Here is a 288,358-nt window from a genome sequence, read left to right on the forward strand (position 1 = left end):
CACCATCTTTCCCAGGGCAAGCTCAGGACTGCTTCCAATTCTGCCACTTATCAATCATCCCAAGAGGAAGGAGCACACTGCCCCAAGCAGTCATCTTCACATTGTAGTTGAAAACTAAACAGGTTTAGTGACGTTTCCCAGTGCATCCCCAAAGCAGGAAGAGAATCTGCTTCATTACTTTCAAAGCATGTAGAAGAACACAGGTTTGAATTCCGCTTTGCAACGTGGTGTCTTGTGTCTACAAGTCTTTACCTGTGTCTGAGTTTACGCATTGCATTTGTATATGGTCACGGTCCTTTCACAGTCATGCAACTGAAGAGACAAAAAAGGAGAAATAATGTGAGAAAGGGGACTGCATTGTTCTTCACAACAAATCACCACTCAATATATTCTTCTCATACTTCTCAAATGTGTTAATGTGAAAGTTAATTTCATTGTTAACTTCATTATATTAAAGGATACTCAGATAGCTGAGAAAGATTTATTTCTGGCCATGTGTCACATTGCTTCCAGATGGCAGTAGCTTTTGAATCAGTAAAAAGAGGAAGGAAATTCCATCTTCATCCAAAGGGTCTGATCACTGTCACATCTGCTGAGGCCTAGAAATAAAAAAATAAAACATAAACGTAGATTCTCTCTTCCTCCCTCTTCTGGAGCTAAGACACCCATCTTCACCTCACCTCCAACATCAGACCTCAGGACTGGGGAATTGGTTAGGTACATGAAGCACCTGTGGACCTGAGTACAGATACTCAGTACTCATATAAGAGATAGGCAACTATAATCCCAGATCCAGGAAGGTAGAGATAGGTACATCCTGGGCTTGCTGGCCTGACAGTCTAGATTAATTGGCAAGCTCCAGGTCCAATAAAAGACCCTGTCTCAAAAGTAGGGTGAGCAGTATAAAGGAAGACACCTAATAATACCTAGTGTCAACCTCTGCCTTCCGCATACATGGTCACATATGTATGTATGAAGTGTCACACTAATACAGACACACAAACCCACATATATCACACACAAAGACCTCTCTTTTTTGCTCTCTCTCTCTCTCTCTCTCTCACACACACACACACACACACACACAGACATGAATATGGGATGAAGACTTGCAAAAGGAAGGGAAGCAGGGAGCAGGATAGAAAGCACAGAGGAGTAAGTGACCAGGATGCATCATACATGTTTAGGAAGTTGTATATAAAAACATTCAGGCACTGCATTCCCAGCTAACAACCTAACGAAAATATTTTTTATACAGAAATATGTGTGTGCATTTGTGTGTGTGTGTGCGCATGTACAAAACATTTATAACATGCTATTTTTAACTACAGAAAACTATAAATAGCCTAGACTCTATCAAGAGAAAACTAAATGAGTTAACTGTGACAATGCACACAATAGAATATGACTAAAAAATACAATGAAATATTCACAAACGTTATGAATGAATCTTTACATAATAACTTTTGTTTAAAACAATACAATAAAATCAAAGTTATAATACCATTTATACAAAACCCAGAAGATAAAAACTAACATAGTAACATTATTTATTGACCACTAATGTCTATTGTAAAGTAAGATAGCCAACAGCAAAAATTATGAAGTGCTATGGAATAGAAATCTTCTGTGATGATAAATTTTCATTGTGTTCAGAGATATAAATATAGATAGATATATGTGTAATTATTTGTTTTAATTCTGATGAGTTTTTCAATAATAACTCAATAAAATACTTATCAAAATGAAGTGAGACCAAAAGGAAGTAATAGACAGATCTGCTTTGTGTTTTAGATGACTAAAAACAAGACTAGAAACACTACCTGGAGAAAATGTTATTCCCTCATTTTCATTAGGAAGTACAGGACACTCAGTACAAACTGGACTTAGTTTTCAGAGTTCAGATCATAGAGGAATATTCAAATCTGGCCAGGCTTTCTCCCTGAGTGAGAAGACCAAATTCAGATTTTAGGAAGGACCTGACATCTGGCTGGAATTTACAGAACAGAATAGCAAAGACATGGTGATGCATGAGAGAACAGAGCGCTATGTGAGAGGGGCAAAGTCTAGAGTTGGAGATTTCCTAGAAATAGTCAGTCCTAACATTCCAATCCCTCCTCAGTTCATCAATGATTAAAAAATAGTCAAGTGGAATGCTGTCCAGAGGGTACACATGGTCATTCTCTATCCCCTCATACTGTTGATTTACAGAAGTTTCAATTGGCTTGAAGCATTTAACATTGTGATTCGGACTTCTGTGATTCAGACTCCTTTGGATCCCGCCCCCCCCCCTCTCTCTCTCTCTCTCACACACACACACACACACACACACACACACACACATATGCACACACAAAAAACTTGACTAACATTCATGGTGCTTGAAAATACATTCCACATTATCAGAGGAGAAAGTTATTCATCAATATCACCCAGCTACAAAACCTGAGACCTAAAACAGCAGCCTGCCTACAAGTAATACTTGTGTAACTGTGGTACAAATGTTAAGAGAGTAACCAACTATGCTTTAATTTGGGTTTAAGTACCATACCATGAGACGGAACACATACCTGACACTGCTAAAGTACCAAAGAACATGAGACTAGGTAGGCCATGGGTCTAGGGGAAAGCCTAATACTATTATTCTGTTAAAAGAACATACAGTAAAATGACTCCTAATGATGTATGCTATACTCATAGGTCAGTGCCTTGCTCAACATTCATCAGAAAAGCTTCTTGTAGTGGATGGAAATTAACTCAGAGACTCAACAACTGGACAATGTACAGAGAGTAAAAGACTTTGCAGCATCTAGTCCTACAGAGGTTATCTTCACCAAACCCTTCCCATCAAGGCTCGGGTATCTATGCATAAGAGATGAAAAGAGTGTAAAAGCCATAGGTGGTGGATGACTCCAAGGAAGCAGTGTCTACTATATACAACAAAACTGATATACATATGAACATGCAGAGACTGTAGCAGAATACACAAGCCCTGCACAGATTCAAGCAAGACAAAATCCCAGCACTGAGTCAGGGAAGGAGACATAAAGCTACTCACAAGAAAAATCTCACAATGTATGACACCTCCAACTATTAGTACCTTTTGCAAAGTATCCTGAAACACTTTTATAACCTCTTGTGTCAGGCAGTGTCCAGTGCACACTGGTCATGTTTTCTGTACCTGTATAGCCTAGAAATCACTTTTCTGTAGCTCTATATACATTTCCACAAATAAATATTTTAATAATCACAAATGCACTTAAAAGGGACTTTCAGTTCTCAGGAACCATGTTCTACATAACAGACTCATAGCATAATGTACCTGCCAGCTACAATTTCAGATCCTGAATGAATGAATGAATGAATGAATGGGAGGATCTTTCTATTTTAAGATCTTGACTTTACTATCAGGGTTATCCTTGATAACTATTTCAGGTCCTAGACATTATAAAGATCTGCAAGATATCTGGATCTGGACCAGAGATGCTAATATCTAAATAGTGCAAGTGGTACTCTGATATGGCAAGGAGTAATTGGCCATCTCATGACTACTAGAAAAGTTTGGAGGACAGAGATATGGCTCATCATGTAACGGGCCCTACCACCGAGCCTGGTGTTGAGTTTAGTCCCTAGGACTTACATGGTAGAAGGAAAGAACCAACTCTTTTTTTTGTTTGTTTTTGTTTTTGTTTTTCGAGACAGGGTTTCTCTGTGTAGCTTTGCGCCTTTCCTGGAGCTCACTTGGTAGCCCAGGCTGGCCTCGAACTCACAGAGATCCGCCTGGCTCTGCCTCCCGAGTGCTGGGATTAAAGGCGTGCGCCACCACCACCGCCGCCGCCGCCGCCGCCGCCGCCACCACCACCACCACCGCCCGGCAAGAACCAACTCTTATAAGTTGTCCTTCAATCTCCACATACATGGCACACACACAGTTAAATGTAACTAAAATAATCTAAACAGAGAGTTAAGAAAAAAAAACATTACTCTTCTGAAAAGTGGTAGCAAAATTAGGGCACCAAAATCACTAAACATTAGATTCACCCTCAGATGGGCATGGTGTTCACATGTCACTCGGATGACTGGTTTATAACTGAAATGCATTCATACAGCATAAGTACATCTACTTTAACTTGAACAATGAGGTTACATTTATATGTCATAATTCTGTATAACCATTATTACCACTATATCATTTTACATTTCTTATCTAAGAAGCACTCACTCTCATCTTTCCCTACCAATCTTCCTGGAAAACACCGGTTTCTTTGGCCTGTTGGATGATTCTAAAAGTTTTATGCAATTGGAATGACACAATATATGGTCTTCTGTGTTGTCCTTTTTTTCACTCGGCGAAGTGTTTTCAAGTATAGCCAATTATAAAATATATATATCATTATCTAACCACACCCCTTTAAATGGCTAAAACTATTTTAGCCATATATGATATAAAATTGCTTAACAAGGAAATGTGGCTATTTTGGTCTTTTAGCTACATAATGGTATTCTCATGATTATATGTGTACAAGTATGTAATTTAGTAACTCCAATTACTTATGGTATATGCCTAAAGATAGAACAGCTGTGGGATGAGCCAGCAAGATGGCTGGGTGAGCAAAGGTACTTGCTGTACAAGCCTGATGACCTGAATTCTATCCCTGATATCCATGTGAAAGTAGAAAAGAAACAATTCCACTTAATTGTCCTCTGAGCTCCATATGGCTTGTGTACCATCCAGCACCCCATATACACACACAATATTGATAATGAATAAATTTTAAAATGTATTTTATTTATTCTCTGAGAATTTCAGACATGTATACAATATACTTTGATCATGTCCAAACTCCTATTTTGAATAGCTGTGTGACATAACAAATATACACTTAAATTTCTATCAAAACCCCAATTTTATTCAGCTTTTGCATTATTTTATATTCATAGCAGTACTCTTTACTCATAAGAGCAATGACAGCTTCACATTGAGTTAGGAAGCATTCTCATCTTTCATTTCATTACAAGATTGGTGATGATTAATATTTAGACATTGAGTAGAATTCAAAAGTTCAGCTGTGTGATCTGGGTTATTTTTTAGGGACAGTTTTTTTTAATTACTGATTCATCCTATTTATTTGTTTACTGTGTTTTTCAGATTTTGGTGGTGGTGGTGGTTTTCTGTGGTGTGTTTTGTTTTTTGTTTTTTGGTTTTTTTTGTTTTGTTTTGTTTTTTTTGCTGTGGTGTTTTCATGTGTACACCTCAGAATTCATCCACTTCATCTATGTAATCTAACTTGGTAGTGTACCATTTTTACAAATTTCCTTATAGTCTTTATTGTTCCTCTTACCTATGTCTGTGACAGTTAGTACTGAGTGACAACTTGATAGAGTCTAAGATCACCATGGAAACAAGCTGCTGAGCATACTTGTGAAAGAACTTCCTATTTGAATTCAGTGAGGTGTGAAGACTCACCCTGCATGTGGGTAGCATCCTTCATGGGCTGTGTTTGAGTTAAGCGCCAGCATTCATCTTTCTCTGCTTCTTGACTGTAGATGCAATGTGACCATCCACCTCAAGTCCCAGCTGCTGTGACTTCCCTGCCATGATGAACACATCCTCAAACTGTGGCCCAAATAAATCTCCCTTCCCTTTTTGTAAGTATTTTATCACAACAACAAAACAAATACAGAAAATTGGTGCCAGGAAGTATAAGAAACCTGACCATGTAGTTTATAAGCTTTGGAATGGGTTTGCAAGAGAAATGTGGGACTGATCTAGAGAAGCCCTACAATACTGTAAGCAGAGTTTAAACTTGTCATTATACTGGAAGTATGGAAGAACAGAGAGAAATACAGATAGTGCAAGCCTAGCTTAGGAGGTATCAGAGGGGCAAAATGAGTTTACAGGAAACTGAACTAGGAGCCATTCTTGTGATACTTAGGTAAAGAACCTTGGCTCCATAGAACATGTAACATAACTAATACATTTTCTGTATTTTTACTTAATCAGTAACTAGGTTTAATATGTAACAAATGGCAGGCAATTTTTAAAGGACTTAGACACGTAAAGTTCAAAGTAGAAAATTATACATAACTAACCTAGTTTTTTTGTCTCTATGATTAAACATTGACCAAAACCAACTGGTGTAGGAAAGATTTTCTTCAAATGAGAGTCTCTCTTTTGACTCCAAATGACTCTAACTTGTGTCAAGTTGACATAAAAGTACCAACACAAGACCTTTGTCATATATGACTCCCTGGGACATATGACTTATCCCAACCTTGACCTGTAGGATTATGTGGTATACCTATAATATGCTTTATATTGTAATAAGCAAAAAACTGTTTCCTTTTACCAGAGACATATGCTGGAGCATTGTCAGTTTTAATTTGTGCAGGTATACCCATGATGGCCATAACTTCTAGCAAATGCATGATTACAGAATAGGCCTTTTCAGAACTCAAAGCAGTTGCCATTGAAATCCTGCTGGTAATGGAGTCTGACTGTAAAAGGAACAAGTAGGACATTTCCTTACAATTTCCTTGGCTGGTTGCCAGGTTATGGAAAAATCCTTTGTTAAACCTTTACTATTTACATGATGTTTTTAATGAAATTCTGAGGCCTCCTGCACATTTCCTATCAATAACTTATCAATCTCATCATTACCTTGTGCTAGAGGGCCTGGCAGACCCATATGGGATCAGATGTGAGTTATATATAATGGATGCTTCCTATTCCTGATTATATCTTGTAACTGAATAAATAGTGAAGTTAATTCTGACTCATCAGGGATAAATTCTGCAGTCTCAATATGTAATACCATTCTTTCAGCATACTGAGAGTCAGTAACTATGTTGAAAGATTCTGAAAAATCCATTAATACTAACAGAATAGCATACAATTCCAATTTTTGAACTGAATTATAAGGACTTTGAGCCACTTTACTTAAATTTTCTGATTTTTAACCTGCCTTTCTTTGTTTGTTTGCATCTGTATAAAATGTACAAGCTCTAGCTATGGGTGTTTCCCATACAATGCAAGGCGAAATCCAATCAACTCTCTTTATAAGTTCAATTCTATCACTTTGGGGATATTTGCGGTTAATCTCTTCCAAAAAATGCTGCAAGCTCTTTGCCAAGGTTCACTTTCTGCCCATAAATTTTCAATGTCCTTCTTTGTTAAAGGTACGACAATTTCTGCTGGGTTTATTCCTGCTAATTGACAAAGTCTCAATTTTCCTTTCAAAATCAAGTCAGAGATTTTTTCCACATAAGTTTTTAATTTTTTACTCTGTTTATTTGGTAGAAATATCCATTCCAATAATAATATCTTCCTCTGCATTAAAATTCCTATAGGAGAATGCCTAGATGGTAAAATAACCAAAATGCAATCCAGATTTGGATCGATATGAACCATGTGTCCTTCCTGTACTTTCTTTTCTACCATGGCCAATTCTTTCTCAGCTTCAGGTAATAATTCTCTTGGAATATTTCAGTCCTTGTCACCTTCTAAGGTTTTGAATAAACTACTCAGTTCATCATTTTTTTACCACAACAATAGTTCGTAGATGAGAAATGTCTCTGAATACTCTTTGAAAGTCATTAAGAGTCCGTAATTGATCTCTTTTAATTTGTACCTTTTGGGGTCTAATTTTTGTAGACCTATTTTATAACCTAAGTAATTAATAGAATCTCCTCTTTGTATCTTTTCAGGAGCAATTTGTAATCCCCAGCAAGGCAAAATTTTCTTTACTTCTTCAAACATTCTTTCTAAAGTATCTGCATTTGAGTCAGCTAGTAAAATATCATCCACAAATGATAAATTATAGATTTAGGAATTTTTTTACGTATCACTACCAATGGCTGTTGTACAAAATATTGGCACAGGGTTGGGCTATTCAACATTCCCTGTGGGAGAACCCTCCATTGATATCTCTTAACCAGTTGAGAATTATTATAAGTAGGCACCATGAAGGCAAATATTTCTCTTTCTTTTTCTTGTAATGGCATTTTTTTAAAAAAAAAAAAAAAAGTCTTTTAAATTGATAACTATAAGAGGCCATCCTTTTGGTAACAGAGTAGGCAAAGGAATTCCGGATTATAGAGAGCCCATTGGCTGAATTACTTTGTTAATCGCTCTAAGGTCTGTTACCATTCTCCATTTACCAGATTTCTTTTTAATTACAAATACAGAAGAATTTCAAGGGCTGGTTGATTCTTCAATATGCTAAGCATTTAACTGCTCTTGTACCAGCTCTTCTAAAGCCTGGAGTTTCTCTGTTGTTGAAGGCCATTGCTGAACCCATACAGGCTTGTCTGTTAACCATTTTAAAGGTAGAGCTGTTGGTGTCTTTTGGAGATCATCAGTTGTTATGCCCTGTTCTTGTACAATCTGGATGGCTGGTGACCACTCATTAGAATAATACCTTCCAATATTTCTCTCAGAAACATGTGCTAGTTTATGATTTGTTTCTGAGGTTGGAGGGATGTTAATCTGAGTATTCCATTGTTATAATAGATCATGGCCCCATAAATTCATAGCTATGTTAGCCACATATGGCTTTAATTTTCCTCTCTGTCCTTCTGGACCTATACATTTGAGCCATCGTGCATTCTGTTTCACTTGAGATAATGTTCCAGTCCCTAACAGCTGAACATTTACCTCCTGAAGAGGCCAAGTTGGATGCCAAAATTCTGGTGCAATTGTTGTCACGTCTGCACCTGTGTCTATTAAGCCAGATAACAAAACACCATTTATTCATATTGTTAATTTTAGTCTTTGTTCATTTATAGAAGTTTGCCAAAAATTTTGCTTTATGGTTTCTCCTGTTTTCTATTCTCTCTGCCTCAGCTGTTCTATCACCCCAAGCAGCCTGGTTTATTCCAATAGGCATTTGGTTATTTAATTGCTCTGAGTAGGGGTTTCTTCTATGATGAAAGGAAAGTTCTGAACTGGATTTGCTATGGGGGCATGCCTGAGGTCCCTCTGGGAGTTTCCCAAGGACAGAGGCAAAGGATTACCTTATCTGTCCCTTGTTGATCTACATTCATTGGTCCAGTGTTTTCCCTTACCACACCTTCCGCATACTCCAGAAGGAAGGGACATTCTGTTGCCATTGCTCCTTGAAGAAACATTGTTTCTAGGAATGCCCTGTTTACAGTCCCTTTTTCAAATGACCTTGCTTTCCACATCCAAAATATCTAACATTCCTCAAAACTTTTGAAATTGCTTCTCCTATCCATATATTATCATGGCCATGAGACTCAACATTAATTGTGTCCCTGATCCAATCCTCCTAGGGTACAGATCTTGCCTTTAATGGCCTGATTATTCTCTTTCATGCTGCATTCGCATTCTCAAAAGCCAAAGATTCTATTATTATCTGGCTAGCTTCTGAATTCAGGACCATTCTATTTACTGCTGAAGACAGCCTTTGTAAGAAATCCATGAAGGATTCTTTCGGGCCCTGTATAACTTTTGTGAATGACTCAATTTTCTTTCCTGCTTCTTCAATTCTATCCCATGCATTCATGGCTGCCATGCAGCATAGAATTAAGGTTTGGTTATCATATAAACATTGTCTTTGTAGTTCAGCATATTGGCCTTCTCCAAGAAGCTGATCCTGGGAGATTTCCACAACTCTCGCCATCCATTGACTTTCTATAGTCTTAGCCTCATCTCTGTACCACATGCACCACTGGAGCTGTGCTCCAGGTTCCAGGACAGTGGTTACTAATTCTTTCCAGTCTTGAGGAATAATCCTATTACAGGTTGACCATGAGTTTAACATTTGCTTTACAAGTGGAGAATGTATGCCATAAGAGACTATAGCCTCCTTAAACCTTCTTAAATCTAACATTTCAACTGGAGTCCAATTAGTTTGTACATGCCCTTGATCAGGTAGTTGCTGTACGGTTAACAGATGAATTAAGTTTGATTGTTTGAAAACAGGCTGTCTTTCTGTAACCTTATAATCCAATCCTGAAATAATTTCCCCCTTAAATTCTTCTGTCTGAGTCTGAGTTTCTCTATAATTCATTTTAACGTGTTTTTCTAAAGCTTTTATCCTGGCACTTAAATTGTCTATCTTTTTAAATTGTAAAATAAGGACAAGTAAACAAATAACATGCCTAATTGATGTTACATACATCCCATCAACATTAATCCTCTCATGTAATTGTTCCATTTTCAGACTGCCTAATGTTTTATCAAACAAAGACCAATTTTCTTCTATTGTAGAGAGATTTCCCATTTTTTTAATGTGGGAATTTTTTTTTCTTTTAAATAGTTTTTCCCTTTAAGATATCTGATATCTTAATTGGCTTACCAAGTCTGCACAGAACAGTAGAAGTTCAAGGGAATTTCAAAACAGCTACCTAGCGTCCAAGATGGCAATCAAGAGAGAGAGAGAGAGAGAGAGAGAGAGAGAGAGAGAGAGAGAGAGAGAGAGAGAGAACAGCCATGAGTTCTGGCTAAAAGCTAAAATCCAGCCATGTGCTCCAGCTTGAGGTGATTCGGACCTGAGCTGCTAGTACCACCAGCCCCTTTAAGCCTGAGCGCTTGAGTGGATGATCTGGCCACAAGTAACGTCAGCTGCGTGTAACTGGTTGTAGCTATGGTTGAGTGTAGCTCTGACCACATGCAGCCAGAGAGGAAGCTCCAGCCTATCCTGGGGCCAGTAAACCCTGGCCATGAGGCCACCAATGTTGTTTTAATGAATTCTTGCCACATTGGGCACCAAATGTAGAAAAAATTCTAAACAGTCTTAGGAAATAAGAAACACAGAGCCAAATACAGAGGTAAATAGCCAAAGAGATCAGAGAGTCATGACTACTTTACCTTACCACCTTGCTGCCATCTATTCCCCAGAGAGAGTTTCTTCCTGCCTGACTTGTGTTTTTATTGCCTTTCTATTCTGCCTTCTCATTGGCCCTAAATCCAACCACATGACTTCCTCATCACTGCCTGTATCTACAGACCTCCAGGTCTCAATGGTTGGTACTGGGATTAAATGTTCGTGTCACCACACTTGGCTGTGTCCTTGACCACACAGAGACTCTGTCTGCCATGTGATTGAATTAAGGACATGTGCTACCACCACTGGATCTCTGCTTAATGGCTCACTTTGACCTCTGATCTCCAGACAACCTTATTTATTAACATACAAATAAAATCACATTTCAGCACAAATAAAATATCACCACAGGATTCAGCCCCTTATAGGGGTGGAAATGACTTTTGTAGTCTGCAAGGGAAGCTGGGAAGTGTAGTATTTCAACAGGAAATTATCAGTCATTGACATGATTTCTGAAGGTCCCTGCATTTACAATTCATAGCATTTTTAGGCATGGATGAATACATAATGTGGAAAGGGTGGAGTTAAAGATTACCTCTCCAGCTACTACTTTCCATGACCCTACCTAGGAAAAGCAAAGACAAAAGAGTCAATTAAAATGATCATGGTAAGAAGAACAGAAGGGAAGAAAAAGCAGGCCCATTTCTCTTACTGTTTCCAGCTACAGAGGTAGAATCCCTGGAAAAGAGGGAAACAGAATTCCTCATATACAGGTAGGGCTCAAGATACACCACAACCTAGAACTTGTCTCAGTTACTATTATGCAAGACATAATAGAAATATTAGGTGTTCAGCAAGCCCTGCTTCCAGGACCCACAAGAAACTTTTACTGATTTTTTTGCAAAGGCTGACCACAGCTATAAAAAAGGCAGTGTCAGACAAAGAACTAAGACAAGTATTAACTAAGTTCTTGGCATTTAATAATACTAATGCAGAATGCAAAAGAATACTTATACCATTAAAGGTCAGGTCAGCTCCTTTGGAAGAATAGATTCAATATACTTGAGTCTCTTAACTATGGTAATGAGGCTTGGATAGCAGAGGCAATTTCCAGAGGTGGAAGGAGGCCTCAAGGTACCAAATGTTTTAACTGTGGTACACTAGGTCACATAAGTAGAAACTGTACACAGGGTGCTCCTAGAAGCAATACTCCTTCTAGAAATAACCTAAACAGGAGACCTCAACATTCTGGATTATGTAGAAAATGTGACAAAGGCCAACATTAGACCAATGAGGGCAGATCAACAATAGATATATGAGGAAACCCTTTACCAGTGGGAAATGCCTCAGGGGGCCTCTCGCAGGCCCCCAAATTGAACATGGTAAAAACATTTCCAGCCATTGTGGAGGAAATTCCTCTCCAGGACAATTAAATAAAATAACCCAGTGTCTAATGTAAAGAAGAATACTGCACTATATCATAGAACAGCTCTGGTAGATTAATCAAAAGCTCCTAAGAACACAATAAAACAAATATTTCGGCAGACATCCATAAATGAACAAAGACCAAAGCTTAGAATTCGAATTAGTGGCATTGTTCTAGAGGGCCTGGTATACACAAGTCCAAATGTGACTATAATTACACCTAAATCATGGCATCCGAATTGGCCTCTTCAAGAGTTAGATGTCCAATTTCTAGGGATTGGAACCCTATCTTAGGTAAAAACAAAATTCAAGATGGGTTGAATGCATAGGCACAGGACAGAGAGGAATGCTGGGGCCATATGTGGCAAAGGTAGTGGTGAATCTTTGGGGCTGAGATCTGTTACAGCAGTGTAATACCCAGATTAAAATTCCTCCGGTCTCAGAAAGAGAATACAGACCAATACATCTTGCTAGGAATAATATTATAACATACTATAAAAAACAGCCACCAACTGTTCAGGCTGTACATAAACAGAGCAAAAATGCTGTTGAACTCTCAGAAGTACCAAGAGCCCTAACTTTAAAATGGCTAACAGACAAACCTGTCTGGTTTGGACAATGGCCTTTGGAAAAAAAAGAGAAGCTACAAGCTTTAGAACAGCTGGTACAAGAGCAGTTAAATGCTCAACACTCTGAAGAACCAACCAGCCCTTGGAATTCTCCTGTATTTATTATTAGAGAAAAGTCTGTTAATTGGAGAATGTTGACAGATCTGAGAACTATTAATAAAGTAATTCAGCCTATGGGCTCCCTACAGAATGGGATGCCCTTGCCCTCTCTGCTACCCAAAAAATGGCCTATTATAGTTATTGACTTAAAAGACTGTTGTTTTTTTTACATACCTTTACAAGAAGAGGATAGAGAAAAATTTGCCTTCACAGTACCTAATTATAATAATTTCAATAATATCAATGGAGGGTCCTCCCACAGGGAATGTTAAATAGCCCTAAACTGTGCCAATATTTTGTGCAAAAACCACTGGAAATAATTCATGTGAAATTTCCACAATCCATAATTTATCATTATATGGATGATATCATATTAGCTGGTCCAAAGTCAGATACCTTAAAAAGTATGTTTGAAGAAGTAAAGAAAGTTTTGCCTCACTGGGGACTACAAATTGCTCCTGAAAAAAAAATACAAATAGGTGATTCTATTAATTACTTAGGATATAAGACAGAGCTACAAAAAATTAGACACCAAAAGGTACAACTCAGGAGAAATCAATTGTGGACTCATAATGATTTTCAAAAATTGTTAGGAAGCATTTCCAACTTACAAGCTATCATTGTAATACCTAAAGATGGACTCATAAATTTGGCTAATTCTCTAAAAGAGGACAAGGACTTAAATAGTCCAAGAGAATTATCAGCCAAAGCTGAGAAGAAATTGGCTCTAGTAGAAAAGAAAATACAAGAAGTACACATGGATCATGTGAATCCAAAACTTAAGTGCATTCTGGTCATACTCCCCTCCAGACACTTCCCCACAGGGATTTTGATGCAGAGGGAAGATATTATATTGCAATGGATATTTCTACCATGTAAACCAAGTAAAAAGTTAAAGACTTATGTTGAAAAGATCTCTGACTTGATTTTAAAAGGAAAATTAAGACCTCACCAGTTGACAGGAATGAACCCAGCAGAAATTGTTGTACCTTTAACTAATGAGGAAATCTCCTCATTATGAAAAAAATAATGAATACTGGCAAAGAACCTGCAGTAACTTTTGGGGACAGATTAACAACTGTTATCCTAAAAGCACAAGAATAGAATTTATAAAGATAACTGAATGAGTCCTTCTTCACATTGTATGGCAAAAGCCAATTTCTGGAGTCCCCACATTCCATACTGATGCAAATAAATCAGGAAAAGTAAGAGACAAATCAGGAGACTTAAGTAAAGTGGTTCAAAGCCTATACAACTCTGTACAAAAAGCAGAACTGTATGCCATTCTTGTGGTACTGATGGACTTTACAAGACCTCTCAGTATAGTCACTGACTCTCAATATGCATAGAGAGTTGTTTTTCATGAAACTGCTGAATTTATTCCTGATAATACAGAATTAACTTTACTATTTATACAATTACAGGAAATCATCAGAAATAGGGAACATCATATATACATTAGATCCTATATGGGTCTGCCAGGACCTCTAGCATAAAGTAATGATAAGATTGATCAGTTACTAATAGGCATTATGCTAGAAACCTCAGAATTTCATAAGAAATACCATGTAAACAGCAAAGATTTCTCCATCATTTGGCAACAAGCCAAAAAAAATTGTAAGAAAATGTCCTACTTGTTCCTTCTATAACCAAACTCCATTACCCACAGGAAGCAATCCAAAAGGTATACAAAGAAATGAAATTTGGCAGATGGATGTGTTTCATTTCACAGAATCTGGAAGATTAAAATATGTACACCATACCATTGACATCTATTCAGGATTTCAGTGGGCAACTCCTATGAGTGCTGAAAAGGCTGATTCTGTGATTACACACCTATTAGAAGTTATGGTCATCATGGGAATACCTGTACAAATTAAGACTGACAATGCCCCAGCATATGTTTCCAGTAAAATGAGACAGTTTTTTGCTTATTACAATATGAAGCATGTTATAGGTATACCACACAATCCCAGAGGCCAAGCAGTCATAGAAAGATTCAATTGAATTTTAAAGGATATGCTAAATAAACAACAACAGGTAACAATGACTCCTAGAAATAGATAGCATAATGCTTTATTAACCTTGAATTTTCTCAATGATGATGAGAAAGGAACAACAGCTGTAGAGAGACACTGGATTAAAGGAAAAACTTCTGAGCTAAACCAACAAGTTTATTTCAAAGATATGTTGAACTCAGAATGGAAACCAGGATATGTCCTACATTGGGGAAGAGTTTTTGCTTTTGTTTCTGCAGGAGAAGAAAAGCTATGGATACCAACAAAATTATTAAAAAATCAATTTGAATAGGAGAAATCCCTTGATGAGGAGAAGTAAAAGTTCATCCACTGATGTGACACCTCTACAAATTGTAGAAAAAATTTAACAAACAAGGATTGGGGCAGGGTTCTGTTTTCTGTCTTTACAGAATAATAGAATTACCCATCTTCCAGAAATCATAAGGCCTTGGATACACAGACGTCTACAGCAGAAGAAAAGAACCTATTGATACCAATATACACAGGGGAATATCTCACTACCTAACATCTGTATCAACTCAAGGATAGTTGTGGTCCTGATTCAATTATAAATCAAGCTAGCTTTGAAGTTGGGATGTGGCTCTCTCCTTCTCTAAACCCAAGCATACTATTAAAAGAAAAATTAGCAGATTCTGTCTCATATCAGAAGAGCCACCTGGTGTGAGACAGAAGAAAACCAATAATTTAGGGACCATTTTCATCTAAATTCTGTTTCTTGCTATGCTTTTCCTCGCCTTTGAAGAATTCTTTTTCTATCCAGTGTAAATCTAAAACCTTCCATCTTGATATTGAAAATGTTCAAGTTTTCCAGAGTAAAAAAATAAGACTTTCCAATAGCAATCTCTGAAGTCTCCAGAAGGAAGATGGGGCCCAGAAACAATGGCTCTACCCAGTCCAGAATGATGCCATGGTATTCGTGAACATTACTCAATGATCAAACTTGAACTGAAAACTCTCCAGGACAGTTCCAAGATGAAATGGTCCATCATACTACAATTCTAGCCAGAATCTCCGATAACCTTACCCATCACTCTGAGACTGGCTGTAGAACCTACAGTTATTTCAATTGAGAACTAACTATCTGAGCTTTTTTTTTTTTTTTTTACAAGACCCCACAGAGATACCTTCACCTCCTAAGCAGCAGGTAGCAATTCTAAGAAAATGATGTCCTTTCTCCCAAAGGTTTCACATTCCTCATGGTTAAGGATAATGTCTATAGGGCTGGGCATGGAAGAAAATATTGTACTCAGTATTCTCCTTAAGAAAAGGAAAAAAGGAATGGATAGGTACAGGATATTAAGGTAAATCATTGTATATACTAGTAAATTAATTTAGTAAAATGTCAGCCTTAGATAATTTGCACTGTTATGGATTCTTATTTATTGATACAAATGTAAACTTTTTTTTTTTTTTTTGGTTTTTCGAGACAGGGTTTCTCTGTGTAGCTTTGCGCCTTTCCTGGAACTCACTTGGTAGCCCAGGCTGGCCTCGAACTCACAGAGATCTGCCTGCCTCTGCCTCCCGAGTGCTGGGATTAAAGGCGTGCGCCACCACTGCCCAGCAACTATTTTTATATTCCTATTTAAGATAATTTGTACATTGATACAAATACAGAACTGTATTTGTTGTAATATACATATATTTCTACTCTTATTTGAAATATTTTGTGTATTGATACAAATGTAAAATTATATTTGTCATATTGTATGTTCTACCATTGTTTAGAATATTTTGTATAATGACACATATTTAGGATTATTGTCATATTGCATTTAGCACTATACATCCCTACCTCTGCTTAAGCTGTTTTGTGTATTGTCACAATTTTGAGGTCATTGTCCTTTTAGAGTTCATTTGCTTACAGACATGTTTACATGAAGCCTTAGTCCTTAAGTTATTTAGGTAGATAAGACTTACAGATTTATAGTCACCTATGCTTGTTATCACTACAATTATGTTAGGTTGTCCAGATTTACAGATACATAGGTGATATGGATAGGTAGTCTTCAAAACACTTCATAGACCTAGAGAATATGGCATTTAAATAACTTAGAATTCTGTTGATGTGAGACATGATTGCTCCTGGCAGCACTGATTTGATCCTGAGAGAATGTTGGGCTTCTACGACATTCCTGTTTGGAAGTTTGTCTTCTTCTTGGCACAAAATGGCCTGCTGGATAAAGAACTGCCCTTGCCTCGACTGCTGACAGTATAAGTGCTGTCCTTTCTGGATAAGCTGGACACAAGGAAAAGTGATTATTGAACTCTGTTGAGACAGGGTAGTATGGTCTTTCAAAATCCCTGCTTCTGAAAATGGTCTGACAGATACTCTAGGCCTGTAGTCAATTTGAATGCACCAACGATGCTGAAAAACTTTAGGTGACTATCCAGGTCTATTCTCACAAGACTCCTGAAAGTTGCTTGCGTCCATCTCCTGTTTTCTCAGGTATTATTATATTCCTTCTCAGGTCTTTGATGAAAACTAACAGTCACAGTCACAATCTTCTCATATCTTACCTAGAACATATTAAGTACTAGATTCAGGTTCTTCAGGACAGGACACCTATTGGAATGATCTCTGTAACATGCTATTTACCTATGCTTTAGACTTCTCTGGATTTTAGTATGTGTCTCTTGTTTGATGTTGCTCTTATTGGCTGTAGTTCCATTTGTTTATGTCATTACCCTTTATTTCTCTTTGATAATTATTCCTACTGTATATAGTTTTGTATTAGGTTAGAACTTTCTTCCTTAGACAAAGAGGGGAGATGTAGGGATGTTTGTCTATGCCTTACCCTGAAGCACTACCCTTAGTACTTGGCCATCCCCTGGGGCATGGCCGAGATGGGGACCCCTTAAAACCTGGAATGAGTACATACTCCCTTCTCTTTGCTATGTCATGGTCTTGGATGCTGGTGAGGATCAGAGCAGCACTGCACCATGCCTCAATCCCTATTTTCTGTATTGCAAGTTCCCTGTATCATAAGTTAATCCCTCAATAAATTCCTATAATCATTAAGCTATTTCCATGCATTGGTAGTGATTTAATCGCATTACCTGGTGACTGTCAAATATTTATGAATGTAAAGAAAGGAGAACATCTGTGAAGCCCTTACCCAGGAGGTCATTCTAAGGAAGCCAGGCCACAATTTTCACATTTTTAGCCAACTTGATATCTTTAATGATAGCCTTAAACCTCCATATCACCCATTGAGGAAGATGGGTAAAAGCATTGTTCATCTCCTTAATGCTTTTCTTGGTCTGAAACAAGCTCGATATGGATCCTTGAGAAACAAGAATAAAGCCAGAGTCTCTAAACTTAGCAATGAAGTTCTCCAAGTTCAACAAACAAGGGAGGGAGGGAGGGAGGGAGGGAGGGAGGGAGGGAGGGAGGGAGGAAGGAAGGAAGGAAGGAAGGAAGGAAGGAAGGAAGGAAGGAAGGAAGGAAGGAAGGAAAGAAAGAGTCAATAGGATTATTTGTGATAGTCTAGATGGGCATGCCATGAAGCTCAGACCATGTATTGTGGTGATATATTGTATACCCTAAAAAAGCTTGCCTGAGGATCAGATGACAGCCAGCCACTAGATTAGACATAGAGGTCAGGCAGTTGTGGCACATACCTTTAATCCCAGCACTTGAGATCTCATGCCTTTGCTTGGGAAGCACACACACCTTTAATCCCAGAAAGTAATATGGTAGGGCAGAGAAAGGTATATAAGCATAAGGAAACAGGAATGCACTCTTTAGACTGAGGATTTGGTAGAGGTAAGAACTGTGGCTGGCTGTTCTGCTTCTCTGATCTTTCAGCTTTCACCCTGATATCTGACTCTGGGGTTTCTTTTTATTATAAGACCATTTAGAAATTCGAACAACATCTGGCATCCAACTTGTGGGGCATAATTCACAAAAAGTCACTTGTCTGTAGCCTTGCAGGTCCTGGTTGAGTCCTGAGTTACATGTGGCCAGAGTCTCCACCCCACATGGGCTAGAGTCTAGGGATTAGGTTAGGATCCACTGGCTAAATTTTTGTTGTAGCCTCTCTGCAGCAAACTCCATAGGATTTTTTGGGCTTCAAAAACCATAGGAGTTAGTAACTTCCTCAATTCCCTCATGCAGATAGCTTGCTCTTTGGCTTCTCTCCTAGTAGGTTGTGGGCTCTCCCTGGATTCCCATCTTGGGCTTTTACCACACCGGGTAGCTGCCTTGAAAGCCGCTCAGGCTTCTACTGTTGAAAGCAGAAGCAGTCAGCCTTACATCTGAATCATCATTGTTGGCAGATTTGGTGAGACAATTTGGATTTAAAATGAGAGGAAAATTAACATAGATGGGATTTATGTAATGTCAATTACAAATAGTATTTGTTTGACCATTATTTATCATTTTAAAAGTTGGTTAATATGAGTGCCAAGATAAAAATTTTAGAAAAACTTGTTAAAATAGATCATAGAGAAATTCAGACCCAGACAGAGGAATTTAAGGGTCAACCAATCTCAGCATTGCACTATATGGTTACAGAGAAACAGCCTACGGCTTTCAAACAGCCAATCTTAATCTATCTAGTAACCTTACAGGAAATGCCAAATGCTCAAGGCTGTATAAGAGCTGACTGGACTCCTGTGCAAATGTTAGATTTGAGGAGATTCAAAGAAGCTATAGTGTCATATGGTATGCCTTCCCTGTTTGTGAAGCCAATGTTAAACTCATGGTCAACTTGTAATAGAATTAACCCTCAAGACTGGAGACATTTGGTTACAGCTGTCTTAGAAGCTGGTCTCCAATTACAATGGAGGATCTGGTGGAAGGCTGAGACTAAGTCCATTGAACAACAAAGAAGGACCATAGGTATGGAAATCTCCCAAGCTGTTTCTTGGAGAGGGAAATTATGCTAATGTACAAATGCAATCTGTATATGATGACCACACCCTGGCTTTATGCAAGGGAGTAGGAGAGAGGAGAGGATCTCCCAAGGAATGGGAAATAGAATATAGTGTCATGGAGAGATAAGACAGAAACTAGAATAGAAGGATAAAATAGGGATGGGGATTGTGAGAAGGGTACAGGAGGGGATATGAGAAGGGACAACTAACACTAACGACGATTTGAATTACTTTATATTCATACTAGAAATATAGTATACAAAATGTTTTCATTTGCTTTGTTCTATAATTTCTTCTTCTCTGGTTCTTTGTTTTTTAGCTCTGGTTACATAAAAATAATAGATTCATAGAATGAAAACTTAATTCCCTGGTATCTTTGTGGATTTTTTGTTTCATTTTGCTTTGTTTGGGTACTATTTTATTGTTTGTGCTATAATCTCAATAACCACAGAGTTATGAAATGATATTTGGCAGATGGATGTGTTTCATTTTTCAGAATTTGGAAAATTAAAATATGTACATATTGATGTAACCAACCATCTTATTAAATAAGAAACACAGAAACAATGTAAAAGAGAAAGCCGAGAGGTCAGAGCTCAGAGCTAAAATCTCACCCTTCCACCTGCGGTGTCCCAGCTTCCCGAAAGAGAGCCACTTCCTGTCTGTACGTCTTTTTTATAGTATTATTGTTCTGCCTTCTCATTGGTTGTAAACCCAAACACGTGACTGCCTCGTCACTGTCTGAATGTACAGCCCCCTAGGTCTTAAAGGCATATGTCTCCAATGCTGGCTGTATCCCTGAACACATAGAGATCTATGGGATTAAAGGCGTGTGCCACCACCGCCACACTCTGTCTATGGCTCTAATAGCTCTGACCCCCGGGCAACTTTATTTATTAACATACAATCAAAATCACATTTCAGTACAATTAGAATACCACCACATGTACACAATACCATAGATACATATTTGGGATTTCAATGGGCAACTGCTTTGAGTTCTGAAAAGACCAATTCTGTACTTACACATCTATTAGAAGTTATGGCCATCATGGGAATACCTGTAAAAATTAAGACTGGAATGACAGCTGCCGACAGACATTGGACAGTAGAAAAAAACTACTAAATTAAATAAGTCTGTATACTTTACAGATGTGTTGATCTCAGAATGGAAACCAGGATATATTATGTTGGGAAAGTGGTTTTACTTTTGCTTCCACAGAAGTAAAGCTATGGATACCATCAAAATTAATAAAGATTTGATTTGAACAGGAGAGACCTCTTAATGATGAGAGGTGATAATTCAACCAGTGTGGCCATTCTACCTGTCAAAAGGAAAAAAAAAATCACCAAATTAGGGTCAGGGCAAGGTTCTGTTCTTGTCTTTGCAGGAAAATAAAAACAACCATCTTGAAGAAGTCAAAGACCTTTGGCAGATAGACATCTAAAGAAGAAGAGAGAACTGTCTGGAAAAATTACAAGAAAAAGGAGTAATCTGGACTAACGGTATAATATACTTTCAACAGGGTAAAATCTCATATACCTCTCAAAATGTTTGTTTTCACTGGTCTCTACAGTCATGTTAAACAGATGGTCTTTATAGTCCCAACTCAACTAAAAACTAAGGTGACTTTGGAGTTGGAGTGTGGCTCTCTTCTCTAAACCCAAGCATATTGTTAACACAAAAATCAGAGTCTCTGTCTCATATCAGAAGAGCCACCTTGTATGGGATAGAAGAAAACCAAAATCTAGGGGCTATGATTGTCACAAATCTCAGACCCCTTTAATTAATTTTGACTCTTTAAAACTTTTATTTAGGTATAGTACTATTTCAAAATTTAAACTTTCTCTCTTGATATTGATGATGTTTAAGTTTTCTACAGTGAATGATAAATATTCCTAACAGCGATCTCTGAATTCTCCAAAAAGATGATGGGCCCCACAACAAGCTGTATGCCACTAAGCTGATAACCACCACCCTGAGAACAGCTTTGAACTACAAACTGCTCAGCACAATTTCAAGGTGACTAATTGAGACTAATTGAGATGGTCCACACTCATGTACCACTCCAACCAGGACTTCAGATAAGCTCTACACTTCCCATTACTTAGAGACTGACAACAAATGATGCAGCTAGTTCTCCAGAGACTTAACCATTGTTTCAGTTTTTACAGCATTCCCTAGAGATGCTGTCGCCCCCCCCCATGCCGCCCCAGCAGCAGGAAGTAATTTTAAGAACATGATGCCCACTTCCCCAATAAATGGGGTAGATGGTTTTTGCTCTTTCTCAGGGTTATGGATATTTGTCATCAGGTAAGGAGATTGGTTATAAGTTGTTATAGGGTAAGGGGCTGAACAAAAGAGATTACACTCAGGGATCTCATTTGGAAAAGAAAAAGGGGGGATTAGATATGACAGGATAAAAAGGTAGATTATTGTGGCTATTTTCAAAATAAAAAAACAATTATGTTTTAAATAATTTACATTAATATGGATTTTTGTATATTGATACAAATTTAGGTTATTTTTGTTATATTGTATATGTTTGTACTTCTGTTTAAGATTTTTATATATTGATACAAATTTAAAGTTATTTTTGTTAAACTGTATGCATGTTTCTACTTCCGTTTAAGATATTTTTGTATATTGTTATAATTTTAAGGTTATTGTCCTTATACTGTACATCTGTTTCTATTTTTGCTTAGGTATTACCTATTCAGCTGGTTTATACAACTTGAAGTTTTAGTTCTTAAAAGCTATATAGGATAAGAAAGAATTCCAGGTTAATAGTCACCCATATTTGTCAAATTTATGTCACATGAAGGAAAATGATGGGGCTGGAGATGATCTTGTTAAGTCAGATAAGCCAGATGCAGAAAGTTAAGTGTCATGTGCTCTCACTTACCTATGGAATCCTTTTAAAGACGTTAAAGTAGAAGGGGGAATATTACAGACGAGGAAAGAAACCATTGGGATGATGGAAGCTAGTAAATACAATCAAAATCATTTATATATGTCATAACAAAGCATACAATTTTATGTGATAAGTATTTAAAAAATATTTAAAAAAACTTTAAAATTTATATTTATTTTATGTGTATGTATGTGTGCCTGATTATATATATGTGTGTACAACATAAAGGCTTGGTGCTCATGGGGACCAGAAGGGGGCATTTGATTGCCCAGCACTGGAGTTTATAGGTGGTTGTGAGCTGCCATGTTGGTGCTGGGAACCAAATCCTGGTCCTCTGCAATAGCAGTAACTGCTCTTAACCACTGAGCCATCTCTTCAACCCTTAAAAAGAAATGAATACCTTCTAACCATTTTTTCAAGTTTTCCTTCAGTGGATTCATTTTGTGTTAGATCTAAACATTATTGTCAAACCCAAGATCACCTATGATAATCAATAGTATCCACGATGTAACCTTATATTTTCATAGTTTTGTGCTTCAGGACCATGGTTTTAAATTGTGGAAAGTGTAAGATTGGCATCCATAGTAATATGCTTTTTTATAGCTGTATGTAGTAGTATGCTTATCAGCTATTCCAGCAACATTTGTGGAAAACATTCTTTTCTCAACACGGTTGCCTTTGTCCTTTGTCATAGATCAGCTGAATCTATTCATGTGCATTCATTTCTACGTTCCTTAGTCTGATCAAGTGATCTGGTAATTTTCCCACCAATGCTACTATGCCTTCTTATTGTTCTATAATAAACTTCGAAATCAGGTAGTGTTTGTAGGCTTTGCTCTTGACAATATCTAATTGGCTCTTGTAGAGTTTTGCCTCTCCCATAAACTATTTGATAATATTCACAAAATAATTTACTAGGCTTTGAACTGACTGCATTGAGTATGTAGGTCAAGTTAGGAAAAATCCACATCTATAAGCTATTAAGTCAAAAAGATGGACTATGTCTTCACTTAGTTGTTTAATTTCATCACTTTTCCATTTTTTTCTCAAATATAATGTGTACAGATTTTGTTAGATTTATACCTAAGTATTTCATTTGGGGACTAATATACATGTTACTGTGTTTTAAATTTCCAATTCTAATTGTTTATATTTGGCGCACAGGAAAGAAAGTTGTTCGGTTTTCTTGGTTGGGCTGGCTAGAGTTTTATCACTTTTATTGATGTTTTTGAAACTGTCATCTTTGGTTCTGTTAACTTTCTATTGCTTTTCCATTTTTACTGTCAGTAACACACATAAAGTTTCTGTTTACTTCTGTTTTCACTGTTAACACAAGAAAGAGCGGATACTAAGAGTATACCTATTTAATTACTCATCTTTAAACGTTCTGTAACATTTGACAGTGGATATATAAATGGATATATAAAGAATCAAGAATACTTACATCTTCTCAAAACAGTTTAATCTCAATGAAGATGCATAAATAACGAGCAAAACTGTAGCTCATAGAAATGTAATTTATTTCATGCAAAGCTATGTATCTTATATTTTAATAATGAATCATATAAACACTTCAAAAATTCATTACATCACAGTCAGTTACAATACTACAAAGGAATTGTGAGTCAATGAGTTTGTCAAAATCAAATTAAGGAACATTATGCATAGATAAGGCCAAAGATGCTAACTTACTTCCTGATAGCAATTTGCAGTTTTTTCCAAATATAGATTTGAAAATGTAGTGAGAATCTACAGAAAAAATAGTTAAATCTACAACCTACTGGACAAGTAGGAAAGCATCCATTGTTATACATCCAGTAATAAAGGCTGATTAAAGATAAACTTGGCATCATGCACCCCCAAAATGAAGAGTTACCATTTTGAAAATTGTGATTGAATATAATTTAAAAAGATTTATGTTCTAGTTCATCTAGTCAACTGAATTATATGATGGCAAAATACCAAGCTCTTTATCAATGCAATAGGAAATTAGGCTTATGGTATGCTTTTCTTGGGTACTGTGTGTGTATGCATACATATGAAGAAACTAAGGAAATGCAGACATGTTCCAAATTCACATCAGAGTACTGCACTTTAGAATATTGTATCAAAGTAGTATGTTGGATCAGAACTTATTTAAGGATGACTTTTAAACTATTTAAAAGCAATACTACAATTACTTACTTACAAAAACATTTATAAAAATTAAATACCAGGGAATAACAACATCAATAATTAGAGCTTTTTGTATTTTCAATGCTATAATTTATATATATTAGGTTATAGTATTTAAGAGAGATATATTCTCTATCTTCTAAAATGAGAAAAGATCCTTCAAGTTGTTCCCAAAATACAGACAAAAACAAATCCATTGGATTGTTTAAAAAATAAATAAATAACACAGTCTCTTCCCTCCAACTTGGCATGCCAAATAGGGAAGATGTTAGCCAGTTCTCTTTTGATAAAGACAGTGGAGTCCTGCCATAATGCCACCTCCAAATGCTGTGCACTTCAGTGTGCTGTCGATTCACCTGACATGTCTGCCACAGTTTGCTACTCTTTTGCACCAAACACAGAAAGTTCTTTTACAAAATTATTTGTAATCAACATAATCACAAAAGAAAAGGTTTTTAGGGAAGAAACCGAAACATCTTTTAGGATAGAAATGACAGAATAATACCAAGTATTACTTTATTAAGGAAAATTTAAATTATAGCAATACTTCACCTGATCTCAGTGGATAAATTCTTTGAAAATGGCATTTTGTTGTTGTGTTATACTGACTAATATGTAAGACATTAGAGGTGAGAGCATGCTTCCTTCGAAGTGGAAAGGAGGGTAGTGGCCACACCATGGGGCTGAGATCCAGGAACTGGAAATGGGGCTAAACCTGTCTAGTCTTCCAAGTCTCCAGTCACAAAAAAACCACTAATCTGGAAGTACTATCAAAAAAATTCAGATTTCACAAAGACTCCTGTAACCCTTTGTTCCATTTTTAAACATGAACATTTTTATGAGTTCCGTTTTCTTTTTCTCCCCCCACTTTTTTTCTTTTTTTCTTTTTTTTTTTGAGACAGGGTTTTTCTGTGTAGCTTTGGAGCCTGTTCTGGAACTCACTCTGTAGACCAGGCTGGCCTCGAACTCACAGAGATCCACCTACCTCTGCCTCCCAAGTGGTGAGATTAAAGGCGTGCGCCGCCACCACCATCCGGCACTCACAGTTCTTAATGTTGGGCATTTTAAAATCATTTTATACAATTTTTTACAGTGAAAATAATTTTTACTGCAGCGCCCTCCTTAGTCATCTAAAAGAAAGTGCACTGAGCTAGTATGAACCACGCTTCTATTCAGACACTGTTCATTCATCCAGCAGTCTGTTTCACTACTTTAGGTACAATGCTGCTGTTTCAAGTAATGAGGTTTGAAGTCAGAAGTAGTTCCTTTTCAGTGTACTGCTCATCCAAAAAAAACCAAAAACCAAAAAGCAAAACAAAAAACCTGTGTACATAAAAACAAACAAAAGAGAAAATCCCTCAGCATCCTGAAAGTCAAATGACAGAGATGGGAAGGAGCGAGGGGGGGAGAGGGAGGCACAAAGGAAAGGCAACCCTAAACACACTTACTTCCTAGCTTTGAGAGTTCAATGTATACAGTCCACTGCACTTTGAAAATTTAAGTGTGCCAGGACTTCTCAAGGGCATGTTTTGTCTCTTAGTACAAATATTCTTTCATCCTTCATTTTTCAGACATGGCCTATTCAAATTGTAAGTATAAATCATACTATAGCCTAAATGGTAATTATAGGTTTTATTTCCTCTTAATATGGTAATCAGCATATGATCAAAAATATTCCCTAAACCTATTAAAGATATAAAATAAAGTCTGTAAATAAACAAATGAAATTTGTCCATTAGCATGATGAAAAAAAAAACTTTAAAAAATACACAATGACTTTCCACACCTACACTTACTTTGGACACATATGCTTAAATTTTAGATCAGACAATTTAAATGGTAGAGGCCAGAAAAATCAACAAAACACTTTTTGGGGTGTTTAGGCGGTTGAGTCTGATTTGTTTTTATGATAAGGACTTCCCACACTTTAAGTCTCACCACTTGCGTGAAGTGAGACCCTTTTGTGGGATGAAATTATTCTAAAACTCTTGTATGAATGTGATACGATAGCAAATATTTATAATTACCTTTATGTTTTAATTCTTATTTAAAATTCTTTTATAAAAATGTATAATTAATAAAATGATCATGCAGTTTTAAAAAGTAAATTAGCAATATATAAGTGATTCTTGAAATTTAAAGTTTTTTTATATAATACTTACTTTGAGTTATTAGCTTGTTAAATATTCTTAACAATTATTTTAAAAATATAGATTTGGGTGCTGTGGCACATGTCTTTAATCTTAGAACTTGGGAAGTGGAAGAGAAAGTTCAAGGTCATTCTCAGTTATACAGACAGTTTGAGGCCAGTCTGGGCTACATGAGACCCTGTATCAAAAAACCTAAACTTTAGATCATTCTAATCAAATATTTATTAACATGTAAGAAAGACATGAAAAAGTATCAGAAATAATTCTTTAAGAAAACCATTTTGCATGTAAAGCATATGAACTCTGTATTAATATTTTTGTGACTGTATTATTACATATTAATAAGTGTCTCAAAAATAAAAATATTGTACATACTACCAATGCTTTACACAAAGCTTAATAAATATTAACTTAATTCCTCAGAAATAAACTCAGTCTTCTAGCATGAAATCATTACCTTCTATACACAAATTTACTCAGCGAAGTAACTTTTCTACATTGTTGCATACAAAATCCCGTAAGAGAAACTCTAAAAATTTGAATATTCTGGATCACTGAAACAAAAATTCACTGTAGAAGTAACTCAAAAGCCAGTATGTGTGTGTATGTATGTATCTATACATATGTATATAAACGTATGCTTCTATTAGTGTAACTTAAAAGGAAAATACCTGAATTCCTTTATACATTCCTATCAATTTGCTTAGTGTGTTATCAAAATTAATTGTAAAATTGGACATTTCTTCTCTTTTTATCCTTCTATTACAACAATAGTATCTGAGTATGAAGAAAAATTTTAACAAAAATCATATTTAAGAAAAATATTTCAAAGCAAATCCACAGAACAAATGATGAAACACGGTTTCAGGGACTTTAGACTAATTAGTTCATTTTGCTTTGGGGACTTTAAAGCTTCTCAAAGACCCCCTACTGTGATAATCATCCTTTTTACTTTCAAAGTGCTACTTAAAAAAACAAGTACAAACAAACAAACAAACAAAACAGCCCAGCAGAAACCCCAGCACACAATCATCACCCGAACCCCCTCACAACAGTTTCGTGAGGTAGATCAGTGGGTAAGTAGCAAATACGTCCTTCATTCTAAAAAATGAAGAAATTGAGGCACTGAAAGGTTCCATGATCTGCCCAAGGTATTTCAGGAACCAATCACAAAATTATAAACAGCATTACATTATCACTGCTCTGGTCAACTGCTCTCTGACCGCATTTCACAGTAAAAGGTTATATGCCTTATGTGTCCTTGAATTAAGCAGGCATGCAACCTTCAATTCAGAGTAGCTCTCTACTGATAATTATTTAAAAGGGGCTCTACTTGAAAGGCTATAAAAAATACGACCATTAAAAAAGAAAGATAATGAGAAATGATGCATCCTTCCTTTCAGTACCTACATAGAACTATGTCCTCAACATATGGCAAAGTAACACTTGAGCACTAGGAATAATTGCAAGGAAAATAGGCACGAGACTGTCTGGACAACTTCAAATCTGGTCATTCATGTAGAATGGATTCCGGAAGAAACACAAATATTTCAGGATCATAGAACAATTCCTGCAAACATGTGCTCAAATCATGTTCACTTTGTAATAAAACACTGGCTCTTTAAACATAATACTCAACTTTGGCTTAAATGCAAAGGTTGAAACAACCAATTTAAAATAATAAGCGTGTTTAACAAAAAAATTATTACTACACATTTTCATCCTAATACATTTGTTTTTTAAGCTAAAATTTTAATGCTAGCAATAATCATAAATGGATTATTTTTCTTTTTACATCTGAATAGCCAAAGTAGCCAAATATTTTCTTTTCAAGGAGTATTAACAGGCATCTTTTAAGTATTAGAGAACTTGGGGAACTCTTTGGATATATATATATATATATATATATATATATATATATATATATATGTATATATATATTACCCATCCTTAATATTTATTATTTTTTTCTTGGCTGGAATGATCAGTGTCAAGTCAGTATGCTAAATGCTAAAGGTGAATATTTTTCTCTGAAATGAAAATCTTTTACAAAGCAACAATATGAAAACCATAAAAAGATCCAGTTACCACAAAGAATGAAAATAACACCTCACTCAATTAGAATACACATGCCAAAGACACTAACACTATCAATTGAAGAATAATCTTAACTACACATGCAAAATCCCACTATTTTGTATACAGAGTGGAAGAAGGGTTGTTTACATTCAGTTATGTCTGATAAGGAAGCCTTATTTTAAGACATGAGTTTTGTAAATACAGTAATTATCTGAGGTCTCAGTTCACTTTCACTTCTTTGGGAAATGTAGGTTGAATAAATTTAAATTACAGTTATAAAATAGTAGCATTTAGTATGACTTATGAGTTCCTTGAACTTTAAAATAACTCTCCTGAAAAAAAGTAACTTGAAACCAACTGTGTTCTCTTTATCATGAACTGAATCCTTCCATTTAACTACACTTCTAAGGCAGACACTTCAGATGGTATATAATAAATCCTATCAAAAAAGATGATACTCTAGTTAACAAACAATAACTTAATATTGTTAAGATGGGATCCATTTTCAATGCCATTTTTGTTATCCTTATTATTCACAGAGAGTACAGATGAATTGTAGGTCACAATGATGTTCATAAAGGCTGAGCTGATGTGATGACCTTGGTTACTTGAGCCATGATTTTCTTCAGACTTTAGATATCTTCAAATATTATGCTGGAAGACATAGAGAGATATCGTCCACCAGGTTGATACCTAAAAAGCAAACATACAAAAATGATGTAAAATATTTTTTAAAAAAAGAAAAAATATGAGAAAACACTAAAAGGAAGTAATTACAAAATTTGTAAAGACCATAAAATTTATTCAGTAGCCAAAAGTAGAATCCTATCTCCCAAAATAATAATCCAAAAGGACTTAATAATAAATCAACCAGCAGCTGTTTGAAGACACACACACACACACACACACACACACACACACACACACACACCCCTCATAGAGTGAATGGCATAAACAAAATGGGGGAAGTAAGACACATTCAGGATACTGCGTAAATAACCACATTTAATTGTCAAATAAAGAGTATTCTAGGGTTTTTGCTATTTATAGGCAATAATATATTAAACACTTTAAGCATGTGTGATATTTTTCTGTTTTTATTTTTGAAGCTAGCAACACAAAGTAATGGTCTTCTTTATGGTACACGCACATATACACATACACACACATACATCATGTTTTATTCATATTCGTTCCCTTCCTCTGCTATCCCCAACCCTGTTCCCTCCTTGCTGGTCTCCTGGTCCCCACAAGCAGTCTTCCCTTCTGTTTTCACATGTATGCTGTTACTCTCCTTCTCTTCATCATTTAAGATCTTTTCCTTTCCTCTTATAGTCCTCTTCTTACTTTTAAGACCTTTTGAGTCTGGCTTATTTCATTTAACATGACTTTTAGTTACAAATATTTTCTTGCAAAGTCATGTTTACACTTTTCCTTATGGTTGAATAAAATCTCTTTGTATATATGGACCACCTTTTCCTTAACCTTTTATCTGCTGGTGGACATTTAGTCTTAGCTATTGTTAATAATTAACAATAGCTACAGATGTGGGAATATCTGTGTGGTATGCATACTTAAGTCTTTTGGGCATATAAGCAGTGGCAGAGTTGGGTCATACAGAAGTTCTATTTTGATGCTTTTTGTTTTATTATTTCTCATGGCAAAACAAATGAAGACATAGGCTTTGTAGTCAACGTACTGGAGTTAAAATGCCTTATTTCTTACTCATAAACTGTGTGACTCCAGGCAAATTATTGAGTCTTTGAGGACATTAATCCACTAAGAATTTTCACAATAGATATATAAATATAGTCATGATTCCATGTTCTTTGTCTCAATTCTTCTTTCTTATTTCTAATGTCACTACTGTTATATAAAGATATCTATTTCAATTATAACTAAAGAATGATTTTTTTTTGTTTGCTTTTTGTTTTTCTTTAGCAGAGCTCACTCTATTTCTGATTCTGGCATGAAATTTACTATGTGACCTAGGGTGGCCTCAAACTCACTTTGCTCCTCCTGTCTTAGCTGCTCAAAGGCTGAGATTACAGGCAGATGTCACATCTGGCAGAATGTCATAATTATGAAAAATAAAATAATTAGCGGGTATAAATGAGTATCAAGTGCTAAGGACATAGCTTAGTTGGTAGATGTAGCCTAGCACACACAAGTCTCTGGACTTAACTCCCCAGGACTAGATAAACTGAGTGTGGTGGTGCATGCCTGTAACAGGAGGGGAAAGCAAGGGGATCTGATCAAAATCGTCTTCAGCTACACAGCAAGCTGGAAGGCAAGCTGGTCTGTATGAGACTTGGTCTCAAAAAACAAAACAAAACAAAGAAGGTATTAAATGACACTTCAAATTTTTGAATTAATACTGAAAAGGAAATTTTTTCTTATCTTGCTATGCTGAGCATCCAATTGGGGCCTTGTGCATACCAGGCAAGCATACTCCCACCAAGCCCAATATTTTTCTCATGTTTAATTATCTTTTGTTTTCAAGCTCAGTACATCGTTAACATTTCAGAGGCACACCAGAGTCAAGTGACATAGACAGAACTTACCTTCCTGATTCAGGTTCCAGAGAATCATCAGTGAATGTTTCAGCATTAAAATCCAAAGGTTCTGCATCCTGGAGAAGTTCTATTCGGTCTCTTTCAGTTCTGTTATTAGCCCTGGTGTACTTGGATGCTGCTCAAAAGAAGAAAGACAATGGCTATTTCTCTATAGTCTTTTAATTTATAAATCACAGAAAAAAAATCAAGACTTCATCTAATTGTTGGTTGTAAAGATAAGAAATTTAAGTTGTTGCTTCTTAGAAAATCAGGTTCAAATTATGACAGTATAATACAAAATAATAAAGACAATTTCTTGAGCCATCTAGCTAGTCTGAGCTCAAAGTAGGTAGTGTGAAGATTTAGAAAGTAAAAATTAGAATTTATATTTAACTATAGTATAACCACAATGAAATTGTTTATCATTAAATCAAACTTCATTTGGTTTCATAGCGAATCTTTATTTATTTATTTTGGCTAGAAATTTGAGATATCATCACTTCAACTCTTGAAGAAAAGACTTAATATTTTTCCCATAAAGCAAGAATAAGGGTAAGACTGGCCAACAAAAATAAGTAAGTCTATATTTACTTTGAATATCCACCATATTTAAAAAGTAAAAAGATACAGCTGAAAGTAATTTATCTAATCTTACCTAATAGATTAAAAATATTGCCAACATAGAAGCATCTACATTGCAAATGTTCAGTGGTCCCATGCAGTTAATGGCTGCGATATAGGTCATTAGAGAGTCAGTTGCTCTCCCTTTTCTACATGAATAAGTTTCTTGTGAACAATTTATAATATCCAAGTTTTGATTTACGAAGCACAAGTATCTTTTAAAAAATTATGGGATTGGAAAGATGGCTCAGCTGTCATGGGCATTTTGTTCTTGAAAAGGACCAGAGTTCAGTTCCTAGCACCCATACCACATGGCTCACAAATGCTTATAACTTCAGCTCCCCGGGATCTGATGCCCTCTTCTGGCCTCTGCACTGCACTCATGTGCACACACACATACAACCCACATAGACATACACAGAGATTAAAAGACTCAGCTTTATGAAAGAGTTCTTTTGGAAAACTTAAGATGTTTATAGCACAGTTTTGTCTTCTTGGTCTCTTTCCTAATGTAGTGATGCAATATTATGAAAATAACTATTATATTCTAAGAGACTGGAATTTTTGCTGGACCTCACAGCCAGAGTTAATAACAACCTTGAGGTCACTTAATACTGCTATCTTATGTGTACTTAGCCCATTTGTTTAAGACAGCAATGTAACAATCAATCTTACTTGCTTTGGATTTCGCATGTTATCATTTTTTTACAACCTAAGCTATTACATAGCTGTAATCGTAAGTCATGTACTTGTCCCATGTTCCTGACCAGGAACGATGTATCTGTATCATTTGCTAAAAGCAGTAAATACAAAGGTTAAAAAGCAATCTTCTAAAATGAATATCTACCCAAGGACATTGGTTGATAAATAATGATGTTTGAGGTACTGTTTGTTATCTAAATGTCCTTCAAATAACCTTCTGTCATTATTTCAAGTACCATTTCTTTGTTTAGGCCCTCACCACTCCTTGACTTTACTACAAAAACAGACTTCAACTTTTCTGAGCTTCATTGATTTGAAAATCATACTTTATACTGCCATTAAATTCATCTTTCTAAACAATAACAACAGATCATGCTTCTATCATTGAACATGGAGAAACTGAACTGGTTCTCAACTAGATCTTTATCCCTACTGACTAACATCATAGTGTTAGAAGATACTATTCATGCTATTGGAGGAGAAAAGTAACTATCAATCCCACCCCCTATGAACCCTGTGAACACTGTGTCCAATAACAACCTGCCTGAAAAATATACCCATTGATGCAATAGTAGCATAAATGTTATAAGAGTAGCCAAATACTATTTTTAAAATTGCATTTAAGGCTTGCTACACAAAATAGAGCCCATATTTGACAAGACTAGATAGGTCATGGCCCCTAGAGGAAAATCTACTACTATTATTCTGCTAAGTGAATGTAGCAATAAAATGACTCCAAATGACATATTTCTATACCCATAGGTAAGTGCATTGCTTATCCCTCAGCAGAGGAGCTTCTTAAAGAAATTAATACAGACAGCCACAACTGGACAGTGTGCAGAGAGTGAAAGACTCTGAAGTACTCATCCCTAAATAGGATGTTGTTATATCACTCCCCTCTCCTCAAAGTTCAGGGACCTATGCAGAAGGGGCATGGTAAGAGTGAAAGAGCAAGAGTTGTTGAATGTCTCCAAGGAAACAACATTTTTCCAGACACAACAAGGACTATTGCACACATTAACTCACATAGGCCATGATAGAATGTACACATGTTCAAAGTGAACAAAATCCCAGCATGGAGAAGGAAAGGCAGGCACAAAGTCCCATCCCTAACCAAGATGCTCTTTGTAACTGATAGCAGCTAGGAGAGAGAAAATCAATTTTCCTCAAATGGAGTGACAATGGGTCTATCTACCAAACTCCAGGGCAGGCCTCATGCTCAGGAATAGTTAGCCAGCACAAAACATACTTTATGGAGTTTGGTTGTTTGGTTGGTTTTATGTTTTCTTTTAAGTGTATTTATTTTCTTCTTGAAGAGAAAGGGGGAAAAATAAAGTTGGGTGGGAGAGGAGAATAATCTGGGAGGAAATGGGAAAGTGATAAGAATGTGGTCAAAATATATTGCATGAATATTTAAAATAATAAATAAAAATTTTAAAAAGATCATGCTAAAAGTTAAAAATCTTACCTACCATATAAAATCCACACTTTTGAGCAGGACAGCATCTGTTTCTAAACTGTCTGAAGCCCCTCTTATGAACCTCCTCATGCTTAAACTCTAGTCATGAGAAAACCATATCTTCCCAAACATTCTCTTACATCACCGTGTCTTACTCTTTTTCTAATTAAAAACCCCCTTCATTTGGATAACTATCATTCAGTTCTAAATACTCAGCCCAATTTTTGTATTACAGAAATATTTAGTATAAAAATCCACTCCTAAGACAGAGCCCCCTTTTTATTCCCCAAGGTATTTCCTTCAGCACCAGGTGTATACTCTTTGGTAACAACTGCTATGAGACGTCTACAACATCATTGGAGTCTGCCATTAAATTATTTCTAACATTTGAATTCAGCTCCTTTATATAATCACCAGCTTCCTGATGAAAGTCCCATCATCTCTTTATGCACATTATCCAATTTCTCCACTATATCTTTAACATACTAATTAGCTATTTTCATCAGCGAACTGTGTGATAATTCTAATACTTGAGTCACTTTTATGGCTAGTGTGTTTACTTTTTCATATTTTGAAGATGACTCATATTTTACTTTCTAATATACCTCAGAACTTTTTGTTAAAGACCACACATTTCATTTAAAAGAATACAGAAGTTAAATAACAGTTATGTTCATAATGGGGCACATCTCTTTTTACTGGGTCACTGATGTTGAGGGACTGAACTAATCTAATGAGTACTTACTGTGAATTTAGATTCTGCCTTAGTTCTCTTACGTCTCTACCCACTTGAGTTTTTCTTTGAGTTTAGATGGTCCTCAAGTAGAAATGGATGTTCTTGGTACTTGTTTTCCACTCTCAGATCTTCAGAAGGATACCTGGCTTCTAGGTCTCCTCTAACAGCACATTACTGCTGTGTAACTGAGCAGCTGGGTAAGAAAGGATGCTCAGATTTCCTGCTTCAGCCTGAATCTCAAACAGAAACCTATTCACAGAAGCCTTAGCGTTGTAGCTCCTTCAGCAATACCTCATCTTCCCCAAAGACAAAACGTTGCCTCCTACACACTGTAAAGTCCCGTGCAACAACAGGTTCCTGGCATCTTTCTAAGGGCAAGGGGCTTGTTTCTTCCTCGTTCATGTCAGGACCACACAGACGTTTCTTCACTTGCACCACTGGTAGAGGACTGATACCTGACTTCAGTCCTTCTCTAAATTATGGGAACAAGAAATTTCTTTTTCTCTCACTGTATACATGGGAAAGCACTTGAATATGAGTCAGCCAATACTTACAACAATAAATGAATAACTTACATGAATGAGAAGAAAAGCAAAGAAAAACATCAAGATAAATAGGAGAAATAGGTACCATCCTAGAACACACCTTGGAAATAATTTAGTTATTTAGATTCATAACTTACAACTACATAATTGATGTTCCATTTCCCCTTCCTTGTATACACTAAGGACTATGATAAAGGGAAGGCACTGTAGACATATTTGCGAGTCCAGAGATGGGTACAGTTTTGGTTTCTATATAGCACAAACACTAATAACTCCTAAGCAAACTAGGAAATAAGTTACTTACACCAATTGGTAGTAGTATCTGAGAAATTTGACTCTTTGGGGTCAGGATGAACATTTCTGTTCCTAGTAGAATCTTCTCTGTTGTGTCCATAACGTTCTTTCCATTCCTAGAGCAGAAACCCAATCAAATATGTAACTAAAAGTTATACTGTCAACATTCCATATGCAGGGTAATGTAACCATTTTTTTCCATAAGAAATTCATTAGCAATCTGTAGAATTTTAATAGCATCTTTAAAATCAATTTTTATAGCTTTTAATTTTTAACAAAAACATTTTGCTGGTTATGATTATATTAACATATTATTCTATCTAAAACTTCAAAAAATATTAGAATAGCAAGCTTACTTTGACTATATAAAAGTTATGTTAAAAACTTCTTTTACTTGAGCAAGCTACAAATACTAGAGATCTGATAATACATTTCTGATAACAAGTTAAGGTTGTATACAAGTACAATAAACCTGACTCACATAGACTTAGTTATCATGAAAGACAGTATGATCTCATTAACTGAGATTCTATACCTATCCAATGTTTTGTACAAATGGGGATACATTCATGCCAGAAACTTTTGGCACTTTGAATACATTTTTTTTATGTTTATGTAGTCAGTCTATTACAATTTTGGTAAACTGTGAAAGTTAGAAGTCCTAATACAGTGCTTCTCAACCTTCCTAATGCTGCAACTCTTTAAAAAAATTCCTCATGTTGTAGTGACCCCCAACCATAAAATTATTTTCATTGCTACTTCATAATTAAAATTTTGCTACTGTTATGAATTATAATGTAAATATCTGATATGAAATACCCATGAAAGGGCCATTTGACACCCCCCCCAGGGGTCATGACCACAGGTTGAGAACCACTGTCCTAATACAAGGTAAATGCTATTTCTAGTAATGTCTACTGTTTGGTTCTATTTATGAAATAAAGAACAAATCTATCTTCTGAAATAATGAACAAATCTACCTTTTTAAAATATTTATTTATTTTATTTTAAGAGTCTCACTATACCCTAGTGGGTCTAGAACTTGCTATATAGACCAGGATGACCTAGAACTCAGAGACCTGCCTGTCTCTGCCTCTGTGCTGGGATTAAAGGCGTTTGTCACCATGTTTAATATACAAATCTCCTTTTACATAGCATATGTTAGAACATACAAAGACAACTATGACATCTTCTCTTACTTTCCAAGGTAAATACATAAATGTTAAAATGTTGTAGAAATTGTAATGGATTTTCTTTTTTTTTTTCACTCTCTCAAAGAAGATTTGCCTCAACAAAATGGAGGACTCAAGAGAAATTAAAGAGGATAATATAAATGCCATATTGAAAAAGCATATTAATTTTAAAGCAACCCAAACTACTTTATTAACAAGCCTGCATGAATTCATTTATTGAATAAACAGTGGTTGTGTACATAATTCAGTCAACAAACTGATAGATGCTGGACTCAAATTAAGTTACTAATGACTTTTTAAAAGAACAAATCTGACAGGATAATGTGTATACGTAAAAGTATTAAAATTTCTCTTCTTTAAAAATACATCCAGGGATGCAGAGATGGCTCAGTAGTTAAGAGTACTTGTTGCTCTTCCAAGTAACCAGGGTTCAATTCTTAACCATCTATAATTCCAGTTCTAGGTGACCAATGCCCTCGTGTGTACTCTGGGTACCAGGTATGCACATGGTACAAGGACATGCACTCAGGCAAAACATACACATTAAAGAGAAAAAAAAACATCCTTTGCCATTTACCTATTGCTTCTCATCTTCAACCATTTACTCCAAGTAAGATTCTTATACTGTTTCCTAGATATTTCAGTTAACAGCAATTTAATATAATATTGTACTTACTCTTCTTCGATTTTCACCTTCCTCTTGCCTTTGTCTTTTTCTTTTCTCTAAAGACAAGAAAAATGGCCTCAAATTTAGTATAATATGGCTGAATTAGATATAGAGTAACCGAAGCAAGGAGAGCAGACTCTGACATCTACAGCTTACTACAAAATTGAAGCAAAAGGTTACTGTCAGAAAGCGCCTGCTGGTCACCTCATGACATAGGTGGCGTTGCCCTGTTTTGCTAGAGTGGCTTTGTAGCCTGTCTACCTCTAGTGAAAGGATCTCCTTCCTCACGGTGATCTGAAATTTCTTTTCTGTGGCTTCTACTCTTGATTGGACTTTTCTTCTAAGCTAAACGTATACTTCCTATATAATTCTGTTCTCGTGTAAGCTCTTCATTATATGTTACACGTGCAGAGACTGGGGCTCTATCCTCGTAAGATAGTTACAGAGTGGTGATTTCGTCAGTCATTCTCTCAGTATCTCCCAACTTACCATTCTTACCAATATTAGGAAGGCAGTGCAACGCCAAATGCAGAATTATCACATCTAATAAACACTACTTTCCTAGGAGAGCATGTGAAAGCCAGATTCTGAAGACTATGAAACACTGACCCCAAATCAAGGTTTTCCACCCATCCTACCATCACTTGAACAAAAGAAAGCATAATACATTCTACTTTGTGAATGGGTTTTAGGAAAGCCCTATGTATTTTAATGGTACTCACATTCTCATACCAATGATCATTATATTCCAAGTGGGAAAAAAAAGTGAATAATTTCCCACAAAGTAGCAAACTAATAACTCTAAATTAATAAGCTTTATAGTTGTTTAGAACTTGGCAAATCTGTTTTAGGACAAAGACAAAACAACTCTACTATGGTTTGGATCTTGGACATTCCCTAACGTCTTGATCTCCGTTGGCAGGTGGTGGGGCCTTCACAGGGAAGACCCAGTGGAAGGAAGTTAAGTCACTGGGGGAGACTGGAGAGATACTGAGACTACAGCCTCTCCCTGTGTCTCTCATTGCTTCTATGTGACAAACTGGCTGTCTCTCTTCCTTTATATATTACACTGGCTGAAAGGCAAGTGACCACAGATGGAAATCCCTAAAACTGGGAATTAAAATAAGCTGTCTTTCCTCCCTGCAACTATATCAGGGATTTTGTCACAAATTCCAAGATCATAAATGGTTATTATCTAGTTGCAGATATTCTAGTAATTTATGCTGCAGAATTTCTTCACAATAAATCTTATATTAAATTTTCAAATACTTTTTTGGTGAAGAAAACTGAACAAACACACACACACACACACACACACACACACACGCACGCACGCACACACACACACACATGCGCGCGCACGCACATACACACACACATATATATTTAGCTTAAACCACTATATTTCTTTTTTTTTTTTTTTTTTTTGGTTTTTCGAGACAGGGTTTCTCTGTGTAGCTTTGCGCCTTTCCTGGGACTCACTTGGTAGCCCAGGCTGGCCTCGAACTCACAGAGATCCGCCTGCCTCTGCCTCCCGAGTGCTGGGATTAAAGGCGTGCGCCACCACCGCCCGGCAATTTTTTTTATTTTATTTTATTTTTTTTTTTTTATTTTTTTGGTTTTTGGTTTTTCGAGACAGGGTTTCTCTGTACAGCTTTGTGCCTTTTCCTGGTACTCACTTGGTAGCCCAGGCTGGCCTCGAACTCACAGAGATCCGCCTGCCTCTGCCTCCCGAGTGCTGGGATTAAAGGCGTGCGCCACCACCGCCCGGCTATATTTCTTTTTTTAATTAAAAATGGTTTATTATGTGTTGTTCAAGATATAACACAAATCTTAAAAGGCCTTATTAATAAAAAACCTGGAGCCAGATATTGGGATAAAAGCTGAGAGATCAGAGGAATAGAACAAAACAGCCACAAGTTCTTAATGCTAGGAAATCCTCGGCCCAAGAGAAAGCTACTTCCTGTATACTCATACCTATAAACCTTTCTGTGCCCTGCCATCTTACTTCCCCTTTCCACCCAGCTACATCATTTCCCCTTTCTGCCCAGCTCTATCACTTCCTGTCTGTCTATACAGACCTCCAGACCTCTATGGTTAACTAGTGCTGGGATTAAAGGTGTGTGCTACCACTGCCTAACCTCTATGTTTAATATAGTGGCTGGCTTGTTCTTTGATCCCCAGGCAAGCTTTACTTGTTTGAGGACAAATAAAATATCACCAAAATTATGTATTTTTTAAAATTATTCTCTCATATATTACATCCTAACTGCAGTTTCCCCTTCCTCCTCTCCAACCTCCCCACTCCCACAGATCTACTTCTCCTTTCTCTTCAGAAAAGGGCAGGCCTCCAAGAGATATCAACCAAACATGGCATATTACATTATAATAACAAGACTAGGCACATCCCCTCATATTAAGGCTGGACAAGGCAACCCAGTAGGAAGGAAAAGGTCCGCTGTGTTTCTTAAAGTGGATAAAAATTACAAGCAAATTTTGTAAACATTAATTTTGTATTTGAGTCTTAGCACTTAAAACCAACCCTTTATTTATTTTAAAATGACAAATCTTACCTCGTCTGATTAATTCTTTTCCTTCATCAACTAGATCTGATGTCATATCATTATCTCCCATGAACTGCTGGAAACCAAGCAGATTCAAACAACGGGTTCCCAAACTAATGAAAGCAGATTTCAAAACGTAAGTATTATTTCACTTAGTAATTATTTTGAGAAATTGTTCTTTACCATTGTCATAGAAACATGATTATTAGTTAGCATATCAAATTGCATAGTAATGCAGTTAGTCATTCTTCACAAGTTCTTTCTTTCTCTTTCTTTTAAAAATGCTTATGTCCAGCCTTGGATGAAGTTTCATGCCTATAATCACAATATTTGGTGGACTGAGGCAGAAGGATTGTTATGAGTTTAAGGCCAACTGAGGCTACAGTGAAACTTTGTCTCAAAACAATACAAAACAAATTTTATGTTGCATATTTCACTCACTAGAGTAAGACTTCTTATATTTGTATAGATGTAAACTGGCCTAACTATCAGCACATCTTTAGAAAATAATTATACCAGAATGCTAAGCAATGGCTACAATAAAATCAACTTGTTCTTTTTAAAATATCCAAGGAGTAGTTATAATACTAAAAAGTACATATAAAAATCAGCATTTCTTCTGGGCGGTGGTGGCACACATCTTTAATCCCAGCACTCGGGAGGCAGAGGCAAGTGGATCTCGGTGAGTTTGAGGCCAGCCTGGTCTACAGAGCAAGATCTAGGAAAGGCGCAAAGCTACACAAAGAAACCCTGTCTTGAAAAACAAAAACAAACAAACAAAAAAATCAGCATTTCCACATATAGAGATTTCTTGTTTAGAGAAGCTTTTGGTTTCTGAGACATGGTGCTACTCTGAAGTTCAGGCTGTCCTAGAATTCATTATATGGACGAGGCTGGCCTCAAACTCATGGTGACCCTCTTCCCTCAGTCTCTCAAGTGCTATGATTACAAGCTTGAGACACCCCGCTTGGCTTAGAAAAATCTCAATTATACAAATTTGAATGTTATGCTTTGTTTTCCCTCAAGAATGAAACAGTTTCTCCTATATACTGTAAATGATCATTATATCCTATCTGTAGGCTAATTACTTAAAATGTTAGTTGGTATTTTAATTTGACTGTCATATAGGATAAAAGTAATTTAAAAACATGGCACACAGGGAGGAAGCAAGAAATAGCTAGGCAGGATTCATACTGCTAAGATCCTACTGTGGATCAGACAATTCACTCATATTTAATTCTAACCTCTTGCATAACCCTAATAAATAAATATTTATCCCTTATATGTATAGAAACACATCTGAAGGGCTGGAGAAAGATTTGTGTGTGAAGAAAGGATGTAGCAGGAATCTTAAAGAGTCTTTATTAATAAAACAAACCTGAGCCAGAGATTGGGGTGAACTGGAAGATCAGAGAGACAGAATAAGCCACAGCTAACCTCACCTGGCCTTGTTTCCTCAGACTGGAAGCTTCTGTGTCCTCATCCCAATGGGTCTCAGCTGAACTGTGCTTCTCAACAGCCTGAATGCTTAACCAGACCAAATGCTTAACCAGACCAAATGCTTCTAGTTTCTGGTCCTCATGCCTTATATATCTTTCTGCTTTCTGCCTCACTCCCTGGGATTAAAGGCGCAAGCCACCATGCTTGGCTGTATCCTTGAACACATGTATTTCTGCCTCTGGAATGCTAGGATTAAAGGCATGTGCTACCACTGCCTATCCTCTATGTTTACTATTGTGGATGTTCTGTCTCTGACCCCAGATAAGTTTATTAGGGTGCACAATATTTTGGGGAACACAATACCACCTCAAGAGTAAAACAGCTGTTAAAGTGAAAATCTCTGATTCATACTAAGAAATGTGTAAATACCTGGCTAGCTCAGAATGCATGTTATATAAGAATGTATGTATGTATGTATGTATGTATGTATGTATGTCTGTCTTTGAGTAAAGCTCCTCCTTTTGTTGAAACAAACTCACATTAGCACATTAACATCACTATGTAGCTCAGGTTGCTCTCAAAAGGCAGGATCTTCCTGATGCCCCTTTACAACATACACCACACCACCATTCCCAGCTTAGAAGAAACCTTTAATGCATTTTCTTCTTTTGTGATGTGTGTGTGTGTGTGTGTGTGTGTACGTGTGCGCGCGCACTGAGAATCAAATCTAAGGTGCTGGGCATTCTATGCAATAAGTCATTGCGCTACATCTACATATCCAGCCCCATAATGATTATTTTTCAACAATCTTCTTTCTGATTTCTTATATTAGGATTTTATATTTGACAAAACATTATCCTAATTTATATTATTTTGAGCCATAGAACCATTTAATCTCAAAATGCTATAATATTCTCAATATGACAACTAACATGAAAAGATGTACTTAAGTTCATGATGTTCCATTAACACTTATAAAACTTTTAATGAGAAAACATAGAATCAAAATAGCATTAAACATATAAAGTCTGCTATTGTTTTTTCTACCTTTAAGGCAAAACTCAAAACAATAGTTTTAGAGTCAGCTTGTATTAGTATTTTTTTTTTTTTTTTTTTTTTTTTTTTTTTTTTTTTTTAAAGATTTATTTATTTATTATCTATACACAGTGTTCTGCTTGCTTGCATGTACCTGAACACCAGAAGAGGGCACCAGACCTCATTACAGATGGTTGTGAGCCACCATGTGGTTGCTGGGAGTTGAACTCATGACCTCTGGAAGAACAGCCAGTGCTCTTAACCTCTGAGCCACCTCTCCAGCCCTTGTATTAGTATTTTTATTAATATTAATTGCCTTAATATTTTATCTTTTACTTTGTTTTTCTTTTGAAACAGTCTTGCTATAGCCCAAGCTGATTCTGAACTTGAGATACTCCTGCCTCAGCCTACAAAACCCTGGAATTGTGGACATGTGCCATGATTGCTGTGGATATTGATTGCTCTGTATGCTGTGAATGTGTTGCTCTGATTTGGTTGATAAATAAAATGCTGATTGGCCAGTAGCCAGGCAGGAAGTATAGTTTCGGTGGGACAAGCAGAGAGGAGAATGCTGGGAGTGGAAGGCTGAGTCAGGAGACACTGCCAGCCGCCGCCATGAGAAGTAAGATGTAAAGTATCGGTAAGTACATGCCATGTGGCAACTTATAGATTAATAGAAATGGGTTAATTTAAGATATAAGAACTAGACAGCAAGAAGCCTGGCACAGCCATACAGTTTATAAGTAATATAAGTCTCTTTGTGTTTTCTTGGATCTGAGCGGCTGTGGGCCCTAGCAGGGTTGGAGATGCTCAGCTAAGTCTTGTTCTAGAGTATAATCTTTTAGTTATTTTATTTATCAAAAAGCAAAAATTTTTAACTTGGTAGAGAATTTAAACAACATGATTGCTTATTACTCTAATATTAGTATGTTAATAGGTTATTTAAAATATTTTTGCACTAACAATATAACATTTAAATAAAAGTTAATAAAACCTATTTTCAATAGAAAAGCAAATTAATTTATATTAATGAAATGTTTTATAAATTTGGACTATCTTGAGACATTGAAGCAGTAAGAAGGGGCAGAAAGAGTATAAGGGTGAGAAAAGTTAATCTTTCCACTAACTTCTTTTATTGATTTTCATCTATGTATGCAAAGAATATGATTATATATAATCACTACTTTATCCCTCCAACTGTCCTTATACTTCCTAATACCTCCCCATCAAACTTTACATCTTTTTCTAAAACAATAATCCACTAAGTTCAATGAGTGCTTCCTATACGCAAGATGTAGGGCCAGCCACTGGAACATGGGAAACCTACCTCAGCCTTGAAGAAGAATATCTTCCAGAGCTCCTATCAACTGTCAACTGATCCTCAGGAAGGGGTAGGGCCTAGAGACCAATCCCCACTTCTGTAGGAACTATTGCTGGCTTGATCTTGTATAGTCTTATATGGGTAATTATGGTTGGTATGAGTTCATTACTGTAATAGCTATAACCTTTTTGAATCTTACCTTTGTCAAGATTCTATAAGCTTCTTTGAGCCCACAAGAAGAGTAGCCTGTGCACCTTCTAGGCATAGAGAAGTATTTCTCTTACGACTTTATATGTACTTCCTGATTATAAGTGCTCCTCACCTGACCATTTGTGTTGGTTACCATCTGCAGGATCTAGAAAACCAGCAATAATTATGGGAAAAGCCCAGAGACTACATAGTGTTACTGTAAAGAAGCTAGATGTAAAGGGGCATTATAAACCATGCTGGTTGTCATTGTCACAGCCCAGGACTTTAGAGTTACCATCCTGTAATTAATCTTATCACTCTGTAGCCTACATAACTGTAACAGAATCACTCAAACACTAAAAAGGGCCTTTCAAACTATGCAAGTTACATATACTTACATACATATCCCAAATTACAAATAACTAAAACCAAGCCAGTAAATACTCAATGGAATTTTAAGGGGAAAGAATATCTATATCCAACTAAGAGCATGAGAAAAAGTAAAGTTTCTTACCTAAAGTACGTAGCAATGCAGAGAATTACCACCAACATAGGATAATATATATAGAATCCATCTGCAATAAAGGATAAAACTTTCATGGAACCCATAATCTGAAGAGCAAGAGAAGAGTTAAATCAGCATAGTTTCATATTTTCATTCCTTCCCATCATTCGAAAGTTTACCCACAGGAAGTTATATCAACAAATTACACATTTCAAAATTTAGAAACAAAGTACTTAGTATGCATTTCTTAAACTTCTTCCTGTTAAGGCTTTCTTCTAAAGAAATCTAGTATTTTATAACTACTGCAAAACCAGAGGTACTAAGATTATAAATATAAATGCTAATGCTAATATGAGACAGGTTTTTAATGCAGCACATCTAAGTAATCAATACGAAGAAAAAACAATTTTTATACTTCTAAAAGGAAAATCAGTTTCACCCCATCATTAGTAATTACACGTATAACTTTTAAGCAAAGGCTTTAGTGATAAAAAAAGGAGTTCAATAATGCTACAGAGCTTGTCTACTGACAATAGAAGATGACTCATAACACCACCTGACAAAGATAATGAACCTAAAGAGCTATACTTACAGATGTATATGCGGTTGGCTGGGTATTCTGGTGAGAGATGGATGAATCCATATGGGTCAATCCCAAGAAGTTAAGACATAAAGGGGGAGTCAAACGGCAAAATAACCTACAATGAACATTTAAAAGTACTAACTTATATATTTTAAATATAACAAAATATTTTTATATTATAGTGAAATGTATTAAAAACATTTCAGATCATTGTAACTATAATTTTTATCTATTTGCATATTATATATAGTTTAATTATCTATGTGAACTGCCCTTACTGGGGACACATTCTAAAATCCTATTAATCACATTTCCTTTAAGAACATGAGTGCCTATATACTTAACTGCAACCTCAGGGTGCCTGCTTTTAGCCTTCTGGCTAAGATCAAGTATAAAATGAGTATCTTACATTGCTATGATTGGAGAACTGTGGGCTGGAAGACTGAAAAAGTTTAAATATAAGAAAGTAATATTGACAAGGGTTCTTTTGTAGTGAGAGAAAGCTGTGTTGGTGGTGAAAGCTGTAGGAATCTACACACAAATGAAGGATGAAATGTAAGAACTAATTAAAGTCTACAGTGCTGCTAACACTAATATACAGTGTAAATTTCCTAGTGTATTATACAGGAACTACAGATGATGTCACCATGATGAAAAGCTAGAGGAAGGTTACACAGTGTATCTGTAACTTCCCAAAAATTCATGCTATAGCTTAAATATGAAACAAATGTCACAGGCTCATTTGTTGAAGGCTTCACCTTCACTGGGTAGCTCTGTTTTAGGAGATGGTATAACAGGAGGTAGGGCCTAGCTAGAAGAAGCAAGTCACCCGGTGTTATGAAAGGAAAGATACCATGTTTGGGGTCCTGTTAGTCTGTCTTTGCTTCCGAGGTACCATAAGGTGGATAGCTCTGCTCCAATACACTCTCCTTGCCATGTGTAGCCTCACTTCAGGTCCAAAACAATCAATACCAAGTAACAGTATACTAAAGTCTCTGAAACCATTAGACATAATAAATATTTCTTCCCCCAAGTAGTCTGTGGCAGGTATTTTCTAACAGCCACAAGAAACTGACCCAGTAGTTTTGATTTTTTTTATAAGACAAAGTTTTGACAATTACTTTAAACTTCCCTAGGTCTAGCCCTTATAAATACCTAATATACCTGACTAATAAGTAGCCTGAACTGATTACATATAGTAAAGCCAGCCCTCTAAATTTCTCTAGGAAAGAAATGTTCCTTTTAGTGTTCTTAGAACTTGAATTCAGTTTTAGACCACTGACTTTTAGAACACTCTTTACACTTACCATAGCCTCTAAACTCTCAATTGTTCATATACTACATTTCAAATTGGTAAATTCAGGCTCACTGTGTCTTTTTCCCTAACATAGCATTCATAATTGACCCATAAACTTCAAGCAAAATTTAGCTGGTGAGCACAAGTAGTCTTCTGATAGTTAAAAAAAAAATCAATTAGCTCACAGAAATGTATGTTCATGCAACATCCATAAACAAGAAATAAGAGAGCTACAATTAGCATTTAAAATGGAAATATTTCTTTTTTTCTAAGCTCAATTCTACTCACATGCCGCTGAAAAGAAGACTGTAAGCATCAGTCTGATGATGTGAAGCCAAGTAGTAGTAATTAAATACTCGAATTCTGAACACAGTAGAGTAAACACAGATACTTAAGAAGAAGATGGAAAGGAAGCAAGCAATCTGGAAAAATAGTTAAAACTTGATTTAAGACTTTATTACTTTATTTACTGCCACAGTAAATAAATTATCATTTGCCACAGCTATATTTACTGATGTTTTAAATATAAATATAAATACAACAATAGTGTCTTTTTTTAGTAGCTAAGATGAAATTTTGGAAATAAATCTACATTTCAACCAGTTCAACCTCTTAAATCCAAATTTTGACTCTGAGCCCTGAAGAAGGAAGCTATTTACCTATTCTCTTGACAACTCTACAGGAAGACAGTAAGTTACATAGTTTCACTGACAAAAGTGGATCAAAGCAACCTCATAAAATGCTTTTTCACTATCCTATACTTTTTCATTGATCCTTAACTACAGCTCCTAGTATTTACAGTCTGGGTAATTGATGAACACCAGTTTTGGAAGTCTGAATAACAGCACTTTGGGAAACTCCACTACTTTCACTCTTACTAGAAGAAATATATGGGGAAAGATACAACAGTCAAAGTTTTTGCGTGAACTGATATATATTTATGACCAATATGAAAAAAAAAACCGACCTCAATGTAAATATAGTTGTATGTTTTTTCTGCCAGCTGTATGAAGACTGCAAAGAGAGACAGGACAGGAGTCGTGCTAAAGAAGGTGCACTCTGACCAGACAACGATCACAGAGAAGATGGACAAAACCACAGCAAGGATCCTGTGAAACCATGGCCGCAACAGGCATTCCCAGTACCACTCTGGAAAAACAAGAAAACACAATTAGGAAAACGAAATCAGTAATAGCGCATTTATAATCTTTGGAACTAGCAGCCAATCAGACAACACGGAGAAAGGTAGCAACAAATAACCAACAGCAATGTACAAACTGATATCCCACGTGCTTCCTGCTCTGATGTAACTGAGGAGAGCATGACATCACCTTTGTGGTATTCCTGCAAATGATACATAAACTGTATCTAATCATGAGGACATGGCAAACTCCAACTTGGGGACAATCAGTAAAGAACTAGCCTATGCTATCCATAAACATCAATGTTTATAAAATACACAGAAGCTAAAACACACAGGACAGAACTGTTCCAGATTTTATTTAAAAGACTAAGAAATATGACAATTGAATACAGTGTGTGGGCTTTAGATTTTTAAAGAATATCAATGTCATAATTAAGCAAAATATGCATAAGGTATGTAAGTAATAGTAAATTATTAATATTAATTTTCTAATTATTTTAGAGTTACACTTGAGAAGCTGTATTTTTAGAAAGTATTCACTGAAATTCCTAGGGGACAAAAGGCCTCATGTATGGATACAGGTCTGAAAGACTAAGGAAAAATATATGTAGAGAAAGAAAGCAAATTAATCTAATAAAATGTTAACATATGAAGAACCTCATTAAATGAAAATAGTTTGTGAAGTTCTGGTTTCATTGTCTGAATTTCAGTAAAAAATAAAGGTTCAAAGAAAATCAATTAAAAAAGATCTCTATCCATTCCATTGAAGACCGAACCCATGGTTAGTGTGCCCTAAACATATCTACCACTGGGTTACAGCTTGCAACTATATATTTTCACTTCATTTATTGAAAAGCTAAGGTCCAGGCTCAGTCTTTTCCACTGTACCCTCAGCGTAATTCCTGATTATTTAAACATCCACCCAGATAACTCTTTCTTCATTGCCTTCATCTCCTCTCTTCTAATGAGCTCATCTTCTAATACCCCTCTATAACCTGGTTACTCATTCCAATGGTCTTTCCTAAACCTTTTATTGCTAACAACAGCAACCTTTCTATGTAGCTCAATCCCATCATCCTCATCCCCAAGCAGTACCTTCATCTGCATCCAATCATACTGACTATCAGGACAAACACAACACTTCCTCTTTTACCTCTTTACTGTTACTGAACAATTTGAATGTCCTTCCTTCCTTTCCCAGCTCAGATTCCAGTCTTTGAGGATAACTACTCCCCAGTCCCAATTCCTTTACCCTCTCTTGCTTCACTGTATATGTTTGGTTAACCCACCCTGTTTGACCAACTCCTTGGTTACTCTGAGTCTGTATACATGTACACTGCAGATGAAAGGCCCATCTTTACTGACTATTCTCACTTTAAATTAATGCCTATTTCAAACAAACCCTTAGCACAGCTGGACAGCTTCCTGTAATTCTCCATTTCCCCGTGACTATTTTGTACCTTCTTGAACACTCTCCTCTGTATTTATTGTCAGTACATTCCTAAGAGAGTATAAGCGGTCAGATGACTTACCAACATTTTTACTACTTTTTCTCACACTAAAGCTATATGTCTGTCTGTCTCACCTCCTAAATGCAAGGCTATTCTGTTCATTGTTCACTATTTTCCATCTCATCTCCATTATCTGTGAATACTGCTCCAGAGTTCTCTACGGCTTCAGTAATTTCCAGCTCTATGATATTATTCTCCAGTTATAAGCTATGCTTCAAGCCCCCCCCCGCACACACACATACCTAGCCACTGACCATAGCTATTACCCCTTTCTGTTTCTTTTTAGTATTTATTCATTTATTTATTTTTGGTCTCTAAGCATGTTTGATCATATATGCAAATTGGTTTATAATTATATTTTGCATGTGTATACATATTTAAAATCATAGGCATAAATATATTAAGAAACTTCAAAAAAACTTTCAAAATAATCATTGTGTTGAGAAAAATGCTACCAAATATTATGGAGACAATATTTTAAATTCTGTTGATGAATTTGTAGAAATTTCTGTTAATATTCAGAATGCTTAGCTTTCAAAGCATAGCTAATTATTTATACTATCAATAGTCCAAGCCATGATACACATTTATAGTGAGATTCATTGTTAGTAAGAATGGATATTATAACTTATTTTGTAATCAAATACTTTATCTGTAAATCTTTTTTTTTTTTTTTTTTTTTTTTTTAAATATCACAGCTCTTACATCTATAGCTCAGGAACATCATGGAAGAGGAAGCAGAAAGAATGTAAAGACCAGAATACCAGGAAGTCCATAGTGAAACAATCTTTCCTATAAATGGCTATATCAAAAGTCTGGAACAATGGTAATATCAATGGACATGTTAATTTAGAAGAAGAAAATGTCATGGGGTCCCACCCCTAGACAAAGAACTTCAAGCAACCAATGACTTCTGGGAAAAGGGGAATTAGAAGTAAAACAATTATTTTGGCGTAAGTTTATCAGATATCCGCCTGCCTCCGCCTTCCAAGTGCTGGGATTAAAGGCGTGCGCCACCACCGCCTGGCCCCAGATATCTAATATTACCCTATGGAGCAAATCAATATACAAATAAAAGTCAATATTATATTGATGAAACATACATTTTTCCTGTAGAATAATCATCAAATTTGGAATTTATGTCAAACTACATACCAACTGTAGGATTATAAAAATATTGGATAAATCGATTTTCTGGCTCAGGTGACTGAAAGGTGTGAACAAACTGATGAGTTGCACTAGTTTCATTTTTTGCTACATCTTCTAGATAGAATGCCTGTTCCAAAAGAATTTGCCATTGCACTTGAGTTCGACGGTGTCTTTGAACAGAATAAATAACCTTAAAAACAGAAGAGGGATAGGCCTGTCAGTATGATTGAATAGTGGGTCAACTTTCTGCTAGAGAATGGGAGGTTGTCTGTCTTTGTCTTAATAAAGTATTACTAATGGCATTTTCTAAATGTGACCAAGGATGTTAATGTTCTGAAATGACAAAATTCTTCCTCATAATAGAACAGGTATAATTCTTATAACCAATTGCCAAGAGTATCCTTGTCCAGAAACACAAACATTTCAACAATGATAAGAACAAGATCAATAGTTTTGGATATATACTTCATTTGCATGCATACATGTTTGGGGATGGGGATGCTCGAATGTATGATTGTGGGCATGTGGAAGACAGAAGGTAATATGAGGTGCCTTCCCCAACCATTTCCACCTTAGTTTTTGACACACAGTCTCTCACTGAACCTGGCTCTTGCAGATTAAGCTAACCTGGCCAGTAGTCCGCTTAGCTCAGCCCCTGAGCACTGGAAACAGGTGCACACCACTATGCCTGGCTTTTTACATGGGTGCTGGAGATTAAGCTCAGCTCCTCAGACTTCAGTTGCAAGCAGTTTAACTGCTGAGTCACCACACACAGTCTTTTTATCTGAGCAGTAATTATACATCTAATTCACGTCCTCTAATTATATGTAAAATACTACAATTAATAATTAAGGTTACCTGTTTATGCAATTTTACCAAGCTTTTTTCACTTGGGTAGGTATTACGCTTTTCATCAAAATCTTCATAATCATCCATATTTCTACCCATCTTTTCCTGATAATCTGTAGGGCACTAAAAGAAAAAACATTTTATAAAATTTAATAAATCATTAGTAAAATTTACTAAATCTTTAATACAATTTTATTTTCATTAAAAAATCTTTCATTCTGGAAAAATTTAATTTTCTCAAAAATATTTTTGTTTTATTAACATCTAATCGTTAGATTTTTTTCACTAGCTAACATTTTCAAAAAAACATTTCAAAAGTATGTTAAGTTTCTTCTTACTTCTATTAATATTTCTCTTTATGCTTAGATATACTAGCTGGAGACTGGGAAAGGCAAGAGAGCTTACCTACATGAAGTAACAACTATTTGAGAGGATTATTCTAATAATAGGCACCTAATGAAACTTCAATTATTTTCCTAAATAATAAAGAAGAATCATGAAAAATTTAACATGCAAAAGTTCTGAAAGCCACAGCATGCAGAAAGAAATATATAATTAGGATTATCTGCCATACTGCCAGTTAGTTATTACCTATATGGAATTGTGCAAGTTCATTAACCTTTCTAAATAGGCCTCAAAAATAGCAAATATGAGAGAAATGGTTAGAAAATTTATGACTATAATTTTAACTAGAGGAACAGTAGCTAATAATAACCAGTAGAACAGATTTAGAATACAGGAGAAGAAAAAATTCAGTGGTAACTTGGGTATATAAAGGTAATTGTGGAATTGTTCAAATAATTATTTTAGAAGCATAGAAATACACTTGCAATTCAGTACAGCTCCATCAAAATCATAGCAATATGGCTTATTTATTAAATATCCATGTTATTTATTTCATAACACATATCATAAAATTACATGTGAGAAACTGATTGCAAGAATTGCTGAGACCTCCATTTACTTTCCTCCAGGAGAGAGCCTTTAATGATAACACACGATGGTACAGTAAAGATGTACCTCCGGCACCATACCATGCAATAATTGCAAGTTACTCAACATTATTGTTATTTTCACATTTCAAGGGAAAATGCTGTCAATAATTACCACCAAACTTACAACAGCATAAGAAAATTTCTACATATAATTTATTCTGTGTTTATGGTAAAGATTTATATGAGAATCCATCTGGAAACCTCAATCATATGTTTTTTATCATACTTTTCTTATGTGAAATATTAATTTATAGTAGAATATAAGATATATTCACAAGAAATAGAGGAAATATTATAATATGATTACCTTTTTAAGTATTGTATCAACACATTTTCTCAATGGGTGGTTATACTTAATGCTTTCATTTACTTTACGAACCTCCTATAAAAACAGTGAGAAAAATAAAAATATTTAGAGTTCTATAAATCAGACATTTTAAATGATAATAGCACTAAATACTATTATGTCTCAGATTTTAACTTCAACACAAATTATTTTGCATTATAATAAAAGTTATTAAGAGCAGGTGTAAAATTACAAAGTATTCAAGTAGCTGTATTTATATTCTTGCTATTTTATAAATTTCTAAATTTATTCTCTATTGTTTGCTTACTTCATACAATAAATGCTAAGCATTATTTATTTAACAGTTCAAAAGTCTGTAATACATGTGTATATAAATATACATACATAGTTTAAAAGAAATTTTCCCATCTGGGCTGACAATGCTCCCTCCAAGAGCCAAAAATGATCTAACAAAAACCTCAACACCAGGTCTGAGAAGTCCCTTTCTGAGTTGTTGGTCAGGGTTAAGTTAGTGTTATTACTTTTGAATCTCTATTGCTATGAGACAACTTGCACTTAAGACACAGGGCTCAGAAGCCCCTGAACTAAAACTGATTTGAAAGTTTTGTCCTTGAGGACTAGCTTTCTTTCATGGTTCCAGAAGATGCCATGAAAGCTTCCAAAGAAGAGAAGTGATCACCAGTCCTACCCAGCTATGATGCCTATGAACCATGACAATGAACGTCATGGCATAGTAGCAACTTTCCTTATACTCAGAGTCAAATGTAGTCCTCACTTCTCATCAAAGAAACTTCTTTTTGCAACAGAAAACCACAATGAATCAAATGCATAGTTTAGAGCCAATTCCCAAAGGATACATCTACAATATAACCTTCTCACCTACAGGCTTAGGGATCACTGTTGATGAGGGAAGGGGAAGGAGTGGGGAGGGGAACGAGAGAAAGATTATAAGAGGCAGAGGATCAAAGAGTTGCTGTGAGGTTGTGTCTCCTAGGATTGTCAGAAGCTACACCCATAAAGTCTCACTAATCTGACTGCATAAACATGAGCTGAACAAGAACAACAACAAGAGGCATGCTAATGTGGTTTCAACCCTACACAAAGAGCAAGCAGCAATAAGGAATGCTGAGAGTGGGATGAATAAATCTTCCCAGGGAAGAAAGAGCACACCAACTGGTTATTCAATACCAAGTGGTGAGTTGTGAAAACCTAAATACAAATAACATTATACAGACTAAGCAGCTTGTAGTTAGACTATGTATGATTACACATACATAACAACAAATTTATGTAATGACAATTAATGTATGTAACAACAATTAATAAAGAAAGAAGCCATGAATTTGAAAGAAAGGAGAGCAACTGGGAATGTTTAGAGTGAACAAAGGAAAGGGATAACGGATGTAATTATATTATAATCTCAAAAAAATAATAAGAATTCACAAAGGATCTGTCAAGTTTTATGTTTCTAAGAGAACAGGATTAAATTATTCCACTTTGCTGATTAAAATCAATGATCTCATTATCAATTAACTTCAGTTACTATAGAAAGCAAAAAAGACTTAATGCTTCACAAAGCACCCACTGCTTCCCAATAACAGTATTCTAGAGTAATTACAACTTACTGGCTGGTTCCTGGTTTACTGAGACCACACTATGTGTTGGCAGTGTGCTGTGACAGTCCATATTGATTGTCAACTCCCCAGCATCAAGAATCACCATAGAAATAAATCTATGGCACATCTGGGAGGGATTTTCTGCATTGTGTTAACTGAGGTATAAAAAAAATTCCATGGGCTGGGGGTGTAGTGTGCATTTAAAGGAGAAAGCTAACCTACTACTCTCTGCTCGCCGATGTAGACACACTGTCAACAACTGTTCCATGTCTTCCGGCCATGAGGCACTATACCCTCAGACAAAATTGTGAGCCAGGATAAATCCTCTCTTCCTTGTAGCTAGAGTTTTCCTGCCTTGCCTACAGTCAGGACAAATCTTTGTCACCCGCCAGTCCCACAGCTGCTCAGACCCAACCAAGTAAACACAGAGACTTATATTGCTTACAAACTGTATGGCCGTGGCAGGCTTCTTGCTAACTGTTCTTATAGCCTAAATTAATCCATTTCCATATATCTATACCTTGCCACAAAGCTCATGGCTTACCAGCATCTTCACATGCTGCTTGTCATGGCAGCAGCTGGCAGTGACTCCTTCCGCCTTCCTGTTCTTTCTTTTCTCCTCTCTGTTAGTCCCGCCTATACTTCCTGCCTAGTCACTGGCCAATCAGTATTTTATTTATTGACCAATCAGAGTAATTTGACATACAGACCATCCCACAGCACTTCCTTAAACTGCTTTCCACAGGTATTTTATCACGACAACAAGAAAAATAACTAATGTAGAAATCTGGTATAAGTGGGATCATTATTGTGATAAACCTGACCACATGGCTCTTTGAAACTGTGCCCTAGAGAGGTCTACATCTGCTACAAGCAAAGCTTAATGGACCATTCTGGGAGTTCAGAAGACAAGAATATGGAGAGAAATACAGATGTGGAGGACCAACTGATGAAGTTTCAGAGGGAATCAAGGGCACTATAAGGATCTGGGCCAGAAGCTAGGCTTGCTTCATTCTGGCATAGAATCTGGCTGTATTCTGCCCAAGTCCTGAGACGTTGAACAACGCAGAATTTAAAGGTAATGGACTACTTTAATTAATTTATTTATTGTAAACACAACATATGTAAACTTAGGTAAAACTGTGATTTCATATGTAACTTCCTTTCTTTATTGCTTGAGAATTTCACACATATATCTAATGGGTTTTGGTCAAATCCATCCCTCATTCACTTTAATTCCTCCCTTATGCTTTCCACCATTTCTTCCTCACTTCATGAGCTTTTTTCCTTACATCCACTGAGTCCACTTAGTGCTCCCTGTATATACATGGAAGTAGGAACATCCATGGGAGTATGGGTAGCCTCTCAGGGGTCATGTCCTTGAAGAAAACCCCTCTCCTTATCCCTGTAGTGATGAATTACCAAAACAGCTCCTCAGCTATGGGTGCGACTTCATAGCCCTCCCCCATTTATGCTGGGATTCTGGCTAGTTTGATCTTATGGGTGTAATCACAGCAGCTGGGAGTCCGTGTGGACTAATTTCTTTGGTGGAGGAAATTTCAAGAGAGCATAGCATTCAAATTGTGCCATGACTATTGCTCACTGTTTTCATTCAGTTCTATGGTGAGAGATCAAAAAGATATGGATTGGGTTTGTGAAGAAAAGTATATGAACTATAAAGTTAGAGGGATTAGGAAGAAGTTCTGAGGACAAGAACTCTTACACTGGAGATTCTATGAAAATACAAAATCATTTGAAAAGAGAGAGCCTGAACTAAGAATACCACTAATGGGGTTTCCTATCCAGAAAAAATACTCGAAGCAGACAGAAACCACAGCAGCAATGATCCAAAGGGGATGGGCTTCATCTTGACCTGGTAGTAGAACTTGGCATGAAGGATGAAAGAGTGAAAGGGTCACAGAGGCATGTGCATAGGTTCCAGAAGGCAACTGAGGACAGGCAGTGTGCGGCAGGGTCAGAGTCCCTTAAGAAGGCTCTCTGGAGCCACTTGTATGAAACCGGGAGGGTAAAGCCTAAGTTGAAATGGAAACTCAAGGATGTTGGAGATGCTAGGACCACGGGAAGTCTACAAAGGAAAGCACTGTCATATACCAGACCAGTCCAAGAGAGAGACTAAGTGTGTTCCAAGTGGCAGAGCTGGAGGGGAGGGGCTATGCAAGCTCTTTAGAGCCCAGATAATTCCATCATGAGCCCAGCTATCTGACCCGAATTACAAGATTTAGTACTTTCCTGTAGCATTGGTCTTGCTTTGGTATAAACTTTCCTTACTATGCCCCATTCTTTCCTTTTGGGGTGGGAATGTTTAGTCTGTGCCATCAAATGTATGTACTTCTTTTTGATTGTACAGGGACTCACACTTAAGAGATTGCTCACATCTCAGAAAAGACTCTGAGCTTACACTTTTGAACAATGTTAGAACTGTTAAAAGACTATGGAGACTTTTGAAGTTAGACTTAATGTATTTTGCATTATGAGATGACCACAAGCCCATGGGGACAAAGAGTAGAAGGTTCTAGCTTAAAAGTGATCTGTTTGGATATCACATTGACAATGGGTAGACTTGTGATGGCCTACATTGATTGCCAACTTGATAAGATCTGGAATGACCTTGGAGACAGATCTACAAGCATGTCTGTGAAGGATTTTCTATGCTAGGTTAAATGAGGTGGGAAGACCCAGCTTAAGTTAGACTGAATAAACAGGAGAAAGTAAGCTATGCAGCAACATTTCTTGCTCTGCCTCCTGACTGGACACCCTGCGGCCTGACACTCCTATCACATACCTTCCTTGCCATGATGGACTATTCCTTCAGATTGTTAGCCCAAATACTCTCGTCTTTCTGTAAGTTAGTTCTGTCTGTTATTTTATCACAGCGATGAGAAAAGTAACCAATGCAACAAGGGATTGTCAGTCAATTTCACTGACTAAAATTAATATATGGTGATAAGTATTTTAATGAATACTAAAAGGCATAAAAGAAAAGAGGAAATGGTTTGGTGGGTAAAGTAATGCTATGCCAGCATGAGGATCTCAGTTCATATCCCCAGAACACATGTAAAAAGTCAAGGGTAGTGATGCTCTCTCATAACCCCAGCACTGGGAAGGTGGAGACAGAGGGGATCGCTGAAACTCAATGGCCTGCCAGTCTAGCTGAATCAATGAGCTTCAGGTTCACGGGGAGACTATCTCAAAAAATAAAAGTGGACATCAACCAACAAAAGATGTACAATATTGACCTTGGGCCTCCAAATGTGCACACATATGAACAAACACATACTAACAAGTAACCACACACAGAGAGGCAGGTATAGGTTAGGAACAGTCTTTGGAATTAGTATGTCCTAGTTATCAAAATATCCTATAATATTTATGAAATAAAATTATGAAAATAAATAGTGTTGGAACCACTATTCTATAAGCAGAAGAAAACAAATAAAACAAAACAAAAAACTCCGCATGCCACAGTCCTGGAATAAAGAGAGAACAAAGGGGATTTTAAAAGAACATTTGAGGTATTAGAGAAGGGCTTTATGTGATAGGTAATGAGAAGCAGAGAAACCATCTGATATACTAAGAAAATTATGAAAAAAATTATATGACATAGTCACCTTAAAATGTGAAGCTTTCTTGTTAGCAAACATAAAAAATGAGAATACAGAATAGAATTAGCCTATAAATATGTAAAAGGATTTTCAAGCTTCCATAAAATTATAACTCCAAATGAGTTTTCTTATAAAATTATAAAACATTTATATCATGTAATAAGATAAGCTCATACCAAAACCAACATCATATATAGTAAAAGTGTATGAATTTGGAGAGTAATTTACCAGAAACCATGAAAACCCAATGTATTTATACTGTGAATAATTGATACCAACAGACAGTGCTCCTGTAAGGCACCTAGCTTACTGAGGAAAACAGACAATTAAACAAAAAAAAAGATATAGAAATGCTATAAAGTGCAGGATGTTCTGAATGAGACAATTCAGTTTAGGAGTCTTTTGGATGAACTGATCACTTAAAGTCAGACAAAACAAAATGAGTAAGAGTAGGTCAACTCCAAGGAGGAGCAAGCATATTCTAAGAGGGACAAGAACAGTGAGTACCAAGGTCTCCAGACGGAAGAAAATGAGCTGTATCACAGAAAGGGCAGGATGACTGCAGAGAAAAGGACAATAAAGGCCTGGTGAGCATGTGATCAGGCTGGAAAAACAACAGCCAAGACCTCCCAGAAATCCTACTAGCAATTCATTTTGAAACATGTTTGTTCTAAATACATGTCTGGTAAGATTAGATTTAATCTTTATTTTTAGATTTTTGACTTATTTTACTTATTTTTTAATTATTTTGAGACAAAGTTTCTCTATATAAGCTCATTCTGGACTTGAATTTGTTACATAGCTCAGGCTGGCCTTGGAGTCACTTTCCTGATTTATCAGGAATTCCAAGCATCTTTGCTACTACGCCCAGATCACACACATGTTTCCCAAAGGTCACACTGGATGCTATTACATTATATCTTTCCATTTCTAAGTTGCCTTCAAGTTTGTAGTTAGCTCAAATTTACTTACTTTAAACATTAACTATATAACCTAACTATATATGTGAAATAGTATGTTTTCCCTTGAAATTATTTAGCCCCATTAAACAAAAGCAGGGACTGAAACAGTTAACTTTTCACATTTGCTATCTGGTATAAAGTTAAGGTTTACTCAACCATTAATTTTTAAGGTTTGGGAGGCATTTGAAATATTAGCTTGTTTAGGAGGCCTTACCCGCTAAACTTCCTGGTATTTGATTAGAATCTTGTTAGCTATCACATTCTAGCAATTCTTCAAATCCCTGATCAAATTTTTTTTCTGATCTCTCTCCAGATTTTGTGAAGCCTCGCCATATTAAAACACTTCCAGTATACCATCCACTTTTATTATATACAATAAGGGAATGAACAGAAGTCTTCTGTTCTAGACAGGTAAGACAGTCATGGGCATAGTTCTGCTATCTGTGTAGAAGAGTTGTTTTTTCCAAACATCCATTAAGAAAGAATGCTGTCAGCCAGACATGGTAGTACAGGCCTATGATCTCACCCTAACCTGCATAATGGCATAGTAAGATCCTATCTCAAATAAAAGAAGACTGAAGAAAGAGAAGGAAGTAGGGAAGGAAGGAAGGAAGAAAGAAAGAAGCGGTGGGGAAAGAATAGGAAGGAGAGAAGAGGTGAGGGGGAGGGAAGGAGAGGAAAAAAGGATGTCTTCTGTTTTACATGGAAATTTTTTTCTTATAAAAAAATATTTAACTCCTACCACTTGCTACTGATGAATAGTACACTGAAATAAAACACAAGGCACAATGCCAGCTTTTAATTTTCATGTCCTATCCCTAAGAGATCCTATCTAATAACAGAACATCTCTCTCTTTCATTCAGACATCCCTGGTTCATCTGAGCTGGCCTGAAACCCCAGCTGCTCAGGAGGCTGAGGCAGCTGGATCACAAGTACAAGGTGAGTTCATAGCCTAGGTAGACATCTTTGGAAGACCTGTCACGATCTGAGAAAAATCAAAAATAAAAAGTAAAGAAGAGGTTGGGGATATAGTACAGAGTTATGCAACCACTGAGTGTATGTGACACACTTGCTTCAATCCCTAGGACTGTAAGTGAATAAAAGACTCTGAAACAATACATTTGACTTGTATTTGCTGTAAATGAACTGGCAAAATCCAAATTCTTCATATCTGCAACAACTAATTTAATACCAACTCTTGGGCTGAACACTATAAGTAAAAATTATCTTTTTTCATCACATGTAAATGTTTAATCAAATTTAAAACTTTAAATACTTATAGATTTTCTTCAGAAGTGTCAAATTGTATACCTACCAAACTAAATGTAAAAATATTCATCATGGCTCTCAGAAGAAACTGACTTTGAAACCTAGTTCTTAGAGACAACAAGGCTGTCTGAGCTACCCAGTCTGTGGTACTTAAGTCATAGCAGCCTCATGTTGCTAATACAGAAGGCTTCCTGAAGAATTCTTGTTTCTCAAGACATGAAAATGAAGTAAGTTGGGAACAGAAAGTTCAGAGACAGAAAAAAGGATTACAGTTAAGATTCGGGGGTCATCACACTGAAGCAAACCCAGTCGTCTCCCACCTGTCTCAGACTGAGATACAGGCTTGCCCCCATTAACTTCCATACTCTCCAGTTGCTTTCAGACCACATTCACCAAGCAACCACAGCAGAGACCACATGGCAACAAAGCCTCAAACATTCACCATCTGGCTCTTCATATTTTAAGTGTGAACTAAAGTTAAATCTCTGGCTCCTCTTATTAGCTAGGTGTACAGAAGGAAGTTATTTCAACTCCCAGGACTTCATTTATAAAATGGGGATTAAAAAAGAAAATGTCTTTTGTGAAGTTGTAAGAATTAAATAAAGTTGACCCTTGAAAAACAAATTTGAACCATGCAAGTCCACTTGCATACATACTTCTTTTTCAAATCTCTGACAAGTTAATAAAACTCACAAAGGATCAGCACAACCTAGAAATGTTGAACAACTTTTCAAATTAGGTGCTATTGACAAATAATATGTGTGTGTGTGTGTGTATACATACATACATAGATATTTTACTATCATAAAATAGACATCTACCACAAAAGTGGAAATTGATCTGTATTCATTGACAAAACATTTACAGACCACACATGGCACCATTTGCAGTCAAGAGAACAGTCAACAGAGACAGAGTATTAGGTCAGAGTCACTTTTGTAGGATTAAATTTGCTTACCTCCATTACATCCTCCAAATTCTCTTCTGCATCTGCTTTCTCTGTCATCAGTTTTGCTGCCTTAAAGTAAGTCTTCATAAGTAGATAACCCCTTTTGGCTCCATTCCAATATGACCGAGGAATCTCCACCAGGCCATACCCCAATAATAAGACAAGAAGAAAGAGACCCCATGTGTTAGCAGCAGCTATCCCAATAGTCTGAAGTTGGTTCCTAAGAAATAGAAAACATAAGCAGATATCTGTGATAAATATAAATTTTCAGAAAACTGACCAAAAGGATAAGTAGGATTTCATATGAAGAAATTTTCAACTCTTCTTTTCAGTCACAGCAGATAATCCATGTATTGTAATGTAAAGTCAGAATATGACTGTAAAAATAGACTTTAATATGGGAAACACTGGTTCAATTATACTCAAAATTAGAATATAGGATAATTCATAGCACACAAACACACACACACTTCCTCCACAGGAAACATTTTTCACTAGGTGCTTTCTAAGTTAATATTAACTGTGAGACCTCTATAAACAGTTAAATTAACTTGTGTTATTGTTGACTTACACCAACAATGAAACCAATCTCTACTACTCTACACATAAATTTAGGGATAACATATACTAAAAATCATATACAAAAAATGATTTTAATTTATTGAAATACTTGAATACCTAAATACCTAAAATAACATTAAAGAAAACTATTCTGTCAAACTACAACAAGACAAACAGGAAAAAGAAAAATAAGTTCCTGTGGGGGGAAAATTCATTTGAGCATTTATAAAATGCTCAAAATTTATAAAATATAAATTGAATTTCTATTAAAAATATTGTTTTTTACCATACATTTATTTGTCAAAACATTAATCCACCACCTAATAGCTATGTTTAAACATGTCATTCTTGATTTTGTTTCTTAGTAATATGCATTATTCAGATATTCTTTGTATTGTTTGTATTAAATTCAGTTGTATTTAAACACGTCATTCTCGATTTTCTTTCTTAGTAATATGCATTATTCAGATATTCTTTGAGGGGTATCTATAAGACATATAATCTGGCAAGTGTGTCTGTTTACTTTTATGTATACACTAAAAGTTAATTGAAAACAGTACAAACATACACAGAACAATGTTAAAAAAAGACTACTTTTCTTACCATTCTAAATGCAAACGTGGGTTTACAGCCACATAAATTAGAAATGCTCCAAATATCAGCAAGTAAGTGCCATAATAGATTGCATTCTCAATCAGGGCTGTTTTTATCTTTCCAGTGATGGAAAACCCTCCAGATCTTGCATATGACTGCATAAAAGGTAACAGAATCCTAGTTTGATGGAAAATATGATTAAAAACTCAATTATGTATCTGCATAATTTAAAAATACCCCAAATACATGAAACTCAATGTATAATTTTCCTCCCCAATAAATTTTATTATGAGTAATTACATGTTAATACTGAATGAACCATGATAAATAATTTTTTTCTTTTTCTTTCTATTTTTTTTTTTTTTTTTTTTAGTTTTTTGAGACAGAGTTTCTCTATGTAACAGCCCTAGCTGTCCTGGAACTCACTCTGTAGACGAGACTGACCTTGAACTCACAAAGATCCACCCGCCTCTGCCTCCTAAGTGCTGAGATTAAAGGTGATAATTATTTTTACAATACTTAATTTCAGGAAAAACAAAGATACTAAAGCAGGAGACAGCAAATGAGGCTGCAATGGCACGATCGACTTCAGATTCTCTAAAAGGTCTAAAATTAGGCCTTAGTGCCCTCAGGAAGAGGTCAGAGTTGTGGTATATGACTGTAATCTTAGCACTTGAAAAACGGAGACAAGAAGATTGCTGACTTTGAGGACATAGTTAGATCCTGCTTCAAAAACAAAGACATAAATAACAATATAATTCCTTTAGAGTGACTTTGGACTACATCCACAGAATGAAGAAACTTGATTTTTTTTTTTTAAAGCACAGGATTTCAGATGGGGTGAAGATCTGCTGGGCGGGGGTGTGAGGGGGCTCAGTCCTGTGGATCCAGGACTTCAGGACCTCCACAACACAGTGCATAAAAACAGACAGGTGGATCAATGAATCGAACTGAAGACCCTGATGCAAATCCACACACCTATGAACACCTGATTTTTTTATAAAGAAGCCAAAATTATACAATAGAAAAAGAAGAGTGCATATTCAACAAATAGTGCTGGTAAAAACAAAAACAACAGCAACAACAACAACAAAAAAATAGTGCTGGCATAACTGGATGTCAACATGTAGAAGAATACAAATAGATTCCTATCTATTGCCATGCACAAAACTCAAGTCCAAATGGATCAAAGACCTCAACATAAATCCAGTTACACTGAACCTGATAGAAGAGAAAGTGGGAAGTAGTCTTGAACGCATTGGCACCAGAGATCGCTTCCTAAATATAACACCAGTAGCACACACCCTGAGATCAACAATTAATAAATGGGACCACATGAAACTGAAAAGCTTCTGTAAGGCAAAGGACATCATTAGTAGGGCAAAACAGCAGCCTAAAGAATGGGAAAAGATCTTCACCAACCCCACATCTGAGAGAGGGCTGATCTCCAAACTATATAAAGAACTCAAGAAATTAGACATCAAAAAACCAAATAATCCAATTTAAAAATAGGATACAGCTCTAAACAGAGAATTATCAACAAGAGAATCTGAAATGGTCAAGATACACTTAAAGAAATGTTCAACATCCTTAGCCAGGGAAACCCTAATCAAAACGACTCTGAGATTCCATCTTACACCTCTCAGAATGGCTAAGATAAAAACACTAATGACAGCTTATGTTGGAGAGGATGTGGAGTAAGGAGAACACTTCTCCACTGCTGGTGGGAGTGCAAACTTGTACAGCCACTTTGGAAATTGATATGGCGGTTTCTCAGAAATTTGGGAATCAATCTACTTTAAGACCCAGATATATCATTCTTGGGCATATACTCCAAGGAAGCTCAATCATACCTCAAGGACACTTGCTCAATTACATTCATAGTAGCATTATTTGTAATAGCCAGAACCTGGAAACAACCTAGATGTCCCTCATCCGAGGAATGTATAAAGAAAATGTGGTACATTTACACAAAGAAATATTACTCAGCTGTTAAAAAACAATATCATGAAATTTGAAGGCAAATGGGAACTAGAAAAAAATCATCCTGAGTGAGGTAACCCAGACCCAGAAAGACAAACATGGTATGTACTCACTCATAAGTAGATATTAGGTATAAAGAATAACCATACTATAATCTACAACCCAAGAGAGGCTATAGAACAAGGAGGGCTCAAGGTAGGACACCTAGTTCTCCCTGGGAAGGGGAAATAGAAGAGATTTTGTGGGTGGACTGGAGGCAGGCGGGCATGGGAACATGAGGATCAGATTGGGGGCAGTAGAGGAGGAGGGTACTGAAAGAGACAACTGGAATATTGGGGGCAGCATTTAAGGGTTAGGCAGGAACCTGGTGCAAGGGAAACTCCCACAAATATACAAGGATGACCCCAGCTAAGACTCCTAGCAGTAATGGATAGGTAGCTTGAATTGGCCTTTTCCTGTAATCAGATTAGTGACTACTCCAAATGTCATTGGTGAGCCTTCGTCCAGTAACTGATGGGAACAGAATCAGAGTCCACAGCCAATCACTAGGCCAAGCACCGGGAACCCTGTTGAGGGAGGAAGGATTGTATGAGCTAGGGGGCGGGGGAGGCTGTCAAGATCATCACAAGGATACCCACAGAAGTAACTGGCCTACTCATAGGAGCTCAGAGACTATAGACTGACAGCTAGGGAGCCTGCATGGGACAGGCCTAGGCCCTCTGCATATCTGTGATGGTGTGTGACTTGGTCTACTTGTGGGACTCCTGGCAGGGGGAACAGGGCCTGTCTCTAACACTTTGGCTGGCTTTTGGGAACCTGTTCCTAATGCTGGGTCACCTTGCCCAGCCTTAATAAAAGGGGAGGTGCTTAGTCCTACTTCAACTTGATATGCCATCCTATATTGGCAGCCATGGGAGGCCTGCCCCTTTCTGAACAGAGATGGAGGAGGGTGGATTGGGAGGGAGGTGGGGGAGAGGAATGGGGAGAGCTGAAGTAGGGATGTAAAATAAATGAAAAAATTTAATTAATTTTTAAAAAAGGATTATCATGGATTGAGGAATAAAGTAACGGTAAGCAAATGGAGACATCAACTGTTTTGTGATTTTCCTCTTGGAATGTTCACCACATCCAGTTTGAGCGCTTAGTGGCCTGCAGAATATCTAAGAAAGGATCAGAAGATAGAAGATAACTGGGAGTCTAAAGCACAGAAGAAAGATAAACTATAATGGGTAGAAAAATAGACTTGGAGTACATTACTGGTTATTAAAATCACAGCTGTAATTGATGCTCTGTGGGGACAGGCAGACAAGATGACTAAGCATAAGGCTCAAGGGAAGACCAACATTTAGGAACTGGGTCACAGAAATAAAGGAAATGTCCATGAAGGAAATTAGAATGTATGAGTAAGCAGGCAGGCCTAGAGGGTGGGCCCCTATTGCTAAAGACACTGCACAGTTAGGAACCAAGACTTGGTTATTTGAGCTGGATCTAACCTGAAAGCTTCTTTCCTTCAGTCTAGCCTGCTTCAGTAAATACTATGCAAAATGCCAAGAGAGGGAAACAATTAAATAGTCCTACCCAACTGCAACATCTATGAATCAGAATAATAACCAGCATGGCAAGATGTCTGGAATAGTGCAGTAAATGGCACTCACATTTGTTGGTGGTAACCAACATTTGTCTAATTGGACTTAAGGCCACTCAACAGGAAGGAAATGATGCCTGGTACTGAAAACCTTGCCAGCTTCCGAAGGCTAGTGAGGACATGTACATTACAGAACAATCTACTACTGCCACTTTGCTAGGCCAGCATAATTCCTTATTATATTATAAATCTTATCCTTATACCCACAGATTGGTGTAGCTACCACGCCTCATCAAAGAAGCTTCTCTTCCAGCAAATGGAGACCATTACAGAAAAACACAAATGGACACAATGCAGATGAAGAGACTGAGGGGAGCCCAGCCCCAACCCAGTCTCTATCACAGCTCTTGTATCTATGTCTCAGAGGTCATTGTGGTAGAGGAAAGATTTTTAAGAGATAGAATACCAGGAAGTCTGTGGTGAAACAGTCTCTTCTAGAAATAGATGCATAAATAAATTCCTCATGTTGTGGTGTCCCCAGCCATAAAATTATTTTCATTATTACTTCATAACTGTAATTTTGCTGCTATGACTCCTAATGTAAATGTCTGTGTTTTCTGATAGTCTTAGGTGACCCCTGTGAAGGGTTGATCAACTCCCTGTAGGTTGATCATGACCTACAGATTGAGAACCACTGCTCTAGACAAGAACTACAAATAATGAATGACTGCTGGGAGAGGGAGAATTAGCCTCTCCCAAGGATAAGTTCCCTTGCTGGTTGTCCAATGCACAGTGTTCAATCCTGTAACCATATATATAAAAACAAAAACTGACTTATCAGGTAGTATGTAACAGTAGTAATCAAAGAATAGAGGCTACCAACTTGAGAGTTGGGGTGGAGGTGTGGTATAGGTGTGAGAGAGGGTGATTGGGATAGCCTGGAGGGAAGAAAGGGAGAGAGGAAGCTATGTAATTCTATTTCAATAAAAAAGATATTAAAGAAAAATTAAAGAGAGGAAACCAAGGGAAAGTGATGACCTTAGTAAAGCACTTTCATGTAATAACAGAGCTGAAAGAGGACTGGATTGAAGGACAAACAAGGCTAACATGGAAGGAAAGAGTCACAAGAAAAATTTTCATTTGTTTTTTTCCTCTTTCCTTTCCTTTTTGCAAAGATAGGAGAAATTTGAGTTAGTAAAAATGGGATATATACATTTCAAAATATTATGGTTCACTAAAAATTAATCACTTTTAGTCAAAAATGTATCCTTCACTGCCACTTACCATGTTAAAAACTGTGATGTCCAATAAACTACCCTCCAGAAAATTGGCATGATCCCGTCTGGAATGTAACTCCATGGCTTGAAACATGGGTGTTGTCTGTTATAACAATTTAAAGTCAATTAATCACAAATAATTATTTCTTAAATGAAAGTTCATATAAATTTGTGAGTAGCAAAGTTCATTTGCATGAGATAAATAATTACTGATCAAATCATAATATCTCAGAAAAATTTAAAAACAAAGCTGTCAAACAAAAAACTGTACATGAAAGAAACAAAACCATTTACTCTAAAAAAGAATACCATTTAAGTTTCCAATTTCCAGTATATTTTTCGTTATTTGGTGAAAAGCAGCCCTAGTATTTAATTAACTGACTGATAGTGTGGAAATCTTTATAAAACAAATAGATTTATGGAATCAAATACTCAATGATTACACCTAAAATACACTCATCCCATTTGTAGGGCTGGCTATATTTTGTCCTTTATTGTTACATAGTAGTGAAGGTTGGAATAGGAATTTAATAGGAATTCAATATAACAGAAATTTAGGTGATTAATTCCTGAAAAACGAAATGCTAATTAAATTAGACACTCTATCACTTCTGCAGAGATAAGCACCCACAAGCTATACACAATACTGTTCATATTTTCTAATGAAAATAATAATAATTTTATTAATTATTTTAATTATTTATATAATAATTTTATTAATTATTTTAATTATTTATATAATAATTAATTATAAATAATTTTAGAAAATAATATTATTTTCTAATGAAAATAATAATAATAAAAATAATAAGAGTCTCTGACCATAAATTCTTCCATTTAAAAGTTTTCTAGACAAGGAGGCTATCTTTTTAATTCAAGGACTTCTAAATCCTCAAGCTATTTCTGATCTACATCTAGTTTTTAATGGTGATTCAAAGAAGACTACCATTTTACCTTTACTCAAGTTAGATGTTCTTGCATATATATGTGCACGTTTGTGTATGTGAAAGCACATACGTGCAAAGGCCAGAGGATGTCATCCTTGGTGTGTCATCCTCAGGAGCACTAGTTTAGCCCTTTGAGACAGGGCTCCTAACTGGTCTGGAGCACATCAATTTGGCTACACTGGTTGTTGTTCAGTGAGCCCAACACTGGGATTACAAGTGCATGTCACAAGGCACAACATTTCTATGTGGATTCTGGGGACCAAACTCAGGTCCTTATGACTGTGAGGCAAGCACTGTATTTACTGAGCTATCTTGCTAGGTCCTATATTTTCTTTTAAAAGCTGCATAAAGAAGCAGCTAAATACTCCCCAAAGTACTGACAAAAGCTTCATGCCAACATGAGTAAGCTTCTTATGTGGAAGTTTAACAGGGATTCAATATAACCTTTTGAAATTCTGAATGTTTATTCATGTGAAATTACGTTTCTTTTAAACATTATTTTTAATTATGTGTATGAGTTTCCATGTATGTGTGTGTGCTACAGAAGCCAGAGGTTTTGTCTGTTGTGAACTGCCCAACATGGGTGTTGGAAATTGAATTTGGGACCTCTGCAAGAACAGGAAGTGCTCTTAACTGCTGAACATCTATCAAGCCCCTATGACGTTTTTAAGAATGTCTAATATGAGAGAAATACTCTTTATCACAATAACCTTATTTTAACTTGTTTCTATTTGGGGATTTTAAAAACAAGGTCTCATGTAGCCTAGGCTAGTCTTGAACTATGTAGGTGAGGCTGGCCTTGAACTCTTGATGTGCTGGGGTTATAGGTGTGTGCCACCATGCCAAACTCTACTTGTGTTAATTCTTGTAAATTAGATGACATGGAAAATGCTTCTCCTTTATAAATTTACTTATGGTGCTGAAACTTGGGAATGTTCATGACTTTTATATTTAAGATAGAGTGATATGAATAACAGGTTTTAGACAAGGGGTGGAAATAGACTAAAACTTATGTCTTAAGTTTCTCACTACCATACTGTATACTGATGTAGATTTAAAATGTATATGTAAACACCATGCAATATAATAAATATACTAGCAAGGATGAAAGTAGGAGGAACAATAGGGAATAAGGGAAACCAGGTGGTAAGACTATCAATTGAAATACTGCAGTATTATATTAAACAGGGAAGTAGAAGGAAAAAATACCTCGGAGCTGGGGTGACAGATGCATACACTCCCGTAACATTATTATTTTCAGGAGGGCTGGAATTTGCAGCAGCATGTCTGCATCGGTTGTATATTGTCTAAAGCAATATAACATGTTTTAAATTGAGAACCAAGAATTCACCAAATACTTAAAAGATTTTTCATAAATCTACCTACCTATTTTCCTGGCTATACTGTTTAATAACTAAATTCCTAAAACAACATTGAAATTCAAAATGATATGTAAGGCAAGGGATGGCCAGACTGCAGTCCACAGCTCCGGAGAGGCTAGCTGACAGGGAGGGGCCCTGGGAGGGACACATGGATAACCCAGTGAAGTAGAAGTGGATGGGATCTGCATGAGCGGGCTGGGGGCTGGGGGGGTGGCAAAGGGCAAGGAATGGGGGGTGAGAAGATGGGGAAATGGGAGGGTCGAGCTGGAGCAGGGATGGAGTGGGAGAGCAGGGAAGGAGATACCGTGATAGATGAAGACATCATGGGAGTGGGAAGAGGCAGGGTGCTGGGGAAGCTCTCAGGAATCCACAGGGATGACCCCACCTTGGACTGCTGGCAGTAATTGAGGGGGTGCCTGGACTGATCATAGAGCCTTTGTCTAGTGACTGATGGAAGTGGATGCAGGGATCCATGGCCCCGGGCCAGGCTGAGCTCAGGGCATCCAGTGATTGGAGAGAGGAGGGATTTCACAGGCAGGGGACGTGGAGACCATGATGGGAAGACATGCCGAGATGACAGGCCACACTAGTGGAGACCCATGAACTGTGGACTAGTGGCTATGGAGCCCCCATAGGACTGGACTAGGCCCTCTGGATACGGGAGACAGCTATTTAGCTTGAACTGTTTGGGAGACACCCGGGCGGGAAGATTGGGATCCATCCCTGGTACATGAGCAGGCTTTTGGAAGCCAGGTGCCTATGGTGTGGCCACCTTGCACAGCCTTGGTGTGACAGGGAGTGGATTGGATCTGCCTCAGCTAGGTGTGCTGGGCTCTGCCGACTCCCCATGGGAGACCCTCATTTGGAGGATGTGGGGATCAGGGGTGGCTTGGGAGGGAGGGCTGGAGGGTGGGAGGAGGTGGGATCTGTGGGTGGTATGTAGGGTGAGTAGAAAATTTCTTAATTAAAAAAGTGATAACCTCACATAGTTTTGTCATTTTAACAAAGCAATATTAAAGCATATTTCAAATTGTATGATTACAACCGTCTTTTAAATTGTACCTCAATTTCACTCTTACCGTACTAACATCCAGTGGCAGTATGAAGACAATAAGAAAGCAGAGATACCAAGCGAGCAGTGTTCCAATGATTACAAGTCTATGCTGTTTCTTAAAGTCTCCATATCGATGAAGGAGGAACAATGCCAGAAAAAAGACAAAAACGATCTCAAGTCCTAAAGCTGCACCACTCATTATTGAATGCTCACGATCTCCAACTAATGTGATTCATGTACAGTTCTGGACCATATCTGTTCACTAGACAAGAGAAAAGAAAGAAATGTGTAACATTAACATAGGAAACAATAATTTGGAAATTTTTTAATTACTTTATTAATGTATTAGGAAACTTTGGAAAACTGTTGTGTAACTTTACATTGGCCTGTGAATAAGACAAGATGACAAGGTTTTTTTTATAACTCACTTTTAAAGTACATCTTTAAAATTACCAGTAGGCTGGGTGTGCTAGCACATACCCTTAGGTTAGTACTCCTGCTAGGGCAGGAGGGTCATGAGTTAGAGGCCAGCCTGCACTATATAGCAAGACCCTGTCCCATATATACCTATATACACACACATATATATCATTTATACATAATGTATTCATTATTCTAAGATATATTATGTATTCTTTAAGTTTCTCACTGCCATATTGTATACTGATGTATATTTAAAATGTATATATAAAGATACATATATCATTTCTTTAGGTAGATTAAATGTAATCATATCATTACAATCTTTTATATTCTAATAAAAGTCATATTCATTCTTAAAAATATTAAAAAATTAAATTAATACTAAGATGAACAGTTTTAATATAATATTTGAGTATGTTTCTTAATGTTATATAAATGCTAGGCAACCATTTAAATTATTTTTAATTTAAAAACTTTTGTATACAATATATTTTGATCTCTCCTCCCCCAACTCCTCGCAGATCCTCACCACCTCCCCATCTACCCAACTAAATGTTCTCTCTCTCTAAAGAACATAAAAAGAAAAGAAATAAGCACTACCAGTAAGATAAAGAATATCAAAACACACGCACATAAAACAAACAAAAACCATGGAGTCCGTTTTGTTGGCCAACTACTCTTGGGCATGAGGCCTGTCCTGAGTGTGGCTGACAAATCCTGTGACACTCCATCAGAGAAAACTGATTTTCCCTTTGCCATCAGTGATCAACTGCAAACAGCTTCATGGTTAGGGGTGGATCTTTGTAGCAGAAAATTTTATATAAATAAGCTATCATAGAAAACCAGATATTAAGTCTATCTTAGCAAGTTAGACATTTAATAAAATAAAGTTTTCTAAGATCATCCATAGCCAAGAACTTAAGATTTTCCGAAATAGTCACCAGCAGAAACATTCCAAAGTAACTTCCTGAAACAATGTTCTCCTCGTGTGCTTTGTCAAACTCAACTTTCATGATCAAAGTTTGTTATACTCCACTTTATAGGTTAACCTTTTCCATTCCTCCGTATAAATCTTACTTCCTCTAAAGAAAGCTGCTTTTCTATTTCATGTAAAAAGAAGCTACTACTATCACCATTGGAAACTATCTAGACCACACTGGTCAGTCGGAATTCATCACACAGCCTAGATTAGCTTCACGCTCATCAATCTCCTACTGAGAGTTACCTGAATGTTGGGATTACAGGCATGTGGCACCATAGCTGGTCTTACCAAGTCATTAGTTGGTTTTTGTTTTGTTTTGTCTCCAAGTTTTTTTTGTTTTTTTTTGGTTTTTCGAGACAGGGTTTCTCTGCATAGCTTTGCGCCTTTCCTGGAACTCACTTGGTAGCCCAGGCTGGCCTCGAACTCACAGAGATCCGCCTGGCTCTGCCTCCCGAGTGCTGGGATTAAAGGCGTGCGCCACCACCGCCTGGCTCATTGTCTCCAAGTTTTTAAGACACGGTCTTGCTATGGAGCCCAAGCTAGTCTCTAACTCATAATATAGACTAGACTAGCCTTGAACCGGTAACTCAGTATTGAGACAACAATTTTGTTTTTCTGAAACAGGGTTTTATGTAGCCCAGGCTGGTTCTATCATGAATGAAGCTTGACTATTTCTTCCCTTCACTTCCCAAGTGCTGGCGGATTACAGGCATGTGCTGGCACACCAGCTGGAAAATATTTTTAATTGTGAATGTATAATACAAACATCAGCAAATGATTCCTCACTTCTTAAAAAAAAAGCGAGGGGGAGAAAAACTGAAAACAGGAAAAGACGAGACAATATGTACTTTTTTTTTTCCACCCTGAATCCAGAGGTTGGTAGATTGGTTAATGAGCTGGCTAATAGCTTCAGAGATTCTCCTGTCTCTGTCCCTGCTGCCCATCAAGAGGGCATGTGCCTCTTCACCCAGATTTTTGTTTGGGTTCTGGGAATCTGAACTTGGTCCTCATGCTTGTGAATCAGCACTTGTTCCACTGAACTATCTTCCCAGTACCACTTCTTACTTATTAATTATATCCCTGTACTACCTTCTGTAGCTAGACTCCCTGAAAGAGAGCTCTAAGGTATCTGGCACATTTGAAATACCTGTTGAAATAATTAGTGAGTGACTACTCTATTTGTTAGGACTTACACTACTTTTCTATTTCTATTACTGATTAATTCAAAAGCAATTTGAAACTTGTTAAAACAAACTTTATAAATTAATGTCTACTGCTTTGTATCTTATCAACTTCTACTAAACAGTTTAAATATCAGTTTAAATATTTGAGGAAAAAACCTGGACCTCAACCATTTCTAAGGCAACCAAGTGATAGAACAGCACCCCGACTATGAGGAAAGTATACAGCCAAACATCTCCTGTGCCGGGATGAAACACTCATATGTATGTTTTAACCTATAACATTTTAAAGGACTGAGACTGAGAAATTAAGAAGCATAGTAAAAATATTAATATGGTAGGTTAGTAACTGATTTTGTTGTCTACTTCTGCCTATTATAGTACTAACCTGCCATATTAGTATTTTTACTGCAGTAATGATGAACAACTTTATCGTCATAGTTTTTGTGGATCAAAATTTCCAGCACAGAAAAGCTCAACGGAGTTCTCTGCTTAGGATCTCAAGGCATCAGCAGGTTTACAATTACATTTACATTTACATTTTTCTCTGAAGATCTAAGAATTCACAGTGGGCAAAATTTAGTTCCACTCATCAAGGCTAAGGGGAAATATGGAGTCCAAACACTGGATACTCTCATTTCCAGAGATTAAGGGATAGCTGTGTGTGTGTGTGTGTGTGTGTGTGTGTGTGTGTGTGTGTGTGTGTACCCAGTATTCTATTTACCACATTGTTTATTTCTTTTTGTGTCATTATGACACAGGTGAAGTCCATTGAAATTAGAGATTGACTGGGTTTTCCTAACCTGAAAGAATATGAGTTTAAAGTCTGTATCTTTGATCTTGTTCCTAGATTCAAATGAGGAATTACTTTTTAAGTATAGAATGATAGTACGTTCTATGACTACCTATGAATTCCTATAGCTCGTTTTGGTTGCTGCAACTGAATAACTGTTGAAAGGCAGGGTACCTTATTCTTTACCTCACTTAGCTATTTACATATTATAGTTCATAAAAGTAATTGTCAATATAAAAACATCTGGTCCTAGCCGGGCGGTGGTGGCGCATGCCTTTAACCCCAGCACTCAGGAGGCAGAGACAGGTGGATCTCTGTGAGTTCAAGGCCAGCCTGGGCTACAGAGTGAGTTCCAGGAAAGGTGCAAAGCTACACAGAGAAACCCTGTCTCGAAAAACAAAGACAAAAAACAAAAAACAAAAAACAAAAAACAAAAAAAAAAATCCTGTCCTGTTAACAATGGAACAGCAATTGAGGAATACATATCAAAATCCTTTAAGGAAAAAAAAAAAAAAACTGTACCTTTGTAGCACCAATTCCTTTTTTAATTACTCATTCTCAAGGAAAACCAAAGCACAAAGCTGGGTGTTGGGGTACACACTCACACACTTCTATTTCCAGGGCTAAGGAGGAGGAGACAGGTGGCTCCCTGGGACTTGCTGGCCTGCCAGCTTCACCTAGTAAGGAAGCTCCCAAAAAAAGGCACTTCTTAAAATAAGGTAGACAGCACTGAGAATCAACAACACAGGTGGCTCTCTGGCCTCACTGCTCGCACATGCTCGCACACGCACATAAATATACATATATACACACAAGTATGTGTGTGCAAACATACACCCACATACACAAAAGAAACAGCAAAATGGGAATTAAAGATTTATCTACAATGTTCATTTTCACTATAGCATTATATATAAAAACACAGGAGAACTAAAAGTTTGCAATAAGTAGTCCAGAAAGTCCTCTGGTCTCACCATTACCAACTGAGTATATAAGGACAAAGATTTAATAAAACAAAATGTGGTGATGATGGTGCATGAAAAAAAATGGTTTCTACTCTCTTCTTTATGCCTTCTTGTATATGTATGCTTTTAATTTTTAGTAATAAATAACAGTATTTTGTATTTAAGTTATTTTAAGGTCACTATTATATGTAAGATTAAATATACAGACAATTCAAGTGTGTGTTGGATGTTACAACTCTTTTAAAATACATGTTTTATAATATCTTGGAAAACCTGGGCTTAAAACCATAACTGTGTAATTTATGCAATGTAAGCTCTTAAATGAAGATGACCACCTCACACCTGTGGCTATAAAGATCAAATATGCATAAAACACTAATGAAGAGTCCCAGACACAAGCAGGTCCTGAATATGGACTAACTGCTTACCTCTGCTGTCTTCTAGAAAATACTTACTTGCTCCAATGGTCTCAAAGCATTAGTTTTGCCCTCAAAAGTCGGCTTTCCTCAAAAAAGTATATATAAGAAAGGAAAGCAACTGTATTTTACTTCTCAATCTCTGTGGCTACAATAACTTCCAAAGTGTATCCTTATCCCTTTGTAAGAAATGAACCTGGCTCATAAAGATTATTGCTCCCTTGCAATATTAGCATTATTTCCTTCAGTTTGCAAGGTAGCTAAACAATTCTTCATCTGTATGCTGGCCAGAGACTGAACACAATTCAGAACCATGTCGAGAAGGCGCACCTAGCACACCAATGCCCAACAAGATGTCATTCATTTAGGCACATAATCAGAGTGGGTTAATTATTACAGATCATTAGCTAAATTGTAACTGTGTGTAACCCTATGAAAGATTTCAAGAGCCAAAGAAAAAAATTTGCCTTTGATCACAACAAAGGTTGACTTATTATATTCTTCAAACATTAAAATAACAGGTTTGGGGAGAAGATGATGGTTAATATTTGGAAGCATCCTAGTTTTCATGGGTTGGTATTAACACCATAGTAGCAAAGTTGATTTTACTCACAATCAAAGTGCCAACTGACTTAATTGATCAAATTTTAGCACCTTATATGTAGTCCGATTGTACAATTCAAAATACCAGGTCCAAAAGCCTTAAATATTTAAAACCCAACTTCATTTCTTTTTTTTTTTCAACTTCATTTTCTAATGATCAAAATAGTATTCAATACTATTTTCAAATGCCGTTATAGCCATCTTGCTAAAATTAATGGTTCAGGAGTGCTGTCTTCTATGTAGATTGTGGCTGATAATGGTTATACAGGATAAACTCACTGTGAAAGAAAAATTTGAGGAATTCCAAATGTTCAAAAACAGAGAGGGAACTCAAGCAAAAGAGAATTGAGTTTTAAAAGAAGAAGAAGAAGAAGAAGAAGAAGAAGAAGAAGAAGAAGAAGAAGAAGAAGAAGAAACCAAAGCAACTGATGAGGAGGATATAAACAAAAAACTGACAAAAAAAAAAAAAAATATTGTCAAACCCCAAAGTTCTGAAACCAATAAAAAATTTCCCATCAAAACCTAAGGATTCATCAGAGCTGGTTTTAACGTATGCTTTTATTCCAGGCCTTGAGATGCTACACAAACTCTCCACCACTGGGCCACTTCCCAGTTGCAGTATTAATTTAAATTAGTATTTTAACTCAGATGTGATATAATGAAAGCTAGATGATAACTCAAGATCCTAACAACAAAGAATTAAAATGAGCAGAAGAAGAAGTGAAGGATCAAACATAAAAGAAAGCAATTTCCAACTACTACTAAGAAATGCCTTAGCTGTAAGTATTATTCTCGTGGTTAAAGATTTCATGGCTAGAGCTCCATTTAGAACAAGAGCACAAATGACAATTTCACTTTAAAAAACAAGTCAGAGTGGCTTTGCTCTTGTTTTGGTCCATCTAAGGGAGGAATTGACAAGCCAGGTGACAAGGATTCCAAGGTGTGGAAGCAAGAGGCACAAGCAGATGACTCATCTTTGGCAAGGCTGGAAGGGCTGAATCTGCAAGCAGGTCAGTGGGTAAGGAGAACACTAACCTTTCAACAAAGCCTTGAGGATTTCAGCTGGAGAATCTGTAAGAATTACTTTGATATCCAGAGACTCCTTTATAACAAAGTAACGTTTTTACAAAGGAACTCTAAGATTGGGTGTATGCTTAGGATATTACACTGCACATTATTTGCTTGGTTTAATTAGTCCCATGACCTAGTGAGGAAAAACTGTTAGAATTCTTGCTTACTAAAGGAGAAAATGGCAGAGTGGGTAAGTAGCTTATGCAAGTTCTCACAGTCAGCCTGTGGCAAAACAGATCCAAACTGAGGCATCCTGACCACAGGGAATGGATTTCAAGTTCATGTCTCATCTCCAATCCAGACATCCTTTTAAAACGCAATTTGCTTTAAATAATCTCTATGGTTCCTTTTTCATAAAAAATAAATTTAAAATATTCCCCTATTCTTTTTCCAAGATATATCAAGACAGAATGCTAAATAATAATAATTTTTTACTTTGTGGGTACTTATTTCATTTAGACTAGTTTTAGTAGTTTTGTTTTGTTTTGTTTCTAATTTTCATGGGAGAAGTACAAAGTAAAACAGAACAAATAAGAATCTTTTTGTTATTGATCTAAGCTGCCCATTACAAATCATTAAATCAAAGAAAACTCGTGATAACTTTAAAACCAAGAAAGAGAAAGGGATAGGTATGGAACTTGATAGGCAACTGAAAACATCTTGCTATAGCGGTCTCCAGTTCTTTGTTCCCCTAAGCTAAATAACATACAGAGATTTTTAAATTTCTCTCTGTGATGCAACTATGACTGCCATTATGCTTAACTGTATCTCTCTGGCTATATTTGATTTTCAAAAATAAGATCAACTAGCATTGAATAGATGGCTACATAGACATAGTTATACACATGTATGCATATACATGCCATATATATGCACATAGATATCATGGCCAGTTAGGATTGTCAGTCTTGTCTAGCCTCTCCTGGGCCCTGAAAACATTGCTTGCCTTGTAACTATGCTGTGTTTTTAGCTGCATAAAGGACACTGTTAGTGCCTTTTCAAAACATCTTATGTTTCTCAATTTATAATGTCACTTTGTGTTCTATTTCTAGCTTCCAAAGAGCACTAGATATTATTCAACCTAATAATATTTTCAGTTATAAAAAATATGATTTTTCCCAGACCCAGATTAATTCTAATGCTAAAAATGTTTTAAAACTTATTAAAATGAAATGCAATATGTGTGGAGTAAGATTAAATAAGATTAATCAGAAAATAAAATATTTTACATTAGCAGCAATCACAACGTAGTCCTTTAAGAGACTACAGGGCAGTTTCTACCTAGTTAATAATCTCAATCATCAATGGACAGAAATCCTCTATCAAAAAGAATCATGTGTGCCAGTATAAGCCTTAAAATTTTTTACCATACTAAGGAAAAAGCTGTGAGTAGAAGAAATGTCAAAGAAGAATAGTTCCATTATCAAGGCAAAGCAGAGGCTCCTGGGCTCCTAATTTCAAAGCTGATAGGCTTTCCTTGGTGTCCTAGAGAGGGCCTTGTGTCCACTAATTTAAATATCCTATGCATTCTCTGGTAACTTAGCTAAATTCAGGGCTAAACAAGGTTATATTTTATGTTTAAATTTAGAAATATCTCATCTATTATACCTTCCCACCTATAAGGTATTTATTTGAGGTTGCCTTTACTAATTACTTTATATCTCAACATTGCTTATTAGCATGGTGTTAAACTATTATTGTTGTGTTGCCTTTCATTACTTTACAAGCTCTGTCTTGTTCACTCTCCCTAAAAAGAAGACTGCATTTTTTTTTTCCTAAATGAGTTACAATAACAGAAGGGATGTAGGTCAAGAGAAGGCAAATGTGTTTTCCAAAGTAACAACAGGTAACTTTACATTAAACCTCAGAAGGTCTCATTTTAACACACTTTCTTACTGTAACAGTTGAATGAATGAACTGTGAATATGCGTCATTCATATTCTCTCTCTCTCTCTCTCCCTCTCTCTCTCTCTCTTGTTGGGTGGTTTTTGAGACTGGTTTCTCTGTGTAGCCCTCACTGTCCTGGAACTCGCTCTGCAGACCAGGCTGGTCTCGAACTCATAGAGATCTGCCTGTTTCTGCCCCCGTAGTGCTAAGACTAAGCAAGAGGGATTTAATTCCATTATAAAATGCATCTTGAGCAGGGCAGTGGTGGCACAAGCCTTTAATCCTAGCACTCTAGGCAGATCTCTGTGAGTTCGAGGCCAGCCTGGGATACAGAGTGAGTTCCAGGAAAGGCACGAAAGCTACAGTAGAGAAACCCTGTCTCGAAAAATCAAAACAAAACAAAACGAATCTTGCCACCCGCCCGTGCCAAAGAAACAAACACAAGGGCATGTCATCTAACATACGAACCAATATTCTTAAGTTTTTGATGAAGCTAGCCTACTTTTTTTCTCAACTTTATAAATCCTCTTCATTTTCATTGGTCTTGAAATGCATCCCCCTACATTCTCCCCCGCTGCCCTGGAGTCACATTTTCAGCAGGTTGCACACTTGAATTTCGCATGGTCATTCTAATCTAATCGCCCCCCTCCCCGACCTCTTCAGAGAGCCTAAATTAGCCTAGCTTTCAGGCAGAGATTCAAAGAGAGGTTATGGGTTGGGTCAGAAGCACCATAACAGCTTTCCAGGGTGGTCTCTCGCTGCAAGCCTCGCCTCGTCCTCGCATTCCCTGGGTTTGCCACCTGAGAGAAGACTCATCAAGGAGACAAGAGGATGCACGCGGGAGGGAACCACGACGGGCTCCTGCTGCCCTAAAAAAAAAAAATCAAACCACGGCTTCTCTTGGAAGTGCTTTAAAAAAAGGCTTTCCACGCGCACGTTATCTGATTCGACACCCCCAGTCCAAGCCCGCGGGGTGTGCGTCGTCCTCGAGCCTGTTTTAGAGGGGAGGGTAAGGATCGGGTCCACAGACAGAGCCCCAGGGCCGCCCACTGCCAGGTGGAGGAAGCAGACGACAGGCAGGAGGGCAGGCAGGCTTGCCACCCGCAGCCCCTCTCACCTGGCGGGCCACCGAGGCCAGGGAGACGGGCCTGGCGGTGGAGGCGCCCCCTCCAGATCTCGAGCGCCCCCCACCACTCCACCCCAGTCCATCTCGGCCAGGCTGGGCCGGGACCCCAGACCTCAGGCTCACCGTGGGATCTCGCCAGACAGCGTCTGCAAGGGACTGAGAAGCTTCGCGTCCGCCGCAGCAGGGCCGCGGTCGGAGAGACCCACAGTCCGGGGCGACCGCGGCGGTGGTCCCCCCAAGGCCTTGTGGGCTCCGGGGAGGGGGGAAAAAGGAAAAAAAAAAAAAGCCGGACCCAGTCAATCGGCTGACATTTTCCCCCAAGTCAGTCTGGCTCCGCCCACTTCCGCTTGCCCGTCCTTCCCCCTCCCCACCCCCACATCTACCCCTCCATCCCGCCCTGCGCCGCGGGGGGTTGTGGGTATCCGGAGGGTTGGCCAAAAAAAAAAAAGAAGACGACTGGAGGAAGTAGGAGCGAACCTAGGCGGACTACGAGCCAGGCCCAGAACTACAGTTCCCAGCAGGCGCCGGGGCGTCAGAAGGCGGCTGCTGGAGAGCGGGATGCAGAACTCCGCGCGCGCGGCGGTGATGGAACGTTGCTAGTTCGCGGGTCCGGCAGCTGGGGCCCCCGGGGATCGCTCTGCGCCGCGCGCTGGAGCGGGAGTCTGGGAGACAGGCAGGTCTTCAATTAATGCACACATTCAAACCCCCTGAATCCGTGGACGCAATGCACAGGTAAACCGATTGCAAAAAAAAAAACAAAAAACGGGCAAAGCATGAATGAACCGTTTGAATTCTTTTAGGCCGCAGATGTTGCTTCTTGCTCAAATAGTCTTGTTTGGTGAATGGTTACTTAGCCCCTTTTTTTGAAGAAAGTGGATGGATGCATGCTTTAATGAGAATATGTGTCTTTCGCTCTGGCTTCCTAATTAGGTTTTCCTCCCACTGTTTTGAATCATGGTATGAATGTCGTCCCTCTTTTTCCCTCCACGGGAAGAAATTGTTGAGGCCTTCTGCGTGACCATAAATTCCAAAGCCTTTCGAAGTGGAGTGTGTATGTGTTTCCGATTTTCTCTTTCATTCTTGGAAACTCGCTGCAGGGACGTTAACAAAATGCAATACTGTTGCTTGGTGTGACTTTTCTACACTGCATGCTTGACGCTTCTTTCATTCTTACCTTGGAATTACTGAGGGGTGTGCTTTCAAAAGGAATGGGGAATGTGTGCCCATCTGCAGGAAACACCTTCAGGAGATTCCGGACCAAAGTAGCAACGTCAGCACCAGCTTCACGTGGGGATGGGACTCCAACAAGACTTCTGAACTGCTGTCAGGCATGGGTGTCTCTGCCTTGGAGAAGGAGGAGGTGGACAGTGAGAACATTCCTCATGAACTGCTCTCAAACCTCGGCCACCCCCAGAGCCCTCCAAGGAAACGGCTAAAAAGCAAGGGCAGCGACAAAGACTTTGTGATCATCCGGAGGCCTAAGCTCAATCGAGAGAACTTTCCAGGTAAGGTAGGACATTGAAATTCAAATTGTGTAAGAAATGGATGGAACTGTTTTGTTTGAACTAAACTGATTGAACTATTTCCTTGTGGGATCTTTAGGCTGGGTACCTAAAATTGCCTAATTTTGAAGTGTTGCAGTATAATGGAAATCAGTTGTTGAAGTCTCCGGAATCCTGGTAGGTCTTTATCTTCTGGTCTACAATTGACTTGAAACTTTTAACCCACGAGACAGCATTCCTGCCCTTTTCCTTACAAGGGAATCTCCCTGCTCAAAGTCCACTCAGCACACTGATAATGGGAATATAAGCAAGGACCTTAGAGGATTCCTTTAGTTTCTAAAGCACTGCTTAGTACCAGAGTGAACTTTATATCTTAAATTAGGTTATTTGTAGGCACTTTAGGAAGGTAAATGTTGACCTAAGAGGAGAAAATTTATCTCCCTACTCCACTTGCAACAGGCTCTTTGGGGGTGTTGTGTTTCCATTAATGTGGGGTTATAGTTGCAATCATGGAACCCTAAAACTTAGTGTGATCTCCACTCTTCCCCTATATCCAACTGGTCATTGTGTCTTAAACTCCTGCATGGCAAACGATCCCAGCTTTCATCATCTCTTCCTGAATCATTGTAATGGGTTTATAACTTCAGCTTTCTCCTCAGTTCTGTCTCTTGGAGATAAAATGGATTGATTAAAATAGAATTTACTTTAAATTATTCCCTTACCAGTGACTCCCATTCCCTGATTTCCCAAGCATTTTTAAATAAGTGCCTCCAGGATAGATCGAGACTCAGGTACTCACAGTCATAGGGTAAATAATAGTGTATTGACCTGAGGCATTGTCAGATTTTTTTGTTTTTGTTTTTTTGGGTTTTGGGTTTTTTGTTTTGTTTTGTCTTTTAAAAGAGTGATGTGGCAAGTATTTGCTGAGAACACACTATGGTTTCCACGGTCTAGTGCTAAGAATACAGCAGTGAACAAAACACACACATTTAAATCTTAGAACTTCCCTTCCAGTGAGGAAATACCATAAACACAGTGGACATGCTGTTTTATGTAACGTGTTAGGCCGTGGTCGCTCAAAACAGAAAGAGATCAAGCTGAGAGAGAATGGAAGTCCTGAAGTCAGAATGCAAACTGCAAACTGGATATTGACTAAAACCCTTAGCAGGATGATAGATTGAAGACTGGGTATTGGCTAAAACCCTTAACTGGACAGTGACCTTTAAGCAAAGGCAAGGAAGGGAGAGAGCAGGAGTGTGTCATGAAAATGTCTCTTGGTAGAAAGAACCTGAGGCAAAAGGAACAGCCATTGTAAAATTCTAGAGTAAACAGTGCACCATGGTGTAAAAGTAGAGGAGGGAGAAGTATGGCAGACTGGTGGAATTGAGTCGTTAGCAATCTTACCTCATTGAACCCCTGACCCTTTGCTGTTGTTGTTGTTGTTTTGAGACTGGGTTTCTCTGTGTAGCCCTGGCTACCTTGGAACTCTAGACCAGGCTGGCCTCTAAATGATCCACTTGCCTCAGTGCTGGGATTAAAGATGTGGGCCACCACCCCCCTGCCCATTGAACCCTTTAAAGGAGCACATGGGTTAACTGAGACTGAACTGTAGCAGGTAGAGGATAGGCAATAGATGCTTAGAGACGTGTTAAGATGTGGGCGAATGATGAGCAGTGGTCAGATTTGGATAGAGTCCAAATGTAGAGACAACAGAATTAGAAGGGTGTTGAGATTGTCCGTGGAAGAGGTAACCAAAGTCTACTAAATGGAAACTGGGTGAGCGATGACTGGATAAACAGATTGAGGAAAACATCAAAGTGAAGTCTTGCAGAGCCAATGTAGATAAGTATACTCTTAGGTTCTCCCATCTGGCGTTATCAGCATCTGGGGTGATAAGCTGATCAGTTGCTTGCTTTAAAATACCTGTTTTGTACTCTGGTATGGTGGCACACGCCTTTAATCCCCAGACTCAAGAGCCAGATCCCCTATTAGATGCCAGCCTGGTCTAAATACTGAGTTCCAGGACAGCCAGGACTACATAGTAAGGCTCTGTTTTTTTAAAAAAAAAATCTGTTCTGGCTTTTCAAAACTTCTATAGGAAAGGGAGTCTTGTTCACATTGTGGCATGTGAATGCACATTAATGCCAGGTAATGCTGGCACACATCTCTAGTCCCAGGGCTTAAGAGGCTGAGGTGAGAGACTAGGAAATATTCCAGGAAAGCATGAGGTTTATGATGAGGCTGTCTCAAAACTGGAAACATAACTGAATAAATAAAAATATCTGAGATTAACTAGAGAAAAATGGTGGTAAGTTCAGACAGATCTGCATTTGAATCCTGATGCTGCTGTTTGTCTGTCCTGGAAAACTACTTGAGCTGTCTGAAATGGAGCAGCAATAATTCCTACTTACTGGGTTGCTGTGAAGATGAATAAAACTGTAAAGCTCTTATTATGAAATGGGTATATAATACTTAATACTGGTCAACAAAACTTCGGACACTGGTTTGGGAAGTCAATTGACTTATATAATGTGATATCATAATGTTAAACTGTCTATAATGATGTTAATCTGACTCTACCCATAACGAACTCTTTTTCTTTAAAACTTAATGTGACGCCTATTTTTAGTGCCTGCAATTTTAACCCTAGAGATTTGGTGTTTGACCAGCCAAATGTGGTGAGAGATACTTCCTGCTAAGATGAGCAGATTTTGATTAAGTTGCCCATTGTGGATAGCTTTGGGCCTGGAATATGGCTGCTTCGCATGCCCAAGGATGGAAATCGGAGTCAGTTTTGAAGCAAGGCACTGTAGAAACCAGACAGAAGATAAGGGAGGGTTGCTGTCGCCTAGGAGTTTAAAAATGGAGTTGAGGAGGAAAGACAAAATACACAGCAGCTCCCACACAGCAATATGTCTTCCAGGAAGACAACAGTGTGAGGAGCTCAGGCCTTGAGTGTCCTTGGGCTGGAGGGAGGGAGAGACAGAGGGACAGAGGGACGCAGGGAGGAGCCATTTGTGCAAAAGTAACTCACTGAATGAGAGCAGTCCTTCTTAACTCAGCAAAAGTAAAGTATTGAGAAGAACTGAACTGGTCCATCAATGAGTCTACATTTTGTTGTCTTTGGTTTTTTTTTTGTTTTTTATTTATTTATTTATTTATTTATTTATTTATTTATTTATTTATTTATTTATTTATTTAAAGTCAGACCTTGCTGTATAACCCTGGTTGATCTGATACTATGTAGTCTTAAAACCCCAGCATGCCTCTTGCCTCAGGTGAGAGCTAGGAGAGCAGCTGTGAGATACCACACCTGGCATTTGTTTATTTAATAGACTCTCATAGTCCAGGGTGACCTTGAACTCATGGCAATCCTGTCTTCGGCTTCCCAAGCGCTCAGATTATAGTCATTCAGCCCAGAAATGAGCCTAGACTTTAAGATTGACTTTTAAAATGTATGTCTAAAATGAGAGAGGAAACATCATGACTTTCAGGGTTTTTGTGACCTAGGAGATAGGGAAGGCAGTGGCATATATTTACACATCCATGGACTTCCATTGGTTAATTGCAGTGGATGAGGAGTGGGCTCCTGCTGTAAGCTGAGAGGCAGATGCTGTAGGAGTCCCACCAAGCCCCCAGAAGCAGGCACAGGCCTCCAGTGTAGCTGGGTTCTCACTGCAGGGAGGTTTGCCTGCAGTTGTCAGGACAGGTGGCGACTAACTCTGCCAGGATTAGGGCCGGACAGGCCCCACCTGCTGTACTCAGAGATCTGGTGACTGGCCCAGGGCTTTTGTTGGTTCATTGCTAAGCACGATTTCCCTACGGACTGCATTCCAGCCACACATCTGGCAACTAATTCCTCCTCATCTGTTTATGTGGAATGATTAAAGCTATGGGACCATCCTATAGCAGAGCGGTTCTGGCTGGCTCTTGGGGCTGGTGTACAGCAGGAATTGGAGGCAACGGTCCAGAAGTGAAGCCAGCAGCAGAAAGAGGACAATCACATTTTATTCATGGTCATTCAACGCCTGTTCCCTGTCTTTTAAATAGGTGAGGACCATGAAAATGCGGTTGAACTAATGTGCTGATCAGCTCTTCCATGGCTGTTAAACCGATTCAAATTCCAGACCCTACAAAAGGTTGTCTCTCAGACTGGAAACTCCCAAGTTCAGAGTATATCAGGATCCACAAGGGATCTTGTTCAAAGTGCAGAATTCCTGAGATTCTGATCCAAGAATTTCTTGAGCCTGAGAATCAGTGTTTTAATACCCCAGGGCAAACATTTTTCTCTCAATACTTTTTTAACTAGTAAGAAATAGATTATTTTATATTGCAGTAGGGGAATTTGAAACAAGAGTTTCATAGAGCTATCATTTCCCCTTGCCTGAGATATTATCTGTTCTATTCTACTCCATTCTTTAGATGATAATAATAATAATAACAGGGCTGGGAAGAGGGTTTTACAAGTAAAGGCTTTTGCCATCAGTCCTGAGATCCTAGGTTCCATCCCTTGAATCCATAAGGTAGAAGGAGATTATTCCTGCCTCCTAAGCACTGGAATACTAGGTATGTACTACAAAGCCCTGCTGAAATTTTGGGAAGCTACAGATGGCTTAACAGTAAAGTGCACTTAATACTCTTTGAGAAGATCTTAGCAGCTCACAGCCTCCTGTAACTCCAGTTCCAGAAGATCCAACCCCTCTGGCCTCCGTGGGCACCTACACTTATGCATACTGGCTCACAGACACATCCATGCATATAATTAAAATTTAGGGTGTTTTTGTTTTTAGCACAATTTGGGATATCATTAGAATCATTTTGGATAGGCAGTTTGAATCTTGAGTGTTGGTGATAGTCTGAGAAATAAATAGATCAAATAAGACAAGTTAGCTATACTACAAAGATCAAGTGCTTAGAAGCCGGGCGGTGGTGACGCACGCCTTTGATCCCAGCAATCGGGAGGCAGAGGCAGGCAGATTTCTGTGAGTTTGAGGCTAGACTGGTCTACAGAGTGAGTTCCAGGAAAGGCGCAAAGCTACACAGAGAAACCCTGTCTCAAAAAAACAAAACAAAACAAAACAAAACAAAAGATCAAGTGCTTAGAATCCTACACACACCCCTTTCCCAAAGAGTTTGAAGGGCATGTAGAGTTGGTCGCAGCTGAGGAAGCTGAGTTTGCTTCTGAGGTGAAATTGGAAGCAGTGGTGGTTAGCTACCTTTGTATACCCCTGGAGCAAAGCCTTGGTTTTTGCAGAAGCAAGTAGAGAAAAGACCTCTGGATATTCCCTTTCTGTGCTTGCAAACAGACTAGGCAGCCATGTTGTCAAGAATCCAGGAAACAGATGGCTGATGTTTTGAGAATTAAATATGGCAAGTAAAATTAGATTAAGTGTATCACAGCCTGGATTTCAGCCATCAGCTCAGCTACTGGAGACAAATTTCTGCCCCATCTGCTGGGACAGCAGCCAATTCCAGGCTCATCCACCTCTACCCAGGGGCCCCACAACTGGAGTTGTCCTCTGTCGTCAACTGAATGGAGCCCTTGGTACCTTGCTGTTAGCCAAGGCTCTATATGTCCTGGACTTGCTCCTCCCATTTGGTGGTAAACTCATTGATACCTCTCAGCATCTCAGCATGCTTGGTTGAGTTCTTTTCTCTTCCATCCCTTCCACGTGCCAGCGGTATGCTGTGCCATCATCTGGGAATCACAGTCATGCCTGCAGAGCCCTCTGCTGCCAGGAACTTCATCAGACTTCCACCTCTTGTGGCCATGTACCTTCACTTTGGGGCATGGGAATTTAGAAACCCGAGTTTGCCTCTTGTTTCTATCACCCATCTAATAGTTAATGTCACCTTTGTGAAATTATTTGTCATCATTCATACATAAAAATGAGAATAATAATACGTAGTATATAGGATGCTACAAAGATCAGCATCAGTGTACTTTTACAAATGCCAAGAGTTTTTAGGGCTTCTGGTAGATGGCAGTTTTAATTGTTATGTTAAATATTAATTTAATAGCCCATTTGCCCCTGAGGCTATTGGACATGAGCTGTGTCTCATTCGCAGCTCTCAAAACTAGCTTATTAATCTAAAACCACCCGTGATGTTTGTTACAAGCCCATCTATTATTGTTCAAATGAGGAAATTGGTTCAATAAGGCCAAGAGTCTCACCCATATTTAAAATAAAACCAGCATCCTTCTCTAAGATATTAGTCATTCCTACATGAAATATCAAGCAGGCAGTTTCTAATATTCAGTATCAGGTTCTGTTCTTAGCATTAGGCATGTAGTAATTAATTGGTTAAAGAAAGCCGGTCACGTTAAGAATTCACAGAGGAATAAAAGGTTCGATGCACTTAGCAATATTTATCAAATGCTAGCCACTGCGTGTTGCTACATGTGCAAACCCGGGTGTGGGGCTTTGGTGGTGACCTGGAAATGCTTCTCGGAGAAGGTGTCCGTTAAGCTGAAATCTGAGACAAGCTGGACTCCAAAGCCTTCATTAGAGTGGACTGTTTTCTTGCGAGGCTTTGTTGCCTGAACCTGCTGTCTTTGCGTTCAACATTATGCTGCTCTTATCATGAGACCGTTGCCTACTGTTCTGTTTTCTCTGCTTTCTTAGATCTTCCTAATAAAACAGGAAACACCAAATGTGATCATATAGTTTTCTTTCCTGCCTTGCATTTCTGGGCATGCTTCTCTAATTCCCCCCCTTAAGTCATCTTTAATGGACACTGCTGTTGACCAACCCCTAGTCCCTTGCAAACTCACCTTTTCCTTAGTGCCCAGAGCTCTCTCCTGAACACAGATGCAGCTGTGCTTGAGGCCTTTCTCTGGGCATGGATGCTGAGGAGTTAGCATTGAGCCCAGAATTAATGATCAACAGCAGTTAGTGAACTCATACTCCAGCACCCATCCCCTCGGGTGGGACAGCTCAGAGGCAGGTTCCAGATGGTCTCCGGGAACCCCTGAAGGTCTAAACCGGTTATAGCAACAGGCTGCTTATTAACGTGCCACAGCTGGCCTTCCTCCATTCCATGTCTGTTTTCCCCACTTCTCCAGTGCTTCCTGTTACTATGTGCCAGATAAACTCCTTCAAGTCAGACCCTCAGGACCTGCTTCTGGAGATCGTCAGCTCAGATAGAGGGAGAGATGGGGTTGGGTAAATCCCTTGCAACATTTGTACAGACCCTCCTCTGATTGATCTGTTTTTGCCTGTTCATGAATATTCAAAGCAGCATCAAAAAAAAAATCAGAGAAGGAAAATGGGCTGATTTAGTGAGGAAGGAAGAGATGTCTGGACAGGAAAGATTGCCTCTCTAACTTCATTATTTAAAATCTCCTACATCATCACCTCATCTCCACACTGAATAGCATTTCCGGGTAAATCTGTTTGTTCTCATTCCTACAGATCTAGAGAGACTCAATTACTCAGCTTCACAGGCTGGGACCATCATGGCTAAGATTCCAGTGAGGGCTGAGTTCTTTCTTAGTGTAGTAATTCTCAGATACACTGGGGATGGGAACAGGATGGTCTCTGTAAATCATAGGAAAATCTCAACTTCCTGCACTTGGGAAGTAGAGGCAGGAGTATCAGGAGTGCAAGCTGGATGTCAGCATTCAGCTACATGGTGAGTTCAATGCCAGTGGAGTACAGAGCATTTGAGACCCTGTCTCAAATGTTGAAAATGGATAACAAACAAAGAAGGACGACAGCAGTCCTTGATTGAGCAATGAGGAGCCACTGCTTCCCAGAAAACTTCCCTGACCACGCATCTGCCCCAGAAGCTGTCTAGCATTTTGGGCCCTCCTGTAGCCAAGCATGACCCTTGAAATGTCTTCTTTGTCTGTCTCTCAGATTCTAAATAGAGTATGGATCGGGGCTGTGCTTAGTTTCTCTTTGTCCCTAGAGCAAATGGTGGGATTCGTGTTCAGTGAACATATGCACGGATCAAATTTTAGTTCCTAGTATGTAAAAACATCGGATTTTCCTTTGCAAGATCTTGTGGACCTGTGGGGCCTAAAGAGATGAGTGAATAATGAAATCATGTACATAAGTGACCACCATTGATTATGATGCTTCCCATAGGAGGGGGCCTTTAGGAGCAATTTTATTTTCAGTGACTAGCATCCAGGTGCAACCCAGAATGACTTATCCTAAGAACTCCAGTAGACTCCAATGGCTGGAACTCATCTCCAAATAAGCAACGGCTTAAAGGACGAGTTGAGCTCTGGCAGGAAAAGGTTGAGCCTTGTACTACGCAATGTGGATGTAAGCTCGGTGTCTGTTGAAAGGGTGCAGTTGAAAGACAGGCAGGATTGTCTCAGAAAGACAGTCCAGGAAGACTGCCGGGGGCCACAGCTGCCACATGCCCCACCCTCCTCAGTGCCCTTCTCCATTGAGGCCTCCTCCCCGGTTCACAGTGCCTGGTTGATGCATCTCTCTATAAACTGCAGATCCTGCCAATGCTGGTCCCTTTTCAGTCTTGGGGACAGGAAGGTAGAGACCCTGAATTAGAGCCACTGGAGGTAGGATTGTGGAGGAACCCCTAGAGACTCCTTTGCCAAGACAGAGAAGAGCTGCACTGACCTTCCTCCCACTCCAGTCTGTTGTGCACAGCCACACGTATGCACAGTGAACGTGACTGGCATTCTGGCAAGCCTGTGCTCACAGTCATCTAGGAGTTCCGTGTTAACTCAAAGCCAAGGGTCTTTCTCCATAACCACCTCCCTCCCCTGCTCCTCATTACATGTTCCACTACTACCCTTCTTCACTCTGTTCTTCAACACTGACATGCCTGTTCCAGGGTCTAGAACACAGGCACTGGGCTTACCCCCTTGCTTCGGTCCATCCTGACTCAGTGATCACTGCCCCAGGAACACCCTCCCCACAGCACTGTTCAAACCTGATAGCTGTGCCTCAATTTCCCTACCTGGCTGAATTGCTTTCTGCATAGCTGGCATCCTCTTCAACATGTCACAAAATGGGCTTGTTTTGTGTATCATTGTCCTTTTCCCACCCACCGTAACACATTGGCTCTCTGAAGGGGAAGGATTTCATTAGTCTTCATTTGGTCTGCTGATCTTCCCCTAGCACCTGAAATGATACTCCGTAGGTAGTGGAGAATCTTGAAATACCTGTTGAATTAAGAAACGAGAACTGGGCGGTGGTGGCACACGCCTTTAATCCTCAGCACTTGGGAGGCAGAGGCAGGTAGATCTTTGAGTTCAAGGCCAGTCTGGTTGGTCTACAAATCGAGTTTCAGGACAGCCATGGCTACACAGAGAAACCCTGTCCTGAAAAACTAAAAGGGGGGGGGGGACATCTTGCCTAAATTGCTTTTTTAGGTGATAGACTGGGAATTGCCTTCTGTATTCCAAGAGGGAGGAAGGGTCATTTGCCTTCTATATAGGTCCACACCATAGGACCACTTCGTAGCTTCAAGCATCCCAGTGTATTGGCTGGCTGGGGACTTGCTCTGTGTCAGGGTTAATCAAGGTATCCCTGCCAGTGTTTGGCTAGCTAGTGCCCAGGGGAATAACAAGAGGAAAAATAGTCTTGTTTCTTGAGTCTCACTGCTGAGAAAGTGGGATGCTCACAGCAGAGTGTGTGTCTTTGTTACTTTTCTGTTTCTGCGATGAACACCACGACCAAGACAACTTGCAGAAGAAAGAGTTCATTTGGGCTTCTGGTTCCACAGAGTTAGAATCCATGATGGCAGGGAGTCTTGGCAGCAAGCAGCAGGCATGGCCACAGGGCAGGCTGGGAACTCACATCTGGAATCACAAGCAGGAAGCAGAGAAAGCTCACTGGGAGTGGCATGGGACTTTGAAACCTCCAAGCCCACTCCAGTGACATGCTTCTTGCTCCAGTGAAGTCACACTTCCTAAACGGACTCAAACAGCACCACCAGCTGGGAACCTAGCGTTCAAATGTCCAAGAACATGAGGGAACATGTCATTCAAACCACCACAGTGTGTAAATCAGTGTAGGGCATGGGAAAATAAATGTGAGGATGAAGAATTTAGTTTATTTGAAACTCCCTTTAAGCGAAGTGGCATGTGCCTGATAAATGCTCGGAGACTCTGTGACTTTGACAAGGAGGGATTTAGTGATATAAACCCTGTTTTGCCTCTTGGCAGGTGTTTCCTGGGACTCGCTTCCTGATGAGCTGCTCCTTGGCATCTTTTCCTGCCTGTGCCTCCCTGAGCTGCTGAGAGTTTCTGGAGTCTGCAAGAGGTGGTACCGCCTCTCGTGAGTATTTTTCAACATTTGGGACACAGAGGTAGGGGAGGGAAGGAGGAAGGTTATGTGCTCATTTGAATCTGGTGAAACCAAAAACCAAGAAGAACACAGCCACCCCAAGCCAGCTAGACAGACACCTGTTGACTGTAGGTAGAAGTCTGTTTCCTCACTTCCCAGTTGAAGGGAGGAGTCTCCGTAGGTCTATTACCCCATTTCTGACTGCCTCTCTGCCCTGTGTTCAACTCTGCACTTGTTTACGAGGTACACACCTGCTCGGGCAGGTGCTGTGCTAAGAGCGAGGGAGTTCTGAAGGGTGGCAATACAGCCTGGTACTGGGGACCAGCCTAGGAGCATGTACAAGTCTCTAATCTTGGACAGTGTGAACCCAGACTCTTTGACATATGCTCTGTTGGAGGCCAGCTCTCACCTTTTGAAGGGTTCTTATGAGAGAAGGATAAGAAAATATCATATAGAAAAAAAGACCTGGTTAATGAAAAGAAAGACAGAAACACAGGATAGCCTTGGGAGGGCCTGGATCAATACCCAACAGCCTTGAAGGTTTATTCAGAAGGCTTTTTATAACATGCCAAGGGGAGCGGCAAAAGACCTCCCCCATGCAAGACCAAAGCACACCGCACAGCCAACTGTAGACTTTTCCAAACACCTGGTAACCACGCCTGTGGTCAAATCATCTCCTGATGCAGCCCTGCTGGGTAAAGCAAGCTCTGATTCTCAGACCTTGAGTAAGTTCTCACTAGGAAACCTCTGTGGGCTCCCACAATGCTTTGCATGATCTGAACAAGTTCCTTGTCACTTCTGAGCCTGGCTACACTGGATGTAAGGTGGCCATAATTGCACCTTCATCATGGGATAGTCATAAGGATAAAATGAAAGGGGCCAGTACATTGCTTGGCTCCTAGGCATGCTGAACAAGGGCCACCTGTGGTAGTCTTCTCCGGCTCTTGGCTACACTTAAATTGTGTGTGCTAGTGGGGAGTGAACCTGGAAGGCAGTGACCGAGATGAAATGGGGGGGGGGGGTGTTGTTGTTTTTATTGTTCTCTGGTGTGCTGTGGATTATACCCAATGCCTCAGACTTGTGAGTCAACAGCTTTTTTTTTTTGCCATTTTTTACATTTAATTCATGAATTAAATTCATTAAAATCATTTTAGAGAAGATACATCCATAAAATTTATGATATTTTCATGATCGCTACACAGCAGTTACTGGAGTTCAGAAACGGGGCCTTTTATGCAGCCTTTCTTTCCTATCAATAGAATAACATCTGGAAAATAGCGTGAATGAAATAGAAATGTGAATTCTTTTTTTTTTTAATTTTTATTTTTTAAACTACACTCATGATATTCATTAATTACACTCTTGATATTAATCACCTTTGTGGTATTCATAGATTACATTCACAGAGGCAACAGCTTTTATCTGAGCTACATACACTCCCCAGGCCCAAGCCTAAGCAGTTTTCTTAGGAGATGGAAACGTTTACACAGAGGTGGCTACATTTCACCATCCCCACCTTTATAAAAACTTGACATATTTAAGGTATACAACCTCTGTGATGTTTTGTTACAAGTGTAAATCACTAAATAACTATAGCTATTGTACTCAAGCAAATTAACACACCCACAATCTTACAGTTATTTTTCCGTGGGTGTGGCTATGGCACCTAAAACATACTCCTTAGCAAAAATCCCCAAACCCAGAACTCATCCTCAGATAGTATCTTAGCTCCCAAGACTTGTTTATTCTGTGTGTCTACCTAGTGCACTTGACCTACATCTTCCCTTGGGTTCAGTAATCATCTCCATTGTGCTAGAATAGTAACTGACATGGAAATTTAATCTCCCACGCGGGCTGAAGTGACAATTTTGTATTACTCTAGTTTATGAGGTGAAGAAACTACAGAGTCCAGACAGTGCTTTGTGAAGTGAACCTTCAAAGAAGACTAAGGTCTTGTTAGCTCCGTAGCCTTAACCATTACTAGTTACAGTTGGCTTAGGATTTGGGTGGCTGCTGAATTCATCTTCCCCTTTCCACGTTAAGACTGTGTTGTTTGGGGCAAAGTGAATGCCTCAAGACTTGTCCTGGGTTGTTCTAGAATACTAAGCCAGCTATTGTTCACTTCTTTGAAAGGAGTGACATTGAGATCTGAGATAATCAAGAATGATCTGCTCTCATTTTTTTTTTTTTTTGAAGTAGATTTCAGTGTGGACAAGAAAAAGATACAAAGCATGCCACTTTCTTAAGGATATCCTGTCTATAGTCCACCTTTCAATAGTCAAATCATATACTAGCAAATTTTTTGTAGTAAGATTATTTCAAAATGGGCCAATGAAGTGTTTATTTCAAATATGTCTAAAAGAGAAATGTCTAGTGCACTAAGGCATTTAGAATGTTCCCTCGTGTGTGCGCTTCACGTTTCCTCTTGCTTTCTTAATTGAATTCAACCGTGGATGTTAAAACTCTTATTGTAGGGGCTAAAGAGGTGGCTCAGCAGTCAGAGGGCTTGCTTGTTGCCTTCCTAGTGGGCCTGAGTTCATTTCCCAGCACCCGCTTCAGGCTCACAGATGCCTCTAACTCCAGCTGTCCTTGGAGGGCCCCCATACATACGGCATGTGCTTAAGAAGAAACATGGCTTGAAGCTCAGTCCAGTTTTGGAACCTCCCTTTTAGGTTAGAATATAGGTTAGACATAGAATGTAGTATTTACCTCTTTCCTTTAACATTAATATAAATATGTATACACACACACACACACTTGTCCACATGAATATGGAACAGAGCCAGTCTGTGACTTTTTCCTAGCCGTGTGATCAATGTGTCTCATAAAACAATACCAACTTTTCTTCGTTCATCTATATTTTCATGGAACTTGGTAACCGTGGCAACCCGTCAACACTTAACAGTTTGGAGAGCAGGATTGTTTTAGGAAGTTTGAAACTTACTCAACTAGTAATAAGCATTTTTAAGTGATTTTTAAACATGTCATATTACACTTAATGATAGGATTTTACTCTCCAGTTCTACGTTATTTGCAGTTCTAGTTTTAGCATTTGATAATCTAGATTGAGATTGATAAACCAGAAAGAGAAAGATGGAAGCTTTTTGATTCTGTAATCAAGAAATGTTTAGTATTTCATCGTCAACTTGGAAGAGGAAGCTCTTCAGATTTGCATTAAGGAGATTTGGTGGCCATAGCTTCCGTGTTTATAGTGACTTTTATGGGTCCCCAGGATCCCCAGAATTCACTGTGACCAGTTTACCAAATCAAGCACCTTCTCTGTTTTAGGCTCGATGAGTCTCTCTGGCAGTCCCTCGACCTCGCAGGTAAAAATCTGCACCCCGATGTGACTGTCCGCTTGCTTTCTCGAGGGGTGATCGCCTTCCGCTGCCCGCGATCGTTTATGGAGCAACCATTGGGTGAAAGTTTCAGGTAAAAGAGAAACGACTGAACGTTGAGGTGAAAACAGCTCATACACCTTGTTTTCTTGGTTGAGACTTAAGCCTGTGACAGGCCGTCTGTAGTATGGGCTGTCAGTTGCATATTGTGCCATGTGGCCTCAGGCTTGAAGCATAGCATGGGTTTAAGAGCTACTGGTGGGTTTTCCCTAGGGTCAGAGGTGTTTGCGTCGGGCATCTGAGGGTGTGGCTCAGTGTCAGACTACTTGTCTAGCACATACAAGAACCTGGGTTCATCCCATTCTCCAAAAGGAGAACAGTGCGCATTTAGCCACCCGGTAGGAGTGCTCAGCAGGTAGGGCTGTGAATCTCAAGGGCCAGAGCTGGATCAGGGCCACGTCAGTCAGAGAATGCAAGCTTGCTGCTTCCATCCCCACTGCCCATCCATAACAAAGTGGGGGGAGTATTTTCATACTTGCATCATGGGCTTTCTGTCCTATCACGGACAGATTTGCAACCTGAAAAAAATGCCTTCTTCTTTTGTTTTGTAGACTGTTTTGAAAAAAATACTTCTCTGGTGCTGCAAATTATGGAATACTAAGGTTTCGTGCTATTTGATGCCTAAGAAGAATAGCTAGATACGGACGAGCAAAGCAAGCTAAAGACAGTAGACCATGTCTCCATTCTAGTACCTCCCCCTTCTTCCCGCTGTCCATTCCTCTCCCTGCTGCTTTTATTCCCCCCCACTGCTCTTCCTCCTCAGCCTCTCCTTATGTTCACACAGGATTTGTCCTCCTCCTCCTCCACATGCTGCTCTCAGACGAGCTGTGTCCTGTGCACCCACATTATGCTCAGGATCCTCAAACCCTTACACTAGCCTGGTCCTCTTCACAGTTCTTAGTTCTAATGACCTGAAAGCTTCCACACCCGAACTTCTTCTGAGTCCTCCAGTATTAGCATATCTAAAAGTAAACATGGCCTCCCATTAAAACCGGTTCCTCTACTGTCCTCCCTGCCTTAGGAAACACTGTTGCTCATCCACTCAGCCCCCGCCAGCAACCAGGAGTCACACAGGCTTCCCTCACTCCCTGGGCATGTGGACCCAGCTCATTCTTGTGCCATCCACCTACTAATTTTCTGACTGGGACCATGTTGGCAGCAACGTCTACACTTGGAAAACCTTGAGTTTTAAACATGAATGAGGATGGGAATTAGCTAGAAGCAATTTGTTTTATGACCAGATCTTTATTGAGTATTTAAAATGTGTGTTTAGTCTCATTTGTGATTGCCTGCTCATGTGGGGACAGGAAGGGGTCCGATTGGATCCAAATGGTCATCCACCTTACAGGGCCTCTTTTCTCTCCTCCATATTCAGCTCTTTCCGCGTACAGCACATGGACCTGTCGAACTCAGTGATAAACGTGTCAAACCTCCACGGGATTCTGTCTGAGTGCTCCAAGCTGCAGAATCTAAGCCTGGAAGGCCTGCAACTTTCGGATCCCATTGTCAAGTGAGTGGCACCTGAACTGTAGCACAAAGACAGTTGCTATGTAGGTCAGTGTTTCTTGTGTGACCATGGTGTCCTTATATACATGCCCAGAAGGACATACCAAATATTCAGGGCTGTCCAGCATAATCGAGACAGCAGAAGTTTGCATACTGACCACCTGCCAGCCCCTCCTCTAGGCATGATAATAGAACAATAGAACGAACAGTGTGTGGTGTGGTCTGTGCCTCATTCATGGGTGAGACAGATAATGACAGTGCAGGGTGTTCATTAGATGCATTGGTGGCTATGTAGCAACATACAGGGCAGCCTAATTGAAGTTAAGGAGGACAGCCTTCTCAGAGTAGTTGGTGACTCGTAGGCTGGCCATTAATGATATTCGGGTAGGAGATCTCAGAAATGATAGGACATTTGAAGCAGCCTCAGTAAGGCTGCTGCCCTTCTGGACTCCTAAGTAGCTGGTCGTTGCTGGAGCATGGCAATCAGGGAGACGAGGAGAATCATGGCTACATTATAATGGCCTTCTGTGGAGACTGGTAGTTTGCAGAGAGGCCAGGAAGCATGGCGCACCGTGGTTCTGAAAACGGAAGAGCCATGTCAGATTGAGACGTATTTGATTAATTTGCTAGGCACCACATGGGGTTATTCAGACACAGGAGGTAGGCCACCGAGTTAGGCCATCTCATCATTCAGGTGAGATCAAATGAAGCCTGATAGAAAGAATGGAACAAGAGAGGTAGCACATTGTGGCATTTACTAAGTTAAAAGTAATTCTGATAGCAAGCGCCTGCAGCAAGCTCTTGCCCTTCCCCCTTTCTGTGAAAGCTGAGGCAGAGAGAAGCTGACTAGCTTGTCCAAGATTACACAGTTAATCGGTATCAAACCAAGACTTAACTCCAAAACAATGGCTCTTCATCATCGAGGTTCCCTAATCAGGGGAAGGCAAGCCTTTGAACTTAAAACATACATTCATTGGTGTTTCTTGTGCATTTACCCTGCAAGTTCTTTGCAAATCCTTCAGTACGTTATTATATCATTTAATCTTGTTTCTAGCCCTACCAAAAAGATACTGTCCTTGCCAGTTTGCACTTCAGTAATGGAAGCAAATCACTCTGCTGTGTCAAGAGATAGTGAAATATAGATTTTTAAGCCCTCTTCTGACTCAAAAGCTTGTGTGCTTAATTAAATTGTATTTGCCTACTCCCCCACCCCCACAACCATTGATGCAATTTATTCTTCTGACATTTTTCTATTTTCTAGCACTCTCGCACAAAATGAAAACTTGCTGCGACTGAACCTTTGTGGGTGCTCTGGATTTTCTGAATCCGCCGTGGCCACGCTGCTAAGCAGCTGTTGCAGGTAGGGTAGATTGGAGCTGTATCCAACACATCTGGGTATCTGGATGGACTTGGGAGCGATGCCACATTCTTGACTCAGGCAATGTGGTATCTTCCACAAAAACGTTCCGGCTAACCTCCAAGTCTGTTTATAAGGGAAGGATACTTGGATAGGGATCTCTTTTCTCCGCTGTTGCTAAAGGGAAGTGGAGGAATGTGTTTTTATCACTGTGGTTGTGTTATATCTAACTAAGCCATGTGTAATATGGGTGATCCCATGGACGGCTAAGCGAGAGGAGTCATGGTGTATGGCAAACACAACATACCATGCATATATGTTCTTTGCATTAACTGTCTCTGTCTTTCTGGTATACCATTTGTATCTGTGTTAATGATCTCTCAAAGGCAAGTTGCCTTTGGATCAGAATATTACAAGGCAGACAAAATATGTAGTACTGCATTCAGTCAGCAGAGATACAGAGTGGGGGAGGTAGATGTTGACTTTGAAACTCATTGGCTCTCCTCGCAGGGAGAATTGGATGAAAGGGATTTTTGTAGCATCTTTGTCTCTTCCATTAGTAGTCAGTCCGTGGGTTTTATAAAACATTTGAGTTGATAGCTGTCGGGTGCTTTTTTGACAACAACTTAGGTGGTATGAGAAAGAAACATACAGGCTACAATGTTCAACCTGCAGCCCCAAAAGGAGACGGTATTTGCTCCGGCCTTTGCTCTAATCGCTGCGTAAGGTGCAGGCACATAGGTGTTTAGAGAATGCAGTTTCAAATGAACGACACAGAACAGGTCTGTGGTCTGTGCATGAAGTTGTAAAGGACATGGTTGTTTATATCTTTGGCGTGTGCCGCGTTAAGTCCCCCTAGTCCTTCTGACGGGTTCACATTTTCCTTACCACCCTTTCTCATGCAGACTGGATGAGCTGAATCTCTCCTGGTGCTTTGAGTTTACTGAAAAACATGTGCAAGCAGCTGTGGCACATTTATCAGCGACCATCAGCCAGCTCAACCTCAGTGGCTACCGAAAGAACCTCCAGAAAACAGGTTAGGGCTTCGAGGCCGGGGCCGCTGGGGCTGTAACAGTAATCGATTTGCTTTATGGTATGCCTGTGAAGTTTCTGCTGCTGAACTGTCTCATTAGTCCAGTACACGTGCTGTTTCTGTCCTCACCAGAGGGATGGCTCATCGGAAGAGTTGGGTAAAAGGTAAATAGCTCCTGAGCCAGCATCACGCTGTGAGTCCAGGATCTAGACAGAGAATCTTTTAAAGCAACTTGAGTGTGTGTGTGTGTGTGTGTGTGTGTGTGTGTGTGTGTACATGCACATGTGCATGCACTTGTACTTGGAGGCCAGAAGTCAACACTGAGTGACTTCATCAGTACTTCCCCACCTTTTAAAAAAAAAAAAAATTATGTATTTTTGTTTTTTATTTCATGTGTATGGGTGTTTTGCCTGTATTCGTACCTGTACCACACATGTATTCAGTGCCCGCAGAGACCGGAAAGGGCAGCAGACCTCCTGGAATTAGAGTTACAGCTCTTAGTTGCCTGTGGATGCTGGGACCCAAACTCGGGTCCTCTGCCAAACTCAGGTCCTCTGCAAGAGCAACAAGTGCTCTTAACCACAGATCCATCTTTCCTGCCCTCCTACCTTATTTTTTGAGATAGGTTCTCTCATTAATTGGCAAACAAGCCCCACAGGGTCCTCCTGTGTCTGCCTGCCCCATCCTGAGGCTACAGGTGAATGCTCTCCCACCCAGTGTTCTTACAAGGGTGCCACAGATCAAACTCAAGCCCTTGTAATTACAGACAAGCACTTTACATCTCCCCAATCCCAGAACTACTTTTAATAAACAAAACTACTCTACAGAACCCTGATGTAAAAAAGCAGGTAAATGCACTAGAGTCAGCCCTCTGTATCCATGGGTTCCGCATCCAAATTCAAGGGATCAAAACTATTCAGGAAAAGAAATGCATCTGTATTGAACATGTAATAACTTCTTGGAAAAGACGCTCATCAGTTCAGTGTAACGACTACACACTTATTAGGTGCTATAAGTAAGCAGACAAGAGGATGTCGAGTGACTTCAGCATCCTTGGATCTGAGTGTCCAAATGGGATCCTGGAGTCAAACCCCAGGGGTACAAAAGGAAGACTGTGAAAAGTTGTTTTCAACTAGAAACAGCTTTGTGAAAACTGGAGTGTTTTGATTGTCTCAGCACAGGGATTCTGCTGCCATCTAGTGGTTGGAAGCCAGAAATGCTGCTGAACAGCACAGAAAAATTAACTTGGGAGTCATCTGGCCCAAAATGTCAGCAGTTGAGACTGAAAATTCCTGTGAGAACCCAGCTAAATAGGCTCATATTTACACCTTCTACTATTCGATTCAGCCTAAAAGCAGAGTTGATGAACACAGGCATTTGAAGTCGGGTAGGTAGCAGCTGTGGTACTGATTAAAGCCTAACACATAGCTGAGCTTTATATTGTGTGTATGACACTGAGAGTCTTAATTTGTACACACAAATGGTCGCAAAAAGAAATTTTTTTTTAACAGCTTCATAGCTCAGTCTCCAGCTAATATTCAGTCCGGGCTGCACAAAGTCAAATTAATTTAGGTGCTCAAATCAACCCTGTCTGGTGTCCCAAGGGTGTTGTTGGCTCACCTGGGGGTATTTTCTTTTTTGTTTTGTTTTTGTTTTTGTTTTTCGAGACAGGGTTTCTCTGTGTAGCTTTGTGCCTTTCCTGGATCTCGATCTGTAGACCAGGCTGGCCTCGAAGTCACAAAGATCTGCCTGCCTCTGCCTCCCGAGTGCTGGGATTAAAGGCGTGTGCCACCACCACTGTCTAGCTGGCAATTTCTTACTGAAGTTTTTATTATGCTTAAAGAGATGTGAACCAAACATCTTGAAATGCTTCTTAAAGTTGAAGTAGTATTTGGAAACTCCTTCTCTGGGGCTTAATAATAAGTAAGTTGTGTTAGACCATAAGAAATATAGTGATCTTCATGAATGGCCAGAGGTTTAAGTCCATTCCCTGTATAAGAAGTCACATTTGAACAACCACCATTGCAAATGACTGTCTTCAGCAAAGAGACAGAGTAAAGAGCTGCGGCCATGTCTTGATTTCCTGTCACTCTCCCTACGCAGCGCTTCAACATTTTCCTTTAAACACTTCACATCCTAAGTAGAGAAATCAAGATAACATAGAAATGCACAAAGCCAGACAGATCCATGGTGAGCAGACTTCCTAAATGGTATGAATGGAATTGAAAAGAGGAGGAGGAGGAGTGGATCTGAGGGCGTGGGGAGGTGGGGGAGGGCTGAGGAGTGGGGGGAGGGGAACCTGCAGTTGGGATGTCTGAGAGAAGAATAAAGAAAATATAAAGAAAGGAAACTATAGAAGGAGGAAGATGAAGTAGGGTGGATAGGTAGACTAGAAGGGTCAGAGAGCACCTCTGATGGCATGAGAGATAAATACATAGGAGTTTTTGGAAGAACATTCTGGAACTAGATGCAGTGATCAAAGAGAGGACCTCTTATTTAGACAAGAAAATACACAGAGGTTTGTGGGAGAACATTCTGGAACAAAGGACCACGAGGCTAAAGGCCTTGGATGAGAGTTATTGTACTCTCGAGAAGGTGGCAAAGGTGGATTGGCCAGCACAGAAGGAAGAAGCCAGTGGAATGTGGGGGAGCGGAGCCGTGGCAGGTCTGACTTTCCACCAGTCACTGGCATTTGAACTGTAAAGTATAGGGGGAAGTATGTGGCCACTGGTACAGCTGTGAGAGAAAACATTCAAACGTCCAGTGGAGTTCATCAGTTTTAAATAAGGAACATGGTTTTTTCTGCTTTAAGTAGCTCAGTTCATGTCATTCTCTTTCAAATTCTGCAGTGTCTAATGTTAGTACTGGCTAGCGGCAATTAACAGGGCACAGTGTTTCCTTCAAGCCGTTTTCCTTTGCTCTAATTATGAGTGTGTGTGTGTGTGTGTGTGTGTGTGTGTGTGTGTGTGTGTGTGTGTGTGTGTGTGTGTTGACCAGATTAAGATTACAGCAGTGCACTGGGTATCTACGTGTATTTTGTTTTTCATGCAAAACACTTCCTGGCATTTGTTTTACATTGATTTATTTTGGAAGGTGGAGGCTTGGGGGGAGGAGTGTGCTTGGGCAAATGTGTGGGGATCAGAGAACTTGCTGGGCTCCTGCTTCTTCTACCGTGTGGGTTCCAGGGATGATCAAACTCGAGTTGTCAGGCTTGACAGCTTTAACCCCTGAGCCTCTCTCCAGCCCAAGAAGCTATTTACTTAAGTATTTCTTGCTCCGTATCTGTTTTACAAACATGTTGATGCTCTTCATTTATTGTTTATCCTTTTCTTACATAAGACTATTAATCTGTTTAACTTATGTTGAATGCACACCATTTTCTGGTACTTCTCTAAATGCTCTTCACATGCAGATCTTTTTGGCTAGGTTTTTATTTGTGAGGCAGGGTGTCACTGTCTAGTCCTGGCTGGCCTAGAACTAGCTGTGTAGACCAGACTGGTCTCTAGTTTTCAACAATTCTTCAGCCTCTGCTAGTCCTGAGATTACAAGTGTGCGCAAGCATGCCTGGCATAAATGGTAGAATTTTAAGATTTTTTTTTTTTTTGTAGATTATGTGGTTTTTTTTATACACTCCTTACCTAACCCAAGATTCTGCAAATAATTCCTTAAAAAATGCATTTAAAACTTCAACATATATGGAATTTACTGGGTTGTAAGATGAGCTGGAAACTCATGTTTACAGTTATGGTACAACAATGTTTTGAATAAATAGTTCATGATTCCCCTGACTAAGTTGAAGAGCCATCTCCATAGAATATCATTTGCCTGTATGTACTGGCATTTGGATTTGTTGGCTGTCATGAATTGGGATTGCCCTTTCTTCTTCCAGCCTGTTACTGCTGCTACAGAAACAGTTGTTACCTAGGGGTGACCACAGCTCCTGTAACAGTTACAGTAGACTCCCGGGTGCTCGCCTGGATTTTCTCTCTCGGCAGGGAGCTTTCCACATGAAGAACTTGTCTAGCTGCCTTGCTGCCAGCTTCCGGTGTGCTGTTGAAGAACAGCAGCGAACGCAGATACCCTTTCCTGCCTCCTTGTTTAACGGTGACGGTGACCATCACATTTGTTTTCTTTTTCCTAGATCTTTGTACCATAATTAAACGGTGCCCCAACCTTGTCCGCCTCGACTTAAGGTACTGTTTGTTTTAGATCAAAATTTGGAATCTGTTGGTTGTTTTTGACGTGGGAAAGGAGCTAATGGAGGGAGTACTGAGCAGTAGTCCTCTGGGTCCACGAGTGGTTTTGCATCTTCCTTCCTTCCTGTTACAGTGACAGTATCATGCTAAAGAACGACTGCTTTCCAGAATTTTTTCAACTCAACTACCTCCAACACCTCTCGCTCAGCCGGTGCTATGATATCATACCTGAAACTCTACTGTAAGTATGTTTTGTGTTTATGCTAGTGGGAAGCAGGGACTAATACTTGCTGGTAAAAGCCATCATTAGTAATGGGTGTTCACAATGTGACCCTTAATATTAATATGCTACAAAAATGTCTAGGAAGGAATATCAAAATAGTTCACAAAATGTTCGTCTGGCAAAGCTGGACTGGCTGAGCTCATTAACATTTATTATTTAACTGTCAGCATCACTGTGTTAGAATGCTGTCCTAGTATCTGTGAAGGACCTACAAAAGGAAGCTTTTATCTCTAAGGAACTCACTGTGAGCCTGGGAGGCAGACCCAATGTGAGTGGGATCATTTCGAATGTTTGCCGTTCATTTTTAAAGCTTGTGTCTGGACTTACAGGAAAAGTTCTATAGTCTTAGTAATTAGAGTCCCAGATAGTCAAGGAAAGTGAAGAATTAGCACATGTGTATGAGAGTCTGACGCTATCTGAACAGAGGGTATATTATGTAGGTCCATGAAAACTAAGTCTCTTATCTCCGGGGATTGCTTATTTCATTTCAAAGGGCTATAATAGTCTTCCTTATACCAAATGTAAATGCATAGCTGTTTCATTGAAAACCACGAGAGGTCAGTATCTTACACGTGGTCAAGTACCCTTCTTTTTACTGCAGCATGGTCATGAGTAAGACTTGCTTGAGTAAGACTGATTCATTATTTATGTTGCTATCAGAATGTCAGCAGTAATTCTTCCTACCTAAAAATGGTTGATTTTTTTTTAAATTTATTCTTTAATATAGATTAGATCAATTTCAATAATAAATGATCTGTAGAGAGTTCAATAAAATTGGGAAGTCTGGTAATTATATGACTGAATTAATCATTTTAACTAGTCTCATGAGCCTTAGCTGATAATATGCTGTTTGGAAAAACACTACCTAAAAAGGATTCTGATTTTTCTTGGGTGTCTCTCAAATTCGTTGCATGGAACCCTGATACAAATCCCTGCTTGTGTTGTGTAGCATCCAGACCACCTAGGAACTTCCAGTGTCCACACTAAAAGGTTTCTGTCATTCATCCATGCCATCTGGGCTTCACATCTGCCTGGGCAGCTCGCTAGGAAGGGAGAATATTCTTTTCTGGTTTCTTTTCTCAAGCAAATCTGTGAGTCTTGGGTTTGTTCCTTCACTGAGAAAAGAAGCTAAGCAGTACTTAAATGCTTGCTTTCCTCTAGCAGAGGCAAGGGGAAGGCTGTATTCCCTCACATTTATCCAGTGGAATCATGGTTTACCTGCACAGTAGTCCCCACGTGGATCGGCGGGGAAGAGCGTGAGCCTCAGCAGAGTTACTTGTCAAACTCTGATCTTTAAAGGAAGAAGACCATCCAGGGCTTTTGTTTCCCATCAGAGCAGCAGCGTGGAATGAGATGTTGTCCTTGAACATCAGGATGTTTCTTTGAGCATCATGTAAAGACTAGTGGTGTGTGTTGCAGATGCTCTAAGATGAATTCACTGGTGTCCTTTTCATAAGATTAGTCATTCTGGCAACTGATGCATTTGAAGTTCTTAATAGAAATTGCAGTGTGTCTCAAGGGTACTGTCCACAGAACAGCCATCTACGTAGCAAAATAGTTGATGCCTTATCTCAGAAGTGGGAAAGTAAGAGAGTTGGAAGGTCATTGGGTAAGGCATTTTGTATTTAAAGGGAAACAGGATTGGATAGATGAGGTAAGAAGAAAACCTCTTTTTTATTGTTGTTGAGATCGAGTCTCAGTATTTATCCCCAGGCTGGCCTATGATCCCGCCTCAGCCTCTTGTGTGATGAATGCCTTTTATTAAACTTGGACAAAGAGCCTTAAAAGCCATTCTTTTATTATCTTACACAAAGTAAAGGATGGCTTGTAAACGGTTCCCTTTTCTCTTCCCCTGTAAAGTCAGAGCTGCTTGTGACTTGGTTTTCTGCCTTGTGGCCTGCACACACAAGAGGTGGAGGGCTTTGTTGTTGCGTCTTGTCCCATCTTCTACAGCTCCTTTCTCACGTGTGATGCCGAGCACCACGTGATAGCCTTCCTCACCAACATTCTCCTCGTGCTGCGGCACAAACGCTTCCTCCTCTGCCATCTGCCATCACTCTGCTTTTTCTTACGCCCACCCAGTTCTTCTTTTAGATATTATCCATTACAGGTGACTCACAGCTTGGCTGCCTGAATGGCCCAGGACCTGAGTTCTCCCAAGTATGACCCTGTTCTCAGATGCTGATTTCACATAGGTGTAGACGAAATTCTAAACAGTCTTAGTAAATAAGAAACAATAAGACCTTTAAGATTCATGCTACACATAGGCATTGTTCTAAGGATTGTTGTCATCTTTGGTGTTGATGGGGATAGCCTGGTCTAAGTGCACAGCCTTGTATTTGTTTCTGCATTCCAGAAGTTCAAGATGCAATGTGTCCCTCTTGACGTTCATGTTGATCTCTTATGACCTCTTGATCGCACTGCCCCTTAGAAACAAAGACACTTATTTTTAGATAGTGCTTTTATTTGCTGTTTGTTTTGTATTCCACAACACACACTAAATATTGTGGTGTTTACCTGTACCATTCATACATTGAGAGGGGTAATGGGGAGATACATGGAGCCTGTTCAGCACAGATGGTCCTTAGATCTAATAAACCATCTGGTTTCTAGAACCATTCAGAAGGCATCAGTAGTTCTGGAGCAGATTGAGCCTTCAGAAGGATGTCTTGGATGCTGCATGGAATGTGCTGGAAGTCTGAGACATTGGCAGCCATGTGACAGTACAAACTTGCTTTGAATAAGTATTGACTGTGACAACATAAGGTCACTGCTGTGCACACTGATCTCCAGGGGGTTTTGCTGAATTTCCAAAATAAATGTTCCCCTTCCTGAGACTTTGCACTGTGTCCCAACCTAAAGTAAACACAGGTCGGAGAGATGAAGCTGGGCATACAAACCAATGTTAAGAATCAGTACCAAAACCACACAGTGTTTTCTTTGGATAAGCAGGGTCAATTTTGTGTGACCCCAGATCTCACTGTTAACACAACTGTCTCTCACCTAACATGAAAGACATACAAAAAGGTCTGCCCTGTCAGTAAGATTAATATAGAGAGAAGAGGTCCTTTTCTGCTGTAAATTGGTACCCCATTTTTTTCATCTGTGACCTATAGAGTCCCACATGAAAAATACCTTGAGGAAGTCACTGGTGGGTTCTGCTGCAGTAAGGTTGTTAATGCTGCATCATTACTAAGAAGCCATCAATGCTGCTGGTATCTTCTGTTGAGAGAGCCTAGTTCAAATAAAGGTCATGGCCAGATTCCTACATTGTATGGATCTTGGGGAGGTTCCAGTTGACACCACAGTGAAACATTTACCATTCCTCGTTTACTAGCTCACTAGCTCAGATCACAGTAACCCTTCCAGAGGTCTGTATAGATCAAGAATGGAGAAAGGAGGCAAATTCAGTCCGATTAAAAATAGTAATAAACTTGATAGTTCCACAGGAGCCTCATGGAATAAGACACACGGGCTTGTTTCCTGTACCTACATGGGTTAGACTGCTGTTTCCCAGCTTTTATCTCCCTGTGTTACTTCCTCAAATCATTTATTATAGATTATGTTTTTAGGCTGCCTTTTAAGCAATGGGTTATAATAACTAGTCTAATAATTGCCATACATCCTGACATCTTCTCTTCCTTTTCCAGTGAACTCGGAGAAATTCCCACACTAAAAACGCTGCAGGTCTTTGGAATCGTGCCGGATGGTACCCTTCAGCTGTTGAGAGAAGCCCTTCCTCATCTGCAGATTAACTGTGCCTATTTCACCACCATTGCGAGGCCAACTATGGACAGCACAAAGAACCCGGAGATTTGGGGTATCAAGTGCCGACTGACGCTGCAAAAGCCCAGTTGTGTATGAAGTGCTTGCTGCAGGGTGGTGTCTCCTCCTCCTCCTCTGCAATGAGGAACACGGGCAGCAAATCCAGTTGCTGGAGACCTTGGTTACCTTCCCTCTTGGTTTTACCTTAGCCTTCATTATGCGTGTATGTTAGGGAGCCATTTGCAAGGGAGAACTAGGAAGTGTTGCTTTCTCAAGAATATAGAGACAATTCCGTCAGTGCTCTGCCCTCAGAGGCCATGTGTCAGGTCTTTGGAAATTTTATGTGAACCTGTTATTTCAAAATAGCTTTTTAAAGCAAAATTTGAGCCAACTCTTCCAAGTGCCCTTCAGATTAAGTCTATTTAGAATCACATTTTTAAAGTTACCCCTGGCTAACAGTTTTCATGGTGTTTGTCATAACTTTTTATCTATTTAATTATTCAGTATTTTATAAAACTTGATATTGAAGAACAATAAGCTATTTGTGGTGAGCTAAATGGAAAGACTCACGAGCTGGTAGCGTTTGAGGCAATCTTCTGGGAATTGACACATTTCAGCTTTGATGCAGGTGTGAAGTTAGTTTAATAGAAACATAGTCCTGCATAGTGTACCTTGAACTCTAAATGAGAAACAGAGACACAAACCTGAAGGATGGAATTGGATTTGAAGCCTCAAAGGGCCGTTTCCCAAAGTCAGATTAATATGAAGTAGTCTTTGATGTTTTTAGGTACTATATGCTATGTTCCCAGAATCCTAAATTAGGTGAGGAAATCTAATTGTGCTTTTTTAACTTTATAATCAATGTATGTTATGTGGGTTGTTTAGCTTTTAAAATTACTTGCTTTGTTTTTAGAAGTATGGTATTATTCTAATCAGCATTCTTGAAAAGTCGGATAGAATTCTGAGCTGATCTTGTTTGCTGTTTCTTCCTTTAGTGGTGCAGTTATTTTTATATTACTCTGCAATCAAGGACTTGAAACTCTTTTAAGTGGTCTTTTACAACAATGGCTTGAAACTGCCCATTAGGTTACTGGATCTAAAGTTCCTTAGGTAGAACCGCTGGTTCCTCTCCATCAGAAATGCACGAGAAGCAGGTGCGTGGGCAGCTTTCGAGCGGCCGGCACCACGTGCACTTCACCTAAGTTTTTAAGACTCACTGGGCATTAAACCTTTTGATAACAGATGCATTTTTTAACATCTGATAGAAGCAAAAAGATCAAATTGTGTTTCTTAGAAAATGAAAAAAAATCAATGCAGTTACCTCTTTTGACTACGACAGAGCCACAATACATTTCTATTAACTTTCATCAAAAAAATTTACTGTTACAACAATATGAAGTGCCTTTATCTAGCTGCTCAGACCTAAAGAGCAGTTTAAAAAGTGTAACACCGGAATGATCATGCTACAGTTCCCGAGTAGTTAAAGTGCTAACTACGACTTGAAACTCTTGTTTACAGATTAGTGATGGGCTGACGGTGGGCTCTGGCTGGACTCTGGCCTCCAGCTGCCCCAGACATACAGTTCCTGTTCTTCCTTACTCAAATCCAGCTGGGAGCTATTTTGCCAACATGTCGCAGTAATCTGTATTTTTGTATGTGATTTCTACTTTTATAGACTCATTTTAAAATAAAATACATTTTTATAAAAACGAGAACTTGAGCGAAATTGTATCCCTTTTTTCTGCGATCTTTAAATTTAGAACGCATCCATTTTGGGTTGCCATTTGGGTCAGATAAAATAAGATTTCAGCCTCAACCCCCATCTGCCTATCTGCTTTATGTGCTTGTCAAAACGCGTTCATAATGCATTCTGAAAAGTGTTAAATACAGGCTTGTTAACGTTAATGTGCTCAAGAATAATGACATAAAATATTTGATGTGGCTGATGACACATAACACTAAGTACAGACTGGATCAGCTTACACTGTCTATTTCCATGGTTTAAAGACAGTGTGAATAACTTATACCGGGTTGAACCTTTTCTATTTGAATGCCAGGCTGGTGGTTCTAAATCACCCAGGTTTGCGGATTTTTTTTTTTTTTTTAATCAAAGTACCATTATGGTTCTAATTTTTGTTTTTAAATGATGGACAGTGTAAAGTATATACATATAGCCTCATCATCCAGTTTCAACAGTCTAACTCCTGGCCGGCCTCACTAGTGTGATCTCAACTATTCCCTCATGTGAAGATAATTTTGGAGCAGAACTCAAGACTATTTTATAAATTTTAAATTTTATAAACACTTCAGTATATATAAAAGATAGAGATTCGGCATTAACTATAAGCACAGAATGAAGGGATAGGATTGAAGAGCTGTCTACCAATTTTCCTGTGTTTTCAACTGTTTGGTTTGGACTCAAAAGCTCATTATGTATCTCATTCGAGCCTCAAGACAGCCCTTAGCTCCAGCTGACCTTGAACTCATGACCCTCCTCAGTCTTTGCCTGCTAAATGCTGGGATTACAGGCTTGTGCCCCCATTCCCAGTTTGTTTTGATCAGTCTCCTCACATGGTCCGCTTGTTGCATTCAATGATTCTTTAAAAGGTTAAGCATTAGGTTTTCTTTCATCCCTGGAACTTGATCTACTGAAGACAGATCATGTGTTCTGAATGCCAGAGTCTGAGTTCTAGTGATATCCTCCTTTAAAAACTTGCTTCAGTTAAGCTGCCCCAGCCACATGGTCATCTTTGTAAGGTGGAGACAGAACAAACAGCAAAAAGTCTGCACAACAGGAGCCGCTGGTGAGATCTGAAATGGCGTTGGGCATCAGGCTCCATGTTCAGTGAGAACGATTTTAAATTTTACTGTGTGTATTTGTGTGTGTGTGTATGTGCGTGCGCGCGCGCGCATACACGTGCACATGTTTACAGGTGCCTTTGGGGGCCTGAAAACACCATGGACCTGGAGTTACCGGCTCTCGTGAACTGCCTGACATGGGTGCTGGGAACCAAACTTGGGTCCTCTTCAAGAACAGCCCATGCCTTATCTTCAGCTCCTTATCTAATCAGTGATTTTCTTTAGAATACCTTGAAGTACGCTTTCCTTAATTACAAAACAGCCTTGTCACTGACTTATGCCCTCTAATACCTCATAAGTATAAAGCATTTGAAAACATAACTGAAATATTATTTCAGAGGGTTCATTATTTGAGACAAGGTCTTACTATATAGCCCAAGCAAAACTTTCAATTCACAATCTTACCTGCACCTCCAGAGGGCTGGGGTTACAGTTCAGCAATGTATTTACTTTTACCCCTCACCCATCATTATTATTTCACATATTAGTTATCCCTGGGATAACTTTTTAGTATCCTTAAGCATATGGATAGAGATACATGTACATAGTAGAAAGAGCTCCTAGTGATTTATAAATTCTAAATTTATACTAGTTTCATAGCTTAGCAGTGGTGTCCTTAAACACTTTTTTATCATTCTGTTTGTGTGTGAGCAAATCTGTGCACACGCACACGTGTGGGTGCCACAGGAGGACTTCAGGTGGCCGTTCTATCATTCTTTACCTTACTCTTGTGAAACAGTCTCACCAAACCTGGACCTAGACTAGCAGCAGCCTGCAAGCTCCAGCAATTCTTTCTCTGCCACAACACCTGCCTCCCAGCTGCCATCCTCAGTGTGGGCGGCTGGGGATCTGAACTCCGGTCTTCCTATTTGTGCAGCAAGTGTTCTTATGCACTGAGCCATCTCCCCAGCCCGTCTTCTTAACGTTTTACTTGACACTTTCAGCCCAAGTGACTACTTTATACTTACTTGTGTTATTTTACTTACATAAAAATGATTTTGTATGTGAAAGCTATCCATTCAAGAATATCAATATTATAGAACATCAAAAATATTAAACTAAATTATATGAAAAATACATTTTTGAATTAAGCCTTTTGCCCTCTGAATAAACATTATCATTCTGCCAAGTAATGCCAATGAGCCAAGTGCACAGTGCACAGAGGATATGGGTGTAGGGATAGACTTGAAACGCGGTATTCGGGGGAAATTTGATTCTTATATAGTGATCTAAGAATTTAGGAAATAAGAAACAAAGTAAAAAAGAACGGACAATGGTTTAATTTTATTTGTATACAGTGGTCATTAAAGATTAACCCATTCAAAAAGACATTTGACACTCCAACATCCTTTGCCATTCATCTATTACATATAAATCCCCTCCTGCCACAGAGTGGAAATGAGATTGCAAATGGAGCAGTCAGTAATTTTAGTATCTTTCCAAGTGTTGCTTATGAACAGTTCCACACAGCTAGTTGCCAGTTAATGGGATATATTAATAGATCTGTGGTAAATCATGGACAACCAGATTTCCTGGATACAGTAAGGACAGGAGTGGCATTTTTTTCCTAACAAGGTACTTTAAAACCTTTTAGGGGAATTTCTATAGTATGGAATTTAACTTCCATATAAAGTGGTATCTTAAATATATCTTTTTTTTTAATTATACTAGAAATTAGACTTGGCTCAGCAAAAACACTAACATATTTCCTCCTGCAGATACTCTTAGGGAACACATTCTGGATAATCAACAAAACCTAGACAGACCTAGATTGCCTTGCACACTGACATTAATGTTTTTAGTTAAGAGCAACATGTTGAGTTTGGCAAGCTAAGAGCATCTGATCTGATCATGCATCCTAGCTTTCAGCTTGAGCTCACTAGGCCCCAGTTCCATTAACAGTCTACTCCAGTGTCTTTCCAACACTTCACTATATGACATGTGGTGATAGATGGCACAGAATGAATCTTCAATAAATACTGTCAATGAAAAGCCAATTTTACCAACAAGTGACCAGTCTACAACTCTGAATAAATGGCGTGAGAACACCACTTCATTTAGCAATGGCAGCTTCTTGTGGAAACTAGTTTCTTCTAAGGGGATAAAGGATTAAATGACAACAGTGGTTTTCATATGGGGAGTGGAGAGCTCTGAGGTTCTATCCTCCAAAGCTACCGTTTAAAATTCAGAATACGTGAATGAAAACCACAACATTAAAGTCAGGCAATTCTGAACTACATCTCATGTGTTTACTAAAGAGTCCAACTCTCCAAAACTAAAGGAAGGTTTGAACAGTTCACCAAACTCCTTCTAATCCTTGAGTTCATACTAGAGATTCAAAAACAGGAAAGGGACTACTGGACTCTTTATTTTTCAAAAGAAAAAAAGTCTGACCAACAATTGCTATGGAAAAATTAATACATTTACAAGGACATTATGATTTGTCCCAACAGCTGTATTTTATCTGGCATTGGCAACATTAACCTCAAGAAGTCAGAATTCATCTACAAATAATTTTCAAAATGATTCAATTTTTTCAATCGATAGTGATTTCATCATTATTTCCTAGAATTAGAAAATACTTAACATTTACAAAAACACATTTACCAACTACAGTTAGGTCAACATCATGATTTATCAAAATTCTCCATCATCAAAATTTTTAAAAATCTTTACTTTTAGGTACTATAAAAATAATGCACTAATCAAATGACACACAGCCAATTCCACAAAGTTAGGAAGAAAAAGCCAAACCAAACCAAAATGCTTGTACAGTTAAATTTGAAATCCTAAATACTTAACCTTTTATTTAACCTGCCTCTCTAAAGAATATCAATACTCTTGGTTACCAACTGTAAGTAATATAGAAGCTTCACCAACATAATTCTAATCCACTTAGTCCATCATTTCTCACATGGTGAACAGTTTTTGACTATCAAAATGGAACAGAACAGCACATGGATCCCACTTTAGTCTCCTCCACCTTTGACTCCAGTCTTGGTACAAACCAAAATAAGGGAGGTTTATGGCTGGTCATCTGTATCAGAAAAAAAATATATGTTCCTAGTAATCAAATCTGTCTTCTGAGGAAATCCTTCACTGTTCTAGAATCACAGTTCGAAGTTCATCTTCTTTATTGATCATCATCGAAGCAATGGCTCCATCGTTAAACTCAAAAGAAGTTCCTCCATCCACAACCATGCAGGCATCCCAACATCGAGAACGGACACAAACTCTAAGCGGAAAGAGATGTCTCATTAACTATCAAGTGGACTTAACACTAAGTAAACTCTGACTTTTGTTGACACAACCAACAGCTTATTTGGCCTTGATTTTAAGAATTTAGTTGCTCTCTGATTTGAGAAGCAGTGACTGTAAACAGTATGGGTGCATTATCAACATCTCAAGTTTAAAATTCAAGAAAAAAAAAAAAAAACAGACTCAGTGTAGTTGCCAGGTCACTTTCATGTAACTTCCGAGTTATTTCCATTACAAGGATTTTAAGTACTGAGCAAGAGTGCATTCTCATGTAAAATTTTACTTACAGATTATGTAATCAGAGAAGAGATAACTCACTAATGTACAGTTCATGAACACAACATCAATTACCTTCTCCCAGATACTATGTCTGCCCGCTCCGTCTCAAGTATACTTTCTGTCTACTGTCTTATCACTGCAGTGAACTGTCCATTCTTGAACTTCATTTCAGCCATGCTAGTTTGGGGTGTTCTCATTCCCCAAATGAATAAGGTCAAGCATTTCTTTTTAGATGTTTATTAAATATGCCTTTGGGAAAGACCAAACATTTTTGGCTTTTTATTTGTTAAATGCACTGGCTGCCTTCTACTGATTTGCTAGAAATTTTATATTTAGACTTTTATCACTTAATGAAAATGCTTAGAAAACAAATCTTTTAAATAAGATTTTTCAAAGTTTTAATATTTACATATATGTATATATATATGAGGTAACTGGGGATGAAACCCAAGTCTAAACAAAATTCACATTTCATGCACACTATACCTTTACTGTACGCACACCCTCAAGTAACTTAATACACTTTCCAATGCATTTGCATTTCAATTATGACCCCATGAATTAATATTCAGAATTCCATTTGCGGCAGTGGCCTAGATGGCTACTGGAGCAGTGATTTCAGACACATTCTCAAATACCTCGAGATAGACCAGCTATCCTTTGCAAATATCGTTCTCTGTACCCCGCTGTTTTGTTTCCTTAGTGGAATATTCTTTGAAGTTCTTAATGCTGGTGTCAATAAACAACTTACCAACCTTTTGTGGCAGAAGTGCATTTCATGGTATGTTTATAGTAGCTTTTCCAATCCCCTATGTCATGAAGCCTTCTCATTAGTTAACATTCAAATATAAGAAACACACACAAATGAGTTTCGATTTGTAAACAGAAATTAAATGTCAACTGAATAAAACAAAGGCTAAGATGCTTCCTTCTAAGTGGCATTCCTTGGGGGAGAAAAAGTACATTGGTCTCAGTGTCTCTAAAAGAAGAGGAGGATTTATTTTGTTTCTGTGGGGTTTTTTGTTTTGTTTTTCCTTTATTCATGTTTCTTTGGGATGAACGAGGTGACTTAGGATGCTTACTTTGAGGAGAAACATCGCTGACGGCTGCTTGAGAAAACTCTGTTTGCTATTGGCTCTCGAATACTGAAAAGTATTTTTGGTTCTTCAGGACTGTAGAGCAATGATTCATTATATTCATTCGTTACTGTAAGGGAAACACAGCACATTTAATAAAGGATGGTCACGTCTGAGGAGCACAAGACAAACGCACTGCTTCAATTTAAAGCCTGTGTTCAAAGGCTACTTCAGAGCATATCGCTTGGGAACTCGTATTCCATACTCTACCATCAAAAGCCTTAGAAACCAAGAACTATTAGGTTCAATTATTAACCCGCAAAAGCACTCATCACTCACAGCAGAGAAGAGGTCCAACTGGGGAGAAAAAAGACAAACACAAAGCTAGGAATGAAGCAGCAGCACGAACTCAGGACTGAAACATGAGTTGTCAAGTCCCCACAAGTATCCCATCAGAATCAACAGGAAGAGGAAAATGCAGTCTCAACCAATGAAAGGCGGTTAATCTTTCTCCAGTGAGGCTGCACATCTTAAGATATTTGAAGAAACTTTTAGGACCCATTTTCTCTCTAACAAAGAAGCACCTGAGGCTTGGCCAGCAAAACCGAAGTTAGCCGAAGACAACTGTACAAGCAGGCATGGCAGCCTATGTCTGCAGTTCCAGCTACTCGGGAGGCAGGGGGGTGGCTTAAGCCCAGGAGAAATTTGAGGCCAGCCTGTGCACCCAGATTGTTATCTCTTCAAAGAAAAAAAAAAAAAGAGGACAACTATACAAGAAGTTAGAAGTGCAAGTTCAGCTGAGTACCACACCAAAAAAACAGACTGTTGAATAATGCACCTTGTTTGTGCAACTATGGTTAGAATTTTATATGCGTGTGTATGTTCCTTAACTTGCAATGTTATATCTCAATAAACCCATCACAATTTGAATATATTTCAAGTTGAAAACGTGTTTAGTGACCATAGCCTACCGAACATCACCGCAGCACAGGACACCAGAGGGGCTATGTGCTGTTAACCTTCTACCCTTGGGTCCGACTGGGCGCTACAGCCCGCTGCCACGTCAGGGCCCCAGGAGTTACTGCATAACACCACGAGTCTGGGCACCACTAAAAGTACCACTTTTTAAAATCCTTATTACGGCTGAAAAACTGTATTTGGTTCTGTAAGAAAAGAAAAAAAATCTAACTTATCACAAAAAGTAAAATAGAAAATGTGCTAGCTAAGAAAGAAACTTGAGGAGTGGTTCTAGGCATGTCTGTGACAGTGATGTCCAATGAACTTTCTGTATATAGCTCAATCTTCAAAGAAGTGTTCACTCAGTAAAGCCTTTACACATTTCCTAATGTCTGCCCTGGTATTCTGCGTGCAACTTCGATAGGAATTATACAAATTTCAGCTGTATTATGTTTACTGTGTTTAGGTTTGCATTCGATATAACGTTAGTTCATATTTGTACATAAGGCACAAACCAGGTGATTCTTTGACTCATGTATACACTGAGGAGTTATCAACCCAGGGCTCTAACAACATCCAACACCATGTATCTTTACTTAGATCTCATGATGTCTACACTAAATTCTGTACCTAGAAATTGCGGGTGCCGGTTTACCTTCCCTTGATACCAATTTAGTGCTAATGCTAACTGCCAAGCCATGATTAAAATCTTTTAAGTCTCAAAATGAAAACGAGAAGAATCCATTTGACAGTGCTAACACCATGAAAAGCAGGACCATGACTACGGAAAAGTCTACTGGGACAGCATGAATTTAGATATGCATTTCCTTACTTACAGCACACAAATCTATCACCCAGGCTGTATTTACAATTGTAGTATCTTGATATATGGCTGTATTTCATGGGGAACACAAGTGACAGTATAAAACTCCAGCTTTAGGACAGGCAAGACAGTTCACAGGTAAAGGCGCCTGCCATCAATCCTACTGACTTGAGTTCGAATCCCTAGAATGCACTTGGTGAAAAGAACCAACTCCTGTAAATTGTGCTCTGACCTCCCCAAGCATCGTGCACACATTCACACAAAATAAATAAAAGTGTAATTTAAAAAACTTTTCTTGGAAGTCCTTCGAGTTACCTTTTTTTTAAAGCTACATTTAATGAGACAGTGTTGTAACACCTAATTAAGTGGATGCACATAATACTGTTCTTGCTCAAAGCTGGCCATACGGTACTAACCTTTTTCTACCAAGTCTTTGTTCAATGGAACAGTCAGATTTCCTTGTCGTCTTGCTATTGACAAGAGGAAAGGCGGAAACAGCGTCAGTTACTATTGTACTTCATACAAAGGCCAACACGTGGCATGTACATTACATAGTACACAATAATTCTATAATGCAGAGTAGCTGTTTTTAGTACTCACCAATATTTAAAACATCTTCAACAGCCTGAGCTGCGACCCTGTTGATATTGAATGACCTAAAAAAAAAGCAAGCACATAATTCTTGTTTCTGTCCTAAAAGCACAATAAAAAATGGAAAATGTATGATGTATTTAACATATAAAGACTTCTTAAAATTAAGATAACTACAAATTAGTGGTTTGAAAAAACATTTACTGGCATGAGTATGAGGGGAGAGTATCCTTATACCTGGATTGATATACAGACTTGCAACTGGAAAGCAATTAAACACTCAAAGATTTGAAATTACTCAATGCTACAAAGAATCCTAATATTGATAAGTAGTCCTTTATCTCCACATTTCCACATATAATGCAGACTGGAAGCTATCTTAAGAAGCTAACTGCTGCCAATACATGGGGCACAAGCATGTATCACATTAACCAGGACTGACAAGGACAACTGACGTGCCGAGCACTACAATCCCATCTCCTGTAGGGAGATGTCCGGTTATGCAAAAACGAGCTTTCTTCAAACACTTTCCTGCCATACACATGGCTAGATTTCCACCTCTTAGCCCCCTCACTATGTAACCATGTTACTAAGTGCTGGCTAAGGAAATCCAAGTGAATGACACCCCCATGCCTGCTGACCAGCATGGGGACAGTCCACGGTCTTCCTTCTCTACAGCTCAGTGCAGTGACCTCAGTCACCACGTCAGAAGATAGCAGAGGCACAGAATGGCAGGAGCTGCCCTACCATCCCCACCCCTCTGCCACTAAAGGAGAGCCACCTGTCCATTGGGAATGCCCACACTGGACTTTATGAGCACAAGAAATAAGCTTTTTAATTAAGCCACCAAGATTGGGGTTGGTTTTCCTGTTATAGCTGCTAATGAGTCACACATTTCCACACATTTCATACTCAAAACAAAAACTGAGGTCAGATAAACTTTTTTTCTCTATCAAAAACAGTAAGACAAGATCAAGAAATAGTATCCTAATCTTTCCCGTCACATGGCAAGGCTACTAACTGGTTTATCAAGCTCTAACTCCCCAGCCTGTACCCCAATTATGACACCATGCACATTCTTACAGAGCATGTTGTGGAAGAAATGGGAAAAACTCCGAGGAACAATTCCTAATTCTCTCTTTTGTTTTCAACAGATATGCTCACCCTTTTCAGGAGAAAAGAGGTTTCCGTGATCACCAAAAGCTGTTCACTGTTGTGCCCCCAATTTAACCATCTCGTAAGATGGTTAAAACTAATTTTGTAGCCTATCAAAGGATATATTTTCTTACAATTATTGATTGGGTTGGGGGAAGGAAGTGGGATGGGGGACAGGAAGTACACACATATTGCCACCCACATGGAAGTCACAGAACAACTTTGGTGAGTTATCTCCTTCTACCATGGAAGTCCTGGGGACCAAACTTGGGGTGTGGTGTGCTTGGTGGCAAGTGCCTTTATCCACTGAGCCAAGCTGCCAGCCCCAAATGATTAATTTTTAAAATGATGAGAAAATCCACTTTAGAAATGGTCCTCTTGCTATTCCTCAAAACAATGAGATGTTAAGCTATCTTTTAAAATATTCTTTTTTCTAAAAATTTTATTTAGCTGGGACTAATATTTTTTTTAAATGTACTAGTCCTACTCATGAAGGAAATGAAATGATTTCTGAAATCTACTTCAGAATAGTATGGAAGAGATAGTTAAGGTCAATGTATACAGAAAACAGTATGGGACATGGATTCACCACTGAATTGAGTTCATGAGGATGTGTAACACTAGACTCTCTTTGTCTCTGTTCACATAAATTAAAATGTTCTGTAATTGAAAGTTTTAAAAGCCATGCTGAAAAAGTAGCAAACAAACTCTACATTCACAAGCCCAACTTAAAAGTGACATTTGATGAGGGAGACTTTAAATGTTTTTGTGAGGCTGAGTCTCAGTATGGAGCCTCCAAGTGCTTCAAACTACCTACTACCACCCTCTTGTCTCAGCCTCTCAAGGGCTGGATTTTAGGCATGCCACCACATACAGATCAAATCACAGCTTCACAAACACTGTGCTGGTTTTGAGAGCATGCATTCATTTACTTAAGAAAGACCTGAATAAACATGTACTAGGCACTATACCCTGCTACACACAAACATCGAACAGGAGGAAAACAAAAACACTATTCCCATCAAACCCCTCAAAATACCCAGACTAGCCGGGTACCATGGGCCTGTTGGACTCGTCACACACGGGTGCTATGAGAGAGAGCACCAGGAGAGGCGCTGGGGACGGACAAAGGGGACCCATTCATTGTGCTTTTGAAAGACTGAGGTGAATGACGCTGCCTTCAGAGAACGGCGTCTGAGGACTGGATGGGAAGTGGAGGCGATTCAGAAATTCCAAGCAGGAACCAGCAGCATGACCAGGAACAAAAGGCTAAAGGAGAGCAAGGTGTGTGCTGGGAATGACAAGCAGTCTGCGTCTCCAGAGGGCTCTCGGGGATAAAGAGAGCAAGGCGGCCATGGCCACATTTGCAGGGTGATGGCGTCGGACGAAGCACTGTGTACACAGTGCCGGGCCAAGCGTTCGAGCAGAAAATGGACGTTCTCTACGGGTATTTACAAGTACCACTCTGCACTCACAATGATCACTGTTGGTAGTGTTCAGATGACAACCAGGAGCAAAGGAGGTCAGGCGCCAAGAATCTCTACCTAAAAAGATGGGGCCCAGACCAAAGCAGCAGCAGGAGAAGCTGACAAAGTGGCCAAAGAGTTGGGAAGTGCAAAGCAAAGGATTTTGAGACCAGTCTGTGTGGAGGAGAGGGTAAAGGAGGAGAGGAGGAAGGAAAAAGTGAGATTGTCGGAAGCAGTGCTTTTCCTCCAGCAATGGAGTCTGGGTAAACAGTGACAGAGGTAAACAGTGCATGGAACACAGAAGGAAAAGAAAACTGAAAAGAAAATCCATTTTGTAACCTCAAACAGTTCACACACCCTGACAGGCCGCCTCCCACCTTACTCACCAGGCCTTTGATCCCGTTCCAGTACAGAGATTGAGCCCTGAACTCTTCTGCTTTTCCCAGGGGCCATCATCAACTGAAATTTCATAGTAGGAAGCCCTATGAATTGAAAATAGAAAACTGTGTTTGCTGAGCTGTGTTAGGGTCCCAGTAAAAAAATACTGGTCTTCAAAATTCCTAAAATCTAAGTAAATCAGCTTGACCAAGACATATCTGACTTAGCAGACACATCACCATGCTAATTCCAATATTGATTAAGTGAAAAAATTAGAAGGAAAAAACATTCACTTATCTGCATGCCTATCTGCTAGTCACCTCCTCCCTATCAATACAGGAGTGTTTCAGACGCGGGCTCGCACATTTCCTAACAGTACTAACTCTGCTCTTATGGAACCCGGCACACACGGTGCTTGCTCTCAGAATTCAAACAATTTCCTCTCCAGGTGGGTGTCATTCTTGGCCCCTGGTTCCTGACATAACACCATCTACACCTAACTCTCTGTAATAACCGGAGTTGCTGCTAAAGTCTTATTTCAGCTATATGCTAGTATACCATTTTAAATGGTAGCAGGCCAACAGACAAAAGCGTAAAGAAAACCTTCCATCAATTCTGTATCAACAGACAAAACCAAGAATATCAAGGTATTATTTCTTGAGCAGTTAGTATGTTTTAGAATTTTCCACAAACACGAAAGGAGTTTTTGGACACCAGCACACGAGAGTAGTCTTTAAACACTGAGTGGATGACAGGAAGAACTTCTGAAGTCTGTAAAAGCCTACTGTGTAAATTCTACCTTAAAATAATGGTGTCACTCGCAAACAGTAGACTCTTCCTTCAGCAAATTAAGAAGTTAAAGTCTTTTTTTTTTTTTTTTCCGAGACAGGGTTTCTCTGTGTAGCTTTGCGCCTTTCCTGGGACTCACTTGGTAGTCCAGGCTGGCCTCGAACTCACAGAGATCCGCCTGCCTCTGCCTCCCGAGTGCTGGGATTAAAGGCGTGCGCCACCAACGCCCGGCCAAGAAGTTAAAGTCTTAATAAAACACGGGTTTTCAGAATAAGTTATTAAATAAAAAAAAGTTATTAAACATACTTGCAAACACTAACACTATAGTAATTTATTTCTCGTTCTAATTCCTTCAACTTAAACAAGCTCCTAATATGAGTTTTGCGTGATATAACGTCTGTCCTTACTGTTCTTTATAAAGACAACAGTCCTAATATTCACCTTTAGTCTAGTGCATGGGTCAGTTATTCCTTCCTCGAAAAAGCACATTAGAAGCCTATTATGTACAGACAAGTCAGCAAGGTCCCCAGATCTACGGTGCTAGGACAAAGCCGAAAGGAGATGGAGAGGATCAGAGAGAGTGGGGGACAATTACAGCCAGGTGAGAGATGCTGAGCCCAAATGATGAGCAAATTTAGTGTCAATCTACATGCAGGTTTATTGGGATTAGTTAATTCACAGGATTTTTGTTTGGGGGAGATTATTTTTAAGGCAGCAATAAAACTCACAGTCCCTTTAGATTGGGTATACTTCTTCTTAAATTGTCCACTGCTACAGCCCAACAATAAGGCATTCTAGGTCAGAACAGACAGAAAAGAAAAAACACGGGCTTTTAAAATGTTCTTCAATCTAAGAACATTGAAAGTGAGGCAGGAAAAACACTGCTGCGCTTCATATTTTCCAAGCAAAGCATGTAAGGTTCCAGAGCACAGTAAAAGCCTCAACCCAAGTCTGGGACCAGGAATAATGGGCTCAAAGGACAGTTTTGCTTCTAAATAATTACATGACCTACGCAACTATCTGACCCTTCTGGACCTCGCTGCTCTTGCAGATAACCACAGCTTCCTTCCGCATGGGGCTGCTATGAGAGCAGGAAGTAACCATACGATATACACAGCTTGATGGACAGCAGAGAGCAGACATTTAATGTGTTCATGCTCTTTTTGCCTACGGGCCCCGTCACAGAGTCTTTAAAAATTAGCCCTAAAGCCTCCAGAACAGTAACACCATGTTCAACAGCCTCAAACGGAACCGCTGTTCCCTTATCTCACTAAACATCTAAGGAGAGACATCCAAGAACAAAAAAAGCAGCAGACATCACCCTGTGAGACTTCACTGACTCCCGGTCTGCCCTCTGGTCCCAATTTCCCAAATCCTCTTCTACATGATCTCTTCAGTAACATACTTGCAAACACTAACACTCTAGTAATTTATTTCTCGTTCTAATTCCTTCAACTTAAACAAGCTCCTAATATGAGTTTTGCGTGATATGACGTCTGTCCTTACTGTTCTTTATAAAAGACAACAGTCCTAATATTCACCTTTAGTTTAGTGAATTTCAGAGTATGCAGCCACCAAGGGAGCAGCTTGCTTTGGCGAGCCACGCCTTCCCCGTAAACAGAGTGAGGTAAAGCGCAAATGGCTTCCCACAGTAAACACAGACGCACAGCTCTTTCCGACTTAACGCACACTCTATGGTGCCTTTCCCATCCTCTCCTCCTCTTCTACACATCAAAACCTATTATCATCTCTATCTACATTGTGTGAAATTTGACACTCAGCATGAGATAAAACTTTCTGGACACATATCTCATATGTCTTGCTATGTTAAAATAAATACATTTTACACGTAAGTTATAAATTCCTGTATTTTATTTCTTGAAAGAATATTCTAAAATTTTAAAAACTTACATTTTTACCAACCTCACCTTTTTCATGCATATCTTTGTATCCCTAGTGACTTACACATGGTATGTAATAGGCACATAATACATTTTTATTAAATATTATACACAACAAAATACAGTAATTCAAAAGAATTGTTCAAATAATTCTGCCTCATTAGTCACTATTTTAATGTAAACTGTACTCATGATATAATAAAGCTATTTATTCAGTATTAGCTGGAAGGTGGATGTCACTTTTATGACAAGAGAGTTATGACGAACCTGTCATCATATATCCTTATGAAAGGATGTAACTTGCAATAAAGAGAATCAGCAGTGGTCCATACATTACAACTAGGGATTCAACGATACAGCTCTCAAAGGGTCACGTGGTTGTGATAGCAGAAAGGCAGGACCTGAACTCGCCTCCCGTTTCTGCACCTAATTTATACAATCTCAAACTGGGGGAAACATGCACAATGGACCACAGTGAAGCTGACCATTCCCTGGTGCTCATTTCATAGCAAGGAACCACGTGCTTTCAAGGCTGGAAGAAAACGTTGGTACTTCAAAGCTGTTATAGTTAGGTATCAGAAAACACATTCATCAGTAATAAAGTATATTCTATATGTTTACATTGAATTAATTTTTGCTAACAATGGTGATGTGTGTGTGTGTGTGTGTGTGTGTGTATGTGTGTGTGTGTGTGTGTGTGTGCGCGCGCGCGCGCGCACGCACTACTGGGAGTTAAACCTAGAGATTCCCACATGCTGGGAAAGCACTCTGCCATTGAGATGCATTTCCAGCCCTTAATAAAGACATTAACCTTGAACTGTCGACACATTTGCGTTTGGGTTACATTAAACACTGAACAACAACTATGTAGCACGATCAAAACCACCTTATCTGAAGCTTACACAGCAAACAAGGTGCAGACGTAAAATAAGGGGTGTCCTGCAACCAACCCGCTCAGACTGGTCCAAAGTATTAGTACCCCAAATGCCAAAACTGAGGGGAGACGAAGGAGTTATTATTAATTTGATAAGCGGAAAGCCACAACAGCAAAATGCAGTGTGTGATTCATAACTAGATCCTGCACAAAAAGAAGCAAATAAACAAATCAGCTTTAAAAGCACTAATAATTGGAGACATTTTCCTCCACTTGTGTATGTATGTTTATGAGTATGAGGCAGAAGGGGAGAGAAATGTATATGTGAGAGTGTGTGAGAACGTGTATGTGTGTGAGAATGTGAGAGAGATGTTTGTAAGAATGTGTATGTAAGAATGTGTATATGTGTGAGACATATGTATATGAGTGTGTGTGTGTGTGTGAGAGAGGATATGTATACGTGTGTTGTGTGTGTGAGAGAGGTTTTTACTATGTTGTGAGGGGGGAGGGAGAGGGAAGGGTAGATAAAAGGTGGGAGAGAGTCAAGAGGAGGGATAGGGTTTCACGATGCAGCCTAAGCCAGGGCCTCAAGCTCCTGAGTTTTGAACTGTCAGAGGCCTCCCAAGCAGCTGGAGTACAGGAATGCGCTACTACACTCAGTTTTAGAAGAGAAATTGTAATACAGACTACTTAAAAAATGTTACCACCTGCAAATGTATGCCGAGTACCTCAGTCTCCTGAGCCTTTAGGACCAGCGGAAGTGCAGTAAGGACTCTGAGGAGCTGCTGAATGTGGAGGTTCACAAAGTTTTTCCTCATAGAATAGTCTACTTCCTTAGTACCAGCATATGTGACAGCTTTGAAAATAATTTTATTAAATAATAATTTCTCTTATATACTACTATATAGTATTATAATATATACTATTAATTACTACTGCTATAAGCCAGGTTGTAGAAATTATCAAAACTGTATGAAACTATCAAAAGAAGTACTGAAACGCTGAATTCCGCATTCCCAATCACAATCGTCAAGGTACCTGGATGACAGACTCTCCCCAATGAAGACTTCATTGAGTGCTCTCACTGGCAAAAGCTGAGGTCCCGAAGCCTCGGAGCCTGCAGGAGAAGATGAGAGATCAGAGAGAGAGTTCCTTGAATTTCAGAACTATTAAAATAAACAGCTCCTAAAACTCCAGAGTTTGAAAAGCATTGGATTCTTTTGGATTGGATATAACGAACACAGAAGCATCTTAAACTGTTCATAAGCTAAAGCCTGAAGTCACCTAATCTCTACCAACAAGTCAAAGCTCTGTCTCTCTAGCTGTAACCCTTGAAGTCATGTTTTTTTTGTTTTTTTGTTTTTTTTTTTTTTGGTTTTTCGAGACAGGGTTTCTCTGTGTAGCTTTGCGCCTTTCCTGGAACTCACTTGGTAGCCCAGGCTGGCCTCGAACTCACAGAGATCCGCCTGCCTCTGCCTCCCGAGTGCTGGGATTAAAGGCGTGCGCCACCACCGCCCGGCTTGAAGTCATGTTTTAAGTGTTACAATATTAACCGAATTTACCTGGAAAGAACTAGAGGAGGAGCTGACCACACTCATATAAAAGCACCACTCTGGATTTAGGGCACAAGTTCCTTGCATGGTTCATACTGGAACCAACCCAGAAGGATCTAGCAATGTCAGAGCTGCACCTACAAAGTCTCACTAACACGACTGTGCCAACGTGAGCCACATAGGGACAATGACAACAGACATTCCAGTGTGGACGAGGAAAGCCCTCGAAGCCTCAACCCTACACGAAGAACTATAGGCTGTAGCACGAATCTTAAAGGGTCTTGTTAATAAAAAAAAAAAAAAAAAAAAAAAAAAAAAAAAAACCTCTGGAGCAGATATGGGGTGAACGCTGAAAGATCAAAGAAAAAGAACAAACCACATCCAACCTCACCTCGCCAGTTCCTCAGCTGATCTTGTTTCCTCAAACTGGAAGCCTCTGTGTCCTCATCCGAAAGGAACTCAGCTGAACTGCTGCTAAAAGCTAAAAGCTTAACAAACTTAGTTCTTGGTTCTCACGCCTTATATACCTTTCTGCTTATGTTCCCATCTCTTCCTGGAATTAAAGGCGTGTGTCACCATGCCTGGCTGTTCCCAGTGTGGCCTTGAACTCAGAGATCCGAATGGATCTCCCTTAGGAATGCTAGGATTAAAGATGTGTGTGCCACCATTTTCTGGCCTCTATGTCTCTCTAGTGGCTGTTCTGTTCTGTGACCCCAGATAAGTTTATGAGGGTGCACAATATACTGGAGGACACAATATCACCACAATAGGAAACTAAGGAACACTGAGAGCAAAGAAGTAAGTCTTCGCCAGGGAAGAGAACAGCAATTGGTTAGCTAATACCAAATGGTTTGCCCTGAAAACACACGTTAACATTACACAGTTATATTTAGAAATGCACATGTGTATATACGCATATATATACACGCATGTAACAACCATTAATGAAAATGAGGCCATGTATTTGAAAGAGAACAAGGAGGGTTATATGTGAGAGTCTGGAGGAAAGGAAAGGGAAAGGAAAATGTTCCAATCTTGAAAAAAAAAATATTTTAAGTTAAAAAAAAAAAAGAATGAAAGGAAACAGCACTTTCTTTTAAATGAGAAAAATCTCAAAAACGTTTTTAGAAATGAAAATATCAGAAAGACATGAGCACATCTTCCTTCCACATCTTTTGTTTAATCTGTACCACTCAACTAAGTGTTCTCCATCAGCACAGTAGTATTGGAGGAGTAAACTTGACCTTGTCACTTTAAAGAACGCTCTCCCCTTTCTGTCGCTGGTCAATTTTCAGCTGGAAATGCCATCCCCATGCCCATGTCATCAGCAGCACTGGAAGTCAAGCGTCTCCCACGGGGAAGCAGTGTGGCAAAAGTGTACTTGTCTCCTCCTTCTACACTTTCTCCTAAGTCAACGCTTAGCCAGTCCACCCCCGCTCTGGCAGCAGCCTCCAGTCTCTGGTTATCCCTGCCATCCAGAGTTCCCAGCCTTCACCTGTTCCATGACATCAAACGCCAACACCAATGATCTGACACAGTGCACCTATCGCTGAGAAAATGTAGGTCAGAAAAGACACTGTGCTTCTGTCTTGCTATGTACGCCTGTCTGTCTCTGTTTCTGTCTCTTCTGTCTGTCCCTCTGTCTTTCTCTCTGCCAGCCCTGCAGTCACCACTCCAGGTTAAGGCTGGAAATGAAGCCTTCTGCTAACCCAGCAGAGAACCAGCAAGTGAACTCCCCAGTCCCAGGCACACCTTCCAGGACTGTGGTTCAACTTGACAGCTTGACTGTTGCCTCCTGAAGAACCCTAACCTAGAACTAACAGTTAGGATGTTTCTGGATTCTGAGCTTCGCGCCCTGTGAGCTTATAATGATGCTAAAGACTGGAGTAATTTGTTGCATAAGATAGAGCTCTAACTCACATTAGACACTGAATACACTGATGAGCCAAATGTCACCAACATGACCTCTGACTTCTGACCTGCTTATTACGTAACTCTACGTAATGTCGAATATGGTATTTTTCTCATTCCTTCTGGATTTTAACCTCCTAAAGGGACTGAACAATTCTCAGCTATACGGGGTTCCTGTTACAGTCCCTAACATTCTCTGAGTAGCTGCTGTTTGCGGGCCTTGTCAGCTCAACATAAAGAACCTGACACGCCGCACCCCAGGAATACAGGGACACACCACCACACCTGGCCAAAAGCCACATCCCAAAGATTCTATGTTTAACTAAATTTTATTGCATTCGAGGCCATAATTCAGTTTAACTTATTATCCCAATTTGCTTCAAGACAATCTCATATTGACAGATAAATAATGCTAAAAATTTATTGTTTAGATTATTTTCCTTAAATAAAGTAATTATTAATGCAATTTTTTACATCTTCATCCCCATGGATTCTCCACAAATGTTCAACTGACAGCAGATATTCAACAGACATTATCAGTACATGTGAACTCCTGTCATCACGCAGTTTTGATATGGACTTAACTTCACCTGTGTCTATTTTCCTCTCCATACCATGTGTTTTTTTGAGTTTGTTCAGGTTTTTATGGGGGTGGGAGAAGGAGACAGGGTCTCTCTTTTATATAGTTCTGGCTCTCCTGGGACTCACTTTGCAGACCACACTGGCCTCAAACCCAAACTCAGAGAGATCCACCTGCCTCTGTCTCCCACACACTGTGGATTAAAGACACCCGCTTCTACACTCAGCTTCATATCACATTTTTAAATATCTGTGCTTGTTGAATTTTTGTGAAGTAAATTAAAATTTCTTTAATCATATGCTTTTATTTTTCATGCTAAACGACTACCAACTCTTAAGCAGTTAAAAACTACCCACTAATAATCTGTTTCTATATAAAGATATTATGTATTTATATAAAGATACACTGTATATAATGATATATAGTATATTTTATAAAGATACAAAAATATGAACTGAGTATCAATTAACAAATTTCTATTCAACACAATCAATTACAAAGTCATAATTGACACAAACAGACAAATGTTAAAACTAGTGGCAAAGACTGCTGTGGTGTGTAATTATCTCACATCACCTTATTACCAGACTATCTGATATAATTAAAACTTAAAAAGGAAAAACAAATCAACCCACCTTCCCCTTTGAAGGTACACTGGTAACAAAACAGAAATGTGTATGTGTGTGTGCGCGTGCGTGCATATGTGTGTGTGTGTGTGTGTGTGTGTGTGTGTGTGCACGTGCGTGTATGTGTGTGTGTGTGCGCGCGCGCATATGTGCATGTGTGCGTGCGTGCATGCATGCGTATGTGTGTGTGTGTATGTGTAACTTTTAACAAAAAACCTAGGCAAGGATGGGTCATACTACATAAGGCAAAAATGTCATTGGTTCAAAGCTGCATAATTTCTTTTGAGTTCAAAGATGTAAAGTCTTGTCATACACTGAAAAGCGAAATTATCAAATGTATTTATAATCTCAAACCTATTCCTGTATTCAAACACCCAAGTGTGAGTTTTCTAAGCAGTGTTTCCTGCTGACACACAGAGAACTTAAGTTAGATATCCAGCACACACCTTGAAACGGACAGCTCCCAATTTCCTTTGAAATGCATCTATTAAAACTAAACTCTAATCAAATCCTCTAAAGCAGTCCTTTGACACAGCAAATACCATGCTGTCAATCCTAACAGTGACAGCTGTAGGGTTGCAGGGACATCAGTGTCTGACGCTGCTACTGACAAACCGGAACCATCCTGAGTCCAGATCCTGAGTCCAGACACAGGACCTGTCTATCAGTGATCTATCCCACCTCCTGCAAGTCCCACTCCCACGCTTCTGACACACGCTGGGTTTGGGGATTTACTATCACTACTTACGCTAAAGATTTTTGAGTTCTTTCAATTCACATGATGGCCTAAAACTTTGAGACATTTTCTTGGGTTACTTTACTTCAGCCATTTATTGTTGCTTCCCCAGCACGGTCACCCATCAGATGTTCATCCTGGATAGTGAGCTCCGACTTCTGGAGGGTGAACAACTCACTTCTAGGTATGATCTCTGTATGGCTTTCTACATCTCTCGGAAGATGTAACTACTGATGAAAAGAAGAGATTCAGCATCTTTTGAAGATGTGGTGCTTTTCATGGTGGGGTGTGCCTGCAAGTGTGTATGTAGCTCGAGTGTGTGTGTGAGCAGGTGCGTGTGCGGGTGCAAGCATGCATGTGAACGGGCCTGTGGAGGCCCCGAGTTTGAGTGCAGGAGCTCCCTTGGTCTCTCTCCACTTTACTGACTGAGGTGAAATCTCGCAAGTGAAGCTGGAGCTTGCGGATCACAGATAGTCTCGCTAGTAAGCTTGTGCCAGCAACCCTGCCTCTGCCTCTGAGTGCCGGGATCCGAGGGGTGTCACGCCGGCGCTGGGGATCCAAACGCCATTCCTCACACTTGAACATAAGTGCTTCATCCACTGGGCCATCTTTCCAGCCCAGGAAAAGCTTCTTTTAGTGAAGGATAAAATAAAATTTCTAAGCTATGATAATTAAATCTTACTTAATAATTAATAGAGATTTTCAAAACTAGTTAAAAGGAATTCATGTATACATAACTCCTCAAAAGATTTATGAAAGCAAATGATTTTTTTAAGGGGAAGAGAATCTTCCCAACGTGACATGAAATCAGACCTTAGAAACAGGCTAAAATAACAAAGGTCACCAAGACACAGCAGAAAGGAGGTGCAGTAGTGGGGGGGGGGGGCGGGGGTTAAGACACTGTTCCTCAAGTTTACCCAGAAAATTTTCAAAGAGAAGAAAAGAATCTTTTTATAATAGCCCATGGATATTCCTATTGTGATTTTTTTTTGGTTCCACGTAAGTTTTAGAGTTACTGAAAACAATAAGAAAATATGACACAATAAAAATCCATAAATTAGAACGAAGCTGAATATTCACTTCAACCCTCAGACAGAACAGCTGCAAATTACCATCCGCCAGGGTTCTCCTTGATGTGCTTTGAACAGAAATCTCAAAGCTGGATGCGCAATTTTCCAACACGAACGGTTTGAATCAACCGTGACAACAAACAGAGAGAGTGAGAGAGTGACTCACACACTAACTACAGACACACGTACTCACAAGCTCTCCCTCAGGTCAGCTCACTCGGTCTCTCCTGCTTCCTTCTGACTTGTCAAAGGTCTTTCCCTAAGAGTCAACTGGCCTGCCGGGCCTTAAATAATCCATCCCTAATCAACTACTTTTCAAACCTGTCCTGGAGACAGTTCATCTGGAAACATGTTCTACTCAGGTTCTAATTATAACAACAACAAAAAATTAAGCCAGCAAAAAGTACTTTTTTAAGAGTTACGAGTGGCGCTAAAAGCAAATTAAATGTAAACTGTTGCTTCAAAAACCTAGAAGTTAAACAGTGCCCACCCAAGGCTACTGTCCAGTCCACCTACTTCCGTCATCGGCTCTTTTGACGTTAAAGGCTCTGCTGTGCTGATTGAAACTCAGCTGCTGTTCATGAAGGTCCACAGGAATGGGGTTTATGCCGGTCCCTTCCAGATATAACCTGATACGCTGCCTCCACAGCCACCTGAAAGCAAAGAAAGGGAATGTACAGTAAAATCAAATACACTGAAATAAGGATTGGACATTGCCATAACCCTAGCAAATTAAAAACGCATCGAGAAGCTAATTATAGGTTGAGCATGGTGGCATATTTATGTCTCTAATACCAGCCCTGGGGAGGTTGAGGCCAGTTCCAGGCTAGCCTAGTCTACAATGCTAGTTCCAAGACAGCTAGACCTATATAACGAGACCCTGCCAAAAAGGGGGGGGGGGGAACATTTTAAAAAAGCAGCTAATTATTCCATGAATAAATTATAGCACAGACTCCTGAAGTCCACAGGTCCCTACCAAAAGACATGTGTGGATGTTTACTTCTCTTTCCAATGTCTAATAAGCTTATATAAAATCTATAAGGTAATCTAAATTAAAATCTTAATAATAAACCATTAAATTCATAAACGCTGGACATCAGCATGCATTTGCTCAGCAAAATCTATCACAGAAGGCAAACAGTACCCCATTAAGGTGAATGTATTAGATGAACCCCTAAAATTTCAAAATGGTGATTCATTTTGCTGTTGTTTTGGGGTTTGTTGTTGTTGTTGCTGATGCTGATGCTGCTGCTGTTGTTGTTGTTGTTGTTGTTGTTGCTGCTGCTGTTGTTGTTGTTGTTTGAGAGAGGGTTTTTCTGTATAGCCCTGGCTGTCCCAGAACTCACTCTATAGACCAGGCTGGACTCGAACTCAGAGATCCACCTGCCTCTGCCTCCCAAATGCTGGACTTTAAAGGCGTGCACCACCACTGCCAAGCAATGGTGATTGTTTTTAAACAATAGGAAGAGATTAAGAAATGGCAAGCATGAGTTACTTACTGCATCTAAAGACATAAATGATAATTCAAAACGTGGGTCCCCATGCTTTCCTAACAAGTACTCCCGCCCACTGATCCATCTCTCCAGCTCTGAGAAATAAGTTTTTAAAACATCTCATCCCACTGCTTAAAAAGCACTTCATAGATAAGACAAAGATACTAAGAAATACATCCTGGTTGGATTAAACATAGAAGTATCCATTCATTACCAGTTAAAAGTACAAATACAAAACTGATTCCTCGATTTTTCCGAACAGCATGAACTATCTTTCTACGAAATGCCAAGAACATGTACTAGTGATAAGACTTTAAATAAAGTAGAGTAACTTCACTCTGGCTGAAGGGAGTAAAATCCTCATTTGCAATTATAGGCCGAGCAACAACTGTCACGTTTTCTCTTTGTTCTAACTGGACTAGGAGAAGGCAGGAGAGATCTGCAACTGACTCCTTGAATTCTTTACAGCTACTTTTGTAACAATGATGTACCCCGGTTTATCTGCTTGTCCTCTTTTTGAAAGCATCAGCAGCACAGATTTATTACAGAATCAAATCCAAAGAATAAGAACTTCCTACCTGAACTCACCACGAGAGAACTTCTGTAAGGCTTCAGGGAAGGAATGTGTGTATCGAACAGGCAGACATAAATGACCTTCAGACCTGCGATGTCAAGGGATGTTCGGGTGGAATAAAGGGTGGAGGAAAGTGGGGAACGGAGAAAAAATTCAGAGCATCACCAAACTACAAAAATTAGAGACCAATTTTTCTAAATTTCAACCCTAAACTTCATTTCTGCCACAAATTGTCTGTACTTTCAATAACAACAACAAAGACTAAACCAATGATAGTCTACAACCAGCTTTAACAAAACAGAATTGCACCTATGTTTCCACACTATGATGAAACCAATAATAGCAAAATTCTGCTACCAATCACCCTGCCAATTTACCCAGTGGTCGAGTGGGATCCTTCCCCATACCTCTAAATTACTTAACTATTAACTTCAGATAAGTCATTTAGGATTATTTCTAAAACTGTCATGAGCACCAACCACACAAGGTTATTCTAAAGAATCAAACTGTGAAATGTGTGGAATCAAAATGTGAAGGCATTTTGAATCACTTAAGTTATCCTTAAGCAAAAGAACTGAGAGAGCTTATCCCAAAATAACCTTTCACTTATTCAAACTATATTAAGGATGAACTTGAAGGAATTCACAGACTGACGCGGAAGACAACTGAAAAAGGACCTGCAAAGCTGGAGAGATGGTTCTGTGGTTGAGAATATGTCCTGCTCTTCCAGGAGACCCCAGTTCAGCTCCCAGCACCCACGCCAGATGGCTCACAAGCATCTGTATTCTAGTTCCGGGGCACCTAACAGACACCTTTTCCTGATTCTGATGGCCATAAACTCACATGACTATATCCCACACAGACACATATACATAATTAAAAATAAAATCTATAAAATAAATAACTGAAAATTACCAAGTGGAAGATTCCTTTTAAGTAGCTACAGGACACTGACAAGATATGGCGCCTAATGATATCCAGAAATTTTGATTATCCTCATTCCTGTGGTGCTCTAGTCTTGAAGGAAAGGCTGAGTAGACCTCACCCAAAAGAAGTCTTGATAAGAAACTATTATATTATAAAATGTAAATTAATGAGTAGAAAAAGAAGTTTTTGCAAAGTACAATTAAGCAATGTCTCCATCTACAGAAGTCAATAACAGATAGAACCTCATTTTTTTAATTTTTTGTTCTTGTTTGGTGTCACAGACTGCTTACAGGTCTGGGTGCTGAGACTGTAAGCCTGGTCCACTTGAACTACATACATCCTCCAGGCTTCTAAAATTTGTATATCCACTAATACTTTACACAATGTTTACTATATAAAAGGTAACACAGTCACTTGATGGAAAACATCTCCTTAAATGAAGTACAAGTCTAAACCACTGTCCACAAAAGGTTACACTCTCTTAGGAGGTCATATACTCAGACACTAGCTTGGCCTCCAGGTATCTGAAGGCCTGACTTAGGCTACTTGATACATTTCTCAGGTTGCTTAAGGCAGGCAAGCTAGTGCCAGCTACAAGCAGGAAGTCTCAGTTCCTCTGATGTGAGCCTTCCTTCATAGGGTTAAGTACACTGATGTCAGTATCATGGTAACTGACCAGTTAATAAGCAAACCAACACAGAAGCTGCAATACATCACTTAGAACATGGCTTAGAACTTTCAGTATTACACCAGTTCCCTGGCCTCACTGGCCAGCCCTGACTGAAAAAGGAGAGCAAGGTGGCAGCCACACAGAGTGGAAATATTAGGATACTAATGAAGGCTGACTACTATGACATTCAAAGCTAATTATTTACCAGGCTCAGTAGAGTGAGTGTGGAAGACAGAAGAAACCAACTGAATAATATTTTTAATTCAGACTGAGTCCATGTGAGCTAGCCATCTTAAAGCTAATGTTTCGGACCAAAGGAAACCCTCAAATGCCTGCAGCCCCAGATGACCTTTGACTTCATGACAAGGTATTAATAAATACAGCTTTCCCTTTTCTCTATTTTCTATTTAGAAGAATAGATTTTTAAGAGTTCCTTGTTTTGTCTTCTTGTCTCCATAGCCAAATCTAAGGCCTCCAATGTGACAGGCTTGTGACTTAAAGCCAGCTTTTCAAAGAAAATACAATTCAACCATAAAATCATTCAAGTTAACAATCTCTTATGGTAATGATATAAAAATAGGCTATTAAGAACTGCTAAAACCTACATGCATCAACACCGAAGAGAAACAAAGGTTAATTACTAAACTAATGATCTTACTTTCTTAATCTCAGAGAACATTAATTCAGGTAGGTTGAAGGCCTAGGCCTGTTCCCTACGATCATTTAAACACATTCATTCTTCAGATGTTTCCTGAATACTGTGTTTAAAACTACGTTAATGTTAGAGAAACTGAGACTCAAGGTCCTATACTGAAAAGAATTAATTGGGTAACAGCTGAGACAGGCAGAAAAGACAGGAAGAGGTTAGTTACATGCAGGCTGTGCAGGGAGTTGAGAGACCAGCTGAGGCCTCTGAGGCTTGACTACGAACTACAGCAGTATATTTTGACACGCCATCTTGAGGGAACGAACGGCCACGGGTAAGCTTGGCCCGAGCACAAGCACACTCTTGGCAGCAGCATACAAAAAGCATGAAAATAGCACAGGCCTTCTGGAGAGCTCCCTCACTCCTTCCAATCATCTACTATCTCCTTGTCAACAAAGGCTCTGGCCAGAGCCAACACTCGCCTGGGTGGGTCTCCAAGCAAGGTGTGAACAGATGCTCACATGGTTAGCGTTCACTCTGAGCCTCTTGGGAAGATTCTGGGCTGCTCCGGGCAGTTCAAATCCACCCATGCACTTTTTTCAACGGAAGACTACACAGTGCCTGTGACTATGTTACAGATGAAACCAGAAGAGCAGAGAAGCAGCAGATGGCAAAAGAGCGTCTATCTTAGCTAAGGGATTTGCAATGCACCCTGAAGATCACAGGGGAACTGTAAAAGATTTTAATTAAGGAGCAACTATAATCAGACGTGCACTTTAAAAAAAAGACCAGGAGTGATGTGTAAATGTCCCCCATAGGCTTCTCTGTTTGAACACGTGGTTACTAAAGTATTTTCCACAACAGCCTATGAAGGCCTGAGCTATGTTTAGCAGCAGTGAAAATTGTAAGAGATGGACTCAACTGTGTCTTCTAGACATGGCAGGTTCTGGACAAAGCCTGTGCATGATCAAGTCACACTATCTGGCATGGAGTGAGAGGGGTTCATGAGCCCTAGGTCTAATTCAAGAGCTATGGAGAGTTGACAGCTTCTAGGAAAAGCAGAGTCGGATTTCTATTAGTGTGTGGCTCCTGGTGGGTCAACCACACTCCAGTGGATAGCCCCCATAACCAGAACTATATGGACAGCACATATTGAAATAAACAGGTTAAAAAAAAAAAGTCAGATTGTTGAGGGGGTGAGGGAGGTGAAGGTGGATCTAGAAAAAGTTAAGGAGAATATGAAAAAAATTCACAGTATTAAAATTGTCAAAGGATTTAAATTTTTTTTTTTGAGAGGAAGAATCAAAGGCAGAATTCCTAGAATTTATTCAATTTGATGAGGAAATAAGAAAGTAGTCACAACTGCATCACAGGTAATGGTTCCATTAACCAAAAATGAAGCAGAAGAGAAAAGCAATGACCATTTGTAGACAAGCTGCTTTTTTAATACATCTGACAAAAAGCCAATTTGCTAGAACAGCATGAAAAAAAAAAAAGGAATGAAAATAACAGGAAATTAGGACAGAAAACAGGAACCAGCAGATAATGAAGTCTTGTGGTTCATGAAGGTAACCATCTGTGGACCATTTCCTAAGATAAAGGATCTAAGTGTTAAAACTTTAAAAAAAAAAAAAAAATCCAAGGAAAGGTAGGGTGGGTTGGCTGGGCTCATCACAGTTAAGAACCAGACTTACTCGGCGGCGTGGAGCGTCACTGTAAGGCTTTGAGACAGTATGAAGCATCAGTGACTGCAGCGGGCGGATTAAGGATAAGGACGGAAGCAGAGGATGTTCTAGACAATGAAGACAAAAGGACCCAGAATACAATCTATGAAAACAGCATTATAGAACTGTGACCAAAAATAAGTCCCTTTAAAGAAACAGAAATCACAGAGGTAGAAAGACAAGAATCTTATAAATGATGTGCTTAAAACCCCCAAACCCAGAAAGACAGAACTTACAGTGTCTGCTGGGTTCAGGGTGTTGCTTAAACAGTATCAGTGAACTTGTTGAGGACAAATCTAGAAACGGCTCAAAAGTTCAGAGCTGGGAAGTGAGGACGAAAGCTACGTCTGGGGGCTCAAGAGAACCGAAAGGGGCAGTAACCAAGATGCAGAGCGGCAGGAAAGGCACAGGCCTGGGAGAGACTGCAGGCTGAGAGGGATCGGAGGGAATGGAACCTGTGACAGAAGGAGATCTCCTACCTTCATCTCCTCTGTGAACATGGGAGGGCTTACTCAAGCGAGAATAGGATGCAGGAGCATACAAAAGGGAGCAGGCCCTCCTGAGTAGGGAGACAAGGAGTGGGATGAGATGGGAAGGCTCAGTGTAAAGATCTCCGCGAAAGGCCAAGACTCTATGCTGGAAGTGTCAGCAAGCCCAAGTTTCTAAGACTTTCTTTTCTAGGTGATTCTTTTTCAAGCCTAATATAGGAATAAATAGGATGACAGACAGGTGGATCTAGAATTGAGCAGAAAGGAAATTATTTAAAAATATTTATGCAGCCATCAAAGAAATAAATAAAATGAAGAAAAACAGAGGAGACCTGAGCACCAGATACTAAAGGGCAGATCTGCAAGGGGATAAGACTGGTATTAAGGTAAGAGAGTGTTCCTAGAAATGAGACTGTGGAGGTGGGAAAAATCCAGATGAATTTTATAAAGTCCAGTTATGGTCATGGCTCTAAGTGGCTGGAATAAAGAAAAGAGCACGAATCTGTAAAGTTGGGAAGGAAAAACAAAGGCTTTCAGACGAATGAAACCAATGCAGAAACCCCACCCAGACCTGACTGACCACAAATGTAAAAGACAACCATAGGAAGGGTAGGCAGGAATCAGTTAGCAAGGGTCTTGGCAACCAATCACTTGATAGACCGCCCATTTTATCACCGAACTGTTTTTGGAACATGTTCTGATGCTCATGGTACCAGGAACAAAGATAACTCTAACATCATGTACTATGGTAAAATCCCTGAAGCAACAGAGCCCCACATCATGACCACACAGAGACAATAAAGAACAGATTCCAAAGTTTAAGATTCATCAAAAACAGGCAACGCACAAAACAAAGCAGAAACAGCTGCACGTAGGATATTTAAAAATCAGTTCCACAAACCAGACACAAAATAAACATCTTCTCGCTTACCGTTCCGGATCAGTGTTGACCCCAATGACAGGTTTAAGTCTGTCCAAAACTTTACTCGCTGCCAGAAGCATCGTGCCATCACCTGACAGAGTATGAGACACAACCAGACTTGTCTTAGAAGGCAGTTTTAACATCATTTTGAAAACGGGTCGTTTTAACAACCACACCCTCCTAGCTGACTGACACAGCTTCCCCTCCACCTACTCCATCTCTGTACTATCCTGAGCTGCTGTACTCGGCCACGCCTGTGCTGGGCTGGGCCTGCTGGGCTGGGCTGGGCTGGGCCTGCTGGGCTGAGCTGGACCTGCTGTACTTACTGTGTTGTGCCTGTTGCACTGAAACAGGATTTCAACAGTGCCAAGACTGGCACACACAAAAGTGTTCCCATTAGAAGGCTGTCCTACAGGCCGTCCTGCACACCTGGGTGGCTGGAAGAATTTCTCACCTCAACAACACATCAAATGACAATGTGACCCAAGTAGACATCATTGCTCTAATCCCAAACATCTCCTTCCCTGACCTAATAAAACAGGTCCAGCGATTTATGACATTTTAGTGAAAACATATCCAACTTTAATATAGTCTCTCCAACAACTACTTTTGATTTAAGGCTGGATAAAATGGCCACTAACAACAAAAACCAAGAAAAAGTACATGTTGCTGCACTGGGACCAAACAATGAAAATCTCAATAAACGATCACAATTGGCTCTTTATTAGGATTGTCATAATTAAACCAAAATACACTTAACAAATCATCTTTTGAAGCTGAAGGTAAGAAAGACCTGTAAATCTACACTAAAGAACACACAGAGAACCTCACAGCATCAAGAATTATAAATTAACTAATATCAAGAAAAACACGCAATAACAAAAACAAAACAAAACAAACAAAAAACCCGTCTGGCAGGGCTTGAAGGATTCACAAGCTCTAACTCCAGGTATCTGGAGATGACGCTCACTGGAGACCCCACATCCCAGCACCTGGTCTCTGAGGATGCAGTTACCTCCTGCCGCTATGACGGCATCTGCCCATCCAACAGCTTCTTCATTGTATTCCCTCCGCTTGACTAGACGAACCTCAATCCCTTCATCCCTAGGATAAGAAGAAGTTGCATACGTTTTCCCCTGGTGACATATCTAAGACATGGACATTTTCTAAGAGGCAGATTTTTACAAAAAAAAAAAAAAAAAAAGTAAAATCTTTGTTGTAGAAACAAATTGAGGTGTAGCTTGTAAAGTTAGCTGATACAGCCAATTAACTATGCCAGGGCAGGAAGCAAATGAATGAAAGTTGACAACCAGATCTCCACGTGCCTTAAAACAAATTTTAAAATCACTAACAGTAATACTGATTGATCAGAATTTTGCTTTCCTGTTTCTGATGATGAAATTTAATGTAAAAATGTTTTACATTCATTACATAAAACTTATACATTCATTATAAAACCAAACAGCTATTGCCTGAAATTCAACCAATATTGAGTGGCAGCGACCGAAAGTACTTCGTGATTAGCATGTTCTTAGATTTCCTCTTTTATAGTCACTTAAACTGACTCAGTTGCAAATTGAAGATTCTCCAGTGGTCATTTTTAGACACAAGGAATGCTTTAATGAACACTCATATCTATTACTCTGTTCTAAGAAATAAAACTTGACACACACAGAGGAAACCTGCTGTGTACTTTATTTAACTGTGAAACGGAACTTCGCTAGTAGACGGACTTACTGAAAATAATCTGAATTTTAAGAGTAAAATTAAAATTTCCTCAGAAAATGATGAAGTCTTTGAACCTCAATATAATTTTCTGGAAATGTGACAGACTTTACTAAAATTCTAAGAATTAGCTGCTAGTACAAAATACAATCAGAATGCTGACTACAAAACCCCACCTAAGACGCCATCCCACAGACTTACCGTAAACTATCAACTATATGTTCTACATTTTTGGTGTGAATGTGATGTCGTTCAAGTAGTCCACTGTAGCTGGAGCCTTTCAATGCAAGCTATCAGAACAAAAGAAATGCCATTTTACACCAAATATTACATACAATACAATGTCATTTAAAAGCTCTATGTAAAATAAAAATTTTAAAGGCACATTTTAATAACTACCTATGAAACCTACCAGTTCAAATTCAACTAAAGGCCAGATTTCAGAAAAAATCTGATTTTAGTATCAAATACAGCATTAGGTTTTGTGAAGCATGCAGTCAACAGTTTCCAAGAGGCACAGTCTACGTAACTTTTAAATGCCTTTACCAGATCACACGTGGCTATCTGAAGACCAAAGACAAACTATCACTATTATAGGCAGTTAGCTGACCTTTGGTCCACTTGGGTTTGCTGATCCTGTGTTCACATTTGGACCCTATTTGGAATTTTCCCTGCGTCATCTAAACACAGGGCTGAGGAGGTCTCTGAGAAAGGGTAACTTTCAAATATACAGAACTATAATCTTCAAGCATTATTCTTTCTAGTTGATTCGAGTAATATTTTACATTTATCTTACCATCTTGAAAGATTGGATAATCAAAAAAGTAAAATATGTGTAAAATATAATAAAAGTAAAAATGTAAAATATGTGTCCAATATAAAATCATAAATATATTATTATCATTACTTACTAAATTGCAGATTAAAACTAACTTCTAAAAAAAATAATTTGGTATGTATTTTAGTTTGGGGAATGGCTGAGTCAGGGTCTCTGTGTGCAGCAGAGGTTGGCCTCAAATTTACACTCTTTCCTCAGCCTACCAAGTATCTGTGTCAGCAGTATGTGCCACCATGTCTGGCTTATGTCTTACTTTTTGGAAAAGAATACTTATTTATTTTTGACAACTGTATTTTGCTTTTGCAAGATTACAAATATAACACTAATGTGGAAGGCACTTTTTAAAATAAAATAAAACCGAATATCTTATTTCTTAGGAATGATTACTGCTAATATTTTGATGCCTGCTTTCCCAGTCTTCTCTTTACAAATACTGGGTTAAGAGTGCTTTAACGTAGTTTTTTTCCACTTCTACCATTTAAAGAGAACTGTATGGGTCCCAAAAGAGAGAGTGAAGGAAAACATCCGGTTACTGTGAAAATTAATAAATGGATGCCAGATGACATCAGACGGCCGTATAAGTTGAATTACTTGCTGTCCATTAGAATCACTGAATTCCAGCCCAATCAGCAGTGACCACAGTGGTAAGGAGAAGACCCTTTACTGACCTTAACCAAATGAACACAGACCAAGTTTGTTTCTGATTAAGGAAGAGCACAGCACTCACCTTTAGATTACTGTCCCTCATGACTCACACCTACAACTTCCTATCAACCACCTCCCAAGGAGTATGACCAAAAAAGCCTTTCCTCTCCATGCTACACTGCTCTGTGACTTTAAAAGAAATCTGTATATTGATGCTAAAGAATCCCAACTGCTATCCCAAGCTCTAAAGTTTGGACTCAGCATAAATTGACCCATGTGTCAACTTTAATGCCTTTCTTTAGATGGCTAACAGGCATCTATCTTTTCATACTCAATACCAAGCCCTTCACTTTCGACTCCAAGGACTCCCCATCTACAGCTCAAGTGAAGGCTAGAGTCACACTTGAAGCCACCTCTTCCCTTATCCCCATATCCAACGGCTAAATCACAGATGCCATCAATGCACATCTTTACGCTCATCACTAGCTCGATTTGGACAAGTGCACTCGCCTCTCTTCAGCTCCTGGGCCTACAGTCTACTCCCCACACAGACACCCAATCGCTTTAACACGTCGGCGATCAGCTATGAGCATCCTGACAACTCCCTCGCCACTCTTTTCTTGGCACTTTCTAGAATGGCCTCCCTCCTGAAGCCCAACCCTGGCTCTTCTCTGCCTTGAAGTACAAAGACAGCATAACCACTAACACAGCCAAGACCCTAAGCATACTTATCGCTCACAGATGCAAAACCAATTACTTTTGGGGAATGGGGCAAAACACTCTATCCCAAAGTCTGTTAGTTCCCTCCATTGAATTTGCCACACTTAAAATTACTGAGTGTATTAAAAAAAAAAAAAAAAAAAAAAAAAAAAAAAAAAAAAAAACTGTTCTTGTCCCTTTCCTAGAATACAATTAATTAACACAAGAGCAGTGATATTCTCTTGTTCACCAGTATACTCTCAGGACATGGTTACTGGGTAAGTTATTTGTTGAGTGAATTCATTCATTCATTCATTCATTCATTCATTCATTCATTCATGTTTTGGCCTGGGGTTGGGGGTGCTGGGGATGCACATCTCAGAAAAGAACCACGAGTGCATAAGCAGATGACAACCTCAGCGACAGCCTGCCTCCCGGGCAATCTCTGAGACCTGGTCAGGACTGAGGAGAGGCCAAGAAGTGGAGGAAATATATTATTTTGTTACAGTAATGCCACACATGATTTCACTTGAGGAATGAACACTTCACAAAGCTAGAAACTACGATTTTAAAAATGTAAAGTGACCAAGTATTTGAGTACCCAGCTACTGTTTATTTAAATATTAGTTGAGTGCAATCAAATGTATTAAGTGGAAACTACAAATAGCCCAGGGTGATGACGACTATTCTGAATGTACAATAAATCTTTCAGAATTATGTCATCAAATTTATCATTTCTCACTTGCCAGAAACAAAACTTAAGGGAAGCTGGCCCCCAGACTTTAATAACCTGCCCAAATGTTGTATCTTCTGTTCCCACTTTTGGTTGGACTTGATGAACATACACCCTGGAACAAGAGACATAAACAGGCTGAGACTTTTGTTCTTACTTCCTGGTTCTCAGCAAGCTGCAGGAAATGAAGCTGAAGATTAGCAATGGAGCAGAAATGTCTTTATCTCAAATTTCTTCTTGTGAAAACACTCTCTCTACGTTAGGGTCGACATTTACCTAGAACGCACTGCTACAGAATTTTGACACACGAGCTGGAGGAGCTGGTGGAGGAGCTGGCGGAGGAGCTGGGCTCACTAACAAGGGCTAAGCGGACAAGCGGCGAAACGGTCTGGGAAACACTTTAGAAACAACCAGACTACTCTGAACCACCATGTAAATAGCGCTGAAGTTAGCGCAAAACACAAACTGTGGGGGAATGGATAGCTATCTCCTTAAAATAGCGGCTTCCAACACCTAAAAAACTCACCTTCATCAGAAAATATCAAGTACAAATGAATTCCTGTAAAATGGCTTACAATTAAAAAGTTAGAGAAATCTAGAATATATTCTCAACTTTGCAAGGTTCCATATTACATATTCAGAAATACATTCATTTATAGTTATTTTTCAAAAATGTCAATGATTTCCATTAAAGAGATAAATAAAATTATTATTCAAGTTAGAAAAAGTAGAATCTAAAACAAATAAATAAATCTGTAGACAGAATATCTCATAAGCGAAAGTTTCTTCCACAAAAATCACCAAAACCCAACACATCTTCTCTCATCGCCGTGACATTACCACACACAGAGGGATGAAAGGACAGAAACTGAGAACAGATCTGCCACAGTTTACAGAGGTTTTAATTATGAATTTTCTAAGTGGCCTTCAGCACTTTCACATTATTACTAATTTTTTTTAGCTTGGCTTAAATTAAACTCATTACAATTACAAATTTTTAAAACTTGTTTTACCAGTTAAGTGTTGTTATTTTGGACTCTTTCATTTCCATGAAAGGTCAATAAAGTGTTCTTAGCACATATGAAATACACGATCTTGCAAGATAATGAAAGTTTGCTATGTAACCTCACTATATATAATTCAATCATCCTTTCATACACATAACTAGGTGACTTGCTAGTACTCAAAACTGCCTGGAAAAGATGTGTGTGCACCTTTTCAGTGGCTACAAAAATCAACTGCTCGCCTCTCGGGCTCCGGCCTGCAGCACCCACTCCGGAGGGCTGATCCTGGGTTCGAGCAACTTTACCTCACAGATGCTCCCTTCCCTCCATCACAGCTGCCTTGGCCAGTGTTCATTCTGTTCACTCTGTTGACAGCCTCCCTATGGTCGCTATCATTAAGGCTCCTCCATCTTCGGCTCTCCCTCTGCTCTCCCTTCACTGCCCTGAGTGACTTTCAGTCCCGGGACCTGGCCTCCTGAGTAGGAGGTGGTAACGGAAACCTGTCCTGTCAGCTCTAACTTCTTTTGATCCATAGACTTTAATTTTCAAATGTCTCCCTTAGCATCCCACCCAGTTCTAGTTCTCACCCCATCAAATCGAACAACTGCATGGTCCCACTCTCAATGTGCTCTGGGAATCACGTACCTGTTAATAAAGGCATCATTTCTTCAGTCAACCGAAAACACCCAGCTGCCACCCTCGGGTCTCTCACAGTCTAGCTCCACAGCCAGCCAGCCAGCTTATCTACTTCTGCGTATACGCTTTTTCCAAACCATGTCATGTATGAAATTCCACAATGCCATCTTCAGCTCTGGACCACATCAACTCTTACAGAGATGACTGGAGAAGCTTGCCTCTGGACTTTTCTAGACTAATCCCTTCAAAGTCGGATAAACTCCCATCCCAAACCTAATCATCAAGACCAGAGATGTTGTCTTCATCCTAGTCCCCAAATACTCAAACAAGATCAAAACCCCATCCTCCTCTGAAGATAGCCAGGCCTACGACTGGATTCCACTGCCAAGAGTCTCGAAAGCATTTAGCAGAGGATGAGGGCTCTTAGAATTACAGTTAACATTCGCTTGTCTCGCCCAGCCTACCTGTTTGACCACAACTGCTATATATTAGAGTCGGCTAGAACAGCCAGCATTTTAATTAAACAGAAAATACCATGCATTCTATTAAAATGGGTTAAACTGTTTTCTGTAGCATTTTATTCCAGTTAGTACTGAGTCACAATGTAAAGCTTTTGTTGCTGTAAGACAAACTTCAATCTTTGTTCTCTTCACACACGCAAACTCTTCCATCCTTCAACACTTAGTAACATCCTAAAAATAAAAGGGATCATTTGACTTTTACCATACTGGTAAAAATGTGAAAGCTTGCTAAGTGCTGGTGATAAATTGTAGATTGGGGAACCCATTCAATGCTTATGAAAAACGTGTTTTTACTTAGAACTGTCCTTAACAGTACGAAAACCGGGGCTAGCCAAACGGCTACACAAGCCAGGACACCCGTCACTCAAGCCTGGAGGCTAGAGTTCCATCCCCGGAACACGTGAAAAGGTGGAGGGAGAGGATTCCACCAAGCTGTCCTCTGACCCCCACCTATACACTGTGACATGTGCACCCACATACAAACCATGTGTGCACAGACACATTGTACACACAATAATCATCACATTCTCAAAGATAAAACAGAACAACTGCAAACAATCTGTGGTTACCACCAAAGAGGAATGCTACATAGCAGACATTTGTATCAAGATAGATAACTTCTAAAAACAACAGTGAATGCGTGCAAATTTGTAAAGACCAGGCACATACTCTAAACCCTGTATCATTACTGTAAGTTTTAAGGATGTATAAAATTTTGTAAGTATTTTTGGAGAGCCATACCAATATAAAACCATCTGCACAGCTGGGCGGTGGTGGCGCACGTCTTTAGTCCCAGCACTTGGGAGGCAGAGGCTGGCAGATTTCAGTGAGTTCGAGGCCAGCCTGGTCTATAAATCGAGTTCCAGGACAGCCAGGACAGTTACTCAGAGAAACCCTGTCTCAAAAAACAAAAACAAACAAACAAAAATCTACATGATAATGGTGGTTTGAAGGCCTACCACCTTCAAACAAGTAGCGATCACCCTTGGAACGCTGGGAGCAGAAGAGACTAGCTGGGTGGGTAGGGCTATACTTCTAATAATTACCATTCTTACTAAACCAGACCTAAAGCAGGGCAGGGAAAGCTCATTTGGAAAAGTGCTTGCTTACCTGAGGACCTGACTCAGTCCCAAGCACCTGAGTAAAAAGTTGAGTGTGCTGGCCCTCACTTAGGATCCCAGAGCTGGGAGGCAGAGACTGAGAACACCCGGGCTTAACCACCACCCAGTATAGCCTAATGGGCAAGCTCAAGCCAATGAGAGACCTCTGAGAAGGAGCTGGAAAGTGTTTTCTGAGGTTAATCCCCAACATTATCTTCTGGCCTGATTCTTCATGTGTGCAGGAGACACATGGGTACATCCATTTAAAAAGTTCTAAAACAAATATGGGGGGGGAAAAATGTATCTGCTAAGTCCAGGTAGTTAAATACACAGACTATCTTGCTACTGTGAAACTTTCTACAGGCTTGAAATATTTCATAACTGAAGATCGTTTCACTAAACACATCACTAAAAAATTTTATTTAGAAGTTGTAAAATAAAAAGAAAAAAAATCAAGCGTCTTTGACCTCCTTTATCTCTCTACTTCCTAATTATCCTCCTCCTTTTCTGTAAGCTAATGGACGACTTTATCTACAGAGTTAGAATACCATGAAATAGATCTCCTCCAAACACTGGAAAGTCTTTTTTGGTCCCTGGTTCAGTAGATGGCCTGGTAAATAGCTACTTAACAACAAACTGACTCTGCCTGATGACCTGAGGTTGCTACCCTGGATCCACATGATGGGAGGAAAGAACCACCTCTCCCAATTGTCTTCAGACTTCTACACCTTCACCATATTACTAAGTAAATAATAGAAAACAAAAATGAGAAAACAAATTAAAAAAAAAAAACCTTTCTGGGTGCTGTTGACACTGTGTAATTACAATGCAGCAAGTTTTATTTAAACAGTGGTTACACTTTTATTTGGAGTGTGTGACCAATATATGTGAAACTAGAGGACAACTTGAGGAAGTCAGTTCTCTTCGTCCACTCTGTGAGCCCTGGCTACCACACTGGGGTCCTCAGGCTTCCTTTACGCACGGAGCCATGGCGGAAACCCTGGCGAGTGTTTCTAACGTAGACTTTTAAGTTATATTCTCTATTACAAACATGCCTCATGAAAGAGGCAGAAGAAGACACTTCATGAAAGTGTCATTCACACTTCAGAACGACAGCTACCTCAAAGCAATTACTTTAAAAGAAACAAAAGGCAAGCCAGGCGGTGGTGGCGCACGCCTTTAATCCCAGCACTCGGGAGGCAGAGCCAGGAGGATCTCTGTAAGTTCGAGGCCAGCCTGGGGTACCAAGTGAGTTCCAGGAAAGGAGCAAAACTACACAGAGAAACCCTGTCTCAAAAGCCAAAAAAAAAAAAAAAAAAAAAAAAAAGGAAGGAAGGAAGGAAAAAAAAGAAAGAAATGTGCACTGCATGTCGCTGGGGCTGTTGCTTAACAGCAGGGCACTACCCAGCATGCACGTGGCCCTGGGTTTGACGCCAGCAGTGTAAAATGAACTTAATGTTAAACACAACACGTTTTTAGTTCACCTCAGTGATCTTAGAAGAGCAACCTACTGGGGGCTGGAGAGATGGCTCCGTGGTTAAGAGCACAGGATGCTCTGCCTGCCAGAGGACCCGGGTTCAATTCCCAGCACCCACATGGCAGCTCACAACTGCCTGTACCTCCAGTTCCAAGGGATCTGGCACCCTCACATAGACAAGCATGCAGGCAAAACACCAATGCCCATAAAATAATAAATTAATCTAAAAAAGAAGAAAAGAAAGAAAAGCAACCTGCTTTGGAATGACAAATCAGTGCGACTCCAAGTAAAACTTTCAGTTGGGTAGCAATGCTAATATGTTGCAAAAATTGGTCTAATTACCTACACGATGCATATCTAGTGGTTCATCATAAAGAAAAACAAAATATAATTTCTCTAAGGCGTGGAATAACTGTCACAGTGGCTGGTATTTGAAAGTATGTATTTCTGTTACATATGAGTAAGAGTGAAATGGTCAACCTGAACTTCTCTGGTTAAGATATAAACATGCATCACTGAACAAACACTTGCATCTATGCAGAACTTCCTTCCCCCAATTAAGATCACAGGAAGAGGGATCAGGGTTTGGAAAGCTGGTTGGCCACACACTTGAAGTTAACACTTCCCCAGGTAATGCTGGTAACAGTGAAGACTGAGAAAACCAGGACATTTCAGCTGCTGTGACATTCAATCTTTCTCTTTCTGAAAGCTCAGGGACAATCTTATTTCAGCTTAAAAGAAAACCCCCAGAGCAGGCAAGCTGGAAATCCTGGCAGCGGCCCAGAGGAGAAAGCTGGGGAAGAAAAGAGGAAAGCATACTGCTTGCTGGTCTTTTTTTTTTTTTTTTTTTTCTGAATGTAAATATTTATGGAATGAAGTATACTTTTAGCCTTTGTTTTCCAAATTATGTTCCACATAACTTAATCTTTTCTGACAAAACAATAAAAATCATGCTTTGTTTAGTTTGTTTCCCAAACATTTTAAGCCTGAACCCCCTTTAAAGAGCCTATGTTGGCAATCTCTGCCTTACCAACTAACCCGGAATACTGCCAGATGGCGATAAGGCCTGGGATGGGAAAAAAGCTGGTACCAGCTTCAGGAAGAAAAGAACTGAACGCCATTCCAAAGAACATCAGAATCACTTCCTTGAGACCTCAACAGGGGTTGGAAGGTAGGGAGCATGATGAGAAGACAGAACACCTGCCCCTAAATAGCTGACAGTCTACAGAAGAAATCATCCCAGACTGGTATTTTTCATCGTGCCGACATAATACTCAGCACGACCTTGGTAGGCAAAGCATAGTGAATATCAAGGACGTCTGAAACGTTTCAGTCTGAAACTGACCTGAAAGGGTGAACAGGGATTGGAGAACAGAGAAAAAACATTAGACAAACTGGACTGCAAAAGACACCAACAGATGCAGATTAAGTCAAGTTAGCAAAGATGCAAACTTCTGATAAACCATTTATGAAAAGGTAGGTTCTCCCACACACCGCTGGGAAATGAAGATCCCGTGTTGGTTTTCTGGTTGTCATGACAAAAAAAAAAAAAAAAAAAAAAAAAAAAGTGGCATAAGGAGGGAAAGGATGGTTAACTTTGGATCCAGGTTTGAAGGCAGACAGTCCATTCTGGCGGGATTGACAGGGCAGGCCGAGTACAAGCTGCTGCTCACACTGTGTCCACCATCAAGGGGTGGGGGGGGTGTGCACGCCTTTAATCCCAGCACTTGAGAGGCAGAGGCAGGCGGATCGCTGTGAGTTCGAGGTCAGCCTGGGCTACAGAGTGAGTTCCAGGAAACGTACAAAACTACACAGAGAAACCCTGTCTCGAAAAATCAAAAAAAAAGCAGTAAGACATGAGTGCCAACGCTGAGCTCAGTTTCTGCTTTTCACTTGTGATTCAGTCCAGTAGTTTATGGCATGATGCTATGCATATTCCTCAGCTAACCAACTCAGAACATCCTCATAGACCTACTCAGAAAAGAGTCGCCTTGGTGAGTCTAATCCCAGTCAGGATAGCAATGAAGATTAACCATCCTATACGAGAACACTCTCTGAGAGACCTATTAAAATCTCGTATGCACATGCCTTTTGATTCCCTCTGCTTTGGGGTATTTGTACTAGAACTTCATTCTCACATGTATGAACACAAGATGGTTAACGGAGGAAGTGTATCTGACAGAAAATTAAACCAACCTAAACAAGACACACGCACAAAATGGAATGATACGTATGTGCCGTTAAAATAACAGAATGCGAATACTCTGTGTGAGAATCGGCATAAATACTGCTATGCTAAAGAAAAGCTACAGAAGGGCTGGAGAGATGGCTCAGGTGTTAAGAGCACTGGCTGTTCTTCCCGAGGTCCTGAGTTCAATTCCCAGCAACCACTTGGTGGCTCACAACCATCTGTAATGAGATCTGGTGATCTCTTCTGGCCTGCAGGAATACATGCAAGCAGAACACTGTATACATAATAAATAAATAAATAAATCTTTAAAAAAAAAAAAAAGAAAGAAAGAAAGAAAAGCTACAGAATAATTTATCATCTTTGAGCAAAATGAGATGAGGTATAGAAAAAAGCAACTCCCCCCTGCCCCTGCCACCTGTGGTGGGTGGTGGGCACGGGAGCTGACACTCCCCCTTGGGAAAGTGGCCCCTACACCTAGACTGGACAACACAGTAGAGCTGGCCCTGAAGGTATAGGTGTGGGAGTGAAAGCGGAAGAACTGGCCCCATCCCTTGCTCATGGCTGCAAGGGGTAAACTAGCCATGGCAATGCTGGAGAGCTCAGCCTGGGGATGGGGGTGGGGGAGCTGGCCAGCTGACCAACCCTGCAACTACCCAGGCCCAGAACCAGGGTTAAGTGTTGGCCCACCCCAACTGTGACCTGCTGGAACATGGTGTGTGTGGGGGGAGGGGGAAGTCCTGCAGACCCAGGACTACAGGATCCCCACGACACAGGGCAGCAACAGGATGTCCAGGAGCAGTCCCAGTGAGAGCCCAGTGTTGATAGTGCAGCAGAGACCAGAGGCCTCAAACCAAACCAATGACTGTGATGAGCACCTGCATGTAAACATGTACGGATAAAGAGGGGATGGGATATGGGTGGGATCAGGGATGCCTGATGTGAAAGACACAAAGAATAATTTTTTTCAAAAAGAAAGAAAGAAAGGAAGGAAAAGCAAAAAGCACTTCACTGTGCTTACTCGTGCACAGGGACTATTTCCAAAAGGAAACACAACACAAGACATGGATGAACACGTCACTTGCAGGGGCCGACACTGAATAAAAGGCGACGCCAAGAAGGGAAGACTTTGATTCTGCAGCATTGCTTTACATTTTGAACAGTTTTAATGGGCCGCTGATCCATAAGGAGTTCAAATTAAATCAGCATACCTAACGAAAATTGAAACTGTTGGAAAGTGCCAAAATGTGAAGTTCTAGAAATATGAAGTAATGAAGTCCAAGAGGGAGACAAGAGTCCCTGTCTATGAAGAGGTTACTGAAATACAGTGTTTCTCCAAGTACGATCTGGGAACCAATTGAAAACACAGGAAACTGGTTTAAAAAACAAAACTGTAGATCTCTAGGATTCATCCATAGTAATCTTAGGCATATGGTTCAGAGAAGCAAAGGGGTGGAATTCTCTACACGGAATCAGAACCGTGAGGGGGAAGGCTCAGGAATCTGCACGTTGGTAAATTCCCTGGGTGATAAAGGGAGCTTCTGGGTACTGACACACAGAGGAGCCAAGAGGCCAGATGTTCACCCTTAGATAGATCGCTCTGGTGCCTGTGGCTGGAAGATCTGGCAGTAACCAGTTAGAGGCCCTGGCAGCACCCCAGATCACTTTCTTTAATGTGCTAACTACTTACACAGGGGACTGCATCTATGCAGAAGAGAATTATTTGCCCAGGAGTTATTAAACCTAAGCCACCCATCTTTTTTTTCCCCCCAAACAAAAGGAAACAACAGCAAGGCATTACATCTCCACCTAAAAACCAGCTATGAAGACAATAAGCAGAAATAATTTAATCCAAGAGATGCGTCATTAAGTGAACTTATTTCATCCTGTTGTATCTAAAAACAGAAGCCATTAAAGATGGTTCCTCTGAGGCTACAACAGAATGGGAGAAAGCAAGACAGAAACTGCTTCTTTCCTATCTATTTTACAATTAAGTATCTTAAATAAAACCTTTTCTTTGGCTGACAAGGTGTGGTTTTGGCAAGAATATTCTTGCCAAATCAGTTTTGTTTCATCTAAAGTCTAACGTGTGGCTGTCTAGGTGTCTGGTTAATAAAAGCTCTGCCTCTGCCACCAGCTTCTGATAAAGCATGAATCAACCAATGGGAAGAAAGGCAAGACTGAAATAATGCAATACTACCAGGAAGATCAACAGAAAGGTGAACTTCTGCCCCAAGCTGAAGGATATAATCCTATCCTTGTACAGGCTTCATCAATTAAAAAGACATTTCATGTAACTCTTTGCCTTTCTACAAAGGCAGAAAACCAGATGCTTCAGGAAAGAAAACTACACAGACACTCTGGCCAGCATCTACTGTGTGTATTTTAAATAAGTACTCTAAATAGAGACCTATTTTGCACTATTAAAAAAAAATGTAACAAAAGAGAATGCTCTCATACACAATCATGTTATCATGATGTTCTGGACACTGTAGCCCTAAGTACCAGTGGCATGAAACAAGCTCTTAGTTATTTTCTTTTACAACCAATTCATGCACCTCAGTTGAGTTCTACCTCAACAATATAACAAACAATGTGAGATTCTTTCTTTTCCTACTTTCTACAGAATACCATGGCAGAACTTCACACAGACTGGTATTCCTCAGCTCTTCTTATCCAGGCTACACCTAATGCAATCTCACTGCAAAAGCTGCCTTAACATCAATGCAAAACCAACTCCTATCGGTAAGGGAGAAATCCAGTAACATGGCAGCAACAAAACCCTATTCTGCCTCCGTCTCTTGTCGATCACAAAACTGCACAGCCCAGCAGTCATACCTCAAAGCTGTCTTATTCTAAGAGCATCACCCAGTGACAGTCAAATACTACGTATTAAGGTATTTCTCCACTCAAAGAGGGAGTTTGAGATTTTAAAGACACCAATTACCCCTACATTTTAAGAGGATTCATTAGTAGTGATCTAGTTCAGAGATTTAAAGAAAAAAAGTTAATCTCAATTCAATACCACCCGTTTTCCAAGAGTCCTTGAAATAATTTCAAAATGCCAGCTCCAGAAAGGACCTTGGGAGCTATTTAGGCCAACCCATCGGGAACTAGGTGAATGAACTTTTGAAAGCTAACATTACAGTACAAACGTTTTATTTCACTCAGGAGGTCAAGAGAAGTTGAACAATGCAAAGGGACTCGGTCACACAGAACCAAGCAGCACCTCAAGCTCCTGGCAACAACCCCACCCTCTGTACTGCGGACTGGAAACGTACTAGTTCACTTCTGTTTGTCTATTTCTCGAGCGTACCATTTTAAGTCTAGAGAGTCTCAGATAAAACTGTGTGAGGCTAAGCATACATGGTGTTTCACAATTTCTAAAAGGTGAACCTTGCAAAGTCGGGCGTATAACCAAAAGGACACACCTCTTTTTCCAAAATAGAAACCGTGTGCTTCCATCTGGCCAACAATCCCCCCTCGTTGCATTCATTTCAGTCGATGACACAAACTACCCCAGGCAAAGTGCTGATATTCTCTAATAACGCAAATGTTTTCTATAAACACTTGGGAGGAAGAGACAATAAATTTGCACACTGCCTTCTACCAAGCGGCCCTTCAATTTGCCAATCAAACAAGACTGACAGGATGCTATAGCTAAGCGAAGATTTACAATGTGTTTCTCCTATATCTCCCCCGCCCCCCCCCCCAAATGGTATTACAAAGCATCACCAGGTTTTAAGAATAGGCAGCCTACCTACTCTTGAACATAACTGAATAATGGTTATATACAATTAATTCTAAAGCCTTCGGGTGCCTGGAGTCAACAATTACAGACGTTCAATGGGGAGCTTTCTAGAATCTAAAAAATTTACCTAGAATCTAGATAAATTGCCAACAAACAGCCCATTTCCCTAAAGTTACTGTGTAGCACAAAAATCAAATTTTTCGAAAATGGGGAAGCTCAAACTCTGGGTTCAATCCCTCCCACACACATACACGCCCGGTTTTGTACACCTGGAAGGCTATTAGTAAATATACCAAATACAGTGTATCGCAGAGGCACTGTTACTTCAGGGGGACAGGCTCTTCCTTTCACCCATTATCCTGCTTACTTGTCCCTTATCTGACCTTCCTACACAAAAACACATCTCAGGTCAACTTTCCTGCCACGCTGTCCCGGGAGCTTTTCAAGTGGCCCGAGACCCTGGACCAGCGACTACATTCCAGCAGGGCTTTCCCTGGCCAGGCCTAGGTCCCCGGGCGTCAAGGGGGTGTGTCCGTGGCACCACGGCCTTCTCTCCGCCGCCAGCAGCCGCGCACCGGAATTTTTTTTCCTCGGGGCGGCCTGGGGAGAGGTCCCCAAGTCGAACAACCCTCAAGCCACCGGTTCACCTTGTCAGCGATCGGCGTCAGTGCTCCCGAGGCCGGGGCGAGGGCACACGTGGCTTCCCAAGTCCCGGTTCCAGGGGCCCCTCCAAAGGAAGGCTCGGGACGCCAATCTCCCACGCTCCGAGTTGGGGGTGGGGGTGGGGGGAGGACACAGGCAATCGGAGGGAGGCCGTCGGGCTTTTGCGGGTGCCCTGTGCCCCGCGGGGCTCAGCTGCACCCCCCTACCCCGCCACCCCTCCCCCGTCCCGGCCGTCCCCCTGCCAGGACCCACCAGCTGCTTCAGGTCCTCCTCCGAGAGCTCGGCGTAGCGGTACCGCTGCTGCTCGAACTCGTAGCGGGTGGTTTTCGCCACCACCACCACCCGCGAGGGGCGGAAGCCGCCGTCGGCGGGGCTGCCACGGCCCGCCAGCTCGCGCGGCTGCCCGTGCCCCAGGGGCCGCCGTCCGTCCGCGCCCGAGCCCCGCAGAGCCGCCCGGCCTCCCGCCACGCGCCGGCAGCTGCCCAGCAGGAAGCCCCGGTAGCAAGTCATGGTCCGCGGGGCTGCGGCTGCAGGCTCACACTCCCCGCCGCCGCCAGCACGCGCGCCGGGCGCGCAGTGGTTAAGTGCGGGGACGTGCGTGGGACGCGCCACTAGGGGGGAACGTGCCCAGACGCTGGCGCGGCCGGGGAGGCCCCCGCGAGGACCTGGGGGTGGGGTGGGGGTGGGGGGGACAAGGGGGCGGGGAGCAGGGGCTGGCCTACGGGTGGTGGGGTTTATTTGTTTGTTTATCCGTTTCCTCCCTGCGCCTGCGCAGTGGCCTCTGGGCCCGGCCCCACCTCCCTCTCCACCCTCTAGTCCGCTCTGCGCCCGCCCCCAGGCCAGCCCGATCAGCTAATCAGAGTTCGGGGAGCTTTGGGAGCCCGATGGGGCTGCAGGGATTGGTTGCGGCTGGGAAAGGGCAGGAATTCTATTTGGCGTTTGAGCTGCCCGAAGAAATCCAGCTGGAACCGGTCTGAGGCGGCCTTAGGGGGTGCAGGCGGAGTTTTGAGCGCCTGGCGGGAAAGAGATGGTCCTTGAGCATCTCCACCTCGGTGCTTTCATTTTTGCCGAGTTTCCTGGCCCCGTGCTCGTCTTGGGTGAATTTTAACCAGTGTCTGCTGAATAGCCGGTGTGTCCATCGCTGCGGTGAGAGCTGAGGACACTGACCTCGCACCAAGCGGCGAAGTTGGCGGGGCGTCCCAATGCCAAAAGGAGATGCCGAGCCCTTTATTAGGAATTACAGATAGCGAGAAGGATCACAGAGCATTAACACGAGCTCAGAGATCTAAGGCGCCTGGTCCTTCTTGATCGCCAAACCAGCAGCCTAGACAGACTGTGCTGTCAGTGAGAAACGTGGAGGGTAATGAGGGAAGGAGTCTTGCCTAGTGGTGCGTGTCCCTAGTAGACAGAAATTTCGGTTGGAAAACAGGGTAGGGCCAGACTGAAAGGTTAAAATGCTCGCACTTTGCACTTTATTCTGTAGGCGGCCCACAAAGAAGCAAGTGTTTGATGACTATTGATCTGGCTTTGGAATGTTGGGTAGTCTTGGAAGCCAGAGCAAGGGAGGCTGTCAGGGTCTGTGGGGACAGTTACACAACCAGAGAGATCTAGGCTGACGTGAGAATATTGCGAATAGAAGGGAAAGTTACTCGGAAGGAAAAGTCCTAGTACGTGGCACCCGCCTCTGAGGTCCTTGCTGTTGCCCTCTCCTTTGCAGTCCTGGCACCCCCAGAAAGTGGTTTCTGGATTCCAGGCACGCTGTTTCATACTAAGGAGACTCGGATGCCTCTGTAATGTCAGACCTATTATTTTCTCTCCACTTCACAGAAGATTAACTCCCACTTCCGGCTAGGAACACCCCAGTGGGCTATCCTTGTCAAACCTTACTTTGGATCCTTTCTTCTGCCTCTTCCTCAGCGTTGCTTCATTAAGCCATCCTCTCAGATGTATCTCGAATTCTCTCTCCCCCTGCTGGATTTTCCGCTCAAGTTCTTAGGCATACCCATGTCTATGACATTTGAAACTTCAAAGAATGAGAAGAGCCTCCTAAGCCCCAATGGTTTACTTGTTCCCTCTCTCCCCTTTGCACATCGATTCTGGACAGAATGACCTGTTCATCAGTCATCAAATGCTGCCAACCTTTTCTTTTTTTGGTGGAGAACAGGGTGGGAATAGGGCGGCGGGGGCGGCGGGGGGGGGGGGGGGGTGCGGCTCTTAGTTGGCTTACATTTCTAATCCATCGTTGAGGGAACCACCAACCTTTTATCATTTCCCTGTGCTTTCTTCACTACTCTTTCTTATTTCCAGAGTTAACCAGATGGCCAGATTGAAACTCAGAGGATACCATGTAGTCCTTAAATCACTCGGTTATGGGAAGCACAGAGCCGGCTCTCTATTCTTTCTGGAGTACTTGGCTGTTGGTTCTCAGCACACCAGTCCCTAATCGTGTTTCCTTCACCTCTCAGTTCCCCCTCTTGGATTCTTCCTAGACCCATCTCTGGGATGTAGCTCCTACCATCGACTCTTCTAGCCGTCTTCCTTTCACTTCTCCCCCCACTCCGTTTTCCTTGGTCCCTTCATCTACTGTTGTGTAAAGAAGTGTTTGGGCCTTCACAGACTGATTCAAATCCCAGCTCTAGTGTGTATTTGTTTTGTGAACCTTGGACTGGTTGCTTAACCTTTCTGAGCCTATTTCTTCATCTATAAAACAGCAGCTACCTGTAAAGTTGCACAGAAATGAATAAATGCCTAACCTATGTCCACTATAAATTAGACCCTGCAAATATTAGGCCCCTTTGCCTTAAAAGACTTCAGCTATTTCCACCATCTTTAGCTCATTCCATTCTCCCGAACTTCAAATCCTTATTTGTAGCTTACTTTAGGATGTCTCTTCAGTTCAAATATACAACACGTATCAGTGATCACTAAATTATATTGGAATAGAACACCCTACTGGGTGCTGGAAATCAAATGATTAAGAGTTTTGTTCTTTAGGAGCCTGAAGAGTGTACAATGATAGAATTCTACAGAGTGCTTCTAAGAATTCAGAGAAGCCGGTTTTAATTCAGCATAAGAGTTAGGGAAAATATCCTGGAAATGTCTTGAACTGACACTTGGTAAAACATTAGTGTCATCAAGAATGAGAAAAGAATTCTACAGAGGAAATAGTATAAACAAATGTGTAGAGACCCAGTGAAGCAGCAATTCTGAATTTCTAGTGACTTGTGATCAGCAGGCAACACTGGGAGCCATTACTGCAGATACAGATGGAGGAAAGTGTTATATCCATGCCAAGGACCTTGGCTTTTCTGCTATACATGTTAGTAAGCAACAAAAAAGACGTGGTGGCATAATTAGCTTTGCAAAATCATTAAAATTTTCTCAAAAGAAACACATGCAGTAAATAAACCTGAAGAGATGTTCAGCCATATTACAAATCAGAAAGACACAAATTAAGTTCGGAGTGAAATGGTTTTTATCCACTAGATAGGTAGAAATTAAGAAGTTCTAGGAATATCCTATCAAGCCACCAAGACCTTAATAAGGCTAAACCATCAATCATTTCAATGGTTCTACCATTACTACAGTTTACAATACTGTCTAAGAAGTTCTAATATGCTCTTATATTTCAGTTTGATAACTACAAGTCTGACAGTTTAAAAAAATCAATCAGTATAATAAAGTATATATGAGAGGTATGATCTGACACAAAACCCCTGGCATTCGTTAGACAGGGTATCAGCTTCACATCCTCTCAGACAAAAAGGAAAATTTAAAGGTACTGAATTTCAAATTCTAATCCTAGTGGTTTAGCATGGCAAAGCCAATGCGGTTTTCTTTCTTTCTATTTTTCTTTCTTTCTCTTTTAGGTTTTGGTTTTTCGAGACAGGGTTTCTCTGTATGACAATCCTGGCTGTCCTGGAACTTGCTTTGTAAACCAGGTTGGCCTCGAACTCACAGAGATCCACTTGCCTCTGCCTACCAAGTGCTAGGATTAAAGGTGTGTGTTGCCATGCCCGGCTGTGGTTTCCTAATGAATGATCCAGGCAACTACATGATAGCCACGTCTAAAGCAAATATTACTGTTCCTAACATTTTATGAAAGCATTGTATGTCACTGATATCTTCAGTTTGGAGGTTTCCAAATGCCTTACGATGTACTCTTTCCAATCTCTGTAACACTCAGGTACATGTGACTCTGTAAAAGATCCATACCCCTCTTTATAACATTCATATATTCTAGTACTCGTATAGACAGTTTTCATTGGGGGTGAAGGGCACCTTACTTTGGTAATAATGGATGTGTGTGGGAGTTTGAATGAGCAATGTCCCCAGTAGGTTCAAATATTTGAACACTTAGTCTGTGGTTGGTTGCACTGGGATAGGTTAGAGAATGTTCAGGAATTATGTCACTGGAGTTGGGCTTTGAGAGTGGATAGCCTGGTCCCATTTCCGGTTCATTCTACTTTCTGCAGGTGGGTGAAGAAGTGATCTCAGCTTCCTGCTCTGGCTCCCTGCTCACTGCTTCCCCACCATATGGATTCTCCCTCTGGAGCTGTAAACCCAAATAAATCTCCCTTCTGTGAGCCCCCTTGATTTTGATACCTTATCACAGCAACTAAAAGTAACTAATAAAGGATGTAAAATAATATTTTGTAACATAAAACATTTTAATGATTCATTATTAAGCTAAGCAATTGAAATAAATACTACTGAAAGAGAATGATTAGATAATCTTAATTTAAGATATGTAACTCAATATAAAATACATATGTGATATATTTGGAGACTAGTTAATCAGATCTTAATAAAAATAGCTCATATGGAAATCCAGGATGTAGGATTAGCAATCACCTATCTGAATAACTTAAGAAAAAGGTATTATTGTATAATTTATTATTTCCAATTGAAAGGAGATAAAGGTTTTAGAAAAGCAGAGAGAGACTAGATGATCTTTCTTTTCATGTTTCTGCTCTTTGTCATCATTTCATGATCCTGAAGTTTTCACTGCCTCTGCTTCTAACGTACTTGGGGGTCTCCTGGCATTTCTGTATAGGCCACAAATAAGTCTGTTTCTCCTTTACCATCTGCACAGAAAACCAAAGAAAATCAGAGTAGATTTAACTATATTAAAACAGTTGGGACCCGGGAAAAAATATTGCTTCGTTTTCATTCCAGTTTTGGAACAAGAAGAAACATGCCAAGAAATGAAGGAGGGCTCTGTTCTCTGCTTCACTTTAACAATTATCCTATAAATACAGCGTTCCCACAAAGTTAGGGTCTTATAGGTGAACCAGTGCTGCCTCCTGATTATGTTATGTTCCTAGAAAGAATTATCCACTGAGTGTGTTCTGCACCAGAGTTACTTTCAGGAATGATGGTAGAGGAGAAAGAAGTAATCTTAATTATCTGTATTAACTCCTTCCTCTGATACTGTCTCTTTCTCTTCAGTATTCCTTGTCTCTTTTCTTCTGAACATATTACTTAAATCGTACTCTAAAAGAGCTTATTCAGCTGCCGTATGCTAAACTCTGAGATTTGAGCAGAGGTTTGCTTAATAAATATGTGCATGCAATGCTCTTGTATTTATGAAGGCAGTTAAGCAATGTTAACTTTTAAAATATATATTCAGGTGTATACTTCCAAAGAATATTTTCTTCAGTGTAGCAATTTGTGAAATTACACCCTCGTTACAAGTATGTCAGGGTTCAGAACGCATTCGGAAACTTTTTAGGATCCTGAATCTTTATCCCATCATGGGATACTAACAAAATAAAATATGGCCCTAAGTACTGAGACCGATATTCATATGTGAGTCATAAAGTATCTCTGAAATATCAAAAGGGCATAAGCATATCTGCTAAAAAATTATTGAAATTACTATACCAAAATTAGGGAATTTGAGAGTCATTGGCTATATATGATACATTTGCTATAAAAGGGCTTCTACATAGCCACACCTACTAGACTATTAATGACAACCACATAAATAAAGCACATTGATATTTGGCTTTTGTATTTTTGACACATACATAATATATTACATTTTGTTCAATTATTCCCCAACATTTGTGGGCTGACTGTGAGCATAATATATAAGATGCAATGGATACAAGTCCAAAAATGGACACTTTTGTAAAAGAATTTCTACTTGAATATATGTATTAGGAAACTCAAAGTATAAGTGTAATATACATTTCTCAGAAGATAAACATGATTTAATGAAATGCCTTACAGTTATAATATTTTTAAAGATATGGCTGTAAATTTAGTAAAATATTTTTCCTATAGCCAGACAGTGTATGAATAAAATACTTTAGTGAGATATTTATCAAAAACCAACAATTTGTACTTTTAATTATTATACCCATCAACATGATGAATAGTCCAAATTAGTTATCAAATCCTATTCTAGATTAATCCACAGAATGATGAATTTTTATCTTCTGAAGTTCATTTCTTAAATTCTATCCACAATAATCAAAATTTAAAGTAAAACATAACTTTTAATTACAAGAAGTTGTATTTCTTTAATTAAAAAAAAAAACTCTTCAAAGTATGTGTAGAATCTTCAAGACAGTCTGGCATTTCAGTAGAGTGACCAGTTTCTGTAGATGTCATGTTTACAATCGAGAGTGCTATGAACAGACAACTGACTGTCTGTGGTTCCATCTTGAAGGATCTGTGGTAAATGTAAAATATGTCATTACATAACATCATATTTAGACTTAATATCAAATACAGATAAACATGAATAGCTTAGTGATAAGGAAATGAAAGATAAAAGTATGTTTTATATATGTTTAAATAATGTTAGAAAATATTGATAATAATTTTCATTCCCACCCTATATCAAGTGTGGTTCGTTTTAGCACGTGTGTACTCTTTTTTTTTTTTTTTTGCAGCCTTTGGGTTTATCATCACCATTATCGTGTGTGTGTGTGTGTGTGTGTGTGTGTGTGTGTGTGTGTGTGTGTGAGAGAGAGAGAGAGAGAGAGAGAGAGAGAGAGAGAGAGAGAGAGAGAGAGAGAGAGATGGGGGAGCACACGTGTGCTAAGGCATGCGTATGGAGGCCAGAGGATAACTGTGTGCTATTGGGTATCTCCTTCCACTTTATGTGGGTTCTGGGGCTCAAACTGAGGTTTTCTTGACACATGCTTTCTCTGCTGAGCCGTCCTAACAACAATGTCCCTAATAATTTTAAAGATGATATTTTCTGACAAAACGTTATTTAATTCATGGACCACAAAGTCCAAACAGGCATTTTATGACTTCCATAACTTCCTGAGGAAGGTGCTGTGTGGGAAGCAAGAGCAGAAGGAGGGGCCTGTGATTGACAGTTGCCTTATATTCTTTCCATTCATTTAACGGGAAGAGGGTTGCATATCAACCCTTTCTTAAAAAGTTTCATTACTGTGTCTCATTGATTAAATTTTGCCATCTCATCTCTAAGTTGGCATTTTCTAATCGAATCCACTTTATTGTGGACAATTCAAACAGTAATATGAAAGATAATTTACTTCTTCGTTTCTTTTAATTTGGAGAATCATAAACCTTGTGCTCAATAGATTTGTGTAAAGTAGAAAACCATACGCCTGTAGTTCTCTGGCTCATTGAGTCAAGCAACCGAATCTGCCCACACGGTAGAATTTTCCTTTCAATTAAAAAATTTTAATGTTAAAAGCAAAGCCTTCCATCCTGTTTTATATGTTCTTTGATCATTTTTTAAGATTCTGTATGATTAAAGCAGCTTTAAGATTTTACAATGATTGAAAGTGGGAAATGCTCACACATTATCATTTTATATTGTCAAGTCCCCATAGACAGAATTTGGGGTAAGTGAAGCTGTCACTGAAAGTGACTAGATGACTCTGTTAGAATAGCCACATCCACAGAACACAGCTGTGCTTACTAGGTCTTTGGCACTGCCCCCTGCCAATAATATCAGGGTGTCACCTTTAAATCCACACAGCGGGACAAACAGTAAAATCTAAATTTCATTTTACTGCCGGTTCTGTTTCAGCCTTAGTTCATTTGTGAATCCTGACCCAATTTGAAAAAGTAGTCATTTTTGCCCTAGTCAAAAAAGGACCTTGCAGGATAATACTTATACCATTTAGGTGTTTTTCTAAGCAGTCAAATTCCAAAGTAGGAATAAATATGATGTTCAGGACTTAAAACTAGATTTACCTGGATCCCCATGGCATACATTTCTATTTCCTCTAGTTATAGCCAGTAATAGACTGGAACATGAGAAAATGAGTCAGTAGTGGTTACTTTCAAGATGGCAATGTAATACTTGAAATTGTGAATGAAGTCTTTTATGGAATTTATAGGCAAATGACCTAAGGGTCATTTGGTCACAGGGAGGCCGACTTGAAGGCCCTTCATAGAAGACATTTCCAACCTACAAACAGCCAGGCTCCTACCACCACTCACTTAAAGCAGCCATTTTTATGACCCAAAGGCCTATTCATTATTCTGGACTATGATTGCGATACTGCTTTTAGGCTTCTGACCTAACAAGAATTATTTACCTGATCCATTTTTAGTGACTTGTATGAAGTCATCCTCATCCTCATCACAGCTGAACTGCTGGAGGACTGTGTCTGACGGGCTTTCAGCTGGATCACCCTCGGCCTGCTTCCTGAGGCTTCGAAGGGCAACAAGACGGTGATGTATTGCTGCGTACAGATAGCCTATGTCTTTGGCACTGGCCTTTGTGAGAAAAGTTAAGTTGTTAAGACTATAAGTAATGGATAAATGTAGCCATGTTTACCTCTTTCTCTCTCACTGTTTATAAAGGAAGGAATTGTACTACATAAATCTGGAAAGTAAATAAATGCCAGTAGCCCAACATGTTCAAAAGTAAAGCTGATTCATTTTACACCAAATTGTATCCCAAAGTGAAGTAATGTTATGAGATGTCAATCCATGCATTTTTTAAATTAAGCAAATGCAATTTTGTAATTGAAGAATCCTGTTTGAAGTGAAACCGTTAAGATGATTCTTACTTGGCTACCTTCTGCTGTAGAACAGCGTAGACCTAGAGGAAAGCCCTACAGCTTCTTCCCATCACTTTGCTTATCCACCCTCCGACCCACACAGCTTTGTGGAGAAGCAAAGCTCCCGAGGAATCGGTGACATTTTCAGACATCACACTTCTCAAAACTTCTCCAAGCTAAGTTTTGGTTGTCAATAAAATAAAAATGCTGGCAGCGTAGCTGAATACTGGTACAGCACTGGCTGTTGTGTTTGTATTCATCTACATTAGCAAAAACGAGTAGTACACATATACTCATCCCTCTTCCCTTTACAAAAGAGAAACCTATAGCTGAGAAAAAGAAAGGGACATGTCTATGTTACAACCGTAAAGCACTCATTTACATTAAAAAATTACTGTTTTGTCATCATTTTAACTGTTTAATCTCAGCAGTTTTATAAAGTATATTATTGTTGCCTTCATTTTGCATGTAAGTCAGTTTAATGAAAGCTAAGTGATTTGGAGGTCATATAATTGTACAATGGCACATATGTATGGATATGTACACATTTAGCTTTTCCTGATTTTGTAATATTTACACATACATAATAAGATCTTTTGTGGGTGTAGCCCAAATCTAACCAAAGAATGTATTTATGCTTCATCTATACATAGCCTATAGGAAATTTTTTACAATATTTTAGTGTGCCTGGGTGTTGGCTGGGACCCAATCATACAAAGATGTGGAAATTTCCATGTTGAAACTCAAAAAATGTTGGAGTTGGGAGCATTTTGGATTTCAAATTTTTAAATCTGGGATGCTTAACCTATTTGTGTAAGACTAAAATGTTGATAGTGATCACAACAGATGGTCTGTATTGTATTTCCTTTGTTGGTCACTTGCGAATGTACCACAATTTAAAAGCCAGTGGGGTGGAGTATTATGTCCTTAAATGATAAAGAGGAGTTATCATCTTACTCTTAGGTTTTTGTTGTTGTTGTTTATTTGTTTGTTTGGGGGGTTTTGTTGTTCTTTTGATTCTTGTTTTTTGTTTTGTTTGTTTGTTTGTTTGTTTTGGTATTGCTGCTGATTGAACTTTTCCTAACACTTTAATACTCAAAAGGTCACTTACCCCTGACAAAGCACTTTAAGTTAATAAAATTTGGGAGTTTTATCACATACCAATTTTTTCTTGGTTATTTAGTAGAAGTCTATCTACTTATATTATTAACTACTCCAATATCATTTGTGTACTCATATCTTTTCAAGTCCTCCAGGTCTCAGACTATGGAAAAACCCAGTTGCGGGTAGGAAGCTGGGGGTGGCGGGAAGAAGGCTTTGTTTGGGGCAGCTCTCTTGTGTCTGTATCTTGTATTTGAGGTCAGGCATTCCTGCTGCAGGGAACAGGAATCCTCCATCCGTTTCCCTGGAGATTTTCTCATGTTCAGAATTGGAATTTGCTGTTGGACTGGTTGTAACATGCTGGCCCTGTGCTTTTCCATTCCTCACTGGCTCCTTTGCTGTGCTCACAAAGCCTCCTCTATCTGAGTAACGGCGTTAAGCGGCTGGTTAAGATTCTGCTGACCTCCTAGGAGCCATTTTGACAATGTCGTCACTGGGAACTCATAAGCTTGTTGACATGATTGCCGTAGTAAAGGGAATGATAGGTAGTAACATCTGAATGTCTTAGAATGAGGACCACCTGATTCATATTGGCTTTGGTGTCAGTTTAAATAGATGTTAGGCCACATTACACTGTCAATAACCATAATGAGCTGCTGATTTCTTTGCCAGTCATGCAGATGATTATAGCAAAAATGCAAAAAAGGAATTAGGAGTTGCAAGAAGCTAATTATTGTATTAGTAGGCTGACCCCCGCATCACTGAAATCTGTAACTTACCTGAATTAAAAATACCTTTATACCATTGCCTTCTAAATCAGTCGCAGTGATTTGCAAGTTTTTGTGATTTGCTCTTTGAACCTTCATTTGAGTCCAGAGTCTGCTGTTGAGGACCAGCCTCAGATTGCCTTGGTTGTGCATGACTGTGATGAGAAGATAACAAGTCAGATTAGAGTTCATGATGCCTTAACCTGAGAAAAAGATCAACGTCTCTGAAGGAGGAGTTAATCCCGCGGTTGTTTTTCAAGCTGCGTTTTCTTTCACTGGTGAGTGGTCATTTGGCTAGATGATAACTCGGTTTTAAAATTGAGTCTTACGCTAGAGAGAGTTGATCTAATAACTTACTTTAGTTTCAGTGTTAGAATTCTATTTTTTCTAGAATTTTTAAATGATTAAACTTAAAGGGCTTCTTTGAAGACCTGCTGACATGGAGATTATCTAAGGAATGTTTACAATGAAAAAAAGAACAAACAGTGTTCGTGTTCAAAATGTTGAATCAGATCAATTACAGCTCAACCAATAGAGAGAACACTAAAAATCCATTAACGGTACTGAAGAAAGATACTCATATGGGAAGATGATCCTGGAATACTATGTAAAAAATGCCAGATCAGTATAGCACCGCGAACCACAAACTGTACAGTCTACATAGAGTGTACAGAGAATGGCATCCACAGAATGCATTGTTAACAGACTGTATCTCGAAAATAGATCCTGATACTATTGTATCTCTGGTTGACTTATTTGCTGCTTTCTGTAGTGAGCCCATATTACCACATAATAACAACAACAGTAAAGGTGTTTGGAAATTTTGGTCTTGATCTTTTTTTTTCTGGCGAACAGTAGAATTAAACCAGAACAGCCAGTGCTGCCTCGGTGGCATTATTTGGCAACCTGTCTTTCCATTACAAAGCTGAGAACCCTGTTCTTGGCCTTTTGATCTGAATTCTATCCCTTTGCATTGTTTATGCTTGACATTTGAAACTCAGCAGGTCCTCATACGCCCCAGATCCAGATCCTGTGTGTAGTTTCCTTCAAGACTTTGACTTCTCAGAACCATCTGGCAAGAGAATTCACCGCACCAGCCCTCTGCCCTTGCTCAGGTGCAGTCTGGGCCCCTGAACAAAGTCCGGTGTGCCCATTTGAATGCCAAACATCTGAAATCTTTCCCCAGCTTCTCATCACCCCCTTGCTGCAGGACGCAATAGTTACACACTTATCTCCTCAGAAAGTGACCCTTCATCCCAGCTCCACACTGTGTTTGGATGCCAAGGAGGATACATGACGTGTCAGCTGTTTCTTTTCCTGAAACTTTAAACGTTGCAAAGCGATTTGCTTTAAACCCCTTCCCATACTAATGACATCACTATTCAGGTGTGTGCTTAGCGTTGGCACAGCCGCTTGCCACACAGCATCTCATCAGATTTTCAGAGTTACTCAAAAACCCTTGAGTTATAGCATCTCAGTGAATTCTCACCAACACCGAAAAGGCCACAGACCACAGCCATTCACGTTTGAATTCGTAATCAAGCCATTTCTTTGGGGTTGCTAGTCAGTGGTGGAGGAAAAGTTGGAACCCGTGCTGTCTGATTGGGAGCGTCCTTAAAATGGCAATCCCCGGGCTGGAGAGATGGCTCAGCCGTTAAAGGCTAGGCTCACCACCAAAAATATAAAATGGCAATCCCCTAGAGTACGTTAGAAGTATTGTTTCCCATCACCCGATTGACTGGTGTGTTTTACGATGCGTCTACAGAAAGCAGCGTGCATCTCCACGAGACGTTTCGCCCTGAGAGCCGTGGCTTACTTGACAACATCGTCCTTACTCAGTCTTGACTGCAGTGTCCCGCAGCCACTGCTCCCTATGTCGTTCAGCCTCAGAGTCCCTCTGCCTCTTTCAGTCCAGGATTGTGTTATCTTGGTGAATACAAATATCTTGCAGTTGATCTAAATGACAATTGTTTAAAATGTCAGACACATTGAAACTTTTACAGATTGAATTCTTCCTTCTGCCCTAACACTATTATATCTGGCTTGTCTTGTACTAAATTAATCTCTGTTAATGATGAATGAACTAGAACTTGAGACTTATTTAACTTGCAAGGACATGCAATCTCTGAATAGTTCAAACTGCAAAAAAATATGAAACTAACAGCGTAGAGTGAACTTTTGAAAAGGGCTCCCAACCCTTGCTCTCTATTTTCCACTTCTACAATGCGTGGCCACTAATAATAAAGAATTTATTTATTCTTTCAGAGATGTTTGTACCAATACATACATGTTCTCATCATTTTCTAAAACTATAGGATACCATGTATACTTGCTACTTTCTTACTTAATATGTCTCTATATGCCAACTTCTGCATTAAACTTGATATTATTTTGGCCACATAATGTTATTCTAAATAAATGAATCATGGATTTGCATGCTAAAATATTTCAAACACAGCACATGGAGATGGAGAGTTGTGATATGATAGCATGGAGTCCCTTGTGGAAATATAATGGTTGCTAGTTATTAAATACTTCCATACATAAGTCATCTGTACGTTCGAATGAAAATGCAGTGCACTAGGGACTGACCCCTAGGAGTTACTTCAATTAGGCCAAAATTATGCCTTGAGATGCACTTATATAGAATAGAAGTATCCTTAGGTCATAGTGGAAATAAGGGGGAGTGGAAAGAGTGTGGGAGAAGATAGAGGAGGGCAAAGGGGGATTGGTGCCTTTAAACAGTGAGATTACAGATCGTACCTGACCCCACTCAGCCCCAAATCAGATACAGTGCACACCTGAAGTTCTTGATTTATGCAAAAGTCTACACTTTAATAAACAAAAACAATAACAAAAAAAAGCTTTTTGTCTTAACCTGAAAGCAAATCACCTTTCAGTATTAGTAGAGTTGATCATAGTAATGGCACTGCTTGTGAGAACAGACATGAGAAGTGTAAAATGGAAGTCTGAAGTTACTTGAAGACAGAATCCTAGCCTGTTTATATGAGCCCCAGAAGATGGGGGCTAAAGCAAGAAGATCCTAAACTTAGAGTCATTGCCTCTTTCTTCTTGGAGAACTAGAATGAGTGGTTGTAAACACACACACACACACACACACACACACACACACACACACACACACACACACAGTTCAAGAAGATAACACTACCTTAGTTTAACAATGAGGTTTTACAAGCCTCAAATAGTTTTTATTCAAGCAACTTAGTCTTCCTGAAATTCTATTTCTAACTATTTCTGAAGATGTCTCTGCTGATGTTGGCTTTAGTCTATATAATACTTTTAGTCTCTATGATACATAGCATACAAACCTTTAGCACATTATGTTCCGTTTCATCTCCTATTATGACATCAATTTTCTCGAGCAAGCATTTTTGTGATGGTTTGGAGGAAAAAGCAGCCGCTGATTCAATTAGGGATACAGTTTTAATAGAGCCTGTCCCAAAGAGAAAGCAGGAAGAAAAATAGGTAAGACTTTGTTTCCTCTGCCGTGAAGGTTGTGTGCTACCCTTGCTAATACTCCTTTTTACCTTATATTGAAAAGTCGAACTGTTTGAATAGGTTAAAAACCACCTAATTTACTCTTCCATAGTACTAAGTCAATAATTTTAAAGTCTATATTAAAACCTAATTATATGTTTTAATTCTTACCCAAAACAATTTAAATACTGGATTGTAGGCTTTTAAAATTGTGTGGACATTAGGTAAATGTCATTAAAAATAGGAGAACAGGGGCTGGAAAGATAGGTCAGTGGTTAAGAGCACTGGCTGCCATTCCAGAGGACCCAGCTTCAGTTCCCAGCACCTACACGATGGTTGCTCATTCCCAGAGGATCCGATGTCCTCTTCTGGCCTCTTTTTAGGCACCAGGCACACATGTGGTCCGCTGACATACATGCATGCAAACCAGCCATACACATAAAAACAATAGGAGACGGTGAAGTTAGACGATTTACGAGTGAAACGATTCTTACTTGGATCTGAAGCAGCAGTAGGAAATTTCAGAACAGATTTGAATGTTTTTTCCTTGGCATATGAATGGTTTTGAAGTGGAGGCTGGGTGAGCCTTTGAGTGCCCTAAGTGGGGGGAAATTTATATTGTTTAATCTTTATGCCTAGATATTTGCAATAAGCCAAAAACCAAAAGATTTTCTTTTTCAACACAGCACACAAGAAAGGGCGACTGTGTTTTTGTTTCGGGCTCCTCTGCACTCAACAGAGAACTGGGCTACAGTCAGGAAGCGTTGGTTCTAACCTCAAACACCAGAGCTCACTTATCCCAGCCTGTCCAGATGGGTCTGGTTTTAAAGAAAGAAGAAAAGCTGGAGTAGCAGCCGTTCTCTTCGCGTCCGGTGTTTTTCAGTGATCCCAGAGATTCACTATTGCTGTCTACTTCCCGGAAAAGAAAACTCTGCTAGATATCTCAGAGAACAGAAGGAATCCTAATGACTCCTCCGACATGACTGTTTGCAAGTCATTGTGTGTGTGTGTGTGTGTGTGTGTGTGTGTGTGTGTGTGTGTAGCATGTGCATGCCAAGTGTGTAAAGGTTAGAGAGCAATTTGCAGGAATCCGGTTTCTTCTTTCACCACGTGGTCCCTGAGACCAAACTCAGGTCACCAGGCTTGGTGGCATCTCTAGCCCCCCAACAGTCACTTCCAAGGCTCTGCAGATCTAATGCCATAAAAGCCTGTATGGAAAAGATTAACAACTGTGCTGCTCGTGGCCGTGTGTGCTCCCCTTGCAGAGCAGTGAACGTGGAACAGTGCCTTTGTGAACCCAAGATTCTGCCGTGTCATCTAGTGGGAGATCAGTGTAGTCCCTGAAACGAGGCAAAGACGAATCATTTTCGGTTTAAGAAAATAGAAACGCCAGCTCGGCAAGATTAGTGACTCATTCTCAAAGCTCAAGTCGGGAATGCACTTTGACCTCCCGTATCACAAGGCCATAGGCTCACAAGATTAATTAGAGGAAACACACAAACTATGTGGATTGTTCCCAGGATCCTTGGGACATCCTCTCTGAGAGAAATGGGAAGCTCCAGTCCTTTTTATAAAGCCGCATCAAAGATGTCTGTATGACATATTGACAAGTGTTAACTCACACCAAACCTCCGTGGCCCCGACTGCAGTTTGTTCTCACGGGTTTCTCTCTGTCTCCCTTACTACACTGTAAGCCTCTCTTAGAGCATTGTCTGCTTCAGCTTTGCATAACTACTCAGGTGGATTCCAAACCTAGCTGTACATTAGAATGACTTGACCCTTGACCTCACCCATAGCATTTCTGGCCTAATGATACAAGATCTTACTTGACGGCTCCCCGAAAGGGGTGCTGGGAGATGGCTCAGTGGGTGATGAGGGTTATTGTACAGACTTCAGGACAAATGACCAGCCCACACATAAAGCTAAGTATGGCCACATGGGCATATAACCCCAGCACTGGGAGTCGGAGGCAGGTAGAGACAGGAACTCGGCAACCAGCCTAGTCCAGTAAGCTGCAGGGTCAGTGAGACCCAGTCTCACAGGAATAAACTGGAGAGTAGTAAGAAAGGGCCCGTGGCCTCCAAATGTACATGCGTGGCATGTGCATGCACATGCATACACACCTGACACACAGAACACACACACACACACACACACACACACACACACACACACACACACACGCAGAGAGAGAGAGAGAGAGAGAGAGAGAGAGAGAGAGAGAGAGAGAGAGAGAGAGAGAACAACTTTCCTCTTACTTAACACAAGCATACAAGCTAATAGGACTCATTATGGCATCTTTATACATATATTGTATTGTCTTTTGCCCCTTTACTCTCCTCCATCCCTCCTCCTCTGCTGGGGGATGGTCTGTATGTCAAATGCTCTGATTGGTCAATAAATAAAACACTGATTGGCCAGTGGCCAGGCAGGAAGTATAGGCAGGACTAACAGAGAGGAGAATTGAGAGAACAGGAAGGTGGGAGGAGACACTGCCAGCCGCCGCCATGACAAGCAGCATGTGAAGATGCCGGTAAGCCACGAGCCACGTGGCAAGGTATAGATTTATAGAAATGGATTAATTTAAGATGTAAGAACTGGATAGCTAGAAGCCTGAGCCATTAGACCAAACAGTTTAAACAATATAAGTCTCTATGTGTTTACTCGGTTGGGTCAAAGTGGCTGTGGGACTGGCAGGTGAGAGAGATTTGTCCTGACTGTGGACCAGGCAGAACTGGAGAAAACTCCAGCTACACTCCTCCCCTCCCACTGGCCCCCTTCCTCCTCCCAAATAGTGCTCCCTCTGCTTTCATGTCATCATTTTAAAAAGTCTACATTCTGCAGACAACGTCCACTTATTGTGTAGAAATCAAACCAAATGTGCCTAAAATTACTTTAGGCAACTAAGAGTGAAAACTGTGTAAGCAACAAGGTCATCAGTATGTGAACTCAGGACCTCGTGTACCGTAGGAACATGGTATGTGGTTGGTTAAGTGCATGTTAAAGGGCATCTTGTGAATATGGAAAGCATCTTAATTGTGCCTGGCATCCTACAGAGCCCATGACTACCCAAGTGTCAAACTTAGGGGGGAAAAAAAAAACCTGCCTAGATGCTTTGCCCTGGAGCTTGCTTGGTGCACTCCAGTTCTGATCCAAAGATGTGGGTCACTATCTCCGCTGTTGGTGGAGTTGCCCATCGTTTTGTTTTGTTTTTTGATAGTCTGAGATGGTCTCACTGTTCAGTGCTCGCTGGCCTCGAACTGTCTACCCTTCTACCTCAGCCTCCCAGTGCTAGAATGAGAGGCCTGGACCCGCACTCCAGGTGGACCTGACCTTCTTGGCAGTGACAGAAGGGTACTTTAAGCTAAAAAGCAACAGAGCTAACCTTAGAATTAGGGACAGTCCTGAGGTGTGTCTACAACAAGCAAGATCCAAAAAAAAACCTGACTCAGGAGAGCTCTAAAAATACTGAAATCAACTAGCTTTGAGAATTTTTTTCTTTTCATTTTTATTAGCATATGCTAATTGTACAAAATAATGCATTTCATTGTGGCATTCTCTCTCTCTCTCTCTCTCTCTCTCTCTCTCTCTGTGTGTGTGTGTGTGTGTGTGTGTGTGTGTGTGTGTATTGTGCATGCATGGTATATGTGCACATGTGATTATGCAGGTGTGTTCATCCATGGTGCGCAGGCATGCAGAGGCGAGAGGAGGATGTCATTGGCATCTTCCTCTATGGCTCTCTGCCTTCTTCCCTGGAAGCAGGGTCGTTCACTAGCCCAGAAACCTGCCATTTTAGCTAAGCTGGTTTTAACAGGGGCGCTGCAGATTCCAACACAGATTCCTGCACTTGCACGGCAAGCGGTCATACCCACTGAGCCACCTCTCCCCAGCCCCTCGCTGTGACATTGTGACATTTTCAGACATATTCATCGTGTTCTTTGATCATAGAAATCTCTGCCACTTCACTGACCTGCCCCATGTAACAGGTAACCCTAAGACAATCCCCTCATGCCAAGTTCAGATATCACTCTAGTTTAAGCAAAGGCTGGAAAACCCTGTGATTCATGACAATGTGCGGGCATGCCAAGGCTTTCACTTTGCTCTACTGCTCCTTGCTTTACAGTAATGCTGCCTTAAAAAAATCAAAGTTCTGGGCAAGGCCCAGCAGCAGCAGGGGAATTAAACATAAATGGCAGAATAGCAGTTGGAAGTTTTCACCTGTTTCCTAGACAAGTAAAGCACCTAGATTTTTCTCTTAAAATGCAAATGATTATAATAATGTTTTTCAAAGTAAAGGTTTAGCTGTGGTTAATAAGAGCATATTGATTTATTATCTTCGACAGGGTGACATTTGTTCAGTGGGGCAGCCACTGAGAAGTTGCCCTTGATCCAGTAAATAACCTCCCACTCATGCTCAGGCAAGGAACTCATTCAGTAGGCCACACAGAAAAGGAAGACATGAACAGCAGGATGGGAACTTGTTGAGAACAGCTCCAGCATGAAAGGGAGGAAGATGAAAGAGAGAGAGAGAGAGAGAGAGAGAGAGAGAGAGAGAGAGAGAGAGACTGTGTGTAAATGACAAAAACTACATATAACTGTCAAACAATTTTTAAAAATTAAAGAAAAGCAATGCTGAAAACACTCTATTAAAATATTACTCATTAAGCTTATCATCTAACAGCTGCGTGTTTCTGAAAGTTCAATGAGTAATTTAGGCTTAACACAAGGCAAAGAACTGTTTGACACTTCACATCGGTAATAATGAAATGATCGTACAGTTTCCTTCCTCTCGGGCAGTGGTTCTCAACCTGTGGGTTGCAACCCCTTGGGGATTAAATGACCCTTTCACAGGCGTCATCTAAGACCATTAGAAAACACAGGTATTTACATTACAATTCTTAACAGTAACAAAATCACAATTATGAAGTAGCAACAAAATAATGTTATAGCTGGGGGTCACCACAACATGAGGGAGTGTATCAAAGGGTCGCAGCATTAAGAAGGCTGAGAACCACTACTCTATGGGCTTCACATCAATTATTCAAACAGCTGGGACATACTTCCCAGAAACCTTTTGTAGTTAAAGAAAGAAATTGTGACTTTTAACCCAGAACTAGGAAGTATTCTTGAACTGAACACTAATTAATTTGCCTTGAGAAATGTGAAAGGACAGTTCCTCTAGATAATTTATCAAAATCTTACCAAAACTCTTTCTACCATGTTTTCTCCAAAAACAAAGTCAGAACTGCAGCTTTTAAAAGAACACGTATCTTCCTTTGGCTGGCACCTATGAAACAGAAATAAGTATTTGGTATTTTTAATGTGTGGGAGAAGCCACTTTAAGCCTTAGCAGGCAAAATAAACAGGTGGTTCAAACATAAACATACTGCTTTGTTGAGATGAAATGAATGAGAAGTGAAGGAAAAACATGAGCTAAAGACGTCCAGGGTAATATTCAGAATATTGTTGCTTACTGTTATGACGTTGGAGTTGGCCTGTATGGATGACCTTATGCCATTTACTATGTGGGCTGCATGACCAGCTGGAGGGCTCCCAAGCCCTTATCTTGTTGCATTCCAACAATCCCTAACCGTTATTCTTGGTCCTAAGTGGCCAATGATGCTTTGAACAATCCAAGATCTTCAGGGCGTCTTATCAATTGTACTTGAATATGCATTGTCTTAATTCTTGTACTCCAAGAAACTTGATTTTTATATTAAAATGTTTTGCATGATGAGAAAACCAAGCATGCAGCCCCCTCTTTGTAGACAGATGCACTGAAGGTCCTCAGCACATCCCCATGAACTCACAGTACTCAACCTGGGTGGAGGTTACTCGCGTGAGTCAATGCTTGTCCACAACCACCTTCAGTGTTCTCACAGATAAAACATCCCTTCATCACCAGTAATACTAAGCCACTAACTTTTCACTTAACAGATGCATGATGCTTTCCTTTATCTAAACAATTAATGCCAATTCATCATAGATGGCACCAAAATTGATTGGAAAGATGGGGAAAGGACATTTAAAAAAGGAAGGAAGATTAATAGCGAGAAAACTTGTACCTGAGGCTTACTCATATCTTTTTGAAATATTCCAGCCTATCTCTATGAGATAATGAAGGTAATCCCATGTGATTATGACGGTGAAGTAGCTGACGTGTTCTAAAGGGCTGTCTAAACTAACATTCATATAAGATGTGCTTTCAAATGAGAATCTTGTCAATTTAGTCAAACAATATCAGAAAATTACAGTGTACAAATAGTTAAAATGGTCAAAGAAAACAAAAATGAAAAGGAACCATTTTGGTTTTCTCATTAGGTTGAACATCCTGAATTAGAAAATCAGAGGTACAAACTTTCCCAAATCTGAAACATTTTGAACACTGATATAAATTCCTGGCCTCATATAGTGGGTCAAAGTCAAAATCATTAAAAATATTGTATATAGTTACATTCGGATTATATACTCAAGGTGTATGTAAATCTGTATACATGAGTTTTATATTTATATTTAGTCCCATCCCAAAGATATTAATTACAGTATGTGTATTCAGATATTATAAAACTCTGAAAAAAAAAAAACAATCTGAAACACCTCTAGTCCCAAACACTTTGGAGAAGGAACACACAGGCTGAATATTTTACCCTGATGTTGCCTCTGAGACTTGTAGGTCAGTAGACAGCTGGGCTGAACTTCGGGCATTTGATAAATTTTCACTTAGCAAACTAGAGTTCGCCTCGGATACCTGAAAAAAGGAGAAGAAATCCATCTGAAGGGTCGTTAGACTTGCTCTGTCTAGAAACATCAGACAGAAACCAGTTATAGTCGCACATGTTAAAAGCTTCCTGCGTTGGGACACGCCCCCAGCCCTTCACGTGCCTCGTCTCACGTGATCTTCACGGCTCAGGGCACTCTTTACTCCTGCTGCCCACAGTTTACAGATGAGGCAACCGGCAGAAAGAACTTGGAGAACTCACCCAAGTTCTCACACAACCAAATGGAAGTAACATTAAGTGCAAGTCTTTGATTTCAGAGATGGCCTATTTCATTATACTACTCACAAACTTGTTGCCTTTTGTAAATTTTACCTACTTTATCCATTCGGGCTTAATGATTACTTCTGGATTAGTGGGGGACTTTTCAGGGCTGTTCAGTCCCTGGGAGTACCCTAAGAGTTTCGCTACCACAGCCACCCAGTGTTCTCTGGCTTCCAAATGCACATACATGCATCTACCAACACAGATAAGATTTATAAAAGGAAGAAATATAACTATAACTACACGTTATAGTTTTATATAATAATGTTATAACATATAACAAAAATTTGGTCTATACTTATACACCATTCTAAAATGGTGTATAACATTTCAAAACTTAGTCAACTTTTCCTTACAAAATTTAAGTTTATTTAACACTATTCTTCCCAACATTCCTAAATAGATAAAAGTAATTACTAGATTGTATTTAGTTAAAACTTTTAGTAGTATATCATTCTAAAATTAAGAATATGTTTTATCCTATAAACCCCTTGTCATCTGCCATGCATAATTGATTAAATTATTATTAAAATTCACAGTGGGTCTCACCAAAATCATATCTTATAAAGAAGAAGGTTCGGAAGCATAACAATTTTGGACAATGCTGACCAAATTTGGCTTCATTTTTTCCTGGTTAGGGGAGTGTCGGGTGCCTTGTTTGGATAAGCACAGGTAGCTGCAGGGCAAGACAACTTCCGTTCTGATTCTTTTCCCTTAATCAAAATGGCTGATACACTTCACTTCCATGTGCTGCTGTCATTGTGTTCGGGGAAAACCAAACCAAACCAGTTGAACAAGCTCAAGAGTTTGAAAAAAAATGGCTGATGGAATAACTCAAATTCCAGACGCCTAAATCATGCCCCATTCCTCCAGAGTGTCACAGCCATAGAACATTCAGGAACCCCACGTCTGCATGCCCCAACAAAAGAGGATCACCTTAGGAAAGCCTTGCAGTGAGTAATTCAGACCCTTCAGCGTTCAGAAGAGAGAATTCTTATCTGTCTCTGGAGGCTGCTAAGCTCCCCTCCTCCACCCACGGTTACTCTGTGTACGGAATCTTTGCTGCTGTTATCCGTGAAGATGTCTGATGTGACCTCGACTGGCAGAGCCTCCCTGTGATGTTGGACAGCTGGGGAGGCAGAACCCCGCTACTCCACTTTTTGACTAGAGGTTCTGGCCCCTGCTCATCTCATTGCCTCCCTGAGTTTCCTGCAGCCAGCATTGTGAAGTTCCTACTATGCTCAGGAGTTCCCACTGCCTGCTGCACACCCAGCCTTCCCACTTGGGAGTGAGAGCAACCACATCATCTGGTTCAGGGAACACTCTCCCATTGAATACGATCGCGATGTCCATTTAATACGATTGCAACGTTGCTCCTACCAAAGGGAATTTCTTACCTTGTGCTTGGTATTTTCCTTAAGTTTGCAAGGTTTCGAAGCACCAGGCCCAGATGTTTTGCTTAGGTGTTCGCAGCTTTGAACTTGAGGGGGCTGCAGAGTAGCAGGTCTTAAAACATGCTCTGAAGGTCTCACAGGACCTTTAAAGAACAGAGTGAAAAGACCTTACCTTTTGGTGAAATCCTCCTTTGTCCCTATTTTTAATATGGTGCTTCTTTTAAATAAAAAATCACAAGTAAGTTTTTTGACACTAGTCAAAGTCAATGTAGCCCATGAATTGCCTGCTACTCAGTGTATTTGCCAAATAAGTGTTTCTTTTGATCATATGACTTGTCTAATCAAATATTTTTATCCTTTATGTTTTGTCACTCTGCCCTGCCTACATACACCCAGCACCACACACACACACACACACACACACACACACACACACACTCACACTCACACAACACCACACACACACACACACACACATACACTCACACTCACACACAACACCACACACACACACACACACACACAGGTGGAGGGAGAGAGAGATTAAAATATGCATGGTAAACAAAACTTATGGACAGCAGCCAATAGGGTCCTGAGTCTGCCTACTTTTCTCCATTATTTAGCAAAGCTTGATATTTTCTTTGTTTCTTTCTATCTCTTTTCCACGCATGTCTCCCTTGACACTTCAGACTTACACCAATTTTCTGGGCTTCCTTACTCTTCCGCCAAAGTTTCCCTCCTTGCCATGTGGCTACTTATCTACCTGATCTCAGGAGCAACCTCCATGGCATGCATGGCTGTGCCAACCTCAGTGGCATGGCTTTTACCCCTTCTATTCATCAGGCAGCTGCTGGGGTCTTATAGCTTACCTGCCCGGTGTTTTTCTTCTAAACTCTAACACAATTTCCCTTGTGCCTCAAATACATTAAATAAATAAACAGACAGACAAATTAATGGTGAGGGGTAGAATTTCGGGGGTTCTTGAAACTGAAGTCATACCTTGCTCTATGCTGTTCATGTCAATATTCCTCTGCACCAGACTTGATGTCATAAAAACATTGTTTTTCCTTACTAAAAGAAAAAAAAAAAAAAAAAAACTTTAAAGTTTGTGAAATATTTTACATTTTGTTCTGTTCTGAGATCACCAGTAGATGTCGCTATTGGTACTAATACCACTAGAAAGTAGGGCTCAATGGAGGACTGGTCCCATTAAAAATGTGATAGCCGGGTGAGTTTTGCTATCTACTTCTGCTCAATTCTCAAAAGTCTAAAAGTAGGCCTTTTATAGAAGAGGTAGTCTTATTTATAATCATTAAATAGATTAGTGTCATAAGAAAATTTGCAAATTACAAACCCTGCAGTGATAATGAATCCTGTGTGCTTATGCATGCCTCTCACAGGCTGCTCTAACACTATCAACAACGTCTTCACGTCCTCTTTTAGAGAGAAGTAAAGATGGCACCTATGCTGACTAGGTTTGTTTGGTTGGTTGGTTTTGGTTTTTTGTCAACTTGACACAAGCTAGAGCCGCTTTGGAAGAGTGACTATCAATGGAGAAAATACCTGCTGAAGATAGGCCTCTAGGCCGGTCTACAGGGACATTTTCTTCACTAATGACTGATGTGGGAAGGTCCAGCACACTATGGGCAGTGCCACCCCTGAGGCAAGTGGTCCTGGCCGTTGAAGAAGCAAGTCAAGCATGCTGAAGAGAGGGAGCCAGGAAGCAGCCTCCTCCATGGTCTCTGCTTGAGTTCCTGCCTCCAGGTTCCTGCTCGCAGTCCTGCCCTGGCCTCTCTTCATCACAGGTAAAGTAAACCCTCCCCTCTCCTAAGCTGTTTTTTTTTTTCCCCTCAGTGTTTTGTCACAGTAACAAAAACCAAACTGCGACAACAATGATGCCAGATTGTTTTCCTCTAGGTGTGTTGCTGGGTAGGATTGGTCATGGCTGCAACATAGGATTCTGTACTTTTCAAAGGGACTGCAGTGGCCCGCATCTGACTATTGGAGATGGCAAGGGACTAGAAACACTCCTTTAAGGTGTTCTTCAGCACATCATCTCATGGTGTTGGAATGGAACTGCTGCTCTAACCAAAGCGGGATTTGGTAGTCCTCATTATCTTTTTTACTGGAAACAGACAACAAACGGACCACATACACTGTGCTACCGTTCCCATTGCCAACACCATTTATGACTCTGTACAGCATAAAGTAGGAGGGCTGCTTACTGATGAGTGTCCTCCGCCTTGTCTATCCTTTGTGTGTCTGATTTTTAAAAATGAAGTCGTTATATAGATCAAATAAAGCTGTCCCTTTGCTTTACACAAAAACAGTGAAGCAGAATGCTTTGCCTCTGGGACTAGCTCCCTCCCCATTTCTCTTATGCAGCGTGCCATGTGGGGTCAGAGAGTCTACTGAATGGAGACACATCTCTTCTGTGACTGAGAGGTGTCTGATACACTGTTGCTCAGTCATGACTGTAATTACTGTTATTAATGTCAATTAACTGTTTGAAAACTCTGCAGTTTGGGGGCAGAGGACAATCAAAAGGAAATAAGAAGGATAGATGGATGGATAGATGGATGGGTGGATGGATGAATGGATGGGTGGATGGATGGATGGAAGGACAGGTGGATGGACAGACAGACAGACAGATAGAAAAACAGAATTTCATAGTGACAAACACTGGAAAATGCAGTTGTTTGTTCAATACAAATAAAAATACCCAGGAATATAAGTCATTGTTTAATGTGAAGGTAGTGCCAACCATTTCATTGTGATAGACATTTCATCACAATAAAATCACTTTACTTGGCAAAGCATTATGAATTTTGAGAAAAGAAAAATAATATTTTAATCAGTGAAATCTCTCACAGAATCATATTCTAAGTGTTAGAATAATACTTGAAAGCATGGTTGTATTTTGAGTACTATATAAGCTATATATGTAAACAATACTAATTTTCTTAAAAAGCAAGCTGTTTTTACTTTGTAGATCTACCTTTCATAAAGTATTGCCTATAGCACCAAGGCTGTAAAACCTATTATGAAGAGCATTCCTGCAGTCCCTTGATATAGAAACAAGGCAAACTAAATTCTCAACTGATTCAGCATACAGTACATCACAGAATTCTTCTTTAAATATAGGCATCCATTTATTTCATTTACGAAGTCCTAAAACATTCCAAGCTCAAGCTTTTTGCCAAAAATAAAAGATACATTCACTGTCTGGATTTGTAAGGTTAGTATTCTTCAGATAGCCCTCTGGCATACATGGCTACGACTTCTCTCTGATTTGTTGCTCACACTATTAGCATCTTATGATGTCTGAGAAAGAAAACTCATCGTTGATAAGAATGATTTTTGAGACATCAAAGTGTCAGGATTGAGGGTCTAGGAGTCCATCCTTACCTGGTCCAGAGGGGGGGAAGGTTGGGACATCGGTGAATGATGAGGACCTCAGGCGCGTCTGAGACGAAGCTGCCACTAAAAGCAGATTGCAGATACAGGTCAGTAAGAAGTGTGTCTTTCGTCTAGTTTGACTAGGATTCTGTTGTTCGGAGAAAAATTTAGATCTCCAATTCAAACAAAACTTTTTTTTTTTATTTTTATCAGTTGAAACAAAGACAGCTTCTCATTATTATAAGTTAACTTTATTTCCACTCAACTCAGTAAATATTTCTTGAATACTGACCTGTATTAGACATTCTTTTAGGTACACAAAAAAATGCCACTTGTGAACTCATACTGGGTGGAGATATGTGTACATAAATTGCTACTTTACAAAGCCCAAAGGCAGTAAAACCCATTAAGCAGAGCAGTACTGGGCTATGCTGGGGTGCACATGGGCAAACTGTGTTCTCAATTGGCTCAGATATAGTGTAAGATGAATTTCTTCTTAAAGTGCTGGCATGTTCTTATTTCATAGGTGCTCACTTTTAAATGACCAGTTTGAAAACTGCTTAGAAATTTCACCTGTAGAATAGTAGTCAAAACTATACCTACCTCCTAGAGCCTGAGAATCTGTAGTATGAAGCGTAACAGATGAAGACCTTATCCGCTTTCTGGAGAAACCATTGAATTCTGAAAGAAATTCAACAGGAACAGTAAATGTTGTGTTTACGGTAACACACAGTAGAACCGACCCCTTTGTGTATGTAAGTTATCACTTCACAATGTGATGACTCGTGGAGCCCAGCATTAAATATTAGGGGTCCTAAGGTGATTATAATGCTCAGACATATTAACATGGAACAGATAGAAATGTGGCTTCTGCAGGAAGTTGTATACATGTCCTGAAGTTCTGCTCGGAATCACAGAGGCTATTCGCTCATGTCCCTGTTCTCAGTTATCTGCCTGTCTTCTTTCAAACCAGTCCACGTGCACACTTAAAAACAAGGAAAACCATTAGTTTTACAGGTCGGTGCCATAGGCCAAAATGCTATGCTTTACTTATTTTCTCTGTATAAAGATTGGGGTTTGGGGTTTGGTAACACAGAACGTAATCCATTACCATGCTCTGCTGCTTCATCCAGCCTGTCTTCTGCAGGTCTCTGAAAAGACACAAAACTGCCAGTGAAAGCTGAGTAGTTGCTGTTTTTACATCAGTTTTCCACCTGCCACTGTATAAGAGAATTTCAGAATTCCAGAGCTCTTTAGCTCACAAGGATAAAATGACACACCACAGTTTCGCCAAGAACATGTCAACAGAGAAGTCTAGCCCAGTGGTTATAGACGTCAGTGACTATAGAATCATTTCTGAAAACTCATTGAAAATGTAGATTTTTTTTTTTTTGAGGCACCTGCTCTCATGATTCTGAAGTGGTTGATCTGGTGTAAGAATCTGCTCTTTCAACAATGGAGTAAAGTTAGGGTTTTTTTGTTTGTTTGTTTTTGTTTTTGTTTTTGTTTTTGTTTTTGTTTTGTTTTGTTTTGTTTGTGTGTGTGTGTGTGTGTGTGTGTGTGTGTGTGTGTGTGTGTGTGACCTTTGTGACCAGTTCATTAATGATTGGATGTAAGAATGAATTCTCACAACCATAATAAGGTAATGGGTAGGTGCTGCTGATCCTCCAAGCCCTATGGTTCCAGGATGATGCTTCAACATCAAATGGACTCTATAATCCCTTTCAGACTAATATTGCATGCTGGATTTAGACCCAGTTTTAGGCTCATTCAACAACAGGAACCTAAGGAGATCCTCAACCGTCTTAATCTTTTTCTATTTCTTTTTGTTTGTTTGTTTGTTTGTTTAAGTCACCTTTTAAAAGTCACTCCAAATAAGCATATTATTTTAGGTAAACCACTTTACCCACAACTTAGAATTTTCAACCAAACTGATGTCTCTGAGTCCCAACTCCATGAGCATTCAGCTAGTGGAGAAGGACAAGAGAAAATCATGCAGCTACCATCTCTTAGTCTAACTACCTCCTTAAAGTATTATTTGTCAAAACCAGAATAGTTTGATCTTACCTTGAAAGTGTGTTCTCCTTTCTCAAAAACAAATATTGGCTGAGCAATGACATGTTTTTCTGCAAAAGAAATGAAGTTCAACTAATCAAAGCACACTGACATCTCTAATGCCCCCTACAAATACTTGAAGGGTTTTGTTTTTCATTTTCCTTGCTGTGGTGATTTGAATGATAATAGCCCCCAAAGATTCATATATTTGAATATTTGGCCCCCAGTTGGTGGAAATGTTTGGGAAGGATTAGGAGGTGTATCCTTGTTGGAAGAGATGTGTCACAAGAAGTGGGCTTTGAGGTTTCAAAAGCCCATGCCAACCCACTGTCTCTCTTTCTCTGCCTGCTACCTGCTGATCAGGATATGAGCTCTCAGCTACTGCTCCAGAGTGATGCTTGTCTCTCTGCCGCCATGCTCCCCACCATGATGACCATGTACTAACCCTCTGAAACTGTAAGCGAGTCTCCAACTAAATATCTGACACAACATCAATGTCCATCCTAAAACTCATAGCTGGCCTTGCAAACTGCCTTAGTCAGTGTTCTGTTGCTATGAAGAGATCGTGACACTGCAATTCTTACAAAAGAAAGCTTTGAATTGGGGCTTGATTACAGTTTCAGTGGTTTAGTCCATTATTGTCATGGCAGGAAGCATGGTGGCATGGAGGCAGACATGGTGCTGGAGAGGTACCTTAGAGTTCTACACCTGGATCAGCAGACAGCAGGTAGAGACACTGGGCCTGGCTTGGGCCTTTGAAACCTCAAAACCCACCCCCCAGTGATACATTTCCTCCAACAAAGCCACACCTCCTGATCCTTTCAAATAGCACATTCCCTGGTGACCAAGCAAACAAATCTATGAGCCTGTGGGGGCCATTCTTATTCAAACCACCATACTAACTGATGACAATACATGTAATGAGCCTAAGTCAAACAGCAGTTCAAGCAATCTCCTTTTAGCACTCATTACCAACATACTGTCAGTGCTCTGGTGAAATAATTTGCATCCCTAAGCCTAGTAATAAAGCTCCAATGGAAGAATTTTGAGAAACTATCACACAACCACACTGTGTAAACATCAACAAAGAAATTCCCTTCCCCATGATCACACCCTGTGAAAGTGTCTAACGCTCCACCACACTAACTTCCTCTTCCATGCTACTGAGATACATTATTCAGTTCTTGTACATGATTTTCCTGCTATCTTCCCGGAGAACCAAATGACTCCTCTCCATGAGGAGAGGTCGCTGCAACACTGGCATTTTTATAATATGAAACTTCCATTAATCCTTTGTTCTTTTATAAAATAACTCCCTTTCCAGAAATTGCATTATATTTGAGCTGTTAGATCCCTTAGTGACTGAAAAGAAATAGTTTCAGACAATGTACTGTAGATACAAATTACAAATTAGGATGATATATGGCACTCTTATGAAGTAGACTTATGGCAGTCATCATTAAAACAGTGTGACCTCATGCCAGGCAGTGGTGGCACATTACTTTCATCCCAGCACTCGGGAGGCAGGGCCAGGCTGGTCTACAGAGCGAGATCCAAAACAGGCACCAAAACTACACAGAGAAACCCTGTCTCGAAAAAACAAACAACAACAACAACAACAACAAAAAAAAACCCAAAACCAAAACCAAAACAGTGTGACTTCCTCTAGTCCTAGATGAACAATACATTGACATCCCCTCTATCAAAACATACAACTGAAACATGCAAAATAATCTTCAATGGTAGCATTAAGGAGTTTACTACAAAGTGCTTGTAGCTCTTGTAGCTTGGAGGACATATTATAAAGCAAGATGGTCATGTTATTTGTTAATTCAGCAAACACTGAGTATCATTTCTTTTTTTGGCTAGGACTATGCTAGGTGCTAGAGATCCATGAGCATGTTACAGCTGCGTTAGTGTTGGTGCAGCCCCTCTCTCCTCCACACTGCCTAGCACATGGATTATCACACGGTCTTCACACTCTGTTCCGTCTAGGTTCCTCCCCAGTCTACGCAATTGTCTTTTTTCCAAGAATGGACGCTAAGCATCTCAGCTCAATGGGTCTGGAGTGGGATGACCCAGGAGGAGATTTGGAAAATAAAACAAAGCCCTTAAATTTTTATTTTAAAAAATGTAGTGTTTTCTCTCTGCTAAAGTCATGAATGAGCCCATTTAATCTCCTGAGATGGATTGCAAGGTGATGATGCACAAGACATTTTCAAGACTCGGTCGGGGCTTGTGGTGAGGCAGGGCATCAAGACGGAAATGGCAAAGCCGATTCCTTCATCTCATGTTCTGGGAGCAAAAGAAATGGAAATCATGGACCCGGAGTCCTACCACCCCATAAGGAACAAACCCCACCACCTAAGTTCATCCACTAGATCCTACCTATGAGGCTTCTACCACCTCCACCTAGCGGTGCTTCCTTAGGGACCAAGTTTCTAACCTATTGGCAATAGGAAATAACCAGGATCCAAACCATAGCATTGGTGTACATCCAGTTGTGCAGGTCTGCCAGCAGAAATTGTGCCCTAAATGGATGCTACGCACAGTCTACACCATGCCAAGGGAAACACGTATGAAATAACATCATTTTTTAAACCTTGTTGATTGACATACACACATGCTCTTCTACTTCCTTTGGAAATCAGAACACACAGCAATGGAGAGTTTCAAGCAGTTGTGCGGTGGCATGAGATTTTTGGAAGCTAGGAAACAGAAAGATGGGTGGTGCCTGATGTAGCAGACCAGGAAAGCTCAACTGAAAGTTCAGGATAGCAGTGGGGAGGCAGAAAGAAATCTAGTGCACCATGCCCCCAGGAACACCATGACTCAAATACTGATAGGACTGAGAACTTCTACAAGAAGAGATGAAATGGGGCTCGAGATAGGGAGATCTTGTGTATATTGGCAGCAAAGTAACCCAACGGTCCTACTCCTCGTCTATCAGACGTCCGAGATCTTCACCTTTATCCAGGACACCCATCCAAATCCCGAGCTCAGCTCAGTGTTATGTGTATATGCGGTGACTCCGCTTTTTCAGTATCTTCAAGTGCCGGGGCAGTGTTTACAACAAATACACAACTTCCCCATTATTTTAATGCATACCACAATTTCCTTATTCCAAAAAATTAGGGTGAATTATAAGTTTTTGCCTCTACTTTCTTTTTCCATATATTTAGTTGACACCCAATCTGTTGAATACACCTATCTCCACTAGAAGTGGCTGGAGATTTTGTTGATGCGTCGTCTTAGAGGAAGGGATTAGAAAGGATCCACTGAACCAAAAGAAGGCTCTTGAAGGTATAGAAGAGACCAAGAATGAAGCAGCTTTAGCCTGAATCTGAGAGCCCAGAGACCCTCAGGTTTCTGCCGCTTGGCTCCCCACCTAGAAACAGCCTTCTGCTCATCGCTACCTGGTAGTTGAGGGAATGCAGAAACTGAATTCTTTGTACCAGCCAGAACCAAGCTACCCTAGCCAGGGCTGGAAAGCCATGTCCATACAAGCCTTGCAGGAAAGAGGGTGGCAGCAACCTCTCTGCAGAGGGCCAGCCCTGCCAAATGGGTCACTTCTAATTGCCACCAGGACTGGAAGTCTTCCCTTGGACTGCATCCCTGACAGGCTCTGTATGTCCCTCTCCCGTTCTTTCTGGATCTTCCATGTGTCTGTGCCACATTTTCTTCCCTAATTTTTTTTCTCCTCAGGCATTCTTTGTTCTCTAAAGCTTTCCTTTGGGCCCCCATCCTTTTCTGTCGCTGTCAAAGTCAGAAGACAGTCCAAGGCCTGTTGTCTTGTTTTTGTTTTTTAATTTCTCTCTCTCTCTCTCTCTCTCTCTCTCTCTCTCTCTCTCTCTCTCTCTCTCTCTCTCTCTCTCTCTCTCTCTCTCCATATATATGTGTGTGTGTATGACTGTGTGTGTGTCTGTCTCTGTCTCTGTCTCTGTCTCTGTCTCTCTCGCTCCCTCTTCATATATCTCAGAGGCTTGCCTTTAACTACTTATCCTCCTGCCTCTACCTTCTGGGAGCTGGGATAACAGGCATGCACCACCACCTGGCTTGTGTGAGTGTGTGTGTATTTGTGTGTGTAAAGGTTGTTATAGGATTGAAGCAAGTCTTGCCTGCAGGGACAGCTTTTTCTTCAAACCCTGTTTTGAAACAAAGAAGAATTTCTGTGTCTACCATCCATCTCTCTATCCTTGGTTCTCCCTGTATGTACAGTTCTCCCTACACACCCAGGCATGACCTCTCTCTCTCTCTCTCTCTCTCTCTCTCTCTCTCTCTCTCTCTCTCTCTCTCTCTCTCTCTCTCTCTCTCTCCTCTCCCTCTCTCCATGTAGCAACACACAAGGCTACAAGTTGCATAGAAAACACTCATCAAAACTTGGGTCCCCCCGCCCTCAGGTCCTAAGCTGTCAGCAGTGGACATGCCACTTTGTGGTAGCTCTGGTGGAAGTAGGTCACTTCTCAAAATGTCATTTTCTTTTCACTCCTTCCTTATTCTTATCCCGAGTTTTCTTCTACCTCCTCCTCCACCCTTCAGCCCCTCTTTTAAAACAGCTTAATATTAGTATGGTTCTGTATTCAGGCTGTGGCCAGAAGAAGCCTTAGAAATTCTTGCTCCTCAAAAATGTAGTCCTTGGGCTGATGGGTCCAGTGGGTAAAACACTTGCAGCTCAAAGGTCAGAGTTTGTATCCTGAGGATTTATTTACAGCCCAGCACTCCTATGACAAGATGGGAGACAGAGACAAGAGACTCTTTGGAAGTTTGTGGGTCAGCTAACATGTTGTTTGTGGCAATGGACAACAAAAGACCCTGGGGGGAGGCAAGAACCAACACTTGGGCTTGTCCTCTGACCTCCATGTGAACACACATGCATAATATACTCTACAGATGCATCATATACATGTATACACACACACACACACACACACACAAAGTGTGGTTGAGATAAACCAGCAGCATTGACCTGAGTTTGTTAGAGATTCAAACTGTGAATTAAAACCTACAATTGATACCCTTTCTTGGTGTCATCCAAGAAGTCTTGAAGAACACCGGATTTCGGTCAACCAATGTCAAATACATAAAGATAGCAGTAGAGACTCTTGAAGTTAGTGAGTAACTCTGTGGGATATACTGAGAATGTTGCCAGTTAGTGAGGACATGATGCTACTCAAACCATATACTCTGATTGATTATGATTCAATGTGAATTCATAGACCATGCTAATTAATCAATTTAAAAGAAGTCTCTATATTACAGGTATTGGAATGTCACTATTGATATTGAAACTAGTCATTCATATTTGCATGATTCCTTTGTGATGTAGAAATTTGTTTGCTGTTTTAAAAATATGTCTGGAATCTGCCCATTTTTCATGAAAAAAACTTAGATGTCATTACTTGAGATTATTAAACATTAATTAAAATGCTCATTTCTACACAATTAGCCTGGAAGCAGGCATTTCACCAAAATAATTTGTCACAGTTCTGAGTCTTCAAAAGGAATTTGAATCATTTGAAGTCTCAAGTGTGAAAAAATGATCACATTTTTTAGGAAAAGTGGACAATCATAGCAAGTGACCTCAATTACTTACATGGACCCCCAGAAAGGGTTGGGTTGTTTGTTTGTTCGTTTGTTAAGAAAGAACAAAAACTCCAGAGCTTTATTAAAATCTCCTGAGGATGTTCTGAGAAAGACAAAACATAGTCCCAGAATATAGAATGGGTGCCAGTTGGCACCGATATAGAATTACACTGACATTCTGTAATATTTCTAGCCACACAAGAGGGGACTCTGTGAAATGCACACAGAACTAAATAAGCAGCAAATTGTCTGTGGTAATATTTAAGAACATGCCTCTATAGATGAAGATGATGGGACCACAGCATCTCATGTCATTATTTACTATGACAGTTCACTCTCATGAAGATGGGGGGACCACACCATCTCATGTCATTATTTACTATGACAGTGCACTCTCATGAAGATGAGGGGAGCCACAGCATCTCATGTAGTTATTTACTATGACAGTGCACTCTCATTTCTATGTTATGAGATGCTTTGCTCTGGCTTGAAAGCAGAAAACAGGACCCCAGGGTGAATCAGGCAGTCTACACAGCAGGTCTTCAGCCCGACTCACAAAGCACTAGCTCAATGAGTAGGCCCCCCGCAGTGGCTTCAGGCTGGCTATCCCTGCTGGAGTTATGAGCAATTTGTGAATTGCAAATATCAGCTGATTGGAAGACATACAGAAATATTCTAAAAAGAGGGAGGGAAACCCTTTCTCCTGTCTGCCTAATTCTGCAACTTTCAACACTACTTTCCATTTTTATTGGAAAAAGAATTGTCACCGACCAACTGTAGGAAACTTAACAGTTCTTAGTTTGGATTCATATCTGAGGAGTACATACTGGAAAGAAGAAAGCAAAGAACACTGTTTCTCTTCTTGTGACTAAGTCAGTTTTGGAAAAATTATCATTTTACAGAAGAATCATTTTTTTTGTTGTTTTTTTGTTTTTTGTTTTTCGAGACAGGGTTTCTCTGTGTAGCTTTGCGCCTTTCCTGGGACTCACTTGGTAGCCCAGGCTGGCCTCGAACTCACAGAGATCCGCCTGGCTCTGCCTCCCGAGTGCTGGGATTAAAGGCGTGCGCCACCACCGCCCGGCAGAAGAATCATTTTATAGGAAGACAAGAGAACTCTCTGTCACATTGAATACAAGCAACACCACCCAAAGCCAGCCTGGCTCAGTATTCCCAAACTTGTTTACTCCTCCTGCTGACAGCCTTCAAGGGATCCATCCATGTAAGTTCCAGAGAACCTCAGTCCCTTCCTCACGGAATTTTATTTTGGTCAAGATACAGACAGAGGCCAATTTCAAAAAAAAAAAAAAAATAGCAGCACAGGAACAAAGGCCTATCTTATTTGTACAAGAAGCATCAGAGAGTGTCCAACACAGACTTGACTATGATTCTGGAAATACAGCAAACCCTTGAAAGTTCTGTGTTGTGTATGTTTTCACCCCAGCCATGACTCCAGCTCAGCTATGAACCATCCGTGCCCATGGTTGTAGTCAGTGATTATTTGTATTTAGAATCTGAAGACTTGAAACAGCAATGATCAATGATCGGCCAGGGAGCTAGAGGAAACCAAATACTACTGTTCTACTAAAATGACTTCCAACAGAATTCTGATATATCCATAGGTCAGTGTCTCACTCAGCCATCATCAGAGAAGCTTTCTCCTGCTGCAGATGGAAACAAATACAGAGACCCACAGCCACAATAGGACAATATGCAGAGAATGGAAGACCTTGGAATACTTGGTCCTAAATGGAATGTCTCCATCAAATCCCTCCCCTCAAGGCTCAGGGAACCCAGTGGAAAAGTAGGTGGAAAGATTTTAAGATCCAGAGGAGACAGAGTGTTAGGACCGCCACTCCAACTGTATGACCACACATGCACAGTTCAGGAGCTAAGCAAGGGGTCTTGCGTCTTATGTCATTTGTGTGCTGCGTGATTACACAAATGCTCGGTCATGCAGCTGGAGTGGCAGCAGAATCCTAACACAGAGGACCCTAAGGAAGCAAGGCTTTCTAAAAAAAAAAAAAAAGCAGTATTAGGGGACATATGAACTCACAGAGACTGGAGCATACACAGGGCCTGCACAGGTCTGGGCCTGATGAGGTCTCACTGCTAAAAAGGGAAGTGAACACAAGCCCACTTTCCTAACCCCGAAGCTATCTCCAGTCATTAACTGCTTGCAAATGAAAAATTACTTTTCTCAAATGGACTCTCACCAGGTATACAAACCACTGTGAAGGCCAGGTCACATGCCCAGCAGCAAATGACAAGCACAAAATGAAATCAATGGCATTTTTGGAGGTCCTTTGTCTCATGATGGCTTGTCAGGGCTTTGTATTTTTTTTCCCTTATAGGACCTTTGCATATATATTAAGGTTTCTAGTTTTGTGTTTTTATGGGGTTTCTGTGTGTGTCTCTGCATCTGTATGTTTCTTGAGCTTTTTTGGCTCTTTTTCTTCTGTCTGTTTTTGCCTTATTCCAGTTTGTTTGTTCAAGAGGCCTGCCACGGCCATACAGTTTGCAAGCAATATAAGTGTTTGTGTTTATTTGGTTGGGTCTGAGCGGCTGTGGGACTGGCGGGTGACAGAGATTTGTCCTGACTGTGGGCAAGGCGAAAAAATCAAGCTACATTTGGCGCCCGAACTTGGGGCTAAAGAAAAAAAGGGCTAAAGAAAAAAAGGGAAGAAAAAACAGAGATTTGTCCTGACTGTGGGCAAGGCGACAAAGTCCCTTAACCAAGAGGCGCTCCAATAAAGTGTGATCTGAGAAGAATCCTCGCGTGGTGGTAAAGAGGATTCAGAACTCAACACATGGAGCGGTGACGTCGGTAAGTTCTCCAGGAACGGTGACGTCGGTAAACGCCCCACAGTTCCTAATTCTCTCTCTCAAATGAGCGGCAGCCGCCGGTTTGAGTTACTGGCGGGTTCCTGGGGCTTGGAAGAGAGAGGAAAAGGAACATAGACATATTAAGGTTTCTAGTTTTGTGTTTTTATGGGGTTTCTGTGTGTGTCTCTGCATCTGTATGTTTCTTGAGCTTTTTTGGCTCTTTTTCTTCTGTCTGTTTTTGCCTTATTCCAGTTTGTTTGTTTTTGTTTTATCAAATTTTATCTTATACTTATTTTTTAGGTGCCTGTTTGTATCCTAATGAGAGGCAAAAGAAAGATTTGAATGGGAAGGGGAGGATCTGGGAGGAACTGGGGGAAGGGAAACCATAATCAGAATATATTGTATTTTGTATTTTAAAAAAAATCTGTTTTCAATAAAAAATACAAAAGCAAAAGAGCCAGCAATGAATCAATGGAAAGGAAAAAGTATCCTCATTTCTTTAAGTTTACTTCCTAATGCTTTTTTTAAAAAATTTATTTTCAATAAACAAATTTGATTTTTTATGGGTATTACGACATACTGCACTGCATGTTTCAATGTCAAGAGTCTATTCTTTGGCTAATTTCCTTTCTTCTTTCCCTCTTCAAGACAGTAACTGGCATAGGAAATGCTTTTGCAAGTCCTGGCTTGTCTTGACCTGTTTGCCTTTTGGAATGTTTGACTGGATATGACCCCAGTGAACAGTGAACATTAGACCTTGCTGAGTTCTCTGGCTTCTGCTTTTATGCACTGGCATAGTACAAAGACTTAGGCATTTGCATCATACTTTGGCAATTCTAAAACATACTTAAATATATTCATATTTAGCAAATAAATAAATGATTACTAGGAGCCAGAATACATGGATTTTAGAAGCCTACGCTTTGAAAAGACAGGTAATTTGCTATGCGAGTGCTGGAAGGTCATTGCCGTTCTGAGCAGACTTCCTCATCTGTGAAATGGGGATCATAAGGCCCACCTCACTGAATAGTAATGATTCAGGAAGGTTACTGTGTGATCACTGAGCACAGTGCCTGGCTTCTAAGAGATGAGTTCTAGCCCGTCCTCCATGACGTGCTCTTCAGGGTGAGTTATTATACCCTTTACCCATGAAGAAATTAAGACTTTAAAATCACATCATGTGCCAGTGTCAGACAGAGAGTACCGGGGTTCTAAGTGCTCACAGCTGATTCCAAGTCTCCCAGCTTTCATGTCAGTCCAGCCTGCATCCGGGTTTCCACTGTAAGCTCTCGGATGATTTGACAGTTGTTTCTGAAGACTGGCATGGCTAGGGTAGAACAGCTCTTTTCTGCTCTCATGGACCTGGACAGGCCTGTGGGGATGGGTTCCAATGCCACATGTGTGTTCCTGCACACTGACTTTTGCCATTTGAGTTATGCAGAAGGAGTCTTTTATTTTTACTGTTAGGTGCTCACATTCTGACTCTAAGGAACTTTGTTCCAGAGTGTTTGCAGGTAAATGACATGGTGATCCTAGCACCTCTAAGTCCCATGACAATGTGTTGAGCCTCTGGCAAAACAGTAACAAAAGGAAGTATTTCCTTTGACAAGAACAGACCCATTTCTCCATAATTTGAAGGTGCTATTTAGTTATTAATAAGAACGTTGCGTGCTTCTGTGAGAAGGGTGCCTGTAATCATAAAATATGTTTATCAGAGCATATGTGTGGCTCTGGAGTGATAATTCCAGAGTGATCTGTCTGCTCCTGCTCTACAGCATCCTCTTGTTTGGGCCTGAGGGATAATAAACATAGAGAATGTGTCCCTGGATGTGCTTGGTCAGCCAGTACCATTTGGAAATACATATTTCATTTGACAGCATTTGTAAGTCACACATTTCCCCCTCAGAATAGCTCGCAATGTGAAAAAGCTTCCATATGCTGTAAATGGATCCTCACTTTGCTTAGGGAGGAGAGGAGCAGAAATACAATCTAGGTTTCATGGGACATTAAAGATACGTCCTGAGCAGGCACATGGGTTCAAAGTGCCTTATTCTTAATGTTACTCTCAACTAATTATGCATCAGTGTTTACTGTTAAAATTAAGCAGGTAATTTTGATGCAAAAGTATTTTCTTCCTAAGAATTAAATCACTATTCTAAAAGACTACTATATATTCATGCATTGAATTCAGATAAACTTATATCCTTCCATTTCAGCAGAGAGATAACACTGTTTTTAAATTCCTTCATGGTTCACAAAACACAATCAGGATGAAAATAATAAATGTGACTTTCTCCAGTTTCTAAAACCCGCCCATCTCTGTCTGAGTTTTTGAGCGAGATAGACTCCCTGCTCCCCCATTTCCACAGGAATAACCAAGTGTTCTACTGTGGTTGGTCCTTGCAGACCTAGCCAACAAAAAGGAAGCCAATCTGCCATCCAGCTTCACAAACCCAGAAGGCTTCAGTCCCTGTCCTCTTGGGAGCATACAGGAAGTCTAGGCACAGTCTGCTCCTGGATGGGAAGGCTCACCTAACCTCAGAGATAATGTTCTGCTTGCTCTAGATTGTTCTGTACAAATAACATACACACTAGGACAGAATTAGGGCGTAAAGGGTAGAGAGCAATCTGTATACTCACTGCAAACACTCTGTTCATCACAATATAATAATACAGAAGTAGGAGAACAAATTTCACCCTTAAAATGTTTGTGACCTGATGTTTTCTCAGGAGAGTTGAAAATGGCCCTTCAAATGTAATATCTCATAATCATAGGAGTCTCAGAATAAATCAAGCTTGGAGGATTGGAAAAGTCATGCTAATTGCATGACTTTTTCACTTTTCTAAGTGGTAAAGTAAAAACATTGACCACTTTAACATTTTAAGGATACAAAATGGCATTAACTGCACTCACATCATTGTATAAGGATCACCATAACCCTATCCACAGAGCTTCGCTCTCATCCTTTACTGGAGACCTTGCATTTGACAGTAATGCCTCATTTCATACCCCACTCCCCAGCCCTGGAAACCACTATTTATCTTCTGTCTTTGATATTTCCATACTTCATAGAAGTGGGACATTCAATATTTGTCTTTTAAATTTGCCAATATTTGTATTTGAAATTACAGTGTGTGTGTGTGTGTGTGTGTGTGTGTGTGTGTGTGTGTGTGTGTGTGTGTATACCACATTGTACACATGGAGGTCAGGTCAGGGCAACTTGGGGGAGATGGTTCTCTTTTTCTACCATGAGGGTTCCAGAAGGGGAATTTAGGTCATCAGACGTGGTGGCAGATGTCTTTACCTGCTGAGCCATCTCTCTGACCCTATACCTGTCTTTTTAATCTAACTTATTTCATCTAGCATAATGTCTTCATCCATGTAGCAGCAAAGGTTGAATAATGATCAATTCTCTATTATCTATCTATCTATCTATCTATCTATCTATCTATCTATCTATCTATCTATCTATTTATTTATCTATCTATCATCCATCCATCCATTTATCTATCTTTCTTTCTATCTATCTATCTATCTATCTATCTATCTATCATCTATTTATCTACCTATCTACCTATCTATCTACCTTTCTCTCTCAGAGGTGATGAAGTACACAGAGCATTTACAACTTTATTTTAGAGGTATAAAATGGCATTAACTATACTATATTATATTACACACATTGCATTTTTAATCTATTTGTTCATTGATGGATATTTAAATCAACATCTCCCTGTTTTCCTCTTCCTCATTTCTTTGATGCATTTGGCTCCATACTTCTAATGTCTACATGCCCTCACTAATCTCCCACCTTCTCTTGCCATTTCTTCCCCCACCCACTCTTACACACTCATAGCTTTATATACATGTTTAATGTTAGAATTATTATATGTCAGGTCTATTTTCTTCTTCTATGTATGCAGTGTTGGTGATTGAACCTAAGGCCTTAGGCATTCTAGGCTAGTGTAACTACTGAGCCACACACTGGTCCCTTATGACTCTGGTATTTTCAAATGAAATAAGTCTGCAGTTACCGCACCTTAAATTCTCTATCACTATGAGGTGGCAGCTCTTACACAGCTGTACCAAGATGAGGTTCTTTGTCCTAGCCACTGACCTTGAGCACAGTTCTAGTTTAAGACTTGTGGTGTATAATGTCAGTGGGACTAAGTGATCTTTGAAACCTTGAGACTCACTGACTTATGGATGCCAATCACTTGAATGAACTATTTAGAAAATTGATTTATTAATTTTTAAGGGTTAATTGTATGCTATGATCAAGGACAATAACAGTCTTTTAAGCTTAAGGCTGAAAGAGAGAGAATTGTTCACACAGGGAGGAAGAAGTTTCATGTGTCTGCAATGATGCTTTTTAGATTTGTCTTCAAGATTTTTTTGCATCTTTAAATTTGTAGCTACGCTTGTTTTCTAAAACTCCCTCCAGACCTTAGTTGTTTCTTCACAATCCAAATAGCCACTCTCCTTAACTTAATTCCTTTCTCAAAAAGAAAAACAGTGGAAAATACCTTAACTCTACCCATATTTGAGACTGAGGCACCTTGAAGGAAAGTTGTCTTGTGAAATAAACAGAATTCATAGTCAGTAGTGCTAGTATGTGTTTTGCCTGTGGCAGCTTATGAACACATGCACACGAGCATGCGCACACACACACACACACACACACACACACACACACACACACACACATCTCTACCTACAACCATGTTTCTCTACAGATGACTAAAGGATAGCACAGCCAACCCAAAATCAAAATGGTCTACTTCTAACATTTTCAGACTTTTTCCTGTTTTTGCTCTTTCTCCTTACATGGCAATGTCCCTACCCCTTTTAGAACTCGTGTGCTTTTTGGTTGACCATTCTGTGGATTTACCCCACGGCCCTCATGCTTGCTAGGTAAGTGCTCTTCCACTTAGATGTGTTTGAAGTCCTCTTTTTTCATTTTTCACTTGGAGACAAGATCTCACTATGTTGCCCAGGCTGCCCTTGACAGAAATTGGTCTTAGGCCAGGCAGACTTTGAGCTTGGTGACTCTTTTGCTTCAGTCTCTGGAGCAGCTTGGATCATAAGCATGTGTCACCATGCCCACTGTATCCTAGCTTCTTGCAAGTGATTTTGGAACAAGAGAAGATTTGATGCCAATTACTTCAGCAGGTCATTGTACAAATCCCTTCAGGTCATTGTCCCTGGTTGAAAGTCTAGATCATATTCCTATGACCTTTTGGTTGTCAGTTGCCATCCCCCGCTGTGAGGTATCTGATCACTGGGTAGAAGGAATGCAGCTTTACAATGAATACAATTTTTAGTGCATTTTAAATCCTGACTTTTGGGTATTTTGCTAGATTTGCCCATCAACTTCATTAAAAAACAACTGGGGTGTGAAACTTCCTTTGCCAAAATGTTGATTAAGATTTCAGGTCAAGTTAATGATTTAATACAATAGCTGACCCAACATTTGAAACGTAGTCTCCTGTTTAAATTAAAAAAGAAAGCTGGGCCTGGGACTGTAGCTCTGGAGTAGAGCACTTGCCTAGCGTGTGTGAGACTCTGGGTTCGGTCTTTAGTATTGTCAAAAACAAAAGGTGAATTATAATAATGACCATTATTTAGCCCCTTTTCAATTTGTAGCTTTGAATAGCCAACAACCCAAACCATTTCTCTCAAGCCATTTCAGCCCAGTTTATAAAAAAATTTAAAAAATGGTGCATTACATTGCTTAATACTTCGTAAGATATAAAAGACATGGGTTCTCAGCATCAGATAAAACTGCTAGCCTGGCCAATAGGTTGCTAGTTTAGGGTCTATAGGTTTGCACTGATATAGCTACATTTTCTTACTGGTTTTGTTTAGACTAAAAATTAGCCCCCTGATATCTATTGGATGTGATTCAAAATCCATATAGAATTTAATTGGTGACTTAGTTACGGCCTATTTGAAGCAACCAAATCACAAATTGAGTTCAAGGGCACCAGCCACCAGGGCAGCTCTTTCACAAATTTATCTGAGTATATAACAGGCACTGGGAGTGACTCAGTCAACCCAGACTCAGGCCTGACTCAGAGTTATCTTAGCTACCTTTTGTAATGAAAGAAACACATGAAGTGCTTAGTGGTGTCTGGCATCTAACAAATGCTCCATAAACACAATTTGTTTCTGAGTGGTATGTTAATGCTGTGGCATGGTCTAAGATACAAACCTACTTCTCTGCTCTCAAAAAAGTTGTCGAACATTAGTTACTTCATGTGATTGTCCTCAAACCACAGGCTCTTGTAAGTCCTTGTTGGAAAGTATCACCCTCACATAACACAGAACAGATGATAAGGATTGCAGTTAGATTAGTAGCACCTTCCCTAGCCACTGTGGCAGCACACACATTACATATGTCGAGGTCTTGCCTCTTCATCCCATGGGACCAGCCGCCAGACTCTGCCTCTGAGTGCTATGCATACTTTATCACTCTGTGTGTGTGTGTGTGTGTGTGTGTGTGTATACACACATATATGCCTGACTGAAGAACCCATGAGAATGCACTTTTCCCTATGACACAACTGGCTACAGAAGACATGAGCAAAGGTTTATGATTTACCCATGAAAGCTAGCCAAAGTTCACTACCTTTGGTGGTATCTGATGACTTACTTGGGTATTCATACCCAAGGGGCTGTTTTCAACACCATGAAACTCTCACTAATAGCTCCTCACTTATCTATCTCAATATCAAAAAATGTGAGAGTTATTGCAGTTAGCATCAGAAATAGATTTTTAGTGAAATTATTGACATTCAAGAACCTTGGATTATCTAAAATATTTTAGGAGTGCCTCCTAGTCTTGCACAAATGGATAGAAGAATCTGGCAAGGCACACGGTCTGTACCCAAGTTCAGTGTTCAGTGTCCAGTGTTTTTTACTGAAGGTCCAGTGTCCATTAGTGAACAGAAGAATTCCTAGCTACTAACTGACTACACAGAACACTGTCTGCAGAATGCTGTTTCATCTAAGCAAACTTGGTAGGAAAGATGTAATCAGATTACTAAAAACAAAGAAAGTTTGGAACATCATGCTTGTTTTCACATAAATATTTGCTTATTAAGTGCCTGTCCACTCAAAAGAGCTTGGCCTAAAACTTATGTTTTTTAACACAACAATGCAATTGTCAGGGTGTGGTGATACCGTATTCCCCAAAATATTGTGCACCCTAATAAACTTATCTGGGGTCAGAGAACATAACAGCCACTAGATAAAGAGGCCAGAAAATGGTGGCACACACACCTTTAATCCTAGCATTCCTAAGGCAGAGATCCATCCGGATCTCTGTGAGTTTAAAGCCACACTGGAAACAGCCAGGCATAGTGATTCATGCCTTTAATCCCAGGAAGTGAGCCTTTAATCCCAGGAAGTGATGACAGAAAGCAGAAAGGTATATAAGGCATGAAAATCAGAAACTAGAAGCTTTTGGTGGTTAAGCTTTTAGGCTTTTGAGCAGTAGTTCAGCTGAGATTCATTCTGGATGAGGACTCAGGCTTCCAGTCTGAGGAAACAGGATCATCTGAGAAGTTGGCCAGGTGAGGTTAGCTGTGGCCTGTTCGGTCTCTCTAATCTTCCAGTGTTCACCCCAATGCTTGGCTCCGGGTTTGTTTTATTAATAAGACTCTTTAAGATTCATGCTACATCGGGGCATAACAATTTTTACCCCATCTCTAACTTTTTGGTGGTTACCTCTCCACAAAAATGCCAAAGCTATAAATGATCAAAAAGCCCAAATTAGTGTGTAGTCACTCCCATCTCATGCAGAGTCAAAACCAAAGATCTTATATAAGTGCTCTCCATCCCTTCTCTCAGCTCTCACTGGATCCTTAACACTAACCTAAGCCAACTCAGGCTTCTTTTGGTCCTTCCAAAGCACTGGTACCCAGTGACCCATGGCAGCCACAAACGGCAGATGAGAACATGTTAGAAAGGAAAATTCTCAGTCCCATCAGTCCCTACAGACATTCTACTTGGAAAGTCACCACTTAGAAACTTTCAGCAACTGTACTTATTTGATGGTTGGTTGGTTAGTTTTTGAGACAAAGTCTTGCTTTATAGCCCAGACTAGCCTGGAATTTGTAATCCTGCCTCTGGTTCTCAAGTGCTAGGTGCAACCCCAAGTTTGGGAACCACCAACTCACACACTGTTATATAACAGCCCCCAAGTTATTCTCCAACATCGTTGTGAGTATTCTGTTTTGTGTTTTATGGTTTTAACCCTGCACCATGTTTAACTCATAATAAGAATTTATCATGGGTGTGTAGATAGTCATCCTTGTACATGAAGGGAACCGTGGAGTGACGTTGCACTAAAGCAAGCAAGTCAAGGACCAAAATCACACGCAGAGTCTAACTCATGAGCCTCCCCTGCTGTGGGATGGTCTGTATGTCAAATTACTCTGATTGGTCAATACACTGATTGGCCAGTGGCTGGGCAGGAAGTATAGGCAGGACTAACAGAGAGGAGAAAAGAAAGAACAGGATGGCAAAAGGAGTCACTGCCAGCCGCCTCCAAGACAAACAGCATGTGAAGATGCCGGTAAGGCACAAGCCACATGGCAAGGTATAGATTTATGGAAATGGATTAATTTAAGCTATAAGAACAGTTAGCAAGAAGCCTGCCACGGCCATACAGTTTGTAAGCAATATAAGTCTCTGTGTTTACTTGGTTGGGTCTGAGCGGCCGTGGGACTGGCGGGTGACAAAGATTTGTCCTGACTGTGGGCAAGGCAGGAAAACTTCAGCCACACTGTCCACCTGTGCCTTTGCGCCAGAGTAACCCCGAGGGCTGTGCCGCCCGCCCCCCTCCCACGTCACACAGCTTCCTCCCTCACGTCCTGCCTCAGGTCTCTCTGCACATTCCTCTTCTCTAATGAGGCCTGCCCGATTTCCTAATGAGCACCCTCCACGATTGACACTCCCCGTCCTTTCTACTCAGGTTTTCTCCGTCTGTAGCATAACCACTTACACCATATATTTTATTTCTTTTCTTCATCGTCTGCCCTTTCGGCCTGTTAGAAAGTGGTGCCGCGCGGGCAGGAAGTTCTGAGAGCTTTGCCCTCTAGAACCTCAACACCGTACTTCATGCCAGAGGTCCAGAAAACATCTATTTAATAGAATGAATGGACCACTTCATGAGTTTAAGCAAGAGGAAGGACTTGAGGGAGGGGTGGGGAGGAGCTCATGAAATAGTCCATTTTTGCTGTTTACTACAAGAATGTTTATAAGATACCGTGGGTTTAACAGAAAAAAAACTGAATTTTGAGGAAAGGGAAACCATTGACTCTAAATGATGTTCGATGTCAGACAGGGGCCTAAAAAAGCAAAATGCTAAGGTCTCCCCCTAGCTATTTTTGCGGGGTTCAGGGGGTCAAATTTAATGCTTTGTTCATGCTTATCACACAATCCACCACTAATCTCTACCCCTAGCCCAAGCTGTGAGATAGTGATTTTTATCATATTTCAATCTATCCGTCTTAATCTCTTTAATTTGCTAATTTTACACCACTGTGCTATTAATATGGGAGCTCTCAGCTCAGGGATCATTTAAACCACAAAGTAGTGCTAATTATTAAGCTCATAGAGGCTAACGACTCCTATTTCATACTGAAGGCTTGCTAGTCCCTGAGCCAAGCTGCAGCTACACTGCCAACAGGCCACTGTTACGTTCTTGCTTCTTTGGCAAGTAGTTAAAATTCACCAAGACACTCCAGTCCATTCATTATCCGCTGAAGTGGCCAAAGGAGGCCCGGAGGCAACTTAAAAGAGCTAAGCCTCCCAAGCAATCTCACACTTAAGAACACAGAAGGGTAAATCACATACAATAAAATGCATGGGTTAAGTTTTGACAACTGTATATCCTCAAGTAACCATTCTGATGTAAGACATGTCCACTGCCCAAGAAGTTCCTTCATATCCTGTTTGAATACTTTCCCTACCTCGAGAACAACTGTTGTGGTTTCTGTCACCGTGGCCCAGTTTTGTTTTGGAATTTCATGTAATTAGACTAAAACATCATATGCTTTTTGGTGTTTGGTTTGTTTTGACTCAAAATAGCATTCTCCAGGACTCACCTTATTTCAGTGATCCATTCCTTTCTACTAAATGGTATTCCAGCCTATGAATACACACAGTGTGCTTATCTATGTACGGCCATTTATAAATAAAATCTGCTATGTGCATTCATTCATTTCATACTTCCCAGTGGAAGTGATGGTTCATAGGGCTAACTTTAAAAACAAAACAACAACAACAACAACAAAATTCGACTCAGTTTTCAAACTGGTTAAGCTACTTCACAGCAATGCACAAGAGTTCTCCACATCTTCTTTCAAACATTGTATCATCAGTAGTTTAAATTTTAACTGCCATGGTTACATTAATCATCTTTCCATACTGTGACAAAATATTTTCAAAAACCCATTTAGAAAGAGGAGAAATGTATTCTGACTCACAGTTAGGAAGTTTAAGTTTGTGGTTGGTTCATCCTATCGTTCTGGGCCTGTGGTGGACAGCAGTGGGAGAGCATAGAGGAGCAAAGCCACTAAGTTCACGATCAGAAAGTTTAAAGAGAAGAGAAAAAGGCAGAAAACCCATTAACTCCAAGGGCCTCACAGCCATGAGGTTTTCCAATGGGCCTCACTCCAACGCCTCCAGGAGTGCCACACCTGCTAAGTAGCTATTAACACATAGACCTGTGATGACATCCCAAATTCAAACTACGGCACTCACAGATGCACAGTGATGCCTTGTGGTGGATTTATTCTGCATTGCTTTAATGTTGGGCATTTTTAATGTACTTATTGGTCATTTTGTTTTAGAAGTATGTGTCAGACCATTGGCCCACATTTTAAATCAAATTATTTTTCTTGAGTTGTAAGAGTGCTGTATGTATATGTGACACAATCATTTTCTCCCAGCCTCCCTTCTTCGTAATATCTTTTTAACAACAGATATTTTCAATGCTGGTAATCTGATTTATATACTTTTATAGCTTAGTGATTTTCATGCCTGCCATCAAAAACTGCCCATTCCAATGGTAGGAATATTTTCTTACACTTTCATCTAGAAATTTTATACACTTAGCTTTTGTGTTTTAGTCACACTCCTTCTCAAACTAGCTTTTTTGGAAAAATGGGTTTTGAAATTTGTTTTTAGTAATATGTTTTCATATTTGTTATAGAATTGTTACAGAAAAGACTACCTTTTCTCCTATTAGAGTTATTTGGGCTCTTTGTTAAAGACCAGCCCTATATCTGGTTTTTGACAGCAGGTGAAGGCGCTTGCTGCCAAGCCTGATGATTTGAGTTCAATTCCAATCACATGGTGGAAGGAGAGAACTGACATCCACCAGTCATCCTCTGACCTCCACATGTGAGCCATGACATGTGCGTGCTCATATGCATAACACACACACACACACACACACACACACACACATATGCACACACATATGCACAAACAAAACAAATACAAAATTTTAAAATGTATTAATTGATAGATACCCAATTCTGCCCCCCAAAATTTGTTTTTCTATCCTTAAACCAATATTACACCATCTAGAAATCCAGAATCAGAGGTTGTCTTCTTCAAGATTTATTAACTATTCTGGATTCTTTATGTTTTTTTTTTTATAAATTTTAAGCCAGCTTGTCAAGTAAAAACAAAACAAAAAGCTGCTGGAATTACAGTGAGAATGCATTGATTCCATAAATCAGTGTCGGGGAAGGTTGGTTCCTTAATAATATCAAGCCCTCCAACTCATGAGTTCAGGATTCTCTCTCTCTCTCTCTCTCTCTCTCTCTCTCTCTCTCTCTCTCTCTCTCTCTCTCTCTCTCTCTCTGTGTGTGTGTGTGTGGGGGTCAGGGGGGAGATTTTACTCCCTTGAAACAGGGTCTCTCACCGAGCTAAGTTGGTAGCCAGAAAACCCAGGGGTACTCCTTTCTTTGCCCACCACAGTACTAGTGCTACAAGTACACCTATAAGCCACACCCCCACTTTTTATGTGGGTGCTAGGGTCTGAACTCAGTGCTCATATTTGCACACCAAACCCTCTTACCATTCAGCCATCCCTCCAGTCCCCAAGGATAGAGAATTTCTTATAATTCAGTGAGCTATTGCTTCTCTTGCTCGTGTTTAAGTGCACAGATTTTACGCATATTCTGTTGACTTAATATGCAAGTGTGTATATTGTAATGTTTTGAACACACACACACACACATATATTAAAATTTAGTTTGTTGTGTGTTGACTTGATATTCTTGATTCTCTTTGGGATTTTTCTATCAGTCATCTCTAAATAAAGGCACTTTCTCTCTAATATGTAAGCCTTTTATTTCTCCTAAAGAAACTTAGTACACTGGCTAGACTCTTGAGCATTGTGATGACTAGAAGTGGTTAATGGTGAGTGCTCTCAGTTCTTTGTCTTCTACTATCCAACAGCATTAATTGTTGATATTTGCTTATCTTAAAAATGTGCTGCTGTCATCAGGGTCAGAAAGCTCAATTCTATTCTAAATATTTTGATTTTCATTTTCCCAATTAGTGTTGAATTTTTTGTTTACCCCCCCCCCTTTTTAAAGTGCTGACGATATCCTCTCTAGCACTCATGGTATTAGTAATAAGTTTTGTAGTTTTTCATTAATTAGAATATTATCAATTTTATTGTTTTTAAACAAACAACTTTTGAGAACCAAGGATGTACAGACTACTGCCTTGATGCTTTATTCTCAAGACTAGAAAAACAAAGGACACTTGTTTATTTGTTTTTCTTAAGTGTATATTCAAATACGTAATTAATATGGCCTTGGGCAACTGTGGCTTTTTAAAAAATGTAGTAAAATATACTTTCCACAATGTTTGTCCTTGTGGCAAGCAGTCAGTTCAGAAGAATTAATGATATTGATATTGATGTTCAGCCCACCTCCGGAACTCTTTTTACCTTACAAAATAGAAACTGTATCTTTAAGCCATCACTTACCACCACCATCCACCAGGGAAGTTTATTAAGGTAAGGATTCCCGACATTAGGTACAAGCTTGAACACAAGAGTCAGATAGTTTTCAGGCTTAAAGCTTCTCCCTTTCCAAACTCTTTAAAAGCAATCCATACCTATCTTTATCAATTTGTGGCTATAAATGCAAGTAATACTGCAAAGCTAGAACAAAAGTCATTTGAGCCTCTGCGAGGCTCCTTTTGGTTGCAGAGAAACAGAAGTAAGTACAGATCTTGCACCTTTGGTCTGAGTCCATTTGACTGTGTGTCATTCATATGATGTCACACTGTGTCATCCATATGACACCACAGTGTCATCCATATGACGTCACACTGTACGCATTCATATGACATCACACTGTTCAATTCATATGACGCCATGCTATGTCATCCATATAACATCACAGTGTCATTCATATGACGTCACACCGTGTGGCATTCATGAGATGTCACACTGTGTGCATTCATATGACGTCACACTGTATGTCATTCATACGATGTCGCACTGTGTATGCAGCATCAGTGCTTCAGAACCACAAAAGAAAGTACAAATCTATTTGGAGAACCATGACAGTGTTTACTGATAACCTCACCTAAAAGAAATTATATATTTATAATCATGCAGTAACTATTGAAGTCTCTCTTTGTGCAGGTATGTTTATTTCATTTAGTTCATAAGTTCCCTAGGTAATAAATGAAGGGCATTCATACATAGCTACAGGAAACATTTGAAGAAAATAGCTCATTTACAATAATCCAAATGTAATGTGTATTTTATGGTTTTGAATCTATCCAAAGGGTTGAAAAATATTTGCCCCATTCTTAATATTTAATTCCTCAGAAAACCCACGTTTGAAAGTAACCTTAGGAGAAAAATGTGTTTGTGTTCTCAGTGTCAGATACTCACCTGCTCCATGGTAGATATTAATTAAAATGTGTTGATTATGAATTCAAAGCTGAGAGTGTTGGTCTCTATTCATTTTTTGTATATTTTTCTTTCATTGAAAGTAGGGTTTTTTTATACAACATATTCTGATTTTGTTTTCCCCTCCCCCAAATCCTCCTGGTTTCTCCACACCTCCTCTCCCATCAGAATCCACACCTTTTCTGTTTCTTATTAGAAAACAGGCATCTTGGGATGTCTTGCAATTTTTGACTTTTAGGAAACTGAATAAGTTATGTTGAGAATAAAGCACAACCAGAAAATTACCAAATAGGACACATTAAATATATGTTTTCTTTGTCCCTAGTCCTTTCACAGAACTTCACAAGCTGTGAATTTCCTGCGTGATAAGTGTGCTTTTTTTATATGAATGAAGTGACCAATAGTAGACCCTTAGATATTTTTAAGGGTAGGGCTGGCCACATCATAGACTAAGCCTATGGTTGGGGGTTGAACTACTCAGCTCCTGCTCACCCAAGGGATGTAGAGAAGGACTCATAACTGAGTTCAGTCACATGATCAATGACATCATCAATCACACCTACATAATGAAACTCATATAAAAACCAAACGCTGACCAGTGAAGTCTCCTGGCTGATGAATATATCAACATATGAGAGTAAAGCACACCCTGACTCCATAGAGACCAACTCCTATGCTCATAATCCTCCCAGACCTTGAGTTGGTCTCTAACTTGGTTAATCATCTACATCCTCCATAATGAAATCGTGATCACAAGCAGAGCAACACAGAATTCTGTGAGCCATCCCAGGGAAATATCAAGTCTGGGAGAGTGTTGGGAAATTTTGAATTTGTGCTTGAGCTGGCAGAGGTGTAAGCAGCTTGCAGACTCCTGACATTAGTGATGGGTGTCTGAAACGGGTTATTCTTGTGAGCTTATGTGATTAACTTGTGGAGTCTTTGCTAATTCTCCATAGTGTCAGAACTGGATTGAATCACAGGATCCTCAAAGAATTGATGTCAGAAAACTGGTATCAAAACACACAAAGAAAATCAAGAGGCATTCCAAGGCATTTTGAATACTTGTGGGAAAGTTTCTTTGATATGAACCTATGAAAGAAGATCAAATATTGTAATACTAAAGCACACACTTCGTAAAAACAATTACATAAGACAAAAATAACATTTAAAATAGTCCTTAATTATTATATAACCATAGAAAAGTAATTTAACCTTGAAGAGTCTTTCTACACAATTTTAAAATGAGGTAGTATTCTGGTTTTTAGTAGACCATGTTTTGTGCCAACTTGGCTGGGCTACAGTACCAAGATAGTTGATCAACATGTCTACAGTGCTTTGAGTGACATTAAAATGTGTGGTTAAGTAAATGGCTCTCCACAATGTGAGCAGGCTTCCCCCAGTCAGCTTAAGGCTTGAATAAAACAAAAGATTGCTCTCCCCTGAACAACAAGGAACAGACATTAACTGGAACATCATCTCTCTCTGCTTGGGCTCAGGCTTATACCTGGACTTGCCAGTATCTATAATTTTTCTCTCTCTCACCCCGACTAGCACACTATTTTGCATGTTTGCTGCTTGCATTAAATGGGAATATATATGAAGTCATTTGTAAATTTTAAAGTGCTAGAAAACACAAGGATGGTTGTTTGCTTAATATCTGTAATTCATAGTGAACCTCACAGATATAAACATTGGTATTTACCAATGTGGTTGATATTACAGATAAATGGATTAAAATTAGCATAGAAGAAGCTGTGAGACAAAAGGAAGAAGAAAGAGGAAGGTGCTCAATTTTTGTTCTGGACAAATGTAGTGTCGTTGCCATTGAGAATCAAGTTGGGGTGGACAGGAAACTGTAGCTGAATTGGCTTAGCTCATTTATCTATCCGGCATCTGACACAATGCTTTGCACAGTTGTTGCCTAAATAGTCAAAGAATAAATAACTTTTATCTCTGCAGTCATCCAAAACAGTACATTTTCATGAGTGACTAGACAGAAAGACTCAATTACCAGATTTAAAATAGAATATATTCGCACACTGTATGGAAGGCTAGAAATACGAAAGTATACTAAAGCTGGTCATGCTTCAGTGCAGTTACATGTTAGTAAATCATAGTCCACACGGTAGATGAAAGAGCTAGAAGATCAACCTGGCTGAAGTGAGGCCACAGGCATGGACTCTCAGGGAGCCGGTGTACAAATCTGTAGCCAGGCGTCACTCTGAGGCAATGGCTTTGCTTCCATGGACCTTTGCTGAACTTTGCATAAATAGCAAGGTGCAAACATAGCTCTTGGGAAAAGCCACTGCAACCACACTGAATGAGCAATTTACACCCCAAGACTGCAATACAGGGAAACTTGCAGGTTCTGGGAACTGGAACCGCATTCAACAGTGTTTCTTGTCAGCTCAGACCTCTAGATGACATTCCTGGTGGCACTCAATGGCCAGTCTGGGCTTCATTAGAGTGCCTCACAACTTTATGGATTATGGTTTTCTGTGGGCAGATATTTTGAGAGCTGGCCACAGAAGAATATGGTTGCTTTCAAAACATTCCGAGCAAAGAGTTTCAGGCTGAGAAAACAGGAGCAGGCTGCTAGCCTTCTTGGTATTTTGGGAAGTGTGTCATCGTAATGATATTTCCAGCCTTCTCTGGATAAGGCCAGGAAAGGAGAAATCATTAAGGCAGCCTTCCTTAAATTAAAACAACAGTGGGATATTATTTTCTACTTATAAAATTGGAAACAAATTTTAAAATTAATGCCCAGGACTACTGAGAACATACTTTCATTCAATCCTGCAGAGTGGAAAACCACTTGGCCAGAAAAAAAAATGTTTAAAAATTGCAATAATCTTTTAAACACATCGTTCTCTAAGAATTTATCCAAAGAAAATAATCATCTATGCACAGATATTACTACTAATTTGTATTTATTTAACAATGTTAATTTTAGTGAAAAATGTCTAACATTGACCACTAAACTAACACTCTAGAGAGCATATAATGACATGAGAATTTGGGCATCATATACTGTTAATTAAAAGGCAGTTTACAGAGTACTATGTGTCAAATAAGTCTATTTTTTATTTTTAAAAAGAAGAAAAATAACAATCCAAGTACAAACACTGAAAAAAAAGGGCTAGACTGTCTATTATAATATTCATAGCACCTATCTTTAGAAAGAAAGTTACAGGCCATTTTTTTTTTAACTGATTTCTTTAGGCTCCCCTCATCAACTTTTCTATTATGAATATTACATCTAGATGAGGAGAGGTAAGGTCTTAAACATTTCAAGTAAAAATAAAGCAACAAATAAAGACATGGACAAAACCATGATAAACTAAGATTTTCTAGTAACATAGGAGCAATGTGTATAGTGCTGTCTAAGGCTATTGGTTCAAAGCTATTTATTTTAACCTGGATGGTGTAGCATGTTCTGAAATGTTGGCACTGTAGTCATTTTGCAGGAATCCTCTCCTAGCCATGCTGTATTAAGCCCTGTGTGGCATGAGATCACTTGGCTCATCTCAGGATTCTGGCAGGGAGGTGGCTTGAGACATTCACTGAATGTTAGCACACAGATGCCACCTTGAACATGGGAGGTTTCAGTTCATTAGCTGCTGCTCTCTGTGAGAGTGAAATCCAAAGCTGAGTCTACAGGGAAATAAATGAGGGGCTCTTGTGCCATATATCCTAGACCCATGACTGACTGCCTCTGGGGTGGGGGGTGATGATGTCATCAGTACACAGGCTTTGCCCACAAGTGTCTTCTGCTGTCCTTAACAATGAACTGGGGTAATAGTTGGTCTATTCCTATCAATCATCTGCTGGTCGAGTAGTCAATCTGAAATGCTTTTAGAGTTTAGTCATGAAAAAGCTATGAGGTGTGGAGGTGAGATGCTCATCAAGTGAAATGCCACACTGTCTGTTCCAGCTCTTTTGGGACTATAAAAAAATGAGTGTCAAAAATATATATTTCCACAAATGAATGAGTCAGAAGTTCACAAAAAAAAGCTAGATTCAAACAAAGCCCTTACCAGTGGTTAGGACATGGGAAATAGTTCCAGGCTAGCAAAACTGTTCTCCACCAAATTCCTCCAGTAGCCAAGTCAGCCTTGCCCCAATGGGTGTTTTTAGTTATATACATTCTATCACACTCTACACAGCTGACAATGGCTAGAAGTTTCAGTACATGTTTCCAAGGAATATGTATTCTTGATAATCTTCTAACCATTGATAATTCTTCGTCACCGCAGAGTTTAAAAAACTTTTTTTTTTTTTTTTTTTTTTGGTTTTTCGAGACAGGGTGTAGCTTTGCTCCTTTCCTGGAACTCACTCTGTATGTACCCCAGGCTGGCCTTGAACTCACAGAGATCCGCCTGGCTCTGCCTCCCGAGTGCTGGGATTAAAGGTGAGCACCGCCCGACTAAAGAGAGATGGCTCAGCCGTTAAAGGCTAGGCTCACAACCAAAAATATAAAAATACATCTTTTAATCAGAGCTTCCCAAGTGCTTCCCCAGCCCACCCTTTCCCCAGACACGCAAATGGCCAGAAAGTCACAGAACACAGGACATAGCTCTCTAGACCCACCTTGCTGTTGCTGGTCCTCCTGCGCCTTCAGCTGACACGTGCCCAAACCGGTGAGCAGGGGGCTGTCGTCTTTCCTCTGGGTGGTAGACATGGCACCAACAATCTGGCTGTGGCTCGGGGCACACTAGGGCATTTTGTCTTAGCCAATCATCTAAAACTGTCTCCAGAAGTCACTTGGAAAGAACACCGAGGCACACGCAGATCTCGCCTCGCATGTAAAACATTTACTCCTCGAAGAACATGACGGAGCTCCCCCTGGTTAAGAACCCTGCAGTAAAGATTTACCAGTGTTACGTCTCCTGCCTACAGAGATGCCAACTTATTTGGCTAGAAACAAGACTTCGTTCATTGCTTCAAAACACCCTGAAGACTTTCTCCTTTTATAATGTAAAATCCTACAAAAACTATCTCTCTCGGTCAGTTTTAGCCATTTTCGCTTTCTTTTCTGATCTGGAGTCCAGTCCCTCAAGCACAAAGAGGACTCCTGGAGAAACCCATTGCAGAGGGAAAAAGTACCGCAGGATTCAGTCAAGGTTTCTCTGCTTGGTCCGAGTTTACCCTGAGACAGCTGGATGTGCACAGTTCTTAAGGGAGGCTGCAGGGGGAGGAGCCCAGAGAACTAGCTAATTAGCATAAAGAGACAGGCAAGACAAGGCCTTCCGATTGCTTTAACGTAGTTAGTGACCAAAGCAGGGATTGTAAAGAAGCCTCGAGAGCGGGGTAATTAACCATCTGACTTCTGCTGCTCTGTGGTTAAAGCACAAGCCCAAAGCGGGGCTTGAGTGGCGTGGATATTCTCGGGCACATGTTAAACGGGAAAAGGTATGGCTGGGGCTTGGTCATGAGCTCATGGAAATGTACTGCTGCAGCTCCTGGATTCTGTAAACAGCTCTGAGGCTCCAGGCGAGGGCAGCTATGGGGCCAAAGCAACTATTTAGAGTTCTGCAAGAAAAAATAAACATACGAAACACTGCCCAGAAGCTTACCTTTGCTTCGCAGTACAGCCTCCACTGCTGTGGCTGCTCGCGAGCTTTCTTGGGAGTTGCAGTTCACCCCAAACACCTTAGACTCAACGAAGTCCCGATGAATGCCGTAGGTCCTGTCCTGCAGCATTCACTCCTCATAGAGTCAGAAAGTAGGCAGGCAGAATCCAGCAGGCCAGAGCTGTCTGGATGCTGAGGCTTTCTGCTCATGTTTGGAAACTGGTATTAAACACCCTAATAAGGTTACTTCCTCATGATATCTGGGGCCAGGGGAATTATGTCTCTCGCTGTTTTTTTTTTTTTTTTTTTTTTTAATAATGAGGGAATTCATAATTTCCCCAAGCATATACTGGTTCCTAAAAACTCATGAAATATATGATTTCCCTTTTTAAAATTCCTATGACTAATAAAAGTGAAACTTTTGTACTATATTTTGTTTTTTATTTGGTAGCGTGGTCATAAAGATAGAGACTTGGAGATGCAGATTCCTGGGCCCAGCTGCACAACCTGGGCTATAAGGTTAAGTATGGAATCTATACACATACATGCACCTGTACATGCATGCACACACATGCACACACACACACACACACACACACACACACACACACACCACACATACACACACAAATGTATTTCTTAATTCTTCCATTCCAGATAAAGAAGCAAGGCTCTTAAGCAGAGCTGGTTTTCTCCTTCTTTAACTGACTACAGCTTTCCTGTAGGCCTGTTTCAAGAGTGACCATGTTAGAGAATAGGGCAGATGCTGAGGACCCTTAAGGGTCTGCTTTGGGTATCACTGTGCAGTCCTGGGCAGTGTCCCTGTGACCAATCATCTGCATCAAAGGGATGTCTGAGCTCTTACCCAGAATGCTGTTACACTTCTGCTCTTGTGGAACTGGGTTTCTAGAACCCACTGGAGTAAACCCAGCGTGGCTTAGTTCTACATGTGACCAGAGTGAATAAAGCATCCCAGAGACGCAGAGTCACAGCCACCCCCCTTACTCACTTTTTAGAAACACCCACCAAGTTATGTTACTTCATAACAACCATGCTTTGTTGTGCTTTTTGCTTATAAGGAAAAGCAAGACATTGGAATGGCCAAGTTGTTTAGGTCAAGAAACAGAATAATCATTGGTGTTTTTATTTACAATTTGATTAAATAATATGCTGTAATACTGTAAAGGTTGTTTTCCTTTTCTGTGACTCCCTTACTTCAAAGAATAACACTGATTTTGTATGTGTGTGTGTGTGTGGCGTGTGGCATGCATGTAGAGGCCAGATTGATTTCAAATGTCTTCTCCTGTTACTGTCCGCCTTATATTTTGAGACAGGTTCTCTCAGTGAACCTTAGACTCACTGTATTGGCTAGACTGGCTGGCCCGCAAGCCACAGGGATCCATCTCTCCTTGCCTCCAGCACTGACATAGATGTGTTTGGCCAGGACCAGGTGAAGATCCAAACTCATGCTGCAATGTTTGGGCAGCAAGTACTTACCGTGGGAGCATTCCCCCAGACCCCCACAGACTTCCTTCTCTATCCTACCTTTTCTTCCTTTCTGGAAACCTGCATCTTTGTGCTCTCCGAATGGGTAGCGTGGAGTGGTGTGTTGTTACAGCTAAGCAGCCGTAAGCTCCCACAATCACGGGAGATACTTGGAAATTTAGTATCTTATGATTAGAGTTGACAGTACAGTTGAACACTATAAATAGTACTGAGTTCACTGGAGAATTCTCTCCTCTTAATTGAGCCATGTATGCAAAGCAGAAGTGCATTCATTCGGCGTTAGCCCTCAGGTAAGTTACTTGTTGAATCCGTAGCTTGCCTTATTTCAAATATACTTGTAATAGCAAGTCTATGGATACGTTATCAGTTTTAGTTTTGAGAATTCCATACAATGAGTTTTGACCTTACCCACCCTCTCCCCCACCTTCTTTCATATCCACCCTTTCCCTACCCACCCAACTGGTCCTCTTTTGTTCCCATCACATGCTATTTGTGCTGCCATGTATACTGTTGGGTGTGTGGCTTTCCAGTCAGCATGGTCAACCAAGTGCTGACAATGCTCTTGATTCTCCCTCTCCCAGCAGCCAGCAGCTGTCAGTAGTTCTTTGGCTACGAGTGGGACTTATGTCAACCTTCCCCTATGAGCGCTGAGATTTGGTCTGGCTTGAGATCACTCTGCTGTGAGTTCACATGGCCACCTGCCCTGTACTGTCCACAAGACACTGTTTCCTAGTATTCCTTCACCACCTCTGGCTCTAACAGTCTCTGATGAAAGGTGTCACGTGACAAAAAGCCATAGTATGGCCTTTGTCATTTTTACCCTAAAAGGACAGGATAAAAGACTGCTAACAGATTGTAAGGATGAAAGCCAGAGAACCTGGTCTGGCCTCAATAGGATCTCCTAAAACCAGGAATGTTTGAAAGACTGTTATAGTTGAGGAACAATGGGTTACTGCTGAGGCTTTAGGCTTCCCATTGATTTTAAAGAACAGAACCCTTGTTCCTGTATGTAAGCCAATAGTAGTTTCTTCTCAGATCATTCATGTTTAACATACTGACCACAGACATTGTGGATGATAATTCTGAGTTTCAGGATCTTACAGTGGCATATGCCATAAAATAAAATAGCCATGAAAGTGTGCTGTGTCTAGCTAGAGTCATGTTACTCTAAGATTTTAGCTCATAGAGTTTCCTAAGTAATACAGTTGGCTGGATTCCACTGTCATCTGTGAACACATGGCTTTACTAGACACAGTTTTACTTGAATACCTATTATCCAGAAGCTCATCAGGCTTCACTGGTATGCCTTCAAACTCCTACTTATGAAAGGTGCTCACTGTTCAGAAATCTCTCTCACTCCATAGACACTGCACTGGCAGTTCAAAGCAATGTCTGTTCTGTGGCTGGTGAGCACCACTCTGGCTGCTACAGGGCTCCCTCTGGAGGTCAGCAGAATCCAAGACTGGTAGCTAAATCACCTCATCCTCGGGATACCTGAGATCCACAGGATTTCAAGTCTAGTTTTTGTGAGTTTAGGAAACGTTTATGGTCTGTATCTGCAGAGGTGGGAAAGCTCCCTCATCGTCCTCCTATGGGTGAAATTGCTGTGTGGTGAGATTTAACCTCCTGTAGCTTTACACTTTGTCTATCTTTATTGAAGTCTTTTGATCAAAGTCAAAATAAAACAAGATAAAACCAGAGTTCGGGGTGGGAGGAGAGGCTGTTTTATTTTTATTGTTTTAGGGGAAAATATGCCCCAAATACATTGACTTCATTCTAGTGCCATAATGTCCACCTTCCAGGAAGGATAAGCAGATTCCCGGAGTCTGACTATTGTCTACAGGTGCTGGAGTCCACTGCTACCATGATGAATGAATGAGTCGGGAAAGAACAGAGCTCTTTAAAGGTAAATATGCAAATAAACCTTCATAAAAGAAAACTTTTGTTATTCCATATAAGTTTACATTAATAAGAATAAAATGTGAATCAAATGATGTTCCCCCTCCCTTCATAACTCCTTTCCTTATTGGGTGATTTGGGTTTTTTGGTTCCATCTACTTTCCCTTCCTTCTCTGTCTCTATTTCTCCTCATACTCAGTTTCTTTTATGATAACCATGTTGAGGTTAGAATTATTTTAATGTATTAAAAATGAAATGAATTTGCATTTCTCTGGTGGCTGGTGTGGTTTTTCATAGCCTTGTTGGCCATTTATAATCCATTTTTTCCTTTTTATTTTATTTTATTTTACAGTACTATTCAGTTCTACATAACAGCCACAGATTCCCTTGTTCTCCCCCTTTCTGCCCCCCTCCCCTCCCCCCAGCCCATCCCCCATTCCCTTATAATCCATTTTTTGAGAACTGTTCATTTCACTAGCTCATTTACTGATTGGGTTGTTTCATTTCTTGCTGTTTAGTTATTTTGAGTTCTTTGTATGTTCTTGACAGTAATTATCTGTCAAGTGTATAGCTAGCAAAGATTTTCTCCTATTCTTTAGGCTGCCTCTTGATTCAATTGCCTGTTTCCTTTGCTGAGCAAAACGAAAATTATGATAAGATTTCATCTTCCTCCAGTTAGAATGGTGGTATTTGAGAAAGCCAACAACGCACGCTCAAAAAGGAACCATGACACATGGCTGGTGGGAATGTAAACTGGTTCAGCCACTATGGACATCAACACGCAGGTTCCTGAAAAGCTGAAAATATGACCCAGCTCTTCCACTCCTGGGTATTTACCTAAAGGATACCAAGTCCACATATCTCAGAAATATGTGTACATCAGTATTAATTTTAACGCTGTTCACAATAGTTAAGTGAATGAAACAAACTATGTGCCCGACAACAAAAGAATGGGTAAAGAAAATATGAAATATATGACATATAAGACAGAATTTTGCTCATCTATAAGAGAACAAAGTTACATCACTTACAGGAAACAGATACAATTGGAGATCATCATAGTAACTGATTTAAGCCATTCCTAAAAAAAATGTCATATATGTACATATGGCATAAATACAGAATCAGAACTTCCAGGAATGAGGAGAATGGACAGGAAGAAAGGGAAGATACAGAGATATGGAGGAATGTGTTCAGCATATGAAGTGTGCTTGTGTGGAAGTGTCCTTATGCAATGCAGTGCCAGGCATAATGAATATATACAATGAACATTTTTAAATGAAACTATTTTCTATCTGAGTCTTGCTTCAAGATTGTATAAACAATAGGTGAGATGAAATTGGCTATAAATTGGTAATTATTCAATCTAAATGATGATTTCCTAGGGATCTAATGTGCCCTCTCCCCACACAAATAAGTAAATGTAAAAAAAAAATAAAGAAAAAAAAAGAAAATAAATAAAAAAAAAGAAAAATAAATAAATGACTATGGCCAAAACTTTGAAGAAGTCTGAGGCACATTCAAGAACCTTAAACATAAAAAAAAAAACAGAAAAGAAGAATAGGACAAAGCACAAAAGCATGGAAAGTATACTCTATGAAATTATAGAAGAAATTTCCCTAAGCTTAAAAGGGGGAAATTAAGTAATTGTATATACTCTCAAAATATTATTTAAAAAAGCCAAACACCCCAAAGCAAGAAGCATTTAGGAATCCAAATAGACATGATCAAAGAGTCACTCCATGAAATATGACAATCAAAATGTCAAACATACAAAGTGAAGAAACAATATTAAAAGCTCTAAAGGAAAAGTGTCAATTTGCCTATAAAATTGAAGATATTAGGGTAATATCACATTGCTTGGATTTTAGGTTGACAACCTACTAAAATCCAGAAAAGTATAGCATGATGTATTTCAAACCTTTAGAGTAAATAATAGCCGAACTACTTCTACTCAGTAAAGCTATCTCTTTAAATTGATGGAGAAAGTTGGAAGTGGTGGTCTGCAATCCCAGCACTAGAGAGGCAGAGGCAAGCAGATCTCTATGAGTTCAAGGCCAGCTGGTCTACAGAGTAAGTTCCAGGACAGCCAGAGCTGTTATATAAAGAAACTTTGTCTCAAAAACAAACAAACAAACAAGCAAAAAAAAAACAAAACACCAACCAAACAACAACAACAAAAACCAAATAAATTGATAGAGAAATAAGAATACTTCAAGACAAGCAAAAAACTAAGGCAATTTGTGGCAGCCAAACCAGCTCCATGAAAAATTCTTAAAGGAACTCTAGACACTGAGAAAGAGAGGAGGTAACCACATTCACAAGTGTAGGAGAATACACTTTGAGATAAGAGGGATAGATAAACAAAGGAGAATTAGGAAGGAACACTTCCTGTCCAGCACAGCAAACCGTAAAACCCCTAGCATCAACAGGAGGAGAAGAAAACTAAGAGTACCATGACCACCTCAAACCAACAAAACCACATGAATTAGCAGTACCAATTGGACTTGATGGAGAGAGAGAGAGAGACAGAGAGAGGGGGGGGGGAGAGAGAGAGAGAGAGAGAGAGAGAGAGAGAGAGAGAGAGAGAGAGAGAGAGAGAGAGAGAGAAGCTCGGTGGATAGGGAAGGGGGGTGAATCTGGGAAGAGTTGAGGGAGGGAGTAAACCCGATCAAAACACATACAAAATTCTCAATGAATGAATACAATTTAAAACAAAAATAAATAAAATTTACTTCAAAACACTTCACATTTTATATCAATATAACTACATTTTTATCTTCAATCTTCCTGCCTCTACCTCCCAAATATTGGGATTATAAGTATATACCATGCTTAAATTCAGTAATATTTGATAATTCGATGATACTTGGCTTCACATATTTTTCTAATTAATGTTCTTTAAGTGTATTTGTCAAGACATTAGGATACCTTTCACTTAGCTACTTGTTGGCTTGATTTAGCACTCTTAAATTAGGGCTGGCTATATAGCTCAGTGGTAGAGTACTTGTGTAGCATTCATGAAGTTTTGTATTTGATCCCCACCCCTAAGTGGAGAGGGGAGGATCACTTAAATATATAGACTTAAGATGTATGCCTCCCTTGTCCCAAACCTCATAAAGATTGGATAAGCATGAAAAAGCCCCCACCAGCAGAGAGGCTCAGGATAGACAACCACCATCCTGAAAATGGATAAAGCAGAAGGCTGTCCCAGGATGCCTGAGGGATCAGATGGATTCTGAGCTGGAATGAAGACACCCACAGACCAGACTGGATGACATTCGCAGCTGGAGTCATCCTTTAAGAGAACTTCCTAAAGCCAGGTCTTCCACTTTCTCCCACTCACTGGCCTTCTGTGGTCAGTCAGCTCGCTGGCTCTTTTCCCTCCATCCCTTGAAGTCCACGGAGACTTGAGAAGGGAGTTTTGAACTAGATAGTCATTGAAATTAAAATATTAAGTTTGACTACAGATATATGAAATTAGACCAATGCTAACCAAAGTGTGGTTTAATTTTTCAGCAGGATAGCAAGAGCAGGGCTTGGAAAAGAGAACTGGAAAACCACAGCAAAATAAAGATATGGGCTTTTATTCATATCTTGCTTATTTGAAGAAAATAGGGCACTTTGAATCTGATACTGACCAAGGGAGAGAGACAGAGGTTATTATTTCATTAGCCTGAAGCACTGATCTATGATTTCTGTACCGAATTACCCAAGAGCTTCAAAATATCGGTTTCAATGAGAAAAAGATGTGTATATATATATCAGTTTCTTCACCTCCATATAGACTGAGTCTGAAGCTGTCTAGTGGCTTAGCATCCATGTTTTAAAAGTAGTTCAGGTGGCTCTAATGGCCATCCATGATTTTAACCCACGGGGTAGGCGTCTGGTTGGTCATTTCTTTGACAGTTTTGTGTCTGTGTTCTCAGCTTTGGGAATACTCACCACTTTCTTCTACTGATTAGGCCTTTGGCTTCAGGTACTTCACAACAGCTTTTTCTTTTTCTTTTTCTGCTGAGGAGTGTGTGACAGCCCCATCAATGGCCTGGGAAAATAACCTGTATCAAAGCCAATTAGTTGCACTGTTTCCATTTTAATGAAGTAGATCAATTATTGGAGGAGGGCTAGACTGGAAAATTCCTGAGCCTGGCAGACCAGCAGCCTCAGGCTATTATGTGGTTAGGTACAAATCCACTCATTCATTCAACAAACAGATATTAGACACTAAATATGTTTTAGAATCTGGAAATAAAAATGATGAATATGAACTTGATTCCAAGCTTCAAACTCTTGTTGTTGCTGTTGTTGTTTGTCATCCCAGAAATTAATGGTTCTTAGCTAGCTGGAGTTTACTAGTTCTTAGCTTTGGCATTTCAAATACTGTTTTGTAGACTTTGAAATTTGATGGACTAGTAATTTTTTTAGTTGAGTGTTGCCGGAGGGCTTCTCTCCAGGTTCCCCAAGCCCCGCAGTCCCACAATCCACATGTAAAATAATCACTCAGACGCTTATATCACTTATAAACTGTATGGCCGTGACAGGCTTCTTGCTAACTGTTCTTTTATCTTAAATTAACCCATTTTTATAAATCTATACCTTGCCACGTGGCTGGTGGCTTCCCAGCGTCTTCACATGCTGCTTCTCCTGGCGGTGGCTGCAGTGTCTCTCCTCCTTCTTCCTGTTTCCCCAATTCTCCTCTCTCTTTGTCCCGCCTATACTTCCTGCCTGGTCACTGGCCATCAGAGTTTATAAGTGATATAAGCGTCTGAGTGATTATTTTACATGTGGATTGTGGGACTGCGGGGCTTGGGGAACCTGGAGAGAAGCCCTCCGGCAACAAATGGCGCCCAACGTGGGGCGCCAGATATTGGGGAAAATTATAAAGGCCACTCCACGTAGTTAAAAGGAAGATTTATTTAGTGGATGACTTACAAATGAAAGAATGGATAGGTCGCGGGGGTCTGGGGAAGGCGTATAGCAATCCAGCGGTGTTCTCTGGAGCTCTGCACAATCAATCTCCACCATTCAGGGTCCAGGCGCAGAGAGAGCGCGCCCAGCGCGAGCGCTTGCCCATCCAGCTCCTAGGTTTCTAGCACCTCCCCTCGCCCCGCCTCGTAGGCGTGACAGTTGCCAGAGTCTCAATGGGGGTTGGAGCTTCCAGATCCAAGCTGGAATGGCTACCCACTACAGTTGAGTGAGCTACCAATTTTTAATTTTTCAACTTAGACAACCAAACGAAAGTCTTTTAAACACAAACAACAGCATGTAGACCGTATTACTACAGTAAGTCACCATTTAACAATAGTTTCATGAAAAATTCTGCAAATCTTAAAATTTGGAGCCAAATTATTACCTATCTGTATCTCTCTCACAGTATGTGGACTATTTCCAAGTAAATGTGCGTATTACAAGTCACGTTAGTAGCCAGTATGTAGAAGAAAGACCGGATTTGTCCCCATAGAAGCCTCTTAAGCCACCAACAAGAAAAGACACTTAACAGTGTTTTCAATGTAACAAAGATGACTAACTCCTGAAAAAACAGAAAGGAAATGGGGACAGCCCTAAGATTTCTCCAGTCTCAAGAAAAGTTTGAGTCTACAGAAAAGAGATGGAACCCATGTAGATCTTGGAATATTCTGGGATGATAGAGCTAAACGTTCAGGATGAACAAGGTTACTGGAGCCCACAGGAAAGAATGCTGGTCAAGAAAGAGCTGTGTAGACAGGTCTATCTGAACACCTGTCATTTCTTCTATGTTTTTAGTTGACAGGCACATCATGAAACTACCCCGGGCCAGGAGTAAAATCACCTGGAATGGGGAGAGGTTAGGATGTCTGGAAGTCACACAGGGTCAGAATAGTGCTCATACCCAGAATTCACAATGGGAAATCTCATGATTCCTGTTTCTAAAAATGAACAGAGCATCAATGAGCTGTTAGATGTGTACGGTGATGACATTAATATTCATATATTATATATATTTATATATGCGGTACATTACATATATTATAATAACCATTATAAACCCACAAATTCAAGTACAACATTCATAAAGACTATGCCAAGACACATATAATCCAATTGTTCAAAACCAGTCATAAAGGGGGGAGTCTTAAAAGAAGTAAGAGAGAAATATACACAGAGAAGCACTGATAAGCTTAATAGATTCTACATAATAAAAAAATGCAGGTAAGAAGACAAGTCTCATTCATGATGATTTTAAAATCAACAAATTACAAATAGGAAATTCCTTAATTTTACAGAGAAAATGAATCTGCAGCCTATATCTACCTCCTAATGATGGAAGAACAAATTATTTCCCCTTAAGAAACACACAAAAGGCTATCTGTTTCAGCAGTTCAATTAAAAATGCATTGTATGAAATTCACAAGAAGTAATAAAAACACTATTTTTAAAATCACATGGGATGTTCTGGTCAGTGCAATAAGACAAGAAAAAGAATAAGATTACCCAGACATCCTATGTAGAAAATGTGTGCAATCTCTACATGAATAAGTGAATTTAGTAAAGTGGTAGAATTTTAAATTGATATGGAAATTGCATTGTACTTCTATATACTAGCCACAAAAAAATGCCAACTGAAGCAAGACAATACCATTGGCAATAGTGTCAAGAAAGATGAAAGCTTTGTGGAAAAATCTGACAAACTATGTGAGTGATCCAAACTACAAAGACCTTGATCAGAAAAATTGAGGACCTACGTGATGGAGAATCACACTGTGTTCATAAGAAAGAAGATGCAATTCTAGCCTTAAGTCTGTCCACGTTTAATTTTAGCTGGAAAATTATTGACTTTTTAGAAGGAAATTAGTGGTTTCAACAAATATAATTGTACAGATTGACGAATGTGTAGAAATCAGAAGGATATAGAATAGCCAAATTTATTTTGAGAAAGAACAAAATTAGAGAATTGATACTACTTGGTGAAGATTCATTATAATTGTAGGAACCGAAGTAGGGAAAGACCATCACCAGTGTGGATAAATAGATCTGTGTATACTATAAGTTATCCTGAAATAATCTAGCACATATATACAAAAGTGATTTGAAAAAATGCAAAGGCAGCTCCCAGTGGAGAAAATAATGGCATCTTGGTCAGTTTGGCTGCTGCTGACCAGAAGCAGGAAGTATATAGATAAATAAAAATATCAAGTTGTAGTGATAAAGGAAAGTTGCTCAAAAATACTACTCAATAAATTTTTATTTCATCTGTAAAGTTTCTCATACACCTTCTCAAAGTTTGAGAGATACATTCCAGAAGAGGCAATGCCAACACAATTACAAACATCTCTGAAGACAAAGTTTTTGAATAAATCACTGCTATGTTTTATAAAGTTCACTTTTCAATAAATATTATCACTTTGATGTTTACTTTGATCAAATTCAGTTATGACGGCATTCAAGCAAAGCTATTTTCTACTTTAGTTTCCCTTGGAATATGTTTTGATACAAAAATTGTTTATCAAGATGTGCTCATTCCAGAAATAAGAAAACAAAAGCTTACCTTGCCATGGTCTTCTTAATATTTTTGCAGCTGTCCCTCTTAGAACTTACTGCCTGTAGCTTGGAATAACATCTTTCCTGTTTAGGGAATCCTGAGGTGTTGGATTTGGCATTTATAATCTTGTATTCAAAATATATATTTGGGGGCTATTAGGAAATCCGAGGTTACAGCAGTCAGTAGAACAAAGGGAGCCCCTGCCCTTTGGAGGTTACATCAAATGATGTGTTTCCAACGATAAACATTGGAACATGGCAGCAGTGGAATAGTGCTTATTCATTCAACTTGTAAGAGATGTGTGAGTCAATCTAAACCGCTGCACCATACACCATACACCATACATGACACACCACGCATCATGCACCACACACCATACACCATAGGCTGGGTGGGTAGAACAACGTCTGTTTGTGATAGTTCTGGAGGTTGGTAGTCCAACACCAAGGTGCTAGTGGATCTGACATCTGTTGAGTGGCTGGTTTGCAGATAGCAGTGTTCTCGCTTAGTCTTTACACATCAGAGACCAAAAAAAACCATCAGACACAGAAAAACAAACACCATGTGTTCTCTCTTATACATGGATTCTAGCTTCAAATCCTTAGATTTGTGTGTTGAACTTGGAGTGCCTGTAGAAGCCAGGAAACTAGAAAGAGTTCATGGTGGGCTTAAAGGAAGGGTAGAACACAGGCCATATGCAAGGGGTGAGGAGAATAATGGAGGATGATTCAATGAAAAAAGGGGATGGAAAATATACATCATGTGGTTATCAGAAGAGAAATGTGGGGAGAGAGAGAGAGCCAGTCTTCTCTAAGGTGGCCTCTCCTAGATTACCCCGCACAACAGGTGGGGACACAAGCGGGGCTCACTAAGGAGTGAACACAAACAAGCTAGACAAAGAATGTCCCCATCACCAACACTAAACTACGGATCCTGAGGCCTCTGCTCTGAAGATGGACTGTCAAGAGCAGACCCAGTGAGAGCCCTGAGAGCTTGACAATCAGATAGAAGAATGCCAAACAGCCTGAGGGAGCATTGAACTGGATGAAAATGGATAATGAGTAAAAATAACAATGCTGGATTTTCTGAATACATACAAGAGAGAATGTTTCAACAAACAGATGCTGAAACTATTTACAACGTTGTCTGAGTTTTCTAAATTGCCCTGATTCAGGTTTCCTGCTGCTGGGTAAATACACCAGTTAGTCTAAACAATGTACACACAGAGATAAACACACAACATGCTATGAACCACACTTACACAGCACTGCTTGATGACTAATTCATACTTGCTAAAAGAAAAGTTCTATAATGAAATTTTTTTAAATCCAGAACTATCTTCCAATGAACCTATTCAGTTATGGGAAGGGCTTGCAATGACTATTGATAGAGGTGTTTTACACGTGTTGGTTAATGCTGCCTGAATTAGATATAATCTATTGCTTTTGATTACCTTCCCAGTGGAAAGAAGGGCCACAGAGATAGGAGAGGTTTTGGAGAAGAGGAAATGGAGTTCCCAGTGGTAGTTCTGTCTTTCCACTGCTAGTTGCTTTTTAGAAGGGAAATTTGACCAAGGATGTACTTGCACTGTATTGCATTTTATATTTTCAAAGAGATACAATCTTTTTATCTGCAGTTCCTGGCACACAGGAAGTATTTAATAAATGGTAATTACTTCTGCTATTACCGCTGTAATCTTTTACATCATAACTGGTTTGAGAATATCTGTCAAAGAGGCTCTATGGAGTCCATTCCTGATTTCTTGGGAATTTGGGTGGGCAACAGGATGGCCCCAAGACTCTTCAGTATATTGAACATTGCTCTAGGCATCTGAGTAGACACCCTGTGCTTCTAACTCATGGTCTATACTTTAGTTATTATGTGGTTTGAATAGGCTTATATATTTGAACACTTAGTCACCAAGGAGTGGCACTATTTGAAAGGTTTAGAAGGATTAAGAGGTGTGGCCTTGTTGGAGGAAGTGTGTCACTGTGGATAGGCTTTGAGGTTTCAAAATTTCATGCCAAGCTCAGAGTCAGTCTCTCTCTCTCTCTCTCTCTCTCTCTCTCTCTCTCTCTCTCTCTCTCTCTCTCTCTCTCTCTCTCTCTCTCTCCTTGCAGATCAAGATGTAGCTCTCAGCTACTCCAGCACATTGCCTATCTGTGCCATGCTCTCTGCCATGATAATGGACTAAATCTCTGAAACTGTAAGCAAACCCCCAATTCAATGCTTTCTTTTTATGAGTTACCTTGATCATAGTGTCTCTTCACAGCAATAGAAAAATGACTAAGAGGTGTATTGCCTGCATTTCTCCCTTGGAAGTTTCTAGAAATAGAGTGGCTTATCTGGAGCATTTTTCACTCCATGAAGCCTTTTCTCTCTTCACTACTTTTCTCTAGGAAAGAGTGACAAATTTATGAGGCAGATGGTCTGTGGGGGGAAAACCATAAAACTAGGCAGTAGCTAGCCAAGGCTTGTAGCTAGAGTTTTCCTGCCTGACCCACAGTCAGGACAAATCTTTATCACCCACCAGTCCCACAGCCGCTCAGACCCAACCAAGTAAACACAGAGACTTATATTGCTTACAAACTGTATGGTCATGGCAGGCTTCTTGCTAACTGTTCTTATAGCTTAAATTAATCCATTTCCACAAATCTATACCCTGCCACGAGGCTCTTGGCTTACCGACATTTTCACATGCTGCTTGTCCTGGCGGGCGGCTGGCAGTGACTCCTTCTGCCTTTCTGTTCTTTTATTTCTCCTCTCTGTTAGTCCTGCCTATACTTCCTGCCTAGCCACGGCCAATCAGGTTTTATTCATTGACCAATCAGAGCAACTTGACATACAGACCATCCCCCAGCACAGCCAAGTGCAGACCATCTCAGACACCTGCACTCAGGCCCGTGGTCCTAATCATCCTCTATGCGGACCTGCTGGGTAAAGCCATGAGGAACCCAAGAACGGGCTCCCACAGGACATACAGAACATCCCACAGCAAAGGCTATTGGGTATTTTGTGCCTGACTGAAATCATGAGACCAGACTGATGAAACCATTGTATCAAGAGCACAACAGGAAGAGCTCCAGGCTCCTGAATCTAAATTAGCTCTGTTTATGGGCTGTAAATAAATGGCTTTTAATAGCAGAAAGAATACAAGGAAGAGTTATGTTACCTGACAGATGAAAAAATACACTGACAACTAACAGTTAATGAACTCAGGTACATTCTCAGATGCCCCCTAACAGCCTTCTGGGGTGAAAATTACCCCAAATTTTAGGAGATTAAGTAGCTTGCAAGCCTGCATATTGTCTAAATGTGCCTGAACTCAGTCTCATGAAGTTTCAGCCCTATTCATAACTTTGTGCTAACTGTCTCAGTAGTGTCCCTGCCCAAAGGAATAATGGACAGTGGTTGAACAGAGTTTTGTGTTATCTAAAAGGGTAGAGGCTGAATCACAAAGTGAGGCAAAAGGAGGCAGTTTGCATTCAACATTAAGAGTTTTGAGCCACCAGAGGTAGCCAAATAAAGATGGAGGGGTTAGCTAACATACACGACAGTGTGACCTGGGCCTAGGGCCACTCGCTGAAAGCCAGGATGGGTGTGTTCTGTCTGTGCTCTGTGCTGAGCACTCATGCATCAACTGAGAGGTGTGTCTGTGCTCTGTGCTCTGTGCTGAGCATTCATGATCCAGCTGAGATGCTAGACTTGTTGGGTTTTCAGGCCTTTCCAGCACTACAGATCTATACTTCTGTGGTTCTGGATGACCTGTTGCAGAAGGTATCATATCTCAAACTAGACTCATGCATCTCAGAAACTTCAGGAACATTCTCTCCCACACAATCCCCGCGCACCCTCCTGGGTTAAAGCTTTCCTTCCTTCACATCTTCCCAAAGGGGACAACTGGTCACCCTGTTTAGAATCTCCTTTTCACCACCCCTGCTTGACCCCCATTTCCCTCCCTCTGCTTCATGTTCTCTTCCACATTCAGCACACATGATTTTATAAAACACACATCATTAATCTGTTATTTATTGTTTCTCCCTACTCTGGTTTGACGAGGCCAAGAAGACTTTTCTTCTGCAACTTAGTATCTGGAATATTGTAGAATCAATAAATACTTATTAATGAGTTAGTAGAACAAGGTTGGGAACTCAGGCTCCACTTACACCCAGGTGAATGACTTTGAAGAAAATACTCATAGTTCTGGTTGTCCATATTCTCTCAGGTTCTCTATGTCAAAATAAAAGTAAGTATAATTTAAAAATTCAACAGAATGGTTTGTTCTTTGTCTTAAAAACTTGCCAAATAATTCTAAATAAACATGGATATAAATGTAAAAAGAAAAGATGCCAACCATTCCTTTTGAAGCACACTTGGTTCTTTATGGAACCACTGAACCACTGGGCTGAGGCTTGTTCCATTCAGATACTTCGCTGTTCGGAGAACCCTTCATTATTGGAAACACCATCGACAGGCAAATCTAGCAACCAGCATATGCTTGCACACTCCATCTATGAACCTTCATGCTGGGGATTTTCCACTGTGTGGTTACTGCCTAAGGGAAAATTTCAGAGCAGTAGGGAAAAGATTGATGGTTTGCTCCTGATATTGTGTAAGCCATGTTGATTGGCATTCCCAACACACCAGACACACAGTGCTAGTATGATTGTTTGATTTTTCTTTATCCACATACATTTTGTAAGTTTTATTATTTTTGAATATACTCATACAGCTTCTCATGAATATGTGGGAAGAATGTTATATGTACTATGGGAAAATACAGTGTCACTAAATAATTGATTGATAATATTTAATGTGTACTGTATTTAGTGAAACAAATATGTATACTTAACTAATATAGTATTTCTGAAGAGTAAAAAACGTCAAGAAACTATAAAAATAACACTAAAATAACCCCAAAACAAACAGAAGGAAGAAAATAAGAGCATAAATCAGTAAAACTGAAAGCAGAAAAAGAAGAGAATTCGGCAAGATGGCTCAGTGGGTTGAGGTGCTGAGCCCCAAGCTTGATGACAAGAATTCTGTCCCTGAAACCCACCCAGTGCAGGAGGAGAACTGACTCCTGCGTGTTGTCCTCTGTCCCCAACAGGTAGAAACCATGGCCCTTGAGCCCCAGCCCCACTCATACACAGAAAGGAATGCACACACTCATGCACAAAATAAGTAAATGCAATAAAAATGTAAAAACAAAACATAGAAAATCAGTGAATCCAAGAGTTGATGTCATTATTCCCATTTGAGCCTTTATATTGCTGTGTTCTATCTTCCCTCTGTGGAAACTCTCTCATGGCCCCTTTCCTGACCTCTGTGGTATTCCAAATGAAATATACATAGCTGAAAATTCAAAGCTATCATCCCCAAATGAGATGAAATATGCAACATTTTTCTCCCATTTGCTGTAGAATTTCATGATTTCATTTTTCTTAGCTGAATAATATCCCACTGTGTAAATGCACCACATTTCACTATGGATATCTAGGTTGTTTCCACTTCCTAGCCTTTGTGAATAGAGCAGCAGTGAACACAGGTGAGCAGGCACCTCTGTGGTATAATACAGATTCCCTTGGATAAACGCTCAGGAGTGGAATAGCTGGATCACAGGCTATATCTATTTCTAGCCTTTTGAAGAACTTCCACACTGATTTCCATTGTGACTACATCAATTCACATTCTACCAATAATAATAAAGGATCCTCTTTCAACACATCCTCACAGCTTGTGTTCTCATTTGTTTTGTAAGATAAAATTTCAAACAATTTTAACTTGAATATATCTGATTGCTAAGATATTGAACACTTAAAATATTCCTTAGCCATTCACACTTCTTCTTTTGAAAACAATACTGTCTAGTTTTGGTCAACTTTTTGTCAAAAGTCCTGTGGGTGCCTACTACCATATAAGCTTCATAAAATATATACATATGCACACACATATAAAAAGTTTAAATGGAGTTATTCTATAATGAGGCAACAATGTCCTGAAAGATAATATAAACTAATAAACAGATTTTGAAGTTCTTTTGGAGTTGCTGGCCTATGAGGTCCCACATACCCCCAAACATTATAGGCCTTTGCCAGAACTTGACAGTAAGACACTATTGTAGAAGACACCATATGCTTGAGTCAGAGAGCACATAGAAAACAAGCTGGAACTTGCCTGGAAGTTTCATCCATAATAATTGGCCTTTGTAGTGCTAGAAGGGGCCATTCGTGCTACCAGAGGAAAAGTAATCATTAATCTTACTGAGCTATGAGTGCTGCAAGCTACAATCATGACTGGCAAGACAAGGCAAGTCCACTAGTACAATAAAGGCATGGATGTAATTGGAGGAACCAACCACTTTCTGATTATACTTAAGACCCACTCCACAAGATGGGTCCAATACCTGATAGTATTACTAGGCCAAGAACCTGTGGCTAGATAGACAGATTATAGGTTCCAGGGGAGAATATACTACTACTATTATTCTGTTAAATGGACATATAATTAAACTAACTCCTGATATCTTTTTGTTACATCCATAAATTAATGCCTCTTTCAACCTTCATCAGAGAAGCCTCTATTTGCAGTAGATGGTGATTGACACAGAGACCCACACCTGGTCAGGCATAGAGAATAAGAGACTCTGGAATGTTCATTCATAAATGGAGTATCTGCGTCACATTCCTTCCTCCCAACTCATAGATTACTGTGGAAGAGAGAGTGGAAAGATGAAAGATTATCCATCGCCAAGGGTGGTAGAGAAGTGTAAGGAAAGAGTGGTTTCTACATGTAGCAGAACAGATACACGTACGAAACCACAGCAGTTAAGACAGCAGGCACAAGACATGCAAGCTCAAGGTAGACAAAATGCCAGCATCAAGTGGGGATGTGGACACGAAATTCTGGCCCTAAGCTAAAGAGCTATTGACAATTGACAACTGCTGGAAGGGGAGTCAGTTTTCTCTAAGGGTGTGTGCCCTGATAGGTCAACCACGCTCTAGTTGATGGCCACACAACCTAGAGTATATAAACAGCACAAACTGTACTTGATAGGAGAGAGAGAGAGAGAGAGAGAGAGAGAGAGAGAGAGAGAGAGAGAGAGAGAGAGAGAGAGAACACATGATAGGGTGGGAAGAAAAGGGAGGGGCACCCTGGGAGGAGTTGGGAGAGGGGATGTATATTTTTTTTTTTTTTTTTTTTTTTGGTTTTTCGAGACAGGGTTTCTCTGCGTAGCTTTGCGCCTTTCCTGGAGCTCACTTGGTAGCCCAGGCTGGCCTCGAACTCACAGAGATCCGCCTGGCTCTGCCTCCCGAGTGCTGGGATTAAAGGCGTGCGCCACCACCGCCCGGCGAGGGGATGTATATTGTCAAAACACATTGTACAAAATTCTCAAAGAACTAACAAAAATTGTAGGAAAATAGCTGGTGCTCTGAAAAGACCAATAAAGCTGACAAACTCCAAGACTGACAAAAAGAGAAAATGGAAATTGTTGGTGCTCAAAATAAAGATGGCGATGTAACTGCAGACCCTGTGGAGGTTGGAAGGATAACTGGGAAATGCTGCTCACAACTCTATGCAGAAATTCTGAAAGCTTAGTTGACATCCATCAGTTCCTTGTAAAGCAAAAGTAAAGACAGCTCACTCAACATGAAGGATACCATTTGAATAGTCTCGACACTGTTAAGGAAATTTGATTCATAATTTCAAAACTCACAAAAAAGAAATCTTCATGCCCAGAGGGCTTCAGTGGAGGATTCCACCAAATGTTTAAGACAGATTTACTATGTATCCTACATGAATTCCTCCAGAAAACTGAAGAAGTTCCTTTCTCTATTGCCCAGGGTTGGGTATATTATTAAATTGGATAATATTGGGTTATTTTTAAGTAATAAAAATCCACCATTCCTGGTGCTTTTCTGCCTCTCTAAGCTTGGTAATCTTGTAAATATCTGTTGAGTAAATTTTCCCATCCAGGCATAATTACAGAATAAGTAGAATAAAAGTTTTCTTTCTACACTACATTGGAATCATGGGATCACCCGGTGTGGTGGTGCACACCTATAATCCGAACACTTGAGAGGCCTGAGGTAGGAGAATCAGGAGTTTGAAGTAAGACATCCTGAGCTACAGAGAGAGAGAGAGAGAGAGAGAGAGAGAGAGAGAGAGAGAGAGAGAGAGAGAGAGAGAGCGCACCAGGACGTGTTGGTCTGAACAACAATTAAACAAAACAAACAAATATTAGGCTTGATTTGTTAATGTCATCCTGAGATACAGGGGAAAGCCCTTCTAATATAAACAAAAGCTACTTTAAGTGGTATTTCAGCTAAGACTGCACGTCTAGAATGTGCCAACTGCAGCTCGTAATTTATCAGTTATCCATTTTTATAAAACAAACCTCTTCCAAACGTGGTGGCCTAAAATAATAACAAGTGTTTTTAGTGAATTTGTGGGTTGAATGAATAATAGTTCTTATAATGTTGTCTAAGGTTATGCCTATAACTACATCTGGGTGTCAGTCAGCTCACAGATACCACATCTGCATTCCTCTCCATGTGACATCTCAGTATGGCCAGCCTGGCTTCCTCACAAAATAATAGTCTCAAAGCAAACATCCCAATGGGGTTTAACTGCATGCCTGGCATTTTAGCTGGAATGGCCACAGTAGCTTGGGGCTGGCCATATGGTCCCTCCATCAAGATAGCTAGATTCCTTACACGGTGTCCCAAGACTTCCATCAAACAAAGGCTGTTAATTCTTCAAGTCTAGACTAGGCTAGACTAGGCTTGTACCACACTTACCACATTCTACTAGATAAATAAATTTGCAGTGTCAGCCACGCCAAAGGGAGTGAGAAATAAACACCATCTCTTAAATGAATGAAAGTACAGAATTTGTTACCACCTTTAATATATTGTGGTTCTAAATTATTTATATTCTTTCCATGTGCAAAGTACATCATCCTTTCCCAAGATCCTCAAAAGCTTCATCCTCTGATGACATCTGACCAGGCTTAAAAGCCAGTATTTCATGATTAGAATCAGGTCCAGATCTGAATGCAGCTCCAAAATTACCATTCCCTGAGTGCAGCCACTATGCATGTGGCACCAACCGACTTCTGAATTAAAAAGGCAAGCTATGTGCCTTCCCAAAGCTCAGCATAGGATGAAGGCCCAAGTGAAAATGAACAGTAGAACACATTCACATTCACAAAGTGACAGAAGAGCAGTGCAGAACAGTCACCAGTCCATAGTAATTTTCAAATCTACTTGGACAAAGGATCTAATGCTAATGCTACGATGCTGGTATTTCTAGAATAGAGCCAACTTCTTCACTCCCATTTCACTCTTGGGCTCATGTTTATGTTGTTCTTGGTGGCTCTTGTTTCTACCCTCTTTTTTAAAATTTATTTTTAATTCATGTGCATTGGTGTATTGCCTGCATATTTATCTGTGTGAGGGTATTGAATCCCCTAGAACTGGAGTTACAGACAGTTGTGAGCTGCCATGTGGGTACTGGGAATTGAACCTGGGTCCCTTGGAAGAACAGCATGTGCCCTTAACTGCTGAGCTATCTCTCCAGCCCCTTGTTTTTACCCTCTTTATCTTGTTTTTATGCTCACCCACCCATCACCAAAACACCGCTCACAAAGAAAGCCCCCCTCCTCTTCCGTAAATCAAGGCCCACCTTTCTGCTTCTGTAGCTGAGTAGATGTACTTGCCTGGTTGTTGCTTATGTAAAGTCCAGATCCCACAAGTTCTGTTGTGTCTTGTACTGTTACACTATGTCTTGCTCACATTTTTAAAAAGATTCATTTATTTTATTTTTATGCGTGTGTCTGCCTACATGTATGTATGTGCACCACATGTGTGCCTAGTACCTGAGGTCAGAGAGGGTGACAGATGCCCTGGAACTGGAGTTACACAGGTTGTGAACCACCATGTGAGTACTGGGAACTGAATTTGGGTTCACTACAAGAATGACAAATATTCTTAACTGCTGAGCCATCTCTACATTTCCCTATACTATCTCTTTCAGTCCGGGATAGTGGTGCTCTTGTTAAAACTTCTCTTTTGCATGTTTTGGCACATTAAGTTCTTAATTCACATCATAAGTGGAAATCATAGGCATAGATTCCCTCGATACAACTGTCTTTTTAGAAACTGCATGTCAGGGTACGGTGGAGAAATGTTTTGAAGTTTTTGAATTTAACATTCTTAAGACCCGTGAAGTTTTAACAAAGGGGTGTGTACCACAAACCAATGTTGATCTTTATTGGGAACTCTGAATTTGGCCTTTGCCTGGAGACCAGTCCCTTTGCCTCCTTAAGCAAACGTAGCTTTGTTTCTATCTAGTGGATCCAGTGAATCCAAGGGTTGAAACCTTTCCTCTTTATTCTGTTTCTAAGAGGAAGAATTTTCTCCTGCAGCTGGATTCTGTCCTCCCCTTCTTTAGCAGGGGCCACTCAAAGAAGCCAAGTTTCACTTTGAGTGTTTCCACCAAACATTTCCTTAGCCAGATCTATACATGCATTAATAAGTTGCCATAGTCAACAGTGTGGTCAAAGAACTCGGCATTGCAGAGTAGGAATTTTGCCTCCATTGACTTCTTTTTTTTTTTTAAATTTTATTTTACAATAGTATTCAGTTCTACATAACAGCCACAGATTCCCTTGTTCTCCCCCTTCCTGCCCCCTCCCCTTCCCCCCAGCCCACCCCCCATTCCTACCTCTTCCAGGGCAAAGCCTCCCCCAAGGACTGAGATCAACCTGGTAGACTCAGTCCAGGCAGGTCCAGTCCCCTCCTCCCAGACTGAGCCAAGCGTCCCTGCATAAGTCCCAGGTTTCAAACAGCTAACTCATGCAATGAGCCCAGGACCTGGTACCACTGCCTAGATGCCTCCCAAACAGATCAAGCCAATCAACTGTCTCACCTATTCAGAGGGCCTGATCCAGTTGGGGGCCCCTCAGCCTTTGGTTCTAATAGCAAGTCCTCACTACTTTCTCAGCCTCCATGATGATCAGTCTCTGCGACTCTCATGGCCTCAGAAAAACTTATCTAGCTATCTACACATGGTCTACACTTTCATTTTCTATTTCAGTTATATTTGTTGTATAACAAACATCTCCAAAGCTCATTGGCTTAAGTGAAAACTATGTTGTTTCTGACACTTCTGCAGTTGACTGGGTCTTCTACTCTGCCTGGGTCAGTCATGAGTTTGCATTTACTAGAAGCTAATCCAGGGCTGTTGGCTATGATGCCTTAGTTTTATTCCTCACAGCCAATATGAGCTTTCTTACGCGTGCGTGCGCACGCGCACACACACACACACACACACACACACACACACACACACACATACACACACGAGGACAGTGATTGTGTTAAGTCACAGAAAAAGACTAAGTACTAACAAAGAGTTTGAAAACACTAAGATGTTGTGATAGCCTAGGACTCTTGGCTCTGTGAAATAGAACAAATAACTGATCATGGAAATATTTTTCTTGGCATTTTAATGGCTGATCTGCATAAACAACTTTGAAGCTGTGATTACTTAACAGGAGGCAAGACCTGCCTTCCAACATCACCAGGGTGTTTCTCTGTTTATGCAGAGCCTCTGACCATGTTGTAGAACTGAATCACACTAATTATCTTCTCCATTTACCCCAAGAGCAACACGTGTCTCTACAGGGCAGATCAAGAGACCCTTTCCTGCCTCTGTGGTTGATGCTTCACAAGACTCAGTGTCTGGCTTCTTTCCTACTACTACAGGTCTTCATAAGGCTCCATGTCTGAGTAGGCTCCAAGCTTACCTTGCAAAGGACTCAATGCCAACTCATTCCTGTGGGCAAGGACTGCAATGATCGAAGTTTTCTTCGACCTTATTCTCAAAGGGCGGTACAATGCATTTAGTAGTTAAAGAATCTAGTCAGGGATGCTTTGTTATGTGGACACTTCCTCAAATTAAAGGTCCAGATTTGATTATTTCTCACCCCCCATCGCAAGTTAGGTCAGTTAAGAAGAAACGTGTGCATTTCAGCAAGGCGAGTTCTTCAGAAATAAGGATTGTGTGCAACATCCACATAGACCGTCATATGAGGGGTCCTGCATATGAAATGCTGGTCCATCTACATCTCCTCACTTCCTTTGTCATTCCAGGGTCTCCAGCAATCTGAGTTCTACTTGTGCTATTTCACCCAATCCCTGTCAAATCAGTGACCTGTTTGATTAAATTAATTAATTTATCTAAATACTTGACTCCCTGCCTATGCTGACCAAGCATGCTGTTTTCTTTCAGCATTCATTCTGGCTTACTCTTCAATTTGGGTTGTGCTAGATGCTTGACTTTATTCTTCTTTAGGGTACTTTCCCCTACTATTATTATCCTTTTTAATGATTGACAGCTATCGTGATTCCTAAACCTTTCTCCCAGGCAAGAGGTGACCGCATTTGTGCTCAATTATTACATGCCTTAGAACTAACACGTATTTTAAATTTTGTATTAGTCCTTTGAGAGTTATGCACATGGTGCTTTAATCATACTTACCCTTTTCTCCAACTCTTCCCAGATCTCATCCCTCTTCCTTACCCACTAACTCGACATCATTTTTTAAAACCTCTCAAGACCAGTTTATGCCACCCAAATGTTTTTGAATGAGTGACCTTCCACTGGAGAGTGATTGACTTATCAGGAGCGACTCTTTGAGAAAACCATCTCCCTTTCCCAGCAGCTCTCAATTGCTGGTATCTTTATGGCTATGGGAACCAACCCCTTCCTCCATGATGGGATTTGGTTTAGCTTAGGCTTTTGCAGATCTTGTGCATGATGTTGCAGCCATTGTGAATTCATAATCGAGGGATGAAACGGCATCAGTGATAATAAAAAAATTAGTGTAAAGAATGGTAGTAGAGGGTCTTACTACAATATAGGAGTTTTGTTGCAAGTTTTGCCAGACCTGCATATATTGTTTCAGGGGCTGTGGCTTGGAAAAATACTTGTTAAGGAAGTAAAATTTCAGTTCTAAATAGAACATGTATATCTCATGCTTTTCCTCCCAAGGTTCAGTGATTATGCTGATAAGGACATAGAAAGAGTGTTAGAGCCAAGGGCAGTGGGTGACTATATGGGAGCAGTGCCTTCTGGCCACACCTACGAAGAAAAGGGACTCTTGCCCACCCTCTGCCATGAGTTTGAGCTCATCAACAGTAATCCCTCTGGGTTAGGGCAGCATGTCACCAGAGCAGGGCCACAACAAAGGATGAAGCAACCGAGCTCCTGCTTCCTTCCCTGTAATCCTGCTGGGTACTTTTGACTGGTTTGAATCCCACTGGCATCAGATGAGGTCAGGATAGTTACTTAGGCTGAAGAGAAGACAGCATTAGCTAGAGGTACCTTCCATGAACAACCTTCAACTAGCCTCGCACAGCAAATTCATCCAGCGAAGTTCCGGATCTGCTCATTTTATGGACCCTCAAGAACTGCCCACCCACAGCCCATCCTCAGCTATGGACACTCTACCAGTGGGCAGCTCTCCGGTTAAATAACTGAAGATCTCCATGTTCTCAAACAGCTTTCAAGTAGCTGAGAAAGAGTGAGGTGGAAGACAGGTTGTGTGGACAGAAGTGATCCAAGGATGTCAACCAGAGGTAAAGTGACTCCAGCCCAGAAATCCCTGAGAAAAAATTTCTCACACTCCATCCCACTCGCGCCTTATCGCCCCCCCCCCACAGTTAACATGTTCTGAGCTCTAACCCTGCACCAAGCTGAACATCCTTTGCATGATATATTTTTAAATCTTCCAGTCCTGCATGAGAGGTATTATTACATCCATTTGTTGATAAGACTGAGACTCAATTATGCCCAACACTTCTTAGTTTCTCATCAGCTAGTGAGGACTGGAGTTAGATTTCAGACCTGTGTTTTGACTGACTGAACTCCAAATCATAACCTATGCACTATAAGCCTGAAGTCATTCTGCTAGGACCAATTGGGAAAATGGTGGACTGAGCAACCTTCTGGTCAGAAAGTGATGCAGGAGGTCTTAGTTTCCTGTTGGTAAATAACATAAAATTTCCACCATCTGTGTATTTTTCCACTTAAGGGAGCATCATATTTAACCTGGGTCAAACGGCAGTTTACTCACAGCCCGAGGAAATTCCAGAAATTAACGACTATAGTTCGTCTGAGCTCAGCTCATAATTATGTAAGCTCATTTCTGAGCATACCAGTAACTTTCCACTTGAGTCGAGATAGGAAGTAGCCCTCCATCTCCTTAAACATGATGTATGTTATTTTTATGGAGTCAGTCAGAGGATGCAAAATGATAGCAAATGCCACAAATTCTTCGCATATTAACCCCAGACACACCCTTCACCTTTTAACCAAGATTTCCTAAAGAATTTAGAACTCACAGATGCTCAAGCTGGAGGTGTGCATTTATTCACTGTGTTTCTCCAATATCTACCACAGTGCCTGATAATTTACAGGTACCCAGAAAGCATTTACTAGATGAATTAATGGATGTATTTATGGATAAATGAATGAAACATGTACTTGAAATGTGAAGGAGCCAAGGCCCCACCCTCTGATAGGACATAGGCAGGAAAACTTTTTCCGGAAGCGCAGGTGGAGTCCCCATGAGCCACCATGTCATCTTTTGTTTTTTATGTTTTTTCCCTAAACAGCTTCTCTGCAACTGGATTTACTGACATAACTACATCATGCTTCCAGGATTACCCTCACCCTGACTAAGTCTTGAGCTAATCATGTTGGGGACAGACAGTGTATCAGAAACTTATGTCTCCCACCTTAAAGGGCCTGAGATGGGACAAAGTCCCCAAGGTGGGAATCCAAGAGCAAAAGCTTGGAAGCTTATACTAATAAAATGAAATTTTACAAGAGGGCCTGATAGAAATATTTTCTTCCCCAAATGCTTAGAGCAAGAGTCTAAATGATGGAGCAGGGGGTTATGACTGAGCCGTCCTACCCTCCCTACCAGCTGAGGATTTGTTCCCAGAGAGTGAGGTGATCTTTCCAGTGCTAAAATCACCTGACACCCCTGATTATGGCCATAGGCTCTGGAGAAACAAACAAGCAAGGAAATATTGTCCCGGGCACTCCTGTGCCCCGAGGTCTCAGACTGGTGTCCGGAAGCAACAGTCTTAGGCAGTTACAAGAAAAATTGCCTCTGCTGTTCATAACGCGATCTGAAAGATGACATCTGCGGTCTCCTGCCCTCCCTATACACATGTATATATAGTTGGTCTCAAGAAGGAATAGCAGGGATTTGGAGGGTGCCACATAATTCGTTGTGCTCAGGACCTATGTGCCTCTGGCATGGGATAGGAAGCAGGTGGGGATGGGGACCCAAGAGGGTTAGGTGGCCATGGAAGATTCTAGAAAATGGTGAGATGGCAAGAACTTCAGTATTCAGCCATCTTTTCATCTCACTACACCACAGTACATTACTCTGCAGGAGTCTCTGGAGACTTGGCCACTTCCCACTACACCCATAGCGTCTCTAACATTGTCAAATTGGGGTTAGTTACGTAGTATTATTTGAGGATTCCAAAAAAGAACCCCTTATGTCACAGATGTCTTATCACTGGAGGGACTCCTTTGTGCTGAGGAATTCTCCAGAAAACACTATATGCACGGCTTGTTTACAGGAGACATCCTGGGTCCGCTCTCTTCCTCCACCGCATCCACCACCTGCCAGTAAACAGGGCTGGCTTTCATCCAGTAGTGCCCCACAACAGACAGGCTTTTTCTGCTCTATTGCCCAAAGAGTTGGGCATGCCCTGTTTTTGCTGCCATTCTCGGAACAGTACAATTGATCTGTCAAGGTGAATCTCTCACTCACACTTTGTTTCTTCTCTTGGTCCCCTTCCCATCTGAGGGACACAGTGATCTTTACCCTTTTTCCTTCCCGCTCTAAACTTTGTTCTGAAATGCATATGATCTCCTAGGGATGGGGGCACAACCTGGAAAACAAAGATGCAAAAGAATACAACCTTGGGGCTGGAGAGATGGCTCAGTGGTTAAGAGCCCTGGCTGCTCTTCCAGAGGTCCTGAGTTCAAGTCCCAGCAACCACATGGTGGCTCACAACCATCTGTAATGAGATCTGGTGCTCTCTTCTGGCATGCAGGTGTACATGCAGGCGGAATAGTGTATACATAATAAATAAATAAATCTAAAAAAAAAAAGAATACAACCTTTTCCTGATCCCTTTCTTCTCCTTTAAACACACCACAGATTTAGTAATTGGGGAGAGGTAAGATGTGGGTGTTGTGTTCTTTGATATGTCTGCTTCCCTTCGAATATTTCCATTGTGGCATTTACCTGTTCGTTAGATTGTAAATGCTTATCAATGGTTAATATGTGGCCCTTCCTAGACAAACAGAAAAGAAAGCATTTTTGTAACAAGTTAAGGTCAAATTACAGGGTTCTGAACAGCAGTCAAGTGGGGAAAACAGTCTTTAAACCAGAGAGGCATTCCCAGTGTGATGAGGAACAGGTTTTGCTAAGGGTTCGGGTGCAGTTTTGGTTGGTCCCTCTGTCCCTTCAGCTGTCAGAGCGGTCATTCTTGTTCAGAGTTACTGCTATTATTACATTTATTCATAAGCATGCAATGCATGTACAGGGCACAGACATAAGAAGATTCCACAGGTGAATGAACAGAAGGTGCCCTCCCATCTGTTCCCTGCTCGCTGATCCACATCCCGCTCCTCCCTGCAGAATGCATTGCAAGGGAAGATGTATTTCCTAAGTGCCATCCTTCCATAAATGTCTGTGCCTTTTCAAAAGCAGAGATGGAGTCATTTGAAGGTAGGGTTCTTTTTGTTATTTCTTGGCTTAGTTTTCAAAGATGTCTAACACTCACATGAATCCAAAATGAACATACTTAGAAGGTAAGCTTGCTCCCTTCTCCACAGTTCCTGCCCCATACACCAGCTCATCCTTACACTCCACTAGGTCACTACTAATTTATGCTCTTGTGAATCATTGCAGGGTTATTAAAGGCACATAACATCAAAAACAGCTTCTATGTTTCCTCCCAAAGCATATATTTAGTTTAAGACTCCATAAAAATAACAGGAGGGATCATTTGTCAAAGTAAATTCTCACTTATGGAATTATCCAGATGCAGTTTATGAAGCAATTAACTTTAACTTTGCAGTTTGTTGTTGTATATAACAGACAACACACAGTTCACTTTATCTACAGGACTTCAGGATATTGAGAGCCCTTTAAAAGGGATTTCCCCTTTTAAAATATCTAAAAATTAGTATCACTTGCATTTCTATGAGTCTGGATAGAAGCCCAGGCAATCAAAATAGCCACCAACGGAACATACAAGGAGTCATGCCACACAGCATAACACAGCAGGTCCTTCCAGTGATATAGGTCAGCCTGTGACATGCTGGGAACAGGGCAATTTGTCACCTACATCTACTCTAAGATTTTTCCCACCACAAGGTAGACTTTTTAGACAACTGTGACTTTGGATGGGAAAAGGAAACTACATTGAGCCCTGTAGTTTTGAGAGTACCCCGTAGCATGTTGGGAGGTCACCCTGGAGAAGCACGTGTTCCCTGTAAGCTCAGGATTCCAGCTGTGTCCAAGCTGTTTTTGTTCCCGCTGTTTCTTGTTCTCTGTATGTGGCCTGATTTTAAAGTCCTAGCCTCCCCTCAAAGTCCAATTCAAGAATTCCCTGAAACAGCTCAGATCTCCTGTGTGAATGGGTTTCTTCTTCACCTGTGGCCACTTAACACCTCTATGACGCTATCACACTCTGCCTAAGGTTGTCTTCTAGCTCTGGCTGTAAATACATTTACCTTTCCATAAGACTGTAAAGCCATTGGTGAGCTTGCTTATTAATCTCCGAATTTCTTCCCATAACTTTATGCCAAGCATAAAGTGGGATCTCAAGAAATAATTAAACGACAGGATCGATTATTTGGTGTAATCTTTATCCTTAGTGCAACTGGGTGACTTGGAGTGTTGGGGGAGAGGAGAAGTGATAGAAAATAAAAATAATAATGAAAAATTATTTTAGTAAGTACCCCAAACCCTAATAACAAGTTTTTCATATGTACAATGTAGTGGTTAAGAACTCCATTTTAGGGAGTGGAGAGATGGCTCAGTGGTTGAGAACATTTACTGTTTTTCCAGTGGACAAAAGTTTGGTTCCCAGCACCTATGTATCCAGCACCGTCTTTTGGCCTCTATGGACATTGCATACATGTACACATACACATGTACATCATATACACATACATAATTTACAAGGACAAACACACATTGAAGAAATAAAAATAAAGGAAGAAAGAAGGAAAGGGATGAAGGAAGGGAGAAAGAAAGGAAGGAAGGAAGGGAGGAAGAAAGAAAGAGAGAGAGAGAGAAAGAAAGAAAGAAAGAAAGAAAGAAAGAAAGAAAGAAAGAAAGAAAGAAAGAAAGAAAGAAAGACCCATTTTTGGCCTTTATATGACCTGGACTCAAATCCAAGAGCTGATCTTATAATCCTTGGATCTCAAGCAAGCATTGACCTTTTTAAACTCCATTTTCTCAAATGTAAAGCAAGGCTGAAGATAATACCTTGTACCTTACAAAGTACTCAATAAACCCTGTCATCTCTTCCAGGTTTTATTGAGGTGGTGGATTTGCTATCACCTGTGTGGTTACAAAACTTTGATACTAAGGGCCCAAACCAGGAACTCTTTGAATCAAAGTTCAGAGCATTTCTACTCCCAAGCTGCTATCTATTTGAAAGGAGGGAAATTCAAAAGCCACTAATGAAACCCTCATGAGCCTTAGAGTCTTACCAGGTAACCAGGCTGAATAATGATGTTGACAGTTTTATCTAGTCTCTTCACCAGTTCAGAAAATACTCTCTTTTCTAAGAGCACACAGATACTAAGCATCAAGGGACACATGCTCTGGCTTGCTATTAATACTACTGTACACTGGTGTTCTTAAAATGCAACTTTAAAAAGCTGTCCAGCTATCTCATTATAATCTCAATAGTAATAAAGCTTAATTATTAGAAGAGGAAGTTTTTCAACTCAAAGCAAGCAGAGGGAGCACTCAGAAACAGAAAGACGTGGAAAATTTACAGTTCCTAAGGCAAAGTTCATAGGCAGACTGCAGCTACCATAAAGCCTTGCTCACGTTCAGGAGGCAGGGGGTTAACAAGTAGAAACTGACTTCAGCCTGCTGGAAATTTCCACTCTTTGCTTTGGTGTGGAAGGGTATTGATACAGCGGCTGCCTGAGGAGTGCTCTCTCTGTGAATGCAAGGAGTGTGTGTGTGTGTGTGTGTGTGTGTGTGTGTGTGTGTGTGTGTGTGTGTGTGTGATGTCCCTTCACCATTCCTTTGTAATGCTGCCCCATGTTGTTTTCCTATAACTTCCTACAATCTTCCAGGGTTCTCTGGAGTCACCAGGAAGCCTTCTCCTGGCTTGTTTATTGTATAATCTGTGTCCTGCCGTGCATGGCCCCATTCCTCTCTCTGACCTATTAATATCTCCCTTGCAAAAGCAACACTCATAATATTTGCTAAGGAAAGAGCTGTTTAGAAAAGTCTAACAAACATATTGACTTATGTAAACAAAATAAATACTGATGCAGGTAATTAGGCAATGCATGGAGAAAGACGGAAGTTCAAAGCCTTAGGGACCCCAAAGCAGCACTTGAGCTAACCCCCTCATTTTATTGTGATGATGGAATTGAGGAGTTGCAGAACTAATTAGAAAACATGGCTTTAGTCTAAGATCTTGTAGTCAGTCACATAATAGAAGTGGTTACACACTGCAGTAATGGCCTTCAGAGTAAGTAACTGAGGGACTCCTCTTCCTTAAGCTATCATGTTTAGGAAACAAAAATATCAATATGGCATTTTAAGTTCTATTTGTGAACCAGCCTCACTAAAACTAACGTTGCCTATTTCTGTGCAAACATGGACAAAATGAGTTGACATGCCTCACTGTGTGTCTGCCTTTTCCGTAGGACATTGCAGACTCTGAGAGGGTCACCACCGAATCACATTTGTGTGCTTATCACAGAAACTAGGAGAGCTGTGCACCTAGGGACTGCAAGAGTCTGTTCCGGGACTAATGGAAACACCAGTTTGAGGAAAAAAAAAACTGTAAAAAAATGAAGTTTGTCTAAAGAGAGGAGAATGGCACAAGAATAGAATCCAGATGGTGCCTACTTGCTCTGCTGGGCCTGCCATCTTGGTTGGTCTTGGAAGATTTCTCTACTATTTTTCCATGGGTGGCTATGAATCATCTAGACCTTTCTGTGTGTCTCTACTAACGCGGCTCCCTGAAGTTGAGTAGATGGGAGGAGGTAGTTCCAGGGCCATCCTGTAGCTCACCCAGGACAGTTCTAGAGTGGAAGCACATGGCAGCCAGTGTAATCTGCATGGTCTTGAGCAAACATTCCAGATGCTGTCTGAAGCCACCACCAGCTTGCCTCCATATCTGGTCAGGATGCTTAGTTATGTTGTAAGAAATGATTGCTGTTGTGGTTTGTCAAAGAAGCATCCCCTTAAATGTTCAGGTGTTGAAGATTTGGTTCCAGCTGCTGGTACTGTTGAGAGGTAACTGGATCATGAGTATATTAACTTTGTTAGAGTATTGGCATATTGATGAGTTCATAACTAAATAGATTATTATTTAGTGTGCCTGTTTGGAGAAAGTAGGTCACTAAGGGCAGAGTTTTGGAGGAATACTCTCCTCCCTCTTCCTCCTCCTCCTCCTCTTCTCTTTCTCCCTCTCCTCTTCCTCCTCTTTTCTCCCTCCCTCAAATTCTTCACTTTCCTGTGGTGCACAGATTTCTTCCATTCTGCTTCCATCATGATGTTTCTGCCTTGCCAGGGACCCACAGCAATGGAGGTTAACATAACTGTAGTCTGGAATTGCAAATGAATGCACAATTTGTCTTTTCAAGGCCTTCCCAGATCTCTTACCATCCAAGGGAACACCCACCACTACCATCACCACCTCCAAGTTACCTCAAATCCTTCCCATTACAGACTCACTTTCTAAAATTAAGTTTATCCCAAATATCCAGAAGAAAATCAAACTGAGCAAACCTTATTGATCCACTCAACTACAAATTCTGCGAGTGACCAGACCAGGGATTCAAATTATGTTCTCAGGTCTCTATATCTACTTCAGTCTAGACTGATCTCATCTTCTGAATTATTCCATTAAACTTGGACTTTCTCTCTGTGAAGGGCATTGACAGAACAAGTTAGTGACCTGGAAGGAAGTGATTCTATATCTGCTTGTAGATAGTTTTTCATTGGGATTGCTGGATCCCCGGTAACCACACAGAGACTTAATATTAATTATAAATGATTGGCCGATAGATTAGGCTTGTTACTAACTAGCTCTTACAACTTAAATTAACCCATATTTCTTATCTATGCTCTACCACGTGGCAGTATCTTTTTTCAGCATGGCATGTTCATCTTGTTTCTCTCAGTGCCAGGAGGAAGTGACTCCTGACTCTGCCTTTCTTCTTCCCAGAGTTCTCTCTGCATGAAAATCCTGCCTAGCTATTGGCAGTCAGCTCTTTATTAACAATGAGAGCAATAAATATTCACAGTGTACAAAAAGATTGTTCCACAGCATCTATTTTCTTCCTCAAAACCCCAGGGAAGGGCTCAAATACTTCTGTTTTGCATCAGACACTCAGTCTATGAAGCAACTCTTACACCAATCCCACAAAATACTAGGATGTCTACTCACTTTTGTGGTTGTGGATAGGCTTTTGGGTCCATCAAATTCACAGCATTAAACAGATGGCATGCACTCAGCTGGAGAATTTTAAGAGGGTGCAATAATGAGAACACATACAATGGTCTGGTGGTGATCAAGGAAGCCAACCATGGAACACTAAGACCAACAAGAACAAGAATTCAGAAGGGCCAGTGGGATGAGTGATTCCTAGAAAGACAAGAGGTAGCCAAACAGAAAGCCCTCTTGATAGAAGCCATGCCTTTCAGTAGACACAGCCAATTGTCTCCCAAACAACAGACAAGTCACCCTTGAGAACTATTCCTAACTCATTCTATTTCTCCCATCACTGGCCCAATAGCTGAACCCAAGCAAAAGCCAGAGGAATGTGTATTTAACTGACTTGGGGAGGTGGGTAGCACAATCCATTTCCCTCTGTGTTCTTTCATTTCTTTTGGCCACCAGAGCCCTCAAGGTCCAGCTATCTGAGTCACAGAATTACACAGCCTTGCAGATCTACTCTAAAAGTTAAGAGGTGACTGAGTTCAGATTGAGAAAGAATTCTAAAGGTCATACTCCTGTTGATTATGGACAGAAATATCTTATTGTTGAGGGCAAAGCCTGAAGCTTTGACTAAAATGGTTTGTGTGAAAAGAGAGCTATAAGAGATTTAAGCCGGGCGGTGGTGGCGCACGCCTTTAATCCCAGCACTCGGGAGGCAGAGGCAGGCGGATCTTTGTGAGTTCGAGGCCAGCCTGGGCTACCAAGTGAGTTCCAGGAAAGGCGCAAAGCTACACAGAGAAACCCTGTCTCGAAAAACCAAAAAAAAAAAAAAAAAAAAAAAAAAAAAAGAGATTTGAAGATCAAAGTAAGGCCCTTCAAAGTGTCAGGAATTCTACCCAAATTGGGTGACTTGTGAGATAATGGAGGCAATGGTCAGGGCAAAGGAAGAATTAAAATTTTCTTTTTTTTACAGTCTTATTGTGGTAAAACTGGCTTTGCCTCTGGAATTGTTCATTTATTAATTTACTTACAAATAATTTTATTAATAAATTGGTTATTCTGCCTTTTCTCTTCAAGACTGGGATTGTAACTGGATTATCACTTCACTGTTGTCCCTCTGTGAACTGATAATAGCCTGACAGAAAAACATGCCCAGAACCTTATACTCCATAGTACTTATTATAGCTGTTGTTAATTATTTACATGACTACTTAATTATGTAATGTGTGATTATTATTATTATACTACATAATTATATCATTATATAATTACATAGGTAGTGTCATTTTCTCCCGGTAAGATGTTTATTTTAAAAATGTGCTAAATTGAAATGTGCTTGCTTTCTAGCCAATAATACTGAGAAGGATGACATAGAGTTTTTCTGCTACACAACAAATGGTCATCCAACTTCCATGAGCCTTAGTGAGGCTATGACTATGGTTATCACATGTTTACAATATTTTATTGCGAAGTACCATGAGCACATAGAAAATACACAACTGTATAACTAGCACATGTGAGTTAACCACAACATGAACAACCATCTGTCCATCTAGGGCAAAAACTGAATCCACCATCCCCACAGTCCTCTTCCTGTCTACCCAGTCACCTTCCATTGTTTCTTAGAATATCGACACTGAACTGGCATAAGAGTTAGTTTTATCTCTTTTGATATGTCATATCTTTCGATAGTCATATCTTTTCTGCCTTTCTTCCTTCCTTTATTTGTTTTTTTACGCATATAGGTGTTTTGCCTGAATGCATGTCTGTGCACCACATGTGTTCAGTGTCTATGGAAACCAGAAGAGGATATCAACTCCCTTGGAACTGGAGTTATAGACAGTTGTGAGCCACCATGTGAGAACTGGATTTAAACTAGAGCGCTCCTCTGAAAGAGCGGTCAGTTCTCTTAGTCTCTGAGCCATCACTTCATCCTTACATCTTTTCTTAAGATAACTATTTTCAGTTTTACATTTTAGCAAAAAATTGTTATCTGGGTATTTTATTTTAGTCAATAAGAGAGATGTTTGGAATAGGAGCCACTTCAAAATTCAATCAGTAAAGAGCAGTTCTGACCTGAGACGTTTTACTTTTAAGGCAGAGAAGAGGAAAGGGATGGAAAAATCAACCAGCAGTTAATAAATCTCCTTAAACTTGACACATGTCACTTTCTGATTTATTCCATTAGCAAAAGCAAGCTTTTATTAATGGCTGCATTTGCTGTTCATCCTGTGTATGTGTTGGGGGGGAACCATTAATCTTCACGACAGTGAAGATTATTACAAATATCACTTTCAAATGAGGATCAATACAAAGTTATAATCTGAAAAGCAAAGGGAAAGAGAATTAACTCACTATAGATAGAACCAATCTATTTTTGAAGAATCTTTGATAAAAGGAAATCCAATGAAAAATTAAGCATGTGACTCAGACAGGTTAGTCTCTCACGCAGTCCATATAAGAACAGTGACAGCTATCGGAAACATCTACACTGCATAGGCTTTCCAATGAATTCTTTGATCTCCAGGAAAGCTTGACTAATTATAAGGATACCACTCAGATAAAAGAACCAAAGTCAAATCCCTGCTTTGTATCAAAAGCCTTTACTCATAACCTGTATTTTCAATGTCTCTTTGGTTCATAATCCTGCTTTTTATGTGAGAAGATAAATTCTCCTCCACCTTCCCACACATGTCATCCATGATGCATTTTCAGAAATTTCATGGCATCTGATCTGTGAGGATGACATAAATCCTGTTTAAGACTGAGGAGACTGGAGAATGAGTTAATTTTTTCTGACAACTCTTGGCCATAACATTTCTTTATTTGAATGGCCCCTTCTTAACCTCTTGTAAGTCTGTTTCCTTGAACCCTTTGTTTCTCTTTGGAGGCATTTCCAACTAAATTTTGGTGACTCAGACTTCTTGAAATGGAGCAAGACACTTAAGTGTGGTTTAATCCAGACAATTTATTCTTCAGTAACACAAGCCCGACACCTTCTGGAAAGCACAAGACTATTACATTCCCTCAAAGTTCCTTCGTTCAGTACTGAGGAAGCAAGATGCCTGTTAGAAGAGTATGGCATATTCTGGGAATCTTATTCTAGATGGTTCCTGGCCTGAGTGATATTCATAGATAAATGAAATAGTATGGAAAAAAATTTTATAACTCTACTCCTATAGGATGTTATATTCAGTATTTTCTTTTATTATAAAAATATAATCAACCATTGCAGAACTGGTGATGTCAACAGTAGGAGTTAGGGATATTAAATCATATTATAGTTATCAAATATCACATTTACACTTGTTTATATTTGTCAATGCTTTGAAATTCTCATAGAAGTGCTGCCACATCTTATTTTTATTTTTATTTTATTATTATTATTATTATTATTATTTTTTTTTTTTGCTTTTTCGAGACAGGGTTTCTCTGTGTAGCTTTGCGCCTTTCCTGGAACTCACTTGGTAGCCCAGGCTGGCCTCGAACTCACAGAGATCCACCTGGCTCTGCCTCCCGAGTGCTGGGATTAAAGGCGTGCGCCACCACCGCCCGGCTTATTTTATTATTATTATTATTTTGGTTTTTCTTTTTCTTTTTTTTTTAAAGATTTATTTATTTATTATGTATACAGTATTCTGCCTACACACCAGAAGAGGGCACCAGATCAAATTACAGATGGTTGTGAGCCACCATGTGGTTGCTGGGAATTGAACTCAGGACCTCAGGAAGAACAGCCAGTGCTCTTAACCTCTGAGCCATCTCTCCAGCCCCCCCCCCCACTTTTTTTGGATTTTCAAGACAGGGTTTCTCTGTATAGCTTTGCACCTTTCCTGGAACTCACTCTGTAGCCCAGGCTGGCCTCAAACTCACAGAGATCCACCTGGCTCGGCCTCCCGAGTGCTGGGATTAAAGGTGTGCGCCGCCGCCGCCGCCGCCGCCGCCACCACTCGGCCACATCTTATTATTTAATGCATTTGTAAATGAACAAATGTATTAATATATCATGTATTAGATGTTTTTTAATACTTCAATATTACAGACCTCCTTTAAAATTCAACATACGCCATTTATGCTTTTAAAAGTTATCTGAAAAGATGTTCATGGTTTTCAACCAGATAGTAAAAGTTCATAGTACAAAGATTAAATGTTTGTTCTAGATGTGTTCCAGAAAGGATAGAAAGGGATCCAGGAATATATAGAATTCTTTTGTGGAAATGTAGATTTTTTTTAGGTCTTATATATATAGATTAAATGGCAAGACTATCATGTTTATTTTAATTTAAAAAAAGTATCTGGTTCATGTCTCTTCTTTTCTTCCCTTCTCTTTTTCTTCTTCCGAAAGTGAGTTGAGCAAATGCCTCTTTCTTTCCTCCTTGACTCCCCTCTTCCACATCCCCCCACAAAGTGTTCAGACTCTACAACTATTTTCTAAGCTATGAAATGTGTCTTTAATGGTTATACCAAGTAGAAGTTTCTGGACTTTTGCCATGAAAAGTGAATGAGACTTCAGTGCCGCACATTTCTAATTGTTTGCTGAAATTCTGCTAGAGAAGGAGTCTCAGGGTAGAGAACTCCCTGGCTGCCTGAGGGGAAAAGATGGGTTCTACCAATATGCTACAGATGAATTCATGATGCTTGCATGTCAGGCAGCCAGGTTCATAGGACAGGTGGGGTGTGTGAAGTGTCCTAAGTGAAGCGTGAAAGTTCACAGAGCAGTGAGGTACACAGCCGCCTTCCCTCCACTTTGGGGGCCTGGGGCATTCATTCTGTGGAATAACTTCAGAAACGGCCTAGAAGTAGCTAGTTTTAATTAAACCGGCTCTCACAGAATGGAGTTTCACATAAGACTCTGGGGTGAGGATGCTATTTGCAATAATGCAATCTAATAAGCATACAAAAATACATCAGCACTTTGCACAGCCTTGGTGCAGGGAGGAGGGACTTGGACCTGCCTCGACTGAGTGTGCCAAGTTCTGCTGACTTTCCATGGGAGACCTTGCCTTGGAGGAGGTGGGAGTGGAGGGTGGGTTGGGGGGGGGAGGGGGTGGGAGGAGGGAAGGCAGGGGAATCTGCGGTTGATATGTAGAATGAATAGAAAAATCTCTTAATAAAAAAAGGAGGAAAAAATACATCAGCAGAGACTATTTTAATCATATCTTTTTCAAAGATGATGCAAAGAAACACATGCCACACCACGTGACAATGAAGGGACTCCCCAAATTGCAATTATCAAAGTAATTTAATATACAAATGTTTTACACATTAATGTTTGTCTTGCCGGTAATATATATAATGCCTTGAGAAATTAGCCAATAATAGTTGGACATGTATATGATATTATATGTATATATTTGAGTTTAAACTTTACAGTTTGAGAATCACCATTCTACAATTCTGAGAATAAAGTTTTAAAATAAGAGCGTGAAAGAAAAAGGTCTATTGTGTGTTCAGAATCACTAGATAAAGGAATGCCATGCAGGCCAAAATAAGCTTTGTTGCCCAAGGTAGACATAATAATAATGTAGAAGAATGAGAAGGCATTTTTGGTTGGAATGGACATTGAAGTTCGACGAGTCCTCACATATACCAACGTCTGCCTGTTTCTACAGACTGTGGGCATGAACTGTATCTCTTAACTCTACAGCCCAAGGTACTCACTGCCATTCACTCCTTGATCAAAAGATGTCCAAATGATTGCTGGGTTATTGGATTCAAAGAAAAATCGGACTAAGGGGAATTGATTTGTAGTCTAATTACTCCTAAACCCTTAACATTTTGCAAGGAGGACTAGCTATTCTGAGTTAGAAAAGAGTCCAGCACAGTCCATAAGAAGTCAAATAACAGCATCAAGAGTTCAAATTCATAGAAAGCATCATCTCCCGGGGAAAATAGTGAGCGCCAACCCTTGCTCCCTCATTCATCTCTGTATACACTCCGGACTCTGTGCCGTCTAGCTGTCTCCAACCATTACTGTCTGAGGAGACACAGGTCTTACTCACCCTTCTTTTCCTGAAGCCTAAAATGACACTAAACACAGATGAAAGAAGAAACAGAAAAAAAACCGCACAAGCTCCTATTATGAGAAACAATGTTCCTTACGTCATAGTAAACACACTTTTATTTCCTCACAAGAACAGGGGAGACCAGGAGTAGCAGGCAGTTTATATTATGACCTTGCAAAGTCAGTCATCAACCAAGAATGGCAGCCCTGCAGCTGTAGGCAAAGAGCAATTTCTATAAAATGTAACAACATGGCCCTTCCTCCCTTTGTTTAGTGATCAGGAGGGTACAACTTGGCACCATCTTATCTTTCTGTCCATTACACTTGTCTTTGTTTCTCAGCGACAGCAAAAAAAAAAAAAAAAAAAAATGTAGATATGGAATTCATCTCTGCATTTTACACCCTGTTTATCTTAAAGCTTATCCAACAGATGACCTTTCAGACAAGCTTGGCTGTGAGTAATATTCTAGTCTAAACTTCTAGTGTGGGCGGGGTTGGTAGTTTAGCTGAGTTTAAGGGAGTGAATGGTTAGACCAACCAGCATTAGTAGTCTAACATTTTCTGTTCATTTGTAGCTGGACCTAAGCTGGCTCGAGGCAGCTTTAAAATAAACCACCAGATTTCACTTCAAACACCATACAGTGCCAGGTACTTGACATGAACTGTCTGTTTGATCATCTCATTAACCTACAAAGGGTAAAATACACTCCCAGAGTCACATAGTAAATGGGGAATCTTGTGTTTGCACGTAGGCTTGATTACAAGCCCAAGACTCTTTACCCTGGGTTGTGTCATTTAGTTTGAGAGACACAAATCAGCTGAGAATTAACATAGCCCCTTTACCCTGGTCTCACACGGTAAAGCACTCAAAACCAAACCACGGATCCCGCTTCATTTCCAGCAGCCTTGGTAATTTCTTTGCCTTGAACTGAACTCCAGTTCTTTGCAGCATCTATATAAGCTCCTAAAGGTCCACTACCACACAGGACAATTTATACACCCTCCACACAATTAGCCCAGGAAGACAGTGTCTGCCTACCTCCGCCTCACCAAGTAGTTCTTTCTCCATGCTTTTATGATCAAACAGCTTACAGGATACAAAGGAAACAGAGAATCTTACACCAAGGACCCTTTGCTGTGGAGTCTGTACCTATCTAGCCAGAAGAGTCTTAGGCAGTAAGGAAATGGAGTGTCCTGGCATTTCTTGTTGCACGGAAGCATGATGATGCAACTCTGTGGACCTTGCTTATTCCCTGTGATTATTTCTGTGTGTTAGTAAGCATGGATCACAGGCCTGCCGGAAGCTGCTGATTCCCAGGGCTCTCCTGGAAGAGCTTTACAACACCAAGGGCTCATCCCTGAAAGCAAAGTTATCTCGTTCTCTCAAAAAAACAGGCAGGGACCACTTCCAACAGAATCAATGGAATTTGAAGTTAAAACATAGAGCTCTGAGATCTGATTGTAGATTAGATCAGTAGGGGAAGGCCTGCAACCCATGTGCATAGGGTGTGTGTGTGTGTGTGTGTGTGTGTGTGTGTGTGTGTGTGTGTATGTGTGTGTGTGTGTGTGTCCCTATGAGCATGTGATTTGCTGATCCTGAACTTGTATCGAAATTCCTGTTATCCACTTGCTGAGATGATAGGTGTGTGGCACCATCTGGACCTTCAAATCTTAGAATCCTTCCTTCTCCATGACACTCTGTCTTCTGTTATTCTGGTATAGACTTGAGCCTGTGAGTCTCTCAACAAAACCACCCATGTCCAGGAGGCTTGGCAGGGGTCCTTCAGTAAAATCCACATTTGCACATGGCAGCTGGGGGCCTGTCCACATAAATAAGAAATATTTTGCGCAAAAAAATGAAACTATATCTCTGTAATATAATAAAATCAAAAAAATGTTAAGCCATAGGAGCTTTGCATCAATCACATATAAAGCCATGATTAAAAGAAAAAGATAGAATCCCAGGGTTAGCAGGGCTGACTTGGGCAATATCCCAGGAGCCTACACCAGACCTCTTTGAAAGTGCTAGAAATTCCCCCTGTGTAGCACCACCTCGTAGATACTTAAGAGGGGGGGTAATCAGCCCTTTAATCTTTCAGTCCATAGAGCTTGTTAGATTTGGAAGGTTATATGGGTCAGAGGGGCAGTAGGATCTGTGCACTAGCCTGGGTCTATCTTGGGGCTGTGTTCACAAGAGCAAAGGTAAAGAGGAGACATTCTCTTTCTACTCATTTAAAGAAATTAACAGATCTAATTATTCTCACTGCTCTCCTGTTGCCCCTTCTGTCTCACACCTCTCCACTCGGGGAAGCTGAGAGCTGGAGACTGTGGGAAGGAGCAGGACAGGGCTTGGAGGAAAGCTTGACAAGATCCTTGGAAAGTCTGCCCTGCGCGCTGGTGTGAGTCCCAGCAGGGCATTTTCGGCAGCTCTACACACGGATCTTACCATCCAGGTCAGGTCATTCTGTCGCTGTCATTTCTTCCTCTCAGCCTCTGTGGTTTTGTCCGAAATAGACAGAAGCCACCAGAAAGGCCACCACGTTCGTGAATAATAGAACAGTTTGTGCATTTGATCCAGACGGCAAGAACATATTTAATCCTTAACTATTTGAAGGAAATTCAGCAGGCTTCTTAGTGAACTGCTCAGTACTTCCCAGTTAGCAAAAAGATGAGAGAGAACAGCCGTCGGCGAGGAGGTATCAGTGGCAGACTCGCTCCTGAAAGAAGTCAGAGAGACTGGACTCTGAGACAAACCAAAATGTTTACATGTTATTTTCCTGTGAACATCACTGGCCCTTAGGTGAGAGCTATTATTGTAAAAAGACCATTACAAAGGTTGAATGGTGTGGGACTGGATAAGAAAGGATGAGACAAAATAATGTTGCATTAGATTTTCCCAGCTTTAATTCTTAAAGGGCCATGGCATAAGTGTTAGACTCTGGGCAAATGTGTGCAAGGCAGGTCAGTTGCAATGATCCCACTCGCCCGGGAAAGAGAATCTCTTGTTTATCCTTCCGCAGGATTGTTCAAAGGGACAAATTACTTCTCAGAGCACTGGAAGGTCTTTGCTCTCACTACTCCGGGTGCCCCTACAGCAAGAATACAGATTGAGAAGATGGCTAAGGACGATGAGACGTCCTTTATCTTGAAGAAAGAATTGTTGTGTATCACTACAAGACTGTCCATGAGTCTGTGGGAAATTATGACTGCACTAGCTGGAGAGATGGCTCAGGGCGTAAGAGCTATCGTTGCACAATCACGAGGACCGGGCTTCAGATTCTAGCATACATATAACAAGCCCGATGTCCCACAAATGTCCGTAACTTCCTCTGCAAGGGAACCAACGCCCTCTTCTGGTCTCCATCTGAACACATGTACATGCATGAACGCATACACACACATAATATTTTAAGAATTATGTGTCTAGGTAGAAGACTGGTTGGTTCATCTACAGCTTTTCCAGAACACATTTCTTGCACCGCAGAAGCATTCTGCAAAAATAACCAGCAAGCTCCGGGCGCTGAGCCGCCCATCTGGGACACAGCTCCGGAACCCCTTCCGACACCAGGCAGGGCAAGCGGGGAGCACTAAGCCTCTGCCAGCTCATTTGCGGCCAGTGTTTTTCACAGATGCTCCCTGGTGAGTGGCAATTTCCGGATATTTTTCAAATGGTTTGTATCCTGCCAGCTGGGCACACTACAGGAACTACAGCTTGGAGAACTCCGCCGGATGGGCCAATCAAAGGCCTGGCCTGATTTGGATTAGGCTGGGTTGTTTCAGCCTTGGAGGTTGTTCAGATTGGAGGTTGGCAGCCTCTCCCCGTTTCTTTCCTCCTCTGTGTATTTCCACTCTCCCTCTTTCCACGCCCCTAATCCTTTTCGCCCCTGTTATGAGATCTCATCCCGTCTTCTCATCCTCTCCCAACACCTCCCTACAACACCAGCACTGTTGTTGTGTAGGCATCACAACAACAACAAAAAAAAATGTAAATCTCAGTCTAGTTCTGTTACTCACTAGCTCTTGGGCCGTGGCTCAATCGTTCAACCTGTCTGGGTCTTAAACGACAGAACCCATCTCCAGTGTCAAGTAAGGCCCTTTACCAACTCACTCTATTAATAAGAACACATATGATGACAGGCACGTCACCCCCACTGTTTTCTAAGATATTTCAGAACATGGAACATCAGAAAGAAAGCTATGTCAGTTGCATGGACCTGTTTCATTGACAGGCGAGGACTGATGCGTAGACTGGAAGAAACTATGGATTCCATTGTGAATGTTGCTGGACGGGCTCCGCCCCTTGCTGCCGGGGTCGGATGGGTCGGCTGGGGCTGGCCCGGAGGTCCTGAGAATAGGAGAACTGGCACTGCCCTCCAGGAGCAGCAGCACTAGAGAGAACGGCCCGTGTGCCTCAACAGAGCAGCACAATAGAACTGACCCTGAAGGCGGGGCGCAGGTGAGCAGGCTAGGGTCATGAGAGCAGGCGGGCTGATCCCGACCCACTCGTCTGCTATGTGGTGCTAAGTGAGGGGGGAAATGCCCTCCCTCCCCTCACCCCTGGTCACCTGTGGCAGGTGAGAGAGCTGGCCCTGGGCCACGAGAGTGGAAGAACTGGCCCTTCCCCTCACCAGCTGCAGCACGCGGGAGAGCAGGCACAGTGCCTTTACCTGGGCAGCACACTAGAGCTGACCCCTGTTGGCGGTGGGTGGTACGGGTGAGCTGGGCCTGTGAGGATGAGAGCAGGACAGCCGCCTCTTCCTCCTCCCGGTTACGCTATGGGATAGCAAGGGTAAGGGAAATATGGCTCCCTTGCCACCTGCGACAGGTGGGAGAGCCAACCTCCGGGGCACGAGAACATAAGAGCCGGCCCTGCCCCTCACCATGCACAGCAACCCAGAGAACAGACCCTGCACCTCACCTGGGCAAAACAGTAGAGCTGGCCCTGGGGTGTGAGTGCAGGTGAGCTGGACCCTAAGTTGTGAGAACAGGAGAACTAGCCCTGCTCCTTGTTCTCTGTTACATCAGGAGAGCTAGCCAGGGCAGTGCTGGAGAGCTTGCTTAGGCGGTGACAATGAGGGAAAGCTGGCAGGCTGACCAACCCAGCTACCACCCAGGCCCAGAACTAGGACTACAAGGTAGCCCACCCCAACACCCACCTCATCTATGATCTGCTGGAGCATGTGAAGGGACTGGACCTGCAGATCCTTAGCAAGAGGATCTCCATGACACAAAGCAACAATGAGATATCCAAGAGGAGTCCCAGTGAGGGCCCAGTATCAAGGGTGTAGCAGAAGCAAGAGGCCTCAAATCAAACCAATGACTCATTACAAATGGCTCTTTCACAAGGGTCTCCGAAGATCATCAGAAAACACAGACGTTTACATTACAATTCCTAACAGTAGCAAATTACAGTTATGAAGTAGCAATGAAAATAATTTTATGGTTGGGGAGTCACCACAATGTGAGGAACTGTATTAAAGGGTCACATTAGGAAGGCTGAGAACCATTGGCTTAAGGGAACAGAGTTCGAGGTCATAGTCTATCATGATGAGAAAGGCAGCTGGCCTTACCGTTTCTATAGTCGGGAAGAACATACTAATTAATACTGATGCTCAGCTTGTTATAATCGTTTCTTTTTCTTTTTCTTGGAGAGTGAGGTGTGGTGGTCCAGGACTATTCTATCACATGATCACTCGGGGTAAGTCTTTCCTTCCCAACTACAGATGTGTCTCCCAGGTGATCGAAGACAGTTGCTGTCAACATTTCCTCCTATCTGTTTTGATCTGAACATATAAAAACCATTTCTTCCACTATGTTGAAGTGTCAGTTTTACACCAAATTAGCCCAGCTTATAGAGATGATCTGATGCCCGGCAGACTGAAAAAACGCCAACAGCGTGTTTCATATTCTTTTCCACAATTTACTCTTACTCAAAATGAAAAACAATGCTTGGGGGTAAATTCTGAGCTCTGCTGTTGTTCAGGCTTCTAAGGAAGACTTTGTCTCTGTCTCTATTTCAGTAGGGGTCCAAGGCACTATTTCCTAATACACACTTTTTGTTCATCTGCTTTATATTCCTCAACGGCTTCCTGTTTTCCTTTTGACAAATCCACACCCCTTGGAGATTCAGCCCGTTCTGATCAGACCCGTCTCTCACTCTGGCCTTAGCCTCTAGCCTCCTCTCCCACATTCTCTTCCGCAGTAGCAATATAACCTTGTGTTCCTCCCCCAAAACAAGTTTTATTGCTATTGCCTCGCTAATTTCCAAGTTTTTAGTTTCTATCCTCAGCATTCATTGCATTTTGTTTTGTTTGAGTTTTTTTGTTTTTTGTTGGTTTTGTTTTGTTTTGTTTTTTGGTCTTTCATAATAGGTTTTTCAATACTCTGAGAATAATGACTATCTGGGGTTTTCCCATTGTATTTCCATCTCCACGTATGGACTTTTTGCAAAGTGAGTACTTGACAAACACTTAAAATATAAATTTTGTTTAAAATTTTAAAAGAGAAAGCTTACATTTCTATTATGTTGGGCTATTAATGCTGCCTAGAATATATTTTAGAATCATTTGATTCTATCTATAATATTTTTAAATTTTACGTGTGTGCACGTATGCACACCTGCATGTATGTATGTGCATCTGTGTGTTCAGGAGTCTCTGGAGGTCAGAAAAAGGCATTGGTTCCCCTTGAACTAGAGTTATAGATGGTTCTGAGTCACCATGTGGGTGCTGAGAACCAAATCCAGGTCTTCTTCAAAAAGTAGTCAGTGCTGTTAACCACTGAGCCATTTTCCAGCTTCCTATTTAATATTGTTTTATTCAAAATCATGGTAATTGCACTTCTGTTTTCCATATGGAAAAGGTTAACACTGGTACTGTTTATAGTAAACGACAGTATCATGCATTTACACCTTGTCTTGGGGCTGAAGAGACAGCTCAGTGGTTAAGAACTCTTCTTATTCATCTGGTAAACCAGAGTTCAGTTCCCAGGACCCACACCACACAATTCCCAACTGCTTGGAACTCCAGCTCCAAGAGATCCAGTGCCATCTCTGGCACCTGCACATGTGTTCATGAGAGCACACACAGATGAAGACACAGAACACCCAACAAAAACAAATCTTTTCTGTGAGGCAGTAAGCCATGTTTTACAGAGGCATTTCCAGAAGCCACTGAATATCACTGCCCCACACTTCCGTTTAGTGTCTTTGTGATAGTATTTATGGCGCCATCAATATCTTAGAATTTTCAATGAAGCCTTAATGGTCTGTCACTCATAGTGAGTAAATGCTCAAATTTGACCAGATCATTTAAAACACAAGCTAGAAATTTAAGTAGAGAGTTAATAGTTAGCAGATTAATTTTTGTTGCAATTATACAAAGGGTTTATCTTATACTTCTGATGATTATTTTGTTACAAGTGAAAGTGGTCATGTGATGTGCAAAATATAATTTGCTGTTTCTAAGTGTTAAAATCACACCAAACATATAAGTCTGTTTCACCCAGGATTTACTATTTATCTTTTACCAAGTGCTTGAATTGGGGTAAAGGACTTTCATTAATGAATAAATCGAAAATGCTTAATATATAATATATATATATGAATAAGTGAATTGTAGATCTACTTTACCCTTACCAAGAATTAAGAAATTCTTCAAGAGAGCATGTATTATTTTTTCTGAGTGAGAGACTTTATAAATGGCCAGCTCCATGGAGAAGAAGAGAGAGAGAAGGGAAGAAGAAAAGAAAGGAGAAGGAGGGAAAGAGAGAGAGAGAGTGGAGGTTAGGACATCCATACTATAAGGATTTGAAATTTAGATGAAAATCAAACAGCTTTTGTAAATAATTGATGCTACTCTTATGCCTCCTTAGGGAGGAGAGGCACTAGGGTGTGATCAATACCCCCATTCTCCAACTCCAGAGAGCTGCACTAACTTACCACTTACAGGGGTGGAAGATGGACTAGCATTTGTATCACAAGAACCTGTGATATGGTCCAGGCTTCCTTACTAGCATAAAAACTAGATAATGATGACCACTTACCAGACAAATGGACAGCTGTTGTCAGGAAATCCAGTGTATCCATCTTAACACGTTCACCACTTTTATGTCGATGTGTCACTAAATCTGCTTTACAATGACAAAAAAATGGTTCACAGTCTCTGTAATAACCCCTTGCTTTCAGAATGACGGGATCTAAGAAAGACCATACAAGAAAGCCGGCCACTGTGAATGAGACCTGGGATATGCCCACATTCTGCCAGCCTACCCTGCAACAGCCAAGTCAGGCCCCTTACAATGTTCAAATGGTATGGAAGGGAAACAGGAAAGGACGCCCAACAATCTTTATGGGCAGAGGAGGGAAGACTGACTTTATCAAACTCCCTGAAGTTGTAGTTACTTATTATAACCTACATATCATGTGAACTTATGTCACTCATCTGCTTTTTGCATAACACTGCAAAGTTCTCCCTCTTGTTCTTTCAGAAAGTAAAATGAACAAGCACACCTCAAGGAGAGACTCACCCTTCCATATCCATCTATGCCCTTGTGACCATTCTTCTCATTCTCTGTTTTCTGTTTTGACACTCTTACTCCCCATTTCAAGTAACTGTTCATGCTGGTGTACAGCTTGGACACTCTTCCTTTTCACTTTTCCTACTGGCTCTAGCTTTGATTCTGTTGCTAGATAAACACATGATCCAAAGTAACCTGGGAAGGAAAGGATTGATTTCATCTTTATAGGCTATAGTCTCTCATTTGGGGAAGCCAAGTGATTCAAGTTCAGAATCCATAAGTTCCAGAAACCATGAAGGAACTATGCTTATTGGCTTGCTCCCTAGTCTCTGCCCAGCAAGTTTTTCTATACAGCCCAGGACCCCTTGCCTAGGAATGGTACTGCCCACAGTGGGCTGTGTACTTCCATAACAATTAGCAGTCAAGAAAATGTCCATGACCATGGGGCCAAGGATGTAGTTCTCTAACTGAGACTCCCTCGGGTAACTCTGGGCTATGTCAAGTTGATAGCTGAAGCTAACTCGGAGACTACCTCCAAGTCTAACCTTCTCCTTGAGAACCAACTTCCTAAGATAATCCTAAACATTTTCAATCCATGTGGGCCTGCAGTTTACCAGACCGTCATAATTCCTATAACCAACATCATTCATTTTGATAAGTAATAACATTTTGCTTTACTTTATTTTGATCTTGACTGTTATTACTGTCTCTCTTAATACGTTTGTAAGTCCCTGGAATAAAGAAACTAATTTATATTTCTTATATTTTTATTTATATATTTATTTGTCTTAGGTTTCTATTTCTGTGAGGAGACACCATGACCATGGCAACTCTTATAAAGGAAAACCATTTAATTGGGGTGGCTTACATTTTCAGAGGTTTAATTCATATCATCATGGCATGTAGGCAAACATGGTGTTGGAGAAGTAGCTGAGAGTCCTACATCTTGACTCAAAGGCAAGAGGAAGTAGTCTATTTCACTGGGTGTAGCTTGAGCATAAGAGACCTCAAAGCCCACCGTCACAGGGACACACTTCCTCCAAGAAGGCCACATCTCCCATTAGTGCCACTCCCTTTGAGGGCCCTTTTCTTCAAACCACCACAGTATTGTATTACAGTATTAGACACCAAAGGCTATAAAAAGAAGTAAGAGACTGGGATTACCATGAAATTAACATTGATATGTATGACATATATTCACATGGTATGTGGCTTGTTGAATCCATTTAACAACACATAATTAAGAAAATACTGTTAAGAATCCATTTAACAACATATAGGTTAAAAAGAAACTGGAGTGTTGGTCTTAACTTTTAGATGGATTTCTTTATAATCTAAAGGACAAGGCTGAAAATGAAGTGATCAATCAGGTGGAAAATATATATTCTGCATTTGGATGAATCGATTTATGAATAATTAGTCTTTAGCTGAGTTAAAACACAACAAATACATTTAATTATAAAAGGGGGGCTTAAGAAACCAGCTTGACCTGCTTATGGTTCAGAAGACAGGGACCCCACTATTAACACTGCTGGGGAGCTTCAGAAGAAAGAGCAGCACCATAAATATTAACAGTGGAATGGAGTTTGTGACCACTGTGTGAGTCCTATCTCCCAGGATTTTCCCTCCAGGGCCCAGTCTCCAAAGAAATGAATAACAATCCAAAACATGATTTGTATGACACTTAGGATATACAAAGGTCACAGCTTGGTAAAAAATTAAAGAACTATGAAAATTCTATAAAATTTAACCTCATGTCTATTACTATAAATTACAAGTAATAAGCCATATGGGAATTACACTTGCATTCTCAGACATATGTTTTGATTCAACTAAAAGTATCAGAGTTCAAAGTGCCAATGTATTATATGGGAGTTTTTTTGGTAATATTTCGTAATGTTTGCAAAAACAACACATTTAAAATCACATACAACAATTTAAAATTAATATCTAAATAACTCTTTCCACTGACATAATATTTAATGGTAAGAAACTACAAGTTTTCCCAGTAAGTTTAGAAGGCAAGGGTGTTTGCTCTTCCTACAGCTTTTCAAAAAATTTTCTCACTAATATAACAAAAAAGAAACAAAATATATACAAATTGAAGAAATAAGACTTTCCTCACAGATTACATGATTGTCTCTAAATAAAATCTGAATCACTAAAATATATAAAACTAATAAATGGTTAAAACAAGGTTGCAAGATATAAATACACAAGTTAATACACAAAAGATTAATTTTATTCCTATATGCTACCAACAAATAGGTAGAATTTGAATAAGAAAACATCCCTATATACATTAGCATATGCCTAAATACTGAAATAAGTATACATTTAATAAAATATGTATGAGGTCTACATGGAGAAAATTATAACATTCTGATGAGGGGCTGGAGAGATGGTTCAATGGTCAAGAGTACTTGTTGCTCTTGCAGAAGACCCAAGTTCAGTTCCCAGCAACCATATCAAACAGCTAGCAACCACCTGCATCTCCAGTTCCAAGACATCTGACACCTTCTTCTGGCTTCTGTAAGCAGAGGGACACACATGGTGCACAGACATACATATAGGCATATACACATACACATAAAATAAAAATGAAAAGGGGTTGGAGAAATGGGTCATTAGTTAAAAACACCTGCTGCTCTTCTAGAAAACCCAAGATTGGTTCTTAGCACCCATCAGATAGTACACAAGCACATCTAACTTCAGCTCCAAGGGATTCAGTAACTTCTTTTGGCCTCTACAGGTACCCTCGGAGTCCTGGTATACACACACAGAGGGAGAAAAGACACACAAACAAATAAATAAAAATTTTAAAAATTTTTAAAGAAATTAATAAATAAATCTTGAAAGAAAAAAGAAACTGATGAAAGCAAGTAAAAGGGAGCTAAAGAAGTGGAAAGCTAATCTATAGTCATGAGTAGAAAAGTACAAACTGTCAAGATGCTGGATCTCCCCAACTGGTGCTCTACAAGCAATGTCATCAAAATCCTGTCACGTTTTGTCCTGGACATCAATAAGCTGATTCTAAAGTTTATGTGCAGAGTCAGAAACTTCCCCAAAGTTAACACAGTGTTAAAGCAGGAGAGCAAAGGCCGCTCTGCCTTACTTTATCATTTAGTATAAAACTCTTGTAGTCAAGATAGTGTGATGTAAACAAAGCAATAAATAGAGCAAACTACTCAGAGATAAACCCAGGCAAAGACAGAAAGAGGCTCTTTGACAAAGGAAAAATAAAACACCAGAGTGGTGAAATTCTTTTCAACAAATGATTACAGAATAGTTGGACACAGTCATGAAAGAGGCATCTAGGCATTTAAGTTATGTTTTTTATAACAATAAACACAGTAGATCATAATACTAAATATAAAATTTGGAGCTGTAGAACTCTTCTAACCCATGGAAAACCTATGCTGCTTTAAACATAGTGATGACATTTTAGACTATCAGAAGTCATGACCATAAAGAAATAGTTGGCAAACTGCATTGCACTGAAAAAAAATCTTCTTTATAAAGACACTCTAAAGAGAATGAATACAAATGGTAGTCTAGGAGAAAGAAAAATACAAAAGACACATGAAGGACCAGCATCCAATATGTACAAATAACTCTTAAAAACTCAACAACAAGAAATCAGGTAAAAGGGGGCAAAGGTATGAATAAATATCCGTTTACAATGTTCTATATCATATATCCTTAAGGAACTGCCTATTAAAACAACTGGATACATCCTTTTCTAATACACCTGTTAGAATGCAAATACTGGCAAGAATGTCAGCACAGGAACTTTGGGTTTTCACTAGCATAAATGTAAAATGGCACAGCCACCAGGGAAGATCGTTTTCTCATGAAGCTAAATATCTTCTTATCAGTCTACCCAGCAATCATACCAGTATGCACCAAAAAGAGGTAAAAAGTTATTTCTCCACAAAATTTGAATACAAAAATGTTTGTGCTAGCTCTCTGTATAATTTCCAAAACTTGTAAAGCTCCAAGATGTCCTCCAATGGGTGAATAAATAATAATCTAGACAGCGAATTGTGCCTGGTAACACAGGCCTGGAGTCTCAGCCACTCAGGAGGCTGAGGCAGGAGTATCCCCAAGACCTGCCTAGTACAACTTAACAAGGTTCTGTCTCAAAATAAAAGTCAGAAAGAGGGTTAGGGATACAAGTGAGGATACAGCTTAGTAGTATAGTACTTGCCTACCATGTAAGAGGTTCAACCCCCCCCCCATAAATACACACAAAGAGAGAGAGAGAGAGAGAGAGAGAGAGAGAGAGACAGACAGACAGACAGACAGACAGACAGACAGACAGACAGAGAGGAAGAGAAGGGGGGGAAACATAAATGCATATTTTGAAGTGATAGAGGCCGATATGACAAGGTCACACAATGAATGTGTGTTTCCAACTAACTGATGTTTTTCAAAAGGCAAAATTTTTGGTGATAGTAAAATGATTGGTGGTTGCCAGCTGTTATGAAGGGGAGAGGCGTGAACGGGCAGAGCAAAGATGGGTTTTAAGGCCTTGAAACTATTCTATATGATGTTATAATGTTTACATATCAATATACATTCAGCATACACTGCAAGAGAGAATACCAAACTATACTCTGGACTAAGGAAATTGATGGTAATGAAGACAGCACCCTCAGAAAGGATGTTCCTAGTGTTGGAAGTTGTGAGTGTAAGGACAGAGAACATGCAGGAAATCTCTGTACCTCTTATTCAATTTTCCTCTAAACCTAAAACTGGTCTGAAATCCTATTTTAAAAAATGAAACAAAACCTGTGAGGCTACAGATGTGGCTCAATGGTTAAGAGCACAGACTACTCTTCCAGAGGATCCAGGTTCAATTCCTGGCACCCATATGGCAGCTCAAAACTCCAGTCCCAGGGGACTCAACACCCTCACACAGACATACATACATACAGGCAAAACACAAATACACATAAAATAAATAAGTAAACAATTAAAAAAAACCTGGAATAACATTTTAACATTCTTTTTCTTTTCATTTTGATGATTCATTTACACATGCACACACACACACACACACACACACACACACACACACACACACACACAAATGTCCTGTAATCATATCTCAATACCCTCTCTTACCCTTCTCCTACTCCTGCTGTTCACAATGATTTAATGTCAAGGTTTTCTTGGGTGTGTTCATGTAAAAAAAAAGGTTCTCACAGTGCCGAATGAACTTTCCATTATCTTCCAGAAGGTGGCATATGTGTACTATGCTCAAAAAAATCCTCCCCTGATTTGTGAAGGTGGAAAAAAGAAAGGAAAGAAAGAAAAACTTTACCAGACAGTAAAACAACTCATAAACCTGTCAGGAGTAATTCCAGCAGCTGTGGGAAAGCGGGAGGCTGCTGCAGACACCTAGGCCTTTCTGCGGCAGGGCACGCTTGTGTAAGACCGTAGACTTTACCTGTGAACACTGGGACCCATAACTCAGTTTACAAGGACCTTAACGCTGAAAGGCTATTTGCAGAGCTGACACTCTGGAATTTGTTACGGTCACTGGGAGCTGCATGGCCAGGGAAAGGCCACAGGCTGTGACTGGAATGCTGAACAGGAACAGAGCCCTCAGATTGCAGAGGCTGTAACCAACTTCGCCTTAGCTTTGCAGGGCTGTGCTGTGTGAGCTCCTGGAGCTTGAGAGAGAACCCCTCTAATTAAAAGGCAATTACACAGAACTTGTGCGTGGTAACTCCCCCTGAGTTTAAACTCAAAGATTACTGGGCTTTAGAGACCCAGTGACAAGAACATCATTGGGACTTGTGAGTCTATGTTTAAGAAACATCCTAGGGTAAACAACTTCTCAGGTGTCAGTATAGAATGAACTACCAATGAAACACCATGGACAAACCTCAATCATAGGATTCTGAGCAGACACAAGAGGACAGATGCTTCTTCTGAGTTTCAGGATCAAGTTGCCTGGTTTCGGGATTGTCTGTGAAAAAGATTAAAATTCAGAATGGTTAAGACTTTTCCAAAGTTACACAGTTAATGACCAGCAGATATCAAATGCCAATTCCTAACGGCCCCTGTTTTTCACTCATTATCATAGTGTTCAGGGGGTGAGCAGAAAACTTGGGTTACAGGTGTGTTCGCTCATGCAATAATCATGGAGTGCTTTCCAATCACAATTCTAGGCCCCAAAGAATGAGTTATGCAGAAGGCAGGGGAGGACCCTGCCATTACAATCTAGTCAACAGTAACAAAATAAGCAGACCCACACAGAGCAAGCCAGTGTCAGTCTGCGCACTGGGCTCGAAGAAAACCCAGGGTGACGGACGGTGTGACTGAGAAACCAAATGTTTTAGAGCTTGCATCACCAGGGGCAGCTGCTGGGAGGCAGCCATGCTGAGAGGCTAGAGACAGAGGGACTGAGCACTGTCTCAGACACTTCCAGGATAACCATGTGAAGGGGGTGTGCATTCTTCAATGTCAGCTCCAAAGGAGAATCGTAAACTGCTGGAAGAGGCAGCTGAGTTGAGCGAAACTTAAGAATTTCCCAGCCTCGTAGAGGGAATTAATACTCAATTGTAGGTACACTGTGTCCTCTCTCTCTCTCTCTCTCTCTCTCTCTCTCTCTCTCTCTCTCTCTCTCTCTCTCTCTCTCTCTTTGGTTTTTTGAGACAGGGTTTTTCTGTGTAGCTTTGCGCCTTTTCCTGGAACTCACTCGGTAGCCCAGGCTGGCCTCGAACTCACAGAGATCCGCCTGGCTCTGCCTCCCGAGTGCTGGGATTAAAGGCGTGCGCCACCACCGCCCGGCTGTCCTTACTCTCTTGTCCATAGCATTTTGTTCAAGTCCTGCAGACGCAATGTGCCATAAGAGGAACAATGCCCAAGAAAGGAGAGACTTTTTTTCTGCTCCTAATTTAGATGTATGATCAAGTGGAATAGTCTAATTAGAAGGTCAGGAGAAGGAAGTTTTCATTGAATGCTAGGGCAATCATGACATCTCTTCAACTGTTACCTCAGCTGAGTAATTTATGCTCAGCAAAGGGACTCAGCTGTGGACTGTAGTGATTGGCTGTGCTGGGGGTGTGTATAGACTACAGAACTCCAGGCTCTCCCAGTCATGCTCTGGCTTAGTATAAAGCACGCGGAGGTGACCAATTTATGTTTCCTGAAATAAAATAGCTCCCTGGCTCAGAGAGAAATGAGTGAGTTAGAGACCCTTAATCTTGTGATCTCCAAACACTGTCGGGAGCCCTAATTAAATCACAGAAAACATTGGAAAAGCAAATAAGACATACTCCGGATTCCAGGCAGGTAATGGAAAATTACCGAAACTCTTGAATAACAATTGGGGTGTTTCCAGCTTGACTAAGTGTGAAGCATAAATTCTCAGGCAGGCCTTTCATTGACCACTCTCCCTGAGGAATGCCGCAAAAATGGCACTGGCATAGTAAGAATTCAGACTGTAACCCAAGCCTGCTCTTCAGAACCGGCATTGGTGGGAGCCGCAGGGGCAGGGAACCTTCCCAGGATCTGGAAATGCTGCCCAGGTCAATTTCCTTCCTCAAGAGAAACATTTCTTGATTCACGTCAGGAAAATAAGATCGTATGTGAAGCAGGAAGAATCTCAATGAGACAGCCCTGAATCGTGTGGATCTCCAGAGAAGCCAAGAGGAAGTCTACATGGGGTGGGGGTGGGGGGACAAATCTTGGATTATCTGGGTACTAACCTTCCTGAAGGTCCATGGAAGGAGTAACATTCCTCTCCTATGACTCTCCACGGTTTTGTCAAAATTACCCAATTATTCCACTTGGCTTCACACTATCCAGTGCTCATTTTTGTATTCATCTTCAACTTCACTGATTTTTCTTTTGTATCATTTTCGGAGTATTTGTATTCATCATATATAGTAACTATTTCGGAAAGTCTGTAACACTGAAGATAATAACATCCTTGCAGAAGATATTCACGGCCCTGGCACGTGACCCATGTCCTTGGACACAGTTGCTCACGTGGCCAGCACCTCTGGAGCTGGGGACCTTAGTTTTATTTCTATACTGGATTTAGAACTAAAAGCTGGTGACACAGGTGCAAGAGCAAGTTCAAGCCGTTCTGTGAAGGTAGCCACAGTGACATCAGCTCCACTCCATGTCTGGAGGCAGCAGTGGCCACTGTGTGGGGAGCGACATCCTGTCTGCACTGGTGATATTGGTTTCGTGGTCTCCAGTGGCTGGGCCCAATGCCAAGAAGTGTGTTCTCTTCATAGGACCGATTCACGGAAGCATAGTGGGCATATGCCCAACTAATTCTCTGGACTGACCCCACGATTCTGTAAATTACCAGTATCCTTTAATTAATCCCTTTCTGTCTGCATTATCTAGAGCTGATTCTGTTACTGAATGAAAAAAAAATTAAAAGGATTTTTTTTTTTTAAAAAAAGGATATGACTGCTCCTAGGTATGGTAAAGGAGAAGGTTTATTGTAGACAAAAAAAAAAAAAAAAGGAGAACATTGTCGGAGGCAGAAGCAAGGACATCTGGAAGAGTCCAGAGTGAACAGGACCCTGAGCCATGTGAGAAGTGGGGTCGTGGGGGGCAGACCAAGATGCTGAAGGGGGGAAAAAAAGAGCCTGGATTATATAGGGCAGTTGGGGGAAGGGAAGTCTAGTCCCTGGGCTGAAGAAGTCTAGGGTAGAGGGCGGGGCATACCAGTCACACCCTGTAACAGGTAGGGACTGAGGGATGCTGGGAGAACCGGGTGGCCAAGTCCACTTTGATATGGTAAATAGGCACCTCAGCCATTTGTCCCGGGTTTGAGACTTAACAGTTACTTGCAACTAAAAAGTCATGTAATATAAACTTTCCTTTTCATGAATGAACCATACCTTAGGGGTTCTTTTCCAACAAGTAACTTCCCGGCATCAGTTTATGGTTTTTGCAGGTGCAAATGTGTGTATAGAAGTGCATGTACATGGGAGTATCTACATGCAGTGGACTATCTCGGGTTCATTTCTAAGAAGCTGTCCATCTTGTCCTTTGAGATGGAGCCACTCACTGACCTGGAGCTTGTCAATTGGACCAGCCTGGCTGGCCAGTAAGCACCAAGGACCTACCTGTCTCCAACTCCCCACTACTGGGATTACAATCACATGCGACTATGTCCATTTTTCCTCCAGGGGTGCTGGGGATTGAACCATTCTAATGACTGGGCTACTTCCCCTGCTATTACTTTTCCTTATCCACTCACCCTGCTCTTTCCTCTGACCCCTATGTTTTAACCACAGATGGGCTATCACCTCAGGGTGCTGCCCGCTCTGGGAGAGGATCATCTCCCCGCCCTGCCCTCAGTAAATCCTTCCAGGAAGTATCCTCACAGACCTACCCAGAGGCATGCATGTCTCTTAGTTGATTCTAGAGCTGATCAAGTTAACAGCCAAGATTAACCCTGACAACTTAGAATTGGTAGAGTGGGGTCATATGGTCTGTTTTTAATTGTTTTGAAGAAACACCATACTGATTTCCATCGTGGCTGCACTAATTTAAATTCCCGTCAGCAGTGTACACATAAGTTCTTTTTCTCAGGCAGTTTGCCTACATTTGCTGTTTCTCATCTTAATTACATTATGGCTGGGTTAAGCTGAAGTCTGAGTAGTGTTTTAGCCTGCCGTTCCCTAATGGCTGAGAATGTTGAACATTTTTGATGTATTTGTAGACCATACATATTGATTTTAAGAGTTGTCTATTCAATTGCTTTACCATTTATTTATTGATCAGGTTAGTGCGTGTGTGTGTGTGTGTGTGTGTGTGTGTGTGTGTGTTTAAATTTTGGAGTTCTTTATATACTCTACGTATGAATCCTCTGTGATGAAGAGCTGACAGAGTTTTCTTGTGTTTAAAACTGTCTTCATTCTGGGAATTGTGAAACTGCACAACTTAATGTAATTTTGGTATTGAATTTCCCTTTTGCACCCGAGGAAATTTGCAAAGAGACAGTAAGGTGGTGTTAAATGATGAGAAACCCCTTGGACTAGTCAACCATTGCTCCATCTATTCCTTTCAAATGATGAGTTTATTTAAGAGACATTTGATGGCTAGAACTTGCCAATAAAGCAATGTTTATGTGCAATATCCATATTTCTAAGTGCCATTATGGGCCGGAATCGCTGCTGGATGGTAGAGCAAGCTCAACAAGAAAGAACTAAATGTTGCCTCTGAGGTCAGCAGGAAACTGAAGCACAATGTAATGTGTGTTTACAAGAACGTCACATGAAGGAAAACCAACTGAACCCGTTCTGGGTTCTCAGAGACAAAGGTCTATCAATTAGGTTGAACAGTTTTTAATGGACCAGTGTGTAAACAGGTTCTATCTCTGAGTGTGAAACTTCCAAGGAAATCCACAGCAGAATCAGAATTTTATCTTCATTGATGTGAAAAGCTATTGCAATAACCGCACAAAGTTTCCCCAGCATCCCTTCTTCCAATGGAACTGAAGGATTTCTTTTTGAAAAAGATTTATTTATGTATGTATTTTATATATATGAGAGTTTTATCTGCATGTGAATCTGCACACCAGAAGATGGCATAGATTCCATTAGAGGCAATTGAGAGCCACTGTGTGAGTACGGGAAATTGGACTCAGGACCTTTGGAGGAGCAGCCAGTGTTCTTAACTGCTGAGCCATCTGTCCAACCTCCGGAACTGAAGAATTTCTGTCCTGACTGTATCAATTGTAAACTCAGTCAGACTTCACTATTGTCTCCTCAATGAAGAACTGTTGAAACCCATGGTCACAGTCAATACCCAAGGTGGGGAAACTGAAAATACACAGCAGAAGAGATAATACATCCACAAGGGCTCTACCTCAGAACCCCAACACTTTCCCATAAACTGTGCCTCCCAGTACTGCTCCATTCAGAAACTAAGCTTCTAACACATGAACTTGGCGGAGCAGGGGCGGTACATTTGAATTATAGAAACATTTAAAAGTCCAGCTAGTGTTTTGCTCTGTGTATCATTGCCCTACACTCAAGAACTCAGGTGGAAAATGGTGTTGGCTTAAGTCTGGTGGGTATAGGCTAGACTTAGGAAGACTTCTGATGACAAGATCTACTGTGACACTTCATTCACCCTCCTGCTCTATCTATCACCAGGGCCATCTAAACTGGGGAGCAGTGTTTACATAAAAAGGTGCAGGGTTCGAAGTCCTGTTTAGAAGCATGGCATCAAAAGCTTTTCCTAGTGGATCAAGCAGAACATGTCTCTGGCCTCAGCCCTCCTCTGCTATATTTCCCAGACTATTGTTTCAATGTTTAGGGAGCTCTTCTACTTTACTGTGAAAAAAATAAATACCCACAAAGAAATAAGAGAAGCCTTGTGAACAAAACCTGAAGCAAAAAAAAAGTTCCTGCTGCGGAGAGAGTTTAAAAGAAAAACACAACTTTTTTTAAAAGTTCATTTTAACATCGGTGTTTGGAATGGAAAGCACATTTTTTCTCAGCAGCCTGGTTATGAATGGTGATTGGGTTCCCAGATGAGCCCACAAAGGACCGCTTAATTCACACTCGTCCTGTAAAATCCATCATGTTGTCTGAGCCTTGTATAATATCTTCATACCATCTGAGATTTTTCCACTATGCTCAGTTTCTACTGTACAAGTTCACGAGAGAAAACTTTAAAAATGGAGAAAAGTATAAAGAAAAGGAAAGGAAAGGAAAAAAATAAAGTATCCACTTAGAATTTTATTTTGAATACAATTTATTTTGGTTATCTAGAAATTTTAAATAGATTTATTGAGATATGAATCACACTATATTTTAAATGTACAATTTGATATGTTTGACATACATATACAGCTGTCCGAGTGCCATATCTCCACAGTCAAGATTCTCAAAACATCTACATGTACCCAAAATCACGGCCTCATTCTTCTTTGCCTGGAGAGGCCACAGGCAAGAATTATTGGTCTACCTTTTGCCACTATCAATTAAATTGAGTTTTTATCATTTAATAAATTCATAGAGTATGTACTTCTTTTAGTCTCACTTTTATTCAGTACAATTATTTTGATAACCACCCACATCTATCGTACTGTTGGAGCCCACTAGGTTTCCTAGTGGCTGTACCCAGCAGGACTGCATAAGAGGTTGATTGGACCTTGGGCCTGGGTATCAGGTGTTTGTAAGGGTCTACACTTGACTGTAACTAGCAAGGGGGAGGGCTTTTGCTCCACCCCTTGACACTGTTATAAATAGACCCTTGGAATAAAGTTCTGGGCCGGTGGATAAAGATCCAGGCCCACTCCGGTCTATCCTGCCTTTCTCTCTGTTTCTCTCCCCTCTTTATTTCTATCTAAGTCTCTTATCCCTCATTCCTCAAGAGTCCCTGGGGTAAATAATGGTGGGGGCTGGTCCCTCACATCTTACATCAATAGAATGTTTTTCTTGCTAAGTAGTATTTTGTCAAATTAATATACAATAGTGTTCTTATCTATTCCTATACTGTAGATAGCTGGTATAAGATCCAGGAAATGATAAAAGTGAAGAACCCAAGGGTAGCCTAAGGAAAACAGTTTTCCCAACCTACTCCTGCCCTCCTGGCTCTCATCTCATCCTTCATTGTCCCCCAAGGCAAGCCAAATAGAGAAGGAATTCCTCTCTCCTACAGCAGATTATAAAAACCAGAATCCCTTTTCCCCAAAGGCAGCCGTAAAACTTAAAAATATTACTTTAGCTTCATTCCATCTTTCTATGTAAGAATTGGCCGTAAAGAAATGAAGACCTTCATTTCCCATACTCCTGAGGAAGAAATTCTACAGCTGAGGAGTCAAGGAGAAACTGAATACTCTGGCTGTGAAGGTTTCCTCTTCAGTTTATTGCAGTTGGATCACACCTTTTTGTCCAATCATATTTCTACATGGCTGTCCATGCACTGTTAGACACAGGCATAAAAATTAATAGTCCAGAGGCTAATGTTCTCATGCCTTAGGCATGTAATAAATTTCATGTGTTATTTATACTATAAAAGAAGTGAAGAGTCTGCCCTGGGTCTGTGGGTCTTCTTTCTGAAGGCTTCTGCATCATTTAAAACAATGATCAATAAATTGGCTATGTGTTTCTCTTAATCATCTTTTATTACATGAGTATTAGAAACCTCCCTTTATAATGGTCAGCAAAGGGGCTGCCTTTCCTTTTAGCCATATATTGACTCCACAAACAATTCTCCATGTTTCTGACACCAATTGTGTTCAATAATCCAGTTGTGATGCTGAATACCTAGAGTTGGCATAAGTCCTGAAAAGTCAAAAATTCGGCATTGTAAGACTTACTTCATTTCTGGAATGAGTTACAAATGAGCTCCTCAGGTAAATCCCACTTCCCCAGGACCACCTAAAATTTTAGGGCTTCCCACATGTGGTGGTTTGAAAGAAAATGGCCTCCAAAGGGAGTGGCACTATTAGGAGGCATGGCTTTTTTAGAGTATGTGTGGCCTTGTTGAGGAAGTATGTCACTGTGGTGGTAGGCTTTGAGGTCTTGTTTAAACTACACCTACTGTCTCAGACCACTTCCTGTTGCCTGTGGGTCAAGATGTAGAACTCTCAGCTCCTTCTTCAGCACCATGTCTGCCTTCACACCACCATGCTTTGACCATGATTATAATGGACTAAACCTCTGAACTGAAAGCAAGCTACTCCAACTAAATGTTCTCCTTTGTAAGAGTTATTGTGGTCATAGTGTCTCTTCACAGTAATAGAAACCCTAAGACACCACAATTCCCTTATGATTCTGCAAGTTATTTTAAAAACACAGAATTCAGGAAAACACTTTACCAAGCATTGCCATTTTATTATAAGGATACATCTGAGAGAAGAAACATACAGAGGAAAGTGATGTGGGACAAGCCACTCTCCCTGAATCTCAATGTAGTTACCAACTTAGAAGCTCTCTGATCTATGCTTTTGCTGGTTAGCTCTATATGTTGCTATAATGAAATACTTGAGATAATCACATTATAAAGAGAAAATCTTACTTTGGCTCACAGTTTGGGGGAATCAAGATCAAATGGACCACTGCTTTGATTCTTTGGTCATTTTGCTAGATGGCCATGGCAGGGAGAGTATTATAGAACAAACTGCTCACCACATGGCCAGGAAAGAAAGGAGCAAGAGACCAGAATCCAGCTACCCCTTTCATGGGCACACTCCCAATGGCTTAACACATCCCGCTAGGCCCTGCTCCTAAAGGCTCCATCACCGCTCAATAGCACTACCCTAGAGAAGAAGTCCTTTATATATGGGTCTTTGATGAATGTTCACATCGAAACTGTAGCCCTGCTGGTTAGGAATGCTCATGACTGCATAGAGTGTAAACATAACTGATGAAACCATTGACTCTCGGTGACTTAATTGCAATTTCCGGTCTCTCCCTATACTTTAGAGGCACTGGTGGTGGGGTGAGATTTCTAAACTTTTAATCATGCTTATTGTCTGGTAAACAGTCACATCCTGAAGATACTAGAGGCCACACCCTGAGTCCCTTCACTAACATGAACTCAGAAAAAAAAAGATCATAAATAACAAAAGATAAGGCTATCATCAAAAATCCCAAGGATTTAGAAACTGTACTACATACCAGGGTCAAAGATTAAATATGTACATATTTATTATACTACTGGGTTATTCTCTGTTTGAGGATATTTATAAGTGAAAGTGCTGTAATTCATGTTTAAGTCCATGCATAAACATATGCTTTTATTTCCCTTTGGCAAATACCTAGGAGTAGAATGGCTGAATCATATAGTAGATATTTGTTTAAATTCTTAAGAAATTACTGAGTTCATTTTCAAAGTGGCTGCACAATTTTTCCATTCCCACCATCAGTGTATTGGAGTTCCTGTTGCTCTAAGTCTTGATGTGGATAGTGTTTGAAACTTGAGATGTTCTATCAGATCTGTAGTGTTATCTTCATGGAATTTTGGCTTGCCTTCTTCTAATGAGAATGATGAGGAACATCTTTTCATGTGCTTGTGTTAAATATATATATATATATATATATATATATATATATATATATATACATACATACATACATATACATATATATCAGCATATAAGTATGAATCAACTTATCAGTTTATTCCATTAAAGTATATATCCTTGTCACATCATGTTGACCACTGTCACTGTATAAGTTCCCCTTTAAAATCCAGTTTAGAAGAGAATAAAATAATGCACAAGTCACCTTGACCTTGGATAGTGACAGTTTTCCACATTTGTCCTTCTTTCTTGGTGTTGCTTAAGCTATTGTGAGTCCTTTGCATTTTTTGTATAATGAATTTAAGGATTTGCTTGTCAAATTCTATTCCACTGGGATTTTGATAGACATTGTGTTAAATCTGCAAATAAAAATGTTGAAGTATTACAATTTTAGCAGTATTTAATTTTCTCACACTTAAACATGGGATGCATTTTATATATTATAGTTTCTACAGTACACATTTCCAATTTAATTGTTAAATTTATTCCTAATTATTTTAGTTTTGTTTTTATTCAATGGTACCAAAAATGGATTAAAATGTAGTTGGCTTTGTGATTTATCTTGCATCCTGTAAACTGGTTGAATTTATTCATTAATTTATAGTTTTCTGATTGTGAGATCACGGTATCTGCCAATACAGATACTTTCTTTACCTCTTCCTTTCTGGATGCTCTCATGACTTCTGCATTATACCAGAAATGATCCAGCAGAGAGAGAAATGAAATAAATGATATCCAGATGGAAAAGTCTCCCCCTTCAGTCACTTTTCATTGCCCCTTTGTGCACCACACACCCCACATCTTGACTATATTTTATTTAGCCAGGCCTACAATGCCTGCTTCTATAATGAAAAAAAAAATCAGACTTTTTGTTTCTTGTCATTATCTCCTAAACAAGAGAGTGCACCAACAATTTATATAACATCAGCATTGCAAATAATGTGGAAACGATCTAATATGTACAGGAGGGTGCATGCAGAACAATTTTTAATGATTTGGGGAGAATACTGATGATGGTAAGAAAAGAATAAAATGAAAGAGTTTACATTAGAGTTGCCTTTTCAAATTAGCAAGAATAATAGAAAGCTCAGTAATCATTGTTGGGATGAATTGTATTTAATAAACGCAAAAATTGGTTTTTCTACCACATGCCAAAAAAGTATTTAAAGAAGGACGAAAGTCTAAACGGTAGCTGCTCAAACACAATAGAAGGCAGTATAGGTAGAGGTCCCTTTGCACCCGCAGGAGAGTGGTCCTGGATCACCACCACCCCACACACCCAGATCCACAGACCTGTAAGTCCCTTACCTAAAACAGCATGATTATATATGTTTGTAGCACTGTTTGGTGCTTATTGTGAGATATAAGGGAGGGGAAACTTAGTCTGTGAGGTTTAGAAATAAGAACTTTGGGAAGTAATGAGGACTAGAGGTAATTGAGGGGGTGAAGCCTCCACACTGAATACTGATGGATTTATAAGACTAGGGAGAGGAATAGCAGACCCTTAGATACACTCACGATATCTGAGTTTTACCATGTGATGACCTGAACTACTCCAGGATTCAGACAGCAAGAAGGCAATCACTCCTTGTCCTTCAACCAGAACCTCATCTAAACAAGCCCGCTTCACGTATTTCACTGTAGTAATGAACAGACTGATGCAATCATGTTTCCAGGATTGCTGTAGCAGCTCTCAACAACACAGTCTCCAGACAGCAAACAGGTACACTTCTCCCACAGCATCAACAGACACAGGAACCAAAACAGGTTTGTTCTTCTAGACTCTACACACACACACACACACACACACACACACATACAAACACACACATACACACAGAAACACACACATACATACACATACACAAGCACACACATATACACACACAAACACACACATACACACAAACATACACACGTAAATACACATACACACACACACACATAAACACAAACACACACATACACACACAAACATACACACATAAATACACATACACACAGTAGCACACACACATATACACACACATACACACACATAAACACAAACACACACATACACACAGAAACACACACACATACACACACAAGCACACACATATACACACACATACACACAACACACACAAACACACACACATACATACACATACGCACACACAAGCACACACATATACACACACATACACACACACACACACACACACACACACACACACACACACACACAAACCTTTGTCGGTTAGGAGGAGTGTGAGGAATGGAAATGAATGAGGCAGGGATGAAGGAGGCTACCGCCGAAGCAGTTGGCATGCCAACAAAGGATGGAGGACATTATTGAGAAAAAGGAGGGGAGCTGGAGAGCCCCCAAGCACAGAGGCTGGGGAAATGAAGGGGACAAACTCAGAAGGGAATGTTATTTAAAATGTGTGCCCATCTGAGGAGCAGCACAAAAGGCTGAACAAGAGCGGGGAGCCTGGGAGCGGGAGTCGAGAGGGGCTCTTTCAGAACGGGAGCAAACGGTATTAGGGCTTCAATGGCAACAACCCATGTGCCAAATCCAAATCGGTTTGTCCTTCACATGAAATCGCTGGCGTTCCAGAATTACAAAGAACCTGCACTTTCCAGGAGGGAGGAAGAAGGCATGGAGAAGCATCAAACAAACAAGGCTGGAAGCGGGGACAAGGGGCCACCCTGGTGAGAGATGCACACCCCCATGAAGTGATAGGGGGCGGGGAAGGGCCTGAGCTGCCAAGCTCCCTGTCTGGGAGATCTGTTTACGTTTTTCATGCCCAGACGTTGAGGGGTCCTTTTGGCAATGCTTCCTGGGGGCCAAGACCTCACTCTCGGTGCCCCACTGTGCTCAGACAGACAGTTCAGTCTGATGGTCTGTGGACTGAGGAGTTGTGAACTCTCTGGATTCTCTTTAAACCCAGGTTCCTTTAGTGTCTGCATTTGCTGGAGAATGCTTACAATAACTGAGTTCAAGAGTCAGGTGGTGGTGATGCACACCTTTGATCCCAGTACTTGGGAGGCAGAGGCAGGCAGCTCTCTGTTAGTTCGAGGCCAGCCTGGTCTACAAAGAGAAACTCTGTCTTGAAAAATAATAAATAAATAAAAAATAACTGAGCTCAAGAAGAATAAACTCAACTCTTTCAGGAAGTAATACTGCAAAAATCAGGATAATGACAATTTATAGGAATTATCCTTAGAAAAAATGTGGTAATTGCTCAGAAGAAATGCAGTCGTTTTAAAGTTATTTGAGGCAATTGTTTCCATACACCCATACATAAGAACTTAGGGGTCATCCTGTAAAAGGAGATGGTGAGGTGTTACACCCGGTATATAGCTCTCTTCCCATACCCTAACTCACCAGGCATTGTCGTACACAGCTATAATTCCAGCACCTGGGAGGCTGAGGCAGGAGGATCCTGAGTTTGAGAATCAGCTAGGCTATATCATGAGACCCTGTATCACAAAACAAAATAAAAGAAAATGTTCGATGAGAGTCCAATTTTTTTTTCCCTAAAAACTGAAGCAGGAATCAAGTGAGGAGGGAGAGGACAATCCTCTAATGATACTTGAAGTCCCACAGCAATGCATGTCTCAGATACCTGAGCAGGTGGGGCCTCGCACTAAACCCATCATTCAACCAGCCAATCAAATCCAACCAGAGGGAAACGATAAAGATCTTGTTTTATGCTGGGTACACACGAAGGCAGATAGAACCCATGAGCATGGATTGGCTTTCCAATCTAACCCTGACACCAAATTGAGGCCAAAAAGGAGTTTACAACAGATATTCATGACTGTGATTAAAACAGAGAACACAGTCAAAAGTTAGAAGATCCTTTGAAGGCTGGAGGCTTGCTGGTAGAAAAGTGTGACCGAGCCAGGCAGGAAGGTGGACAAGAGAACATCAGGGAACAGGCAGAGACAAAACAACAACAACAACAACAACAAACAAACAAACAAAAAACCAGACACCAGGAAAGGGGGCACGTTGGTCCTGCTGGCATGAGACTGGGAAATCCCTTGACCTGGCGTCAAGAGAAGAGAAAGCAACTTTGGGCAACAGTGGTCTCCCTAACCCACGGCAGGAGGAACCCTCATCTCAGGGAAAGTGGCCGCATGCAAGACGGTGTGGGTTTTCTAAGCAGGACTGATCAGGAGAGCCTTTCTGTGATTCATGACTCTGAGTGAGCCCAGACAGCAAGCCACCTCAGATCCCAAATGTCGCTTCAGTGCACAGAGACGTGTTTCTTCATCAAAATGGTATGTTACCTTCGTGCAAAAGTCAGGAGAAGTAATTTATCGCCCGAGAAGAATTTCTCACACGGACCTCTGGCTTCGCCATAAATAATCCCTGAGTGCTTGCAGGCCTGGCTCCTGGGACTCCTGTCCTTACTGGAGCCTCTTCCTGTTGGTACTCAGCTTCTGCCTCAATGAGGAAATTGCCTATTCCAGTCTCACACAGGGAATTAAGGTCAGAACAATACAGTATTTTACAATCCGGTACAAGCTGCATTTATCCAGGGCTTTTCATGCGTGGCATCTTAAAGCTCCTTATGACCCTGGGTTTTTTTTCCCCTAAAAAAAAAAAAAGGAAAAGAATTTAAAAGGGGAAACCTTCTAAAAACTCAAACCCCCACTGAACTAAATGAGCCATTGAGAGTGAATAGGACTTAACAGTGGCCTTCAGAATGGGAACAGGGGCCCCACTCCAATGGAACAAGAACAACAGAATCAAAGGAAATCACAGCGCAGAGAGGGCTACGCAGGGCCTGGAATGTACCCCTGGCCCTACGGGTTCTCAAGTCTGCTGTGGGCACGCTGACCTTCGGATGAGAGTCAGGAACCAGAGTTCGGACTCCTCTTCCTCCATGATTCCGGGAGGGCAAGCAGGACTAAAAGGCCACCTTGTGGCCCCGAAGGTGCAGCTCCCAGCCTCACTAATGGCTCCCTCAGAGGTCAGAGGCATCAACTCTTCTGGAGCTGGAGTTACAGGTGGTTATGAGGCCTCTGACATACATGAGAGTCGAACTAGGATCCTCTGCATTATGTGTTCTTAATTGCCAAACTATCCCTCCAGCCTTCAAATTGCTATTTTTCTTAAAGACAAGTTTATAAATTTTGGCTTTTGTGCAAGTCTGACCTCTTCCTCTTAGAGATTTTAGGAGAAGAATGAATAGTGCTTGCAGGACGTCATGCATACTGCTTGGCACATGCATGCTGGGTGCTCAGTATCTGCAGATGTCTACATCAAGCTAAATTGTTCTGCTTCTAAAGCTATAACATGGCTCTGCAGTTAACCTGAGGGTTTTCCTGCCCCCTCCTGTTCCATTTTTGAATCCTCTGCTCCCATCCAGAGATTGTTCCATGTTCTATAACAGTTTGAACTAATAACTTCTGAAGACCATATTCTCCCGGGCCCCTGAGAATGGCTGTATGGGCAGTAGCATGGGAGGATCTGGGACATATGAATTGGGAGGCTTCATCACATCCGGATGATAGGCAGCTGTGTGGCTTGAGTGACGTATTTACACCTCTGCTCCTTGGCTCCACCCTCTGTGAAATAAGTGTATTCAATGAAGTGGTACCTAAGTTCCTCACAGTTCCAACATACATGGTTTTTTGTTTTAATTACATTTTTTCATAAAATATATTTTGATTATATTTCCCCTCCCCCAACTCCTCCCAAATTTCCCTCACTTTCCTAACCCCTGAACTTTACTTTTTCCTCTCTCTCTTTAAAAAAGAAAAAGGAAAAAAAAAACCACAAAACACACACACCAATAAAAACAAGCAAAAAAAAAAAGTCAAAAACTGTCCAGATAAAACAAAAAGTCCACAAAACAAAACATGGAGCTCATTTTGTTTTGGTCAATTACTCCTGGGCATACAGACTCCCTGGAATAGGATTGATATAGACAGTGACACTTCATTGGGGTCATTTATCTATGACAGCAGATACCCATTGCGAATAGCTTCTTGATTATGGATGGGAGCCCTTGTCTGTTTCCCCCACGCAGTGCTAGGACACCATCTATCTGTACAGGTCTTGTGCACGCTGTCACAGTCTCTGTGAGTTCACTGTGTCTGGAAGACACTGTTTCCTTAGAGTCACCCATCACCTCTGGCTCTTACAATGTTTCTGCCTCCTTTTCCACATAGATCCCTGAGCCTTGAGGGGAAGGCTTTGATGAAGACATCCCATTTAGGACTCTTAACTCTCTGCATATTGTCTGTTAGTCTCTGAGTTAATTCCCATCTACTAAAAGAAGCATTTCTGATGAGGATGGAGCAAGGCACTGATCTATGACTATGGTACACACCATTGCAAGTCATTTTGCTATGTGTTCCTTTAGCACAATAGTATTAGATTCCCCGCCCCCAGGCCTATGACTCATCTAGTCTTAGGTTCTTGGTCACTTTAGCGGTGTCAGGTATGGATTCCATCTCATGGAGTGGGCTTTAAACCAAGCAAAACGTGGTTGGTTACTCCCATAACATCTGCACCACTATTATACCAGTACATCTTGCAGGCTGGTTGCTGCCTCGGGTCACAGGGTTTTTAACTGGGTGACATTGATGATAACTTTTCCTTTGGTTGCATGCAGAGTACCTTCCAGAACCAGGAACACTAGTCAGTTGGGGTGAAGCTTCTAGTTAGGCACCAGCTGGAGTTCTCTGTCTTTGATGACATAAGTAATGGTTTTTCTTCAGCAACAGGGCTTTACCATCAAGTGGTGGAGAACAACCAATATCCTTATAAATAGCCTGTGACCCGTTCCTGGCACTGGAGGTTTTACTTGGTTGGTAGAAGATGTCTAGTTGGGGCATCTAGTTGTCACCATTATTTTTTGGTGATTCCATTCATTTATGTATCTATTTAAGGAAGCTTCTACAATAGTAGGTTTCCATATGATTTTGCAAATGGCCTTTAGTGTTAGTGGTCCCTCTTCATATTCACTCCTTTACCCTCCTCTCCCATCCTTCTCCCTATTTAATTTTCCTATTCTAGTTTCCTCTTTATCTCTCCATAACACTAGACTCTATTTCTCCTTCTTTGGGGAGCCTCTCCACCTCACTGTTCCATTTATAAGGTACCTAACCTCTGTTGTTATTTGGGTTGTAGCACCTATCAAGAGCTTAAAAGTTTAAATCCACATATAAGAGAAAACATACAATATTTGCCTTTTTGAGGTCTGGGTTACCTCACTCAGGATAATTTTTCTTGTTCTATCCATTTACCTGCAAATTTCAGTTTTCTTAATGATTGAGTAATATTCCATTGTGTAAGTGTACGATGTTTTTGTCATCCATTCATCAGTTGATTGACATGTAGTCTGTTTCTAGTTTGGAGACATTATGAATAGAGTGACAATGAACACGGATGACCTGTATCTCTGTAGTAGGAGTATGTAGTAAGAATACTCTGATGTAGAGTGCTTTGGGTATATTACTAAGAGCGATATAGCTGGATCTTGAGGCAGACTGATGTCCAGCTTTCTGAGGAAAGTTCACACCGATTTCCACAGGGCCTGTATAGGTTTGCACTCTGACCATCAGTGAATAAACATTCCCCTTTCCTGAATCCTCACCAGGCTACACTGTCATTTGTCTTATTGATCTTGGCCATCCTGACTGGTGTAAGATGAAATCTCAGTTATTTTAATTTGCATTTCCCTGAGAGGTAGTTGAACATTTATTCAAATCTTTCTCAGCCAGTTGTGCTTCATCTTTGAAAAACTCTGTTTAGAGCTCTACTCCATTTAAACATTGGGTTATCTTCTTGATGTTCATTTTCTTTAGTTCTTTATGTATTCTATATACTAGCCCTCTATCAGGTGTATAATTGGTAAAATCTTTACTCATTCTTTAAGCTGTCACTTTGTCCAATTAATGGTGTCCTTTTCCTTACAGAAGCTTTCCAGTTTCATGGGGTCCCATTTATTATTTGTTGATCTTAGTGCCTATGCTATCAGTGTCCTGTTCAGAAAGTCCTTTCCTGTTCCAGTGAGTTTACTTTCTCTTCTATCACATTCAGGGTATCTGGTCTTATGTGGAGGTCCTTGATCCATTTGGAGTTGAGTTTTGTGCCCAGTGACAAATATGGATTTATTCGCATTCTTCTACATGCGGTCATCCAGATTGACTGGCACCATTTACTCAAGATGTAATCTTTTCTCTAGTGTGCATTTTCTGTGTCTTCATCATAGGTGTGTGGACTTATTTCTGGATTTTCAATTCAATTCCATTGATCGTGTTTTTATGCCAATATCATGCTGTTTTTATTACTATAGCTTTGTAATACAACTTGAAATTTGAATTTGTGATAACTCTGGCATTTCTTTTGTTGTTTGTGATATTGTTTTAGCTATCCCTGAGGTTTTGTTTTTTTGATGTTTGTGTGTGTGTGTGTGTGTGTGTGTGTGTGTGTGTGTGTGTGTTGCTATATGAAGTTGAAGTTTGCTTTTTTAATTTCTGTGAAAAACTGTGTTGAAGTTTTTGTGGGTTTTGAATTTAATCTCTAGATAAAATTTTCCATTGGTGGCCATTTTCACAGCATCAATCCTACTGATCTGTAAGCATGGGTCATCTTCTTAAATTTGCTTCTTCAATGTCTTAAAGTTTTTATTCTAAACTCTTTCATTTCTTGGTTACAGTTATTTAAGATAATTTTGAGGCTATTGTAAAAGGTACTCATTCCCTCATTTGTTACTCTGTCATTGCCATTCACATATAGGAAGGCTACTCTATTTTATTTAATATTTTTTATTCTGCTACTTTGCTGAAGGTTTTCTTATCAGCTGTAGAAGTTTTCTGGTCAAGTTTTAGGGTCTTTTATATATAAAAAAAATACCTTAAAATACAGATACTCTGACTTCTTCCTTTCCTGTTTGTATCTCTTTGATCTCCTTCAGTTGTCTTATTCTACCTAAGACTTCATGTAGTGTATTGAGTAGGAATGGAAATAATGGGCATCCATGTCTTGTTCCTGATTTTGGTGGACATGCTTTTAGTATCTCTCTGTTTAAGTTGTTGTTGGCTGTAAGCTTGCTCTAAATTGCCTTTCTTATGTTGAGGTATATCCCTTGTATCCTTAGTCTCTCCAGGACTTATATCATAAAGGGATGTTGAGTTTTATCAAAGGGCTTTTCTGCAGCTAATGAGGTGATCATGTGATTTTTGTCTTTCAGTTTGTTTATGTGGTTATGTTTCTTGATTTATCTATGTTGAACTATCCTTGCATCTTTGGGATAAAGCCAGCTTTCTCAAGGTGGGTGATCTTTTTTGTATGTCATTGGATTCAGTTTATAAGTATTTTTGCATCTATGGTCATAAGGAATATTAGTCTACAATTCTCTCTCTCTCTCTCTCTCTCTCTCTCTCTCTCTCTCTCTGTCTGCTGGGTCTTTGTGTGGTTTTGGTATCAGGGTAACAGTGGCTTTGTAAAAATAACAAGATGTTATTTCAATTTCTAATTTGTGGAATGATTGGAAGAATATTAGCATTAATTCTTCTTTGAAGGTTTTGTAGAGTTCTTTGCTGGGTCTGTCTGGTTCTGGGCTTGATTTTTAGTTGGGAGATTTTTAATAATTGCTGCTATTTCACTTGGGGATATACGTCTGTTTAAACTAATGATTTGACCTTGATTTAATGTTGGTCAGTCGAATATACCAAGAACTTCATCCATTCATTTCTTTTAGGTTTTTCACTTTAGTGAAAAATGGATTTTAAAGCCTGTCCTTAGGATTCTCTCAATTTGCTGGATGCCTACAATAATGTCTCCCTTCCTCATCTCTAATTTTATTAATTTGGATAAATTCTCTCTTTATCTTTGTTCAATTTGTCTAAGGGTTTATAAACCTTTTGATATTTTCAAAGAACCAACTTTACATTTTATTGATTTTTTCATATTGATTTTGTTGTTTGTATTTCATCAATTTAAGCCCTGAGTGACTTTGTTCTTCCCTTCTACTTTTTGGGGGTATTGTTTCTTCTTTTTCTAGAGCTTTCCAGTGTGTCATTAACTTACTAACATGACATCACTCCATTGTGTATTTTGTTTATTTGGTTGATTGGTTTTATTTTGTTTTTGTTTTTTAATTTAGGCATATAGTGCTACGAATTTGCCTCTTAAAACTGCCTTCATGTGTCCCATAGGTTTGGGTATGTTGTGTTTTCATTTCCATTCAATCGTAAAAGTTTTTAATTTCCTTCTTTTTAATTTCTTTCTAGTTTTAATTTCCTTCTAGTTTCTGTCAACCTATCTGTCATTCAGTAGTGAGTTATTCAGTTCCCATGAGTTTGTCAACTTTCTGTTGTTTGTGTAGTTGTTAATGTCCAGTTTTAACCCACAGTGGTCAGATAAGATATTTTATTATATCTGTTGAGACTTGTTTTTGTGTCCTAATAGGCAGCCAGTTTTGGAGAAAGTTCCATGAGCTACTAAGGAGAAAGTATATTCTCTAGTGTTTGGGTGGAATGCTCTGTAGATGCCTGCTAGGTTCATTTGATTTGTGATGTTATTTAACTCCATTTCACAGTTCAATTTTTGTCTGGAGCACCTACTTATTGATGAGAGAAGGGTAATCAAGTTACCCATTAACACTGTATGAGGGCCAATATATGATTTTAGTTGTAGTAGTGTTTCTTTTCTGAACTTGGGAGTCCTTGTGTTTGGTACATGGATGTTCAGACTTGTTATAGCCTCTTGAATTTTTCATTTAATAAGTGTGTAGTTTATCTCTTCTGATTAGTTTTGGTTTGAAGCCTATTTTATTAGATATTCAAATAGCTATACTTACGTGCTTCTTGGGTCTATTTGCTTGGAATATGTTTTTCTATTCTTTTACACTAAGGTAATAGCTGTCCTTGATGGCAAGGTGTGTTTCTTGGATGCAGCAGAAAGATGGCCCCTATTTTCTAATCCAATATGTTATTCTGAATCTTTTTATTGAGGAATTGAGACCATTAATATTGAAAGTTATTAATGAGCAGTCTTTATTGTTCAAGCTTCCTCCTTTTTGATTTACTGTTCTTGAATTGTTTATCCCTATGTCCTTTTGGGTGCAATTAACCTTCATAACTGATGTTTTCCTTCTAATGCCAACTATAAAGCTCAATTGGTAGAAAGAAATTGTGCAATGTTTTTCTTTCCCTGCCAATTGGTGGTCTTGCTGCTGGTCATAGGCATTTGGGGTTGGCATCTGTGATCTCTCCGAGTTTGTAGAACATCTGCCCAGACCCTTCTCGATTTCAGAGTCTCCATTGAAAATCCGTGTGTTATTCTAATGGATCTGTCTTTAAAAGTAACTTGGTCTTTTTCCCTTGCAGGTTTTATTATCTTTTTGTTGTTGTTGTTGTTCTGCTTATTTAGTGTTCTGATTATTATGTGTCACGGGGAGTTTCTTTTATGATCTTGTCTATTTGATGTTTTGTATGCTTCTTGTATCTTGATAAGCATCACTTTCTTTAGATCAAGAGAATTTTCTTCTATGATTTTTGTTAAAAAATATCTTCTGTGCTTTTGACTTCAATTTTTCTCCTGCCTCTCTCCCTAATATTTGCAGGTTTGGTTTTTTTCATAGTGTCCCAGATGTCCTGGATACTTTGTGCCTGACCTTTTTAGATTTAATGTTTTCTTTGATTGAACTATCCATTTATTCTACTTTGTCTTCAAGACCTGAAATTCTCTCTTCTTCGTCTTATAAGCTTACCTCTGAGTTTTTGTTTGACGTCTTACATTTTTTCATTTTCAGTTTTATCTCATTTTGGATTTTCTTTAGTGATTCTATTTCTTTATCAAATTCTACTTTCATGTCTTGAAATGTTTTCCTTATTTCATCCAACAATTTGTGTTTTTATGGTCTTCATAAAGGCGTTTATTCATATCCCCTTTAAAGTCCTTGCACATATTTGCAATTGCTATTTTGAAGTCCTTGTCTTGTTTTTCTACTAACTTGCTTTGCTTGTGGCCTATTGCAGAAGGGTTGTAGGCTTCTGAAGGAGGCATATTGTCTTGGCTGTTCAGGTTTGTGGGGAGAGGGAGAAGAAGAGGAGAAACAGAAGAAGAAGGGGAGGGAGGGAGAGAGCACATTCTGGGATCTAAGCATCTGAAGTAATTGTGTTTGAAGTGTTTCTTGGTGTAGATATCTGATCTTGTCTTTATTGGTTGGATCTTGTGTTACTTGGTTGGTGTTGTCCACTTTGGGTCCTAGGAAATTGTAGGGGCTGTGTGGGTCCCTGGTAGAAAGTGTTTCTGTGGGTTGGTGGGTGATACAAACAGTGGACATAGGCTAGAAAAGAAGACTGAGAAGAACTGAGGGACAGATCTGGTGGGGGGGGGGCTGGATCAGCACTAAGAAGTGAAGTCCCCAGCAAACGGAGATAGATTGGGATAAAATGCTCCCACAGGCAGGCTGCCATGAACTAGGAGTTAAGATTGGAGAGTATATGCATGTTTTGTGAAAGATTCCATACATCACCATCTAACTCCTCTGGAGCATTATAATAGCAATGTTCTTTTAACTTCTCAGTCCTTTGCTTTTAAACATAAGCACTGTTTCCTCCATCCTACCAGTACTAAAAGGCGATGCTGAGCTCTGGAAATAGAGACGAGGAAAGAGAACACACGTAACCAGATCACATGTAATCAGATCACAGTACCAGAGATGAGTGCATGGTCTGTTGAGAATACATCCATAGTAGCCGTAAAACTAATCCAGTAGTGAGTGGGAAGGCAGTGGAAGCCACTTGTTCTAAGAAGCTTCAGTCTCAGGGGTGACTTATTCCTAGAAGTAGACAGGGCTAAGGGTAGGGAAGGTGTAAAAAGTGTGGAAATTGGAGTAGGTGAGATGACGTTGCAAACACTGAATACATCCCTACAACTTGTATGCCCACCAACCTGACTTCTAACTGTCAATACTTACCCTTGGCTAAAGGGTTTTGGAGTCCACAGAGCCCCACTCTGCTTGCAAATATGGCGGTTGGTATTGTTTATGACTCTAGAAACCGTCCTTCACCAAAGTCTACTGCAAACTCAAGGATAAGCTTCCATGTCCTCTAGCCTCTTACACTCTGACAGGGTAAAGCTGAAATGCTGCTCCTCATGGTTCCCAGAACTATGGAGCAGACTATGTCCCCATTGCCAAAAGTGGGCATTTGCTGCATAAGCACTTCCTGTTGGCTGCGGTCACTCTCCTGTCCACTTCCTCATTTTCTTAGTAGAGTTTTCTAGAATCACTTCTCCAACTATTTTCCCTCAAATGTGTATTTCAAAGGCTACTTCTAGGGGTTGGGGGTGGGGGGCAAACTAAGATGACTAGTTCTGCTTCTAGAGAGAAAGCTTTGTTCTAGAGTTACATAGGTGTTCAATCAGAAGCTCATTCATTCATTCATTCATTCATTCAACAAAAACACGCTGTGCTCCCATAGGAACAGGCACTGAGCTATGCCTGGAAAAAGACTATGTATACACGGGTGTTCTGGGAGCATTTACCTGTGAATGCTCTAGGGTGAGCGGAGCTGACTATATGAGGCAAAGCATTATGGGGCCACCGTGGTGCCAAGCTTTGTTAGGCATAGCAAGGTCCAGATGCGGTGGCCAAGTAGCCACAGATGAAAGGCCCAGTTCTAAGAAGCCTCTTGTCCGACACCCACTATTTTCCCCAGCTCAGCAGCACAAAAGGCTCTTTATGACGAGAGAGGCATCAGAGGGCAGTCCTGGCAAGTCCCGCTCAGGGAAATGAGAAGCTGGGATAAAGAGCCAGGCTGAGCCCTTTGTGGTCTTCCAGGTGTCTGTTCCCATCAGAGGCACTTCCAGGGTCTGACCTGCTGTGGGGATTCATTCAGGCCTTTGAAGCCTGCAACCCTTCTGGCCATGAATCCTGCCCAGCAGCCTAGGAAGGGATGTGGCTACAAGGATGGGCCTCTGCATATTTCAGAGAGCAGCCTACCTCTGCCGGGGCAAAGGGAAGCATACAGGCTGCACTGTGCTATCGGGAGGGGGGGGGGTTGCCAGGAGAACCCACAGATTTTTAAAAATAAATCAGAATATAAATGGCAGGGCTGCAGAGTTGAAAAATAGCATTCAAGCAGCTGAACAAATGGTGTGCCCGGAACCATTCACGTGCCTGTCACTTTCCAGGAGGCTTCAAGGTGGAAGAGGGTCTTGCACCATGCTGCATGGCAAGAGGGACCTCTACTTCCTTTCCACCATCCCTGGATGCTGACAGAGGACCCATTTACACTATATGCATGGGAACTTGCCACATCTAATTCTAGAATCTCTTTATACTGACACAAACCAAACCACTATAACCAGGTGTTAATTTCAATAGTTATTGGTTACCAGGCTAATGATCTGAGTTAAATGTTAATGACATATTGCCTTCAGATCCAGTAATAAAGATGGTCATTTGAGCCTAGTTGAATTTTTTAAAGATGTTTTTATTTTATTTTTTTATGGGTATGGGTGTTTTGTCTGCATTTATGCACCAAATGTATGCAGTGCCTGTGGAAGACAGAAGGGGTCACCAGATCCTCTGGAATTGGAGTCGCAGGTGGTTTCAAGCACCATATGGGTTCTGGGAATCAAACCTGGGTCTTCTAGAACAGTAATTTTAACTGTTGAGCCATCTCTCCTGCCCTTAATTCAATTTTTGTCTGCTTTTGAGTGTACATTAAATCCAGGTCCAGTGAGGAAAAGCAGCCCTTTCCTCTTCCAACACAATTCCCCATCTCCTTTCATATCACATCTATGGAGCAATACATATATGGCCTACAGCTCATTTTAAATTTAGATTCTGAATATGATAGAAAATGTGGTATTTTCCTTCTACGTTCAGTTTTTTCTGTTGTTGTTTAACATAATGAACTCTAGTTCCAGTCTTTTTCCTACATATGACATTTCATTTTTCTCTTTTAAAGTTGGCATATAAAGTTGGCATATATGTAGAATGTCATTTTCTACATATATGCCATTATACTTTGCTTATCTATCTCCCTAAGGTCCCCCCTCATTCCCTAGGGCTCCAGGGGGAGTTGCAGGAAGGGGAATGAGGGACAGGTGTGATCAAGATACAATGTACTCGTGGATGGCATCTTCAAAGATTAAATATAAATGTTTTAATTTCATAATTTTATACAAAAAAATACTATTTCCAGCTGGGCGGTGGTGGCACACACCTTTAATCCCAGCACCCGGAAGGCAGAGCCAGGCGGATCTCTATGAGTCCGAGGTCAGCCTGGTCTATAGAGTAAGATCCAGGACAGGCACCAAAACCACACAGAGAAACCCTGTCTTGAAAAATCAAAAATAAAAAAATACTATTTCCACACATCAAATATTGTGGATTATAAGACTTTTTAAAAATCACTTCAGTGCATACCATTTGGCCATATATGGAGAGCATATATGGAGGAGGTTGCATGATCTCTGTAAATTAATAGTTCTTGCTTTTAATATGGTATGTATCTCCTTAATCCCAAATGATGAAATGTTTGCACAATCATTTATTTTACTGGAATCAAGCCCATGTAAGGTCTGAGCCCTGATGAGTACTGTTGATGACATATATGTTCTTTCAAGACAGAGTATTTAGCTCTATCTTTGTACCTTGTGTCTCAGGCACTCTCTTCCCTTGCCAGTGTGGTTCCTTCCACCAATCATGGCCACCTCATGTCATAGACAGGCCGAGGAGCAAACTGAGGCAAAGTTGCCATGGCAGTCTCCTGTTTAACACTAAGCTCCATGGGCTGGGTTTCAGCTTATCGCCCTCTCTTTTAGGCAGACAGATGATGAGTTTCTCAAAGAAAACTGGAAGGAAATTTTCAGTCACATTAATTTTCAGTCGTTGGACTCAGAACGACGAGGCACGGCTCAGTGGGCTGGTATCAAATTTGTCTTTAATGACTCTTATCCGACATTCCTATCTTATTACAGGCCGCTGCAGAAGAACCCACAATCCCAAATGTGCCTTCAAGAGCACGGGAGGATTAAATAATGCATGAAAGATTTCCTCACTGGTCTGTCAGCCTTCAATTTTGGAACATGCAGAGCATGACTCAGAGTCTCAGGAGCGGCAGGAGCAGTGAGCGGTGTCTTCGACTTTCTGGATATAATTTTTTAACAGGAAATCCATTTTGGGCATAATAACTTTTACTTTCATTTTACTGTATTTTACAGACTAGAGCTGCACGGGTCAAAACTGAAGCAACTGGTCA

General features: G+C 40.1%; 4 protein-coding genes and 1 long non-coding RNA gene across 11 annotated transcripts; 2 read left to right on the top strand and 3 right to left on the bottom strand.

Moving 5' to 3' along the window:
- Positions 1–29,079: 29,079 nt before the first annotated feature.
- On the bottom strand, positions 29,080–80,489 carry Lmbrd2 (LMBR1 domain containing 2). 3 transcript variants are annotated; one of them, XM_006994710.4, is made up of 18 exons: positions 80,214–80,489; positions 70,669–70,905; positions 69,417–69,514; positions 67,268–67,363; positions 62,425–62,592; positions 61,270–61,480; positions 52,841–52,915; positions 51,548–51,661; positions 50,696–50,879; positions 47,853–48,034; positions 47,174–47,307; positions 45,598–45,703; positions 45,015–45,112; positions 40,525–40,628; positions 37,961–38,007; positions 36,102–36,207; positions 31,744–31,870; positions 29,080–29,872 (listed from the first exon to the last, which is right to left on the bottom strand). In XM_006994710.4, the coding sequence occupies exons 2-18, from the start codon at positions 70,840–70,842 to the stop codon at positions 29,812–29,814; spliced, it is 2,085 nt and encodes a 694-aa protein (XP_006994772.1). In that variant the 5' UTR covers positions 70,843–70,905; positions 80,214–80,489; the 3' UTR covers positions 29,080–29,811. The 3 variants fall into 3 exon arrangements, with proteins under 3 accessions (XP_006994772.1, XP_076407912.1, XP_076407913.1); XM_076551797.1 differs by lacking the exon at positions 80,214–80,489 and adding an exon at positions 74,545–74,676; XM_076551798.1 differs by having other exon boundaries at positions 29,665–29,872; positions 45,015–45,075; positions 80,214–80,419.
- Positions 80,490–80,544: 55 nt separating this feature from the next.
- Positions 80,545–109,118, top strand: Skp2 (S-phase kinase associated protein 2). Its single transcript, XM_006994709.4, has 10 exons — positions 80,545–80,822; positions 81,324–81,595; positions 91,740–91,851; positions 95,149–95,292; positions 96,634–96,768; positions 98,026–98,124; positions 99,027–99,157; positions 103,296–103,347; positions 103,484–103,591; positions 107,284–109,118. Exons 1-10 carry the CDS (start codon positions 80,779–80,781, stop codon positions 107,495–107,497), a joined length of 1,311 nt encoding a protein of 436 aa, XP_006994771.1. The 5' UTR covers positions 80,545–80,778; the 3' UTR covers positions 107,498–109,118.
- Positions 109,119–111,522: 2,404 nt separating this feature from the next.
- On the bottom strand, positions 111,523–154,363 carry Nadk2 (NAD kinase 2, mitochondrial). Of its 4 annotated transcripts, XM_076551801.1 has the most exons (14): positions 153,957–154,363; positions 139,651–139,739; positions 138,740–138,828; positions 137,734–137,815; positions 132,352–132,435; positions 130,797–130,933; positions 125,749–125,838; positions 124,843–124,921; positions 121,758–121,823; positions 120,249–120,344; positions 117,251–117,306; positions 117,067–117,120; positions 114,877–115,000; positions 111,523–113,492 (listed from the first exon to the last, which is right to left on the bottom strand). In XM_076551801.1, exons 1-14 carry the CDS (start codon positions 154,212–154,214, stop codon positions 113,354–113,356), a joined length of 1,443 nt encoding a protein of 480 aa, XP_076407916.1. In that variant the 5' UTR covers positions 154,215–154,363; the 3' UTR covers positions 111,523–113,353. The 4 variants fall into 4 exon arrangements, with proteins under 4 accessions (XP_076407916.1, XP_076407914.1, XP_042117383.2 ...); XM_076551799.1 differs by lacking the exon at positions 121,758–121,823 and having other exon boundaries at positions 153,957–154,344; XM_042261449.2 differs by lacking the exon at positions 125,749–125,838 and having other exon boundaries at positions 153,957–154,342.
- A 5,101-nt stretch (positions 154,364–159,464) lies between these two features.
- Ranbp3l (RAN binding protein 3 like) lies at positions 159,465–209,514 on the bottom strand. 2 transcript variants are annotated; one of them, XM_006994715.4, is made up of 15 exons: positions 208,924–209,514; positions 181,979–182,037; positions 181,023–181,062; positions 180,515–180,592; positions 179,921–179,995; positions 177,512–177,583; positions 176,516–176,655; positions 174,726–174,826; positions 173,281–173,365; positions 168,573–168,675; positions 167,910–168,034; positions 166,413–166,533; positions 164,590–164,732; positions 162,242–162,422; positions 159,465–160,386 (listed from the first exon to the last, which is right to left on the bottom strand). In XM_006994715.4, exons 1-15 carry the CDS (start codon positions 209,012–209,014, stop codon positions 160,343–160,345), a joined length of 1,458 nt encoding a protein of 485 aa, XP_006994777.1. In that variant the 5' UTR covers positions 209,015–209,514; the 3' UTR covers positions 159,465–160,342. The 2 variants fall into 2 exon arrangements, with proteins under 2 accessions (XP_006994777.1, XP_042117382.1); XM_042261448.2 differs by lacking the exons at positions 166,413–166,533; positions 167,910–168,034 and having other exon boundaries at positions 208,924–209,484.
- Positions 162,257–170,541, top strand: LOC121822728 (uncharacterized). Its single transcript, XR_006063926.2, has 2 exons — positions 162,257–164,855; positions 168,765–170,541. It is a non-coding gene; the product is annotated as an uncharacterized LOC121822728 (long non-coding RNA).
- Positions 209,515–288,358: the final 78,844 nt, after the last annotated feature.

Source organism: Peromyscus maniculatus, chromosome 15, assembly GCF_049852395.1.
Source record: "Peromyscus maniculatus bairdii isolate BWxNUB_F1_BW_parent chromosome 15, HU_Pman_BW_mat_3.1, whole genome shotgun sequence".
NCBI lineage: Eukaryota > Metazoa > Chordata > Mammalia > Rodentia > Cricetidae > Peromyscus > Peromyscus maniculatus.

Coding starts and splice junctions, on each gene's coding strand:
- Lmbrd2 (XM_006994710.4), bottom strand. CDS start 70,842: ATGAGTGGTGCAGCTTTAGGACTTGAGATCGTTTTTGTCTTTTTTCTG. Junction 38,008..40,524: donor AAAAGAATTAATCAGACGAG/GTAAGATTTGTC, acceptor TCTTGTCTTTAG/AGAAAAGAAAAAGACAAAGG. Junction 31,871..36,101: donor AGATACTACTACCAATTGGT/GTAAGTAACTTA, acceptor TCTTTTGAGCAG/CATCCAAGTACACCAGGGCT.
- Skp2 (XM_006994709.4), top strand. CDS start 80,779: ATGCACACATTCAAACCCCCTGAATCCGTGGACGCAATGCACAG. Junction 91,852..95,148: donor AAGAGGTGGTACCGCCTCTC/GTGAGTATTTTT, acceptor TCTCTGTTTTAG/GCTCGATGAGTCTCTCTGGC. Junction 103,592..107,283: donor ATCATACCTGAAACTCTACT/GTAAGTATGTTT, acceptor TTCCTTTTCCAG/TGAACTCGGAGAAATTCCCA.
- Nadk2 (XM_076551801.1), bottom strand. CDS start 154,214: ATGACTTGCTACCGGGGCTTCCTGCTGGGCAGCTGCCGGCGCGTGGCG. Junction 137,816..138,739: donor TGCCGTCATAGCGGCAGGAG/GTAACTGCATCC, acceptor ATACTCTGTCAG/GTGATGGCACGATGCTTCTG. Junction 115,001..117,066: donor CAAAGACTTGGTAGAAAAAG/GTTAGTACCGTA, acceptor TTTCCCTTACAG/TAACGAATGAATATAATGAA.
- Ranbp3l (XM_006994715.4), bottom strand. CDS start 209,014: ATGTCTACCACCCAGAGGAAAGACGACAGCCCCCTGCTCACCGGTTTG. Junction 176,656..177,511: donor CATGAACAGCATAGAGCAAG/GTATGACTTCAG, acceptor TGTTCTTTAAAG/GTCCTGTGAGACCTTCAGAG. Junction 164,733..166,412: donor GACACTGCAGTCAAGACTGA/GTAAGGACGATG, acceptor TTCTCATCACAG/TCATGCACAACCAAGGCAAT.